The sequence below is a fragment of the Homo sapiens genome, chromosome 19 (genome assembly GCF_000001405.40).
Source record: "Homo sapiens chromosome 19, GRCh38.p14 Primary Assembly".
Lineage (NCBI taxonomy): Eukaryota > Metazoa > Chordata > Mammalia > Primates > Hominidae > Homo > Homo sapiens.
This window is the reverse complement of record NC_000019.10, coordinates 5,578,713-5,782,062: the sequence shown is the minus strand read 5'-3', so window position 1 is coordinate 5,782,062 and position 203,350 is coordinate 5,578,713. Positions and strand designations below refer to the sequence as shown.

The window sequence follows — 203,350 nt, the reverse complement described above, 5'->3', positions numbered from 1 at the left end:
TGAGGACACCCCTCTGGGATGGGAACCTTCAGCCTACCCCTTCCCCAGGCTGCGGGCTGGATCTCCTGGGTCTCCGGAGTTTGGGTTTCAAGGCCTCTGCTTGGGGAGGCCCTGGGAGGCTCACCTAGAGTCCAGGAGGCTGATGGGTGTTTGGAGGCCGAGCAGAGACCATGGTCCCGGCTCTGTGTAGGGCACTGTGCCTGCTGCTCTCTGGAGCTACTCTCCCGGAAACCCTTATTCAAAAAACTCAGGAGGAGGCCAGGTGCAGTGGCAAACACCTGTAATCTCAGCACTTTGGGAGGCCGAGGCGGGCAGATCACTTGAGGTCAGGAGTTCGAGACCAGCTTGGCCAAAATGGTGAAACCCTGTCTCTACTGAAAATACAAAAATTGGCCGGGCGCAGCTTCTCACGCCTGTAATCCCAGTACTTCGGGAGGCCAAGGCAGGCAGATCACGAGATCAGGAGATTGAGACCATCCTGGCAAACACGATGAAACCCCAGCTCTACTAAAAATACAAAAAAATTAGCTGGGTGTGGTGGCGGGTGCCTGTAGTCCCAGCTACTCGGGAGGCTGAGGCAGGAGAATGGCGTGAACCCAGGAGGCGGAGCTTGCAGTGAGCCAAGATTGCACCACTGCACTCCAGCCTGGGCGACAGAGTGAGACTCCGTCTCAAAAAAAAAAAGAAAATGCAAAAATTATCTGGGTATGGTGGCAGGCGCCTGTAATCCCAGCTACTCAGGAGACTAAGGCACAAGAATTGCTTGAGCCCGGGAGGCAGAGGTTGTAGTGAGCCGAGATCACATCACTGCACTCCACCCTGGGCAATAGAGCAAGACTCCATTTCAAAAAACAAAAACAACTCCGGGTAGTGTCTCGGGGCCATGCAGCTGTGGCCCTCAAGACAGGGTCCCCCTGTCCCAGGGACTGTGCCATGTGCCCTCCTGGCATCTGCAGTGATCCCCATTCATCACTGTTTGACCCGTGGGGACACAGGCTGGGAGAGACTCCAAGTGCACTTTTGTTTTTTTGAGGCAGAGTTTCGCTCTTGTTGCCCAAGCTGGAGTGCAATGGCGTGATCTCGGCTCACTGCAACCTCCGCCTCCCGAGTTCAAGTGACTCTCCTGCCTGCCTCAGCCTCCCGAGTAGCTGGGATTACAGGTGTGCACCACCACACCTGGTTAATTGTATTTTTAGTAGAGACGGGATTTCACCATGTTGGTCAGGCTGGTCTCGATCTCCTAACCTCAGGGGATCCGCCCGCCTCAGCCTACCAAAGTGCTGGGATGACAGGCGTGAGCCACCGCGCCCAGCCCCAAGCCCACTTTTCTCAGCTGCTTTTCAACTCCTTCTCCCCGAAGCCTCATTAGGGGTATCTCTGAAACTAAAACCAGGTATCCCAAGTGTCGGGGAGGTCCTGGCTGATGAGGAAGTGGGGCAAGGACCTGGATCACTTTTCTTGAAGATTAATGTGGAGTGAGGGTCACACAGTGGATGTCTGCAAGGACCCAAGCAGTAGCTTTTTTTTTTCTTTCTGAGACAGGGTCTCGCTACGTTGCCCAGGCTGGAGTATAGCGCCGTGATCATGGCTTACTGCAGCCTCGACCTCCTGGGCTCAAGCGATCCTCCCACCTCAGCCTCCCAAGTAGCTGGAACTACAGGCATGCACCACCACACTCAGCTAATGTCTAAAAAAATTTTTTTGTAGAGATGGGGGGTCTTGCTATGTTGTCCAGGCTGATCTTGAACTCCTGGCCTCAAGTGATCCCCCTGCCCCAGCCTGTTGTAGCTATGTGGGGCAATTTAAAATGATCACAGAATATATATATGTATTTTTTAATATATATATTTTTATATATGTATTTTAATATATATTTATATATGTATTTATATATATGTATTTTTAATATATATATGTATTTATACATATTTTTATATGTATTTTTAATATATATATTTTATATATGTATTTTTTATGTATGTATATTTTATATATATATTTTTTTAACCAAAGAGTAATCGGAAGTCATGAGACTGACCAAATTTTCACTTAAAAGGAGATGGCTGACCCTGGTGCAGTGGTTCACTGAGAATCCCAGCACTTTGGGAGGCTGAGGCAGGAGGATCGCTTGAGCTCAGGAGTTTGAGACCAGCCTGGGCAATATGTCAAAACCCCATCTCTACAAAAAAAAATAGTAAAAAAACAAAATTACCCAGGCATGCTGGCGTGGACTTGTAGTCCCAGCTACTTGGGAGGCTGAGGTGGGAGGATCACTTGAGCCCAGGAGGCAGAAGTTGCAGTAAGCCAAAATCACACCACTGCACTCCAGGACAAAGGAGCAAGAATCTGTCTCCGAAAAAAAAAAAAAAAAAAGGTCGGGGGTGGGGCGGGCACGGTGGCTGACGCCTGTAATCCCAGCACTTTGGAAGGCCGAGGTGGGCAGATCATGAGGTCAGGAGTTTGAGACCAGCCTGGCCAACATGGTGAAACCCTGCCTTTACCAAAAATACAAAAATTAGCCAGGCATGGTGGCAGGCGTCTGTAATCGCAGCTACTCAGGAGGCTTAGGCAGGAGAGTTGCTTGAATCTGGGAGGCAGAGGTTGCAGTGAGCTGAGATCACACCACTGCACTCCGGCCTGGGCAACAGAGTGAGACTCCATCTCACTCAGAGAGATGGCTAACCCTAGAGCACTGGCCCATCCATAATCCCAGTACTTTGAGAGGCTGAGGCAGGAGGATCGCTTGAGTCCAGGAGTTCGAGACCAACTTGGGCAACAAAGTGAGACCCTGTCTCTACAAAAACTAAAAGTAAAATTAGCCATGTGTGGTGGTGGTTCCTGTAGTCCCAGCTACTCAGGAGGCTGAGGAGGGAGGATCACTTAAGCCTGGGAGTTTGAGGCTGCAGTGAGCTGTGATCACACCACCGCACTCTCAGCCTGGGCAACACAATGAGACCACACTGATACTTAAAAAAAAAAAAAAAAAAAAAAAAAAAAAAAGCCAGGCATGGTGGCTCATGCCTGCAATCCCAGCACTTTGGGAGGCCGAGCTGGGCGGATCACGAAGGTCAGGAGATCGAGACCATCCTGGCTAACACGATGAAACCCTGTCTCTACTAAAAATGCAAAAAAATTAGCTGGGCGTGGTGGCGGGCGCCTGTAGTCCCAGCTACTTGGGAGGCTGAGGCAGGAGAATGGCATGAACCTGAGAGGCGAAGGTTGCAGTGAGCCGAGATCGCGTCACTGCACTCCAGCCTGGGCGACAGAGCGAGACTCCGTTTCAAAAACAAACAAAAAACAAAAAAAATGGTGAATACATACTGCTTCCTGCTATGTTACATTATACTTTATTTGAAGACAAGGGGTTGGGACCCTGTGGACCGGCCTCAGTGGTCAGACCTGCCTCCGTGAGGAGTGCGGTGGCGTCCCGGGGGCTCTGTGCCTGCCCTGGCTGTGGCTGAGGCCCTGAACTGGCAGACCGTCTTGCATCTCCTACACAGCTGTGTCGCACACTTCTTGATCCTGCGGCCGCGTGCTGTGCGTAGCAGCTTGGGGGTCTTGTAGGCCAGCCAAACGGACCCCAGGATGCTGGAGATGATCAGTAGGATGACGACTCCAGCAGAGACCAGCTGCACGGGGAATGCTCCATACACGTAGATGCTAAAGATGGTCTCCAGTTGACAGTAGCTGCGGTGGGGGGAGGCGGGGAGAGGCTGTTGGGCATTGCCTTTGGGGGACTTCGCCTTATCTCTGGCAAAGGTGTTCAGACCCACAGGAGGGAGAACCAGGCCCACAGCAGTGACCGGGTATACCCACTTCTGTTTCCATCCACTATGCCTTTTTTTTTTTTTTTTTGAGTCGGAGTCCCTCTCTTGTCACCCAGGCTGGAGTGCAGTGGCACGATCTCGGCTCATTGCAACCTCCGCCTCCTGAATTCAAGCAATTCTCCTGCCTCAGCCTCCCAAGTATCTGGGATTACAGGCACCTGCCAACCATGCCTGGCTAATTTTTGTATTTTTGGTAGAGATGGGGTTTCACCTCGGCCAGGCTGGTCTCGAACTCCTGACCTCAAGTGATCCGCCCGCCTCTGCCTCCCAAAATGCTGGGATTACAGGTGTGAGCCACTGCACCTGGCCCACTTTGACTTTTATGGGTTTTTGTTTTGTTTTGTTTTGTTTGTTTTTTGAAACGGTGGAATCTGGCTCTATTACCCAGGCTGGAGTGCAGTGGTGCAATCTCGGCCCACTACAATCTCTGCCTCCCGGGTTCAAGCGATTCTCCTGCCTCAGCCTCCCGAGTAGCTGGGATTACAGGCGCCCACCATCACACCTGGCTAATTTTTAGTAGAGACGGAGCTTCTCCATGTTGGCCAGGCTTGTCTCGAACTCCTGACTTCAAGTGATCCACCTGTCCTGGCCTCCCAAAGTGTTGGGATTACAGGCGTAAGCTATTGTGCCAGGCCGACTTTTATGGGTTCTGAGTCAGCCATCCTCTCCATGCCCTCTGGCAGCTGTCACCAGGATCCCTATTCTCCCCCAATGCCCAGGCTCTGGCTAGAGAGGGCGGAAGGGGCAAATTAACTAAATGGTCCATCAACAACTAGGAAGTGGTGGGTGACAGTGGAGGCTAGGTCAGGGCAGGAAAGGTTCAGGGGTGTCACAGAATCCACGGCAGGGAGGGGGACAGTGCAGGTCACGTGATGCAGGGAGCACCTGTGGCACGGGAGAGTCCCACACATGTCTCCTCTCTCTGGTGGACATCCTCACCCTACCCAGTGCCTTCCACCTGCTGCCACCCCGGAGCTGATCCTCCTAGTCTGGGGCCTCTAGAGAAGGCAGGACCTCCACGTGTTTTTTTTTCAGGGGGTGAACTTTCATCCTACTGGAGAGGACAGGTGATAAGTGACAATGACTTCCAGTAGGGGTGAGGATATGAGGAAGATTTCCACCTGGTGTCCCCCTTCCAAAGGGACACACTGATCCACATGGCATGGCTTCGATGTGGCTTTATAATCTCCTCAGCACCTGTCAGTGCTAAATATTTAACAACTGGCTCTCAGAGGGGAAAGGCCTCCTGGGTAGTGTCTGCCAATTCCCGTAGTGTAAATATTTCCACTGTGGCTGATTCGAAGCCACTGACATGAAATTGATTGGTGTAAGATTCCTGAATTTTTTTTTTTTTTTTTGAGATGGAGTCTCGCTCTGTTACCCAGGCTAGAGGCCAGTGAGTGGCGCAATCTCAGCTCACTGCAACCTCTGCCTCCCGGGTTCAAGCGATTCTCCTGCCTCAGCCTCCCGAGTAGCTGAGATTAAAGGCACCTGCCACCACAGCCGGCTAATTTTTGTATTTTCAGTAGAGACGGGGTTTCACCAGGTTGGCCAGGCTGAAGATTCCTGAATATTTGAGAGTCTACTCCTGGTGAGCCAGTTTGAGCCAGCTCTGGCCCACAGCCATCAGCACACTCTAGCCATGGGGAGTAGGAGAGGGCGACTCAGGTGCGCCAGGGCAGCGGCACAGCCTCTGGTCACTGCTGTTCCCCCAGCACTCAGTGCAGGACTCTGAAATGAGTATTTAGTTCACATGGGAACAAATGTCACCCAGAACTTAAAACATCACTTGTCCTGGGGACGGCCTGGGCTGTTGGGGGAATTCAGGTTTAGCCAGGACCTGCATGTCCCCCGAAACGGGTGACCTGCCCCCAGGGGCACCAGGCGTCCCCTGTCGTAGGGGCAGATGGGCCCACTCACCTGTAGTACGGATCCACGATCGAAATGTAGAAGACATAAAAGCCATTGTGGCCGAAAATGATCTGGTTTGCTGTCCGGCCGCCCAAGATCTGATACTGGACGTCTGGCCACCTCAAAGGGGCATTGTTGTTGGGGTCGTGGCAGCTCACATAGTTCTGTGGGGGACAGAGACATGCCCACTGGCCCTAGGGACTGGGGAGGGGGCCCTGAGCCTCCCTCCTCCCTGCGGAGGCCCTGCACCCACCCCAGTCCTCATTAGGCACGCATGGGTGGGACTCTGGGGCCAAGTGCCCATGGTGTGGGCAGGTTCATGCTCCCTGCAGAGAAGAGTGGATGGAGGCTGCTCAGCCTCCATCTCACCTGCCTCTGTTGGAGGCCGAAAGATTGAGGGTGGTGATCAACTCCGTATACCACTGGAGGCCATATGAGTAAACAGCAAACTTTCTCATAAAAGCAGAATGTTGGCAAACTGACAAACTGCGTCTGCCGCCCAGAAGGAATGCTGAGGGCGGTCACGAGCCAGGCACAGTGTTTCTTCTGATTTGGTACATCTGAAGCCTATTAGTAATAATATGAACCTGTAATCAATTAACCAGCTGACCAATCGTTACCTGCTCCTCCCTGCTCTTTCTTTCTTTCTTTTCTTTCTTTTTTTTTTTTTTTTTTTGAGATGGGGTTTCACTCTGTTGCCCAGGCTGGAGTGCAGTGGCGCGATCTCGGCTTACTGCAAGCTCTGCCTCCCGGATGCATGCAATTCTCCTGCCTCAGCCTCCCGAGTAGCTGGGACTACAGGTGCCCGCCACCGTGGCCAGCAAATTTTTTTTTTTTTTTTTTGTATTTTTAGTAGAGATGGGGTTTCACCATGTAAGCCAGGATGGTCTCAATCTCCTGACCTTGTGATCTACCCACCTCAGCCTCCCAAAGTGCTGGGATTACAGGCGTGGCCACCTCGCCTGGCCCCTCCCTGCTGTTTCTACTCAATAAATACGCAGGTCTGTGGAAGCTTGAGGGACTGCCTTTACTCACTAGAAGCGGGGAGCTCTCTTCTTCCCCATGCCTCTTCTTTAAAACAGTTTCTTTTGTCTTAAGTTTTCATTTCTACATTCGTTCCCCCTTCCTTCAGTCTTGTAACGAAGGTCTCAAGTAGTAGCAGTAGTAACTGTTGTAGTGACCGTCTCAAGTAGTAACCGTGGCAGTCTGCCACATGCCTGCTTTCAGGCCTTCCTGGGCTGTGGAGGCTGGAGGCTTAATAACTTAGCCTGGGTGAGAGTCAGGCGCTTCCAATGACTTTTTTATTTTGAGACATTTTCTTCTGCTGTCCCCCAGGCTGGAGTGCAGTGGTGTCATCTGGGATCACCGCGATGTCTACCTCCCAGGTTCAAGCAATTCTCCTGCCTCAGCTTTCCAAGTAGCGGGAACTACAGGTGGGTACCATCATGCCCTGCTAATTTTTGTACTTTTAGTAGAGACGGGGTTTCACCATGTTGGTCAGGCTGGTCTCTAACTCCTGACCTCAAGTGATCCATCCACCTCGGCCTCCCAAAGTGCTGGGATTACAGGCGTGAGCCACAGTACCTGGCCACTCTTTATTTATTTATTTTTAAATTTTATTTTATGTTACTTTTTTGAGAAACAGCCTCGCTCTGTTGCCCAGGCCGGAGTGCAGTGGTGCAGTTTCGGCTCACTGCAACCTTCACCTCCTAGGTTCAAGCGATTCTCTTGCCTCAAGCTCCCCAGTAACTGGGATTACAGGCGTGCACCACTATGCCCAGGTAATTTTTGTATTTTTAGTAGAGACGGGGTTTTGCCATGTTAAGCTGGTCTTGAACTCCTGTCCTCAAGTAATCTGCCCACCTTGGCCTCCCAAAGTGCTGGGATTACAGGCGTGAGCCACTGTGCCTGTCCAGGAAAACTTCATGTTCTACAAAAGCAGCCACTCACCACAGCTGATGGAAAAAAAATAGTAATGGGGCCATCTCTTAAATGCACTCATGCAATTTGCAATGAGACAGCCCATATGAAGAATGCATATAGAAATACCAACAGAGCCGACCGGGCGCAGTGGCTCACGCCTATAATCCCAGCACTTTGGGAGGCCGAGGCGGGCGGATCACAAGGTCAGGAGTTCAAGACCAGCCTGGGCAACACGGTGAAACCCCGTCTCTACTAAAAATACAAAAATTAACCGGGCGTGGTGGCAGGTGCTTGTAAGTCCAGCTACTCAGGAGGCTGAGGCGGGAGAATTGCTTGAACTCGGGAGGTGGAGGTTGCAGTGAGCTGAGATTGCGCCACTGCACTCCAGCCTGGGGGACACAGTGAGGCTCCGTCTCAAAAAAAAAAAAAAAAAGCAAATGCAAAAAAAGAGCCAGGACACCATCTGCTGGTGGCTTTGCTGCATGCACTGCATTCCTGATACAAAACATTGTGTCCCGGGAAGATACACGTGGACTGATGCAATCTCTTTGTAGGGACAGGACATCACTCGTATGATAGAAATACACACTGAGGCTGAGCGTGGTGACTTATACCTATAATCCATGGGAGGATCGCTTCAGCCCAGGAGTTCAAAGCCAGCCTGTGTAACATACTGAAGCCCTGCCTCTACAAAAAAAAAAAAAAAAAGATACAAAAATTAGCTGGGCATGGTGGCACACACCTGTAGTCCCAGCTAATTGGGAGGCTGAAGTGGGAGGATCACTTGAGGCTTGAGTCTTCAGTGAGCTGAGATTGCACCACTGCACTCCAGCCTGGGAGACAGAGTGAGACCCTGCCTAAAAGAAATAAAAATAAAACAGATGCACACTGAGTAAGACAGCCCGGGAATTCCATCCATCCCTCAGTAGCAAGCATTGGGATGGTCCCAGGCATTTCTCATCATCAGCAAAGCCCCCTGAACACCTTGGTGCCTGCATTTCCCGTCCTTCGGTCAGTTCCTTAAATCCTCAAAGGCCTTGTACACCCCTAAAAGGAATTGGGGTTCCTGCTAGATCCCCTAAAGGACCTTCGAGTCTTTTGCAGTCGTGATCTGTGCTCACTGCAACCTCTGCCTCCCAGGCTCAAGTGATTCTCCTGAGTAGCTGGGAGTACAGGTGTCCGCCACCATGCCCGACTGATTTTTGTATTTTTAGTAGAGACGGGCTTTTGCCATGTTAGCCAGGCTGGTCTCAAACTCCTGACCTCATGATCCACCTGCCTCAGCCTCCCAAAGTGCTGGGATTACAGGCGTGAGCCACCGCGCCCCAACTCTTTCATTCCATACTCAGTTCCATGGCCGCACGGTGTCCTCACGCACTCTCCCACCCCCTGGTGGGCTGCTGATTCTTCTGGAAACGATCCTAGGGTCCTGTTACCTCTCTGTTCCAGAAGAAGGGCCCCCCGAATTCCTTTATCATGGTGGTCCAGTTCTGCGGCTGGGAGGTACACATGGCCGACTGGGCCGTCAGGGAATAGGAGTATGAGAACTGCCCGTTCACCTCCAGTAACACATACTCGGCGTCGATGACCTCCTGGAAACTGTCTTTTCGCCACCTAGGACACAGGCACGGGGCAGGGCTGTGCAGGGAGCAGGGACAACCCAGGAAGACCCGGGCCACAGCCACCTGGACGGCTGCAAAACCGCTTGGGGGGTGGGAGGTGACAGAGAGGAAACCAAAGGACGCCTGCCGCTCCCAGCTGAGGATGCCGTGTGTGGGCTGCGGGGAGGCCAGGAGAAAGAGCTGGGTGCATGGGGAGATGGGCAGCAGCCAGCACTGAGCATTGATAACAGGGTGGAAGGAAAAGTCTGCTCGGAGCTAGGCGCGGCGGCTCACGCCCGTAATCTCAGCACTTTGGGAGGCTGAAGCGGGAGGATCACGAGGTCAGGAGATCGAGACCATCTTGGCTAACACGGTGAAACCCTATCTCTACTAAAAATAAAAAAAATTAGCCGGGCGCAGTGGCGGGCGCCTGTAATCCCAGCTACTCGGGAGGCTGAGGCAGGAGAATGGCGTGAACCCGGGAGGCAGAGCTTGCGGTGAGCCAAGATCACACCGCTGCACTCCAGCCTGGGCGACAGAGCGAGACTCTGTCTCAAAAAAAAAAAAAAAAAAAAAAAAAAAAAAATTAACCGGGCATTGTGGTATGCAACTGCAGTCCCAGCTACTTGGGAGGCTGAGGCAGGAGGACCGCTTGAGCCTGGGAGGTTAAGGCTGCAATGAACTGTGTTCATGCCACTGGACTCCAGCCTGGGCAACAGAGCAAGACGCCAACACAAAAAAAAAAAAAGAAAAAAGGAAACAGAGAGAGAGAAAGAAAGGAAGGAAATGAAGGAAGGAAGGGAGGGGAGGAAAGGGAGGAAAAGAAAAGAAAAAAAGAAAAAAGAAAAGAAAAAGAAAAGCTATATGAGGTCATAGGATGTAGGGTGGGCCCTGATCTGATAAGACTGGTGTCCTTATAAGAACAGGAAGATGGCCAGGTATGGTGGCTCACGCCTGTTATCCCAGCACTCTGGAAAGCTGAGGCAGGTGGATCACGAAGTCAGGAGTTCGAGACCAGCCTGACCAACATGGTAAAACCCCATCTCTACTAAAAATACAAAAACTAGCCAGGCATGGTGGCACGCGCCTGTAATCCCAGATACTCGGGAGGCTGAGGCAGGAGAATCGCTTGAACCCTGGAGGTGGAGGTTGCAGTAAGCCAAGATCATGTCATTGCACTCCAGCCTGGGTGACAGAGTGGAAAAAAAAAAAAAAAAGAACAGGAAGACAGCAGGAGTGCACAGGCATAAAGAAAAGCCCATCGGCCGGGCGCAGTGGCTCATGCCTGTAATTCCAACACTTTGAGAGGCCAAGGCAGGCGGATCATCTGAGGTCAGGAGTTCAAGACCAGCCTGCCCAACATGGTGAAACCAAATCTCTGCTAATTAGCTGGGTGTGGTGGTGGGCACCTGTGGTCCCAGCTACCTGGGAGGCTGAGGTGGGAGGATCGCTTGAGCCCAAGGGACAGAGGCTGCAGTGAGCTGAGATCATGCCACTGCACTCCATCCTAGGCGACAGAGCAAGACCCTGTCTCAAAAAAAGAAAAGGTGTTCCAGGGAGAGGGCCCTGGGGGCCAGTGGGGCTGGGGCAGGAGCACGGTGGGAAACAGTGACCATCATCATTTTGAGGGATCTAGGGGAGCCTGGAGGGCCAGGCTGGTACCCCAGGGCCAGGGAGCATGAGGCCCTGCCACCGTCCCCACCCTGCAGCACCCCCCTGGGGTCTTACAGCTCCACCACGGGCTTCCATAGGGTGTCATAGTAGACGAGGAGAGGACAGCCCAGCTGCTGGTAGGAGTAAAACACGTGCAGGTCCTCGGAGGACTGCTGCCCCTGGAAGCCGGGGTCGTAGAATTCCCTTCAAGACACCAAGAAGCAGAGATGGGGAGTCTGTGAGTTCCTGCCCAGTCTGCCAACCCTTCACAGCCGCAGTTTCTTTTTTGCAAATGGGGATCGTCCATGAGAGTGGCAGGAGGTGGCATCTGAGGTGGGCGATTGAGAGCCATGGACCAGATGATATTGGAACTTCTGTTCTAGTTAATTTTTTGGCTGGAGCATAGTAATGCAGTCATGACTCACTGCAACCTCCACCTCCTGGGCCCAAGCAATCCTCTCACCTCAGCCTCCCGAGTGGCTGGGATTACAGGCACGCACCACCACGCATGGTTAATATTTTAAATTTTTGTAGAGATGAGGTCTTGCTGTGTTGCCCAGGCTGGTCTCAAACTCCTGGCCTCAAGTGATTCCCTCACCTCAGCCTCCCAAAGTGCTGGGATTACAGGTATAAGCCACCAAGCCCAGCAAAATTTCTGCTCCTTAAATTAGATCAGTGCAAAAGTAATCGAGGTTTTTGCCTTTTTTTTTTTTTTTTGAGACGGAGTTTCATTCTTGTTGCCCAGGCTGGAGCACAGTGGTGCAATCTCAGCTCACTGCAACCTCTCTCTCCCGGGTTCAAGTGATTCTCTTGCCTCAGCCTCCTGAGAAGCTGGGAATACAAGTGCCCACCACCACGCCCGGCTAATTTTTTGTGTTTTTAGTAGAGATGTGGGTTTCATCATGTTGGCTGGGCTGGTCTTGAACTCCTGACTTCAGGTGATCCACCCACTTCAGCCTCCCAAAGTGCAGGGATTACAGGGGTGACCCACTGCGCCCGGCCGGTTTTTGCCATTACTTTCAATGGCAAAAACCGTAATTACTTTTTTTTTTTTTTTTTGAGACAGAGTCTCGCTCTGTTGCCCAGGCTGGAGTGCAGTGGCGTGATCTCAGCTCACTGCAACCTCCGCCTCCCGGGTTGAAGAAATTCTCCCACCTCAGCCTCCTGAGTAGCTGGGACTACAGGCATGTGCCACCACGCCTGGCTAATTTTTGTATTTTTAGTAGAGACGGGATTTCACCATGTTGGCCAGACTGCTCTCAAACTCCTGACCTCAAGTGATCCACCTGTCTCGGCCTCCCAAAGTGCTGGGATTACAGGCATGAGCCACCCTGCCCGGCCAAAACCGTAATTACTTTTGCACCAACTAATAAATTACCCAGTTTAAGGCATTTTGCAATACAGCCCACATAGACTAAGATGACACTCCCCTCTGTGTCCTCCGCAGGTTCCAAAGTCACTGCCCCTTAGCAGCCCAGAAGCACTAGTTTAGGCCTCAGCTCTAAATGGGTAACTGACTCTTGACTTGCATTTGAGGGCTCAGGTCTTACAAATCACATGGAAGTGTGCACTCGCGTGGCAAGGAGCTCCCTCATGCTGGGTGCAATGAGGGGTCTTCGTATGGTTTGGATATTTGTCCCTTCCAAAGCTCCTGCTGAAACTGGATCCCTAGTGTTGGAGTGGGAGCCTAGTCAGAGGTGTTTAGGCCACAACGGCAGAGCTATGAATGGCTTGGAGCCATATTTATGGTACTGAGTGGGTTTTCATTCTCAGCTTCCATGAGAACTGCTTGTTTAAGAGCCTGGCACCTCCTCCCCCCATCCCACCACCCTCTTTTTTTTTTTTTTTTTTTTTGTCTCTAGGTTGCCCAGGCTGGTCTCAAACTCCTGGCCTCAAGCAATCCTCCTGCCTCAGCCTTCCAAAGTGTTGGGATTACAGGTGTGAGCCACTGCACCCAGCCTCCTCCCTCCTCTCTCTCTCTCTCTTTTTTTTTTGAGACAGAGTCTTGCTCTGTTGCCCAGTCTGGAGTGCAGTGGCTCAATCTTGGCTCACTGCAACCTCTGCCTCCCAGTTTCAAGCAACTCTCCTGCCTCAGCCTCCCGAGTAGCTGGCATTACAGGTGCCCACCACCATGCCTGGCTAATTTTCGTATTTTTAGTAGAGATGGGGTTTTGCCATGTTGGCCAGGCTGGTCTCGAACTCCTGAGCTCAAGTGATCCGCCTACCTCGGCAGGGATTACAGGCGTGAGCCACCGGGCCCGGCCATAACTCTTCTTTATAAATCACCCAGCCTCAGGTAGTCTTTTAAAGCAGCACAAATTGACTGAGGCCCAGACTCTCGTATGGGCGTGGCAGTACATGCTCACTGAGCCGGACAGCATGTGGGACCAGCCAGCTGAGGGAAGAGGATCACTTGAGCCCAGGAGGTCGAGGCTGTGGTGAGCTATGATCGCATCGCTGCACTCCAGCCTGGGCCACAGGGCCAGACCCTATCTCTTAAAAAATAATAATAGGCCGGGCGCGGTGGCTCATGCCTGTAATCCCAGCACTTTGGGAGGCTGAGGTGGGCGGATCACGAGATCAGGAGATTGAGACCAACCTGGCTAACACAGTGAAACCTCATCTCTACTAAAAATAAAACAAATTAGCCGTGCCTGGTGGCGGGAACCTGTAGTCCCAACTACTCAGGAGGCTGAGGCGGGAGAATGGTGTGAACCCGGGAGGTGGAGCTTGCAGTGAGCCGAGATCGCGCCACTGCACTCCAGCCTGGGCGACAGGCGAGACTCCATCTCAATAATAATAATAAATAAATAAATAAATAAATAAAATTCCTAATTTGCTCTTGGCTTTTGCAGGCCCAATGGTCGCCTTGGGTGTCAGGTGTTGCGGGGGGACGCTGGCTTACTTCTCGATGATGAAGCTGTAATTGTCTTGCAGGGTCAAGGGGTCCAGGATGCCCATGGAACAGGCGGAAACTTTGCTGCAAGCAAAAGTGGACATTGAGCAATGGCATGACCTCACAAAGAACCAAACCATTATGGATGGGACAGAAAGGGAGGGGCTGGGCGTGGTGGCTCAGGCCCAGCACTTTGGGAGCTGAGGCGGGCGGATCACCTGAGGTCAGGAGTTGGAGACCAGCCTGGCCAACATGAGGAAACCCCGTCTCTACTAAAGATACAAAAAGTTAGCCAGGCGTGGCATCACGCGCCTCTAATCGCAGCTTCTTGGGAGGCTGAGGCAGGAGAATCACTTGAACCTGGGAGGCGGAGGTTGCAATGAGCTGAGATTGCACCATTGCACTCCTGCCTGGGTGACAGAGCAAGACTCTGTCTCAAAAATAAATCGATAAAAATTAAAATAAAATAATAAAACAAATAAAAAAGGGAGGGCAGGCCAGGCGCGGTGGCTCATGCCTGTAATCCCAGCACTTTGGGAGGCCGAGGCCATCCTGGCTAACACGGTGAAACCCCGTCTCTACTAAAAATACAAAAAAATTAGCTGGGCATGGTGGCGGGCGCCTGTAGTCCCAGCTACTCGGAGGCTGAGGCAGGAGAATGGCATGAACCAGGGAGGCGGAGCTTGTAGTGAGCCGAGATCATGCCACTGCACTCCAGCCTGGGCGACAGAGCAAGACTCCGTCTCAATAATAATAATAATATATAAAAGGGAGGGCACACCTTTGCGTCTAATGCATGAGCAGTTGCCAAATGAGCAGATATGGAAAAAAAAAAAAACCTGAGAGACCCCAGCTCTGGGAGGGGCATGGCAGGAAATGGCTCTGCACTTTGCCGTTAGAGGTGTAGCTGGTCTGGCTTTTTTTTTTTTTTTTTTGAGACAGAGTCTCGCTCTGTCAACCAGGCTGGAGTGCAGTGGCACGATCTCGGCTCACTTCAAGTTCCGCCTCCTGGGTTCACGCCATTCTCCTGCCTCAGCCTCCCGAGTAGCTGGGACTACAGGCACCCGCCAATGCGCCCGGCTAATTTTTTGTATTTTTAGTAGAGACGGGGTTTCACTGTGTTAGCCAGGATGGTCTCAATCTCCTGACCTCGTGATCCACCCGCCTCGGCCTCCCAAAGTGCTGGGATTACAGGCGTGAGCCACCGTGCCCGGCCACTGGTCTGGCTTTTTAAAAAATTTATTTTAAAAATTGTGTTAGGCCAATTGCGGTGGCTCATGCCTGTAATCCCAGCACTTTGAGAGGCTGAGGCGGGCAAATCACTTGAGGTCAGGATTTGGAGACCAGCCTGGCCAACATGGTGAAACCCCGTTTCTACTAAAAATACAAAAATTAGCCAGGCATGGTAGCGGGCGCCTGTAATCTCAGCTACTTGGGAGGCTGAGGCAGGAGAATCACTTGAACCTGGGAGGCGGAGGTTGCAGTGAGTCAAGATCGTGCCACTGCACTCCAGCCTGGGTGACAGGGCGAGACTCCATCTCAAAAAAAAAAAAATGTGGATATCACCAACAGGTGAAGGAGGGGAGGCCAACATGCTGGAAACAAACTTAACCTATTAGGGTGAATCATTTAACTTTTTATTATGGAAATAGTAAATATATACAAAACTAAATAATCGAAAGTCATCCACCTCAGCAATTGTTACCATGTGGCTAATCGTGCCCTGTCAACTACTCTCCTCCCCTCTCCTCACTCCACTCCAATATCAACATACTTACTTTTTTTTTTTTTTCAAGACGAGAGTCTTGCTGTGTCAGCCAGGCTGGAGTGCAGAGTGCAGTGGCTCAATCTCAGCTCACTGTAGCCTCCACCTCCCAGGTTCAAGTGATCCTCCAGCCTCAGCCTCCCAAGTAGCCGAGATTGCAGGTGTCTGCCACCACGCCTAATTTTTTTTTTTTTTTTCAGTAGAGACGGGGTTTCGCCATGTTGGCCAGGCTGGTCTTGAACTCCTGACCTGAAGTGATCTGCCCACCTCGGCCTCCCAAAGTGCTGGGATCACAGGAATGAGCCATGGTGCCCGGCCTCAACATACTTACTTCTGGATGACGATCTTTTTATCCAGGTCGCAGCCAACTGAAATCAGTGTCGACTGCAGAGGAGAGAGACAGAAATATGGACCCAGGTCAGTGAGGGTCACCCGGACACAGTGAACCCTATACAGGGACACACTCCTGTGGGAATGGTTTGGAAACCATGTGGCCTGGATCCCAACAGCGTGTCCCTGGATGCCTGGGATGCACCGTAACTGCAGCTGGCCCCGCGGAGCTTAAGCTCTGAGAGCCTGGGGTATGGCTAAACTCCTGGTGTCGCCTGAGGAGCTATTAGTGGCTTCACGGAGACCAGAATTAACTTTTTCTTTTAATTAATTAATTATTTTTTGAGACAGAGTTTTTGCTCTGTCACCCAGGCTGGAGTGCAGTGGCCCAGTCTCAGCTCACTGCAACATCCTCCCCCTGGGTTCAAGCGATTCTCCTGCCTCAGCTTCCCAAGTAGCTGGGATTACAGGCGCCTACCAGCACACCCGGCTAATTTTTGTATTTTTAGTAGAGACGGGGTTTCATCATGTTGGCCAGGCTGGTCTCCAACTCTTGACCTCAGGTGATCCACCCGCCTGGGCCTCCCAAAGTGCTAGGAATACAGATGTGAGCCACCATGCCAGGCCCAGAACTAATTTATGAGCCCAGCATGATCCCTGGTACACAGAGAGCATGGGGAAAAAAATGCACGCATGCATGTATGAATGAATGAATGAATGAATGAATGAATGAATGAATGAATGAATGAATAAATCAATGGCCTAGAATGAATAAACAAAAAGGAGAAAGAAGACAGAGAGAGCAATTGGGGGTTACTCTACAGCCTTAGGGACATGCTTCTCAAACTGCAGTGCACGGCACCCTCAGAGTTATACAATGGAGTCTAAAAGCCACAGGACCAAGGGACTTTTAGTATTTGAAAACTGTTTTGTATTAAGACAAACATGGGCCAGGCGCAGTGGCTCACGCCTTTAATCCCAGCACTTTGAGAGGCTGAGCCAGTAGGATTGCTTGAGGCCAGGAGTTAGAGACCAGTCTGGGCAACATAGTGACACCTCATCTCTATGAAAAATAAAACTTAGCCAGGTGTGGTGGTGCACGCCTGTAATCCCAGCTACTTGAGAGGCTGAGGCAGGAAGATCACTTGAGCCTAGAAGGTTGAGGCTGCAGTGAGCCTTGATTGTGCTACTGTGCGGCAGCCTGGGAGACAGAGTGAGACCCTGTACCTACAAATAAAAAACAGCCAGGTGCTGTGGCTCACACCTGTAATCCCAGCACTTTGGGAGGCCAAGGCGGGCAAATTGCCTGAGGTCAGGAGTTCAAGACCAGCCTGGCCAATGTGGTGAAACCCCATTTCTATTAAAAATACAAAAAATTAGCTCGGCATGGTGGGGCTTGCCTGTAATCCCAGCTACTCGGGAGGCTGAAGCAGAATTGCTTGAACCCAGGAGGTGGAGGTTACAGTGAGCCAAGATTGCGCCACTGCACTCCAGCCTGAACAACAAGAGTAAACTCCGTCTCAAAAATAAATAAATAAATGGCCGGGCGCAGTGGCTCACGCCTGTAATCCCAGCACTTTGGGAAGCTGAGGCGGGCGGATCACGAGGTCAGGAGATCGAGACCATCCTGGCTAACACGGTGAAACCCTGTCTCTACTAAAAATACAAAAAAAATTAGCCAGGCATGGTGGCAGGCGCCTGTAGTCCCAGCTACACGGGAGGCTGAGGCAGAAGAATGGCGTGAACCCGGGAGGTGGAGCTTGCAGTGAGCCGAGATCGCACCACTGCACTCCAACCTGGGCGACAGAGTGAGACTCCGTCTCAAAAAATAAAAAAAATAAATAAAGCAAACCAAAAAGCAAGACAAACATGGATTTACCTTAGAACAGAATGCAAGATTCATATCTTAAAAAAAAAAAAATTGGCCAGGTGCAGGGGCTCATGCCTGTAATCCCAGCACTTTGGGAGGCTGAGGCAGGAGGATCACAAGACCAGGAGTTCAAGACCAGGTTGGGCGCAGTGGCTCATGCCTGTGATCCCAGCACTTTGGGAGGCCAAGGTGGGCAGATCACTTAAGGTCAGGAGTTCAAGACCAGCCTGGCCAACATGGTAAAACCCAGTTTCTTCTAAAAATACAAAAATTAGCTGGGCATGGTGGCACATGCTTGTAATCCCCGCTACTCGGGAGGCTGAGGTTAGGAGAATTGCTTGAATCCGGGAGATGGAGGTTACAATGAGCTGAGATCGCACCACTGCATTCCAGTCTGGGCGACAGAGTAAGACTCCATGTCAAAAAAAAAAAAAAAAAAGGAGTTCAAGACCAGCCTGGCCAACATGGTGACACTCCATCTCTACTAAAAATACAAAAATGGCCCAGGCACAGTGGCTCACGCCTGTAAGTGTGGGAGCTTTGGGAGACCAAGGCGGGCAGATCATCCAAGATCAAAAGTTCAAGACCAGCCTGGCCAACATGGTGACTGCCTGCTTTCAACTGCTTCAATCATCCCCTTCCTCAGCTCCTGACACCCCCCATCCTACTTTCTGTCCCTATGAATCTGATGACTCTAGGGACCTCCTAAGAGCGGAATCACACAGGATTTGTCCTTTCGTGCCTGGCTTCTCTCACTGTGTGGGATCTCCTCGAGGTTCATCCATGTGGAAGCATGCATCCATAAATTTTTTTATGCCATCAATGTTTATTTTTATTTTTAATTTTTTTAGTTTTTGAGGCAGAGTTTCACTCTCTTGCACCCAGGTTGGAGTGCAGTGGCACTATCTCAGCTCATTGCAACCTCAGGGCCAGCTTCCATGAGTCTTAACACTTATGACACCGAATATGGGACAGCAAAGATTTGGGACCTACCAGTGGCTTGATATCCACACATGAAATTTCCTTGTTTGCTATGTCCACAGTTAAGGTAGACATGGTGGCTTTCTTTAAACTGCAAGGCAACGGAACCTGTGTTATTAGAGAATAGCACCCCTGTAAACGACACAGCTGCATTCCATTCATCCTTCAGTCCATTCAGTCATCCGTGCATCCATCCATCCATCTCATCCATCCTTCCATCCATTCATTCCACCCACCCATCCATCCATTCATCCATCCATCCACCCTTCCATCTCTCTACCCATCCACTCATCCATCTACGCATTTATCCATCCATTCCATCCACCCACCCATCCATCCATCCACTCATCCATCTATCCACTTATTCATCCATCCATCTATCTATTCATCTCTCTATCCATCCAATCATCCATCTACCCATTTATCCATCCATTCCATCCACCTATCCATCCATCCATCCACTCATCCATCTATCCATTTATCCATCCATCCATCTATCTCATCCATCCTTCCATCCATTCATTCCACCCACCCACCTATCCATCCATCCATCCACCCATCCATCTCTCTATCCATCCACTCATCCATCTACCCACTTATCGATCCATTCCATCCACCCACCCATCCATCCATCTATTCACTCATCCATCTATCCATTTATCCATCCATCCATCCATCCATCCATCCACCCACCCATCCACCCATCCACCCAACCATCCGTCCATCTCTCTATCCATCTATCCACTCATCTGTCTACCCATTTATCCTTCTGATATGGTTTGGTTCTATGTCCCCACCCAAATCTCATCTCAAATTGTAATCCTCACATGTCAGGGGAGGGACCTGGTGGGAGGTGATTGGATCATGGTGGCAGTTTCCCCCTTGGTGTTCTTGTGATAGTGAGTGAATTCTCACAATATCTGATAGTTTAAAAGTGTATGGGGCTGGCCTCAGTGGGTCATGCCTGTAATCTCAGCACTTTGGGAGGCCGAGGTGGGCAGATCACCTGAGGTAAGGAGTTCGAGACCATTCTGGCCAACATGGCGAAACCCTGTCTCTACTAATAATACAAAAATTAGCCAGGCATGGTGGCGTGTGTCTGTAATCTCAGCTACCTGGGAGGCCAAGACACAAGAATCACTTGAACTCAGGAAGTGGAGGTTGCAGTGACCAGTGATCACACCACTGCACTCCAGCCTGGGCGACAGAGTGAAACTGTGTCTCAAAAAAAAAAAAAAAAAAAAAAATATATATATATATATATGGCAGGCCAGGCGCAGTGGCTCTCACCTGTAATCCCAGCACTTTGGGAGGCCAAGGCGGGCACATCACCTGAGATCAGGAGTTCAAGACCAGCCTTGCCAATATGGTGAAACCCCATTTCTACTAAAAATACAACAACAACAACAAAAATTAGCCGGGCGTGGTGGCACACGCCTGTAGTCCCAGCTACTCGGGAACTATAGTCCCAGCTACTTGGGAGGCTGAGGCAGGAGAACCGCTTGAACCCAGGAGGTGGAGATTGCAGTGAGCCGAGATCGTGCCATTGCACTCCAGCTTGGGCAACAAGAGCGAAGCTCCATCTCAGAAAAAAAAAAAAAAGAATGTATGATAGTTTCTCTCTCTCTCATTCTCTCTCTCTCTCTCTCTTCTGCCGCCATGAGAAGACATGCCTTGTTTCCCCTTCGCCTTCCGCCATGATTGTAAGTTTCCTAAGACCCCCAAGTCGTGCTTCCTGTTAAGCCTGAGGAACTGTGAGTCAATTAAACCTCTTTTCTTTATAAATTACCCAATCTCAGATAGTTCTGAAAACTGTGAAAACAGACTAATACACCATCCAGCCAGCCAGGCAGCCAGCCAGCCATCCATCCATCCATCCATCCATCCATTAATTTCTGAACACTGGCCGGGTGCGGTGGTTCATGCCTGTAATTCTAGCACTTTGGGAGGCTGACGCGGACGGACCACCTGAGGTCAGGAGTTCAAGACCAGCCTGGCTAACATGGTGAAACCCCGTCTCTAGTAAAAATACAGAAATTAGCTGGGCGTGGTGGCACATGCCTATAATCCCAGCTACTCGAGAGGCTGAGGCAAGAGAATCATTTGAACCCAGGAGGCAGAGATTGCAGTGAGCCGAGATCATGCCACTGCTAAGGCAGGAGAATGGCTTGAACCCAGGAGGCGGAGGTTGCAGTGAGCCAAGATTATGCCATTGCACTCCAGCCTGGGCAACAAGAGTGAAACTTCGTCTCAAAAAAAAAAACAAAAACAAAACAAATAAAAAAAACTTCACAAAACTGACTCAAGAAGCAGTGAAAACTCGATAGAAGGCTTTCAGTCAGCATTCAGAAATTTTTTTTTTTTTTGAGATGGGGGTCTCGCTCTGTCGCCCAGGGTCAGGGTCTTGCTCTATTGCCCAGGCTGGAGTACATTGTCATGCCCATAACTTACTACAACCTGAAACTCCTGAGCTCAAGCAATCCTCCTGCCTCAGTCTCCTGAGTTGCTATGGATCTCCTGAGTTGCTGTGATTATAGGCGTGAGCCGTCACACCGGGCCCCAAATTTTCCATCTTAACCATTTTAAGTGCACCATTCATCAATATTAACTACATTCACAGAGTTGTGCAACCATCACCACCATCCATCTCCAGAAGTTTCTCATCTTCCCCAACTGAAACTTGGTCCTCATGAAACACTCACTCCCCATCCCCCTCCCCAGCCCCTGGCACCCCCCATCCTACTTCCTGTCTCTGTGACTCAGACCACTCTAGGGTCCTCCTAGGAGTGGAATCACACAGGATTTGTCCTTTTGTATCCGGCTTATTGCACTGAGCATGTTGTCCTCAAGGTGCATCCAATCTAGCCTGTATCTTGCGTCAGGATTCCCTTACTTTTTTTTTTTTTTGAGAACGAGTTTTGCTCTATCACCTAGCATGGAGTTCAGTGGCGCAATCTCGGCTCACTGAAACCTCTGCCTCCCGGGTTCAAGCGATTCTCCTGCCTCAGCCTCCCGAGTAGCTGAGACTACAGGCGCCTGTCACCATGCCTGGCTAATTTTTGTATTTTTAGTAGAGACAGAGTTTCACCATGTTGGCCAGGCTGGTCTCGATCTCTTGACCTTGTGAGCTGTCCGCCTCAGCCTCCCACAGTGTTGGGATTCCACCTGCCTCAGCCTCCCAAAGTGTTGTGGGCCACAGCCCCCGGCCTTTTTTTTTTTTTTTTTTTTTTTTGAGATGGAGTCTCACTCTGTCACCCAGGCTGGAGTGCAGTGCCACAATCTCGGCTCACTGCAAGCTCCACCTCCTGGGTTCAAGCAATTCTGCCAAAGCCTCCTGAATACCTGGGATTACAGGCGCATACCACCATGCCCGGCTAATTTTTGTATTTTTAGTAGAGATGGGGGTTTCACCATGTTGGCCAGGCTGGTCTCGAACTCCTGACCTCAGGTGATCTGCCCGCCTTGACCTCCCAGAGTGCTGGGATTACAGGTGTGAGCCACCGCGCCCGGCCCGGGACTCCCTTCCTTCTTAAGTCTGAGTCATATTGCGATGTGCGGATGGACCACGCTGTGTTCATCCTTTCATCTGGTGATGGACCGGTGGGTTGATTTTTGCCTTTTGACTGTTGTGAATCACGCTGCTGTGAGCACAGGTGTGCAAATATCTCCCTGAGTAGCTGGGATTATAGGCGCCCGCCACTACACTTGGCTTATTTTTGCTTTTTTTTTTTTTTTTTTTGGAGCTGGAGTTTCATGTTTGTCGCCCAGGCTACAGTGCAATGGCACGATCTCGGCTCACTGCACCCTCTGCCTCCTGGATTCAAGCAATTCTCCTGCCTCAGCCTCCCGAGTAGCTGAAATTACAGGTGCCTGCCACTACGCCTAGCTAATTTTTTTTTATTTTTTAGTAGAGACGGGGTTTCACCGTGTTGGCTAGGCTGGTTTCGAACTCCTGACCTCAGGTGATCCACCCACCTCTGCCTCCCAAAGTACTGGGATTGCAGGCGTGAGCCACCGCGCCCAGCTCTTGTAAAGTGTTGTAATCGCCTTGTTTTACTGTTCTGGAGCTGGGGGTCTGATCTCAGACCTGCTTCTCTTCGCTCCTGCTAAGGAAACCCCTGTAGGCAGCCCAGTCCCCGCCTCTCCCAGGAGACAACATACCTGGAAGTGAAGTTGGAGTCGGTCCTGCCCCAGTGCTGCTGCTGTTTTAGGAAAATATCCTGTGGGGTCAAGAGAGAAAATCCCAAGTGTATCCGTGGAACACCATGGGCATCCCCAACTCAGGACATTGGGAGAGATGGGGTGTTGGAGGGGACATGGGGGGACGAACCTGGAAGCCGCTTAGCCCCACTCTGTTCCTTTTTTTTTTTTTTTTTTTTTTTGAGATGGAGTCTCTCTCTGTTGCCCAGGCTGGAGTGCATTAGCACGATCTTGGCTCACTGCAACCTCCACCTCCCTGGTTCAAGTGATTCTCCTGCCTCATCCTCCCAAGTAGCTGGAACTACAGGTGAGCGTTACCATGCCTGGCTAATGTTTGCCTTTTTTTTCTTCTCTTTTTTTTTTAAGACTGAGTCTCGCTCTGTCGCCCAGGCTGGAGTGCAGTGACACGATCTCGGCTCACTGCCAGCTCTGCCTCCTGGGTTCACGCCATTCTCCTGCCTCAGCCTCCCGAGTAGCTGGGACTACAGGTGCCCGCCACCACACCCGGCTAATTTTTTTTTTTTTTTTTTTTGTATTTTTAGTAGAGACGGGGTTTCACCATGTTGGCCAGGCTGGTCTCAAACTCCTGACCTCAAGTGATCCACCCACCTTGGCCTCTCAAAGTGCTGGGATTCCAGGCGTGAGCCACTGCGCCCAGCCAAGCCCTGCTCTGTTCTAGTCCCACCGCCTGTGAAAGGCTTCTGGAAGCTCACAGAAACAACGGCCCCAATATGATGGCTCCTATTCCCTTGCTCCCTGAGTTCTGGGGACCCACAGTGAGGAGTGACTGTTTTCTCACTCACCTGGATGTGATGTGACGAGCCTGGTTAAAGGAGTTTGCTGTCACCAACTTGCACCTGGTCAGGCCCCTGCCCTGTGGAAACTGCCCCCACGCAATCCTCATGCCTCAGTTTACCCAACTAACTCAGATCTCCGGCTACCCTCCCCGGGCTGGGTTAGGCTCCTCCCTGTCATGCCATCCGGGTCTCTCCCGTGTGACACTTTAATGAGGTCAAGCGTGTGGTTGACGGCTGCCTGATCATCTTCCCACCGCGGGGCACGGCCACGGGCTATGTACCCTGGAAACTCCTAAATTTTTATGCTGATAAGGGAAGGAGGAAGAGGGGGCCTCTCAAGGGACAGGCGACAGGGTTTGGTGGGGACGCGGCTCACCAGTTTGTACTTGGTGTTCCCATCTGATGTGTAACCGTTCTCGTAGAAGGTGGCCTGGAACCCCAGGGAGTGGGGGTTGCTCACCATCACCTGGGAGTGGGGGAGAGAAGCTCAGGCTGTACGGAGCCAGCAGGCAGGACGGGGTGACAAACCCCCACAGTGAGCCCAGCACACCTTCAAATGAAAAATCAGGGCTGGGTGTAGTGGCTCATATCTGTAATCCCAGCACTTTGGGAGACCAAGGTGAGAAGACTGCTTGAGCCCAGGAGTTCAAGACGAGCCTGGGCAACACAGAGAGATCCTGTCTCTACAAAAAAAAAAAAAAAAAAAAAATTTGGCCAGGCGCGGTGGCTCACGCCTGTACTTCCAGCACTTTGGGAGGCCGAGGCAGGTGGATCACCTGAGGTCGGGAGTTTGAGACCAGCCTGACCAACATGGAGAAACCCCATCTCTACTAAAAATACAAAATTAGCCAGGCATGGTGGTGCATGCCTGTAATCCCAGCTACTCGGGAGCCCGAGGCAAGAGAATCGCTTGAACCCAGGAGGCAAAAGTTGCGGTGAGCTGAGATCACGCCATTGTACTCCCGCCTGGGTAACAAGAGCAAGATTCCGTCTCAAAAAAAAAAAAAAAAAGAAGTTGAAAATGCATTTATTTATTATTTTCTTTCTTTCTTTATTTTTGAGATGGAGTCTCACTCTGTCACCCAGGCTGGAGTGCAGTCCTGCAAACTCAGCTCACTGCAACCTCTGCCTCCTGGGTTCCAGTGATTCTCTTACTTCAGCCTCCCAAGTAGTTGGGATTACAGGCATGCGCCAACACACCCAGCTAATTTTTGTATTTTTAGCAGAGATGGGGTTTCACCATATTGGCCAGGCTGGTCTGGAACTCCTGACTTCATATGATATGCCTGTGTCGGCCTCCTAAAGTGCTGGGATTACAGGCGTGAGCCACCGCACCTGGCCTATTTATTTATTTTTATTTTTTTTGGAGGCAGAGTCTTGCTCTGTCACCCAGGCTGCAGTGCAGTGGTGAGATCTTGGCTCACTGCAACCTCTGCCTCCTGGGTTCAAGCGATTCTCATGTGTCAGCCTCCCGAGTAGCTGGGATTCCAAGCACGCTACCACACCCAGCTAATTTTTGTGTTTTTAGTAGAGACGAGGTTTCACCATGTTGCACAGGCTGGTCTCAAACTCCCGAGCTTAGGCAATCCCCCCACCTCGGCCTCCCAAAGTGCTGGGATTACAGGTGTGAGCCACCGTGCCTGGCCTGAAAATGCATTTAATATACCTAACCTACCAAGCATTGGAAGTTAGCCCAGCCTACTTTAAATTGAGAATAAACCAAGCAATACTAAAAGGAGAACAAAACCCACTCGCCCTTCCACCCCTTGGATCACGATGTTGACATTTCAGGGGTCCAGCTTTCCTGAATGTTTGTACAAATAGATAATACATGTGGATGAATTTACCCACCTTTAGTGTATAATTCAGTGGCTTTCGGTAGATTCACAATATCGTGCAACCATCACTGCCATCTGTTTCCAAAACTTTCGCATAGTCCCAAATGGAAACTCTGTCCTCATGAAGCAATAATTTACCTACTTTTAAATTTTTTATTTTTATTTATTTATTTAATTTTTTTTTTTCTTTGAGAGGGAGTCTCACTCTGTCACCCAGGCTAGAGTGCAGTGGCATGGTCTCAGCTCACTGCAACCTCCACCTCCCAGATTCAAGTGATTCTCCCACGTCAGCCTCCTGAGTAGCGGGGATTACAGGCATGTGCCACCACACCCGGCTAATTTTTGTATTTTTAGTAGAAATGGGGTTTCACTATGTTGGCCAGGCTGATCTTGAACTCCTGGCCTCAGGCAATCTGCCCGCCTTGGCCTCCCAAAGTGCTGGGATTACAGGCGTGAGCCACCGCGCCTGGACAATTTTTTTATTTTTTAAGAGATGAGGTTTTACTCTGTTACCCAGGCTGGAGTGCAATGGCATGAGTATAGCTCACTGCAGCCTCAACCTCCTGGGCTCAAGTGATCCTCCTGCCTCAGCCTCCTGCCTTAGCCCCAAGTAGCTGGGACTACAGGTGCATGCCACTACACCTGGCTAATTTTTATTTTTTTAATTTATTTTTATTTATTTATTTATTTATTTATTGAGACAGAGTCTCGCTCTTGTTGCCCAGGCTGGAGTGCAATGGCACGATCTTGGCTCACCGCAACCTCCGCCTCCTGGGTTCAAGAGATTCTCCTGCCTCAGCCTCTCCAGTAGCTGGGATTACAGGCATGCGCCACCACACCCGGCTAATAATTTTTATGTTTTTTGTACAGATGGAGTCTCACTATGTTGCCCAGGCTAGTCTCGAGCTCCTGGGTTCAAGCGATCTTCCCACCTCAGCCTCCTGAAGTACTGAAATTACGGGCGGGAGCCACCGCGCCCGGCCCTCATGTAATTTATTGAATACTATACTAATAGTGAAAAACAGAAAGGCTGTATCAGTACTGGAAATACAGTTTCTATTGAGTATAATAGTTTTTGTATACTCAATATTTTGAGTATAATATATTGAGTATAATACTCAATAGTCTGAGTATAATCGGTTTTGTGCCATTGTAAAGTCAAAAAATTGTGGGACCATCTGTACTTGCAGCTAATGCCTAGGCTTAGACACTTGGATTTTGGATCGAGAAACATCCAAACACTTCCTGCTGGGTGGGGGAAGGCCATAGGGGTCAGGGCTCTTAGCTGCTAGCAAGAGAAGCCAACTCAGGCTGAGTTAAGAAAATGAGGCCAGCATGGTGGCTCACGCCTGTAATCCCAGCACTTTGGGAGTCCGAGGTGGGTGGATCACCTGAGGTCAGGAGTTCAAGACCAGTCTGACCAACATGGCAAAACCCCATCTTACTAAAAATACAAAACTTAGCCAGGCATGATGGCAGGCACCTGTAATCCCAGCTACTTGGGAGGCTGAGGCAGGAGAATGGCTTGAACCCGGGAGGCAGAGGTTACAGTGAGCCGAGATCGTGCCATTGCACTCCAGCCTGGGCGACAGAGCAAAACTCTGTCTCAAAAAAAAAAAAAAAGAAGAAGAAGAAAATGAATGTATGGGCAGCTCAGAAGGATGGAGGAGGCACAGAGACAGCACAAGGGCGGCCAGGCGGCCAGCTGGACAGCCACAGCCTCATCACGCCCAGACATGCAGAGGCACGTCGAGGGGGAAGACACATAGAAATGGCTGGGCATGGTGGCTCATGCCTGTAACCCCAACATTTTGGGAGTCCGAGGTGAGCAGATCACTTGAGACCAGGAGTTCAAGACCAGCCTGACCAACATGGGGGAACCCCGTCTCCACTAAAAATACAAAATTAGCCAGGCGTGGTGGCACATGCTGGTAATCCCAGCTACTCGGGAGGCTGAGGCAGGAGAATTGCTTGAGCCCAGGAGGTGGAGGCTGCAGTGAGCCGAGATCACGCCACTGCACTCCAGCCTAATGGACAGAGCGAGGTTCTGTCTCAAAAAAAAAAAAAAAAAAAAAAAGACACAGAGACAATTTCTATGCAGAATTGTGAGTGTGCGAGTAGCGTCTCTCCTTGTGGGGGATGCCAGGGGATTTCCAGAATCTGGGAGTGGGCACCAGGCATGTGGCTGAGAATCCCAGATAGCAGAAACATTAAGATGTACTTACCAGAGGAATCAGGGATGTGCCTGGCTGGGGTATCAACGAAGCAGTCAATTCCAGCTGGCTGTGCATGTCAATGGTATACATCCTGTATATAAATTCTCCTGTCAGAAACTCTATCTAGTTAAAAAGGCGAAGAAGAAAGATAATCATGCTCCTGTTCCCATAAAGAAAGGGCAAGGAGGTGGGAAGGAGGAAGGGACCCTCCTGGTCCTGCAGCCTGAATCTCCACTTGTGCCTCTGTCTTCCCCACTAGACTCTGTATTTCCAGAAGGGTCTCGAGATGGGCACAATGCCAGCCCCTCCCTCCTCTCCAGAAGTATTCCCCAACCCTGACATGCGCAGTAATTGCTTCTTTCTGTTCCTTTCTTTTTTTTTTGAGACAGGGTCTCGCTCTGTCGCCCAGGCTGGAGTGCAGTGGTTTGATCATGGCTCACTGCAGCCTTGACCTCCCAGGATCAAGCAATCCTCTTCCCTCAGCCTCCCAAGTAGCCAGGACTACAGGCGTGCACCACCATGCCCGGCTAATTCAATTTTTTTTTTTTAATAGAGACAAGGGCTTACTATGTTGCCACGCTGGTCCCAAATTCCTGGGCACAAGTGATCCTCCCATCTCGGCCTCCCAAAGTGCTTGAGGTTACAGTTGTGAGCCACTGCGCCTGACCTCTTTCTGTTTCTTTTTTTTTTTTTGAGACAGAGTCTGGCTCTGTCGCCCAGGTTGGGGTGCAGTGGCGTAATCTCGGCTCACTGCAAGCTCTGCCTCCGGGGTTCATGCCATTCTCCTGCCTCAGTCTCCCAAGTAGCTGAGACTATAGGCGCCCACCACCACGCCCAGCTAATTTTTTTTTTGTATTTTTGGTAGAGATGGGGTTTCACTGTTAGCCAGGAAGGTCTCGATCTCCTGACCTTGTGATCCACCCACCTTAGCCTCCCAAAGCGCTGGGATTACAGGCGTGAGCCACCGCGCCCGCCCCCTCTTTCTGTTTCTTTAGAGTAGAGCTGCCCTAGTATGCATCTGAAGATCATCACTCAGTCTTGCCCGTTTCCCAACACAGGTATGTCTTTTAATCCTCTTTCAATCTACAGGTTTGTTGGCTGGGTTTAGTGGCTCACACCTGTAATCCTGAGGGGTAGAGAATCACTTAAGTTCAGGGGTTTGAGACCAACCTGGACCACACAGGGAGACTCCTGTCTCTACAAAATCTACTTTTTTTTTTTTTTTTTGACATGGAGTCTCACTCCATCACCCAGGCTGGAGTGCAGTGGCTTGGTTTCGGCTCACTGCAACCTCTGCCTCCCAGGTTCAAGCGATTCTCCTGCCTCAGCCTCCTGAGTAGCTGGGATTACAAGCATGTGCCAGCACGCCCATCTAATTTTTGTATTTTTAGTAGAGACGGGGTTTCGCCATGTTGGCCAGGCTGCTCTCGAACCCCTGACCTCAGGTGATCCGCCCGCCTCGGCCTCCCAAAGTGTTAGGATTACAGGAATGAGCCACCACGCCCGGCCCCCTTTTCCTTTCCATGGATTTTGGAAGTCCCCACGCTGTTGGGCCCGCAGCATTTCTCAAAATCTGGATTTCCCTGGTGCAGGTGAACCCATTCCTCTGTCTTTTGTATTTCTGGCAAATTTGCAGCTGGATTGATGCTTGCCTCATGAGATTGAGTTTGATCGTGTTGGCAGTGGTCAATGGGTGATGTGATTGATCTCTTATTGGTGACGAATACTATCTTGTTGTCTCTTATTTTGTTAATTTCTCTTTTTTTAAATTAGTGTTTTAGAAACGAGGATCTCATTTTGTCACCCAGGCTGGAGTGCAGTGACTCCATCATAGCTCACTGCAGCCTCGAACTCCTGGGCTCAAGTGATCCCCACACCTCAGCCTCCCAAGTAACTGAGAGTACACACCACCATGCCCAACTTATTTATTTATTTATTTATTATTTGAGACGAAGTCTCGCTCTGTCACCCAGGCTGGAGTGCAGTGGTGTGATCTCGGCTCATTGCAACCTCTGCCTCCCAGGTTAAAGAGATTCTCATGCCTCAGCACTCGAAGTAGGTGGGATTACAGGCGCCCGCCACCACACCAAGCTAATTTTCGTATTTTTAGTAGAGATGGGGTGTCACCATGTTGGCCAGGCTGGTCTGGAACTCCTGACCTCAAGTGATCCACCTGCCTCAGTCTCCCAAAGACTCAGTCTCCAAAGTCTCCCACCGTACCTGGCCAACGCCCAGCTTTAAAAAAAAATTTTTTTTTGTTTTAGAAATGGGTGTATGTTGCCCAGGCTGGTCTTGAACTCCTGGCCTCAAACAACCCTCCAGCCTCAGCCTCCTGAGCAACTGGGGCTACAGGCGTGCACCACCATGCCCAGGTTGAATTTGTCTTTAAAAACTACATTGAACATTGATCAAAACAGTTAGGATCACATACCTTGCACTTTCCAACGTGGAGTTCAGGGTCCATGAGAAGCGCCTGGATATTCACGAGGCACTTCTGGAAATCAAAAGCTGGAAAGGCTGTGTCACGCAGTGGGGTCAGTATTTCCAGAGTCCCTGGGCTCCTGAACATCAGGGCCACGTCTTCTGACCAGATGTATTGGTCTGCAAACTAAGAAGAAAATGATTCCTGAGATCTAATCATTGTAATTGTTTTTCTGGAGGTTTAAATTTTATTTCATGATGCAGATTTTTTTTTTTTTTTTTTTTTTTTTTTTTTTTTTTTTGATGGAGTCTCACTCTGTCTCCCAGGCTGGAGTGCAGTGGCGCCATCTCGGTTCACTGCAAGCTCCGCCTCCCGGGTTCACGCCATTCTCCTGCCTCAGCCTCCCGAGTAGCTGGGACTACAGACGCGCAGCCACCACACCCGGCTAATTTTTTTTTTCTTTGTATTTTTTAGTAGGGACAGGGTTTCACTGTGTTAGCCAGGATGGTGTCGATCTCCTGACCTCGTGATCCGCCCGCCTCGGCCTCTGAAAGTGCTGGGATTACAGGCGTGAGCCACCGCGCCAGGCCTTTTTTTTTTTTTTTTTTTTTTTTTTTTTTTTTTTTTTTTTTTTTGAGACGGAATCTTGTTCTGTCGCCTGGGCTGGAGTGCAGTGGCGCAATCTCAGCCCACGGCAACCTCCGCCTCCCGGGTTCAAGCGATTCTCCTGAGTCACTGGGATCACAGTCGCACCACCATGCCCGGCTAATTTTTGTATTTTTAGTAGAGACGAGTTTCACCATGTTGATCAGGCTGGTCTTGAACTCCTGACCTCGTGATCCACCTGCCTCGGCCTCCCAAAAGTGCTGGGATTACAGGCATGAGCCACCACGCCCGGCCATGATGCAGATTGAAAGAAGGTAGAGGGAAGAAAGAAAAAGAAAAGAGAAAGGAAGAGAGAAAGAGAAAGGAAGGAAGAAAGGAAAGAAGGGAGAGAGGGCTGGGGGAGGGAGGAAACACAGTCATAAGGACAACTTGTGATCTAACTTCTCTTCAGCTTCATTCATCCTTTGGTAATTATTATTTTTTTCTTTTTTTGAGATGGAGCCTCACTCTGTCGCCCAGGCTGGAGTGCAGTGGCACGATCTCGGCTCACTGCAACCTCCGTCTCCCGGGTTCAAGCCATTCTCCTGCCTCACGAGTAGCTGGGATTACAGGCATGCACCACCATGCCCAGCTAATTTTCATATTTTTAGTAGAGACGGGGTCTCACTATGTTGCCCATGCTGGTCATGAACTCCTGGAACCAAAGTGCTGGGATTGCAGGAAGGAGCCACTGTGCCTGGCCAAAATAATTCCTTTTTTTTTTTTTTTTTTTTTTTGAGACAGAGTCTCGCTCAGTCACCCAGGCTAGAGTGCAGTGGCTTGATCTCTGCTCACTGCAAGCTCCGCCTCCTGGATTCACGCCATTCTCCTGCCTCAGCCTCCCGAGTAGCTGGGACTACAGGTGCCGCCACCACGCCCGGCTAATTTTTTCGTATTTTTTTTAGTAGAGACGGGGTTTCACCGTGTTAGCCAGGATGGTCACGATCTCCTGAACTCGTGATCCGCCCACCTTGGCCACCCAAGGTGCTGGGATTACAGGCGTGAGCCACCACGCCCGGCCAAAATAATTCTTTTATTTTAAATTTTTGTTAGTTTTATTATTATTTTTAAGAAACAGAGTTTCGGCCGGGCGCGGTGGCTCACGACTGTAATCCCAGCACTTTGGGAGGCCTAGGCGGGTGGATCACCTGAGGTCAGGAGTTGAAGACCAGCCTGGACAATATGGTGAAACCCTGACTCCACTAAAATTACAAAACTTAGCCTGGTGTGGTGGCATGCGCCTGTAATCCCAGCTACTCGGGAGGCTGAGGCAGGAGAATTGCTTGAACCTGAGAGGTGGAGGTTGTAGTGAGCCAAGATTGTGCTGTGGCATTCCAAGCTAGGCGACAGAGTGAGACTCCATCTCAAAAAAAAAAAAAAAAAATTAGATAGGCATAATGCACAAGAGGATGTCAGATGACACCTGCACCACCACTTAGTACCACTTTGAGCCTGGACAGACGACTTAGGTCTCTGTGCCTCAGTTTTTCCATCTGTCAAATAGGGACGATATGAGGAGCTTCCTAAGATGATGGTCAAGGTTAAATAATGTAATACACGAAGGTGCCTAGACCAGCACCTATAGTATTTTAAATACTCTTCCCCTTTTAGCTGCTGTTGTTGTTGTTGTTTTACTAACTAGAGTGATTTCTAGCCTTCGAAAAAAGGTTCAGAAGTTTGTGAACAAGACCATTATTCCTTACCAACTAATTCATAACCCCACTTTCTGTTGTCGTTGTTGTTGTTGAGACAGAGTCTTACTCTGCCTTCCAGGCTCAAGCGATTCTCCTGCCTCAGCCTCCCGTGTAACTGGAATTACAGGTGCCCACCACCAGGCTCGGCTAATTTTTGTATTTTTAGTAGAGACAGGGTTTCACCATGTTGGCAAGGCTGGTCTTGAACTCCTGACCTCAGGTGATCCTTCCACCTCAGCCTCCCAAAGTGCTGGGATGACAGGCGTGAACCACCGTGCCCAGCCCATAACCCCACTTTCTTTTTACCTACTTTGATTATGGAACTTGGCACGATGCCCAGATTGCCATAATACAAATTATCCTCCCGAGTTATAACTGCCAGTTCATTTTCAGCTGGGAAAAACAAAACAAGACAAAACAAAAATTGAAATGCTGGTCATTTCTGTGGACAAAAACATAAGTGTGGTTGGGTGCAGTGGCTCACGCCTGTAATTCCAACACTTTGAGAGGCCGAGGGGGGTGGATCACTTGAGGCCAGGAGTTTGAGACCAGCCTGGCCAACATGGTGAATCCTCTTTTTCTACTAAAAATACAAAAATGAGCCGGGCATGGTGGTGCGCGCCTGTAGTCCCAGCTACTCAGGAGGCTGAGGCAGGAGAATCATTTAACCCAGGAGGCAGAGGTTACACTGAGCAGAGATCACGCCACTACTCCAGCCTGGGTAACAAGATTGAAACTCCATCTCAAAAAAAAAAAAAAAAAAAAGAATAATATGACAGCTATTTTCTGGTTATAATCACAAAATTCATGTGGAAATGCCAAGCAATATGAAAAAAATACAGAGTTGAAGCTTTTTTTTTTTTTTTTTTTGGAGTCTCACTGTGTCGCCCAGGCTGGAGTGCCATGGTGCGATCTGCTCACTGCTCACTCCACCTCCCGGGTTCCAGCGATTCTCCTGCCTCAGCCTCCTGAGTAGCTGGGATTATAGTCGCCCACCACCACGCCCAGCTTATTTTTGTATTTTTAGTAGAGAGGGGGTTTCACCATGTTGGCCAGGCTGGTCTCGAACTCCTGACCTCAGGTGATCCACCCGCCTCGGCCTCCCAAAGTGCTGGAATTACAGGCATGAGCCACCGCGCCCAGCTGATTTCGTGTTTTGGCTGGGTTGGGTCTGGCAGGCCTACGGTTAATAAGCCAGGTCTAAATATTTCTTGGCTAGCAGTGGGTCGGCTACGCACTGACAGCAATGTTGTGGATGGTGATCTTGGCTTCAAAAATGGAAGAAAACAAGGTCTGGTCTCCTTTTTTCACCCGGACGGTGTCGACGAGCTGACCTAGGAGGTAACAGGACAGGTGCATGAGGCCCCGTGTACATCCTGGGAAAGGGGATGTCTACTACTGGGACCACAGCCACCCCTGCCACCACCCAACCCACCCGGCCAGTGGCTCTTTCGATGTTCCTTATAGCTTTTGAGAGGTTTGCTATTCAAAGGAGAATGAATCAAGGAGAATACAGCACTGAAACACAATTTTGTTAAGCATGACAAGGAATATGCTTCGGTTTAAGAAAACCTAACCCTTCTGCCAGGCGCGGGGGTGCACACCTGTAATCCCAGTACTTTGGGAGGCTGAGGTGGGCAGATCGCTTGAAGTCAGGAGTTCGAGATCAGGCTGGCCAACATGGCAAAACCTTGTCTCTACTAAAAATACAAAAATTAACTGAGCATGGTTGCACGCACCTGTAATCCCAGCTACTTGGGAGACTGAGGCAGGAGAATTGCTTGAACCCAGAGGTGGAGGTTGCAGTGAGCCGAGATTGCGCCACTGTACTCCAGCCTGGGCGACAGAGCCAGACTCCATCTCAAAAAAAAAAAAAAAAAAAAGAAAAGAAAAAAGAAAACCAGATCCCCGTTAATCTTCTCTATAAGCAAGCTCAGAGGGATGGCCATTGAGTTTTTTGTCAACCAGGGGCTTGAACACAATGGAATGTCTTCTAATACAGGTGACCACTATAAGGAATAAAACAGGCCGGGTTTGGTGGCTCTCATCTGTAATCCCAGAACTTTGGGAGGCTGAGGCCAGAGGATTGCTTGAACCCAGGAGTTTGAGACCAGCCCGGGCAACAGGGTGAAACCCCGTCTCTACAAAAAATAAGTTAGTTATGCATGGTGGCGCACCTGTAGTCCCAGTTACTGGGAGGCTGAAGCAGGAGGATCACTTGAGCCTGAGAGGTGGGGAGGCTGCAGTGAGCCACGATTGCACCATTGCACTCCAGTCTCGATGACAGAGTGAAACTGTGTCCCAAAAAAAAAAAAAAAAAAAAAGGGAAACCATTGTGAGGATAAAACAGGTTGAGTACAGCGGCTCAGAGCTGTAATATCCAGACTTCGGGAGGCCAAGGCAGGAGGATTGCTTGAAGCCAGGAGTTTGAGACCAGCCTGGGCAACACAGGAGGACCCAGTCTCTACAAAAAATACAAAAAAATCAGCCAGGCATGGTGGCACATGCCTGTAGCCAGCTACTTGGGAGGCTGAGATGGGAGGATCGTTTGAGCCCAGGGAAGGTGGAGGCTGCAGTGAGCCATGATTGCACCACTGCATTCCAGCCTGGGTGCAGAAGTACAATCAGGACTCGGCACAGCTTCCGCCTCCACAGAGTGAGACACTGTCTCCAAAAAAAAAAGAAAAACAGGAACTTTACTGTGCATGAACTAAAGTCTCCCAGGAATACAACCATTAGCCTTCCCACATGTTAAAGAAATGGCTGGGCGTGGTGGCTCACGCCTGTAATCCCAGCACTTTGGGAGGCCGAGGCAGGTGGATTACGCGGTCAGGAGATGGAGACCATCCTGGCTAACACGGTGAAACCCCGTCTCTACTAAAAATACAAAAAAAAAAATTAGCCGGGCATGGTGCTGGGCGCCTGTAGTCCCAGCTACTAGGGAGGCTGAAGCCAGAGAATGGTGTGAACCCGGGAGGCGGAGCTTGCAGTGGGCCAAGATCGCGCCACTGCACTCTAGCCTGGGCGACAGAGTGAGACTCCGTCTCAAAAAAAAAAGAGAAAGAAATGTTAAATACGAAGCCTCCTGGAACTCTGGAAAAGCAGCCTCAGAGTTGTCTGACTGGCGTTTTTCCCAGACGCGACCTAAAGCTGGCGGAATAAACCTCCATGACGGAGACTCTTGTCACCGTCACTTATTTCAGTTGTCACTGTCTACCTGGCCCTAAGTATCCTGCAAGCCAGGAAGCTAGGGAGGATGCAGAGAGATCCACTAAATGATTATGGGCTTGTGGTCCACTCTGAACATGGAAGAGAAAAAATAACCGAGTGGTCGAGGGGTTGCTCCTTCCCCTCCCCTTATCCAGGCTGTACTCGGCCCCTCTGGAGGAGGCCACCAGGCGGCAGCCCCACCCTGGGCCCCTGGGCTCACCTGCATTATGGGAAAACAACAGGCTGTTCTCAAACCATAGGAGCAGGATGCCTCTCTGGCCGGGGGCGATGAGGATGTCTAGAGTCCCATTATAGTCAAAAGACAGCCCGAAACTCCGGTTGAGGGGGTGATCTGAGTACTTGAACATGCCCTGGGAGAAAAAGACACCATTCAGCCTCTCCCCAAACCCTACTGTGGAGTCCCACTGAGTCCTAATGAGGGAAGAGGAGTCTGGCTAGCAGGTGCAGGGGAAAGCAAAGAAAGCAAAGAAGCCACAAGTCTGCCTTTCTTTTTTTATTTTTATTAAATACAACTTTATTGTTTTGCTAGGGTTACATTTCAGTTTAACCATTGAAAATTTAGTTCTGAATAGAGAATTACTCTAAGTGTCAAATGCACAATGCATTTTGAAGATTTATTTTATTTTATTTTATTTTATTTTTGAGGTGGAGTCTGGCTCTGTTGCCCAGGCTGGAGTGCAGTGGCACGATCTCGGCTCACTGCCACCTCCATCTCCCAGGTCCAAGTGATTCTCCTGCCTCAGCCTCCCAAGTAGCTGTGATTACAGGTGCCTGACACCGTGCCGGGCTAATTTTTTTGTGTTTTTAGCAGAGACGGGGTTTCACCATCTTGGCCAGGCTGGTTTCAAACTCCTGACCCCAAATGATCTGCCCGCCTCGGACTTCCAAAGTGCTAGGATTACAGGCGTGAGCCACTGCACCCGGCCTCATTTTGAAGATGTAGTACAGAAAAATGTAAACTATCTCATCCATGAGTTGTTTATATTGATTACATACTGAAATGGTACCATTGGGCCAGGCGCAGTGGCTCACACCTGTAATCTCAGCACTGGGGGAGGCCGCGGCGGCGGAGGGTGGGGGTTACTTGAGGTCAGGAGTTTGAGACCAGCCTGGCCAATATGGTGAAACCCTGTCACTACTGAAAATACAAAAATTACCTGGGCATGGTGGCAGGCACCTGTAATCCCAGCTATTCAGGAGGCTGAAGCACAAGAATCACTTGAGCCCGGGAGGCAGAGGTTGCAGTGAGCCCAGATTACACCACTGCACTCCAGCCTGGGTGACACAGTGAGAATCAGTCTCACATAAATAAAAAAAGAAAAGATACTATTTTAAAATGGTTAAACAAAAATACATTATCGATGCCGGGCGCCGTGGCTTACACCTGTAATCCCAGGCCTTTGGGAGGCCAAGGTGGGTGGATCACTTGAGCTCAGGAGTTCGAGACCAGCCTGGCCAACATGGTGAAACCCTATCTCTACTAAAAATACAAAAATTAGCCAGGCGCGGTGGCACGAGCCCATAGTCCCAGCTACTCGGGAGGCTGAGGCAGGAGAATTGCTTGAAGTTGAAAGGTGGAGGTTGCAGTGAGCTGAGATTGCGCCACTGCACTCCGGCCTGGCTGACAGAGCGAGACTCTGTCTAAAAAAAAATTAAATAAATAAATAAATGTTTAAAAATGTGCGAGTTGTAACAAAAACCTGGGCTTGGGCAAAGGTCCTCTGAGTAGTTCTTCCCTCTGCAGTTACTTACCTTCCCTTGATTCACTACAAGCATCGCAACCTGTGACAAAGAAAAAAAGTGGAAGATTCCGCCTAAAGACCCAATGATTTCTGCCTATGAAACAAACAGAAAAGACTTCAGATGAATAAATCTTAATACACATGTGTTTGTCGGTTTAACTTCAGATTATCTAATAAGTTACAATGAAGGAAAGTCTTTTTTAGAAAAACAAATAATGCCCTCTGTGGAAATATGGCACTCAATTGGGTGCGGTGGTTCACGCCTGTCATCCCAGCACTTTGGGTGGCTGAGGCGGGTGGATCACCTGAGGTCAGCAGTTCGAGACCAGCCTGGTCAACATGGTGAAACCCCATCTCTACTAAAAATACAAAAATTAGCCGGGTGTGGTGGTAGGCGCCTGTAATCCCAGCTACTCAGGAGGCTGAGGCAGGAGAATCACTTGAACCCGGGAGGCAGAGGTTGCAGTGAGCCACAATCATGCCACTGCCCTCCAGCATGGGTGACAGAGTGAGACCTTGTCTCAAAAAAGAAAAGAAAAGAAATGTGACACTTGGGGCAAAAACTTGAAAGAAGACAGCTTTGGTTTGGGTGTTTGGAGAAAATGATATGACCCAGACTGCTAGAAGGCTGCCTGAGTCTTTCATTCCTGCCTGGGAGTCCTCATTCCTGATTGTTAGCTGGACAGCAAAGTGTCTAGCAGCTGACTTGGAACAGGAATCAAGGGCCCCACCTAGGGATAGTGAGACAGATTTCCATAGCAGCCCAGCTGGCTACCTCCCACATCTTGCAGAGACAGAGACAGAGACAGAGACAGAGAGAGAGAGAGAGAGAGAGAGGAAGAGAGAGAGAGAGGAAGAGAGAGAGAGAGAGACAGAGACAGAGAGACTAAGACTGCTATCTTTTTTCTTTTTTTCTTTTTTTGAGATGGAGTCTCACTCTGTTGCCCAGGCTGGAGTGCAGTGGCACAGCCTCGGCTCACTGCAACCTCTGTCTCCTGGGTTCAAGCAATCCTCCCTGCCTCCCCATCTCAAGTAGCTGGGACTACAGGCACCTGCCACCATATTTGGCTAATTTCTGTTTTTTTAGTAGAAACGGGGTTTCGCCATGTTGGCCAGGCTGGTCTCAAACTCCTGACCTCAGGTGATCCGCCCACCTCGGCCTCCCAAAGTGCTGGGATTACAGCCATCAGCCACAGTGCCTGGCCTTGTTTGTTTTTGAGACAGAGTTACACTCTTGTCGCCCAGGCTGGAGTGCAATGGTGTGATCTCAGCTCACTGCAACCTCCGCCTCCTGGGTTCAATCGATTCTCCTGCCTCAGCCTCCCGAGTAGCTGGGATTACAGGCGCCTGCCACCACACCTGGCTAATTTTCTGTATTTTTAGTAGAGATGAGGTTTCACCATCTTGGCCAGGCTGGTCTTGAACTCTTGACCTCGTGATCCACCTGCCTTGTCCTCCCAAAGTGCTGGGATTACAGGCGTGAGCCATCGAGCCCAGCCTCAAGATCCTTAATTTAATCCCACCTGCAAAGTTCCTTTTGCCATGTCAGGAACCATATTCACAGGTTCCAGGAATTAGGATGTGGACACCTTTGGGGGTCTATTATTCTACCTGCCTTCAAGACCCTCCCTCCACCTATCCCATTAGGCAATTATGGGATCCATCTGCCCCTGGAAGGGACTCTAGATCCTGCTCCATCACTCCAACCAGTTTCTTTTCTTTTTCTTTTTTTGCAACAGGATATCTCTCCGTCCCCCAGGCTAGAGTGCAGTGGCACGATCACACCCCACTGTAGCGTCAGTCTCCCAGGCTCAAGCAATCCTCCAGCCCCCTGAGTAGCTGGGACCACAGGTACCTACCACCATTCCCAGCTCATTTCTTTTTCAATTTTTTGTAGATATGGTGGGGGGTGGGTCTCACTATGTTCCCCAGGCTGGTCTTGAACTCCTGAGCTCAAGTGATCCTCCTTCCTCGGCCTCCCAAAGTGCTGGGATTACAGGTGAGAGCCACTGTACCCAGCCGTCAATATATACAATTGATAGCAATAGGGGCTGACTCTTGTCCTGGCTGTAGCAGTGCTGAGAGCTCAACTATTCTCTGCGGTAACCTCTCCTCTTGAAATGTCCGTGATAAAAACAATTCCACTGCCACACGCACAAACATACATGCACACACACACATGTACACACATGCACACGCACACCCACACACACATTCACATACGTACACACGCACACACACGTACACACATGCACACGCACACCCACACACATTCACATACGTACACACACGCACACACATGTACACACATGCACACATGTACACGCACACACGTTCACATACATACACACACGCACACACACGTTCACACACGTACACACGCGCACACACGCACACACAAACGCTATTTTAGTAATAATTGGGAATTTTAGTGATGCTAGGTTTCCTTTTTTGTTTTTTTTGTTTGTTCTTTTTTTTTTTCCTTGAGACAGAGTTTCACTCTGTCACCCAGGCTGGAGTGCAGTGGCACGATCTGGGCTTACTGCAACCTCCTCCACCTCCCAAGTTCAAGTGACTCGCCTGCCTCAGCCTCCCAAGTAGCTGGGATTACAGGCACGCCAGCCGCCACACCCAGCTAATTTTTGCATTTTTCAGTAGAGACGGGGTTTCACCAAGTTGGCTTGGCTGGTCTTGAACTCCTGACCTCAAGTGATCCACACCACCCCCCCCCCCCCGCCTTCAGCATCCCAAAGTGCTGGGATTACAGGCTGAGGCACCGCGCCTGGACAGCGGTCATTTGATTTGAAGGCCACCTGATTTCAATGTGACCTCATTCTAGCTTAACTGATTACATCTGCAAAGGCCCTACTTCCAAGTCAGTTTCCTGCTATGGTTTGAATGATGGTTTCCCCTCCAAAATTCATGCTGAAATCCCCAATGTACTATCAATGTATGGTCTTTGGGATGAGCATCCTTATAAAAGAGCTCTACGTTGAAGAGAGCACTGTTCGTTGGTTCTTCTGCCTTCTGCTGTGTGAGGACGTGGCTCTTGCCCCTCCAGAGGACCCCCCAACATAGGCACCATCTTGGGAGCAGATTGCAGCCTTCACCAGAAAACAACCTTGCTGGCGTCTTGATCTTGGACTTCCCAACCTCCAGAACCATGACAAGTAAACTTCTGTTCCTTATAAATTACTCGGTCTCAGATATTTTGTTACAGCAGCAAAAATGCCAAAGACAGTTAGAGTCTGAAGTTCCAGGTTGACATAAATTTTGGGGGGACATTGGTTCAACCCGCTACAGTTTTCTCATCTGTAAAGTGAGCATGATGATGAACCTGATAGTACCAATCTTCAGGTGGGCATGTGGGTGTGTCATAAGTTAATGTGTTGCCTTTACTAGGGCATTAGCTTTTTTCTTTTCTTTTCTTTTTTTTAAGACAGGGTCTCACTCTGTCATCCAGACTGCAGTGCAATGGCGTTGTCTCAGCTCACTGCAACCTCCACATCCCAGGCTCAAACAATCCTCCTGCCTCAGCCTCCCAAGTAGCTGAGACTACAGGCATGCACCACCATGCCCGGCTAATTGTTATATTTTTGGTAGAGACAGGGTTTCCCCGTATTGCCCAGGCTGGTATTTAACTACTGGACTCAAGCGATCCACCTGCTTCAGCCTCCCAAAGTGCTGGGGTTACAAGTGTGAGCCACCATGTCCCTACACGGCTGGGCGCTAGCTTTTTTTTTTTTTTTTTTTTTTTTGAGACGGAGTTTCTCTGTTGCCCAGGCTGGAGTGCAGTGCCGCAATCTTGGCTCAAGCAACTTCTGCCTCCCGGGTTCAAGCGATTCTCCTGCCTCAGCCTCCCGATAGCTGGGATTACAGGCGTCCGCCAATACACCCAGCCAGTTTTTGTATTTTATTTTATTTATTTATTTTGAGATGGAGTTTCGCTCTTGTTGCCCAGGCTGGAGTGCACTGGTGCGATCTCGGCTCACTGCAACCTCCGCCTCCTGGGTTCAAGTGATTCTCCGGCCTCAGCCTCCCGGGTAGCTGGGATTACAGGCATGAGGCACCACGCCCAGCTAATTTTGTATTTTTAGTAGAGATGGGGTTTCTCCATGTTGGTCAGGCTGGTCTCGAACTCCTGACCTCAGGTGATCCACCCACCTCGGCCTCCCAAATTGCTGGAATTACAGGCGTGAGCCACTGCGCCCAGCTTATTTTATTTTATTTTATTTTTTTGAGACACTGTTTTGCTCTTGTTGCCCAGGCTGGAGTGCAATGGTGTGATCTTGGCTCACCGCAACCTCTGCCTCCCGGGTTCAAGCGATTCTCCTGCCTCAGCCTCCCGAGTAGCTGAGATTACAAGCATGTGCCACCACGCCCAGCCCATTTTGTACTTTTAGTAGAGACGGGGTTTCTCCATGTTAGTCAGGCTGGTCTTGAACTCCCAACCTCAGGTGATCTGCCCACCTCGGCCTCCCAAAGTGCTCAGATTACATGCGTGAGGCACCGCACCTGGCCTGTCACTAGCTTTTTATAAGTACTACTTAAATGGCATAAATGGTGCCATGATTTTGCCTGACCTAAAACTTTTTGTCTCTAACTTCCTAGGCTCCTGAGCTGGCTCCATTGACCTGGAATTTTCCCTAACCTCCCAGCCAGTGGACTTTTTTTTTTTTTTTGAGATGAGGTCTCGCTCTGTCACTCAAGCTGGAGAGCAGAGCTGTGATCATAGTCACCACAGCCTCAATCTCCCAGACTCCAGTGACCCTCCCACCTCAGCCTTCCAAGTAGCTAGGACTAAAACACACGCCACCACACCTGACTAATTTATTTATTTTTTTTATTTTTTGTAGAGATGGGGTCTTGCCATGTCACCCAGGCCGGTCTCAAACTCCTGGGCTCAAGCTATCCTCCTGCCTCAGCCTCCCAAAGTGCTGGGATTACAGGCATGAGCCACCACTCCTGTCCCAGTTGGACTCTTAAAGAGGAAAACACCCTCACGCACCCATTGACAGCAATTACTACAATCACAAGGTACATATGTATTTATTTTCACATTCTTACCAAATTTAACATACCTGTCTGTCATAGTGATACTTCCAAAAACTGAATCCCCCAGTATTTGAATAATATATATAAGTCTGGGATATCTGATCTCCACGGAAATATGCAAAAACCAAATTACTGACATGCTATAAAAAAAAAAAAGAAAGAAAGAATGAAAGAAAGATGCCAGCAAGTACGTTCCTGAACGTTTATCCCAGAGAAATGAAAACTCATGACTGAAAAAAACCTGGATGTCTGGACGTGACTGTTCGATGGGGCTGTTTCTGATAGCCAAAAAGTGGATACACGCCAGGTGCGGTGGCTCACGCCTGTAATCCCAGCACTCTGGGAGGCCGAGGCAGGCAGATCACTTGAGACCAGGAGTTCAAGACCAGCTTGGCCAACATAATGAAACCCCATCTCTCCTAAAAAATACCAAAGTTAGGCTGGGCGTGGTGGCTCACAACTGTAATCCCAGCACTTTGGGAGGCTGAGGCGGGCGGATCAGTTGACGCCAGGAGTTCAAGACCAGCCTGACCAACATAATGAAACCCTGTCTCTTAAAAAAAACAAAAACAAAAACAAAAACAAAAACAGGCCGGGCGTGTTGGCTCACGCCTGTAATCCCAGCACTTTGGGAGGCTGAGGCAGGTGGATCACTTGAGGCCAGGAGTTTGAGACCAGTCTGGCCAACATGGTGAAACCCCACCTGTACTAAAAATTAGCCAGGCGTGGTGCTGTGTACCTGTAGTCCCAGCTACTCAGGAGGCTGAGCCAGGGGAATCACTGAAGCCTGGGAGGCGGAGGTTGCAATGAGCCGAGATTGCGCCACTGCACTCTACCCTGGGTGACAGTCATAGACTGTTTATGTTATTAGTGAGGCTTCCAGGCAACAGTAGGCTATTAGTAATTAAGTTTGTTTTTTGGTTTGTTTTTGTTTCGAGACAAGTTCTGGCTCTATTGCCCCAGCCGAGTGCAGTGGCATGATCTCAGCTCACTATAACCTGCGCCTTCTGGGCTCAAGCCATCCTCCCACCCCAGCGACCTGAGTAACTGGGACTATAGGTGCTCACCACCATATCTAGCTATTTTTTTCTTTTCTTTTTTTTTTTTTTTTTTGTATTTTGAGTAGAGACAAGGTCTCACCATGTTGCCCATATTAGCCTCGAATTTGTAAGCTGGGATTACAGGTGACTGCCAGCACGCCTGGCTAATTTTTTGTATTTTTAGTAGAGACGGGGTTTCACTATGTTGGCCAGGCTGGTCTCGAACTCCTGACCTTGTGATCTGCCCGCCTCAGCCTCCCAAACTGCTGGGATTACAGGCATGAACCACCACGCCTGGACAGTAATTAAGTTTTGGGGAAGTCGAAAGTTACCTGTGGATTTTCAACTGTGTGGGGTGGAGGGTGGTACCTCTAACCTATACGTTGTTCAAAGGTCAACTATAGATGGATGTATTTATAGTGTCAGCCGGTGGATCTGAAAACGTCCCCAAAACCTTTTCCATCTCCCAACTGTGCTCTGAGCCCATGGGAAATAACACTGACCAAGTTCTTGAGACCCAGTCTCAAGCCTTACACTGTCCTTATTTCTTTATCTTTTTTCTTTTTTTTTTTTTTGAGATGGAGTTTCACTCTTGTTGCCCAGGCTGGAGTGCAATGGTGCAATCTCAGCTCGCTGCAGCCTCCGCCTCCCAGGCTCAAGGGATTCTCCTGCCTCAGCCTCCTGAGTAGCTGGGATTACAGGCACACGCCACCATGCCTGGCTAATTTTTTGTATTTTTAGTAGAGACAGGGTTTTGCCATGTTGGCCAGGCTGGTCTCGAGCTCCTGGCCTCAGGTGATTCCACCTCGGCCTCCCAAAATGCTAGATTACTACAGGCATGAGCCACCATGCCCAGTCTTTTTTTTTTTTTTTTTTTTTGACAGAGTCTTGCTAGTTGCCCAGGCTGGAGTGCAGTGGTGTAATCACGGCTCATTGCAGCCTCGATCTCCTGGGCTCAAGCAATCCTCCTGCTGTGGCTGGGACTACAGGCACATGTCACCACACCAAGCTAATTATTTTATTGTTTTGTAGAGATGGGGTTTCACTATGTTGCCCAGGCTGGTCTCAAACTCCTGGGCTTCAGCAATCCTCTTGCCTCGGCCTCCCAAAGTGCTGGGATTACAGGTATGAGCCACCACGCCCAGCCTTTATGTCTACTCATGATTATTTGTGTTCAGAGGAGAGCAAAAAAAAATGAACAATTATACACTTATACTTACCACACAAAACAAACTTCCAGTATAACAACAATTATCACCAGAGACATGTGTAACAGGGTGTTTTATACCTGAAAGGAAAATATAATTTTGAAATGTTTATGAGTTCCCTGAAGTTTGGAGAAAAGTTTTTTGTTTTTTGTTTTGTTTTTGAGACAGAGTCTTGCTCTGTCGCCCAGGCTGAAGTGCAGTGGCGTGATCCTGGCTCACTGCAAGCTCCACCTCCCGGGTTCATGCCATTCTCCTGCCTCAGCCTCCTGAGTAGCTGGGACTACAGGCACCCACCACCACGCCCGGCTAATTTTTTGTATTTTTAGTAGAGACAGGGTTTCACTGTGTTAGCCAGGATGGTTTCGATCTCCTGACCTTGTCATCCACCCACCTCGGCCTCCCAAAGTGCTGGGATTACAGGCGTGAGCCACCACACCTGGCCTAGAAAAGTTTATTTATTTACTTATTTATTTATTTGAGAGAGAGTCCCCCTCTGTCATCCAGGCTGGAGTGCCAGTGGTGCAATCTCTGTCGTCTAGGCTAGAGTGCAGTGGTGGCTCACTGCCACCTCCACCTCCCAGGTTCAAACGATTCTCCTGCCTCAGCCTCTCAAGCTGGAATTACAGGTGCCCACCACCATGCCTGGCTAATTTTTGCATTTTTAGTAGAGACGGAGTTTCGCCACGGTGGCCAGGCTGGTCTCAAACTCCTGACCTCGAGTGATCCACCCGCCTCGGCCTCCCAAAGTGCTGGGATTACAGGCATGAGCCACCGCGCCCAGCCTGGAGAAAAGTTCAGAACAGGGTTTCTCAGCCTCAACACTACTGAAATTTGGGAGCAGATGGTTCTCACTTGCGAGGAGTTTCCTATGCATTGTAGGATGCTTTTTAGCATCTGTATCTCTACCCACCACTCAATGCCAGTAGCACCTTCCTCTAGTCTTGACACCAAAAATGTCTCCAGACATTGCCAAGTGTCCTCTTGGGGGACAGAACTGCCCCCAGTTGGCCCGACTCGGTGGTTCACACCTGTAATCCTAGCACTTTGGGAGGCAGAGGTGGGCGGATCTCCTGAGGTCGGGAGTTCAAGACCAGCCTGGCCAAAATGGAGAAACCCTGTCTCTATTAAAAATACAAAATTAGGCCGGGCACAGTGGCTTATGCCTGTAATCCCAGCACTTTGGGAGGCTGAAGCGGGCGGATCATGAGGTCAGATCAAGACCATCCTGGCTAACACCGTGAAACCCCATCTCTACTAAAAATACAAAAAATTAGCTAGGCATGGTGGCAGGTGCCTGTAGTCCCAGCTACTCAAGAGGCTGAGGCAGAAGAATGGCATGAACCCAGGAGGCGGAGCTTGCAGTGAGCCGAGATCGCGCCACTGCACGCCATCCAGCCTGGGTGACAGAGCAAGACGCCGTCTCAAAAAAAAAAAAAAAAAAAATTAGCCGGGCATGGTGGCTCACGCCTGTAATCCCAGCACTTTGGGAGGCCGAGGTGACAGGATCACGAGGTAAATAGATCGAGATCATCCTGGCCAACATGGTGGAACCCCATCTATACTAAAAACATACAAAAATTAGCTGGGTGTGGTGGCACACGCCTGTAGTCCTAGCTACTCGGGAGGCTGAGGCAGGAGGATCACTTGAACCTGGGAGGTGGAGGTTGCAGTGAGCCGAGATTGTGCCACTGCACTCCATCCTAGTGACAGAGCGAGACTCCGTCAAAAAAAAAAAAAAAATTAGCTGGGCGTGGTGGCACATGCCTGTAATCCCAGCTACTCGGGAGGGTAAGGCAGGAGAATCGCTTGAACCCGAGAGGCAGAGGGTGCAATGAGCTGAGATCGTGCGATCGCACTCCAGCCTGGGCAACAACAGCGAAACTCCATCTCAAAACAAACTAACAAACAAAAAATTAGCCAGGCGTGGTGGCGGGTGCCTGTGACCCCAGCTACTCAGGAAGCTAAGGCAGGAGAATCGCTTGAACCCAGGAGGCAGAGGTTGCAGTGAGCCAAGACTGGGCCACTGTACTCCAGCCTGGGTGACCGAGTGAGACTCTGTCTCCAGAAAAAGAAAAGTAAGGTTTTTTGTAAAGATGGCATTCTGCTCTGTTGCCTAGGGTGGACTTGAACTCCTGGGCTCAGGCGATCCTCTTCTTTTCTAAAGCTAACATTTGCCTCATCTTCACTTTTCACATCCTCTTTCCTCCTGCATCAGAGTCCTCATCTTTCTCCCTCTTCATAAAGCTCACCTTCTCTACCGTCCCCTAGCCCTCGTGAGAAGTGTGTGGGAGGGACAATGCTCATAATCCAGCTTGGTTACCAGACATCTACTGGTCATCCTCAGTTTTCCCTGGTCCTCCCCGGACACCAGTCCATCACCAAGACCCGCTGATGTCCCTCGATTTTTTTTTTTTTTTAGACAGAGTCTCACTCTGTCATCCAGGCTGGGGTGCAGTGGCCCAATCTCAGCTCACTGCAACCTCCACTTCCTGGGCTCAAGGGATCCTCCTGCCTCGGGCTCCAGAGTAAGCTGGGATTACAGGCACACACCACCACACCCAGCTAATTTTTTTTTTTTTGAGACAGAGTTTTGCTCTTGTTGCCCAGGCTGGAATGCAGTGGCACAATCTCGGCTCACCGCAACCTCCACCTCCCAGGTTCAAGCGATTCTCCTGCCTCAGCCTCCCGAGTAGCTGGGATTACAGGCATGCACCACCACGCCCAGCTAATTTTGTATTTTTAGTAGGGACGGGGTTTCCCCATGTTGGTCAGGCTGGTCTCGAACTCCTGACCTCAGATGATCCGCCCGCCTCAGTCTCCCAAAGTGCTGGGATTACAGGCGTGAGCCACGGCACTCAGCCTAATTTTTGTATTTTTAGTAGAGACCGGGTTTCGCCATGTTGGTCAGGCTGGTCTCGAACTCCTGACCTCAGATGATCTGCCTACCGCAGACTCCCAAATTGCTGGGATCACAGGCGTGAGCCAGCGCACCCGGCCAATGCCTCTTGTTTGTTTCAATAAGCCCAAGTAGCTTTTGTGGCTTGTGACTACAATCCATGATGGGAACACTAGGTTCCCAGTCTACGGATGGGGACTCAGGCCAATTTTCATTTTGGTTGGAAAGGACAAAGTAATGTCCTGGGGTTGACATCCAAGTAGGAGCATCGCTTATACTTCCAACACTAATACCCTCTTCTCTCATGTTGACTACACTCAAACAAAATTTAAAAATACAAAATGTACATACCTAAAGACATGCTCCAAGAATTATTTTCATAATCATAAATATAGACTTTTTGATCCACTACTAACAGCAATAACGAACCAGCAAAATGTGCTGATGTCACTTCTGGTACGCCGACCTAAAAGTTATCATATGGATGATATCAATGAGAGCATCTTTTCAAACATTGATTCAGAAACGCAGACTTCTAGACATGCATTGAAAAAAAAAAAATGTATGGACGGGCGCGGTGGCCCTCGCTTGTAATCCCAGCACTTTGGGAGGCCAAGGCGGGTAGATCACCGAGGTCAGGAGTTTGAGACCAGCCTGGCCAACATAGTGAAACCCCGTCTCTACTAAAAATACGAAAATTAGCCAGTTGTGGCAGCAGGTGCCTGTAATCCGAGCTACTTGAGAGGCTGAGGCAGGAGAATCGCTTGATCCTAGGAGGTGGAGGTTGCAGTGAGCTGAGACTGGGTCACTCCAGCCTGGTGACAAGAGCAAAACTCTGGGAAAGAAAGAAAGAAAAGAAATAGAGAGAGAGAGAAAGAAAGAAAGAAAGGAGGAAGGAAGGAAGGAAGGAAGGAGAAGAAAGGAAGGAAGGAGGCAGAGAGGGAGGGAAGGAAGGAAGGAGGGAAGGAAGGAAGAAAGAAAGAAAGGAAAGAAAGAAAGAAAGAAAGAAAGAAAAAGAAAAAGAAAGAGACCAGGCGCAGTGGCTTACACCTATAATCCCAGCATTTTGGGAGGCCAAGGCAGGTGAATCACCTGAGGTGAGGATTTCAAGACCAGCCTGGCCAACATGGTGAAACCCTGCCTCTATTAAAAATACAAAAATTAGCTGAGTATGGTGGCAGGTGCCTATAGTCCCAGCTACTCGGGAGGCTGAGACAGGAGAATTGCTTGAACCCAGGAGGTGGAGGTTGCGGTGAGCCGAGATTGCACTACAGCTTGGGCAACAAGGGTGAAACTCCGTCTTGAAAAAAAAAAGAAAAAGAAAGAAAAGAAAAAAAACATTTATGGCCGAGCATGGTGGCTCACGCCTGTAATACCAACACTTCAGGAAGCCAAGGCAGGCGGATCACTCAAGGTTAAGAGTTCAATACCAGCTGGCCAACATAACAAAACCCCATCTCTACTAAAAATACAAAAAAATTAGCTAGGCATGGTGGTGCCTGCCTGTAATCCCAGTTACTCAGGAGTCTGAGGCACGAGAATCGCTTGAACCCAGGAGGCAGAGGTTGCAGTGAGCCGAGATTGCACCACTGCACTCCAGCCTGGGTGACAGAGACTCGGTCTCAAAAACCAAAAACAAAACAAAACAAAACAAAACAAAAAACACCATTTTCCATCCTGGCTGACATGGTGAAACCCCGTCTCTACTAAAAATACAAAAAATTAGCCGGGCGTGGTGGCGGGCGCCTGTAGTCCCAGCTACTCGGGAGGCTGAGGGAGGAGAATGGTGTGAACTCGGGAGGTGGAGGTTGCAGTGAGCTGAGATCACGCCACTGCACTCCAGCCTAGGCGACAGAGTGAGACTCCGTCTCAAAAAAAACAAAAACAAACAAACAAAAAACACCATGTATGCCAGCAATAGTTGGTTGGTTCTTAGATACTGAGAACTGTGTATCTTGGGGCCAGCTAGAACCAAGTTGAAGCTGGTCTTGGGTGCCCTGAGATACCTCAATTCATTCCATCTCCTCTTCCTTTATAAAAACCTTCCCTGAAGCTGGGCGTGGTGGCTCATGCCTGTAATCCTAGCACTCTGGGAGAACAAGACGGATCACCTGAGGTCAGGAGTTTGAGACCAGTCTGGCCAACATAGTGAAACACTGTCTCTACTAAAAAATACAAAAATTAGCCAGGCGTGGTGGCTAATTTTGGGGGTAATTCCAGCTACTCAGGAGGCTGAGGCAGGAGAATCGCTTGAACCCAGGAGGTGGAGGTTGCAATGAGCTGAGATCGTGCCACTGCCCTCCAGCCTGGGTGACAGAGGGAGACTCCATCTCAAAAAACAAAAACCACAAAATCAAATAAACAAACAAAACAAAACAAAACAAAACCTTCTTGGATGACAAAGCCTAAAGTATAAATGATGAATGACTAGCATTAACTGTTAAGTAGGCCGGGCGCGGTGGCTCACGCCTGTAATCCCAGCTCTTTGGGAGGCCGAGGCGGGTGGATCATGAGGTCAGGAGATCGAGACCATCCTGGCTAACAAGGTGAAACCCCGTCTCTACTAAAAATACAAAAAATTAGCCGGGCGCGGTGGCGGGCGCCTGTAGTCCCAGCTACTCGGGAGGCTGAGGCAGGAGAATGGCGTGAACCCGGGAAGCGGAGCTTGCAGTGAGCCGAGATTGCGCCACTGCAGTCCGCAGTCCGGCCTGGGTGACAGAGCGAGACTCCGTCTCAAAAAAAAAAAAAAAAAAAAAAAAAACTGTTAAGTGTCGCTTTTAGGAGAAATATTGGTATTTTCGATAATTGACAAAACTTTATTTTTATTTATTTATTTTGAGATAGTCTCAAGCTGCCACTCAAGCTGGAGTGCGGTGGCACAATCATAGCTCACTGCAACCTCTAGCTCCCGGCTCAAGCAATCTTCCCACCTCAGGCTCCTGAGTTGCTGGAACAACAGGCACGCACCACCACACCACCACACCACCACACTCGGCTAATTTCATATAGAGTTGGAGTTTCGTTGTGTTGCCCTGGGTAGTCCTGAACTCCTAGGGTCAAGCAATCTGCCCACCTCAGCCTCTTAAAGTGCTGGGGTTACAGGCGTGAACCACCATGTCCAGCCCAAAACTTTATTTAGCATAGGTGTCGATGGTATAATTTCTCAAATATTCACTAAGGGTGTGCTTTGGTTTAGGACAATTTGGGGGGCTCTTTTTTTTTTTTTTTTTGAGACGGAGTCTCGCTCTGTCACCCAGGCTGGAGTGCAGTGGTGCGATCACGGCTCACTACAAGCTCCGCCTCCTGGGTTCATGCCATTCTCCTGCCTCAGCCTCCCGAATAGCTGGGGTTGGAGTGCAGTGGCGCGATCTCGGCTCACTGCAAGCTCCGCCTCCCAAGTTCAAGCCATTCTCCTGCCTCAGCCTCCCAAGTAGCTGCGACTACAAGCACCTGCCACCACGCCCAGCTAATTTTTTTGTATTTTTAGTAGAGACAGGGTTTCACCGTGGTCTTAATCTCCTGACCTCCTGATGCGCCTGCCTCGGCCTCCCAAAGTGCTGGGATTACAGGCGTGAGCCACCGTGCCCAGCCGCCCAGGCTGGTGGTATTGAACTCCTGGACTCAAGTGAGCCTCCTGTCTTGGCCAATCAATGTGCAGGGATTACAGGCATCAGCCACTGTACCTGACTGAGGGAGTCTTGAAATTACTGCATGTAAAGTAAGATACCATCCCACCTATCTATTATTTATTTATTTATTTTATTTTATTATTATTTTTTAAGACAGAGTCTCCCTCTGTTGCCCAGGCTGGAGTGCAGTGCCTCGATCTCAGGCCACTACAACCTCCACCTCCTGGGTTCGAGTGATTCTCCTGCCTCAGCCTCCCAAGTAGCTGGGACTACAGGCCCGTGCCACCACGCCCGGGTAATTTTTGTATTTTTAGTAGAGACGGGGTTTCACCATGTTGGCCAGGATGGTCTCAGTCTCTTGACCTTGTGATCTGCCCGCCTCAGCCTCCCAAAGTGCTGGGATTACAGGTGTGAGCCACTTACCTGACCAAGGGAGGTCTTGAAATTACTGCATATAAAGTAAGATACCATCCCATCTATCTATTTATAATATAACCAATGTAAGGAAGAGGACCTACATCCACTCTTTTTTTCTTTTTCAGGAATAGAAAGTCTATTTTGGTAGTAGGGGCAGAATAAAACCAGCCCTTCTTTAGGCTTAGAAATTGCCCTTAATGTCTTGAAGAGGTACATTGTAAAATAAACCTCTAAACTAATAAAAACAGACCAGTCTGATATTTCTGAACTGTATTTTCCCCCAAATATTACTTATACTAGCATCCTTCAGATCACTCAGTAAAATAACTACCTGCATTGATGTAGGGATGGTAAATGGAAGGAGACTAGTCTCAAAGTTATCCATTGTGAAAAAAACTTGTTTCCTGAAATAAACAATAAATAAGTTAAATTAGGATAATGTCACACAAGGAAAGAAAAAAGACAATAGAGGTACTCTAAAATGTCTCCATTCAAACAAAATTTGTATTGTAACCAGGAGTCATTTAGATATAATTTACTTATTTTGCATAAATAAACCTCTACAGTCCAGGTGTTTGACTTCCAGAAATAATAGTTTAAATGTGTGAATACATCAAATATAAAACTATATAAAATGTACATTGAGTGGCAGGATGGACTTCAGTTTTATAATTTATATGGCTCTAGTTCCACTAACGTAAATAGTTTTAGACCAGGAATGTGTATATAAGAAATAAACAATTTGTTCCTTCATATGGGAAACTTTTAAATAGGAAAAGGCCATCCATGAACATGGTATATCATTTCATTATCCAGATCTCCTTCCCCAACTCCCCAGTAAATTTTATGGTTTTCAACAGAAAAGAATTACTGAGTTGGCCAGGTGTGATGGCTCATGCCTGTAATCCCAGCACTTTGGAAGCCAAGGCAGGCAGATCACCTGAGGTCAAGAGTTCGAGACCAGCCTGGCCAACATGTTGAAACCCCATCTCTACTAAAAACACACATAAAAATTAGCCTGGCATGGTGGTGCACACCTGTAATCCCAGCTACTTGGGAGGCTGAGGCAGGAGAATCGCCTGAACCTGGGAGGCAGAGGTTGCAGTGAGCCAAGATCATGCCACTGCACGCCAGCCTGGGCGACAAGAGTGAAACATTGTCTCAAAAAAAAAAAGATTTACTGAGTTAATTCCTATTCCTTTTAAAGTTTTTGTTGCCATCATGAATGGCATTTCTCATAATAGCCTTTAAAAAAGAGAGAGAGAGAGAGATGGATGGCCAGGTGTGGTGGCTCATGCCTGTAATCCCAGCACTTTGGGAGACCCAGGTGGGTGGATCACCTGAGGTCAGGAGTTCGAGACCAGCCTGGCCAGCATGGTAAAAACTCTGTCTTTACTAAAAATACAAAAATTAGTCAGGCGTGGTGGTGCACACCTGTAGTCCCAGCTACTTAGGAGGCTGAGGCAGAAGAATTGCTGGAACCCAGGAGGCGGAGGTTGCAGTGAGCCGAGATTGCGCCACTGCATTGCAGCCTGGGTGACAGAACAAGACTCTGTCTCAAAAAAAAAAAGAGAGAGAGAGAGAGAGATGGGTCTTGCTATGTTATCCAGGCTGGTTTTCAACTCCTGGGCTCAAGTGATCCTCCTGCCTCAGCCTCCCAGCCATAATTATGTTTTATAATTGGTCATGGCTGATTTATAAAAGAGCTGTTGATGACAGAGACGGTCTCTGTCATCCAGACATCCAGACGGGGTACAATGGTGTGCTCATGGCTCACTGTACCCCCTCGAACTCCTGTGCTCAAGTAAACCTCCTACCTCAGCCTCCCAAGTAGCTGGGACTACAGGTGCACACTGCCACCCCCAGCTAATTTTCTTTTTCTTTCTTTTCTTTTCTTTTTCTTTTTTTTTTTTTTTTTTGAGACAGAGTCTCGCTCTGTCGCCAGGCTGGAGTGCAGTGGTGCGATCTCAGCTCACTGCAACCTCCGACTCCTGGGTTCAAGTGATTCTCCTGCCTCAGCCTCCCGAGTAGCTGGGACTACAGGCGGGCGCCATCACGCCCAGCTAATTTTTGTATTTTTAGTAGAGACGGGGTTTCACCATGTTGGCCAGGCTGGTCTCAATCTCTTGACCTCGTGATCCCCCCACCTCGGCCTCCCAAAGTGCTGGGATTACAGAGGTTAGCCACTGCGCCTGGCCCACCCCCAGCTAATTTTCTGTATTTTTTTTTTTTTTTTTGTAGATACTGGGATCTTGCTATATTCCCAGGCTGGTCTTGAATTCCTAGCTTCCAGCGATCCTCCAGCGATCCTCCTGCCTTGGCCTCCCAAAGTGCTGGTACTATAGGCATGAGTCACTGCACCTGGCCTCCAGTCCCCTTTTTGATGCTGCCAGACTGATGTCTTGAATACAAACAGGAGTCATGCAGCCCCACATCCTCCACTACCCTCAGGGTGAGGGTAAGCATCCTGGCATGGTGGACATACCTGGTTTCCTAACCTGCTACCCTTACGAACTCACGTGCATGCTAAGCATGGTGTTTTTATTCCTTTGAATGCTCTGCTCTAAGCCCATACACATCTGGTTGCTCCCACCATCCCAGTGAACTCCTATTCATCCTTCAAAACCCAGTTTTGTCATCAACTCCCCAGTGGAAACTTCCTAGGCATTTTTTCCTGAGGCATCCCAACAGTGCTTATACCAAGCATCTTTGACAGGTGGTACCACACTATACTGCAGTTGTTTTAGTTACTGGCTGATCTCTTCATTTCCCTTCCTCCAATTCCAGCCCCTGACTATGGACTCCCTACAGGCCAGCAACTAGCAACACACGGCAGAGCCATCTTCTTTACTGTTTGTTGAACGAATGAATGGGGCAAATCTAAAGATTTAATTTAAAAGGAAGGTAACAGTACATAAAATTGCCACTTACCCTAGATATAGTGCTATATTTTTCTCGCAAGGATGTTTAATCAAGCGTGTTGTTGTAGGATGAAAATACAGGCGGTCCTAGAGAGATAATCACAAAATCTTAATAATATCAATAACCATAAACAGCTGATAGAAATAATTTTTTTTTTTGAGACAAGAGTCTCGCTCTGTTGCCCAGGCTGGAGTGCAGTTGCACAATCTTGGCTCACTGCAAGCTCCGCCTCCCAGGTTCACACCATTCTCCTGCCTCAGCCTCCCGAGTAGCTGGGACTACAGGCGCCCGCCACCATGCCCGGCTGGTTTTTTCTATTTTTTTTGTAGAGACAGGGTTTCACCATGTTAGCCAGGATGGTCTCGATCTCCTGACCTTGTGATCCACCTGCCTTGGCCTCCCAAAGTGCTGGGATTACAGGCGTGAGCCACCACGTCCGGCCAGAAATAATTTTTAATACGCACTATTATCAACATAAAGGGTGAAATCTGAATTAGGTAGGTGGAATGTACCAATGTCATTTTCCTGTTTTGACCTCGTACTATGATCATGTCAGATGTGACTGCTGGGGGAAGCTGGCAGAAGGGCTTGGGACCTCCCTGTACTGTTTTTGCAACTTGCTGTAAATCTATAATTATGTCCAAATAAACAGTTTTTTTAATTCACAGGGTGGGCCAGGTGCGGTGGCTCACGTCTGTAATCCCAACACTTTGGGAGGCTGAGGCAGGAGGATTTCTTGAGGCCAGGAGTTCGAGACCAGCCTAAGCAGCATAGCAAGACCACATCTCTACAAAAAACATAAAAATTGGCTGGGCATGGTAGTGCATGCCTGTAGTCCCAACTACTGGGGAGCCTGAGGCAGAAGGATGGCTTGAGCCCAGGAGTTTTAGACTGCAGTGAGCTATGATCTCAGCACTGCACTACATCCTGGGCAATAAAGAGATACACTGTCCCTAAAAGAAATGATAATTTAAAAATTAAAAAAATTCAGGCCAAACACAGTGGCTCACCCCTGTAATCCCAGCACTTTGGGAGGCCGAGGTGGGCAGATCATGAGGTCAGGAGGGAGTTTGAGACCAGCAGGGCCAACATGGTGAAACCCCGTCTCTACTAAAAATACAAAAATTAGGTGGGTGTGGTGGCGCACGCCTGTAATCCCAGCTACTTGGGAGGCTGAGGCAGGAGAATGGCTTAAACCCAGGAGAAGGAGGTTGCAGTGAGCCAAGATTGTGCCACGGCACTCCAGCCTGGGTGACAGAGCAAGACTCCATCTCAGGAAAAAAAAAAAAAAAATTAACAGGGTAATTATTCATATCACATCTCATACCTATTCATGTTACTATTTGTTTACAGATGATTAGTTATTTGAAAGTCCAGAGAATGATGAATATTAACATGTTAGAAACCAGTCACTTGAAGATTGTTTCAAAATGCTGACACCATTTTGAAATTATGCATCTTTTTTGGCTCTGTCGCCCCAGGCTGGAGTGCAGTGGCACGATCTTGGTTCACTGTAACCTCTGCCTCCTGGGTTCAAGCAGTTCTCCTGACTCAGCCTCCCGATAGCTGGGATTACAGGCATGCGCCACCGTACCTGGCTAATTTCTGTATTTCTAGTAGAGACGGGGTTTCACCATATTGGCCAGGCTGGTCTTGAACTCCTGACCTCAGGGATCCGCCCGCCTCGGCCTCCCAAAGTGCTGGGATTACAGGCATAAGCCACCTCACCTGGCCAAAATTATGCAATTTTGTCAATAGGAAACGAATTTGAACTGACAGAATATTTTTTCTTCATGCATTTTAAGCATGAAGTAAACTGACATTTCCTGTGACATTACATGAGGTAAACAAAGTAACAGGGTTTGCTTCTACTGTTACTATGCATTTTAAAATCTCCCATCAAGGCTGGGCACGGTGGTGAACGTCTGTAATCCCAGCACTTTGGGAGGCTGAGGCAGGTAGGTTACTTAAGTCCAGGAGCTCGAGACCAGCCTGGGCAACATGGCAAAACCTCATCTCTACAAAAATACAAAAATTAGCTGCGCATGGTGGCACACACCTATAATCCCAGCTACTAGGGAGGGTGAGGCATGAGAATCGCTTGAGCTGGGGAGGCAGAGGTTGCGGTGAGCCGAGATTGCGCCACTGCACTCCAACCTGGGCAACAGTGCAAGACCCTGTCTCAAAAAATAAAATCTCCTATCTGAGAGAGAAGTAAACAGAACACTCGATAAAAACTCAGACCATCTTAGTTCTATTCCCACTTCTTCCTCTTGGCGTTGTTCAGATGACTTGATCTCTCTAAACTTGTTTCTCAGTGAAATGGGAAAGATTAATCCCTATTTCAAAGGGGAAAGAACTGTAAAGACTGAATAAAGTAATGATCTTAAATGCTTGACAACACGGGCACCCAAGAAATACCAGGAAGTGTTACCTCTGATCCTGTACTTAGACAAAAGTGAAGGATGAATTTAAGCATGGAGCCACATACCCCTTGAACGTCCTGTATCAGATTAAACACTTTTCCTGTCCTCACTGTGCGAGAACTAGAAGTGACAAGAAAGACCATCTGTCAATTTTTATTGAATATTCAGCATGAATCCTCCTACTCAGCCAACTCAGGGTTAACCCTAAAGTATCTGTTCTTTTTTGGGGGGGACGGAGTCTCACTCTGTCGCCCAGGCTGGAGTGCAGTGGCAAGATCTTGGCTCACTGCAACCTCCGCCTCCCAGATTCAAGTGTTTCTCCTGCCTCAGCCGCCAGAGTAGCTGGGATTACAGGCGCGCGCCACAACACCTAGCTAATTTTTTATATTTTTAGTAGAGATAGGGTTTCACCACATTGGCCAGGCTGGTCCTGAACTCCTGACCTCGTGATCTGCCTGCCTTGGCCTCCCGAAGTGTTGGGATTACAGGCGTGAGCCACTGCGCCCAGCCAAGTATCTGTTCCTGATGCTTTTCGGGTTATAGGAGGCCCTAGAAAATTGGATGAGGCTGGGCGTGGTGGCTTATGTCTTTAATCCCAGCACTTTGGGAGGCCGAGGCAGGTGGATCACTTGAGGTCAGCAGTTCAAGACCAACCTGGCCAACTTGGTGAAACCCCATCTCTACTGAAAATACGAAAATTAGAGCCAGGTGCGGTGGCTCACACCTGTAATCCCAGCGCTTTGGGAGGTCAAGGTGGGTGGATCAGCTGAGGTCAGGAGTTCGAGATCAGCCTGGCCAACATCGTGAAATCTCGTCTCTACTAAAAATACAAAAAAGTTAGGCACGGTGGCTCACACCTGTAATCCCAGCACTTTGGGAGGCCAAAGCGGGTGGATCACCTGAGGTTGGGACTTCGAGACCAGCCTGAGCAACACGGAGAAACCCTGTCTCTACTAAATATACAAAATTAGCCTGTAATATACAAAATTAGCGTGTGGTGGCGCATGCCTGTAATCCCAGCTACTCAGGAGGCTGAGGCAGGAGAATCGCTTGAACCCGGGAGGCGGAGGTTATGGTGAGCTGAGATTGCACCATTGCACTCCAGCCCGGGCAACAAGAGTGAAACTCCATCTCAAAAAAAAAAACAAAAACAAAACAAAACAGGCTAGGTGTGGTGGCTCACGCCTGTTAATCCCAGCACTTTAGGAGGCCGAGGCGGGTGGATCACGAAGTCAGGAGATCGAGACCATCCTGGCTAACACGGTGAAACCCCGTCTCTACTAAAAACACAAAAAAATTAGCCGGGCGTGGTTGCGGCACCTGTAGTCCCAGCTACTCGGGAGGCTGAGGCAGGAGAATGGTGTGAACCCAGAAGGCAGAGCTTGCAGTGAGCCGAGATGGCGCCATTGCACTCCAGCCTGGGCAACAGAGCGAGACTCCGTCTCAAAAAAAAAAAAAAAAAAAAAAAATTAGCTGGGCAGGGTGGCGGGCGCCTGTTATCCCAGATACTCAGGAGGCTGAGGGCTGAGGCACTAGAATCGCTTGAACCTTGGAGGCAGAGGTTGCAGTGAGTTGAGCTCTTGCCACACTGCACTCCAGCCTGGGCGACAGAGCAAGCCTCCGTCAAAAAATAAAATTTGTATGAAACTCCTCTCCCAGAAACAGACATAAGTACACACAAAATGTAGAAATGATTTCTGAAAATTTCTTTTTTCTTTTTCTTTTTCTTTTTTTTTTTTTTGAGACAGAATCTCGCTCCGTCGCCCAGGCTGGAGTGCAGTGGCGCGATCTCAGCTCACTGCAAGCTCCACCTCCCGGGTTCACGCCATTCTCCTGCCTCAGCCTCCCGAGTAGCTGGGACTACAAGCGCCCGCCACCACACCGACTAATTTTTTGTATTTTTGGTAGAGACGAGGTTTCACCGTGTTAGCCAGGATGGTCTCGATCTCCTGACCTCGTGATCCGCCCGCCTCCACCTCCCAAAGTGCTGGGATTACAGGCGTGAGCCCCCGCGCCCGGCCAAGAATTTCTAAAGGCTCCTTCACAGACCCCAGCTGAGGAAAATTATGAAGTCCTGCAACAAGGTATTCGGGGCTCCTTAAGGGAGTGTGTGGTGACTGGAAGGATGGTATAGTTTACAGCAGAGGTGCTCAATCTTGAATATGCATCAGAATCACCGGGGTTGCGGGGGGGGGGGTCTTGATAAACCACCGTTTGCTGGGTCCCACTGCCAAGTCCCCGACTCAGTAGGTCCAGGGAACTGCATTTCTAACCAATTATAATAAATTCCAGGTGATCTTGATGCTGCTGGTCCAGGGACCATTCTTTGAGAGCCTGTGTGGGGAAATGAGAGAACTGGATATAACCCACATTTTCAGAACTCGAGACAAATCCTATTAGTAAATTTCACTGGAAAATGTTTCTCCCACTTACTAGGTATGTGTTGTTAGGCAAGTGTGTCTTTAACTTTCCTAAGTATGCTTTCGTATCTATAAAATAAGGGTGTTGGCCGGGCGCGGTGGCACACGCCTGTAAGCCCAGCACGTTGGGAGGCCGAGGCAAGTGAATCACGAGGTCAGGAGTTCGAGACCAACCTGGGCAACATGGTGGAACCCTGTCTCTACTAAAAACACAAAAAATTAGCTGCACGTGGTGGCAGGCGCCCATAATCCCAACTACTCTGGAGGCTGAGGCAGGAGAATTGCTTGAACTTGGGAGGCGGAGGTTGCAGTGAGCCGAGACCGTGACATTGTACTCCAGCCTGGGCGACGAGAACAAGACTCCATCTCAAAAAAATAAAATAAGGGTATGGCTGGGCATGGGTGGCTCATGCCTGTAATCCCAACACTTTGGGAGGCTGAGGCAGGAGGATCACTGGAGCCTAGGAGTTCAAGACCAGCCTGGGCAAAACAGTGAGACCCCATCTCTTTTTTTTTTTTTTTCCTTTGAGACAGAGTCTCCCTTTGTCACCCAGGCTGGAGTGCGATCTCAGCTCACTGCAACCTCCACCTCCTGAATTCAAGCGATTTTTCTGCCTCAGCCTCCCAAGTAGCTGGGATTACAGGCACCTGCCACCAAGCCTGGCTAATTTTTGTATTTTTAGTAGAGACGAGGTTTCATCATGTTGGCCAGGCTGGTCTGGAACTCTTGACCTCAAGTGAGTGATCTGCCCACCTCTACCTCTCAAAGTGTTGGGATTACAGGCGTGAGCCACTGCACCCAGCCAGTGAGACCCCATCTGTACAAAAAATAATAATAAATAAAATAAAATAAGGTTAAGGAATCATTATGAATCTTCCTGTAAACATCAAATGAGGCCATACACCCTAAGAATACAGCTCACAGGTCCCTACTGAATGTGACAGTTTAGTCCAGATGGGAGTTCCCTGAGGGCAGGAACGGAGTTTCAGCAACTGGTCCCCATGGCAGGTTGGAGTATGCACTAACCTAACATTTACTGAAATTTCAAAATGTGCTGGGTAAGGCTGGGCGCGGTGGCTCACGCCTGCAATCCCAGCACTTTGGGAGGCGGGGGTTGCAGTGAGCAGAGATCGCGCCACTGCACTCCACCCTGGGAAACAGAGCAAAAACTCCGGCTCCAAAAAGAAAAAGAAGTGGGAGGGCTAGGCCCGGCGTGGTGGCTCACGCCTGTAATCCCAGCACTTTGGGAGGCCGAGGCAGGCGGGTCACGAGGTCAGGAGATCGGGACCATCCTGGCTAATACGGTGAAACCCCCGTCTTTACTAAAAATACAAAAAAAAATTAGCCGGGCGTGGTGGCAGGCGCCTGTAGTCCCAGCTACTCAGGAGGCTGAGGCAGGAGAATGGCGTGAATCCGGGAGGCGGAGCTTGCAGTGAGCCGAGATCGCGCCACTGCACTGCAGCCTGGGCGACAGAGCGAGACTCCGTCTCAAAAAAAAAAAAAAAAAGAGGTAGGAGAGCTTAATATCGGGCTGGGAGGATGGGGTGGAGTAGGGTGAGCGAGGCGTCAAGTTCGATTCCTAAAAAGAGTAAAAGGGGAGCCTCAGTGAGGTTGGGGAGCAGGCCTCGGCTCCAAGATGAACCAGCACCCTCCCGACCCCCGGCAGCACCCCAGCCCCAGGAGTCCTGGCAGCCCCACCGACAGAGCTGAGCTGTGACCAGCGGTCGGAGCCACATGGTCACAGCCGCCACCAGCATCAACATCAGCATCGACTTGGGCTTCCGCCGCCACCACTGCCCCTCAACCGCCACGGGGAGTCGCTGCACAATCCGAGTACGTGCAGGCTGAAGCCCTGCGCATGCGCATCAATGAGTCCCGGGAGCGGGCCTCCGCGCACTGCAGCCCGGCGCTCCGCCTGAATCTTGAGCATGCGCAGACGAATCCCGGGAAGCCCGAATCCGCGCACCCCAAAGTGCGCTCAGAGCCTGAGTATGCGCACCCGGCCACCCGTGGCCAGTCTAGAGTCTGAGCATGCGCATGTTGTCCGCGCGCCTAAGCATGTGCACAGGCTGCTCATGAGTTCCTAAACGTTGCGTTTGCAACACTACCAGTGTTTTGTACGGGCGCTGGCGCCTGCTCACAGCCTTCCACGTGACCGGAAAAGGCCTTCAGCGCATAAAGTGGGAGACCGGAAGAGGCGGAGACGATCCGATGCTCGAACTCCGCCCCCTCTTCTCCGCGTAGGCCCAGCTCCCTGAAGCGGCTGTTTCGAGCCACGCGCCCATCGGGTACCGAGGCACGCGCCGGGCGTCACGTGCGTTTCGCGGCGAGCGGAAATGACGCGAGTTGTGTGAGCCGCCAGTATGGCCGGGCTATGGCGGCGAGCACTGGCTACGTGCGACTGTGGGGAGCGGCGCGGTGCTGGGTGCTGCGGCGGCCGATGCTGGCCGCCGCCGGGGGGCGGGTTCCCACTGCAGCAGGAGCGTGGTTGCTCCGAGGCCAGCGGACCTGCGACGCCTCTCCTCCTTGGGCACTGTGGGGCCGAGGCCCGGCAATTGGGGGCCAATGGCGGGGGTTTTGGGAAGCGAGCAGCCGCGGCGGAGGCGCATTCTCGGGGGGCGAGGACGCCTCCGAGGGCGGCGCGGAGGAAGGAGCCGGCGGCGCGGGGGGCAGCGCGGGCGCCGGGGAAGGCCCGGTCATAACGGCGCTCACGCCCATGACGATCCCCGATGTGTTTCCGCACCTGCCGCTCATCGCCATCACCCGCAACCCGGTGTTCCCGCGCTTTATCAAGATTATCGAGGTAATGGGAGTCCCCGCCTCGGCCTCAGGTTTCCCACCTGTGCAAGCAGCGGGCTGAACCGTGGGATCACTTGAGCGCCCTTGTGTTTCGCAACTTTTTCAGACATGAAGTTTCTCGAAGGGTGCAGTTCGAATCCTTGTCTGCTCACCACTAGCTTGGGAACCTTGAGCCAAAGTCCTCTCCCTTTCGGATTTCTTAGGATCCGTTAGATGAGAGGAGTTGAACCCGATGAGCCTAGGATTATCCACTTTAGAACGCCGGTCATAGAAATCCGGGGCCGGGAGGGACCTGAGTAGTGTTACGGCGCTGTTAGTTTTCTCCTTACTTGGCACGAGTTTTGTAATACCTCCTCGCCCCAGGCGCTCTGCCGTCTGGTTACGAGCCTCACTGGGATCAGAATTCATTCCTTTCTTAGACAAATACTTCTTGATTGCTTATTATTTGCCAGAGAGTGTTCTAGGTTCTGGGGATATGGCAGTGAACAAAACAGACAAAAATTTCTGCCTTTGAAGCTGGGCATGGTGGCGCGCGCTGTACTCCCAGCTACTCTGGCGGCTGAGGTGGAAGGATTGTTGGAAACCTGGAGTCCAGCCTGGTCAACATGGCGAGACCCTGTCTCTTAAAAAATAAATCTGCCTTGGAGCTTACATTTTGGCAGGATGAGACAGGCAATAAAGATGTTTAGTAACGATATTGTATTAGAAGGCAATAATTACGAGAAATAGTAGAGCATGGATGGGACAGGAGGCTTAGGAGGGTGGGAAGAGGTGGGTTATTCAGTGTGTTCTTGACCTCCTACCACGTAGCAAGTTCTGAGAATACTGTAGAGAACAAGTCATTCCGGTGGTAGAAATTAGATCATTTCAGACTAAGAGCCTTGGGGGTGGGGAGGGAGCAGGATGATGTAATAGAGAGAAAGCAGTGAGTGTAAGGAACTTGAGCTTTTACAGTAGGAAGGCCCCAAAAGCCTTCTCCCCCAGCTCCCCTTCCCTTAAAAAAAAAAACTACTGATGTGGAAAGTGGCATCTATGGGAAGGTTATCTCCTAACTGGCAGAGCAAGGTCACGCAGTGAGTCAGCCTCTGCGCTCACTCTCCAGACTCTTCTAAACAAATCTCAAGGATCTGTTGGGAAGGGAAAGGCCATTTCAGAGGGGCAGCAGCCAGTAGAGAGGGGACAGAGGGAGCTTCTCCAACGCTGCTCCAAGATTTTTTTTTTTTTTTTTTTGAGACCAAGTTGCACTCTGTCATCTAGGCTAAAGTGCAGTGGCGCGATTTCAGCTCACTGCAACCTCTGCCTCCCGGGTTCAAGTGATTCTCCTGCCTCAGCCCCCTGAGTAGCTGGGATTACAGGCGCCCGCCACCGTGGCTGGCTAATTTTTCTATTTTTAGAAGAGACAGGGTTTCACCATGTTGCCCACGCTCGTCTCGAACTCCTGACCTCAAGTGATTCACCCGCCTCAGCCTCCCAAAGTGCTGGGATTGCAGGTGCGAGTCACTGCGCCCGGCCCCAAGGCCTTTCCTTGATGTTGAGTACTGGTTACTGATGCAGGCCCCCAGAGCAAGACCTTGTGGGGTCCTATCCTAGCTCCATAACCTTCAGCAAGTTATTCCTTTGGCTTCCCTCTTCTCATCTGTGACCTGGACATATTAGTGTCTTATTAGAGTTGTTGTGGGATTTAAATGAGGCCATGTGGGCTGGGCACGGTGTCTCACATGTTTAATCCCAGCACTTTGGGAGGCTGAGGCAGGAGCATAATTTGAAACCAGTATGGTCAACATAGACCCTGTCTCTACAAAAAAAAAAAAAAAAAGAAAGAAAGAAAAGCCGGGCACAGTGGCATGCACCTGTCTTCCCAGCTACTTGGAAGGCTGAGGCAGGAGGATCACTTGAAACTGGGAGATCAAGGCTGCAGTGAGCCATGGTGTCACCACTGCACTGCAGCCTGGGCAACAGAATGAGGCCCTGCCTCAGCAATAACGTGATGCTGTTTCCTCTTTGGTGTACTTCTGACATTTCAGGACTCTGCCCCGGAGGCCTTTTTCCCATCCTTGACTTCACCCCTGGCAGTTCTCTTTACCCTCCCAGGTTTCTGGGCCCAGGATGGTGTTCATCAGGCCTGGTCCCCTCCGTTCTGCAGAGCGACAGATGCCCCTTGCTCCCGGTGCCTGAGCAGAGAGATGATTCTTCTAAGAGAGTTCAGACGGCCCACGTGGAGCTAGCCAGGAGAGTTAAATGAGTGGCTGCAGATAGTATTTGGGAGACTGGCAGGTGGTTCTCATTGTATTTCTGGTTGATGATGCATTGTAAATCATAAAAATGGATCCTGCCAAGGCCAGGAGGCAGATGCCAAGGATGCAGCTATCAGCTGTTGGCAGAGGGGAAATTGGGAGGCAACTTCTTTGGGACCCAATAAATGTTTCTGAAATTGTTAGCAAAGCTTGATTTACTCTTCAGTTTGTACTTGACTTGTCTGGCCAACTTGCTCTAGAAGCTTCTCTCCTATTAGCAACTTTTGAGTAAGGAACAATGGCTCTTAATTTTTGGTGGGTATTAAAGAATAAATCATAAGTGTTAGAAGTATTAGTTTCTTTTAAAAACTAACTTCGTGGGCTGGGCGCGGTGGCTCACGCCTGCAATCCCAGCACTTTGGGAGGCTGAGGTGGGCGGATCACGAGGTCAGGAGATCGAGACCATACTGGCTAACAAGGTGAAACCCCGTCTCTACTAAAAATACAAAAAAATTAGCCTGGAGTGGTGGTGGGCGCCCGTAGTCCCAGCTACTCGGGAGGCTGAGGCAGGAGAATGGTGTGAACCCAGGAGGCGGAGCTTGCAGTGAGCTGAGATCGCTCCACTGCGCTCTAGCCTGGGCGACAGAGCAAGACTCTGTCTTAAAAAAAAATTGCTTCCCTCCTTTGTTCAGGTGTGCTCTGCTCTCGCCATTGTTCCATCTGCGAGGAGCACCCTTTCTTCAGAAAGTAAAATTGTCTTGCTAAGAAAACTTTTTGTCCAAATGCTAATTTTTCCTTACAGTACAGAGGTACAAGCGTTCTGTCTCTAAACAAACATTTTACTTATAACAGTGGGTCACACACCCTCCTGTCAGATGTTACTGACTTTTTTTTTTCTGGGAACAGAAAAAAAAAAAATTATGTATCTATAGTGTCAGGAATTTCTGGACCACAAGTTAAGAGCCTGTGTTAGGGAGTGAGTCAAAACACTGGCTCTCAAAGGATGGTTGTGGACCAGCAGCATCGGCATCATGTGATGCTCTTTTGTTTGAAATGCAGATTTTTGGACCCACCCTAGAACTGAATCAAAAACTCCAAGGGTGGGGCCCAGCAGTGAGCTGCTTAAAGTCCTTCAGGTCATCCTGGTGCCTGCAAAAGTTTGAGGGCCATTACTATATATATATATATATATATATATATATATATATATATATGTATATTTTAACTTTATTATATAATAAAGAATTAAAAACTTCAAAAAGAAAATAGAGATGGGGTCTCACTGTGTTACCCAGGCTGGTCTCAAACTCCTGGGCTCAAGCGATCCTCCCACCTCAGCCCCGCAAAGTGCTGGGATTACAGGCATGAGCTACCATTACCAGGCTAGCCAGGCCATTACCTTTAATCAGGGTCTGTCCAGTGAATTAACAAAGGCTTGAAAGAAATCAGGTGAGCTCCTTGCGCCTTCAAATGCTTCTTAGAAGACATCATTAGCCCTGAACCTGCCGTTGAGAATGTGCTGTGATCCTGGGGGTCTTGATCATTAATGAACAGCATATGATGTGATAAGGAAGTAACTGTCAATGAAAATTGGAGGAACCAGGCATGGTGGCTCATGGCGAAACTCCGTCTCTACTAATAATACAAAAATTAGCGAGTGCAGTGGCGTGTGCTTGTAACCCCAGCTATGTGGTAGGATGAGTTGGAAGAATCGCTTGAACCTGGGAGGTGGAGGTTGCAGTGAGCCGAGATTGCACCAGTGCACTCCAGCCTGGGTGGCAGAGTGAAACTTTCTTTTTTTTTTTTTTTTTTTTTTTTTTTTTTTTTTTTATGAGACAGAGTCTCACTCTGTCGCCCAGGCTGGAGTGCAGTGGCGTGATCTTGGCTCACTGCATGCTCCGCCTCCCGGGTTCACGCCATTCTCCTGCCTCAGCCTCCCGAGTAGCTGGGACTACAGGTGCCCGCCACCACGCCCGGCTAATTTTTGTATTTTTAGTAGAGACGGGGTTTCACCGTGTTAGCCAGGATGGTCTCGATCTCCTGACCTTGTGATCTGCCCGCCTCGGCCTCCCAAAGTGCTGGGATTACAGGCGTGAGCCACCGCGCCCAGCCTGAAACTTTATTAAAAAAAAAAAAAAAAGGAAGTTATCAATCTCTGGAGTGGGTCACATTTAAATTACTTATGTTTATTCTGACATTAATAAAAGCAGAATGGTTTTGATTTTCAAACCAAGACAGTTTGCCCTGGACATCCCCTTTGAAGCTGGATGTTAAATCAATTTCTGGGTTCTGACCATTCGTCTACTTTGAATTTCCTTTGGGAGTGGGGAAACCGCTAAGAAGAATCCAGCTGGTCAGTTCTGCTCACTGTATTCACCACCACAGCCTCCTGGCCTCCAGCACTTTTTTTTTTTTTTTTTTTTTTTTGTTTAGGCGTTCCCAAACCATGTTGATTAGTATCCAGGATGCGGATCAGCATGTCCCCAGAGAATAATCTACACAGCGTTAGAGCGGCTCTGCTGTCAAAAAATGTCAGCTACAAAAGCTACCCTGGGAGGCCGGGCGTGGTAGTTTACGCCTATAATCCCAGCACTTTGGGAGGCTGAGGTGGGTGGATCACGAGGTCAGGAGTTAAAGACCATCCTGGCCAAGATGGTGAAACCCCATCTCTACTAAAAATACAAAACAATCAGCCGGACCTGGTGGCGGGCGCCTGTAATCCCAGCTACTCAGGAGGCTGAGGCAGAGAATTGCTTGATCCCGGGAGGCGGAGGTTGCAGTGAGCTGAGATCATGCCACTGCACTCCAGCCTGGGTGACAGAGCGAGACTCCGTCTCAGAAAAAAAAAAAAAAAAGAAAAGCTACCCTGTGCTGCGTTTGGTGGCTCACGCCTATAATCCCGGCATTTTGGGAGGCTGAGGTGGGTGGATCACCTGAGGTCAGGAGTTCGAGACCAACCTGGCCAATATGGTGAAACCCCATCTCTACTAAAAATAAAAAAATTAGCCAGGTGTGGTGGTGCATGCCTGTAATCCCAGCTACTCAGGAGGCTGAGGCAGGAGAATCCCTTGAACTCAGTGGGGGTGGAGGTTGCAGTGAGCTGAGATCACGCCATTACATTCCAGCCAGGGCAACAGAATGAGACTCTGTCTCAAAAAAAAAATCTACTCTGCATTTCACTTTGGGGTCATTGTCATGCTAGGTTAAAAATAAGAAGTTGGTTGAGCTGCTGAGAAGGAAAGTTCGTCTCGCCCAGCCTTATGTCGGCGTCTTTCTAAAGAGAGATGACAGGTAAGTGTGATTTTTCCTTCATTCCCTTGTTGACGGTGCCCTAGAGTCCAGCTCACCACAAGTCCTACTCTGTACTTTGCACCTTTGACCCCTGACCCCGAGGAAACCAGGGAAGACCTCCAGAATAAAGGCCAGAAGCCACGCAGGCTACCTTTTCAGCCTGGGCTGAGAACTCAGCTTGTAGTACTAAACTTCATGCATTGTTAAGATACGGGGGAAATTAACTTCAGGGACTCTTAGTGATGAAATGCTCCATGAGGCTACCTGAAAGTCGAGCTAGCTGCTCGGAGATGTGGCTCCATGTAGAAATGAGTTCCATGGGCCGGGCGTGGGGTCGCACACCTGTAATCCCAGCACTTTGGGAGGCTGAGGCATGTGGATCACCTGAGGTCAGGAGTTCCAAAGCAGTCTGGCTGACATGATGAAACCTCGTCTTTACTAAAAATACAAAACATTAGCCAGGCGTGGTGGCAGGTACCTGTAATCCCAGCTACTCAGGAGGCTGAGGAAGGAGAATCGGTTGAACCTAGTAAGTGGAGGTTGCAGTGAGCTGAGATTACACCATTGCTCTCCAGCCTGGGCAACAAGAGCGAAACTCCATCTCAAGAAAAAAAGAGTTCCATGCATGCATTCGAAGCAGGCTCTGTGATAGCATAGAAGAGACTCATCAAAGTCCCACCTGGACCATGTCTTTGTGGCTGACTTAGCGAGGAGCCACCCACCCGGTCCTGTGACCACTGGGGCAGCCCTGGCCTGGCAGAAGCTCCCCTAGGCTCTGGAGCTCCTGCGGGAGCCAAGGAGGCCGCTCTTGGTTTTCAGTAGCATTTGGTAGGGGCGTTTCTTTTCTCTCCCTCCTCCATCTCAGCCAGAGACATCCTGCCTAGCATGAAAGCCATGTTCCAACATTCCTCTGTGCTCTTCTCCCACAGCAATGAGTCGGATGTGGTCGAGAGCCTGGATGAAATCTACCACACGGGGACGTTTGCCCAGATCCATGAGATGCAGGACCTTGGGGACAAGCTGCGCATGATCGTCATGGGACACAGAAGGTGGGTGGCTGGCGGGGGACAGTGGGAGGTGGGGGCAGAGTACCACGCGGGAGACCAGCCAGGATGCCTTATGCCCCAGCATCAGCCTCTGCCCTGTCCGTCAGCCCAGCGGCTTTCTCACTAGCACTGAGGCCAGAGCTGGGGGTGAGAGTGAGACATGTCACCTCTGGACCCCTCCTGTCTCAGAAAGGGGTGAGCTGCAGGGCCAGGCATGGTGACTCCTGCCTGGAATTCCAGCACTTTGGGATGTCAAGGCAATTGGATCGCTTGAGCCCGGAGTTTGAGTCCAGCCTGGGCAACGTAGCGAGATCCCATCTCTGCAAAAAATGTAGAAAAATTAGCTGGATGTGGTGGCTCATGCCTGTGGTCACAGCTACGCAAGAGGCTGAGGTGGGAGGATCGCTTAAGCCCAGGAGTTTGAGACCAGCCTGGGCAACACAGCAAGACCCTGTTTCTATAAAAAATAATAAAAAGTTAGATGTGACGGCGTGTTCCTGTAGTCCCAGCTACTTGGGAGGCTGAGGCAGGAGGATTGCTTGAGCCCAGGAGGTAAAGGCTGCAGTGAGCTATGATCACACCACTGCACTCCAGCCTGGGCAACAGAGCGAGACCCTGAGTTCAGGTGGTGCCAGGTGCTCTGAGGGGAGACGCAGACAGCGTGAGAGGTGGAGGTGGGTAGCTTTTGTGAAGTGCTTGGGGACAGTCTTTGCGATGGTGTCCTTGAAATCGAGACCTGAACAACAGGAAGGAGCTGCTATGAGCTGAGTCCAGGGCACAGAGTCTTGGAGACCAGCCTGTGCCCGGCCAGGCTGACACCGTTTTCGACAGGAGGCCCTGGGGCTTGTCACTGCAGCTTATCCACGATACTTAGGATGGGGACAGTGATGCATTGGCGTGGGATGCAGGGAATGCCTGAATCTGGCTGGAGTCTAAGGGGTGGAGGGGACACTGGTTGGGAGGCCCCGAGAAAGCGGCTCACGTCTCCAGCTTGAGGACCCTGTAGCCACCCTGTGGCTCCAGAGGTCTGGGCTCAGCGGGACCCTTGGACCACCTGTGCCACCAGGGAGGCCTCAGCCGGGTCCAGCTCCCAGCCTCAGCGGCTGATTCACACCTGCCTTGCTCCCGTGTCAGAGTCCATATCAGCAGACAGCTGGAGGTGGAGCCCGAGGAGCCGGAGGCGGAGAACAAGCACAAGCCCCGCAGGAAGTCAAAGCGGGGCAAGAAGGAGGCGGAGGACGAGCTGAGCGCCAGGCACCCGGCGGAGCTGGCGATGGAGCCCACCCCTGAGCTCCCGGCTGAGGTGCTCATGGTGGAGGTAGAGAACGTTGTCCACGAGGACTTCCAGGTCACGGAGGAGGTGAAAGTGAGTCCGTGCGTCACGCAGGGCGGCCACAGCTGCCTCCCCCACGGGCTCCCTTGAGCCGTTCCTGCGGCCTCTCCGAAGAGTCATCTCCCACCCTGAGCCCCTTAGGAAGGGTCTGGCCTGTCTGGAACTCAATTCTAATGGAACATAGAGGGTGCTTTTCCTCCCAGAGGTCTTCGGAAGACTCTGGGATGGGAGAGGCACAGGAAATTCGCTGGAGCCTGTAGCTGCTCAGGAAGGAGACAGGGTTGGAACCCAGGTCCAGCCCCAGCCCGTGTCCCCTGTGCCAAAGCCTCCAGCGGTTACCAAGACACCTTCCAGCCCTGGCTTCTTCCCACCAAGCCTGGGAGGTTGGTACCAGTGGTTGCAGGACAGGAAACAGCCTGTTGGCCACCCTGATCCCCCAACCTAGGCCGTCCTGCCTGCCTGGTGGCACAAGGAGTCAGCTTCCGAGGTGGGCAGGCTCTTGGCGGTGCCACCTGCCCTCCCGCTGTAGGGACAGTCAGCGAAGCTAACCAAAGGCCTGAAGCGTGTCAGCTCCTTACCTGTGTGCCTGGTGTCATCAGCCTCTTCCCCAGGCTGCTGCAGGGCCTAGGGGGAAGTGCTGTGAGCAACTGGTGATGTCTGCTGTGGGCGCTGGCAGGGGTGGAAAGTCCTGTCCACAGGCCCACCTGGGTTCTTGAGGTCAGCACTTCTATCCTGCCCCACTACCCCTGCGAGGTTTTTTTTTTTCTTTCTTTTTTTGAGACAGAGTCTGGCTCTGTCAACCCAGGCTGGAGTGCAATGGAACGATCTCAGCTCACTGCAATTTCCACCTCCCAGGTTCAAGTGATTCTCATGCCTCAGCCTCCCAAGTAACTGGGATTGCAGGCACGTGCCACCACACACGGCTAATTTTTGTATTTTTAGTAGAGACGAGGTTTTACCATGTTGGCCGGGCTAGTCTCAAACTCCTGACCTCGGGTGATCCGCCCACCTCAGCCTCCCAAAATGCTGGGATTATAGTCGTGAGCCACTGTGCCCGGCCACCTGTGAGTATTGAGCACTTGAAGTAGAGCTGCTGTGGCCAAGGAACAGAATGGAACATTTTATTGGCTGGGTACAGTGTCTCATGCCTGTCATCCCAACACTTTTGGAGGCCAAGGAAGGAGGATCACTTGAGCCCTGGAGTTCAAAACCAGCCTGGGCAATATTGAGACCCCTGTCTCCACAAAAAAAATAAAATCCCTGGGCATGGTCGCACACACCAGTGGTCTAACCTGTGGGAGGATCGCTTGAGCCCAGGAGATTGAGGCTGCAGTGAGCTGTGATCGCATCACTGCACTCCAGCCTGGGCAACAGAGTGAGACCCTGTATCTAAAAATTAAAATAAAAAAATTCAGGCCGGGCACGGTGGGCTCACGCCTGTAATCCCAGCACTTTGGGAGGCCGAGGTGGGCGGATCACCTGAGGTCAGGAGTTTGAGACCAGCCTGACCAACATGGAGAAACCCCGTGTCTACTAAAAATACAAAAAAAAATTAGCCAGGTGTGGTGGCTTATGCCTGTAATCCCAGCTACTCGGGATTACTGAGGCGGGAGAATTGCTTGAACCTGGGAGGCAGAGGTTGCGGTGAGCCGAGATTGCACTATTGCATTCCAGCCTGGGCAACAAGAGCAAAACTCTGTCTCAAAAAAAAAAAAAAAAAATTCAGACAGCCACCAGCGGCTACACTGTCCTGGGCAGCTCAGCATTGGGGCATTCCCTGTGAGAATCTTGCAACAGGGGGAAGACAGCGACCAAACTTACAAATGTGATTAGAACTGGCAAGACCCCTTAGGGGCAGCGAACTTGTTCTTTTTTTTTTTTTTTTTTTTTTTTTTTGAGATGGAGCCTCTGTCGCCCAGGCTGGAGTGCAGTGGCGTGATCTCGGCTCACCGCAAGCTCCACCTCCCGGGTTCACACCATTCTCCTGCCTCAGCCTCCCCAGTAGCTGGGACTACAGGTGCCCGCCACCACACCCGGCTAATTTTTTGTGTATTTTTTAGTAGAGACGGGGTTTCACCGTGTTAGCCAGGATGGTCTGGATCTCCTGACCTCGTGATCCGCCCGCCTTAGCATCCCAAAGTGCTGGGGTTACAGGCGTGAGCCACTGTGCCCAGCTGAACTTATTCTTAAAGCAAGTGCCCCGGACCTCCAGTGGGCCTGTTCTGGTGCCTTCTACCAGGGTCAGCTCAGACAGTTCAGCGTCAAAGCCAAAGACTAGAGACCAGGTGATTACGGTTTCTTTGGAGACAGAGTCTCACCCTGTCACTCAGACTGGAGTGCACTGGCGCAATCTTGGCTCATGGCAACCTCCGCCTCCTGGGTTCAAGTGATTCTCCTGCCTCGGCCTCCTTAGTAGCTGGGATTACAGTCACCCACCAAAGTACCTGGCTAATTTTTTTTTTTTTTTTGGTATTTTTAGTGGAGATGGGGTTTCACCGTGTTGGCCAGGCTGGTCTTGAGCTCCTGGCCTCAAGTGACCCACCTAACTCTGCCTCCCAAAGTGTTGGTGTTACAGGTGTGAGCCACCGCGCCCGGCCAAGACCAGGTGATTAAAATTTGGTTGTAGGCAGGTGCAGTTGCTTATGCCCGTGGTCCCAGCTACTCCGGAAAATGAGCGGGGAGGATCGCTTGAGCCCAAGAATTCAAGGCTGCAGTGAGTCATGATTGCAGCCCTGCACGCCAGCCTGGGTGACAGAGCAAGACTTGGTCTTTTTTTTTTTTTTTTTTTTTTGAGACAGAGTCTCGCTCTTTCGCCCAGGTTGGAGTGCAGTGGCGCGATCTCGGCTCACTGCAAGCTCCATCTCCTGGGTTCACGCCATTCTCCTGCCTCAGCCTCCCGAGTAGCTGGGACTACAGGCGCCCGCCATCACGCCCGCCTAATTTTTGTATTTTTTGGTAGAGACGGGGTTTCACTGTGTTAGCCAGGAGGGTCTCGATCTCCTGACCTCATGATCCACCCGCCTCGGCCTCCCAAAGTGCTTGGATTACAGGCGTGAGCCACCACGCCCGGCCAAGACTTGGTCTCTTAAAAAATGGAGGAAAGAAAACACAGTCTCTTTTTTTCCCCTGAGATAGCTTATCCTAAGGACAAGGCTCTGAGGGGTAAGGAGACAGGGTTTGGTTTTAGTTTTGACTCTCTTGGTCCTGTGTCCCTGGGACTGGTGAGTCCACCAGGGACTGCACTCCTCCATCTCCCAGGCCGTCCGTGGCCAGGGCCAGTTGGCGGAGGGGAGGGAGTTGATGGAGCTGGTGGGTGGGGCTCCCAGGGCCATGCTCCCACCCAGCCCACCCCCTGCTGGAGCACTGCTGGGCCCCAGCGACCCTGCCCCATACTTGGCAGGCCCTGACTGCAGAGATCGTGAAGACCATCCGGGACATCATTGCCTTGAACCCTCTCTACAGGTGGGCCTCTGTGCGGGCAGCTGGCCAGGCGGGGGCATCTCTGCAGCTCTTTCTGCAGCTGGGTGGGTAGGGGGCTTCCTCAGCGTCCTCCTGGGAGGAAACCTTGCCTGCCCCAAGGAGTGGCCTGTGTGGAGGAGCCCGTTGCCCACTGGGGCATGGGGCAGGTGGGAGGCCCGGGGCCGACTCAGCAGGCCCAGTTTCTTTGTCCCCTTCTGCTGAGGCCGGAAGCTGTTGGTGGCATTGGCTGGGGGAGTGGGGAGCAGACTGCTGAGGTGAGGTCACTGCACGGCTCCCGTGGTGGCTGCACGTGAGGATGCTGCATGCCTTTCCAGCCCAGGACGGGTGGGCCCTGAACTCTGGAGAACAAGCAGCAGAGCTGGCTCCCAGCGAGCACCCCTAGACCGTGCCCATAGCTACAGGGGACAGGGACCCTGAGGACCGGGTCCCCGTTTGGGGGCTGCACTGCAGCAGAGCGTGAGGCCCTGGCCACCGAGGCAGCTCCCTTTGTCCCCCAGGGAGTCAGTGCTGCAGATGATGCAGGCTGGCCAGCGGGTGGTGGACAACCCCATCTACCTGAGCGACATGGGCGCCGCGCTCACCGGGGCCGAGTCCCATGAGCTGCAGGACGTCCTGGAAGAGACCAATGTGAGTGCTCGTCACCTCCACAGCCCCCCACGCCTGGCTGCACCCCACCTCCACTATGCTCCGCCCACGCCCGGCTGCCCCCGTTCCTCCTCAGCTCCCCCATGCCTGGCTGCCCTTGTCCCTCCACCGTGCACCATCCACACCCAGCTGTGTGTCCCTGGCTCTGTTTTTGAGATGATTTCCCGCTGCGTGTCTTGGTCCACATCCATCCGCCTTTCGGTGGCTTCATAGCCTTCGGTTGGGAGTCACCGTTGCGGGTTCAGTGGGATCCTCTGGGCCGTGTACCCGGGGCGTTGCCAGTCTTTTGCTGTTGTGAGCAGCACTCCTGAGCGCGTCCCCATGCACGCAGCTGGAGGGCCTGTGAAGTATCCGTAGGATGCGTTTCCAGCACGGGATTTGTTGGGGCAGAGGGCACACATGCCTCTGTGCTGGGTACAGCATGGCCAGGTCCTCCCGGCAGCATCTCTCAGGGTGCGCATTTTCCCCCAACCTCGGCCCTACACACACAGATGCCGACTTCTGCTCATCCTTTCTGTCCTCCCTGTCTCGGCAGATTCCTAAGCGGCTGTACAAGGCCCTCTCCCTGCTGAAGAAGGAATTTGAACTGAGCAAGCTGCAGCAGCGCCTGGGGCGGGAGGTGAGCCCGCGGCTGAGGCGCAGCCACTCTTGGGGGCCTTCCCCTCGGGCCACGTGACATCAGTCAGGCTCTGGAGCACACGGAGGGACCGGTGGCATCGGCCAGGGCAAGCCAAGAAGGCCTGTCTGGGTTTTGAGGGCTTCGTGCCATCATCTGCTCTGTCGTCCTGGGCTGTGGAACTCTCCGCGTTGAACAGGGAAGCTTAAAGCTGGTCCCAGTGTAATGAGCCCAGGGTGGAGCAGTCTCAGGACCGTCCAACATTAAGGGAAGAATTCCTTTGCCTTTGTAATCTTGGGGACAGTGTTGGAAATTGGAAAGCAGCCTGGGAAAAGTGAAGATGCTGTTTCTTAAGACCCAGCCATTGAGGCTCGCTGTCATGATTTTCGGCAGATCACAGCCTGCCTGATGGCCGGTCACCTCACGGTCGTAGCATTTTTCAGAATTTTTTACTTTAAGACAGGGTCTCAGTCGGCCACCTAGGCTGGAGTGCAATGGCGCAATCTCAGCTCACTACAGCCTCCACCTCCAGGGCTCAAGTGATCCTCCCACCTCAGCCTCCCGAGTAGCTGGGATTACAGGCGTGCAATACCACACCGGCTAATTTTTGTATTTTAGTAGAGACAGGGTTTCACCATGTTGGCCAGGCTGGTCTTGAACTCCTGGCCTCAAGTGATCCGCCCGCTTCAGCCTCCCAAAGTGCTAGGATTACAGGCGTGAGCCACCGCGCCTGGCCCCATCTCTACAAAAAATTTTAAAATTAGAGCCAGGTGTGGCAGGTGCCTGTGGTCCCAGTTACTCAGGAGGCTAAGGCAGGAGGATCGCTTGAGCCCAGGAGGTGGAGGCTACGGTGAGCTATGATGGTGCCTTTGCACTCCAGCCTGGGTAACACAGGTAGACCCTGTCTCAAAAACAAAAGAAGATGGAAGGAACCAAAGGCTTCGTGCTCTGGGTTTCGTTTCTTTTCTCTCTGAGTCCTGGGGGAGCAGAGGGTCCCCCTTCGTCTGGGGACGCACCCACCCACCCAGCTTCCCGGAGCCAGGGCCTGATGGCAGCACCTCACCCCACAGGTGGAGGAGAAGATCAAGCAGACCCACCGTAAGTACCTGCTGCAGGAGCAGCTAAAGATCATCAAGAAGGAGCTGGGCCTGGAGAAGGACGACAAGGATGCCATCGAGGAGAAGTTCCGGGAGCGCCTGAAGGAGCTCGTGGTCCCCAAGCACGTCATGGATGTTGTGGACGAGGAGCTGAGCAAGCTGGGCCTGCTGGACAACCACTCCTCGGAGTTCAAGTGAGTGCCAGGCCCGGGGCGGCCCAGCCCTCAGGTGACCCCTCCTCAGCCCCCATCTTAGGCAGGCCAGGGGACCCAGCGGGGAGCCCCGTGGCACCTTCTTGGTGTGGCAGGTGCGGGCTGGGAGGCATCCAGCGAGTATCAGCCCTGTTCTGGGCAGGACACATCATCACCATCTCCATTCTACAAGGAAATCGAGGCTCGGGGCTGTTGAGCTGGTGGCCAGGGCCTGTGAATTGGCAGGTGGTGCCACGGATTTGAGCCCAGGGACGCCTGGCTCTAAGCCAGGGCTGCTTTTTTTTTTTTTTTTTTTTGAAATGGAGTCTCGCTCAGTTGTCCAGACTGGAGTGCAGTGGCACAATCTTGGCTCACTGCAACTTCCGCTTTGCGGGTTCAAGCAATTCTCCTGCTTCAGTCCCCCAAGTATCTGGGACTATAGGCATGCACCACCACGCCTGGTTAATTTTTTGTATTTTTAGGAGACATGGGGTTTCACCATGTTGTTCAGGCTGGTCTCGAACTCCTGACCTCAAATGATCCGGCTGCCTTGACCTGCCAAAGTGCTAGGATTACAGGCGCGAGCCACCATGCCTGGCTTTTTTTTTTTTTTAAGACAGAGTCTTGCTCTGTTGTCCAGGCTGGAGTACAGTGGTGCAATGTTGGTTCACTGCAACCTCCACCTCCCAGGTTGAAACGATTCTACTGCCTCAACTTCCTGAGTAGCTGGGATTACAGGCATGTGCCACCACACCCAGCTAATTTTTAGTATTTTTAGTAGAGATGGGGTTTTGCCATGTTGGCCAGGTTGGTCTCAAACTCCTGACCTCAAGGGATCCGCCCACCTTGCCCTCCCAAAGTGCTGGGATTACAGGCATGAGCCACCACGCCTGGCCTAAGCCAGGCCTTCTCGCCAGGACCAGGAGTCCCCATGGCTGTCTTTGCAAGGCTACCCCTGGCTTCTGTTGCCCCTTCGAGAGTCAGCCAGGAAGTGACCATGCCTTCCCGCAGCACTGGCCTTGCCCGGGGGCCACTGTCCTGAGCATGCCATGAGTCAGGGTGGCCGCCCCAGGTTTGAGGGCCTCAGGTACCTCTGAGATCCTTTCAGCCATGCCCATGTCCAGCCAGGACAGAACCCACCTGGCCACTTCCCATGCAGCATGCTCTGTTTTCAGCCCAGGAACCAGTTGTCACGCCAGGGCAGCTTCTAGGCAGAAGTCCCCGGGGCAGGGCTGGGCAGGCCGTAGGACAGCGCTTAGAGGGAAGGCATGAGTTTCTTTCCTGGCTGCTGGCCCAGGACCCCGCCTCAGATTTGAATGTCACGGTCGCCGGAGTCTCTCCCCCAGGGCCCTGAGAGGCACTGGTTGCGCGCGAAGGCTGTGGCTTCCCCTCCCAGCACGCCCCGATTTCGGTGAGTGGCCTGTGAGCTCCCATGGCTGCTCCGACGGTGCCACAACTTAGTGCCTTACACAATGCCGAGCCCTGAGATCCCGCTGTGGGCCGGGCCCGTCCCTCCCAGAGGCTCCAGAGGAGAATCCGTTTCCTGCCTTTCCCAGTATCTGGAGGCGCCCGCATCCCTCGGCTCGGGGCCCCTTCCTCCTTCACAGCCACAGCGCAGCCTCTTCCAGTCAGTCTCTCACCTCCCACCGCCTGTCGTGAGGACCTGGTGAGGAACCTGGGCCCCCTGGGTCACCCAGAATGCTCTCCTGTCTCGGGGACCTTCACTCAGCCCCATCTGCAGTTCCCTGCTGCCATGTGAGAGGCCTGTGCCGCCGCCTCCTGTGGGGGGAGAACGTAGATGTTTTCGGGGTTCTTCTGTCTCCCAGCGAGTGCCTCAGCTGCCCTTGGGCTGGTGGAAGTACCTGCTCAGACCGGGCCTTGTCCTGCAGAAGCAGATAGCTCCTTCCCCCAGGAGCTGAGGGGGTCTGTAAGGCGGGTTCTGTCCTCAGGTCCTGGGAAGTCACGGGGGACAAGCCCTCAGTACCTGCGTGTCACCAAGATGCCTGCAGCAGGCTGCCAGCTACCTCTCCCACCCAGAATGCTCTCCGCAAAGTGTCACTGCCTGTGTCACTTCCACAGTGACTTCATGTGTCTCTAAACTCCAGCATCCGTGTGGCCCAGCTGGCCTGTCCCGGTGCGTCTCGTATGCCCGTTGGGTGGCAGTGCGCCCTGACGGTGTCTGCTCGTGGGGCCGCCTGGCCCTTCCTCGGAAGCCGTCCTCCTCTTCATCCTCTTCCCCAATCCTGCCGTGTGCTCTTGCAGCCCTCACTGACTTGCTCCTGGCCCATAGTGGCCGCTGCTCACTGCTGCACGGCTCCCAACTTGGGGACCAATATGGAGTTGCCCTCCCAACCTTCAGCGTCACTCTCCCGGCAGGGGACCTGGCCTCCATTTCCCCACCTGCCCTGGGTCAGGCCTTGTCCCATTTTCTAAGCCTCGTCCCCTCTGTGGTTCTGCTCACTCAGCCCTGGGCAGAAGCCAGTGCCGTCTTGGCTCTCCTGATGAGTCAGCAGTGGACCTCCGGCCATCTCCTCCTTCCTGCACTGGGTGCTTTGGACAGGGCAGTTTGTAAATTTTTTTTTTTTTTTTTTTTTGAGATGGAGTCTCACTCTGTTGCCCAGGCTGGAGTGCAGTGGCACGATCTCGGCTCACTGCAAGCTCCGCCTCTCGGGTTCATGCCATTCTCCTGCCTCAGCCTCCCGAGTAGCTGGAACTACAGGTGTCCGCTGCCACGCCCAGCTAATTTTTTTTTTTTTTTTTATTGATCATTCTTGGGTGTTTCTCGCAGAGGGGGATTTGGCAGGGTCATAGGACAATAGTGGAGGGAGGGTCAGCAGATAAACAAGTGAACAAGGGTCTCTGGTTTTCCTAGGCAGAGGACCCTGCGGCCTTCCGCAGTGTTTGTGTCCCTGGGTACTTGAGATTAGGGAGTGGTGATGACTCTTAACCAGCATGCTGCCTTCAAGCATCTGTTTAACAAAGCACATCTTGCACCGCCCTTAATCCATTTAACCCTGAGTGGACACAGCACATGTTTCAGAGAGCACAGGGTTGGGGGTAAGGTCACCGATCAACAGGATCCCAAGGCAGAAGAATTTTTCTTAGTACAGAACAAAATGAAAAGTCTCTCATGTCTACTTCTTTCTACACAGACACGGCAACCATCCGATTTCTCAATCCTTTCCCCCTTTTCTATTCCACAAAACTGCCATTGTCATCATGGCCCGTTCTCAATGAGCTGTTGGGTACACCTCCCAGATGGGGCGGCTGGCCGGGCGGGGGGCTGACCCCCACTCCTCCCTCCCAGAGGGGGCGGCTGGCCAGGCAGAGGGGCTCCTCACTTCCCAGTAGGGGCGGCCGGGCAGAGGCGCCCCTCACCTCCCGGACGGGGCGGCTGGCCGGGCGGGGGGCTGACCCCCCCACCTCCCTCCCGGACGGGGCGGCTGGCTGGGCGGGGGGCTGACGCCTCCACCTCCCTCCCGGATGGGGCAGCTGGCCTGGTGGGGGGCTGACCCCCCCCCCAACCTCCCTCCCAGACGGGGCGGCTAGCCGGGCGGGGGGCTGACCCCCACTCCTCCCTCCCGGAGGGGGCGGCTGGCCGGGCAGAGGGGCTCCTCACTTCCCAGTAGGGGCGGCCGGGCAGAGGCGCCCCTCACCTCCCGGACGGGGCGGCTGGCCGGGTGGGGGGCTGACCCCCCCACCTCCCTCCCGGACGGGGTGGCTGCTGGGCGGAGACGCTCCTCACTTCTCAGACGGGTCGGTTGCCAGGCAGAGGGTCTCCTCACTTCTCAGGGCTGCCGGGCAGAGACGCTCTTCCCCTCCCAGACGGGGTCGCGGCCGGGCAGAGGCGCTCCTCATATCCCAGACAGGGCGGCGGGGCAGAGGCGCTCCCCACATCTCAGATGATGGGCGGCCGGGCAGAGACGCTCCTCACCTTCCAGACTGGGCAGCCAGGCAGAGGGGCTCCTCACATCCCAGACGATGGGCGGCCAGGCAGAGACGCTCCTCACTTCCCAGACAGGGTGGCGGCCGGGCAGAGGCTGCAATCTCGGCACTTTGGGAGGCTAAGGCAGGCGGCTGGGAGGTGGAGGTTGTAGCGAGCCGAGATCACGCCACTGCACTCCAGCCTGGGCACCATTGAGCACTGAGTGAACGAGACTCCGTCTGCAATCCCGGCACCTCGGGAGGCCGAGGCCGGCGGACCACTCGCGGTTAGGACCTGGAGACCAGCCCGGCCAACACAGTGAAACCCCGTCTCCACCAAAAAAATAGGAAAACCAGTCAGGCGTGGCGGCGCGCGCCTGCAATCGCAGGCACTCGGCAGGCTCAGGCAGGAGAACCAGGCAGGGAGGTTGCAGTGAGCCAAGATGGCAGCACACAGTCCAGCCTCGGCTCGGCATCAGAGGGAGACCATGGAAAGAGGGAAAGGGGAGACCGTGGAAAGGGGAGAGGCAGAGGGCAGAGGCAGAGGCAGAAGCATTTTTTGTATTTTTAGTAGAGACAGGGTTTCACCGTGCTAGCCAGGATGGTCTCGATCTCCTGACCTTGTGATCCGCCTGCCTCGGCCTCCCAAAATTCTGGGATTACAGGCGTGAGCCACTGTGCCTGGCCTGTAAATTGTTTTATAGAGATGGGGTCTTGCTGAGTTGCTCAGGCTGGTCTTGAACTCCTGGGCTCAAGTGATCCTCCCACCTGGGCCTCCCAAAGAGCTGGGATTACAGGCGTGAGCCACCGCGCTCAGCCCCACACATGGGTTTCAAGCCCCTTGCAACCACCCAGCCAAGTCCAGCAGAGAGACAGGCAGCTCGTGAGCTCCACTCAGCATCTCTCCATCTGTCCCCTGGCAGTGTCACCCGCAACTACCTAGACTGGCTCACGTCCATCCCTTGGGGCAAGTACAGCAACGAGAACCTGGACCTGGCGCGGGCACAGGCAGTGCTGGAGGAAGACCACTACGGCATGGAGGACGTCAAGAAACGCATCCTGGTGAGCCCAGTGTCTGGCCTGTTGTGGATTTGCATGTGGGTGCCCGGGCCCAGGACTCTTGTGTGCTGTGGGTTGAGATTTCAAAGGAGCCCCCTGGTGAATTCGTAGGCCTGGGGGTGCTGGTCGGGGGGATCCCGGCGGAGGTAGCATCCTGCCCTGCCCCCGAGGGCTCGAGGATTTCCCAGGTGGACTGAAGTCATGCCTGACGGGCCGGGCATGGTGGGGCTGCTTGTAGTCCCAGTTACTCAGGAGGCTGAGGCGGGAGGATCACTTGAGCCCAGGAAGTTGAGGCTGTGGTGAGCTGTGATCATGCCACTGCACATCAGGTTGGGTGACAGAGTGAGACCCCCATCTCTACAAAAAATTTTAAAATTGCGGCTGGGCGCTGTGGCTCATGCCTGTAATCCCAGCACTTTGGGAGGCTGAGGCATGCAGATCACCTGAGGTCGGGAGTTGAAGACCAGCCTGACCAACATGGAGAAACCCCATCTATACTAAAAATACAAAATTAGTTAGGCGTGGTGGCGCATGCCTGTAATCCCAGCTACTTGGGAGGCTGAGGCAGGAGAATCGCTTGAACCCAGGAGCCAGAGGTTGCAGTGAGCCCAGATCGTGCCATTGCACTCCAGCCTGGGCAACAAGAGTGAAACTCCGTCTCAAAAAGGAAAAAAAATTTTTTTTAATTAGCCTGGTGTGATGTTGCGTGTCTGCAGTCCCAGCTACTTGGGAGGCTGAGGTGGGAGGACTGCTTGAGCCCGGGAGGTGGAGGCTGCAGTGAGCTGTGATGCACCACTACACTCCAGCCTGGGTGACAGAGCGAGACCTTGTCTGAAAATTAATTAATTTTAAATTAATTTTTAAAATATCACTCCTGAGACATTGGAAACCAGGCAGGCAGGTGGGAGTCAAAGGTTAAAAAACAGGAGTCAGAGCCTGGGCATGGTGGCTCACACCTGTAATCCCAGCACTTGGGGAGGCCGAGGCGGGTGGATCACAAGGTCAGGAGTTCGAGACCAGCCTGACCAACATGGTGAAACCTCGCCTCTACTAAAAATACAAAAAAAGTAGCCAGGCATGGTGACTCACACCTGTAATCCCAGCTACTCAGGAGGCTGAGGCAGGAGAATTGCTTGAACCCAGGAGGCTGAGGTTGCAGTGAGATGAGATCGCACCAGTACACTCTAGCCTGGGCCACAGAGCAAGACTCCATCTCAAAAAAAAAAAAAAAAAAAACAGGAGCCAGAGGCATTGGTGGACTGCTTCTCTGGGTTGGACCGGAGAGAGTGGAGCATTTGCGGTCTTCAGGGTCCCGGGAACTGCTGAACGGGCCTGGCACTGCCGGGTGGCCGCGGTCTCCTAGCACCTAGTTGTCCTTTGGTGTTAAATTGTTAAATGGAGCCCTTGTCACAGGCTGCCCCTCCCCGTGGCCAGTGGCAGCTCTGATGTGCTCAGCCTCCCGGACAATCCTGGTCCCTTCTCGCAGCCCTCAGACGTCTGAAAGGCAGTGTGCAGGTGGCGAGAGTCATGCGCGGGTCCCCGGCTTCCCCAGCTCACGTGCCCACTGAACCTGCCTCTGTCTGCAGGAGTTCATTGCCGTTAGCCAGCTCCGCGGCTCCACCCAGGGCAAGATCCTCTGCTTCTATGGCCCCCCTGGCGTGGGTAAGACCAGCATTGCTCGCTCCATCGCCCGCGCCCTGAACCGAGAGTACTTCCGCTTCAGCGTCGGGGGCATGACTGACGTGGCTGAGATCAAGGGCCACAGGTAGGCCTGGCCTGACAGCTCTCCCCACGCACTCCCCTCAGCTGTGCTGCCGGGCTTCGTCTTCTCCGGTCACCCTTTAACATCTGGTAGAGCAATCCGGGTTGTGGGCAACCGATTCCACTCATGCTGGAGTAACTGAAAAGTCCAGCCATGTGGCGGACTTCAGGCCCAGCTGATTCCAGGTGCTCAAACAGCGCTGGCAGGAACCTCCATGGCTTGACCCCTGGGAGAGAGACTTCTCGGGCCGGCCCTCAGCAGACACCCCCGGTAGTTCCAGCATAGGACCTGCAATGCCCGGGCCAGAGCTGCAGGGCCGGCGTTTGCCGTGCAGATGCTGGTCTATGTGGGCTGTGGCTGATGCCCCAGGACTAGGGGTGGGGTCGGCTCCACCCCCCACCCCGAAGCCTGTGGGCTGGAGTCAGGAGAGACGGTCTCCAGTGAGGACCGGGCCGCGCACACCAGAGAAACCTTGGCGCCTCTGTGGGCTCACTCGTCCCGGCCAGCCTCAGGCCCAGAAGCAGGGGCCACGGCCCTCAGAGTTCAGCGCCCTCCCACCTGACCCTTTGGGTGGGCAGCCGGGCGCGGCTTTTCTGGGGCTTCCCTCCTCGCCAGCCTCTGTAGACAGCGGTTCTTTGGAAACCGTAGCCTCAGTGAGAGCCGAGTGTGAGGCATCTGCTGAGTCCACCACGTGTTTCCATCCTGCAAGGCATTCACTTGAGTCCAGGTTTAAAGTGAACATTTCTGCCTTCTCTAAAAACATCCCCAGCTCCCGACCTCCCGGCTCAGGCCTTCCTAGCATCTGCCCGCCCGCTGCAAGGGTGACAGCATGCTGGCCCGCGCAGTGTCCAGTCCCCAGGGGGCGGCCACTCTGACCAGCCGGGAGTTGGGAGGAGCTGGAGGAGGTGGGGCCAGTGCAGCTTTGGGGAGTCCCAGATTGACTAGGGGGTGGGGGGTGTGAGGGGGAGGACAGGGGACCTGTTCTGCAGGCCCTTGGTTGGGCTGGGGTCTGAGCAGGAAGGAGCAGCTGGGTGAAGGTGGAGGGGTGGGGGTGGGGGGCACCCAGTCCTTCCTGGGCAAGCGGTTTGAAGTGGTCGCGAAGCCTCTTGGAGCCTGGTTCAGGGATGGCTGGAGGTGCGGGCCGGAGGAGAGACCCTGGCGGGGTTCTGAACAAGCCTGGGTCACCTCTGGCCTTGGGAGGGAGTCACCAGGTAGCGGGGCTGCGGGGAGGGCAGGCGTCTGCTGACGTCTCTGGGTTCCTGAGACAAGGACAAGGACAGGAGACTGGCTGCGGGGCGATGGATCGTTGTTATTAACAGCAGCAAAACCCTCCTTTGCCCCCAGCTCTCCAGGGCTCCCACGTTCCTCGGTCAAAGCCCAAGTTCTCACTGCAGCCCACAGGACCCCGCATGACCTGCCCCACCCCCTCCTCTCTCTCCCTCTCTTCTTCCTCCCCCTCCCTCTACCCCCTTCCCTCTCCATCTCCTCCCTCTTCCCCCTCTCCTCCCTCTTCTCTCCCCCCCTCCTCCCTCTGCCTCAGCCTCATGGCCTCCTCACTGTTCTTCTAACACACCAGGCGTGGTCCTGTTTCAGGGCCTTTGCACGGGCTGTGTCCTGGGCCTGGAACACATCTCTCAGACCCTCACGTGGCTCTCTCCTCACGTGCGTTGCTCGGGGCCTCTCCCTAAGACACTCCTTACCCCCCTGCACACTTAAAGTGTCACACACATCCCAGTGGCATCTCAGTCCCTCCATCCCTGCCTCCCTGTGTCTTCATCCCACAGACAGAGCCTTCCTCACTGTCTCTCGTGGGGCCTGGGATTCTTCTGTCCCTGTCGCGGGCCGGGCCCCTGTGCTGGGGCAGAGCACAGAGCTTGCAGGAAGCCCTCCTGAGAGCCAGTGCTGGCCATGGCTAGTATCACCCCAGCCCTTGAGGGCTGAGGCGTGCCTGGCGTCCCTCAGTGAGGAGTGGGGGCCTTCTGCTGCCAGCGCCTGTCTGGCTTTCACCATGGTGTCAGCTGAGGGATGGGACTGAGGGAGATCTGGCTTTGAATCAGTGACCCCAGAATCTGAGCTGGCGAGTCAGGGCAAGTGACCAGCGTGCCTGCAGGTGCCACACATCCGGCGGCTGCCAGCATTTCCGCCTCCCACATCATGGCCACATCTTGTGGGGCTCCAGGTGGCCTCTCCCCTGTGGCCCTGGAGGGTGCATGGTGTCGTTGTGGCCGAGCCAGGCTACCAAGTGACCTCTGACCCCGCTGTGCACCCACAGGCGGACCTACGTGGGCGCCATGCCCGGGAAGATCATCCAGTGTTTGAAGAAGACCAAGACGGAGAACCCCCTGATCCTCATCGACGAGGTGCGTGCGGAGAGGCCCGGAGACCCCCTAACCCGGCAATGCCGTGTGCAAGATGAAGCCGAGCCTTCCGGGTCCTAGGATCCCCGAGCCAACTCAGGGGCCATCGCCGTGATGCTGGCCCTGATGGCACGGACGGGTCCCTCCCACCCACAGCCACGCCCAGCAGGCTGCCCGTCCAAGGCAGGGTGTGGGTGCCGCTCTCACTCGGGGTCTCCCCAGCCCTGACCCTGGGGTCTCCCCACTGGGCGGGCTGGCCAGGGGCACGGCGAGGGGCACCACCTGCTGTCTGCTGCCCCAGGTGGACAAGATCGGCCGAGGCTACCAGGGGGACCCGTCGTCGGCACTGCTGGAGCTGCTGGACCCAGAGCAGAATGCCAACTTCCTGGACCACTACCTGGACGTGCCCGTGGACTTGTCCAAGGTGGGGGGCCTGTCTGGGGCCTGGGCTTGCTGGGGAGGGTAAGCGGCCAGTCCCCCAGCACCTTGCCGCCGCCCCCAGGTGCTGTTCATCTGCACGGCCAACGTCACGGACACCATCCCCGAGCCGCTGCGAGACCGTATGGAGATGATCAACGTGTCGGGCTACGTGGCCCAGGAGAAGCTGGCCATTGCGGAGGTAAGCCCAGCCCCTCCCCACTGCTGTCCCCTTCCCAGAGCAGGGGGCGCCCCCCAGAGCCTGCAGAGGCCGTGCCTCTGGGAGCTCCTGGGCCCGGGAGAGACAGGTGGGACCTGCGGCCGAGGAGCAGATGGGGCCGTGAGAGACACACCAGACGCTTGCGAGCAGCTGCAGGTGGCGCGAGTGGGCGCAGGGTTTAGGGCCTGGGACTGTCCAAAACACCGCCCACCACCGTCAGGCCACACACTCTGTCTCCCGGGGCCTCCAGGCTGCCCCATGGTGGGGCCCCCACCTGGCCCAGAGTGTAGGGAAGGTTTCTGGCAGCCGGAAGCAGTGGGGCCTGTGGCTCCCACCCAGAATGAGGCTTGGAGGAGAAGTGGTTTCAGTGAGGAGCATGCAGGGGCCCATATTTCTCATGTGTTTTTTTTTCTGCAAAGGTGCTGAGTGCATTTCTCCCCTAGGAGCCCTTTGACAGCCAGTGGTGGGCACTGGTCCCTGCCCTTGAGGCCCTCCCAGCATCCTCGTGTCCCCTGGGGGCTTCAATGCCCACTGCTGGGCCCAGTTCCCAGCCTGACTTCTCCAAGGGACGGGCCTGTAGTTCCTGGGGACAGGACTGGGGGGCATGGGGACCCCTCAGGGCATCAGGAGTGCCCCCCAGTATCAGTGGCAGATGTAGAGTGGCTTGCATGGCTCTGTCCGTCTCACAGATGCCCTCCCCCATGCCATTAGAGCTCAGAACTGTGGCAAGAATTGTGTGGGGCTGTGGGTGACCCTGGAGCCCCTGACCCAGTCCCCTTCCTCATGTGCTGAGGGCAGCAGCCACGTAACCAGTCAGCCACCCTACAGGCCCTGGGTCTGTGTATGGGGCCAGCCCATGGGGCAACCAGGAGGCCTTCCTGGAGGAAGCGGCATCTAAGATACCATTGGGGGATAGGAAGTGGATCCAAGCAGAGGACGCAGCACAAGCAAAGGCCTGGGGCCTCTGGGCATGGTGGGTGGCAGGGCGGGGTGTCCAGGCCCTGGTTTCACCATCAGGGACCTCGTTCCCAGGCCAGGGTCTGGGGGCCATGGGAGAGGCATTGGCTCCCAGGTTCTAGACTGAGCTGGTGGGCAAGGTCCCTCCAGACCCAACCCTGACGGTTGCCCTTGCAGCGCTACCTGGTGCCCCAGGCTCGCGCCCTGTGTGGCTTGGATGAGAGCAAGGCCAAGCTGTCATCGGACGTGCTGACGCTGCTCATCAAGCAGTACTGCCGCGAGAGCGGTGTCCGCAACCTGCAGAAGCAAGTGGAGAAGGTGAGCGGCCAGCCCGCCCTCCTGGCACCTGCCGCCCACCTCACCATCCCACGCTGATCACCCCACCTTTCCATGCCCATCATCCCACTTTCCTGCGCCCATCACCCCACCACCCCGCGCCCGTCACACCTTTCTGTGCCCGTCACCCCACCACCCCGCACCTGTCACCCCACCTTCCCGTGCCCATTGTGTTGCCCTGACCGCCCAGGTGTTACGGAAATCGGCCTACAAGATTGTCAGCGGCGAGGCCGAGTCCGTGGAGGTGACGCCCGAGAACCTGCAGGACTTCGTGGGGAAGCCCGTGTTCACCGTGGAGCGCATGTATGACGTGACACCGCCCGGCGTGGTCATGGGGCTGGCCTGGACCGCAATGGGTGAGCGTGGTGGCGGGAGAAGACCCCAAAGCCATTCCCATTTCTACCCGAGAACAAGCAGGTCCCACCTTGTACACCTGTGCAGTGGGCCTCAGGTGGCTCTGAACGGCCTCTGGCGGGGGGTGGTGTGCTGGGAGCCCAGGGGGTCTGGGCTGAGGGAGGGGAAGGCTGTGACACATGGGGGTGGCAGCACACCATGGGCCTTATGGATTTGGGTGCCACTTTGATAGGCTTACAGGTAAGGACAAGCTCATCCAGATGGGCCTTGGGGCCACCACGCACAAAGGAGGCGAGAGGGCAAAGGGGATGGTGCGGGAGGGGCTGGAGAAGGGCTTGTGTCTGTCTGCAGGGCAGCGGCAGCTGGGCCTTGTAGCCCTGGGCGTGTCCTCTGTGGCTGGCAGCTGCTGGGGGCTGCCCTGTGGGGCGTACAGAGCCAGGAACCCGCAACGCAGCAAACGTAGAGGCCAGCGTTGGCTCACGATGGGACACCAACCCCTGCCCAGGGGCACCAAGATGCTAAACTGGGGCAGGAGCGGTCAGAGTGGCCCCGAGGGGTGGAGTGAGCACCGGCCTGGGCTCCGAGGCCTCCCGTGTTCACAGCTCCACACCTGTTTCAGGAGGCTCCACGCTGTTTGTGGAGACATCCCTGAGACGGCCACAGGACAAGGATGCCAAGGGTGACAAGGATGGCAGCCTGGAGGTGACAGGCCAGCTGGGGGAGGTGATGAAGGAGAGCGCCCGCATAGCCTACACCTTCGCCAGAGCCTTCCTCATGCAGCACGCCCCCGCCAATGACTACCTGGTGACCTCACACATCCACCTGCATGTGCCCGAGGTGACCGCGCCATCCGCTCCCACCTGCTCCCGCCCAGTCCCTGGGCTGCTGGCCACCTGCTCACCCACTATCCCCACATGCCTCCACAGGGCGCCACCCCCAAGGACGGCCCAAGCGCAGGCTGCACCATCGTCACGGCCCTGCTGTCCCTGGCCATGGGCAGGCCTGTCCGGCAGAATCTGGCCATGACTGGCGAAGTCTCCCTCACGGGCAAGATCCTGCCTGTTGGTGGCATCAAGGAGAAGACCATTGCGGTGAGTGTCCCTGTACCCACCCCACAGCACTGGCAGGGCCCACACCACCACGGGACAGGCCCAGTCCCCGCCATGCAACCTCTGCCTGGGCCAAGGAGAGGGAAGCCCTGGGCTTTGGAAGCAGGTCTCTCTGGCCTGGAGCTGGCCTTAAGCTCACCGCCCTAGCTGCCTTCTCCACAGCAAGTCTTGTGGAGAACATTCTGAGCCTCCACTGGCTTCCCCAGTAGGATTGGGGGGGTGGCTCCTGCTTCTCTTCCCAGGCAGCCCAGCGCCAAGGGAGAGGCTAGAGATGGGGACGACGTTTAGGATTACTGGTGGCGGGGGTGTTTGGAGCCCCTGGCCAGGGGCTGGCCTCTTCCAAGGGTGCTGAGCAGGTTGGAGCGCCACTGTCCCCACTCTTCCCTCCCATCCCTGCCTGTCCCCAGACTGGACCACACTTGCCATGTGTCTAGGAAGCCTGGTGCAGTCAGTCAGGAGATGCCACCACGAGGGAGGCATGGTCAAGTGGCTGTGACCACCTTGAATTGGACACCAGGCACAGACTTCCTAGATGATAAAATGGTGGAGGCAAATTGGGAGGCTCACTGTCCATGGAGTCAGTGTGCGGTGACAGTGGGAACTGCTGTCCTTTCAAGGGGCTGTGGTGGGGCTGTGCCTGGCATCTACTCCAGATATGTGTAGCCTCCGGAGGTGAGGGGGGTGACGCAGGGCCTGGGGGCAGAGATGCAGATGCTCACAGGAACCCTGTTCAGGCCCCAGACACTGCCTGACCTCTGGATGTGAGGCCGTGGGTGTGTGGCTCATCCAGAGCCCTGAGACTGCTCCCACCGCACGGCCAGACTTCCTAGATAAGGGGGTGGGGAGGCCCTGGCTCCTGCTCTCAGGCTGTTGGAGCCAAGGCCAGTGGTTTTGCCTTGAGCCTGTTTCCCCGTGGGAGACGGGGACCCTGGTGGGTTTTGGGACTTACTGCTTAGAACCCGGCATCACTGTGTATCGCCGGTCCCCAGGAAGCCCTTTCGTTCCTGGAGGTTAGCACACCTGCTGCCCTCCCACAGGCCCAGGCAGGGCTGACCCTGACTCTGCCCCCAGGCCAAGCGCGCAGGGGTGACGTGCATCGTCCTGCCAGCCGAGAACAAGAAGGACTTCTACGACCTGGCAGCCTTCATCACCGAGGGCCTGGAGGTGCACTTCGTGGAACACTACCGGGAGATCTTCGACATCGCCTTCCCGGACGAGCAGGCAGAGGCGCTGGCCGTGGAACGGTGACGGCCACCCCGGGACTGCAGGCGGCGGATGTCAGGCCCTGTCTGGGCCAGAACTGAGCGCTGTGGGGAGCGCGCCCGGACCTGGCAGTGGAGCCACCGAGCGAGCAGCTCGGTCCAGTGACCCAGATCCCAGGGACCTCAGTCGGCTTAATCAGAGTGTGGCATAGAAGCTATTTAATGATTAAAGTCATTTGCAGTACGGCGGCTTCCTCACCTGCTGCCCCGGGAAGGGTGGGCGGGCCACGGCTTTTGATTCACGACCAGGCAGCACCCGGAGAGGGTGTGGCTCAGAGCGGGCACCAGACAGGGGACTGCGGGCCCCCGACACACCCACACCCACCCACGGACAGCAGGAGAGCCAGGGCTTCTGTCAAGCTGTTCTTTATTTCAGGGAGAGGGCAGGGGAGGGGCTCAGTCTTTCTTGGCAGCAGCTTTCCTCATGGCGGCCAGTACGTTGCTCAGCTCCTCCCGCTTCCTCTTGGCGCGGATGTGCGTCCCCACCTGCCAGGGACGAGGCCGCCGTCAGCCCGGCCCTGACTCCCATCCCACCCCGCCCCTCGGCCGGCAGCGCCCACCTACCCTTTTCTTGATAAATTTGAGGGCCCGTTTGTCCTTGGAGACCTTCAGTAACTCCATGGCGCGCCGCTCGTACGGGGCAAAGCCACACACCTCCCGAATCATGTCCCGCACGAACTTGGTGTGTTTGGTCAGACGCTAGGGGGGAAAGGGGCGGCCGTCAGGGTAGGGGGATCCCTGCATTCTAGTTAAGCAGCTTCTCTCGCGCTGCCGCGATTTCCCTGGCTACTTCCTCCCCTCTGTGGGTAGCTGTGAGAACCAAGGTATTAACGCCTAGCGCTTTTCGCCGCGCCCGGAGCAGCTCCCATCCTCCCTAAGTCCCAGTCTCCGCAACACTGGCAGGACGCACCTGGAGTCTGGGCTGCCTGCTGAATAAAGGCGCCCAATACACTGACACACCTGAAATCCCTCAACCTCACACACCGCAACCTCGGGCCAGCTCCATGAGCGAACTCCTTACTCCTGCGTCAGAACCCCAAACCCGCTGCCCGCTTAATAAAGGCGCCCAATACACTGACACACCTGAAATCCCTCAACCTCACACACCGCAACCTCGGGCCAGCTCCATGAGCGAACTCCTACTCCTGCGTCAGAACCCCAAACCCGCTGCCCCGCGCCGCTCTCAAGGTGCTCCCTCTGCCCCAGCGTGGATTGCACGGTTGGGAAAAACCCAGATGGGTGCCCGCCTTCGAGCACCAGGCAGGAAGTCCCACTCCCCCACCCCATCTCTTCCATTCAAGCCCCCCTTAGTTCTGCGCCCGAACGCGCGTTCTTTCAGGTCGAGAGCCTTTGCCCAAGCCATGCCCTCCGCCCTCCAAGAAACCCCCGACAACCTCCGCGCGGCACCCGCACTCACCCCGCGGCGTCGGCTGTGCCTGGGCTTGCTCACGTTCTTGGTCACTTTGTGGCCCTTGTTGAGGCCCACGGCCATAGGGTAGCGTAGGGCCATGGCTGCGGACAGCGACGGGGAGAAGGGGCGGAGGTGAGTACCGGCTCAGTTCCCGAGGCCCAGAGCCCCGCGTCCCGGCTCCTTCAGCCTCGCTCGCCACAACCAACCATCCTCCAACCTGCACAGAGGACCCGGGAGTCCGGATGGCGGCGGATACCGGCAGTGCGGGAAACCACTTACCTGCTGCTCTCCAGAGACGGCCGTGGCGGAAGGGCTGGCGCCGCGCGGAACTCCGGGATATCTACTCGGCTCAGGAGGCGCAGGCCAGAGAGGCAAGAACGGCACGCGCTCCCCCTGGCGGCTGGAGTCTTCCCCGCCGTTGCGCTGAGCATGCGCGACCGAGCTCCCTGAGCATGCGCGTTTACTCCTGCGAGCCCGGGAGCTGGAGTCGGAACCAGTGGAGGTGGCTATGGCTGCTCTCCTCCCTCTGCCTGTGAAATGAGTTCGAATCCCAACTCCGCCTATTTCGGGCCGACCCTGCATCGACGACATCACCTCTCAGAATTTCTTCACTTGTAGAGCGGGAATAATAATACCAAACTGTATGAACTGTTAAAACGCCCATTAGGCCGGGCGCGGTGGCTCACGCCTGTAATCTCAGCACTTTGGGAGGTCGAGGCATGTGGATCACGAGGTCAGGAGCTCGAGACCAGCCTAATACGGTGAAACCCCGTCTCTACTAAAAATACAAAAAATTAGCCAGGCGTGGTGGTGGGCACCTGTAGTCCCAGCTACTCGGGAGGCCGAGGCAGGAGAATGGCGTGAACCCAGGAGGCAGAGCTTGCAGTGAGCCGAGATCGTGCCACTGCACTCCAGCCTGGGCGACAGAGCAAGACTCCGTCTCAATAAATAAATAAATAAATAAATAAATAAATAAATAGCCAGGCGTGGTGGCATGCTCCTGTAATCCCAGCTACGCAGGAGGCTGAGGCAGGAGAATTGCTTGAGCCCAAGAGGCAGAGGTTGCAGTGAGCCGAGATCGCACCACTGCACTCCAGCCTGGGCGACAGAGCGAAACTCCATTTAAAAAAAAAGGTATTGGTTTTGTTATCAATTGGTCAAGCTCTAGACTAGGTCTGAATACAGCAACGTGTAATAGTGCCCCTTGCGGACATCTGATGTAATTTAGGTGGTGTAGGGACGGGACGCTAAATAACTGAATCGGGTGGCAGAAACACACAAGTTTCCAGTTTTTCTCCTTTAATGCTACTAATATACAAGAAGAGAGTCTCAATTTAGGGCTGCTCTAATTAGGGTTAGCGCTTTCATGTTTTTTCCAGACAGGGTCTTGCTCTGTCGCCCAGGCTAGAGTGCACTGCTGTAATCATAGCTTATTGTAGCCTTGACTTCCAGGGCTCAAGTGATCCTCCTGCCTTAGCCTCCTTAGCTGGGACCACAGGCACATGCCACCACGCCTGGCTAATTTTTTAATTAAAATATTTGTTTGTGGCCGGGTGCAGTGGCTGACACCTGTAATCCCAGCACTTTGAGAGGCCGAGACAGGGGGATCACCTAAGGCTAGGAGTTCGAGACCAGCCTGGCCGACATGGTAAAACCCCGTCTCTACTAAAAATACAAAAAGTCAGGCGTTGTGACCCACACCTGTAATCTGAACTATTTGGGAGGCTGAGGCACAAGAATCGCTTGAACCCCGGAGGCAGAGGTTGCAGTGAGCCTAGATCGCACCACTGCACTCCAGCCTGGGCGATAGAGTGAGACTCCGTCTAATAAATAAATAAATAAAGACAGGGTTTCACCATGTTGGCCAGGCTGGTCTCAAACTCCTGACCTCAAGTGATCTGCCCACCTTGACCTCTCAAAGTGCTGGGATTATAGGCGTGAGCCACTGCTCCTGGCCCTCTCAGCCTCCATTTCCCCACCTGTGAAATGGGATTGAGAGTCAAGGCCCCTGATACACACACCCCCTCCCGCTGCCCGCTGGCTGCTAGCAAATTGGAATTACCAAGGAATTTGAACAACAGATATGCAAGAGAAGAAGAGTTTTTATTCTCGAACAAGAGGCTGGGTCCAGCTCAGAACACACTCTTTCCCTCCTCCTCCCGCTCAGACCCTGCCACCAGGTAGACGAACAGTGTAGACGCCCCTGCAGGTGTGAAGAGTACCAGAGACCCCAGCTAGGGGAAGCTGGCAGGAGTTGGGGGGGTTCCTCCCAGATGGAATGAATGGAAAGAATAAATCAGGGACTTAAAGGCGCAGGCAGGAGATGGAGAGGGGTCCATGGGTGGCTCAAGGGTGGCGTGGCCTCTCTGAGCCTTAGTTTCCTCATCTGCAAAATGGAAGCAGTCACGTCATCAATCATGGCCAAACAGGTGAGGCCTTGCAAGTCCCCGACAAAGGCGCCTAACACGGGGCACCTGCACCTCCCAAGCCGTGACTGGTTCCAGGTGCCCGTCGTTTTTCTCGGTTTTGCTTTTCTGTCTTGATGACTTCATCTTGGGCTGTGGCCACCCTCTCAGGGGTGTCTCTGTGAGTGTTCTGGCTCCAGGGACAGTTGGAGGGAGGAACATTGCCGTCTGGGACTGGAGGGGCACCCCCCGGTGCTCAGGCTGCCGCGGCCGTGACGTTGAGCTCCTGGCGGATAAACCAGGCCCGCGGGCGCGGTAGCCAGCGCCGGAGCAAGCACAGCAGGCGGAAACGCCACGGGTAGAAGACGCCGGCCGCGCGCGTGGCGCCGCCGCGGATCACGGCCAGGGCTGCCTTGGGCCCCGGGGCCGCCTTGACCCTCGTGACTCCCCTGGGGACAGGAGGGCACGGTGGGGACTGCGGCTGGGGCTGGGCCATGGCCCCCAGCCCAGCCCCCAGCTTGTCCGGGCCTCACCTGACTGCCTCGGCGGCGGAGGCGCGATCTCGGAGGCCCAGGACGCACATGGTGATGGCCACGTTCACGTCCTGCACGTCCAGCTCCCGCCGCAGGGAGCCGAAGAAGCCGTCCAGCGCAAACTTGGCCGCCGAGTAGGGAGTGGAGAACGACGTGGGCACGCGGCCTGGGGGCGCGGACGGCAGCGGCTGAGTGGCTCCCCCTCGTCCGGGAAGCCTGCCCAGACCCTCCAGGCTCACCCGCATCGAGCTCCCCACTCCCCGTCCCGCAGAGCCGGGGCCGGGTGCACGCACCGAGCAGCGAGGACACCACCACCAGGGAGCCCTTGCTGTCCGTCAGGCTGGGCAGCGCCCGCGACGTCAGTTGCACGTAGCTCACAAAGTTTACCTGCAGGCGGCACTCGCGAGTCACCGGCAGAGGCGGAGCCCAGGGGCAGGGCGGGGCCAGAAACCCAGAGGGCGGGGCCAGGGCCGGGTCAGAGACGGGGCCAGAAACCCGGAAGGCGGGTCCGAGGGCGGGGTCAAGGCCGGAGCAGGGGCTTGGGCTAGGAGGGGCGTGGCTGGGGCGGGACGGGTGGAGAGCCCTCCCTGGAGAAGGCAGAACCCGGACCGCGAAGGGAACGGACCACCGGTCCCTGAGATAGAGGGGCGGGCCGGGGCCGCGGAGGAGCGGAGCACCTGCATGAGCCAGCGAGTTGCCTGGGGGCTGCGGGCTCGCGTGCCGGCCGGGGCGCCGCCGATGTGGTTCAGCACGAGGTAGTCCAGCCCGCCTGGCCCAGAAACGCCGGTCAGCCCCGGAGGCCCCTCCCCAAGGAAACGATCAAACCCCGCCCCCGAGCTTAGCTCCACCCAGAGCGCTGGTCCAGCGAGCTCCGCCCCAGGTAACTCCCACTACGATCAAAGACACCCAGCCTTGGCCTTACACCCTGGATCTAGCAAGGTTTGGTTCCCATTCAACGAGGCCCCGTTCAGAGCTCTTCCCCCAGACGCAATGAGACTCCACCCCGCCCACGCCCCCAGTCCCCATTTGTCTCCGCCCTGAGACACCTGTTACTGTGGCCACACCCACAGCCCAATTCTGGTCCTGTCCCTAAGGCCTAGGCCACGGTCCCGGACTCCAGGCTTCAGGCCCAGCCCCTCACCCAGCTTGTCCAGCGCAAACTGCACCACGCTCTCGGGCGCCTCAGGGGAGGCCATGTCCGCCGCGATGTAGAAGACCTTGGGGGCGCCCAGCTTCCGGCAGTTCCCTACCACCTGGGGGGGGCCAGAGCTGCCCGTGGGCCTCTCCTCTACAGCAGCGCTTCCCCCTCCACCGCACCTGCTGGCCATAGGGAGGCCCCCGCCTGAAAACCCCCCCCTACTCTGAGCCTCGGGACCCATTCAACATCATTCCCAAAAATTTACCACTGCTTGAGGGGCGCAAAGTGGAGGCCCGCGGGCCAGAATGCTGGCCAATTTGGTGGTTAGTCAATCACCAACATCTAAAACAGGACATTTCATCTACAATTTCCTGATTGCTAGCTTCTCTTGAAATATTGAAAGGTTTGTGCCCAAGAGCCATACCCTTCCTTGAAGTAGCAATGGACTGCTTGTTGCTAAGAAGTGCCCATCCTTCCCTTCGAGTTTAAGAACCCTGGCTATCAGCACAGGCCTGGACACTCAATACTCTCATTTGTTAAGAAACACTGCATCTTCTAGTCACCGTCTCACTGCATTGGCACAACATCCTAACCCATGAGAAGGTGGGTTTTTTTGTTTGTTTGTTTGAGACAGAGTCTCACTTTGTTGCCCAGGCTGGAGTGCAGTAGTGCGATCTCGGCTCACTGCAACCTCTGCCTCCGGGGTTCAAGTGATTCTCCTGACTCAGCCTCCCATGTAGCTGGGACTACATGCTCGCGCCACCATGCCCTAATTTTTTTTTTTCTTTTTTTTGAGATGGAGTATCGCTCTGTCACCCAGGCTGGAGTGCAGTGGCGCGATCTCAGCTCACTGCAACCTCCACCTCCCGGGTTCCAGCAATTCTCCCGCCTCAGCCTCCCCAGTAGCTGGGATTACAGGTGCCTGACACCACGCCGGCTAATTTTTTATTTATTTATTTTATTTTTATTTTTTGTATTTTTAGTAGAGACAGGGTTTCACCATGTTGGCCAGGCTGGTTTTGAACTCCTGACCTCAAGTGATCCATCCGCCTTGGCCTCCCAAAGTGCTAGGATTACAGGCATGAGCCACCATGCCTGGCCTAATTTTTGTCTTCTTAGTAGAGACCAGGTTTCGCCATGTTGGCCAGGCTGGTCTTGAACTCCTGACCTCAGGTGATCCACTTTCCTCGGCCTCCCAAAGTGCTGACTACAAGCGTGAGCCACCGTGCCTGGCCAGAAAGTGGTTTTATTGTCCCCGTTTTGCAAATGAGGAAACTGAGAGGCTCAGAGAGGTTAGGCGACTTGCCCAAGGTCACACGGGAAGCCTGGATCATTGCAGGGATTAAACCCAGGCTCTCTTCCCACCCCCCATGAGCACCCCCACCATTCATCTAGACATGGGGTGGCTCACCTTCTGCAGGAGAGCCTCAGTGTGGGCAGTGAGCACCAGGTGGGAGCCCAGACGCGCGTAGTGATAGGCCAGCTCCTCACCAACACCAGCGTTGGCCCCTGTCAGCAGCACTCGCGCTCCCTGGAGGCTGGCTGGCCATAGCCGGGGTGGTCACTCTGGGCGGAGGACAGGACAGCTGGCCCGGTTTCTCCCTCCCTCAACCCCAGGTGCTCACCTGGGTCGAAGTTGTCATCCCAATAATAGGCGAAGAACAGGGCCCCCAGCCCTGTGAGGAGAAGCACCTTCATGGTCCTGTGTGGGCCTGCAGAGGGACAGGGGACAGAGGTGGCCGGCACAGGCCTGGCCCACAGCCACCCGTGTTTGGTGGGTGTTTGGTGATGCCACCGCCTTGGATCCACGCCTTCCTATCCACCTCCACAGCCACCACCTGTCCAGGCCACCACGGTGGCTCCATGAACCACCGCGGCTCCATGAACCACCGCACCTGCACCCTCCCCCTCCACCCTTCTCAGCCCTCTCCATCTGCACACCTTGCCTCTCCTGGACTGAAAATCCTTCCTGTTCCAGTTAGAATAAAAACCAGACTCCTTGGTGGCTACAAACGCCCTGTGTGGACCTGTCCTCCTTGCTCACTCCGCTCCACTAAAACAGACCCTTCGCTGTTCCTTGAAACCAGCCAGTCACTATCCTGCCTCAGGGCCTTCTCGTGGGCTGTTCCTACTGCCTAGAATGCTGTTCCCGGATATAACCCAATGGCTTGCTCTCTCACTTCTTTCAAGTCTCAGTGCAAAAGTGACCTCCTTCAGCTGGATGTGGTGGCTCATGCCTGGAATCCCAGCACTTTGGGAGGCTGAGGCGGGCAAATCACTTGAGATCAGGAGTTCGAGACCAGCCTGGCCAACATGGTGAAACCCCATCTCTATTAAAAATACAAAAATTAGCCGGGCGCGGTGGCAGGCGCCTGTAATCCCAGCTACTCAGGGGGCTGAGGCACGCACATGCCTGTAATCCAGATATTTGGGAGGCTGAGGCAGGAGAATCGCTTGAACCTGGGAGGCAGAAGTTGTAGTGTGCCGAGATTTGCCATTGCACTCCAGCCTAGGCAACAAGAGCGAAACTCCGTATCAAAAACAAACAAACAAACAAAAAAAGAACAGTGACCTCCTTCAAGTGAGGGCCTCCTTTTTTTATTATTTATTTTTTTATTTTTATTTTTTTTTATTTTTGAGGCAGAGTCTCACTCTGTTGCTCAGGCTGGAGTGCAGTGGTGCGACCATAGCTCACTGCAGCCTGGACCTCTTGGGCTCAAGCAATCCTCTTGCCTCAGCCAATGGAGCAGCTGGGACTACAGGTGGGCGCACCAGCACACCCAACTAATCATCGTATTTTTTGTAGGGATGGGGTCTCACTATGCTGCCCAGGCTGATTTTGAACTCCTGGGCTCAAGTGATCCTCCCGCCTCAGCCTCCCAAAGTGCTGGGATTACAGGTGTGAACCACCGTGCCCAGCCCAAGGACCATTTGTTACTCGTTCCACCATCCTTCTCTCCCTGTAGACCATCAGCTCCATAAGGGCAGGAAGGAAATGGAAATCTTCTACTTTGTTCCCTATTGGGTCTTCAGGGCCCAAAACTGTGCCAGGTACACAGTAGGTGCTCAATAGGTACCAGATTGATCATGGAGTGATATGAGGCACGTGGGAGGCGAGAGGTGAGGAAGCCAAGAGACAGCTCGCTCTCTGGAGACACCCAGAAGGCATTTGACACATGGGGCTGGGTTGGAGACAGAGGTGCCTGCGTCATCCAGATGAAGATATGATTTATGATTTCAGCTATGGGAGCTGATTCACTAATTCCAGGGAGAAGGTGAAAGAGAGAAACAGTCCAGGTTCTTTTTTTTTTTTTTTTTTTTTGAGACTGAGTTTCACTCTTGTTGCACAGGCTGGGATTACACTTTGTAATCCCAGCATTTTGGGAGGCCGAGGTGGGCGGATCACTTGAGGCTGGGAGTTCGAGACCAGCCTGACCAACATGGAGAAACCCAGTCTCTACTAAAAATACTAAATTAGCTGGGCATGCTGGCACATGCCTGTGATCCCAGCCAATGGAGCAGCTAGGACTACAAGTGGGTGCACCAGCACGCCCAACTAATCATCGTATTTTTTGTAGAGATGGGGTCTCCTGCTGAGGCAGGAGAATTGCTTGAACCCAGCGGGGTGGAGATTGCAGTGAGCTGAGATCGCCCCACTGCATTCCAGCCTGGGCAACAGAGTGAGACTCTGTCTAAAAAAAAAAAAAAAAAAAAAAAAAAGTCAATGGGACAAGGGGAAGGGGACTTCCAGAACCAGGAAGCTGAGACAGACCAGATGGAGCGGATCATTGAGGAGTCCCTAAATCTCCCATCTGTAGGTCCAGCCCTAGGTTCTTTGCCTCTGCTGTCTTCTGGGTGTCTCCTCCTGACAACCTCCAGGCCCCTTAGAACCAGCAGGACCCAATCCAGGCTCAGCATGTCACCCCATACCTGCTTCTCTTCCCAGCTCACCATCACAGAAATAGCCCCACTATCCCCTGTCCCTAAATGGGAGACCCAGGTATTGTCCTCACCTCCTTCTATCCTTTCACCCCCACGAGCTCATGGTTTTCAGATCTTATCAGTTCTCCCTCTCCAGTCTCTCCCCAGCTGTCCCTTCCTCTCTCTCTCCAGGACTCCCAGATTGTCACCTCCCTCCTAGACCCTACCCCGGGCCTGACCACCCCCATCTTTCCTTTGGCCTCCCTTCCATCTCCGATTTGGTCTCCCCCACCTCCACACTGGCTTCCCCATGTCCATACTCATTCTCTCCCTGCCTCTTCTGTCAATGCAGCCAAAGGCGTCTGTGTCAAAAGCAACATGGCCATGGCCCTTCCTGCTCCAAACCCTCTCAGGGGTCCCCACTGCAACTGATGGAAACCAGGCTCCTCACTGCACCCCATGAGGCCCTGCAGGTATAGCCCCTGACTACCTGTCTATCCTTCTCTCCCACGGCCCCATCTATGAATCGTTCAGTTCTCAAAATAATGAACTCCTCACCTTTCCCAGACACACCAGGCATGCCCACAGCAAGAAACGAGCTTCCACCTTTTCCCCTTCCAGGGACAGCCCATGAAGCTCCTCTGCTCATCCCTCTTTCCACCCCCAGCTCTACACTGACTGCAGCAGCCCGGCAGGGGGAAGTGGGACCAGATGGACTGACGGGTGGACGGATGGGTGGATGGATGAATGGATAGATGGACAGATGCATGTATGGATGCATAGATAGAAGGATGGATGGGTGGATGGCCAGATGAATAGATGGATGGGTGGATGGATGGATGATGGACGGAGAGATGTATGGGTGGATAGATGGATGAGTGGATGGATGTATGAATGGATAAATGGGAACACATAAATGGATGGATGGATGGATGGATGGATGGACGGACGGATGCATGGATGGATGGATGGATGGATGGATGGATGGACGGATAGATGAGTGGGTGGCCAGATAAATAGATGGATGGGTGGACAGATGGATGAGTGGAAGGATGGGGGGAGCAGATGGATGAATGGATGGGCGGACAGATGGATGAACGGAAGTGTGGATGGATAGATGGAAGGATAGATGGGTGGATGGCCAGATGGATAGACGGGTGGGGGACAGATGGATGGATGGGCAGATGAACGGTTGAAGCAGCCCGGCCGAAATGCGGGAGAAATGGGGGGAAGCCCTGCAGAACGCATCGGCCCCTTCTTGACCTCGGCGGGCCTTAGCTTCCCCTCTGAACAAAGCGGGCGTGTGACCCTCTGCGCACCCCTAAACCGTGCACTCACCCGCTCAGGCCTCAGTTTCCCCCACTGTCCAGCGGGGGTGGGGTCCCGGGCTGGGAGCCACGCGAACGCCCCCACGGTCCTCTCTTCTCGGCCGCCTCCTGCCGGGTCCCCGACCGCACCCCCTCCCGTAGGGCACGGGTCACGTGACTCGAAGCCCACCTCCTCCCGGGGAGGGGCCGGGCCTCGGGGACCCAGCGCCGGAGCGTCGCCGGGCAACAGTGCCCGCCTGGTCTTCGCCTCCCAGCAGGGGCCCGGCCCCGCCCACTGGGCGGACGCCCCGCCTCCGAATCGATCACGTGAGGGGGCCGCAGCGCTCGAACAATCCCGCCCTCTCGTTGCCGTGACAACCGCCTTGTAGGCACACTCTTCTTAAATCCGGGCCCTTGGTCCCCCGCGCGGGCGCGGGTGGATCTCTCGGGCTCTGACTTGTTTTCGGGTCACCTTCAGGCTTCAGCCAGGCACCTGACGCCTCTTTCCCCTCACGGTGCCAGGGCCGGGCCGAACTACATTTCCCAGGAGGCTCCGCGGCCAGGTGCAAACAGCGCCGTGCTGACTACATTTCCCAGACAGCCTTGCGGCGGCCCGGGCCTTAAAGCGTCCATTTCCCAGCGGCCCTCCGCTGCGAGACCGCAGCCCTTCTCTGGAGTCTCAGAGCCGCAAGACACCACGACTCCCAGAGGACCTTGCGTCGGGCAAGAAAGACTACACCTTCCAGAGGCCTCTGCGGCGCCGCGACAGGAAGCGGCGGGCGAGCCGAGTGTCCTTGCGCGTGGATCCGAGCGACCATGGTGGCCCGGGTGTGGTCGCTGATGAGGTGCGTGGGGGCGCCGGAGGGGACCCGAGTCCCCGAAAAAGTCCATTTTTGTGGGCATCCCTGTCTCCAGTCTGGTCCCGATCTGCTCTTCGCTTCCCTTAGAGTCACTTCCCCTTCGTTCCCCGCCTATGGGCCAGATAGGGAAACTGAGGCTTCAGAGGGGCGGGGCTTCCCGAGGTCGCCAATCCCCTCCCTCCTGCTTCCCAGCGAGCCCTTGGCGTTCAGTTCGCGGTGTCAGCCTCCGCCTCCGAGCCTCAGTTGTCTTCTCTGTGAGGTGGGAATGCCGGTGAATCCTGCCGCTGGCGTGGATGAGAAGTGAATGCGTGCTCGGAGCTGCGAGTGACAGCGGGCAGGAGGCGCCCAGGGACACTTGGTTTCTCCAGGGCTGGAAGGCTTCTAGAAGGTCAAGATCTTACGTCTTCACTGCCCCTGCTCACTGTGGGACTTTGAGTGACCCACTCTCCCCCTCTGGGTTTCAGTTCATCAGTTCAAGTGGCGTCCAGCCGCCCTGCCTTGCACGTTGTAAAACGAGTGCTGTATATAATAGGGGTCTGGGTCGACGGTGCTGCACTACAGAGTGTCACCCTGTGGACGGTGAGCCCTCAGGAGGGTCTCACTCTCCCCGTGGGCCTTGGCCCCTGAGGGTGGCTGTCAGTGTCCGCTGAGCTTCTGCTCCTCCCGTCCCTGCCCGCAGGTTCCTCATCAAGGGAAGTGTGGCTGGGGGCGCCGTCTACCTGGTGTACGACCAGGAGCTGCTGGGGCCCAGCGACAAGAGCCAGGCAGCCCTACAGAAGGCTGGGGAGGTGGTCCCCCCCGCCATGTACCAGTTCAGCCAGTACGTGTGTCAGCAGACAGGCCTGCAGATACCCCAGGTACTACGGGCCGGGAACGAGGCCAGGGTTTGGCGGGTGGTCAGCTCTGGGAGGTCCCTCCAGCCCTGCACGATGTTGTCCTCCATATTGATGCTGACCTGATTCTCCGGCCTGTCCTCCTCCCTCCGCCTCTGGGGATGGGCTGCTGAGCCTTTTCACCAGTTCTTTCTGCCCATCTCTTTTTCCCAGCTCCCAGCCCCTCCAAAGATTTACTTTCCCATCCGTGACTCCTGGAATGCAGGTAAGGCACCCAGTTTCTTTGCTTGGAGGGAGACACCCCAGTCTAGCCCCTCTCCCCACTTCCTGGCCATTCCTTTCTGTCCATCCTCCTTCCTGCCCGACACGTGTCTCTTAGGGATCTAAAAGGGAAAGGAGGCCGAGCACAGTGGCTCACGCCTGTAATCCCAGCACTTTGGGAGGCTGAGGTGGGCGGATCATCTGAAGTCAGGAGTTCGAGACCAGCCTGGGCAACATGGTGAAACCCCATCTCTACTAAAAATACAAAAATTAACCGTGCGTGGTGGTGCACACCTGTAATCCCAGCTGCTGCTTGAGAGGCTGAAGCAGGAGAATTGCTTGAACCCAGGAGGCAGAGGTTGCAGTGAGCCGAGGTTGCACCACTGCACTCCAGCCTGGGCGACAGGGCGAGACTCCATCTCAAAAAAATAAAATACAAAAATTAGCCTGGTATGGTGGCGCACTTGTAGTCCCAGCTACTTGGGAGGCTGAGGCAAGAGAATCGCTTGAACCCAGGAGGCGAAGGTTGCAGTGAGCCGAGATTGCACTACTGCACTCCAGCCTGGGAGACAGAGTGAGACTCCATCCCCGCCCCCCACCCACCCCCCACCGCCCAAAACAAACTCTAGAGTTTCCCAGGGGTTGGAGGCTGGGTGAGGCTGGGAGGGGAGTATCACCAGTGGCCGTCCCTTTCCCACAGGCATCATGACGGTGATGTCAGCTCTGTCGGTGGCCCCCTCCAAGGCCCGCGAGTACTCCAAGGAGGGCTGGGAGTATGTGAAGGCGCGCACCAAGTAGCGAGTCAGCAGGGGCCGCCTGCCCCGGCCAGAACGGGCAGGGCTGCCACTGACCTGAAGACTCCGGACTGGGACCCCACTCCGAGGGCAGCTCCCGGCCTTGCCGGCCCAATAAAGGACTTCAGAAGTGTTCCCTGACCCGTGTGCTGGCCCCAGGGAGCACAGGGTTGGCCTGGTGGTGCCCAGAGCACCGAGGCCTGGGCTTCTGGCTCCTGATGGCTTGTCAGGGCTTGACCTTGACCACAGGCCATAGCACTCCCCTTTGCCGTCTGCTCTGGTGCGGGGAGTCAGAGGTCAGAGCGGCTGCTCCCGGTGCTCCAGAGGCTGTGCTCTGGGGCCAGGAAAGTGCTTTGGCCAAGCCTGGGTTGTGGAGGGTCTTGGTTTTGGAGGGCTGAGACCAGGGTAGGACAGTGGAAGAGCCAGAGTGGATAGAAGTGGGGTCTGCTTCCCTGCGGGACACAGGGCAGGAGCCCCCAGGGCCACTGGTTCCTGCCCTCCTCAGCTCCTGTCCGCAGTCCTGTCCCGGCCCTTCCTTGGCCGGACTCCACCCTCATTCCACCCTCTCCCGACAACCCTAGCAGGGGAATCCTGGTCATTGAAGGAAATCCAGGTGTTTGTTGCCATTCAGAGGGTCTCCCGGACATTGCCTCTCCCCTGGGACGCCTTCCCTGACACCCCTGCCGCACACTGGCCAGGCTACCTGGCAGCCTGCATGGTTCCCCCGCATCAGGCATGAGCCCTGGGAGGCTCCCAGCACCCAGCCACAGAGGGCGATCCACGGGGTTGGGTGATGGCAAGAGGCCTGTGCCCAGAAACCAGTCTGGTGGCTCCAGACACATGGGGGTGGTGGGGAGCTTGGGTGGGGCCAGAGGCCTCCGTAGGATGCTGCCCTGGGAGCAGGGAGCAGACAGGTGATGCTCACCGAGCTGGGACAGGGTCCCCGTTCCCATGAGTTCAGGGGTTTATGTTGCTTGGTATAGGGAACTGAGCTTAGGAGGGGACAGCTGTTACAGAGGAGAGGAGCAGAGACTAGAGGCCGGGGCATCTCCCCCACTGTCCCACTCAGAGAGGAGAAGCCACTGGCCTGAGCAGGGCGTAGGAGGGGTGTGGCTGGGAGCAGCGGCCTAGTCTGGTAGAAGGGGAGTCCACAGGGCCTGCCCACCCCATTCCCCCCAGGAGCGTGGTCCCGGGACAGGTCCCCCACATCTGATATGCCCCTGTCCTTACTGGGCCTTAGCAGTGGTGGGGGCAGGTCTAGGGTGAGGGAGGGATGAGCAGGGCAGGGGAGCATCACTGACCCTCAGTGCTGCAGGAGGAAGCCGGTGCTCGCCGGAGCACCCACGCACTCACTGTCCCCTGACACTGTCCACCAAGTCCTTCCCGAAGGCCCAGGAAGGAGCAGACTGCAGGCCCATTTTACAGACGAAGAAACTTGCACAGACAGACAGTTCTGTCTGCCCAGCCTGTCCGGAGCCCAGGCTGTTCACCACAAACCCTCGCAGGGGATGCAGAATTTCTAGTCGCCTCGCACCCAGGCACCCAGCCCCAGCCCCAGCCCCAGCCTGTGAGGACAGGAGGGGTTTGCACTCGGTGCTGTGATGCCATGGCTGGGCCAGAGGGCGTCCGTCCGCTCCAGGAGGCCTCTGCAGCCTCACACCTGTTACCGTCACTGTTAGAGGGGAAGGACTGGACGAGGCCAGTGAGCAGCTGCTTTCTGGCCCCTCCCCTCCATCCAGGCGGCCGGGTCCTGCAGCTCCACGAATGTGGCTTAGTTCTTCCCTGGGGTCACAGGCTTTATCCCATGAGTTCGTCCTCACCCATCCACTGGCACCTGTGTGCAAGAACATGCCTGGGGTCAGGGGAGTTGGGGGGCCATGGAAGTGGAGCTCCAGAAAGCAGAGGTGGCTGAGGCAGGTCTAGGGGTGACTTTGGGAAGGCGGGAAGGGGCTGGGGAAACACCTGACCACACCCACAGCCAAGACCACAGAGCAAGGCAAGGCTGGCATGTGGCACAGTGCCATTTGACAGCTGGGGTCACTCGATAGCTGGAAGCAGGACGGGCTAGGAACGGAGTCCAGGGAAAGCTAGCCCATCACGATGTGGGCTGGGCAGAGCTAGAAGAGAGAGCAGGGGGAGTCCATAGGCGGAGGCCAGCTGGGGCTGGGGCGTGGGGGACACCGAGTGGCTGCCCTTCCTTTCAGCTGTCACCACAGCTGCCCGTGGTCCCGCTCCAGCCTTGAGCGCACTTTGCCCGGCCCTGGCCTGGAGTGAGTGCTAACTCGCCATCCCAAGGAATGGTGGGTGCAGCAGAAATGGAGGTGATTAGCTGGGTGCGGTGGCATGTGCCTGTAGCCCCGGCTGAGGCAGGAGGATCACTGGGACATTGAGTCTGCAGTGAGCCATGACTCCACCACCGCACTCCAGCCTGGGTGACACAGTGAGACCCTGTCTCTTAATAATAAAGCCAAGGTAACCAGGAGCAACGTGAGCCCTGAGGGTCCCCAACCCTGACTGGGGGGATGCTGGGCTCAGGGTCTCCATGGTACCAGCCCAGAGCATGTTCAGCCCACCTTTGGCCCCATCCATCCGGTGCCATACGGGCCAGCGGCAACCTGGCTTCTCCCCGTGTGGGCTGAGTGCTGAGCAGCCAGTTTTAATTAAATCTGAAAGGACAAGGTGACAACCGAAGCAGCTGACAGCCACGCGTCTTCCCATCTAACATGGTCCTGGAAATGAGTTTGCTGTCAGTAGACATGTAGGATTTTATAGGCTCAGAATAGGGGAGGGGCAGGCCATAGATAGTATCAGAAAGGGCAACATTCGACTGGTTAAAAGGCATTGTTCAGAAAGAATCAACCAGGAAAGGGTGGGCAAACAGGAACAGAAGTTCTCACTCTGGGTGGTGGGTTTCCTCCAGGACCAGCAGTCTGGTCTTTCAGCTTTTGGGCTATTTTTGGCTTGAAGGTGGGGTTTCACTGGGACCTGTCCCTATCTGCCTAGACACTTGGCTGCCTCCTGTCACTTTCAGTAGTGATCCCAGTGAACTTGGGCTTAAGAGCTGCTCTACGCCTTGGCGGAATTCAGTTTTTGGAGCTGGAGGGAGAGGGAATGCAGTTCTGTGATGGCGCCTTCATCCCGAAATCCTAAGAGCAGCTCAGTAGCCTCATTTTACAGGTCAGCAAACGGAGGCTCAGAAAACTGCAAGAACTTACCTGGAGGCAGGCGATGGCAGAGGCAACAGTGGAAGCCCTGTGCTCTGACCCCTCTGCTGGCCTCTGGTGGCACTGATGCCACCGGAGGGCTGGTGTCCTTCATCCCCAGGGGTGGTCTCTGGAAGAAGGAAGAGGCAGGCCAAGGGGAGGGGTGGTTTCCTTGAGGCTGAGGCTGAGGCTGAGGCTGGGAGAGAACTTCCAGGCCTCAACCCCCACACCATCTCTGCATTCCAGGGGCACCAGGTCCCTGCACACCCTGCCTCATCTCACCTTGCAGGAGAGTAAGACCCCTCCCGTCCTCATCCTGGCAGACTCCTCTCCTACAGGCAGGGTCACCATGCCCCTGTTCTGAGGCACAGTTCAGCACCTTTTCTTCTCCTTGGGCACCACAGTTTGCGTTTGTGTGACTTAGCTCAACAGGATGCAGGCTCCCTGAGGGAAGGGACCATATGTTAATAGTAGGCGTGTTCCCAAACCCCAGCATAGAGCCTGGGGTATGGAAGATGATTAGTAAGCATGGGCTGGGCGCAGTGGCTCATGCCTGTAATCCCAGCACTTTGAGAGGCCGAGATGGGTGGATCACCTGAGGTCAGGAGTTCCAGACCAGCCTGGCCAACATGGCAGAACCCCGTCTCTACTAAAAAAAATACAAAAATTAGCCGGGCGTGATGGCACACGCCTGTAGTCCCAGCTACTGGGGAGGCTGAAGCAGGAGAATCACTTGAGGCAGAGGTTGCAGTGAGCCGAGATTGTGCCACTGTACTCCAGCCTGGGTGACAGAGTAAAACTTCATCTCAAAACTAAATAATACTAATAATAAGAAGAGGCCGGGCGCGGTGGCTCATGCCTGTAATCCCAGCACTTTGGGAGGCCGAGGCGGGCAGATCACAAGGTCAGGAGATCTAGACCATCCTGGCTAACACGGTGAAACCCCGTCTCTACTAAAAATACATAAAATTAGCCAGGCGTGGTGGCAGGCACCTGTAGTCCCAGCTACTCGGGAGGCTGGGGCGGGAGAATGTCATGAACCCAGGAGGTGGAGGTTGCAGTGAGCCGAGATCGTGCCACTGCACTCCAGCCTGGGCGACAGTGTGAGACTCTGTCTCGAAAAAAAAAAAAAAGAAAAAAATAATAAAAAGATGATGATTAGTAAGCATGGATGAATTAATGGATGAGTATAGTCAATGGCTTGATGGATTAATGAGTGGATGGGATGAGTGGTTAGATGGGTAGATGCATGCATTCATGGGTGAGTGCGTAGATGGATGATGGGGTAGATGGGTGGGTAGGTGGATTGGGTGGATAGGTGGGTGGGTGGATGGATGGATGGATGACTGGGTGGGTGGATGAATGGATGGATAGATAGGTGGATGAATGGGGTAGATGGATGGGGTGGGTGAGTGGATGGATGATGAATGGATGGGTATGTGGATGGATGGATGAATGGATGGATGGATGGGTGGGTGGTTGGATGATTGGGTGGATGGATGGATAGGTATGCATGGGTTAGATGGAGGATGCATGGGTTAGATGGAGGATGGATGGATGGGTGGGTGGTTGGATGATTGGGTGGATGGATGGATAGGTATGCATGGGTTAGATGGAGGATGCATGGGTTAGATGGAGGATGGATGGGTGGTGGGTAGACGGGTGGATGGATGGGTGGTGGGTAGACGAGTGGGTGGATGGGTGGGTGGGTGGATAGATGGATGGGTAGGTGGGTAGGTGGATGGACGGATGGGTGGTTGGGTGGGTGGTTAGGTAGGTAGACAGATGAATGGATTAGATGAAGGATGGATGGATGGGTGGGTGGGTAGGTGGGTGGATGGATGGGTGGGTGGGTAGGTAGGTGGGTGGATAGATGGATGGGTGGGTGGGTAGATGGGTGGATGGATGGGTGGGTGGGTGAATGCGCTGGTGGATGGATGTATGAGGACTGGTTTGTCTACTCCACTTACCCACAAAGCAATGGTCCATCTTGGTTCAGAGAGTCTTGCCAGTGAAGGCCTGCTGTTGGGGAGAGCCTAGCATTGTTGGGCTGGCTGCCACTAGAGGCACGGCCAACAATGAAGACGTTTCCCTGGCTGAGGTGCAGGCCGAAGTGGACACTCATGTACGTTGCCGTGCTGAAACTAAGGGCAAGGTCTATCCCTCTGGGACCTGGGCTTCAGCTGCTTCCTGGAGACACGTGTAAGGATGGGGACCAGATTTGGAGGGAAAAGACTCCTCTTACTGTATAGAACAACCTCAAGAGACCACCAAGTAGCCCATGGCCAGAGACTTTTCACTCCCAGAGTGTTAAAAATACATGGTGCTGTCCCCTGTGGCCATTCCCCTCTTCCCCCACAGCCTTCTGGCAGTTTCTCCCACAAGTTTGCTCCTGTTGGCCTCAGAGCCTTCAGTGTGTTCCCCCAGCCAGGAAACGCCTCCATTCCTTCTGTGGCCAGGGCAACCTGTACCATGAAGCTGCACTTCCTTTTATTGAGATGGAGTCTTGCGCTTCTCCCCCAGGCTGGAGTGCAATGGCGTGATCTTGGCTTACTGCAACCTCCACCTCCTGGGTTCAAGCGATTCTCCTGCCTCAGCCTCCTGAGTATCTGGGATTACAGGCGCGGGCCACCACTCCTGGCTAATTTTTGTATTTTTAGTAGAGATGGGGTTTTACCATGTTGGTCAGGCTGGTCTCAACCTCCTGACCTCAAGTGATCTGCCTGCCTCAGCCTCCTGAAGTGCTGGGATTACAGGTGTGAGCTACCGCACCTGGCCTTTTTTATTTTTTCGAGATGGAGTTTTGCTCTGTTGCCCAGGCCGGCGTGCAGTGGCATGATCTCGGCTCACTGCAACCTCCGCTTCCCGGGTTCAAGCGATTCTCCTGCCTCAGCCTCCTGAGTAGCTGGGATTACAGGTGCCCACCACTGTGCCTGGCTAATTTTTTCTATTTTTAGTAGAAGCGGGGTTTCACCATATTGGCCAGGGTGGTCTCGAACTCCTGACCTTGTGATCCGCCTGCCTTGGCCTCCCAACGTGCTGGGATTACAGGTGTGAGCTACTGCGCCTGGCCTAAGCTGCACTTCATAAGCTCACCACATGCACGTGTGCCCACCTTGAGGGCAGGCACTGATTGGGTCTGTTGTGTGAACACATCTGGTCAGTGCCGGGGACCCTGCTTGAGAGGCGGGCTGTGGAAATGGGAGTTGAATGAATGGGTGGTTCGAAGCTTGGATCTTTTCCACTGCCAGTTGATTGTCCTCACTCGTCAGTTCACCCTGCTAGGCATCAGTTTTCCTGTCTGCAAAATGGGGTTGTACAGCCTCCCGGGGTTATATTGAGGATGGTGGGGAAGAGCAGGTACAGCTCAGTGCCTGGCTGACAGCAGGGCTGAATCCCCGTCCTTCCCTGTGTAGCAGGACAGCAAGGGTGCTGCCTGGGCATTAGAAGTAGAACATCCCATGCAAATGACTCAAGACTGTGGCCGGGGAGAAGCACTCCGAGGCATCTCTCCTGCCTAGGAGACTGGGCTGCCTGCGTTGCCTCGTGCCTGGAATCCTAGCACATTGGGAGGCCAAGGCAGGCGGACTGCTTGAGCCCAGGAATTCAAGACCAGCCTGGGCATGATGAAACCCCATCTCTACAAAAGATACAAAAATTAGCCAGGTGTGGTGTCACCCACCTGTAGTCCCAGCTACTGGGCAGGCTGAGGTGGGAGGATCGCTTGAGCCCAGGAAATGGAGACTGCAGTGAGCTATGATTGCACCACTGCACTCCAACCTGGGTGACAGGAGACTGTCTCTCACACACAAAAAGCTTGTAGCAATTTGTTACAGCGGCCCTAGAGAACTCCATAACTGCCATAGATTCTGATTCGTAGGTCCATGTAGGTGATGCAGTTAGGGTTTAGAATCATTGCTGTGGGCATTTGGTTCTTACAGGTACAGTGTCCAATCTGTGCCCTCAGTTTTCTCTTCTGTTAACTGGGGCTGATAATGACACCTGGGAGGAATGTATGAGGCCATGTAAAGCAGTTAAATGGGAGTCTGGGCCAGGTGCAGTGGCTCATGCCTGTAATCCCAGCACTTTGGGAGGCCGAGGGAGGAGGATCACGAGGTCAGGAGATAGAGACCATCCTGACTAATACGGTGAAACCCCATCTCTACTAAAAATACAAAAATTTAGCTGGGCATGGTGGCGGGTGCCTGTAGTCCCAGCTACTTGGGAAGCTGAGGCAGGAGAATGGCGTGAACCTGGGAGGCGGAGCTTGCAGTGAGCTGAGATCGCGCCACTGCACTCCAGCCTGGGCAACAGAGCGAGACTCCGCCTCAAAAAAAAAAAAAAAAAAAAAAAAAAAAAAAAAAAGAGTCTGTAGGGACATGCCCCAGATGTTCACAGACCTCATCTCTCTCTGCTAGTGGAATCTGTCATTTCTTTCTTTCATTTCTTTTTTTTTTTTTTGAGACGAAGTCTTGCTCTGTTGCCCAGGCTGCAGTGTGTGATGGTGCGATCTTGGCTCTGCAACCTCCACCTCCTGGGTTAAAATGATTATCCTGCCTCAGCCTCCTGAGTAGCTGGGACTAGAGGCGTGCACCACCACACCCAGCTAATTTTTGTATTTTTAGTAGAGCCAGTGTTTCACCATGTTGGCCAGACTGGTCTCAAAATCCTGACCTCAGGTGATCCACCCACCTTGGCCTCCCAAAGTGCTGGGATTACAGGCCGGAGCCACCGCACCCAGCCCGTCATTTCTTATTTCAAAAAATACCCCCTAAAACCCAAAGAAATGGGGTCTTGGTATACTGTCCAGGCTGGACTTTAACTCCTGGCCTTAAGCAATCTTTCTGCCTTGGCCTCCCAAGTAGCTGGGATTGATTACTGGCATGCACAACTGCATATGGCTCAAAAAAAAAATGGGGCCGAGTGCAGTGGCTCACACCTGTAATCCCAGCACTTTGGGAGGTCAAGGCAGGCAGATCACCTGAGGTCAGGAGCTTGAGACCAGCCTGCCCAATGTGGTGAAAACCCGTCTCTACTAAAAATGCAAAAATTAGCTGGGCATGGTGGTGGGCGCCTGTAGTCCCAGCTACTCAGGAGGCTGAGGTAGCAGAATTGTTTGAACCCAGGAGAGAGAGGCTGCAGTGAGCTGAGATCGCACCACTGCACTCTCCAGCCTGGGAGACAGAGGGAGACTCTGTCTCAAAAAAAAAAAAAAAGTACAGAGAATGTGAACAGCTTGAATTTAAAAAAAAAAAAAAAGGTACGAGGGGAAGGCTGAGAACGTGGTTGCTGGGGGTTACCACTGGGTTCCTTCCCGGATGTCACATCCCTTCTGAAGAGAAACATTCCGTCTTCGCCAGGGACGGGTTGCAAGAAAGGCGAGCACAGGACCGAGTTCTGGCTAAGGAGCCTCAGGGGTAAGTTTGCCAAGAGGCCTGTGAGTTCAAGTCCCCGTTCCTGCCCTTCCTTCTCCTGCTGGATAGCCCCGATGATGCCCACACTGTGGGTGGATAGGATTTTTGGAGCTGTTTCAGCCATCCATCATCCATGAGAGTCCCAAAATCCTCAGAGAAACAGAGCCTGAGGTGGGCTGCAGTGAGCCCCGGGAACTGCCTACCTACAAACTTCCCGTTAAGGCAGGAAAGGGCCCCCCTTTACCATCTAAGCCACCACTGGTATTGGTGGGGTCATCTGTCCTTTGCAGCTGAAGGGACCCTAGAGCGTTACTGGGGCTCCGCCGTCTTCCTCTCTGCTGGACACTGCTTCCTCCCCGCTCTCCACTACAGTGAGGCTTACAAAATGGGGGAGGCACTTGCTTCACAGTTTGAGGTATGTCCCAAGTCTGGCCTGGCTTCCTGGATTAGGACAGGTGCTGGATCCCAGATGCCGTGGCTCCAGCTTGCTGCTGGTGTGTGGAGGGTTGGCGTTGGGCTCGTCCCTTCCGGCTGACACAGAGGCCAGCCCTGGGCTGGTCAGAGCCCCATCCTGGCACGAGGGGGCTGAGCCTGTGCACAAGCACGCCTCGGGCCTGAGATGCTGCTGATGACCTTCAGCCTTCACTGCTTCCACCCGACTCTGCCGTGAAAATAGTTTGTCCTCTGAGTAAAAAGGTAATGCGGAAGCATCCACATGATGATGGTGCCTGGGCTTTGGCAAGTCAGTGTGGAGAGTGGCAGCTGGAAATCTTCGCAGGCTTGGTTCGAGTGTGATCCGCAGGGGAAGCATCCGCCAGTGTCCATCAACAGGGTTTGAGACCCCCACACCCTGACAGGGATGCCACCCAGTACCCAAGAGCAAAGCAGCCCGGTCTGTGCTAACATTAAAGGAGAACTCGGTGACTTGAGAAGTCAGGCAAAACCTGCACCGCACAGGCCCATTATGCGAAAACCAATCACTGTCTCACTGGAAAGCCTCTTCCACACCCGGATGCCTTCCCAGAGGTTTCACACATATTTAAAAATAAACAGAGTCGGCCTGGCGTGGTGGTTCACGCCTGTAATCCTACCACTTTGGGAGGCCAAGGCGGGCAGATCATGAGGTCAGGAGTTCAAGACCAGCCTGACGAATATGGCGAAACCCCGTCTCTACTAAAAATATAAAAATTAGCCGGGTGTGGTGGCAGGCGCCTGTAGTCCCAGCTACTCGGGAGGCTGAGGCAGAAGAATCACTTGAACCCTGGAGGTGGAGGCTGCAGTGAGCCAAGATCGCGCCACTGCACTCTCAGGCCTGGGTGGCGGAGCGAGACTCCATCTCAAAAAAAAAAAAAAATAATAATAATAATTAAAAAAAGGAACAATCAGTGTATATCAATACAACTAAAAGTCTAATTTCGTTTCATTTAAAGAGGCAGAAATAAAGAAATGACACTTTAAATAAAGGGTATGTGAACGGAAACACATTTATTACAAAAAAAAAAAACCCCAAAACGAAAAACAAATTCACATTGTATTGAGCTACAATATGGCAGCAGATTAAAAAAAAATATTTTTACACAGTTTAAGGTAACTCCTAACAGAACATAGCCTTGTTGCCACGAGACAGGACACAGGATTCCAAGTACTCAGTAGCGGCGAGTGAAGCGGGCATCGCTGGGCCTGCTCCCCCGGCTCTGGCCTCCAAACCCGCCCTGCATGCCACCGTGTGGGATGGGGTGGCCCCGGGAGGCCCCGCCTGGGGCAAAGCTGCCGCGCCTAGGAACAAATTCACATTGGTTTGACTGCGAAGTCCTCCTGCTCCCCGGCCCATCCCAGCCTGCACAGCTTCCCTGAGTGTTGCCTGCAGGCAGGGCCCCTTCCTAATGCCCTCCCCTCCTGAGTGGCAGCAGCCTCCACAGTACCCCATGCCTGGCCTCACGTCACCCTTGGGGGGAGGGGCACTAGCTGGAAGGACTTGGTTGTTAAGCCTCCAGCAAGGTAGGCCAATATGCAAAGCAGGGGGAAGGGGCGCCGCCCCCAGCATGCCTTACCCTGACATTCCTCCTCGGTTCATCATGTGGCCAGGCCCGGAGTGACCGGACATGCTTCTCTCGCCACCTGGAAGACAGACGTGCTTTCACACAGGGAACTTGCGCACACGGCGTGGAACCCACGGCACATTTAGCCCACTCCACTCCCTTTGGTGAGGCCCCCAGGTACCCACAACTAGCGGGTCCCAGGAAGACACCTGGGCACAGGGACCATAGACGTCCAGCTTCCTCCCAGCAGAGAGAACTCGGGAACGCCCACTGTCCAACTCCTGGGCCAGACCACCAGAGAGCAGGCGGTGTCTGGAGTGCTCTTCATTCCTCATTCCAGCACTGAGAGCAGAGCACCTCCTGTGCTCCCCCAAGGAGAGAAGGCGCGGCCTCCATCTTTCCATCACTCCCCAGCACATCCTGGTCCCAGCCCAGAGCTGCTCCTCACCTTGCCACCTCTTGTGATCCCTGTCCATCATGCCCCCGTCGGCCGTGCCCTGCCATGACCGGTCATCCTCTCTTCGGCCATGGTCCCCCCAGTCACGTCTGCCCCTTGAAAGAGAGACATCTCTGATTTGGATTGCCCCCATCTCTGGCTCTTGTGCTAATAACTGTGGCGGCTTCTGGAGAGTGAATCCCTCTGTGTTTCCCACCCTGTGCCCACATCCCAGCGACTTGCGGGCCCCCTTGTGGGCGGGGGGGGGGTCAGGTACTGTCGGGTGTGGGACACAAACCTGGGGGGAGGAGGCAGCCCCCGGCCCTCGCTCATCCTCTTGTCAGAGCCATAGCCCCCCCAGCCATCGCGGGAGTCCCGGCCGTGGCGCTCTGGTCCTCCATGGCGTTCTGGGTAATGCTGGACATCACAGAGCCAGAAGGGAAAAAAAAGCTTCAGTGTCAGCGCCCAGACCCCAAGGCTTTTCAGGCAACATGCTAACGATGACAACGACAGTCACTCGGGACAGAAGTGCTGGCAGGCTGTATCGGTTCACACAACACAGCTGCCTTCCTGAAATCTGCAGGCCAGAGGCCCTGTGCCCTAGGCTCATGGCCTGGTACAAAAAAGGTACTAGTACCAAGGCATCTCCAAGGCAGGTCCCCACAGCACCACCAGAGCTGGGAGGGCCACCAGGAGTCACCCACTAAAGATGATGCTTACAAGAGAGATTCCCTGGGTCCCACAGCTCAAATGGTTAGTTCCCAGAGCCAACAGTATTCTCTTACTGTCTTCTACTAAAGAAAGGTCAGGTTTATAAACCTTTAATGTGTGCATATTCTGGAAATAATTTTTACAAATTTCTTCCTTCCACAGTGAAGGAAGTATCAAATGGAGCCCTTCATCCGACCAATTGCTAGGCAAGCATCCTTCCTCACAGTCAAGTTTCTCGGAAGTTTCTGCTGGATGCCCAGTCCAGGGTCTTGCACCTTGCTCTGCTCAGGATATAAGACACAGGACACTGAGAGATAAACGGCTGGCCTTCCACTTGGCTAGTCCCACCTTTCCCTCTTCTGTGTCATTGTTTTTGTAAGCCACGTGGCTAACACAGACCAGGAGTTCTTGACCCTGCTGTTTCAGGGAAGACCAAGAGAGGGCGAGTCACACTCTATGCCTACTTATTTGATGGCCAAGGTTAATATTTACACCCACAGCCTATTTCTGTGGCTGGAAGCACTTTCCAGCCTGACTTTCACAAAAGCTAGTGAGGTAGCTTTGGCTCCACAGTCCTGTTTTTTCTCTTTCCACCAATACATATGTGGTCTCTGGGGTTTTTGCCCCATGACCACATTGTAGGTGAAAGGAAACTAGAAAGGAGTCCTGGTAAGGAAACCCCCTTGACACAGGCTGGTTGTTGTCCATGTCCAAGTTCACCTCCCCGTTCAACGGAGAGCTCTGCCAGGGTGAAGGGAGAGATGGCGGCATGCTCCACCACGTGCACGATGTCCCACGTTACCACTGCCTGCTTCCTGGCCTATCCTCCCAGCATGTGCTCTGATGCCTCCCCTCAACAAAGTAAGAAAAGGGACTCCTGAAATAAGCTCTCCTTAGTATTTGAAAATTGAACCAACATTTTTCTGTCCAACCAACCCACGTAACTGTTCAATGAGGCCCATAAGTTCTGTGCTAGTTTTCTCTGTAGGGAGATGTTACCATTTCCCTTTGGGGTAACTCTGACGACTCATTTATGACTGTGTATGTGAGGAGAAGGGATCAAACCGCGTTCCACTGTTAGGAGAGCATATCTAACACCTTCATGAAAGCAGCTGGTGGCCAGGTGTGCTGGCTCACATCTGTAATCCTAGCACTTTGGGAGGCCGAGGTAGGAGGATCACTTGAGCTCAGGAGTTCAAAACTGGCCTGGGCAACATAGTGAGATCCCGTCTCTATTAAAAAAAAAAAAAAGTAGCTGGCAATGATAAACACGTTTGTACAGATGCGCCCACCTCATGTAAACCCCCACCACCGCACCCTTTGTAGGAGGAATATTACCCTCATTTCACTCCTGGGGAGACAGGCTCAGCAGGAAGGGGTGACACCAAGGTGTGACGCCAGTTCTGATTCTGGAGCCTTTACATGGAACCATTGGTGTATGCTCCTCCACCAAAGAAAATCCACAAGACTAGTTCTACGTTTTGCTGCATATAATTTGCCTCCAGGAGCAGGGAAAAAGGAACCCCACGAGGCTGATGGAATTCCTGAGGATCCCGAGACAGAGCTGAGTACTTGGCTATGCTCAGCCACATTAAGGAACCAAGGGGGACAGAAGCGGGAAGCTTATGGTGGAGTCCAGAAAATGCTGGCAGGAGGAGGAAGGGCTCATGAGTGGAGTCCTCAGAGAGGAGGCATCTTCCACACAGCAATGTGCTGCCCCCAAGTTTATAGGGAAAGCCACTAGAGGTCCAAGGCTCTCCTGGGAAGTCTCAGTCTCAATGTAAGATGGAAGGAGAAAATGGAGCTTATTGTTCTAATGTGCTAGCCCCCGAAGAGAATGAGCACAGACCACAGATCTAGTTGTTTTCCAAGGCTAAGCTGGGCCCTGGGGTGATGAAGGATGTCCTTACTTTCAAAAGAGGGCAGGCACTCGAGGACAGACACAGCAACCACAGCCTCCCCAGATGCACCTGTCTGAGTCAGCTGTGCGGCTCACTAGACACTTCCCAGCAGAGCCAGGTCACATCCCAAGGTTCCCTGGCACTGTTGCACATGTGTGGTGAGTGTGGCACACAGAACCCCAGGGTCAAGGCTAAAAACAGCTTCAGAGTAACTGTTTGGACTGACAGCCAAGACTAACCCCAAATAATCCCAAATTTCCATTCCACAAACCTAGACTTTTCTAGTGCTTTACTTTTCTCTTTCCTCATTTTGCCTCTTGCTCAAAGAAAGGGCAGGAAGAAGGCACGCTGAAGGGAAAAGAACCCATTCTATGGGAAATTCTGTGGCTACCACTGTAGCTTCAGACTTACCTGTCCTTCTCGTTCTCCCATCATTGACCTTGAACCTTCTCTCCTGAAAAGGCAATTTAAATCAAACCGTAAGGGGAAGAAGAGGCTTGTTCACAAAGAGAGGACCATCAGGCCCCCAATGAAAAGCATAATTTCCCTAACTGAAGGCAGGAGACCTGCGGGTCTGACTCAGCATACATCTGATGAACGGAGTGGGTTCAGAGAGCCCAGGAGTCCTTGTTCTCAGTCAGAATGAGCCAGGAAAAAGAAAACCCGCACGCCCAGCAGGGGCCCAACTGACCTGTCCACCGAGTGGTCGGGGTAGCGGCCGCGGTCCCTGTGGTCAAAGTCGTGGAAGCGGTCCTGGCGGTTAAAGTCAGAATGGTAGCGCTCATCCAGGGCGGCCCGCTTGGCTTCCGGCCAATAGGCATCATCTCGCCTGTGAGGGGACATGAGACAGAGATAGAGGGATCCCCCACCCCAAATGTATCTATCACCTTTGTGGGAGCTGGCCCCTAGCACTTCACAGAACCAGGATGACTTTCACCAAGAGTGTTCTCTCCTATAGGAGGCAAGGTCTGATTTGACCCCAGTGACTGCACAGTTGTTTTGTTTTGTCCCATGCACCCACCTCCCCTGATGAAAAGCGGCCTCGGTTTTCCAAAGAGGGAGCCATTAGTTAAGCAGTCAGTCCTATGGGCTGCCTGCAGATGGCTTCTGGAGCCCTACACAGCCACCTCCGCTCAGGAAGACCACGTGAGCCTCCACCCCGAGGGGCTCTGTCAAGTGCACCTGCCATCTCTCTCGCCCCAAAGCTGACCTCCTGCCCTGCCAGCAGCCCTGGCCATGTACTGCTGCAATACACAGATGACCATAATGAACTGTCATCAGAAGGATTTCGTACCAAAGCATAATAGATCCTAGAACAGTTTACAAGGCCCTTTATAGAAGTTGCATTGTATATATGACCTGGGCTCCTCTTCAACCCATGCAATAGAAAGAAACAACAAACAGCAATTTTTGCCAGGTTGCAGTGCACGTGTAAAGCCTGACACAATCACTGCTGGAATTACACACCTGACTCCTCACAGCAGCCATGCTCAGCATTTTGTGTTCATACCTCCTCTTCAGTATGTTTGAGAAATTAAAATTAATCTTACTGCCGGGCGTAGTGGCTCATGCCTGTAATCCCAGCACTTTGGGAGGCCAAGGTGGGTGGATCACCTGAGGTCAGGAGTTTGACAGCCTGGCCAACATGGTGAAACCCGGTATCTACTAAAAATGCAAAAAATTAGCCGGGTGTGGTAGCACATGCCTATAATCCTAGCTACTTGGGAGAGTGAAGCAGGAGAATTGCTTGAACCCAGGAGGCGGAAGCTGCAGTGAGCTGAGATCACGCCATTGCACTCCAGCCTGGGCAACGAAAGCAAAACTCCGTCTCAAAAAAAAATTTTTTTTTAATTCTTTATTTCTAGAATAAGCAAAAACAAATTACAATGGATTTAAAAAGCCAGGACAAGGCCGGGGGTGGTGGCTTACGCCTGTAATCCCAGCACTTTGGGAGTCTGAGGTGGGTGGATCACCTGAGGTCAGGAGTTTGAGATCAGCCTGACCAACATGGCAAAACCCCATCTCTACTAAAAAAAACAAAAATTAGCCGGGTGTGGTGGTGGGTGCCTGTAATCTCGAATACTAGGGAGGCTGAGGCAGGAGAATCGCTTGAACCCAGGAGGTGGAGGTTGCAGTGAGCAGCGATCGCGCCATTGCACTCCAGCCTGGGCAACAGAGCGAGACTCTATCTCAAAAAAAAAAAAAAAGGAAAGGGCCTTAAAGGAGGTGCAGTAGGGCACGTGTGGCGCTCTCTACGTGCCTGAGCTTCCCTCCTCAGGAGGTCTGTGCCACCCTTGAACCTGGTTAGTTAACCAGCACTACTTTATCCAGCCTCCTGTCTCTAATTTTTTTTTTTTGAGACCGAGTCTCACTCTATTGCCCAGGCTGGAGTGCAGTGGCACGATCTTGGCTCACTGCAACCTCTGCCTCCTGGGTACACGCGATTTTCCTGCCTCAACCTCCCCAGTAGCTGGGATTACAGGCGCCTGTCACCACGACCAATTTTTTGTATTTTAGTAGAGACGGGGTTCTGCCATGTTGGCCAGGCTGGTCTTCAACTCCTGAGCTAAGGCAATCCGCCCACCCTGGCCTCCCAAAATGTTAGGATTACAGGCGTGAACTAGCGCACCCGGCCTATGCTTCCTTTGAATGAAAGATCTCAAGCTGGCCGGTCGCGGTGGCTCACAGCTGTAATCCCAGCATTTTGGGAGGCCGAGGCAGGTGGATCACGAGGTCAGGAGATAGAGACCATCCTGGCTAACACAGTGAAACCCCGTCTCTACTGAAAATACAAAAAAATTAGCCGGGAGAGGTGGCAAACGCCTGTAGTCCCAGCTACTCGGGAGGCTGAGGCAGGAGAATGGTGTGAACCCGGGAGGCAGAGCTTGCAGTGAGCCAAGATCGGGTCACTGCACTCCAGCCTCCGCGACAAAGCAAGACTCCGTCTCAAAAAAAAAAAAAAAAATCTCAAGCTAACTGGACTGTGAGGTCCCTAACACGATTCTGAACGCCACGTGCTAAGGGCAGCATGGATCTGCTTACCGGTCCAGGTCGTAGGGCCGCCGCACCGCGGGCCGCCGCTCCTGCTCATAGCGCAGTTCCTGCTGGCGCCTCAGCTCCTCGCGCTCACGGTGGATGCGCTCCTGCTCGCGCCTGCGCTCGTGCTCCACGTGCATGCGTTCGCGCTCCAGCCGTTCCCGCTCCATGCGCTCCCGCTCCAGCCGCTGGCGCTGGAAGGCCAGCCTCTCTCGGGCAATCTCCAGCCGCTCACGCTCCTCGCGCTCCCACTGCGCCTGCATGCGTTGTTCGCGTTCACTGCGTTCACGCACCCTGCTGCACAACAGTAGAGCTGCAGAAGGGGACCTAGACACCCCCAGCCAGGTCCCAGGGCTGACTTTAAGTAAGACGCTGGGTCGCACAGACTCCAGGGCTGTGCGTCCACTACGTGGTCTGCAGAACCGTACACTCCAGCGGGAAGAAGGCTTCTCGGGCCCACAGGAGCAGCCCAGGAAGATCTCAGGAGTGAGGCCCAGGCTGTGTGTGTGTGATCAGAACTGGGCCTCCTTTCTCCAACATTTCCTGGAGCTTGACAAGTGATTTCAGGAAACAGCCAGTCAAAAATAAGCAACAGGCCGGGCGCGGTGGCTCACATCTGTAATGCCAGCACTTTGGGAGGCTGAGGTGGGTGGATCATGAGGTCAAGAGATCGAGACCAGCCTGGCCAACATGGTGAAACTCTTGTCTCTACTAAAAATACAAAAATTAGCTGGGCATGGTGGCACGCACGCACCTGTAGTCCCAGCTACTCCGGAGGCTGAGGCAGGAAAATCACTGGAGCCCGTGAGGCAGAGGTTGCAGTGAGCCACTGCACTCCAGCCCGGCAACAGAAAAAAAAAAAAAAAAAAAAAAAAAAGCCACAGAGTATATGCTTCATAGCGAGTGAGTGTGAATTGGAACCTTCACTCCCTAGACCACAGGATGAAATGAGTCTTTGTGAGGTGGGGCTAGCAGGCCCCCCAAGTGTAAGGACATTAGCAGCTGTATCTTTTGGATACAGATGACATTTTAGTGCATTTCTCCAGTCTTTGTATATAAAACAGAACAGACAGGAGCCAGGCTGTCTTTTTTTTTTTTTTTTTTTTTTTTGGTAGAGATGGTTGCCCAGGCTGTTCTCGAACTCCTGAGCTCAAAACAATCTGCCCGCCTCCACCTCCCAAAGTGCTGGGATTATAGGCATGAACCACTGTGCCCAGGCTCAGATTTTCTTCTTTCGATCCTTTACCTACACAGTTATAGATATACAGCCTGGACAATATAGTGAGACCCCGTCTCCAGAAAAAATAATATTAGCCAGGCGTGGTAGCTACTTGGGAGGCAGAGGTGGGAGGATCAATCACTTGAAACCAGGAGGTAGAGGCTGCAGTGAACTATGATTGCACCACTTAACTCCAGCCTGGGTGAAAGAGTGAGACCCTGTCTCCAAAAAAAAAAAAAAAAAAAAAAAAAAAGGTGTGTGCAGGGAGCTACTTAAAAAAAAAAAGCACCTCAGTGCAGTATACCAACTACTGACACAGCATTTTCATTGTATTAGAAGTTATCTAGAAGTGATTTAAAGTGTACAGGAGGATGTACATGGGTTATATGCAGAAATACCACACAGTTTTATATCAGAAACTTGATCCTCTGCAAATTTTGGTATCCACAAGGGTACTGAGGCCAGTCGTTTCTGGGACAACTGTGTGTTTCTGTCCCAGCAGAAATGTATAATCTTGCCTCATAGTGTTCTGGACTCAAATGACTGCAACCTCCTTAGTTCACCCAACATGTCTTGGATCCGCCCACACCTGCCTCTGTGGATCTCAGCACCTTCCGGAGGAGCCCCTAGTATGAAAGGGCTGCGGTTTATGGGAACTTTTCAGTTGTGTCCAAATGCTCACAACCTGACGGGATACCCAAGCCCACACTTCCTTGTTCATAGGTTCCTCTACGCCAGATATGGAGAGGGGCCTAGGGTCTGGAACACTCTAGTGTTTAGCACGGCAGGCTCCTGTGGGGGCCCCCCAGGCTGCCCGTGTTCATTACTCCCCCAGCAGAAATGCCACCTGCCAATGCCTGCACTCACAGGACTATGGGAGACTTTGTTTTTTTTTTTTTTCTTTTTAAAGGAATAGGCTGGGCGCAGTGGCTCACGCCTGTAATTCCAGCACTTTGGGAGGCCGATGCGGGTGGATCACGAGGTCAGGAGATCGAGACCATCCTGGCTAACACGGTGAAACCCCGTCTCTACTAAAAATACAAAAAATTAGCTGGGCATGATGGCAGGCGCCTGTAGTCCCAGTTACTAGGGAGGCTGAGGCAGGAGAATGGTGTGAACCCAGGGGACGGAGCTTGCAGTGAGCTGAGATCGTGCCACTGTACTCCAGCCTGGGAGACAGAGCAAGATTCCGTCTCGGAAAAAAAAAAGGGAATAAAAGGGTGATAACTTTATAGGCAGAGCAGTGCCCTCTCCCCCTCCTTTTAAACTAATTGTCCTTATTTCTTATTTGAGACAGCGTTTTGCTCTTGTTGCCCAGGCTGGAGTGCAATGGTGGAATCTTGGCTCACTGCAACCTCCACCCCCTGGGTTCAAACGATTCTCCCGCCTCAGCCTCCCAAGTATATGGGATTACAGACATGCACTACCACGCCCAGCTGATTTTTTTTTTTTTTGAGACGGAGTCTCGCTCTGTCACCCAGGTTGGAGTGCAGTGGCGCAATCTCGGCTCACTGCAACCTCCACCTCCTGGGTTCAAGTGATTCTCCTGCCTCAGCCCAAGTAGCTGGGATTACAGGCACGCACCACCATACCTGGCTAATTTTTGTATTTTTAGTAGAGATGGGGTTTCACCACGTTGGCCAGGCTGGTCTTGAACTCCTGACCTTGTGATCCGCCCACCTCGGCCTCCCAAAGTGCTGGGATTACAGGCGTGAGCCACCGCGCCCGGCCCCCCGACCCCCCCTTTTTTTTTGAGATGGAGTCTTGCTCTGTCGCCCAGGCTGGAGTGCAGTGGCGCGATCTTGGCTCACCACAAGCTCTGCCTCCCGGGTTCACGCCATTCTCCTGCCTCAGCCTACCGAGTAGCTGGGACTACAGGCGCCCGCCACCACGCCCAGTTCATTTTTTGTATTTTTAGTAGAGACAGGGTTTCACCGTGTTAGCCAGGATGGTCTCGATCTCCTGACCTCGTGATCCGCCAGCCTCGGTCGGCCTCCCACAGTGCTGGGATTACAGGCTTGAGCCACCGCGCCTGGCCTACATGCCCAGCTAATTTTGTATTTTTAGTAGAGACTGCGTTTCACTATGTTGGTCAGGCTGGTCTCGAACTCCTGACCTCAGGTGATCCACCAGCCTCGGCCTCCCGAAGTGCTGAGATGTGAGACACTGCGCCCAGGGGGGTCCTTACTTTTAAAACTAAAGTTAACGAAGTATTTCATAGAAAAAATAAATTAGCTGTAATTCGCCAATAACGTTTGTGTTTACTTCTTGACTTATTTAAGAATGAGGCCCTGTCAGTCCTTGGAGCAGTGGCTCATGCCTGTAATCCCTGCACTTTGGGAGGCCGAGGCAGGCAGATCACTTGAGGTCAGGAGTTTGAAACCAGCCTGGCCAACATGGCCAAACCCCATCTCTACTAAAAATACAAAAATGAGCCGGGTGTGGTGGCTTGCGCCTGTAGTCCCAGCTACTTGGGAGGCTGAGGCAGGAGAACTGCTTGAACAGGGGAGGTGGAGGCTGCGGTGAGCTGAGATCATGCCACTGCACTCCACCCTGGGCGACACAGACTCCATCTCAAAAAAAAAGGAAGCCCTCTCAGTGCCCTCGCTGGGTCTACCTCACTGTCTCTCTTCCTGCTTTCACATCTTCTGGAGCAAATTTGGTATTTTTTGTTGACGAGCACTACTGACGCTGGAAGGCATTCCATCTCCCTGCCTTTGTTACCTTCTACAATCTTTGGGAAGAGACTTATTTGAAAAGAGCTGTAAGTAGGCCGGGTGCAGTGGCTCACGTCTGTAATCCTGGCACTTTGGGAGGCCAAGGCAGGTGGATCACCTGAGGTCAGGAGTTTCAGACCAGCCTAGCCAACATGGTGAAACCCCGTCTCTACTAAAAATACAAAAATTAGCCAGGTGTGGTGGCGCACGCCTATAGTCCCAGCTACTCAGGAGGCTGAGGCTGGAGAATTGCTTGGAGGCGGAGGTTGCAGTGAGCCGAGGTCACGCCACTGCACTCTCCAGCCTGGGCGCGACACAGCAAGACTCTGTCTCCAAAAAGAAAAAAGAAAAGAAAAGAAAAGAGCCGTAGGATGAAAGTTAAAACATAACAAGTCTATGAACTGAAAGCTGAAGGAGCAAAAAGGTTCACAGCTCTATCCCACCCCAGGGAACTCTGCAAACATCCTTCCAGAAGACAGTCATGACCACATTCTAGGAAAAACACCAAACCGTTCCTGGATCCCTACTCACCTATGGGACTCTGAGTCTCTTGACTTCCGAGGCTCCTTGACCTTATCAAAGGACACGACGGACCGCTTCTCTCTGCTGGCTGATTTGCGATCCTGGCTTTTGGAAGCCTAGTTCACCAAAGAACATTAAAAAGTTAAAGCAGAGGCCAGGCACGGAGGCTTATGCCTGTAATCCAAGCACTTTCAAAGTTCAGGGCGGGTGGATCACTTGAGATTGGGAATTTGAGACCAGCCTGGCCAACATGGTGAAACCTTGACTCTACTAAAAATATAAAAATTGCCGGGCGCAGTGGCTCACACCTGTAATCCCAACACTTTGGGAGGCTGAGACGGACAGATCACGAGGTCAGGAGATTGAGACCATCTTGGCTAACACGGTGAAACCCCGTCTCTACTAAAAATACAAAAAAATTAGCCGGGCATAGTGGTGGGAGCTTGTAGTCCCAGCTACTTGGGAGGCTGAAGCAGGAGAATGGCGTGAACCCGGGAGGCAGAGCTTGCAGTGAGCCAAGATCGAGCCACTCGACTCCAGCCTGAGTGACTGACTGAGACTCCGTCTCAAAAAATAAATAAATAAAAATAAATAAATAAATAAAAAATAAAAATTAGCTGGGCATGGTGGCGCATGCTTGTAATCTCAGTTACTTTGGAGGATGAGGTGGGAGGATCCCTTGAACCTGGGAGGCAGTAGTTGCAGTGAACCGAGGACGCGCCACTACACTCCAGTGTGGGCGACAGAGCGATACTCTGACAAAAAAAAAAAAAAAAAAAAATTGCTGGCGCAGTGGCTCACGCCTATAATCCTACCACTTTGGGAGGCCGGGACGGGTGGATCACTTGAAGTCAGGAGTTTGAGACCAGCCTGACCAACATGGAGAAATCCTGTCTCTACTAGAAGTACAAAAATTAGCCGGGCATAGTGGCAGGTGCCTGTAATCCCAGCTACTCAAGAGGGTGAGGCAGGAGAATCACTTAAAAACCCCCGGGAGGTGGAGGTTGCAGTGAGCTGAGATTGTGCCACTGTATTCCAGCCTGGGCCACAGAGTCAGACTGTCTAAAAAATAATAATAACAAATAAAAAATAAATAATAAAATAAAAAAATGAAAAAAGTTAAAAGTAGGTGTGATAGGGGAACAGGAAGAATCAGGTATATATATCCATGCCTAACCATCAGATGTGGAGGTCCTATGTGATGAATAACTTTTAGTGAAAAACAGATGAGCTGTTTAATCCAAACAAGCCTTACATTTTGCTTATCATAATTGAAAGACACAGAATTTCATCAACATTTAATGCTAAAATATGATCTAACAGTACATTTAATAGAGAAAAAATGGAAATGAGTATTGCCCCCGAAAACTTCATATAAGATCAAAACACCAATTTTTTATGTCTTTTGCTTCAAAAATAAATTTCTTAATTTTCCTTTTTCCTTCAATAATTAAACACACAATGAGTTCCCAAATGAAGCACTTCCGGTACACTTGACAAGTACCTTATTTGTGCCAATGACATTGTTAAGAGACCTTCTCATTTTATCCCTAGAACCCACACTTTCCTTTTTCCGTTTTCCAAAGGTGTTTTATAGAACAAGGGTAAAAGGCTATGACATATTATAATACTGGCACACAGAGACTGAAAGCTCCTAAGCAATCCGCTCCATTCACCAAGTGAAATGGTTCCTCCTCCGTGCAGCTGAGGGTTGACCAGGCGGGTCCAAGGTCCCTCTCCTTCCTTAAGGAGGGGCTGCTGCCAAGATTGGTCCTTGGCTGGCAACTGGGAAGTTGGCTCTCAGAGTGTCCCCAGTTGACAGTTAACCAGTAAGGGTGGCTCGGTGTGCACAGACCATGCAAATAATAGGTGTGTGTTTTTTTTTTTTTTTTTTTTTGAGATGGGGTCTCACTCTCTCTCCCAGGCTAGAGTGCAGTGCAATGAACGTGGCTCACTACAGTCTTGACCTCCCAGGTTTAAGTGGCATTCTCCCACCTCAGCCTTTTGAGTAGCTGGGACCACAGATGCATACCACCGAGCCTGCCTAATTTTTAAATTTCTTGTGAAGATGGGGTCTTACTATGTTGCCCAAGGTGGTATCCATCTCCTGGGCTCAAGTATCCTCCCAGCTCAGCATACCAAACTGCTGGGATTACAGGCATGAGCCACCATGCTCAGCTCACACTGCAGCCCAGCAAGAAGATAAGAGTACAGGAAGGGGTCAAGGTGGAGAGCAGGCTAGAGGGAGGCTGGCGAGATGGGCCAGGTCACCATGGCATGCTCCACACTGCTGGGTGTAGGAATGCATCACGGGGAGGTGCTGACACTTTCAGGGTAGACAGGGAACGTGGACTGCCACACACCGACTCAGGGAAAAGCCAACAGTCCCATATGTAAATTTTAAAGTTAGCTTTAGAAAATAAGTTAACAGTTATCAGAGCAAAAGTAAGGATAAAGGAAAGCTTTCTGCATTTCTTAAAATAATTTGAGGCTGGGCGCAGTGGCTCATGCCTGTAATCCCAGCACTTTTGGGAGGCCGAGGCGGGCGGATCACCTGAGGTGAGGAGTTCGAGGCCAGCCTGGCCAACATGGTGAAACCTTGTTTCTACTAAAAAGATAATGGTGTGCGCCTGTAATCCCAGCTACTCGGGAGGCTGAGGCAGGAGAATCGCTTGAGCCTGGGAGGCGGAGGTTGGAGTGAGCCAAGATCGCACCACTGCACTCTAGTCTGGGCAACAGAGTGAGAACCTGTCTCAAAAAAAATAGTTTGAGATTTCTACATTTTCGAAACGGCCGACAAAAGCTTTTTTCAAATGAAGCTTAGTAATTCCCTAAGACGCACACAGAAATACAAACTGAAAAGAAGAGCAAAATACCCTAGTTAGAAAATTAATACTCACTCTCTCTTTGGACCCGGACGTTTTTACACTAATCACAGGCACCCCTTTGGATTTATCCATTACTACAGTCCGTTCGGTCCCTCGACTTCCTACAGAAAAGACGGGGAAAGTGTAAGTGGAAAACCAAGAATACCCAGATGAGAAAAACCCTCTGCAACATGAATCCAGTTTCCGTTGCCAGCTAATCACAGCAAACTAACAAACTCCACTAGGCACAGAAACAAGACAGAATCTCCTGGGCTCATGAGCTGCCCACCTGACTTTGTGGCTCGAGATCGCTCTGAGGGGCCAGGTTTCTGATCATCTTGGTCCTTACTCTTTTCTCCACTTCCGTCGTCACCCTTCTTAGCATCATCTTTTCTGTCACATTTATCATCCCTCTTAAGGTTTGTAGATCTATAAAAAACAGACATGTTGGCTGGGCGTGGTGGCTCATGCCTGTATTCCCAGCACTTTGGGGGGATGAGGCGGGCGGATCACATGAGACCGGGAGTTCGAGACCAGCCTGGCCAACATGGTGAAACCCCATCTCTACTAAAACCACAAATGGGCATGGCTATAATCCAAGCAAATCGGGAGGCTGAGGCATGAGAATTGGTTGAGCCAGGGAGGTGGAGGTTCAATGAAAAGAGATCTTGCCACTGCACACCAGCCTGGGCAACAGAGTGAGATTCTGTTTAAAACACCCTGCCCCGGCCAGGCATGGTGGCTCACGCCTGTAATCCGAGCACTTTGGGAGGCCGAGGCAGGCGGATCACAAGGTCAGGAGTTCAAGACCAGCCTGGCCAATATGGTGAAACCCCATCTCTACTGAAAATACAAAAATTAGCCGGGTGTGGTGGTGCACACCTTAGTCCCAGATACTCAGGAGGCTGAGGCAGGAGAATTGCTTGAACCCAGGAGGTGGAGTTGAGGTGAGCCGAGATCACACCACTGCACTCCAGTCTGGGCGACAGAGCGCGACTCCATCTCAAAAACAAAACAACAACAACAAAAAACACCCTGCCCCTTTAATTTAGCCAGGAAGGAGGGGTACCTGTCACTGTTGCTCGACTTCTCCTTTTTCCCGTCACTGTCTCTTTTGTCAGAGGTTTTCTTTCCCACAGGTTCATTTTTGGCCTGAAAAAGAGAATCAAGTATTACCCCCATTTCCTAATGTGGGCTATATCCTGGGAAGAAAACGGCCACTCACTTTCTCCACGGAGATCATCTTTCCGTGGAGCTCCGTCTTGTGCAGGTGGTTAATGCATTTTGTGGCCTCTTCTGCTGTGGACATCGTGACAAAACCGTAACAGCGAGCTCCAGGACTCCGGGCATTTGTCACAACCTTGGCGCCCACCACCTCAAAGGAAAGCAGGCAAATATGACTCAGACATGAAGCCCACTGAGCGGGGCATGGGGATATGAACACCCCACAGGGAAGTCTGCTCATCAGGGGTCCGACAAGTGTTAGACTGGGGAGGACAATGCTACTAATGCTTCTGTTTCGCTGTTGTTCCTCCAAGGACCTCTGGCCAGTTCTAATCGCTCATCTAGTTCCTCAAGGGGGCCAGGAGGGCAATGTAGGGGAACAGACGAAAGGGAAATCAAACAGGGTTCTGCCAGTGTTCCTTTAATATGGTCTAAAACTTGTGAAGAAATGATTCCAAATATACAGTCATGCTACGTAGGTGGTAAATTATGAAGTGATGTAATGTGGGCAAAAAAAGAAAAAAGAAAAAAAAAAGACTTCGGCACAGACTGATGCAAGGAAAGGTCTGTGAGCCGTGCTCTGGAACTCAGATCTGCCCTATCATTGACTGTAACAAAACGCAGTGATGTGTTTCAGTTACTGTAGACACATCCTTTCCAGTCTACCTGGTTTTCTCGACTCCAGCAGGATGCAGTTAGGGTCGCCCTTTGACGGCAGAAGACACCATGGCTCAGGAAAAGCCCTGCAGCAGCCAGTGGCCGAGGCTGGTAATCATGCTCATCATGCCACATGGAATCCTAGTCCCAGAGGACATTCTCAGAGAGGCCCGGTCCTCTAATTAACCCACATCAGGCCTGCTGCGCTCAAGACACTACAGTCTCCAGGGCAACACTTCCCCACTGAGCACACCCACCCGCTGGGGGACGCCATGGAGTCAGGAAAGGGGGTCTAGTAGGGGAGACTTGGCGCAGGTGTTGCCAGCCACACACCTTGTATCACTGAGGCTCAAGAAGCCCTTAGTTATGTCCGTAATAATGACATAATTAGTTTTATCCTTTTTTTTTTTCTTTTTTTAAGATGGAGTCTTGCTCTGTCCCAGGCTGGAGTGCAGTGGCACGGTCTCGGGTCACTGCAACCTCCACCTCCTGGGTTCAAGTTGTTATCCTGCCTTAGCGTCCCAAGTACCTGGGATTACAGGCATGCGCCACCACGCCCGGCTAATTTCTGTACTTTTAGCAGAGACAGGCTTCACCATACTGGCCAAGCTGGTCTCAAACTCCTGACCTCGTGATCCACCCACCTCGGCCTCCCAAAGTGCTGGAATTACAGGCGTGAGCCACCACACCCAGCCTGTTTTATCCTCTTTTAAGTTCTTCGAAGTCAGTATCAGGGAAAACACTTGGTTTTCTATATTGCAATGTGTTGAACCCTCACTGTGTAACACAAAGGATTGGACTCCTTCCTTTGGTAGTCCCCGAAACCGACTCTGAGAGAGACGAGGAGCCCTGAATGCAGGAGGCTGTTTGGGAGGCAAGTCTGGGAAACACCAGGGAGGAAGGGAGTGAGAAAGCACAGGGAGGAGGGCCAGGCGGCTGCGCTGGGCACTGCAGGTAGGGGGCTGGTGCCACCAGCCCCACCTTCACGGGCTCAGGAAAGGCAGGTGCTGCAGACAAGAGGCCACTAGAACTGCCCCCAGTGGTGAACTGAGGCAGCAACTTTGAGAGCCCCCAGCTGCTGAGGTGAGGTTCAGTCAATGGACCCAAGACACCCGTGGTGAGGACCCCTATCATCAGACTCCAGGGTCCCTGTTCTGAGTTCTGAGTTCCAGCATCACGAACACTGTTCTAAGAACACTGCTGTCTCCCAGACATGCTGACCAGCACCCCACCAGCCAACCCTGGCAGCCCAGCCTGAGTGCGACGTCCTGAGGACACAGAAATGGATCCACGAGCCATCACAGGGAAGGGGGCAAGCTCGCAGAGAAGGGAGGGAAATACAGTGGTGATGTGGGCTCTGGAAGCTTCCACACCACTCTCACCTCTACCTGTGGACGGGCAGACCCTCCCCAGCCATTAGCAAGTGTAAGCTCCTTGGTATCTCTCAAAGAACTCACTGAGGGGAGAGGACCTCCATGTAAAGGCCACACAACGCTGGTTTCAAAGTATCTTCTCCAGAAAAGCTCTGGCACTTACCTTCCCATATTTGCTGAAAAGATTCTTCAAATCTGTAGCTCTGGTTGTAGAAGAGAGTCCACTAACCCAGAAATTTCTACCACAACTGCTGCGACCTATTTCAAAAGAAAATTCTAGTAAAAACCCAAATACCCACAAGATCTTGAGTCTTAGAGACAACCTTTCCAAAAGAGACATGGTTCCCATTTTTCCTGAGGCAGTGGCAGCACTAAAAGCCAAATGGGGCTGTGGGCCTGACCACTATCCTCACCAAGAGCCTCCAGTGCAACACCAGGCCCAGCAGCACTACCACAGGGCCCGTCACAATACTGAGTGGGGCTATTGGGACAATGTGAGGTTTCCTAAGAAAGTTAGCAATTGCGGGCCGGGTGTGGTGGCTCACGCCTGTAATCCCAGCACTTTGGGAGGCTGAGGTGGGCGAATCACGAGGTCAAGAGTTCGAGACCAGCCTGGCCAACATGGTGAAACCCCATGTCTACTAAAAATACAAAAAATCAGCTGGGTGTGGTGGCGGGCGCTTATAATCCCAGCTACTCAGGAGGCTGAGGCAGGAGAATCTCTAGAACCCGGGAGTCAGAGGTTGCAGTGAGCTGAGATCGCGCCACTGCACTCCAGCCTGGGCAACAGAACAAGACTCTGTCTCAAAAAAAGTTAGCGATCGCTTAATTACAGGAGGAAGTGCAGTGTGCAACGGCCATGTAGCAGAACAGTCAACCTTGGTGTCAACAATGCACTGTTTCTCTTTCCACGTATAGCTCTGTATCTATCCCATGTTTTTACTCCTTTAGAACACTGATTAAGAAGGAATTTGGTAGGGTAAAATTATTTCTCAGTTAATGCATTTAATGAAGGGTTACAGGATGAATGTGCTCCCAACACAAGGATCTGCACCAAATCAGCCTGTTAACTCTTAGGACCTGGTATGCTTCCTACAACCCAGAACCTGTAGCGGTAACAGCAGAGAAGGAGAAAGACTGCACAAACGTCTCAGGAGTCTCCTGGGTAAGGAGCATAGCACGCGATGAACCAGAATCAAATACCCGCCACTGCCCAGGCCATACATGCTCCAAGGGACTGGTGTCGCCGAGGTGACCTACCCTTTTCCTCTTTGGAAAGCCTTTTTGTATCCGAGTCATCTTCGGGAGAACTAGAGACAAAAGACAATGTCACTCCACAAGGAAGCAGCATGGAGGAAACAAACTCAAAACCATAAAATTCGTGCTGAGGTTGCATACCTACCCGAAATTTAGTTCTGAAAAAATGATACCCCGACAAACTTGTATTGAAAATCTGACCTAACCATAAGATTTCAGACCCACAGGAGTTAATTAATTCTGCTGGGCTAAAGGTAATTAGGAAGAATTTAAGAACACAACCATGGTAGGTTGAGAAAAAGAAAAGGAATTGAATCACCCATTAAAAACACACAAAGAGAAACGAAACATTCTTTAGAAGCAAAACTACAATTTCGTCAGTCTGGCTGGCCAATTGCAGAAAAAAACAGCTTATGTGTGTCATTACATGACCAATGAAAAGGAGATAGCGTCTGGTCTAAAACTGAGAAAAAACAAACCTCATTTTCTGATCAGCGCCCTCACTGGTTGAGGACTCTTTAGGAGCCGGAGGGACTTCATTACAAGCGTCAAAATCAAACTTCCTCCCGTCTTCTTTGCTATCTCTGGCTTCTGGGCTTGGGGCTTCCGTGGGTGCTTCTGCGAGCTCCTCGCTAGAGGCCTCCGCGAGCTCGGAGGCCGCACTACTCTGCTCAACTGCCGGCTCTAGCCCTACAGGCTCACAGTCCGTCCTCTCGCCATCGCCTGGCTGCTCCGCGGGCTCCCTTTTCACTACCGCTAACAGGCTGTCTGCCTTGCTCGACTGAGCGTGTGCTGTTGACTCGCTGGCCAAATCTAAATCACCCTCTTCCGGATGGGCGCTGTCAAATAGGTCCTCTTCCTCCGCAAGCTTTCTGTCTGGCCCCACGCTACTTGTGTCCTGTGCAAATGGCTGCTCCAGCTCGGAACTTTCTTCTTTTACTGGCTCAGATTTACAAGTTTCCCCCAAAATGTCGAGTATTTTCTCATTTTCTACGGATTTAACAGGAATAGAATGGCACAAGGTTTAATTACCAGGGAAATAAAGCAATCACAAATGTGGAACTGGCACGGCTGCCACACTAACACGAAGAGAACTGCTAGCTACACAGAGATTGGAAAACCCGCGGGTACACAAAGTTATACTGGTTACACTACCTGCGCCGCGACCGCCTCTAGGTAAGCCTCTACGCTACACGGAAGAGAAAAGCATCCCAGAGATTTAACCCCCAAAACCTTCTGGCTGATTCTTGACAGTCTTCATTCTGTCGTCGTTTAGATATGACTCTTCCAAATTTAGCTTCCAAAGTCCAAGTTGCTTAACTGAATGTATCACCATTCACTGAACAGCTCAATTTCCAAATTTCTTTGAATTTCTTTTAACAGAACAGTCCAACATGAAAACCAGAATCTCTTCCATCCGTGCTCTGAGATATTTGCAGTCCAGAAAGTGAACAGTGTTTGGAATTCTCATGAAGACACTCTTTCCTCTTCTGGAATCCAGTTATGTCTCAAATTTATGTTTTAAAATGTATCTCCCTACCACTACCTGAGCTGCCTCAATTAAAAACAACAAAATTAAGCTACTGCCCAATATCACAAGATCTGTTTTGTGGGTGCAGAGGTATTAGCTCTCAAGAGAGGCATCTGGAACTCTTTCTCTATGTATGATTCAATGCTGTTGATATTCAAAAAGGCATGAGATACTTTCATCTCACCAATACATTTTGTAAAATGAGAAGTGAGCCACTTTCACAGATCTGGTGATATGGCTGGGTTTCCAATCTCTATGATCCTGGTAGGTTTTGGATTGTAAACCTTTAGAACAATGTATACTATAGTAAGGTAACTTTTAAAAATCAAAGAATTCAAATTAGAGAAGGTGGAAAACTAGAATGGTTCCAAACCCCCGCTGGTAAGTTTTTCATTTAACAGTACCTGGCTCCAGGGATGGCTCTTCAATTTCCTGCAAGAAAAAACGTAAATAAGACTGTGCCAGATGAATGACACCTACAGTTTATTTAAATGAAAACCCAGAATAACTAAAGAGGGAATTTTAAAAATCCAGGGAGGGAAACTCACAAACTCAAGAGGTGGAGAACCTGCTTGTTCTAGGAATGGCTCCATAAGACTGGCATCCACTTCACTCAGCCCACCCTCCATTCAGTCTCCCCTGCAGGAGCCTGGAACTGGTCTCACTTCATGGTGAGGCACTCATCATAAGCACGCCTGACCCTCTAGATTGAACTCTCAAATTCAAGGAGAGCAGTGTTTTCATTTTTCTACTGTTAGCATCTAGAGGAATGCATGGCACATTAACAGTCACTTTTTCACTCAATGAAGCTACGACAACTTTCTGATATTCGAAAGACTGAGGGAATATGGGCCCAGGTGGTATGACTCCTGCTCTTACTTGGCATGGTGGTGCCAGCATGAAAAACTTTGTAAATACCCTCCCTCCTTCATCTCCTCTTCCAATCAGTGTTCCCACCAGGCCAGTTCTAGAAGTCATTCAGACTCTTCCCAGGAAGCCCTGTCCACTCAGGCTGGTGCCATCCTTGCCTACTGTGGCATCTGGTTGTATTATCCCCATCCCATCTCTCTGCACCTTGTGTCCACAGTAAGCTCATGTCCCTCTGTGGCCTTCAGCCTTCAGCCAATGGATCCCTATGCCACCTCCCTCCCTGACAGGCCCAGCCCTCCCCTGCCCCGTCCAGCCAAGTCATCCACATCCCTCAGTATCCAGCTCAGTGGCATCTCCTTTCAGGAAGGCTTTCCCTATTTCCCTCTAACCCAACTCCAGCTGTGCCCCACTAAGCAAAGGAGCTTTTTCCACATGATGTGATCCCCCAGCCTTTATGTTTCCTGTGCACACAAGGTACACTCCTCTGGAATTCCAGTCAACTGATGGGCACTGACTAGGTTCCAGGCACAAATGTAAGCACCTTACATACACACAGACTCGTCATCGGTTGCAGGAGGTTGGTCCTAATGGTAGCACCCTTCTTTTTACAGAGTAACAGACTGTGACCAGACAGACTGAGTAACTTGCCCAAGGACACACAGCAGGTGGGAAGCAGAGACAGGCTCTGAGCAAAGGCCGTGTATGAGTGTGAGTCTGCACTGTTAACCATCAGGCCAGGCCCCACGAGCATGGGGACCACCCTTCCTTCTCATTCATCTATGTAATGCTGGTAGTTAATGCCACACCTGACACATCACAGGGGATTCACATATACCCAATAAGTAGGTGTGACTGAATTATAACTTCCCCTGGGAACTGCCCTGCCATTCCAGGATGCTCTATGAAACTGTACACTTTCCTCATGCTTTCACTTATTTTTAATCAGTTTTTTCCCCATGTACCCTACCCCATGCTGGGAATTCTGACCATAGGACTGAAGCAAATCATCAATGTTGGCAGAATAATTCTTCCTCATTTTCTCTAAAGAGAAGCAAATACATTCCTATTTGTTTAGGAGAGACTGTAGGTTTCCCATTTTAACATGGGAGACTGTGACCAAGAAAGAGCCAGGGGAAAGTGACAAGATCCGGCTCCTCCTCTCCTTTCTGAGTCGGGAATGGCCGTGTCAATTTGCAGGTGGAGAGACGGCAGCTCTAAAAGCGAACTGGGTTTCACCACGTTTTCTTGAGATTTGTGCCCTCCTCAAGGTTGGAGCTCTGGCTTTCCAGTATCTCCCTTGCCCTTGCATGGCAGAAGCAAATGGAGATCTTTTCCAAAAGGGGATTTCTAATTACAATAACATAGATGACATTTAAAAAGAAGACGGGAAAAAAAATAAATAAATAAAAAGGCTGGGCAAAAGCTGGCTCGATCTTCATTTCTCCACAAAAAGTTCTCCTAAGAATTAGCCAGCTACCTAGGTAAGTGTGTTCTAACAATTTGTATCTATGTAGGCTGGAAAAAAAAAGGAAACTCAAGACCCACAAATATAAAAATCATACCTGGAAATTCTCAACTCATCTGTTCTCATCTAAGATTTAATATTTACAGAGATGCCAATGAAACAGGTAGGATGATACAGTCATTAAATGAAATCTGGGCAATTTCAGAAAAAACAAAACAAAAACAAAACAAAACAAAACAAAAAAAACTTCCCAAAGACAAGACCAGAACCCCTGAGACCCCACCTTCCCCAACAGGGCTCTGTCAACCCTCAATCCCCATCTGGGCCCTACTCATCTTTCCCAGGTAGCCATGCCCTCTTGCTGTCTCATCAAATCATCTTTCTGCAGGGGATGCCACCCAGGGTAGATGAGACAGGCTGCCTTCCCCTGCCACAAGCAATGAAATTAAGAATGCCACAAAACATGACTCTAATGACTGCTGGTAAGCCACAGCGCTTGGAGGCCACTCGTCGAAGCCTAGAGTTAAGTCCCTGGCAATGCGTACATTATATTTGGAGGAAAGCAGAAAGCAAACACCCATTAACGATCCTGACAAAGGAAACAACCCTTGTGGTGATTATTAGCTGGAACTGGCATATGGTGTCTGAAATGGATTCCAGAAATTGTGGTCTGACCTTTCATTCTAAAAGTACTGAGACATACAACAGTTTACCTGTAATATAGTGAAGTCAGATGATGAAGTATCTAAATTGTTTATAGTTTCTTTGTCCTCTATCTGTAAAATAAATGGAGAAAATACAGTTCATCACACCAACAATAACGTAACATAATGGTACATCTGTACAATGAAAAGTGAACAGCTATGAAAATAATTCACAACAAAATTTTAAACCCAGGGCAGAAATCAAAACACTATTATAGTATAATTGCAGCTAAACTGAAAAAAAAGTTGTATGTAAATGTCCACCTGCACATAGACTAGGAAATCTACTAATATGGTAGCTATGTAGGTTTTAAGATGCAAAAGAAAGAAAAAAAGTCTAAGTCAAACAGAAAAGAGATGAAAATGAGTGCACAGCCTCTAAGTGGATCTGAGCACAGGGTGAGGGCTGTTCTTCCAGGAGCAATGGCTAGAGTCCTGCTGAAGTGGAGCCTTCAGCCACCGCTGCTCGCCCAGCCTGGATGCTGAGGATGTGGGACCTGCTGCCCCTGGGGTAGGTACCTCCCTCAATGGAACAGCATCTCCCAGCATGAGGGTGAGGACAGGAGCTCGAGACTGGCAATATCCTATGCCCTACTTGCAGGGGAAGAATAGCTTTTATTCTAAGAAGTAGGCTCTGCCCAATAAGGCAAAGGATTCCCCAAACAAAGAAAGGGGGTTCAGATAATTTGTGACTGAAACCAATTTTGGCCATCTGCTCTAAAGCCCTGAAATTTGAGATATACTTAGGGGGAGACGTTTTCAGATATTTTATAACCAGCATGTATTTTTATCACTATATTTCACTAGGAAAGACACGCACACGATCAGAAGACTCAAAAGGTACAAAAGCCCATTCACTGAAAACCACTCTCCACTACTCCTTTCTTCCTGCCATGCAGTGGTCATCGCATATGCTACACACGTGTTTAAGTGCCAAAGACCATCTCCCCTTAGACATCTGCACCAGGGGCAGCACATCATTCTGAACCCTCCCCAAGTGTCACTTCTCTTTTGGAGATTGTTTGAGTTCACACAGATGTGCTTAATTCATTTTGATGGTTACACTGCAGTAAAAACTGTATTCGTGGTGGTACATTTCATAACTCTACGGTGCTTTCTAGATGCTAGGCATTGAACTAGGCTGGGAAACACTTTGTTGGAGCTGCCTAGTAAATTCTTCAGGAATTGTAGAACAGATGAGTCAGGACTCCTCTCTGACACTAAAGCACAAAAGCAGCCATAGACAACAGTATCAATAGGTGTGGTTGTGCTCTCAGAAAACTTCATTTACACCATGAGACCCTGTCTTGAAAAAAAGCAAAACAAAGCAAAAACAAAAAAACCCCAAAACAAAAACAAAACAAAACAAAAACAACCCAGGTGACAGCCAACTTGATGACTTCTGCTTTAAGTGTATAATAAACATCCATCCATTGAATCTTCCGAAAACCTCTTGCAAGTGAGGAGCAGAGGTTAAGGAGTTTGTCCAGGGACACACAGAAATTGATCCATCTCCAGAATCTACCTCTGAACTCTTTTTTTTTTTTTTTGAGAGTCTCACTCTGCCGCCCAGGCTGGAGTGCAGTGGCACAATCCTGGCTCACTGCAACCTCCACCTCCCTGGTCCAAGTGATTCTCCTGCCTCAGCCTCCTGAGTAGCTGGGATTACAGGTGTGAGCCACTGTGCCCAGCCAAGCCACCGCACCTGGCCTCAACCCTTAAAACTAAACTGCTTCCAGGCATTTAGGATGTTTCCAGCTTTTGTTGCAGAATGTATGATTTTCTGCTTAGGAGGGAAAAAAACAGCCTTAAGAAGATGCAGCCATTCAGGAAGGGTAAGTAACTCCTGCTGCTGTGCAAGTGTTTCTGCTACTCCTTTTTAGAAGCTGATGAATGGGACTCACCAAAAATTGCACACCCTATTTGTATCAGAATAACTCTCAGCCACTTCTCAGACTCAAATCCTCCATTCAAATATGACAATCTGCTACCTCTAAGGATACTTGGAATCAGTTCCAAGAGGAAATGCAAAAATATTCTGAAGAAATGCAGAAGCGGATTGACTGGCATACAACAAGGTTTCTGTCCACCAAGACTGCTTGAGAAGCACTCACTGCGGAAGACCTAAGGACCAGGACAAGAACAGGGCCCCCCACGAGCCAACACAGAAAGGGCCCCACAGCTTCTCATATGCATCACTTTTTCTGTCTGACAAACATTAATCATCAGGTAAATGAAATTAATATCAAATTAATGGCACCAAGACAACATCGTACATAAGTTAAGTACATGGCCTCTGGAATTAGCCTGATCTTAGTTCTTATTCTGTTATGAGCTGTGTGTCATCTGGAGATGTTTTTTAGTTCTTGCCTTCCCAATTTCCTCAACTGAAAATGGGGACAACAGCACCTCATGTTGCTATTAGAAGAATTAAAGGGCACATGCTGGGCGCGGTGGCTCACACCTGTAATCTCAGCACTTTGGGAGTCTGAGGCAGGCGGATCACCTGAGGTCAAGAGTTCAAAACCAGCCTGGCCAACATGGTGAAAACCGTCTCTACTAAAGATACAAGAAAATTAGTCGGGCTTGGTGGTGGGCGCCTATAATCCCAGCTACTCACTTGGGAGGCTGAGGGAGGAGATCACTTGAACCCAGGGGGCAGAGGTTGCAGTGAGCTGAGATCGCGCCACTGCACTCCAGCCTGGGCAACAACAGCAAAACTCTGTCTCAGAAAAAAAAAAAAAAAAAAAAAAAAAAGAAAGGAAGGGCATAATGCCAATGCCTGGTAGGTAGTATTCAGGAAATACTACCCACTATAATCTTACTATCCATTTGATATGTTTCTAACAGGAAAAAAATTTAGGTTTAAAAACAACATCCAGGTTAATACTTGAGGTTAACTCTTAAGATAGGTATCAACTGGCTGTGTTTTTTTTTTTGTTTGTTTGTTTTAAACAAGAGATAGGGTTCTGTCAGACTCTGCCACCCAGGCTGGACTTCAATTGCACAATCATAGCTTAGTACAGCCTTGAACTCCTGGGCTGCTCCTTCCACCTCAGCTTTCTGAGTTACCGGATTACATGAGTGCATCAAGGCACCCAGCTCAACAATTGCTTCTTAACAGGAAAACACCAACTTCTAACCTCTTCCTAGTTCAATGCTTTCAAGGTACCTAGGCCATAACACCACAGATCAAGTCCGGCAACAGGAAGAGTCTGAATGGTTGTCCTCAAAATGTCTCATACTGTATGCCGCAAATGGATAGCAAGTACATATGAAATGTTATAAGACATCACCTTTCAACAAAACAAATTGGTTCAGAATCATCTGAACCAACTGACCCTTATTCTACTGAACTGGCATTACAGAACAACTTACTTCCCAATATGAAACTGATCACCTATTTTAATTGTGGAACTGATACATTCAGGGCACATTCTAGAGACATTGCCGGTTACCTACAGCATGTTCCTGAAGCTGCTCCGGAAGCTCTTTCATTTCCCCCTCGACTAGCTCTCTACTATCCGACAGGGACTCCTGGAGGTTATCAGCATCATCGTCTTCGACACAATCTGCAACGCTTCCATTATCAATTTCTGCTTCATCCAACACACTGATATCCATGATGTCGATGTCCTGCAAGTTCTCCAGACTGGTCTCAACATCCTCCTGTGACACAACCAGACCGAACCATCATGTGACCGCCACTGGTCCATCCACCACGCTACTCACTCGCAAGGCTGCACATACCTGTCCATCCCCAGAGTTTTCCTCCAGCCCGTTATCTTCCACACCCTCTTCTTCTGGTTTGCGCCCTGAAGACAGAATCATTTACAGCATGAGATCAAATGATACGCACTTTACAGAAGCAACAATGCCCTGAGCACTACACAAGTGGTCACTTTATAAACATCTGAGACACCTCACTACTTAGGAACACTTCCTAATCCAGGAATGAGGCCATTCCGCACAAGACAGCCCTGCCCCACCCCCAAGCAGAAGAGGTTCTGTTCTTGTCTGAGCTGTGGAAGTAGAAGTGCAGAAAACAGGTTCTTAGTAAAGTTGAACAGGATCAGACCTGTCCTCAGCTCTGCCCTTCTTCCTATCCCAAGTGTCCTTGTTTGAGGGAAAAATTATTTGTTGCAAATGTGCTGCCTTTTAGTTAAGGAACATGTTTTCCCACAGAAACTGCGCATGCCCGAGTATGCACATTTTTAATGCTTAAAAAGAAAAAAGAAGGGCCGGATGCGATGGCTTACGCCTGTAATCCCAGCACTTTGGGAGGCCTAGGCGGGCGGATCACCTGAGGTCAGGAGTTCGAGACCAGCCTGGAAAACATGGTGAAACCCCGTCTCTACTAAAAATACAGGACAATCACTTGAACCCAGGAGGCGGAGGTTGCACTGAGCCGAGACTGCGCCACTGCACTCCAGCCTGGGCAACAAGAGCGAAACTCGGTTAAAAAAAAAAAAAAAAGAAAAACAAAAAACCCACATACTATCAAGATACTCCAGAGGGGCTGGGCACGGTGGCTCATGCCTGTTAAGTCCAGCACATTAGGAGGCCGAGACAGGTGGATCACTTGAGGTCAGGAGTTTGACACCAGCCTGGCCAACCTGACGAAACCCTGTCTCAACTAAAAATACAAAAAACTAGCTGGTTGTGGTGGCGGTTGCCAGTAATCTCAGCTACTCAGGAGGCGGAGGCAGGAAAATCGCTTGAACTCTGGAGGTTTAGGTTGCAGTGAGCTGAGATCGTGCCGCTGCACTCCAGCCTGGATGACAGAGCAAGACTCTGTCTCAAAAACAAAACAAAACAAAACAAAAATTGCAGAGGAAGGTTTTTTTTTAACTTATACATTTCCATCAACAGCGAATTAAAAAGTGCCAATCTCGTGCACTTGTAGTCCCAGCCACTCGGGAGGCTGAGGCAGGAGAATCGCTTGAATCCGGGAGGCAGAGGTTGCAGTTAGCCGAGATCACACCACTGCACTCCAGTCTGGCAACAGAGCGAGACTCCATCTCCAGAAAAAAAAAAAAAAAAAAAAAAAGCCAATCTTTCTTGAATCTCTGTTAAAAATTTGCTATTTTTCTTTATCTTTGCCAATATGCTAGGTAAGAAAAGGAATACTGTTTTAACACGAATTTATCTCCTGACTACTCAAATTGCTTTGAATCATTTGCTTTTTGTTGTTGATCACCTGTACTTTTCTAAAAATTTCTGATTTACACCCCACTATTTAAAAACTTCGGCTCCAGCCAGGCGCGGTGGCTCACGCCTGTAATCCCAGCACTTGGGAGGCCGAGGCAGGCGGATCACCTGAGGTCAGGATTTCGGGACTAGCCTGACTGACATGGAGAAACCCTGTCTCTACTAAAAAAAACCAAAAAAACAAAAAACAAAATTAGCCAGGTGTGGTGGGGCATGACTGTAATCCCAGCTACTTGGGAGGCTGAGGCAGGAGAATCGCTTGAACCCAGGGGGTGGAGGTTGCGGTGAGCCGAGATCCTGCCGTTGCACTCCAGCCTGGGCAACAAAAGCAAAACTCCATCTCAAAAACAAAACAAAACAAACAAACAAAACACTTCGGCTCCATCCCCCATCATTTGAAGTTTATATATCATATGTACAAAACATATTTTCCCAGTTCTTTACCAGTTTTTAAATTTTGTTTACAGGTTTTGAGTACACTTCACTGTTCTTTTTTTTTTTTTTTGGGACGGAGTCTTGCTCTGTCACCCAGGCTGGAGTGCAGTGGCCTGATCTCAGCTCACTGCAACCTCTGCCTCCTGGGTTCAAGTGATTCTCCTGCCTCAGCCGCCTGAGTAGCTGGGATTACAGGCGCCTGCCACTACACCCAGTTAATTTTTGTATTTTTAGTAGAGATGGGGTTTCACCATGTTGGCCAGGCTGGTCTCAAACTCCTGACCTCAGGTGATCCACCTGCCTCAGCCTCCCAAAGTGCTGGGATTACAGACATGAGCCACCGCGCCCTGGCCCATTTCACTCTTATGTGGCCAAGCTATTAATTGTTTTTAAAATGTAAGTGGTTTATACCTTCATGCTTGGATGTCCTCCTCCATACTGAAGGCTAAATAATATACACCTGTATTTAGTTCTTTTGAAGTTTTAAACATTTATTCTCTCAGTTTCATGTTGAGTGAGACTATTTTCCCAATAGTTGTCCCATTTGGAAACTGATTTCCCAGCACCACTGACTAAATAGTACTTGCCCCCGACCAATTTGAAATGTTGGCTTCCGCAATATTATATTTGTATTTATGTCTGGGATTACTTGTTTCCATTCTCTTCCACTGATCTGTTATTTTTGTTCCAGTTTTAGATATGTGGCATTACCATGTTTTTCTAAATAGAAAATACTTGCCAGGCGTGGTGGCTCATGCCTATAATCCCACCACTTTGGGAGGCCAAGGCGGGTGGATCATCTGAGGTCAAGAGAAGAGTTTGAGAACAGCCTGGCCAACATGGCAAAACCGCGTCTCTACTAAAAATACAAAAAAATTAGCCAGGCGTGGTGGCAGGCGCCTGTAATCCCAGCTTGGGGAGGATGAGGCAGGAGAATCGCTTGAACCCGGGAAGTGGAAATTGCAATGAGGCGAGAACACACTACTGCACTCCAGCCTGGGTGACAGAGCAAGACAGACTGTCTTTAAAAAAAAAAAAAAAAAAAAAAGACTAAGATTAAGTATAAAAAAAAAGAAACTAAAAAACGATTGGAAGGTATGGCTTAACTCCAGGTTTTTCTTCAAGAGTTTAGTAATTTTAGGCTGGGCGTGGTGGCTCACACCTGTAATCTCAGCACTTTGGGAGGTCGAGGTGGGTGGGTCACCTGAGGTCAGGAGTTTGAGACCAGCCTGGCCAACATGGTGAAACCCCAGCTCTACTAAAAATACAAAAATTAGAAGGACATGGTGGCAGGTGCCTGTAATCCCAGCTACTCGGTGGGGGGGTTGACGCAGGAGAATCGCTTGAACCCAGGAGGCAGAGGTTGCAGTGAGATGAGATTGAGCCACTGCACTCTGGTGTGGGTGACAGAGACAGACTCCATCTCAAAATAAATAAAATAAAAAGAGTTTAGTAATTTTAAAAAATGTGAAAAACATCAAGAGGCTGCATACCTTCTTAGGTTCATACTTCTCCTGTCAGCCAACAATGCTAAGAACAGGGAAGTCATTTCCCCAACTCCCCTTGTGCAACCTCCCAATTTTTCTTACTAATTGATGATTTATAACATTTGCAACAGTTCACAAGGGCAGGCATGCTGGCACCTTCATCCAAACAGCAGTATTTATATAGTCATTTGCTTTTTCATACAAATGATAAAATGAGTAGAGAATAGAAAAATGTAAACGATGATACCAGAAATAACAGAACTGAAGCAAAAATGGAAGTCATTAGGCATGGCAAAAATGAAATTTCTGGTGTCAGGAATAGGCATGCTCAAATTAAACTCTTTGACTGTCTTCCATGTGAAGAATAAAATCACATGCATGAAATCCATGAAATAGACTCTGGAAGACCACATCTCAAAGGCAAGGCATAATGTAGCATCATTTCATGTTTTAGAGCTACTGCCAGCACAGCTTCCTAGCATTCCTTATAGAAGGCGGTGCTCAGCTTTTTGAAGAACATGGGAGAAAAGCTGATCAAACACACAACTTTGGGAAAACTACTTCCTGCCAGGCCTCTTTCCCAGTGTGAAGAATAGTCTATTTTTTTTTGGAGACAGGGTCTGACCCCGTCACCAAGGCTGGAGTGCAGTGGCATGTCTTGGCTCACTGCAGCCTCTGCCTCCCAGCATCAAGGGATCCTCAAGGGATCCTCCCACCTCAGTCTCCCGAGTAGCTGGAACTACAGGCACGTGCCACCATGCTTGGCTAATTTTTGTATTTTATGTAGCAGTGGGGTCTCACTATGTTGCCCAGGCTGGTCTTGAACTCCTAGGCTCTCAAGTGAGTCTCCTGCTTGGGCCTCTCAAAGTGCTGGGATTACAGGCACGAGTCACCACATCCAGCCTGAAAATCAATTTTTTTTTTTTTTTTTTGAGATGGAGTCTGGCTCTGTAGCCCAGGCTGGAGAGCAGTGGCACGATCTTGGCTCACTGCAAGCTCCACCTCCCGGGTTCACGCCATTCTCCTGCCTCAGCCTCCCGAGTAGCTGGGACTACAGGCACCCGCCATCACGCCCGGCTTATTTTTTGTATTTTTAGTAGAGACGGGGTTTCACCGTGTTAGCCAGGATGGTCTCGATCTCCTGACCTCGTGATCCACCCGCCTCGGCCTCCCGAAGTGCTAGGATTACAGGCGTGAGCCACCACGCCCGGCCGAAAATCAATTGTTTTAAGGCTAAGTGTTGTTTCAAGCAGTATTAAGGAAACAAGGTCTGACACTGTGGCTCACACCTATAATCCCAGCACTTTGGGAGGCCGAGGTGGGTGGATCACTTGAGGTCAGGAGTTTGAGACCAGCCTGGTCAACACGGTGAGACCCTGTCTCTACTAAAAATATAAAAATTAGCCAGGTGTGGTGTCAGGCACCTGTAATCCCAGCTACTCGGGAGGCTGAGACAGGAAAATCACTTGAACCCAGGAGGTGGAGGTTGCGGTGAGCTGAGATTGTGCCACTGCACTCAGCCTGGGTGACAGAGTCAGACCCTGTCTCAAAGAAAAAAGAAAAGACAATTAATTTGTCTATACTGGAAACTATTCTTGTAACTGGATAAATATGTAACATCCTGGGGGGAGAAAAAAAGAAAAGCCAAAGACAAAAATTCCAAACCTAATTATTTGTACTGTAATTGACGTTTAAATATTCTAATTTCATTCATATTTTTAGAATTACCTTATTTACAAAGATAGGGGACTATCAAACTGATAACAGAATTCAATACATGATATTTTGGTCAGTTGGCTGGGAAATCCATCCCCATTTTATACCATTATTTCTTTGGCAAAACATGCCTCGAGGTCTAAAAAACAGCTGGAACTCAACCCAGTGGTCTCTGTAAACATGCTGGGAAGAGATACCAGAGCATTGCCACAGAATGATTACATTTGATAAAGTTGCTACAATTCTATGATACGTACGTTGGTTTCTGTCCAATCCTATTCCAGATAATAGGAAAAATCTACTAACTTATCAGAAACTTGCTGCCCTCCATACGGTGTTCTCTCTTCCTCAGGAGGGGTACTAGATTTTCATCAAACAGAATCAGGGTTTTCCACTTCTATGACCACTTTTCTCCCAAGCAGTATGTACAGGTACACTGCAGCCAAATCCTTCTCAGGGGAAAGCTCCCCCGAGGTAAAATGTGACTGGAAATGTCGAGAGAACATGCAATCTTCAAAATGTTTAATCTTCAACGTATAAAGCACATCCCTGACTGGAATGTTTATTAATCATCACGACTTGAGGAAAGACAGTATTCTCCAGAGAAGAAAAACGTCTAAAAAAACCAAAAATGAATGCAAATGGGAAAAGTATAACTCTCTGGCAAAAACTGAAGAGCCATTGATTTGTCTTTAGTATCAAGGCCAATGTGCCCCTTGAATCCTTCTACCTCAGCTCTTCACCCTAGTTTGTGGTCTCAGCTATGGGCATGACCGTCATCGCCTCTATCGCCTGCTCGTAGCTCCCTGCCTGGGATTCCATCTCTTGCCTTCTGTTAAGCTTCTGCCTCAGAGACTGTCCAATCTCACTGCTGACTCTGCTGCCCTGGACTTCTGCTGGGATGCTCCCATAGTACCCAGGGCTGCATGTGGGTGGTTCATTACTTTCTGATTTGATTACACAAACACACTTCCCTAATTATGCAAATATACGTATTAAACTTTACTGCAGTAACAGAAGATTCATCCTCCTAAGTATAGGAAGTATAAAGCTATAATACCTTCCCTTTTCCCTACTGTCCTCTTAAGAGGTTACCAACGTTCCCAGCTTGGTGGTGCCTCAGGACATCATCTTGCATCTACATACATTATATGATACATATGGAAATAAGCTTGTGATGAGATGAAATCTTATTGTTAGTGAGCAATGACACAAGTTACAGAAACTACTAACAGGCCTTGGACATTTTTATGTACTGCGTATTGATCCACCTCCATCTTTGACTCCATGCTACGGCAGTTCCCCACGTTAGCTGCCTTCTCAAAAAGGCTGTAGCAATTTATTGTCTCCAACACCTACACCTTCCCCAATACCCTTGCCAATGTAGGAGAACAGGAACTGTGTAAAAAAAATTTTTTTTTGAGATGGAGTTTCGCTCTTGTTGCCCAGGCTGGAGTGCAATGGCGTGATCTCGGCTCACCGGAACCTCCGCCTCCTGGGTTCAAGTGATTCTCCTGCCTCAGCCTCCCGAGTAGCTGGGATTACCGGCACGTGCCACCACACCCGGTTAATTTTGTATTTTTTTGTAGAGACAAGGTTTCTCCATGTTGGCCAGGCTGGTCTCAAACTCTTTACCTAGAGTGACCCGCCCACCTCAGCCTCCCAAAGTGCTAGGATTACAGGTTTGAGTCACCGCACCTTGCGGAACTGTGTAAATTTTTACCAGTTTGATAGGCAAAAATCTTATGTCATTTCAAAATTTGCTATTCTGCAACTACCAGCAAGGGAATCTTTTGGTCTCTAGGCCACATCTGCTTTTTCATTTATTTGTAAATTGCCTGTTCATAGTCTCTGCTCCTTGTTGACTGGGTTGCCTGTTTTCCTTACTGATTTGTCAGAACATTCAATGCTTTCTGGATATGAGTTTCTTCCTTATTCTGTGCTATAATATTTTCTCCCAGACTGTTGCATACCTTTCTTAACAGAGAGTTAAAACTTTTATGTAGCCAAATTTCTCTTTCTTTGTTGTTTCTCAGTTTTATTCTTACTTCAGGTCTTTCTTATTACTATATTATAAAAAGTATTAAACTAGCTGGAATTTCTATTTTACACAAGAAGAGATAAGATTAGAGCTTTCCCCCACCATCAAATGAACAAACCCTCAAACTTTCTGTTGTTTGCAATATCCTATCATCAAAATTAGAGGAAATCCCTGTATTCCCCCCCGCCCAGAATTTTAGTTATTCTTGTGCATTTTCTTTTTAGACTATTATGGAACACATTATAAAATTTCCTTTTAGGTTACTGTGGAGAAAAGTGACAATTTTCTGATAAAAAGTCATCATATCTAGGAAAATTTTCTCTGCTAAAAAGTCATCACATCTAGGAAATTTTTCTCTAATTAGTGATTTCGCAGGACTTGAAAATTTCCTGTTAATTCTATTTACTATTTAAGAATGTTATGTACATTTCAATGTCAATCTGGCAACATGCTTAATTCTTTGATTCACTAATGATATAACTGTCACCTAAAAAATCCTGGAGAAGTGATTAACAATTTTAACCAGCTAGCAAGTTTGCCAAACTGTTCATGAGGGCTTTGTCACCTTTCTTAAGCTGTCTTTGGCTTGCTTCGGATTGCTTTAACAGTACTTAATTTCCTGAGGTACAATCAGCCCAGTAGCTCTCACAAACCAAGTACTGGCCCAGGAGTTGACATCCTAGTTACAGAAGTACATCTAAGTTCCAAGACCCTGGTTTCTTTTTTCTTTTTTTTTTTTTGAGACGGAGTCTCGCTCTGTCGCCCAGGCTGGAGTGCAGTGGCGCAATCTCGGCTCACTGCAAGCTCCACCTCCCGGGTTCACGCCATTCTCCTGCCTCAGCCTCCCGAGTAGCTGGGACTACAGGCGCCCGCCACCACGCCTGCCTAATTTTTTGTATTTTTAGTAGAGATGGGGTTTCACCGTGTTAGCCAGGATGGTCTCGATCTCCCGACCTCATGATCCGCCTGCCTCGGCCTCCCAAAGTGCTGGGATTACAGGCGTGAGCCACCGCGCCTGGCTGCAGACCCTGGTTTCTAATAGCTCTCCTCAAAAGGGCCCAGGGCACCTGGAAGAAATGGCTGATTCCGGGGAAAGGGCAGGAAAAGCATAAGATGAGACTCACGTACCCTGCCATTCCAGAAGGTAAAAAAGTATCCCAAGAATGGCATGAACATGTGGAAATGACAGGGGAGCCTGTCTGACAGGGTTCCCAATGGAACGTTTTGCACATTGTAGTAAATAAGCATAAAGGCTTTCAACCTATGGAATAAAATAATCTAAGTTCACACAGATAAATGAGGGCAAAGGGCAAGCTATTCCTTATGTCAGTAAACCAAGTAATAAACAAACAATAACAAAATTAAAAAATCACCATTTGGCAACTACCAGAATAAATGAATAGACAGGAACTGGTGGTTGCTAAAACTAATGGACGATGAGCAGGATATTTACAAAGTCTCAGAGTATCTTCCCCACAAATGTAACTGTGAAAAGGAAGACAGTAACTTTCCAGTGGAGAAACCTGGCCAATAGCATTTGAAGTCAGCTAACATGGCCAATAATGGCTCAAACTGACAGCATGTGCCTCTGGATAGTATACTCTGATGACAATATAGGCTGGGCGTGGTGGCTCATGTCTGTAATCCCAACTCTTTGGGAGGCCAAGGTGGGAGGATCGCTTGAGCACAGCAATTCAGGGTTGCAGTGACCTACAATTGCACCATTGCACTCTGGCCTGGGTAACAGGGCAAGACCCGGTTTCAAACCAAAACAAAACAAAAAACAGGAATACAACATGTCTGGTGTATTTCTGACAAGCGTATAACTTGATCCTTATTATGGGGCGGGGAGAACCCAAAACAATTCAAATAGAAAAATAAACTACAAAATAAGTGTAAGTGTTCAAGATTAAAGAAAACTAAGGAAACATGACAACCTGATGCAATGCATGACTCTGGACATTTTTTGTCTGAGTTATAGAGAATATTATTGGAACAAACTACTGAATCTAAATGAGGACTAAGACGAGGTGGCAGTATTGTATCAATGTTAATTTCCTGATCTGGACATCTACAGTTAGGTAATATCCTTACTTTACTGCAGTACGTAGGGCAAAGGGGCATATGCGCCTTGCAACTTACCATGCGGTCTAGTAAAAACATACATACAAGGAGAGAAAAGGACAAGGCAAATGTAGTCAGATGGCAATATTTGGGGACTCTGGGTAAAGGGTATATGGGAATTCCTTGCATTATTCTTGCAACTTAAGTATGAAATTGCCAAAATGAACAAAAACTGAACAAAACAAGCCAGCAGCAAAGGATTGGGTAATACTTAACCAAGCAAACAGGCCAACTTTGCATCTCCAGTTACAAAACATTCTCAAACACCATAAAACATCCTATTAATTTGTACTTTGTGATGACACTACAAATAAATTTAGTTTCCTGGTAATTATTTTATTTTTTCGAGACAGAGTCTTGCCCTGTTACCAGGTTGGAGAGCAATCACAGCCCAATCATGGTTCACTGCAACCTCAAATTCCTGGACTCACGTGATCCTCCCACCTCAGTCTCCTGAGTAGCTGGGACTACAGATGCACGCCATCACATCTGACTAATTTTTCTAATTTTTTGGAGAGATGGGGTCTCACTATGTCACCCAGGCTGCTCTCCAACTCCTGGGCTCAAGTCATCCTTCCGCGTCGGTGTCCCAAACTGTTGGGCTTACAGACGAGAGCCATCTCGCACAGCCCCTGATAATTATTTTGAGAGTCTGCTAAGATGGTGAGAGTCACGTCATGTGGAATGTGACTTTTGCTGTATAAGCAGTTTTTAAAAAAAATGTTAAAGTGACAATTCTGTTTTGGCCAAGTGCTGTTTAAAAGGGATGTCATTTTCTCCAAGTCCAAGCAATAGGAGGAGAACTGAGATTACATGAGATATGCTTTCTGGAATTTTAAAGCATTTTGAATTCACACATTACAGCAGTCCCTCTATTTTCAGTTAAAATCTTGATAAAACCCACTGATAAAGTAGTTGAAAATAATTCAAGAAAACTTACCGACCTGCCCTATCAGATATCAAAATGTACTGTAAATTTCTAGAATAAAACTGATTACAAGAAGCAAAACAAAACAACAAATGAGACACAAAAGAGCTAGTATTGCATGGCTCCATTTTACATGAAGTTCTAGAATGGGTAAAACTAATATCTGGTGAAGTAATCACAACAGCGACTTTTATTTTTGCAGGGGCTGGGAGGGGAGACGCACTGGGAGGGGCAGAAGTGATCTTTCTGATGACAAATGTTTCTTTTCTTTTTTTTTGAGACACAGTCTTGCACTGTTGCCCAGGCTGGAGTGCAGCAGCATGATCTCAGCTCACTGCAACCTCCGCCTCCCAGGCTCAAGTGATTCTCCTGCCTCAGTCTCCCGAGTAGCTGGGATTACAGGCATCCGCCACCATGCCCAGCTAATTTTTGTATTTTTAGTAGACGGGGTTTCACCATGTTGGCCAGGCTGGTCTCGAACTCCTGACCTCAGGTGATCTGCCCGCCTCAGCCTCCCAAAGTGCTGGGATTACAGGCATGAGCCACCACGCCCAGCCTAAATGTTTCATGTTTTCATCCCTACCTACCTCACACCACATGCAAAATACATTCTAAATTAATTAAACCTCCAAATGTAAAATGTAAAAATAAAACCATAAATATTATTCTTTCTATATATAACAGAGTTATACATATAGTTTTTTTTTTTTTTGAGACGAAGCTTCACTCGTCGCCCAGGCTGGAGTGCAGTGGCGTGATCTCGGCTCACTGCAACCTCTGCTTCCCGGGTTCAAGCGATTTTCCTGCCTCAGCCTCTCAAGTAGCTAGGATTACAGGCGCTTGCCACCACACCCAGATAATTTTTGTATTTTTAGTAGAGACAGGGTTTCACCATGTTGGCCAGGCTGGTGTTGAACTCCTGACCTCAGGTGATCCACCTGCATCGTGGGATTACGGACGTGTGCCACCGCACCTGGCCTTACAGTCATATTTTTAATAATTTAAAAGCAAAGAAGTCCTTTTAAAGCGTAACATAAAATCTAGAAGCCTAGTGATCAAAATACCACAAGTCGAATCAGATTAAATTGAATGACAGATTAAAACAATAGAAACATTTTATATGAGTCTTTATAACTCAATAAGACAAACAACCCAGCACAGAAATCGGCAAAGGGCATGAAAAGGCCATTCAGACGACACAAATGTCCAATTATCAGAAGAGTATAATCTGTGAAGAAATGCAAACGAAAATCTCACCTGCAGAAAAATGCAGATAAATACAATGAAATACTTTTCTTCTATATAACAGGCAACAAGGTAACAGGCAAACAAGGTAAGTTTGATGTTGAGTTTAGTGAAATAGGCACCGTCACCCATTGTTGGTAGGGTACAACCTGGGACAGCTTTTTGTTTTTGTTTTTGTTTTTGAGACAGCCTCACTCTGTCGCCAAGGCTGGAGTGCAGTGGCACTATCTTGGCTCAATGCAACCTCAGTCTCCCAGGTTCAAGCTATCTTCTTGCCTTAGCCACCTGAGTAGCTTGGATTACAGGCGCCCACCACCACACCTGGCAAATTTCTGTATTTTTAGTAGACGTGGGGTTTTGCCATGTTGGCCAGGCTGATCTTTTGATCCGCCCACCTCAGCCTCCCAAAGTGCTAGGATTACAGGCGTGAGCCACTGAACTTGGCCGGGACAGCTATTTGTAAACTAGCTATGTGAAAATAAAGGGCCATATCCTTGGAGTCTAGAATTCTCCTTTCACTAAGTTATCAAAAATTATATTACTTTGACCACACAAAGGTATTTATCTCTGGTTCGTGCAAACACTGAATGTTGGAAGTACCGAGTGATAATTGGAAATAAAAATCTCCAAACGTCTAGTAATAAAAAGACTGATGGGCTAAATTGTGTATTTATTCATACAGAAGATTATTAGCCTGTTAAAAAACAGTGAGATTTTGTATAGCAAGATCACGGGTTTTTTTAATGAAAAAAATATGCATACAGGTGTGTGCACATACCTATATATTTACTTTTTTCCCCCTCTCACTCTGTGCCCAAGCTGGAGTGTAGAAGCACACTCATGGCTCACCGCAGCCTTGACCTCTTGGGCTTAAGCAATCCTCCTACCTTGGCCTCCCTAGTAGCTGGGACTACAGGTGTGTGCCACCATGCCCAGCTCATTGACTTTTATTTAACTTTTTGTTTTTCTAGACACAGGGTCTTGCTCTGTAACCCAGGCCTAAGTTTACTTTTAAACATTGTACATACACACACAGTCTGGAGAAGTATGCCTAACTTTTAGTAGTGGGCTGTCCCGACTGTGAACAACTTCTGCTTTTTACTCCCATGCACGTATTTTAAAACCTGCCGGGCGCAGTGGCTCACAACTGAAATCTAAACGTTTTGTGGGGCTGAGGTGAAAGCACTGCTTGAGGCCAGGAGTTCAAGGCTGCAGCGAACTATGACTGCGCGACTACCCTCCATCTGAGTGACAGAGTGAGAACCCACCTCAAAAACAAAACAAAAACAGCAACAAAAGCCTGTAGTACAAGTATTTGCTTTTATCAGAAGAAAAAGGAAAACAAAAAAGGAGATCCACAGGCTCTGTTTTTTGCTTTTATTATTTCTTTCTCCATTGATTTTCCAGGACTCTTTGCCTTGGCAGAAGTATACTTGAGTAAAGGCAAAAACACGCAATGTATCATGAGCCACAGAAGTGACTTCATTCTGCTGTTCTCCCAGCACTTACCCCAAACACTGTGGCTGACACTGGGGCCTGACTCTCAGATATTTAAACCCAGTACTTCACCACCAAGTATTAGTTATTATCTCATTTAGTTTTGGGCCCTGAGAACCAGGCCTTCAATTACAGGTTGGGCAACCCTATCTGAAACTGAAACCTTCTGAGCACTGACATATTGCCACAAGTAGAAAATTCCACACCTGATGTGTGGAATTAGTGAAAGTTTTGTTTCATGCACAAAATTATAAAAAATATGGTATTAAATTATCTTCAGGTGTATAAGAAACAAATTTCTTGTTTAGATTTGGGCCCCAATCCCAAGATTATCTCATTATGCGTACGAAAATACCGCACAAAATCCAAAAAATGAAACCCTTCTGGTCCCAAGCATTTCAGATAGGGAAAACTCTACATGAACCAAGAGAACATTCGGTCTACAAGCCCAGCTTCAGCTGATTCTTTTTTTTAGGGGGATGGAGTCTTGCGGTCGCCCAGGCTGGAGTGCAGTGGTGCGATCTGGGCTCAGTGCAACCTCCACCTCCTGGGTTCAGGCAATTCTCCTGCCTCAGCCTCCTGAGTAGCTGGGATTACAGGAGCCCGCCACCACACCTGGCTAATTTTTATATTTTTAGTAGAGACGGGGTTTCATCATGTTGGCCAGGCTGGTCTCGAACTCCTGACCTCAGGTGACCAGTCCGCCTCAACCTCCCAAAGTGCTGGCATTACAGGTGTGAGCCACGGCGCCCTGCCTCAGCTGATTCTTTCTTAAGCCAATAGTTGAGTGTTACCAAGTTAAACCATTGAAGGGGAAAGAAAGATAAACAAGACACAGCCCTAGTCCTCATCAATCTGCTCTTGACAGAAGGCAAGATGACATAAATATTAAACCAAGGGGTAAGGAACTATGCCACGGGAGGACAGAGGACCCAAGGAGACGAGTTGCTATTGGTGGGATGGATCAGTTGTCTTTTGAGGAACTAGGTCTCTAAGGCAGACAGATGGGGAAGGGTGGGCGGAGCGAAGTCACAGAGAACCAGGAGAGTAAATCACGTGTTTGGGGCCTGACTAAAGCACAGGGTGTGGGGGATGGGCAAGAGAGATTTCGGTAAGATGGTGAGAGTCATGTCATGTGGAATGTGACTTTTACTGTATAAGCTGCTTTTAAAAGAAATGTTAAAGTGACAATTCTGTTTTTGCCAAGTGCTGTTTATAAGGGATGTTATTTTCTCCAAGTCCAAGCAATAGGAGGCTCAGGCAGTCCTACTTTTTGGACTCCATGTTGGAGTTCAGTGGTGCCATGATAGCTCAGTGCAACCCTGAACTCCTGGGTTCAAATGATCCTCCCGCCTTAGCCTCCCAAGTAGCTAGGAAAACAGGCGTGCCTCGACGCCTAGGTACTTTTTTTTTTTGGCAGTGGATAGAGGCAGCCCAGGCTGGTCTCAAACTCCTAGACTGAAACCATTCTCCTGCCTTGGGTTCCCAAAGTGTTGGGATTACAGGTGAGAGACACTGTGCCCCGCCCCCACCCCCCTTTTTTTTAAGAGAGACTGGGTCTTGCTCTGTCACCCAGGCTGGAGTGCAGTGGTGCAATCATTAGGTCATTGCAGGCTTGAGCTCCTGGGCTCAAGTGATCCCCCTCCTAAAACTCCCAAGTAGCTGGGATCACAGGTGCATGCCATCATGCCTGGCTAATTTCTTTTTGGTGGGGATGGGGGTCTCCCTATGTTGCCCAAGCTGATCTCAACCTCCTGGGGTCAAGTAATCCTTCCGGTTCAGCCTCCCAAGCAGCTGGGACCACAGATGCATGCCACCACACCGGGCCTTTAAAAGTTTTTTTGTAGAGCTGGGTTTTGCTATGTTGCCCAGGCTGGTCTTGAACTCCCAGGCTCATGTGATCCTCCTACCACAGCCCCGAGTCGCCTGGAATTACAGGCACACGCCACTGTGACTGACTCCCAAAAGACTCCTTATTTAAGGACCGCTGACAATCTACAGAGGAAAATGAATAAAGGACAAATACTCCTTCCATCCTCCATTGGAATTCCCAGATACCAAGAAAACAAAACACAGTAGAGAGATCTTGAAAGAAAATGCAAAGCTTCGCTGAAGGCTCCCAGTTCAGAGTGGTTCACAAGTCCAACACACAGACAAGTAAACGAGGCACATTAGCAATGTATTCGTTTTGAAGAAAGCACTTAACATGAAACTTGCTTATGAAATCCTCCATACCTTTGCTAGACCTCTTTGATGTTTTCTTGTTTCCCTCGGAGGTAATTTCAATTTCGTCAGGATTACCACCTTCATCTTCAATTGCCTAAAAAGAAGGGAAAAGTAAAGTTGATCCAAAAAGTCAGCTCACACACTGCTTTCAGAGAGCTCTCAGGTGACAAGGAAACTGTATTTTTAAGATCAAAAAGCTGCTGCCGCCCTCACCACCCAGGACCTGTGGCCCATCCACTCATCTGTTATCTCGCTCTACACTGGAGACCGACTGACGCCACCAGTTCTTAGCTGGGTGGTCCCAGGCAGGTTTACTTAGGTGCTCAGTTTTTGCTTCTTCCTCTGGAACATGCGGCTAATAATAATACAGTACTTACCCTGGAAGGCTGTTGTGAGGACTCTACTAGCCATGAAAAGGAAGCACTCAACAAACAGTAGGCTTATCTGGTTCATCTCCTTCCTAAGCCCAGAAGAACTCAAAAAGGGAAAGGCACACTCTCCATTTCCCCTGACTTTACTCACAAAATACTCTTTAACCCTCCAGGGACTCCCTCCACGCCGTGCCTGTACTCAGTACTGTGTGGACAGAATACTAATGCTCGCTGACTGGGATCCTACTATGTGTTACGCACGAGACCCGTCACGACATGCATGACCTCATCCGATCCCCATCATGTACATTCACAACCGACTCCAGTACCTCATTCTCAACCACTAGGTGATTGTGCCTCATCGGATATTGAATTATAAGAATTTCTTGGCACGCCCAGCCTCCCACCCCAGGACTCTGTCACTCACTTCAACTATGCCCATCCTCAGCACAGTGCCTGGCATCAACTAAGCCATCAGTACCGAACACGTCAATCACGATGACGTCCCTAGAAACTTAGCTTCAGGTCAAGTTTTACTGATAACTTTTCCAGTCTTTACTCTCCAGTCCCATGAGCACAAGTTTTGTTTACATCATTTCATGTACTATGTTTTATCTGCAGAGGTTTGGAAGCCTCCAAGTTTCCCAGGTGGGTAAGTCTGAATTGAGATAGGGCCTGGGGGTTCCACATCTCATCTTTACCAGCAGCAACAAAAATCTCTCCTCTCAGAAGCCAGAAAAGGGACTGAAGTTCTTTCCTGGGATCAAGGAAAAGTACAATCACCAAGTCCCTCACCCTTTTCCCGGGGACAGGCAATTCTGAAACACCACCAGGAGAAGAGAAGCAATGCCCTAGGCAGGTGTCCTGTTTCCCCTTTTTGTTCTTTTGCCCTTCCTGGAAAAATAAACCAAGAAAGGGACACCAACAGGATGACAGAAACGGGAAGAGAATGAGATCAGGAACTCCAGACTGGCTTGGGTGAGTGGCAGACAGGGATATGGGCTGGCGGTATTCGTGTTTTGGGACCACATCTTGAAGAAAATGAAAAGGAGAAGGAAGAAGGAACAAATCTGTGCTCTCAGAGATGACAGCGAGTGATGGGAAGTCTCAGTCACCAGCTTGACAGGAAGATCACAGCAGCTTTTCAGGCCTATGGACCGTCCAGGGAGAAAAAAAGGATAAAGCCTCTTAATTTGGCTTAGCTGATGGGAGGCCCTGGTGGCGGGGCACCACACCTGACCAGCCGCCAATCTCCACTCTCTGCATTTTCTCTGGGTAAATATGTAGATCAGTGGGCTTCCTGCCTTATCTGAGTAAAGAGAATCCATAGTGAAAAGAAACACAAGCTTGAGCTTTTAAAAGGCCCATGTGACTCTGGCCGAGACAACTATCCACCCTTGAGCCCAGGGTTTCTCATCAGGAAAAAAAAAAAAAAAAAAATCCCTACTTCTTCTCATCACCAATTAATAATAAAGCCCTGTGATCTCCGTAGTTCCGGAGTCAGGATGGTGGGATGTGTCAACAGCCCCACTGCCTGCAGGGGCTGGGGGGTGGGCGGCCAGGCGGAGCAACTACAGGGGAGAGGTCCCAGAGTAGCCAGGTGGAAAAAAGGCAGAGAAAAAAAGCTACAGGAATAAGGAAACCGCAGGTGGCTAACCTTTACTTGCCTCTCTGCTTTTCCTAGGGATCCCTTTGAATCCCCCAAGGGAGGCGTTAGAGCCCCCGATCTGCAAATGAGGACTCGTGGTGGCACAGAGAGGAAAAGCGAATCGTGATGGCAACCACACACCGAGTGTTTACATGCGCCAGGCAGCACGCCAAGCCTGCTCCACGCAAACTTATTTAATCCCCAAATCAAAGTCCTATTGCTTTTTTGCTTCTTACAGGAGAAAAAAAAAAAAAAAGAATAGAAAAGAGGACTCAGAAGGGGTTCAAGGTCTCCTATGCCCAAGATCAGGCCACCGAGAGCTGGCAGGGTCCCCAAGTCCAGAGAGACTGACGGAGCTGGGGGAGCCCAGGCTCTGCCCGCCTCCCGGGCAGTTCTGAGGCTGGTTTTAAAGTCCACCCGGGGTCTCCCCTCATTTCACATTTCTGATCACTACCGTCAACACCACTTTTCCTTCCTGCCACGTTACTTCACCGAGCGAGTACCGGCAAACCGTGAAAACTGGATTGTGGTGGGTTTTTTTCTATTTTTCCCTTTGAGTATGTCCTACGGGTGTTTCCTTTGTAAATCAGCCCCGATTCAGGCTGGTCGGTCCCCTGTGGGTCACAAAGCATCTTCCCTGGGGAAACCAAGCAGCCGAATCAGGAATCCCAGGGCCTGGGTTCAAATCCCGACGCTGCCCGTCCTCGGCCGTGTGACCTTGGCCGAGTCCCTTCCCCTCGCCTGGGAAGTGAGGGTTTCAGGGTCTCCCCTCCAGGTACGGAGGAGGGGACGAGACGAGGGGAGAACCCTCCTCTCAGTGGACGATGTCACCCGTCACCGTTTCTCCTGCACGCGTGCCGTTTTTGTGGTTCTCCTGGCCCCATTGCGGCGTTAGGATTTGAACCCAGGCCCAGCCGGCCAAGGAACTCTCTCCGGGGCCTCGGAGGAGCCGGGGGACGCGAGAGCGCCAGGTCCGGCGAGGCCGCGAACGCGGCCGGGGGCGGACGCCAGGGCCCGCGAGCCACCGTCGCGGCCAAGAGGACCCCAGACCCACCCTGTGCCCGCCCTCGGGGCCCCAAATCCACCTTCTTCAGCCGCTCCATCAAAACGCTCTTGTTGCCGCTCGAGTCCACATTCCGTTTCCTCAGCTCCGCCCGCAGATCGATCACTCGCAGGTCGCTGAGGCGCCGCGTCCCGGTCTCTGACGAGGCGGAGCTCAGAGCCGCCGCGCCCGCCGCTCCAGAATCACCTAGGCCTGACAGAGTCTCCGCCATTCCAGGGACCCTGGCTCCGCCGCCCACTTTCCACAGAACCGGGCCGGTTTTATCAGGCTCCTAGCACAAAATGGCGCCGCCTGCGAGGGAACCGCTCCAGTCGCCCCAGCGCGCCTCGCTTCTGCGCAGGCGCACCAAGCGTAGGTTCTAGTATCCCGGTTGCAACTGCACATGCGCAGTGAGAACAACGCGGGGATGTGCGCAGACGCGTTGCGTCTCGTCAGCCTCCCGCCGGGAACTGCCGGGACGCATGCGAGCTGCAGATTCAGCGCTTGCGCGTTGTGCCGGGGAACCCGCGGTTGGTGGACGCGCGAGCGTCCTTGCTGCTAAGTACGCTAGTGGGGGCGGTGCGCGTGCGCGTGCGCGGCCGCAAAGCGGGGCGGGAGGAAACGAGTGCGTTTTCCTCTTAGGCGGCGCCATTTTGTGTTCAGAGCCGCTATAGCTGCCGGCGGTGTGCGACTGAGTCGGTGGCGAAGACGGGAACGCGACGATGGCGGAGACTCTGCCCGGGTCGGGCGACTCGGGCCCTGGCACGGCTTCTCTCGGCCCGGGCGTTGCGGAGACTGGGACGAGGCGGCTCAGCGAGCTGCGGGTGATCGATCTGCGGGCGGAGCTGAAGAAGCGGAACCTGGACACGGGCGGCAACAAGAGCGTCCTGATGGAGCGGCTCAAGAAGGTGAGGCGGCGCGGGGCTCGGGGGTGGCGCAGGAGGCCCGGGCACGCCCCCGCCTGCACCTGTCACCGCGGCTCCCGGACCCGGGGCGCCCTGGGTTCGCCCCGCGTCTTGGCCGACCCCGGTTCGAGGTGTCGGGCACCCAGGGGGCCGGCTGTGTGACCTTGGCCCGTCACCGCTCCTCTCTGTGCCTCCCTTCCTATCCTCTTTCCACCTTTTCTCCTCAAGCGCGCTCAGCGTGCGGTCTTCTCCGCTACCAGGGTGGCCCCGGGACCCCTCCTGGGGCTCCCGATCGAGCCTTGGCTCTGTGACCTTGGGCAGGTGCCTTTCTCTCTGTGCCTCAGTTTCCTCCTCCGGAGAATGGGTGTCTGGCGGACTCCAGAGCATTTACAGGAAAGGGGGCGGTGCTTGTTCTTGCCCCAGGGCTTTGGCCTTTACGAAGCTGTCCACCCGGGTCCCCCAGATCTTCTCGTGGCCGGCCCCTTGTTGTCATTTTGGGTCTGCCTGAGACATCACCTTCCTGAGCGCCCTTCCTAATGCGCTGCCCCACCTCCTTGCCAGCTCATCCTGCGTTTGTGTCGCACCTCGCTGAAAGCAGGGGCTAAATGCAAAATATTAAGGGGTTGGGAATTGTCTGTTTCCGCAACTGGAACAAACAACTTGAGCATAGGGAGGGAGCTTGTGGGTACCCAGTCCTGGACCCGGCAGGTGGCAGGCACTGAGGGACCTGTTGAATCTCCCCAGGCTGGCTGCTGTTCCTCCTCACCAGCGGTGGCCAGCCCTTCACCGAGGCCGGGCCAAGTGCAGCCTCTCTGTTCTAATTTGTCCCATCATATAACTTTAAAGTCGAAGGTTTGGCATTGTCGAGTTGAGTTGCCATTTTGGAACTGGTCCTTGACCCCAATTCTGGAGCTCCTGCTCACAGCCTCCCTCTCCTTTGTCATTTGGACCCAGAGAGACCCAAGTTGTGCGGGGTTCCTCCTCCGCCTTTTGGGCTTGCGGCCCAGATAGCTGACCCGGAGTTGCTCTTTGCAAGGACGGGTTTGCCTTTGTTTCATGGGAGGTTGTTACTTGTAAGGAACAGTGTGTGCCCTGCAGCTCTTAATGATGTTGTAAAACTCATCTCTCCCTAATAGGCGGTTAAAGAAGAGGGGCAAGATCCTGATGAAATTGGCATCGAGTTAGAAGCCACCAGCAAGAAGTCAGCCAAGAGATGTGTTAAAGGTATTGTACATATGCTGCTTGGGGCTTGAGTGTTCAGAGAATTTAGAGAAATGGTGTGTAGTGTGCTCTTCCCGCCTTCTAGGCTGGGAGAATTTCTCTGGTACTCGGTGTCCCTCCACTAAGAGTTAGCTTTGCTCGTCACCACCTAACAGGTAGCTCTGTCAAGGGCACAGGGAGGAGGAAAGAGATGTACAGGTGCCAAGTGCAATTAAAATATACGAAAAACGTTTCAGCTTCTGCCATTGGGATTAAAAGTCAACTAGAGAAAGACAAGCTCTTAAAGCTACTTCTACGGGTCTGAGGAACCAAATGTACCTACTTGGCTTCCTTCCTGGTTCAAAAAATAGGTCTTAACCCAAAGAAAAGGACACCAACCTGAGACCGAATAGAACTCAGCTTTGCTAGGGTCCAAAGTAGATTGTTGGGGTATTTGCACTCAGCCTATTTTTTACTATTACGGTTTTTGAATGTGAAGGTTTAATTCACAGACCGTTAAATTCATCAGGTTAAGGTGTACAATTCAGTGCTTCCTAGTGTATACACAAGGCTCTGCCACCACCACCACCGTCTCCTTCTGGATTTTCATCACCCAAAAAGGAAACCCGGTCCTCATTAGAAGTTAGTCGCCTTACTTTTCTCCCTCCAGCCCCTGGCAACTACTAATCCATGTTCTGTCCGCATAGATTTGCCTATTGTGGACATTTCATGTAGATGGAATTGTACAACATATGGCCATTTGCATCAGCTTTCACGTAGCATAATGCTTAAAGTTCATCTGTGTTGTAACATGTATTGATACTTCATTCCTGTTTATGGCTGATACCAGTTATTTTTGAAAGCATTGAATTCCATAAAACTTTGAAGCTTTGACTATCCCAGTTGGTATTGTTAGGTTTTATGGTGATAAGGATAATATAATTTAGGTTTCCTGTGCAGGGGGCCTGTTTTCTTGGAAAAGTGCTAAATTCAGGCAGTGGAGGATCAGTGCTTAGAAAGTAGAAAGAAATTGTAGCATTTTTAACAATTTCATTTTTTTAATAGCTTTTTCTTCTTAATGTGTTTCATAACACATTAACTGTTTAAAACATGTGCATGTAGTTTGAAAGATTAAATCTTTTAGTTAGGTTGCATAAGAGCTTTAAGTTAAAGTTTAATTTTGACACATGGATGCGTTTTTGCTGTTCTTGTGAGTGTCCGTATTTCACCTAGAAGGCCCAGCCTGAGCACATTCAGAATGTGAGAGACTGGTCTACGCAGGAAATATAGTTTATCTCTTCTGTTTAGGTGTTAACTTATGCATGATGTGAATTTTCTTTTTTTAGTGGTTGGGAAAACTGCTTAACAATAAAGTTTAAAAGTTTTTTATGTAGGTGCTCATTTTAAAACTGTAAAGTTCAAGACTTACTACTCAAAATATCCTTGGCTTTTAGCAGGAATTTAACAGGGATTTTTTTTTTTTTTTTGCGATGGAGTTTTGCTGTTGTTGCCCAGGCTGGAGTGCAGTGGTGCGGTCTTGGCTCACTGCAACCTCCGCCTCCCGGGTTCAAGTGATTCTTGTGCCTCAGCCTCCTGAGTAGCTGCGATTACAGGTGCCCGTCGCCACGCCCAGCTACTTTTTTATATTTTTAGTAGAAACGTGGTTTCACCATCCATGTTGGCCAGGCTGGTCTCGAACTCCTCACCTCAGGTGATCCACCCGCCTGGGCCTCCCAAAGTGCTGGGATTAGAGGCATGAGCCACTGTGCCCGGCCTAGCAGGGATCATTTCTAATGATCTTTGCATCATTAGAAAAACTAAACTTTAGCTGAGTGCTTTGAAGACCTGCCTGAATGTCTAGATTAAAGCTTAGGTGGATTCAAAACTACTTGGAGTTAGTGTTTTGTCAGGAAAGCTTGGATGATAAAGTTCTTCTGTTGCTATAAAAAGGACTTTTGTAGCCTCAGCTCTAGTGAGGGTTAGAAGGGCTTCTGATCCCTTCCCATTCCTTTTTCAGAGAAGTAACCAAGCCCAGAGAGAGCCCAGGTCTTCAGGTGGTGCTCAGGCCCTGCAGGCCTCATCTTCCATCCTGAGCTGGTGATGTTCTCTAGAGGTGTCGGGGCACGTGGCTAATGGATAAAGCACAAGAGCCTTAGGACTTTGTGGTTGCAGTTAGGGCCTGTGATTACATACAACTGTTAGATCAGGAGGAATTCACCAGTTAATTTTCGTTTCAAGCACTATGCAGCAGTGTTCAGTTGAGTCCAAAGTTGGACTCATTCTGGGAACTCACCAGTAACTGCTTCCTTGCAAAAACTGAAGTAGCCAAACTTGTTGAGGGAAAAGTGTCCTCATTATAAATCAGAGTAAGGGTCTTCACCAAGATTAGGAGTCCTAGGCAACATTGTAGGTGGGTTTGGAAAAAATAAAACTTGGATTAAAAATTTAAGTTTTAGATGCCATGTGGGATTAAAGTTGGATTTTCTTACATCTGTGTCCCCAGCAGCGGCAGCTTTTCGTTGGCCAATGCCAGGTGCCGGGGATTGGGGCGTCGCCTGTCTGCGCCACATTAGCTTTTCTGTGATGCTTTTTGGTCAGCATTTCTCCTATTTCCGGCCTATGTGGGCACTGCAGGCTACTATTTAGGGGCCTAGAAATTGGGTGCAATTACCAAACATTTTTAGACAACGTATTTCAAAAGGATATGCTGTGTTTAGATATAATGCGAAGTGGGACAGCTGAGTTTTAGAGTGCCAGCTTTGGAGCTCAACCAAATTCTCGTGTCAAATGCAGATAATAAAACCTGCTAGCGTTGTTAGGCGTCTTAAATGATAGACTGGAAAAAGCTCACGTTGCGAGACATGCAATTAAACTGCATTTCTTGAGTGATTATTGATAATAGTGGTGAGTGAGACTCTTGAGGTGTAGACCCTGCAGGTTTTTTATGTTTAATTTTCTTTCTTTTTTTTTTGAGACGGAGTCTCGCTCTGTTGCCCAGGCTGGAGTACAGTGGTGCAATCTCGGCTCACTGCAAGCTCCGCCTCCCGGCTTCAGGCCATTCTCCTGCCTCAGCCTCCCGAGTAGCTGAGACTACAGGCGCCCGCCACCACGTCCGGCTGTTTTTCTATTTTTAGTAGAGACGGGAAAGTATGTATTTTTTTCTGTTTGATTTTTCTTTATCGGTGTGTATGTTAGAGAGACTCGGTCTTACTCTGTTGCCCAGAGCGGAGGGCAGTGGCATGATCGTGGCAGCCTCAAGCTCTCAGGCTCGGAGCATCCTCCCACCTCATTCTCACCGGTAATTCAGAGTACAGGTACATAACACCATGCCTGGCTAATTTTTGTATTTTTGGTGGAGATGGGGGTCTCACTTTGTTGCCCGAACTTGTCTCTTAATTCCTAGGCTCAAGCGAGCCACCTGCCTTAGCCTCCCAAAATGCTGGGATTACAGGCGTGAACCACTGTGCCTACACTGTGGGCATTTTTTCTGTTTCATTAAATATTCTTTAAAAGCATACATTCTTTAAATATTGTGAGACATTGGATGGTGTCCCACAGGGTTTCTCAGCATTGGCACTGTTGACAATTTGGGCCGAAGAATTCTCTGGGGTTGGGGAGTATCCTGTGCATTGCAGGGTCGTGACCAGCATCACTAGCTACTGATGCTAATGGCGTTCCCCCAGGTCATGACCACTAACAATGTCTCCAGACATTGCCAGCCATTCCCCCCGGTTGTGAACCATATCTGAATGAAAATATGCTGTAATTTGTTTCCCTTTTGGGTGTTTAACAGGTATAATAGGACAGATATCTATGTTTTGAACTCCTTGTCAGATATCCTAAGACTCAAATTCCTGGAACAAAGGGTATGCACATTTGTAAGGTTTTTGATACATATAGAGCCTCAAGTTTCTTCTCAAGGTTTCCACTCTTGAACTCCTCTGGCCTCCTTTTGCAATTCCTAGCAGAATTCTATCAAATAGTTATTTTGTGGTCACAAAACCCAGGATGATTCTCGACTTTATGGCAGCCTTTGCCTTTTTGCCTTGGGGGAAAAAAAAAAGTTCTTGAGCTAAAAAATGACAAAGACCTACTTGAAATGGGTGGAATATAGGGAGAGCCAGCAAATCACTAACTCAATATGTTATTTTATGTTGCAGTTCTTTGGTTACTAGATGGGTATTGCATTTTTTTGTTGGTTTGTTGAAAATGCCTGTTTTTATCCTTTGCTCATTTTTTTGTGATTTTTTTTCTTAGGTTTGGAGTGTTTTTGAAATATTTGGAAACTTTTAGATATTTTGTGGAAAATCAGAGTACTCTGAATCTAAGAGGAATCCTAGATTTTCATCTCCCTGTTGATGGCTTACTTAGAACACCAATTGAGGCCGGGCACCATGGCTCATGCCTGTAATCCCAGCACTTTGGGAGACCGAGGCTGGTGGATCACGAGGTCAGGAGTTTGAGACCAGCCTGGCCAATATGGTGAAACCCCATCTCTACTAAAAATACAAAAATAAGCTGGGCATGGTGATGCACGCCTGTAGTCCCAGCTGCTGAGGAGGCTGAGGCAGGAGAATCGCTTGAACCCAGGAGGTGGAGATTGCAGTGAGCCGAGATTGTGCCGCTGCACTCCAGCCTGGGTGACACAGGGAGACTCCATCTCAAAAAAAAAAAAAAAAAAAAAAAAAAGAAAACAAATTGAGACAAAATTACGTGTGACAGGAGAGGGGAGACTTATAGTTTATCTTGTAATGTGTTCTGTTCTAAGATTGAAATCTATTCTGCATAAACTAATTATGAGGTAGAACTTGAGTGTTATCTGATTGAACAATTATTCTGTAATTAGGACTGAAGATGGAGGAGGAAGGCACAGAAGATAATGGCCTGGAAGACGATTCCAGAGACGGGCAGGTAAGTGATGTCAGGGTAGAGATGACAAGCAGCAGCTCCCTGTCCTGGTCCAGGTGGTCGTTAACGATTCTTCTTCCTCTTTACAGGAGGACATGGAAGCAAGTCTGGAGAACCTGCAGAATATGGGCATGATGGACATGAGTGTGCTAGACGAAACTGAAGTGGCGAATAGCAGTGCTCCAGATTTTGGGGAGGATGGCACGGACGGCCTTCTCGATTCCTTTTGTGATAGTAAAGAATACGTGGCTGCACAGCTGAGACAGCTCCCGGCTCAGCCCCCAGAGCATGCTGTAGGTAACTTGGAGACACGGCAGGATGTGCCCATAGCCCCGAGGCACCTGGTGCTCGCGTGCTGCTCGTGTGAGGGAGAACACAGCTAAACCGCCATGAACACACAGTTCTGCTTCTACACCCTGGTGTTAAACCATGTCCATTTAAACGCTGTGTAGCTCAGGGATTTACTCATAGATAGCTTTTCTGTAGCACTGGGGAGTGTTTTTATAATTCGAAGCATGTGGTGAGTCATAAAATAGAAAGCTCTGACATAAAAGATTTTTCTTTTCTGAGATGAGGTCTCAACTGTTACCCAGGCCGGTCTTGAACTCTTGGGCTCCAGCGATCCTCCTGACTACCTGGGCTTATTGGCACAGGCCACAGTGCCCATTTAGTTTTTTCCTTTTAAAATACAGTTTTAAGAAGCAAAGATGGTTTATTTATTTAGAGACAGGGTCTTGCTCTGTTGTGCAGGCTGGAGTGCAGTGGGGTCATCATAATTCACTGCAGCCTCAGCCTCCCAGGTTCAAGCAATCCCCCTGCATAACTGAGACTACACAGTGAACCACCACGCCCAGCTAATTAAAAAAAAATTTTTTTTTTTTTAGAGGCGGGATCTCACTAGGTTACCCAGGTTGATCTTGAACCCCTGAGCTCAAGCAATCCTCCCGCCTCAGCCTCCCAGAGTGCTGGGATTATAGGTGTGGTCCACCGTGCCCAGCTCAAAAATGGTTTCTAATCTCATCATGTAGATATTCCTCCTAATGTTGTGTTTTGTTTGTTTGTTTGTTTTTGAGACAGAGTCTCTCTCAGTCACCCAGGCTGGAGTGCAGTGGCAAGATTATGGCTCACTGCAACCTCCGCCTCCCTGATTCAAGCAATTCTCCTGCCTCAGCCTCCTGAGGAGCTGGGACCAGAGGCATGCGCCACCACGCCCAGCTGATTTTTTTATATTTTTAGTAGAGATGGGGTTTCACCATGTTGGCCATGATGGTCTCCATCTCCTGACGTCGTGATCTGCCCGCCTTGGCCTCCCAAAGTGCTGGGATTACAGGCTTGAGCCACTGCGCCCAGCCACTTGACTAATTTTTTATATTTTTGGTAGAGATAGGGTTTCATCATGTTGGCTGAGCTGGTCTCGAACTCCTGACCTCAAGTGATCTGCCTGCCTCGGCCTCCCAAAGTGCTGGGATTATAGTGGTGAGTCACCACGCCTAGCCTGTTAATGTTGTTTTAAGCAAGGTTAAGCAGTTACATTAAAAGATGTAAAGTACAGTGAAGACAAGTATCAACCCTGCTCCCCAAAAGGACTGACTGTGAGCATCCTTGTATGTAAAGGAGGAACTTTGCTCTGTTAGGGCTTTCCCAGCTTTTCACTTCTAGTGTTTTGGCGTAGAGCTCTCTGGTGAGGCTGTTCAAATATCACAAGCTGTCAGTGTCTTCGAGCTGATCTTCATTGTACTCTGACTGATGTCACGTGCCCAGTAGGTTGTTTTGTTTCCTTAAGGCATTGCAGCTTTCAGCTTGGGGGTGGAAATGCCTCCATAGGACTGAACCTTAAACCTTACGGTCAAAAGTCATTGCCTCCAAATTTACCATCCTTTGACCTAGGGCAGCACTGAGCAACTGGTTAGCCGCCTTTCTCAGTCTGGTACTGCTGTGTGCTTATTGTTTTCAGAGTGTGTACTTCTCAGTTAATGGAGGCATCCCAGGTCATGAGTTCAAATCGAGAAAAGGAAAAAAGAAAATATTTGGGAGTGCTGTTTTTGTAGTTCACTTAAAAAGAGCTTCAGATTTAGTAAAACTTGGTGTTAACAGTTTTTCTTTTGTTTGGCATGTAGTAAAGAGAGAAATTGACCAAGTTAGATGTTTGTTTTTAATAAAGTAGGCTAGGCGGGCCAGGCGCGGTGGCTCACACCTGTAATCCCAACACTCCGGGAGGCTGAGGTGGGCGGATCACCTGAGGTCAGGAGTTCAAGACCAGCCTGGACATGGTGAAACCCCGTCTCTACTAAAACATACAAAAAATTAGCCGGGCGTGGTGGTGCATGCCTGTAATCCTAGCTCCTCGGGAGGCTGAGGCAGGAGAATTGCTTGAACCCAGGAGGTGGAGGTTGCAATGAGCCGAGATGGCGCCATTGCACTCCAGCCTGGGCAAAAGGAGTGACACTCCGTCTCAAATGAATGAGTGAATGAATGAATGAATAAAGTAGGCTAGGAGAAAGTGCCCGGTTAGTGTTACCTTAAGAGTATTGCTACCAGGTGAAATTGGAGGGGTGCATTTTATCATTTTGAGTTCTGCTTTGGAAATCCTGTGATTGGAGGGGTATGTGGTAATCACCAGTACTTAGAAACTGCCTGGGAAATTCATTCGTTCATTCACCCAGTACAGACAGGGCATACCCACCTGCAGGCCACTGCCAGAGACGCTGGTGGAGCAGAGTCGTGGAGTGTGTGTTCTGGCGGAGAGGCAGGTGCTGAACTGAATGACCCAACAGTAGACTTGCAGATGGCAAAAGGTGCCGTGAGGGAAATAGACACACAAGTTGCCTAAGCGAGGTGTCAGCCTTGGTTTTCATAGCTCCAGCCTCCACGAAGTCATCTTCCATTTTGTTTTTCAGGTGGATGGGGAAGGATTTAAGAACACTTTGGAAACTTCATCGTTGAACTTCAAAGTAACTCCGGTAAGTTACCATCTGGTTCTGCATCGCTGGAAATGTTAATCGAGTGGTTGATTTTCCATAATGAAAGAGCAGTGTGTATGTGTATGGAAATGACTGGATACTGTGCTGGATGCTGGGGTTAAGAGGTTAGCAGAAGAGAAACAGTCTCAGGGCTGGCCATCTAGCAGGGGCAGTGGGATCAAACCAAATATGTAACCAGAAGGGAGAAAGAAGTGTGATGAGGGAGCAGTTCTGGTGGTTGGACTTCATAAGTGCCTGGAACTCTTCCCAGAGGTCTGACGGATAGGTTGAAGAGGGAAAGAAGAATTTGGAGCAGAAAGTTTGGGTGGTGTCTCTGATGCAAAAGAGAGAGGGGAGCACACAGGGTTGGATAGAAGCCAGAGGTGTTGCAGAGCAGCTGGGCCCGCCTCGCTGAGTCTGGGCCACCAGAAGGATTGGACCTATTGTCCTAAGTGAGACAGATGTCGGAAAAGGTTTTCAGCAGAGTAGAGAGATCATTTTGTTATGACAGGTTTCAGTTACAAATCAGTTTATGTTGGGAGAAGTATTTTTTTCTTAAATCCACTGTGACCTCTTCTCTGACAAAGGGGGTGTTTGCCAGCTGCAGCAGCCACTAGGTCAGCTTGGTCATGGGGTGGGTGGCATGGCAGGGCAGGGCCCAAACTCGGGAGAATGGGACAGACTGTTATCACTAGGGACCTGCTGTTACCAGGGAAACTGTTAAAATGAGCTGGTTTTCATCAGGTTATTGTAGGATGGAATACATTTTTTGGAGACAAGAAAGTTTTGTGGAAACAGGCATTTATTCACAGATGATTGAAAGCCATATTTACTGGTGAAATGTATGTGCCCCGTGTTTAAAGTGACTTGTGGATTTGCTTTTTCTTTTTTAAATAGGACATTGAAGAATCCCTTTTGGAGCCAGGTACTGATAAGAGAAACACGACAGTTATGGTTTGAAAGTTTTCACACTATTATTTTAAAGCTGTCTATATTTTAAGCTGTGTTATGATCTTGTAAATTGCTCTAATGGTGGACAATCCAGATCATACAAGGATCAGAGATTGGAAACCCATTCGTATCACCAGATCTGTGGAAGAGCCATTCTGGCTTCTTGAGGTCAAATACATTTGGTGCAATGTAGTAGTGATTCTTTTCATGTCTAACCACGTAGAGTGGCATTTAATTCCCCCGTCCCCGTGATTCCTCCATGTGTTTCTACACATGAAACAGATCTTGTGATATTTTGCTGCAGTCATTTTGATTAACGCAGTTAAGGCAGGATAAAGCTGTTGTCAGGGCACTTACCACCTGAGAAGTGACTGGATTCCAGAAGAGGAAACAGAGTTTCTCCGTGAAAATTTTCAACATATTATTCCCCTTCCGGACTGCGTTTATCTCCCACCGTCAGAAGAGATTCTGATTTTCATATTGGATTGTTCTGTTAAAAGAAATTCAAAGAAATTTGGAAGTTGAGCTGTCATTGAATGGTGATTGCATTCGGTTCAGCACCTTGGACATTGGAAAATCAGTCAGAAGACCCAGACTTGAACAAAAACTCGAAGAAGACTATTGAGAACCAGCCGCGTGGTTGTAGGTGTTTAAATCTGTGGGGGCCTTTTCTCTTCCGTGTAGCGTAGAGGCTTACCTAGAGGCGGTCGCGGCGCAGGTAGTGTAACCAGTATAACTTTGTGTACCCGCGGGTTTTCCAATCTCTGTGTAGCTAGCAGTTCTCTTCGTGTTAGTGTGGCAGCCGTGCCAGTTCCACATTTGTGATTGCTTTATTTCCCTGGTAATTAAACCTTGTGCCATTCTATTCCTGTTAAATCCGTAGAAAATGAGAAAATACTCGACATTTTGGGGGAAACTTGTAAATCTGAGCCAGTAAAAGAAGAAAGTTCCGAGCTGGAGCAGCCATTTGCACAGGACACAAGTAGCGTGGGGCCAGACAGAAAGCTTGCGGAGGAAGAGGACCTATTTGACAGCGCCCATCCGGAAGAGGGTGATTTAGATTTGGCCAGCGAGTCAACAGCACACGCTCAGTCGAGCAAGGCAGACAGCCTGTTAGCGGTAGTGAAAAGGGAGCCCGCGGAGCAGCCAGGCGATGGCGAGAGGACGGACTGTGAGCCTGTAGGGCTAGAGCCGGCAGTTGAGCAGAGTAGTGCGGCCTCCGAGCTCGCGGAGGCCTCTAGCGAGGAGCTCGCAGAAGCACCCACGGAAGCCCCAAGCCCAGAAGCCAGAGATAGCAAAGAAGACGGGAGGAAGTTTGATTTTGACGCTTGTAATGAAGTCCCTCCGGCTCCTAAAGAGTCCTCAACCAGTGAGGGCGCTGATCAGAAAATGAGGTTTGTTTTTTCTCAGTTTTAGACCAGACGCTATCTCCTTTTCATTGGTCATGTAATGACACACATAAGCTGTTTTTTTCTGCAATTGGCCAGCCAGACTGACGAAATTGTAGTTTTGCTTCTAAAGAATGTTTCGTTTCTCTTTGTGTGTTTTTAATGGGTGATTCAATTCCTTTTCTTTTTCTCAACCTACCATGGTTGTGTTCTTAAATTGTTAATTGTTATCTTCAGCTAAATCGAATTGACTTTTACAAATCTGACATTGTATTTTTGGGGTCAGATTTTCCAATATAAGCTTGCAGAGGTGTCTGTTAAAATTTTATTTCAGACTAATTTTCTGGTAGGTATTCAGTTTTAGCACATAATCATATTTTTAGTTTTGTTCTCTTTCGTTTTTTTCCTGTATGAGTAACATTAACTTTTGTCTCTAGCTCTTTTAAGGAAGAAAAAGATATAAAGCCAATCATTAAAGATGAAAAAGGTATGATTTAATTTAACGTGGTAGGGAGCCAGGTATGGTTCCCTTATTTTGGGAGGAGGGGCCTGGAGATATACACACTTTGGATTCAGTAATTTGTTTTGTTATGGGTTACCGGAATCAACCACCTAATGGTTTCTTGAGAGACTAGTTTTAGAAGTTCGCAAGCACCTGCATTTTATGTTTCTCTTGTGGTTGTCATCTATGGGATGGTGAAAAGCACATTACAAGAAAGGAATAATTCTGCTCATTGAAGACTGTTTCAAGGATTTTAGAGACTGCCGTCTTGGATGAGATCTGATCATCAAAAGACATTTCAGTTCATAACTGACATGGGCATGATTATTCCTTGAGTAAGGAAACTCAGTTTTTGCTGTCCAGATTTTCAGCCTTCTGTGTGTTGGCATGTGTGTGTGCGTTAAATTCTTAAGTCAGCAGTTGGGATTGGGCGTCGTTAGGGTTTTTAAAGAGGGCTGCGGTCTTAAGAATGGTTGTGCTTCCTGTTAGGCCTTGGGGTGATGCCTAAGAATCTCCCTCTCGTGCCAGGTCGGGTCGGCAGCGGTTCTGGTCGGAACCTGTGGGTCAGCGGGCTGTCCTCCACAACACGCGCTACGGATCTCAAGAACCTTTTCAGCAAGTATGGGAAGGTATGCCTTCCCTTGCCTCATACCATCCACTGTGATTCAGAGTTAAAAAGGAAGCTCTGCTGGGCACGGTGGTTCACGTCTATAATCCCAGCAGTTTGGGAGGCTGAGGCAGGAGGATTGCTTGAGCCCAGGAGTTCAAGACCAGCCTGGGCAACATAGCAAGATGTTGTGTTTACTAAAAAATGGAACGACAGCAGCGAAGCTCGCCCAGTCTTGTGCAGTGCACCTTGTTTCCTGACTCACAGTAACTAGGGTGCGGAGCAGGGCAGGTGGTTGGTCATATCACAACAGTGCTCAGAACAGCTGTATAAACAGCTTCTCTCTCAATGTTCTTGGGGTTCTTTCTAACTGGTCTCAAAGAGACTGGTGGTCTTTTGTCTTGTGCAAAACTTAAAGCTTACATGATGAGATTTTTCCCTTAAGAATAATTTGGGAGGCCGAGGCGGGCGTATCACCTAAAGTCAGGAGTTGGAGACCAGCCTGGCCAACATGGCGAAACCCTGTCTCTGCTAAAAATACAAAAATCAGCCAGCCGTGGTGTTCTGTGCCTGTAGTCGCAGCTACTCGGGAAGCTGAGGTGGGAGAATCACTTGAACCCAGGAGGCAGAGGTTGCAGTGAGCCAAGATTGTGCCACTGCACTCCAGCCTGGGTAACAGAGCGAGACTATGTCATAAAAAAAAAAAAAAAAAAAAAGAATGAAGTGAATAATTGACTTTCATATCATTTAGCATTTTAAGTATATAGTCTCATAACTAGAACATGATCGTGGTTCAAAAATAAATCACTAAGATGCTGCTCATGGGGGTGGGAGAAAAATAGTACAATTCAGCAGCTTTCCAAAGGAAGGTGAGGACAATTTAAAATGATTCCACTGTTTGAAATTAATTAAGAGTCTTCTTTTTTTGTTTGTTTGTTGTTCTTTTTTTTTTTTTTTTTTTTTTTGAGACTGCGTCTCGCTCTGTTGCCCAGGCTGAAGTGCAGTGGTGTGATCTTGGCTCACTGCAGCCTCCGCCTCCCTCCCAGGTTCAAGTGATTCTCGTGCCTTAGCTTCTCGAGTAGCTGGGATTACAGGCACCCACCACCATGCCTGGCTAATTTTTGTATTTTCAGTAGAGATGGGGTTTCGCCATGTTGGCCAGACTGGTCTCCAACTCCTGACCTATGTGATCTGCCTGCTTGGCCTCCCAAAATGCTGGGATTACAGGCGTGAGCCACCGCGCCTAGCCAAGAGTCTTCTGGTAAGCAATTGGCACTGCCCTGGTCTCCTGGGTGCCTCTGGGGAGTGGCTTCCAAGGGACAAGGTTCGGACCATTTAGTGTCTGGAGGGTGCCCTGATTCCAGGCAGAGTGGGCCCTGTCTGACACAGTTTTCTGGCTACAGAAGCCGTTCCTTTGTCTAGGTCTGTGTCACCCGATCAGGTGTTGGTTAATGTTTCATTGCTTAAGAAGCGGACAGGACCCGGAGAAAGCGTGCTGTTCAATTTTTCTCTGAACAGTCTGTGTGTTCAGCAAGGGCTTAGGAAATTCTTATAGCCATGAATAACCTGTTTATTCAGTTACTTTGTTGACTTCACTCGGACACTGATGATTAAGCAGAGGTAAACATACGTGGTCACTGTCATCACAGATTTTTTAGTCTGGCGGGAAAAAGACCATTTAAGAAATAAACACATATGATGTGTTGTGATGAGCGTATTAAGGAATATTAGAGCACGCCGTCAGTGTGTTGGGGAGGCCGTGTTTAGATTTGGGAGGCAGCTTCAGCAGAGCTCGCTGAAGAAGTGACATTCAGCTGAGGCGTGAGTGACAGAGTTGGCCTTACCTGTGGGGCTCAGCTCTGGACAAAAACAGAAGGACGTAGGAAGGCCAGAGGGGCAGGACACCACTCAGCTACTTGACTGAAGTATGCAGAGCCTCCAGGGCGGATGGCATAGCTCAGGGATAGGGACATACAAGCTTAGTATGGTGCCTGCTCTCATTTGGGTTTTGTCTGTCATCAGAAGAGATATACTTGTAAGGATGATTAATTTGATGGGAAGGTAGAATGGGAAGTGGCATCTGTGTTTCTCTCAGGAGAGTCTTCTGTCCCTTTGGCCCTGGACAGATTCAGGCAGAGCCTTGACTCCTCCATTTGTGTGGTCAAAACCAAGGACGTCAGATGGGAACCTCAAGCTTGTGGGTTCCACCTTGTCATTTCACAGTTGGGGCCATGAGGTCCAGAGACGGGGAATGCCTTGCTTAGGTTGATGCCCTGAGTCAGAGATAGGGCAGAGACCAGGACTCCTGTGTCCCGGGGAAATGTTTACTCTGCGCGCCAGTGGTGGTGGGCTTGGCGTTAGATCTACTGTCTTGTTCTCTATTTTCTGTTCATGTTTGTTTATTGATCTCTTTTTCCCATTTATCTGCCTTCTTGTGGGTCGAGTCCTTTTTATGACTGATGGCTTATTTGCTCTAACTCTGTGTCATTGTGGTTTACTGTAGGATTACAGTACACATCTTCCCTTACAGTCTGTCTGCAAGGGGTGCTCTGTTGGTTTCAGCGTAGTGCAAGAACTCTGTGGGAATATACTTGCATTTCCCCTCCCGTCGATCTTTGTGATGTTATTGTCATACGGTTTACTTCTCTTTAAGAAGTCACCCAATATTTTATTGGCTTTGACTTGTTGTGGTTTGGCTTTTTTGCTTTGAACAGTTGTGTTTTTTTTTGTTTTTGTTTTTGTTTTTGTTTGTTTTTGAGACGGAGTCTCGCTCTGTCGCCTAGGCTGGAGTGCAGTGGCGCGATCTCGGCTCACTGCAAGCTCTGCCTCCTGGGTTCATGCCATTCTCCTGCCTCAGCCTCCCAAGTAGCTGGAACTACAGGTGCCCGCCACCAGGCCTGGCTAATTTTTTGTATTTTAAGTAGAGATGGGGTTTCACTGTGTTAGTCAGGATGGTCTTGATCTCCTGACCTCGTGATCCTCCCACCTCGGCCTCCCAAAGTGCTGAGATTACAGGCGTGAGCCACCACGCCCAGCCAAACAGTTATATTTTAAAGAGACCCAGAAATGACAGGAAAAAATCATGTTCACCTCACCAGGTGCTCTTCGTTGCTTTTTGTTGTATATCCAAGTTCCCATCGGAGATCATCTTCCTCCCTCCTGAAGGAATTGAATGTTTCCTGTAGTGCAGGTTTGCTGGTGATACGTTCTTGTTTCTTTTGCATGTCAGAAAAAGTCTTTACTTTGTCTTCATTTTGAAATAAATTTTCACTGGGTATAGAATTCTAGGTTAATTTAATCTTTGTTCCTTCAGTTACCAATTTGTGTCTTTTCTCTCTCTTTTTCTGTGGCTGCTTTTAAGTTTCTTCTGGTTTTTTTGTTTTGTTTTGTTTTCCCTTAGAGACAGGATCTCACTGTGTCACCCAGGCTGGAGTACAGTGGTGCTCACTGCAGCCTCGAGCTCCCGGGCTCAAGCGATCCTCTCACCTCAGCCTCCTGAGTAGCTGAGACCACAGGCATGTACCACTACACCCAGCTAATTTTTAAAATTTTTGGTACAGATGTGGTTTCTCTGTGTTGCCCAGGCTGGTTTTGAACACCTGGCCTCAAGTGATCTACCTGCCTTGGCCTCACAAAGTGCTGGGATTACAGGCATGAGCCACTGTGCCCAGCCTGTGCCTGGTAATTTTTTACTGGATGTTGTGAATTGTATTTTTTGGGTGCTAGTTATACTTGTATCTCTACAAATACCCTTGAGCTTTTTTCTGGGACACAGCTGAGGTACTGGACACACACTAAGGCAGGGCCAAAGTAGCCTTCAGTTTGGGCTGATTTTGTCTCACCACTGGGCAGTGCCCTCTGAGTAGTGGGTCTGATGGCCCGTGAATTACCAGCCTTTCCACCCTGGCTATTGGGAAGAGCAAACCATTTGTGGCCCTGAGTGCCCCTCCAGTGGTTGTTCCCTCTGCTCCTGATTGTTCCCTCTGCTCCTTATGGGTGGTGCTGTCCCAGCCTCTGGTTTCCTCGCACACGTGTGCACTGGGTGGGAGGAACCCTCTGTGGGTCTCTTCAGCTTGCTCTGCGTGGCTCTGTGTGGCTGTGTCCTCTCTGATACTCAGTTCCGTGATTTCTCTCTGTCTTGGTCTCAGAATCTCAGTGCTGTCTTACCCATCCCCCATTGCCTGGGAATCTAGGCAGTGAGCAGGGGCAGTCAGGGAGCTCTCAGGGATTGTTGTCTTGGGCAGCCTGATGTCCAGGATCTGAAAACTGTCGTTGCCTACGTTTCATCACATTTGTTAGTTGTTTCAGGCAGGAAGACAATGCTTAGTTCTCCCATCTCAGCCAGAAGTGGAAGTCCTTTCCCCATGGGGACATTTCTGACAGTCCATGTCTGTGTCAGAGCTCTTCTCAGGCCCAGCTGGAGTGGATGGGTGCATTTCTTAGTAGCCCCACAGCTGTTTGTGGGCACAGTGGAAATAGAGAAAACAATGTGGATGGGTAGGACTTCTGGTTATTAGTTGTGAGTAATGAAGTTTAATGGTTTTATAACCTTGCATGTTTGTGTGTTTTCCTTGTGATGACTTATCTTGTATTAAAAGCAGTTGTATTTAGTGGCTGGGTGCGGTGTCTCATGCCTGTAATCCCAGCACTTTGGGAGGCCGACTTGGGTAGATCACTTGAGGTCAGGAGTTGGAGACCAGCCTGGCCAACATGGAGAAACCCCATCTCTACTAAAAACACAAAAATTAGCCAGGCGTGGTGGCGGGCGCCTGTAATCCCAGCTACTTCGGAGGCTGAGGCGGGAGAATTGCTTGAACCCAGGAGGCGGAGGTCGCGGTGAGCCGAGATCGCGACACTGCACTCCAGCCTGGGTGACAGAGCGAAACTGTCTCAAAAAAAAAAAAAGCAATTGTATTTGGATAGGTCAGGATTAATTAGAACCAATTCAGTAACTAAAATGGAAAACTACCATATGGGGAGAGGTGACAAATAGTGAAAATGATTCTGATTGCCAGGTAATAACTTTAGCAAGTTGTGTGGTCATTTGTATGAGAGAGTAAGAGTGCCCTTTTTCATGAAGGTTGTCGGGGCCAAAGTGGTAACGAACGCCCGCAGCCCGGGGGCTCGATGCTATGGATTCGTCACCATGTCGACATCTGACGAGGCGACCAAGTGCATCAGCCATCTCCACAGAACTGAGCTGCATGGACGAATGATCTCCGTAGAGAAGGTGAGGCAGTTCTCGTCTATGGTAACTCGCAAATGGAGTTTGCAAGTGAGAAGCTCTGGGCCACACATCATTTCTGTCTATTATATTTTAGGCCAAAAATGAGCCTGCTGGGAAAAAGCTTTCCGACAGAAAAGAGTGCGAAGTGAAGAAGGAAAAATTATCGAGTGTCGACAGACATCATTCTGTGGAGATCAAAATTGAAAAGTAAAGTGAATTTTCAAACCTCCTCTTGGAATCCCTGGGAGGAGGGCACGGGCAGCCACCATGGGCCTTGAAAAACACGCATCTGTCCCCACCTGTACCCACGCAGCCTTGCCAGCTTCCTGCTGGAGTCTCAGCTGATTTTTGTGTTCTGCTGCCACTTTAATATTCAGCTTTTATTTATTTATTTTTTGGAGACAGGGACTCACTCTGTTGCCTAGGCTGGAGTGCAGTGGCACTGCAGCCTCCACCTTCCGGGTTCAAGTGATTCTCCTACTTCAGCCTCCCAAGTAACTGGGACTACTGCAGGCGTACACCACCCAGCCAGGCTACTTTTTATAGAGACGCGGTTTCGCCATGTTACCAAGGCTGGTCTCAAACTCCTGAGTTCACATGATTTGCCCGCCTTGGCCTCTCAAAGTGCTAGGATTACAGGTGTGAGCCACCACGCCCTGCCAGTCTTCAGCTTTCTGTGTAAAGCTATTTAACGAAGTAGCCCATGTCTTTAAGAAGTGGATACAGTTGATCCTCAGCATGTATTTGTTTCCTGATAACTGATTAGCCTTTTGAAAAAACAGTATACACAAAATGTCATTTTCCATATTCTGGTCCCTTGTACAGCCTCTCAGACCTTGGAATCATTTCCTCATCCACGTTGATTTTCATGCAGTTCTCACTTATTAATCACAGCAACTGTCATACACCCAGTTTTTCAAAGATAAAGCATCATCCAAAGGAATTTAGCCTGGTCTAGTGTTGCAGTGAATGACCTTGAGTGAGCAGTTGGTGCTGTGTCTGACAGATGGCAAAAGCATTGCTGTGTTTACCTCAAAATTAAAAATATTCCAAGGCACCCTGTGAGTTCACAGTGCCACCCTGTGAGTTCTCACGGTGGCACCCTGTGAGTTCACGGTGGCACCCTGTGAGTTCACGGTGGCACCTTGGGGTACCTTGGCGTACCTTGGCGTAGTAGTTGGGAACCATGGGTCTGAGGTTCTATTTTTATAAAGGGGTGATTTATATCTTTAATCAAAATGGAGGTAGGGACAGATCTTTCAAGGGAGGTGTGGGTTGTTTATATTTTTAACACAATTGTAGGCTTCTCTTTTGAGAAGGTAGATTTCCGTGTTGTATCTGATCATGGCAGTGTCTCAGAAGGCTGAGTGTCTGCCTTAAGTTTACGTTGTCAACGCAGTTTAGAGGGTAAACATGTCTGTGGACATAGTTGAACTGGGTTTTTGAAGATGTAATTACCAATTTACATCATGGCCAAATTGGAATTATTATTTTTAATTGGAATTATTATTTTTAAAAAACATTTTACTTTTTGAGACGGGTCACCCAGGCTGGAGTGCATTGATGCAGTCATGGCTCATTACAGCCTCGACTTCCCAAGCCCAAGTGAACCTCCCACCTCAGCCTCCCTAGTAGCTGGGGCTACAGGTGTGGGCTACCACTCCCAGGTAATTTTTAAATTTTTGATAGAGACAGGGTCTTGCTCTTTTGCTCAGGTTGGTTTCCACCCTGGCCTCAAGCAATTTTCCCACCTTGGCCCCACAAAAGACTGGGATTATAGGTGTGAGCCACTGCACCTGGCCCCAGATTGAAATCAGTAGGCCCCTGAGTAATGAGTGTCAGATGAGCCTTCATGAACTTGGAGGAGGGGGGTGGGGGGGGCGGTGAGCCCTCTAATTTAATCAGCAACTTCAAAAAGACACATCCCATCAGCATTGCTAAGAAAAAAATGTCTGTATTGGTGGAAGATGGGGAACTGTTGTTGCAGGTTTGCGGTGTTCTTGGTATCTTGCGTGTTTCATTAATTGTTTTTCTGTATTTGTGGGAAAGGCGGTAATAATTAGCTAACAGTATGGTGTGGTCCTGTGGCCAGCACTGGGAATGCAGCAGTTTCCTTGGTCCTTGTAGTAGCCCTGTGAGGCACTTGCTCTATGTAGGAGAGGATACAGGCCTAGAGAGGGGAGCGCGCCCTGCCTGAGTTTGCTGGGAAACGGCAAGGCTGGGATTCAACCTATGAAGTTTGCTCGGAGCCCCATGGCTCTTAACTGGGTGATGGACTTAAGATTTTTTTTTTTTTTTTTTTTTTTTTTTGAGACAGAGTCTCGCTCTGTCACCCAGGCTGGAGTGCAGTGGCGCAATCTTGGCTCACTGCAAGCTCCGCCTCCCGGGTTCACGCCATTCTCCTGCCTCAGCCTCCCGAGTAGCTGGGACTATAGGCGCCTACCACCACGCCCGGCTAATTTTTTTTGTATTTTTTAGTTGAGACGGGGTTTCACTGTGTTAGCCAGGATGGTCTTGATCTCCTGACCTCGTGATCCACCCACCTCAGCCTCCCAAAGTGCTGGGATTACAGGTGTGAGCCATCGCGCCCGGCGAACTTAAGATCTTTAAGACCAAACTGCATGCAGGTTGTTTGCCTAGGAGGTTGAGCATTTAAAAATTTGTTTTGACCTTATTTTTTTCTTCAAATTAACACCTTCATTAGCCTTCCCTTCCATTTGAAGGATTTCTAGATTAGTGGTTGGCCTTGTGAAATAGAGAAGCTTTCCAAAGAGGGGAAGAAGAGGGGCTAGCCTTTGCCATCTTGGATGAGTGGTGGTTTTTATACAGTTGTTATACAGAAAGCACATGTAAATGTCAGGGGTAATCCCAACACCTAGGGATGATGCTTTTTGTTGGATATCCTTCCAGTCTTTTTTCCAGCATATATATTTATCTACTGGAAGGAAAGCAGATGAATAAACACAGAATTTTGTGCAGCAGGTGAAAGGAGTCAGACCCTTTTTATTCCCCCTAAGTTCTGTCTCAGGATCTAAAGGTCCTTCTTATTTATTTATTTATTTATTTATTTATTTATTTTGAGATGGAGTCTCTCTCTGTTGCCAGGCTGGAGTGCAGTGGCGCCATCTCGGCTGACTGCAACCTCCACCTCCTGGGTTCAAGCAATTCTCCTGCCTTAGCCTCCCGAGTGGCTGGGATTACAGGCATGCGCCACCACGCCTGGCTAAATTTTTTTGTATTTTTAGTAGAGACGGAGTTTCACAATGTTGGCCAGGGTGGTCTCGAACTCCTGACCTTGTGATCCGCCTACCTTGGTCTCCCAAAGTGCTGGGATTACAGGCATGAGCCACCGCGACCAGCCTAAAAACCCTTCTTTAAAGCATACCATGAGGTGACAAAAGTAAGCAGTGTATGAAGTATGGCCTCGTTCGTGTCACTCCTAAGACATTCTTACAAAATGTCACTGTAGATTACTGCGGTCAGGCAGACCCAGTGATTGACACTAAGGCCACCCTGGTGGTTGTCGCAGGGATGAGGGAGAGGAGATGAGATGATTTACAATAGTCAGTTCTGGGATGTACCATTAATTACTATGGTGTGTATTTAAAATTTTTCTCAAAATGGTATATATATATTTTTTTTAAAGACAACTCCATGATGTGGAGGTTGAGAAGGGCAGAGGAGACGGGGCAATCAGAGAGGCTTCCCTGGCATGGCTGGAGCTCTGCCGGGAACCCTGCCTGGGTCGGTTGGAGGAGAGGCCAACAGGTGCTTGCTGGAGGGCCTTGCAGGGGCCTGACTTTCCTGCCTGGACCCTGGCATGTCGTTGGTGTTGAGTCGGTGTGCAGTTTAATTGCCTGAGACAAATGGCATTAGGGAACGCAGCAGCTGAGTTTGAGTGGCGAAGATGATTTATTTCACTGCTTAGAAGAAAGTTGCCTTTGGTTGAAATGGCACTTAACACCTTCCCGTATTCACTGGCACATAACACATTATTTTAACTCCCTAAAAGTATGCAGCAGTTACCGGTCGAGGGGTGTTGGCCTCACGGGTAAATGGCCTGCCGCTCTGTGCAGTGGGGGCTTGGTGTCCTGCCACTGTGCCTCCATCCCGTTGAGGCTGTATTGGGAAGAAATGCTTTTCCCTATAAAGCTTATAAACAATGTTCCACACATACATGATGAAACATTAAACTTTTTAGAAGTGTTCTTATGTAGTTGGCGTGTTTCTCATGTCCACCTGCACACCACTCTTGCGTGCTAGCCTGTCTGACATTTTGGAAACGCATCCCCAGGAATTTCATTGTGCATATCCCTCAATTCAGCACATACTAGAAGTGGGAATACAGCCTGTATCTAAAGAGGAGTATTGTTATTACTATGGGTTCCAAATAATTTTTCCCACCTAATTGCTGCCGGGGTGATTTGTTTTGTGTGGACGTCTGAGTATGTGTGAGTCGAGGCTCTGGGTGAGCCGTTCCTGTTACAGAGTCTTGTGAACTCAAATTTGATAACCATGTCTTTAAATAGAACTGTAATTAAGAAGGAAGAGAAGATTGAGAAGAAGGAGGAAAAAAAGCCTGAAGACATTAAGAAGGAAGAAAAAGACCAGGATGAGCTGAAACCCGGACCTACAAATCGGTCTAGAGTCACCAAATCAGGTGAGGAGAGCCTTTTAAGAGCTGTGGAAGGGGAAGGCCTGGCACGGGTGGGGAGTGGGGGTTCCGAGGGAAGGTGAGGACAGCAAGCTCTGGTGACATGGCTGTTTCGCTGTTCATATGGCAGTGTTAAAGAAACAAGAGTCTGTTGATGAAATGGCTTAAAGGAGTGTCCATACAACATCGGGAATCCAGAAGTGCCTGGGACTCAGGGCTTATGTGTATTGCTGAACTCAGCTGCCTGAGTTTGGGCTTTTTCAGGGCCTTTGGCTGATTGTAGTGTGGGATTTGCAAGAGTGAGTTGTCCGAGTTTCTTGTAACTAACCTGATGCTATTTTGCAGGTGTGCAGTAAAGTTTTCCCACATTATGTTAAAGCTGGAGGTAGTAAAAACACAGAGAAAAATGAAACCTCCAAGCATCTGTTGAAGTGGTTCTGTTTGGACGATGCCACTTCTGTTGTCATTTTATAAAGGTTCATTGTGCTTTACACCTTTGAATCTGTATGAGACTCAGAATGTTTAGTGGCAAAAAAAAATAAGCCAACTCCACCTCCCCCATCAAGGAAGAGAAAAACAGAGACAAAACCCAACCATCTGGAGCATTGAAATTTGGTACAGCACATTACAAGCTGGATCTTCAGCTCTCGGGCTAATTTACCCTGAGTCTCACGAGGAACGTGTTTTTAAAATGTTCCTCAAGTATTATAAATCTCCCCAAATAAGTCATTGTTCCAGTGGTTTATGCCTGGTGGTTCTGTCGTCAGGAGAGATAATTGGTTTGGAAGCCTTTATTGCTGGAGATGAATGGAGGGAAGCCCACCCGTCTGGCAAGGCACTCCCTCAGAGTGGCAGTGTGATTCCTAGCACAGGCTGGATACTGCGGAGCTTCACAGAATGTCAGGGAGGAGTGACAGCATAGACCAGCTCCGGAGCTGTGTGGGTTTAGAGTGGAGGGTCACGGAGGGCTCTGCAGGATGGCCGTGCTTGTGTGCGTGCTGCAGGTTTAAGCTGTAGGTTGGGAACAGGTCCCTCTAGTTGTGTAAAGAGCTGTGAGGGTACCCCCATGATGCTGTGCCCGTGTTACCGTGTTGCTCACAATAGATGAGAATTAGAGGCTCCCAAGGCTAGTGTCAGTCACTTGACTCACGCCTTGTGTGTTCAAAAGCCCAGGGTCCATCAGAGTGCTGTTTACTGCGGGAAGTTGGGGCGTCCACAGGTTTTGATAGTTTGTTGTGTTTTTTCCTGAAGGAAGCAGAGGAATGGAGCGGACGGTCGTGATGGATAAATCGAAAGGAGAGCCCGTCATTAGCGTGAAAACCACAAGCAGGTCCAAAGAGAGAGTGAGTATTGCCTCTGCCATCTCAGGGCCAGCTGTTTCTCACGATGGCTCCACGGCCCGTTTGATCCGCATTATGAAAACAGCACTGTTTTGCCTTTAAAATTGAAGTTTGTAGGAGGCGCGATAATTGTGTAGATTGCGGATACAGACACACACATGAATCCTGGTGCTTTCTGCAGAGCAGTGCCCATCCGTGTTTGCTTCCCTTACTGGCTCCTGACCGGGATGTGCCGCCTTCAGACAGAGCATTGGTTCACACGGCAGCTCACCATAGGGTGGGATGGGCCAGACCCAGGCTTTTCGAGCCGGAAGGCAGGTCCTACTCTTTGGTTGACTTAATAGCAGGCTACTTTCTTCCATTGGTTTTTTAGTCTCCTATTAAATTAACCAAAAAGGTAGAGACCAACCTAGGACAGAGAGCTGGTCATGTTATCAGATCAAGAGCTGTACCTCTCGAGTTGTGCACACAACTAGACGAAATAGCGTCTCATTTGCGTTTTTCACTCTGGGAAACAATAAAAACCTCTGCTTCCCAGCTGCAGGTTCTAGCTAAGATATTCATGAGGTGACAGTACTTTTTTAACGAATGTGGAGTTCACCATATTCAGCCAGGACCACTTTGTGTTGTTAAGACTTAACTTTTTTTTTTTTTTTTTTTTGAGATGGAGTCTTGCTGTGTCACTCAGGCTGGAGTGCAGTGGCGTGATCTCTGCTCACTGCAACCACTGCCTCCTGGGTTCAAGCGACTCCTGCCTCAGCCTCTCGAGTAGCTGGGATTACAGGCAACAGGCACACATCACCACACCAGGCTAATTTTTTTACTTTTAGTAGAGACGGGATTTTGCCACGTTGGCCAGGCTGGTCTCGAACTCCTGACCTCAAGTGATCCACCCGCCTCAGCCTCCCAAAGTGCTGGGATTACAGGCTTGAGCCACCGTGCCCAACCAAGACTTAGTTTTTAAAATGAACATTTGGATTTTATAAAGTATCAGTTCCTAATGTCATTTTTCACATGAAAATCATAAGATACAGAGAAATGTAGAGTAGAACATTGAAAAAGACCCATACTCTTACCCCCATGTAACTGTGATGTTGAAAACAAGTAGTGATGACACATGCATGATTAGAACATCTGGTCAGCTTGAGGAGATGCAGCACGGGCATACTAAAGCCTCCGTGTGTCCAGTTGGGCTCCTCGGCTTCCTCTGCACACACGTCCCCTGTGCCTGCCATGGGACCACAGACAGAGGATGTGCTGGAGCTTGCACTTTCTGTGTAATATGCCTTGGAGGTCTCTACATACAGACACATACGGTTTGGCTTTTTTCCTTTTTGCTTTTTTTTCTTTTCGCTTTTACATATATTTTTTATTTTATGCATGATATTTACCTATTAAAAAAAATAAAGGGTGGGAGTGTCTCACTTTGTTGCTTAGCCTGGCTTCAAGTGATTCTCTCGCCTTGATCTTCCAAACTTGCTGGATTAGAGGTGTGCGCCACCACTCCCAGCCTCTTTTAACGTTTAAATTTTGAAATAAAGTGCTGTTCAGAAAGGTTGTGGAGGGGACTTAAATCTCCTGGGTGTGTTGCACCTGCCAGGTCGCTAGTAAGTGGCTAAGCTGGCCTGAGAACCCAGGAGTCCCGTGCTGACACTGTTGCCTGCTGTGCTGCCCACTGTGCGGTGGTATGTGGGCATCTGTCACCTTATTCTACTGCAGTGTGTGTAAGACATCTGCCCGTCTCGTAGGCAAAGCTTGCCATCAAAGTGCTGGGTGATGTGTGTCTCTCCTGTGTCTGTGTGCCCCTTTCTCCCCAGCCTGCATTTTATTAATAATTGGTGTAATGTCTCATCTTGACCTTTGCCTGTCTTTCTGTTGGGTTGGTTTGTTTTTCATTGCTCGCTCTTTCTCTCCTATGGGGGCTAATTAGGGAAATAAACTGAGTAGCTTTTTAAAAATGTCATTTCCCAGGCCCCTGCCCCAGAGATTCTGTGTGGATCAGCAGGAGGCCTCAGGTTCTGTGTTGTTTAAAAGCTTCCTGGGAGGGTCTGATGTGTAGCCAGTTTGGGTGAGGGGCCCTGGAGAACCTTGGAAATGGGAGTCAGTTGTTACAGCTCTGAGCTTTATGCCACAGATAGAAAATGATGAATGTAGGCTGGGTGCGGTGGCTCACACCTGTAATCCCGGCACTTTGGGAGGATGAAGCAGCAGATCACTTGAGCTCAGGAGTTTGAGACCAGCCTGGACAATAGGGCGAAACCCTGTCTCTACAAAAATAGAAAAATTAGTCAGGCATGGTGGTGTGCACCTGTGGTCTCAGCTACTGAGGAGGCTGAGGTGGGAGGATCACTTGATCCTGCAGTGAGCTGTGACTGAGCCACTGTACTCCAGGCTGGACAACAGAACAAGACTGGGTCTCAAACCCAAAAAACCTACAAAAAATAAATTACGGAAGTTGGCTATTAGTGTTCTGTACCTTATTAGGAGCACTGTTTTGCATTAAAGCATTTTGGCATATTCTCTTTATTTATTTGAGACGGAGTCCCGCTCTGTCACCCAGGCTGGAGTACAGTGGCGCAATCTCAGCTCACTGCCACCTCTGCTTCCCAGGTTCAAGCGATTCTTCTGCTTCAGCCTCTTAAGTAGCTGGGATTACAGGCATGCGCCACCACGCCTAGCTAATTTTTGTATTTTTAGTTGAGACGGGGTTTCACCATGTTGGTCAGGCTGGTCTCGAACTCCTGATGTTGTGATCCGCCCACCTTGGCCTCCTGAAATGCTGGGATTACAGGTGTGAGCCACTGCGCCCGGCCTGGCATATTCTATTTAGAGCTGTCTGCCTGAGTCCTGAGCCAGCAGTTGAGATGTGAAACATGTAGTCTGCCCTCCAGCTGTCCAAACAGCTGGCCTGACTGCTGTCCCCTCTGAACTAATGGCCACAGTGGCCCTGTGCGGATGTGCCCGTGGCTCTGAGAGGCCTAGGTTTGCTTTGGATTATGTGAGTCCTTGGCTGTGCTATGCTAGAAGAACTGTGCCTGTAGGTTTTCTGAGGCGTGGGCCAACCTCTTCTCTTCCATGAATGCCCCTTGACATCTGAAAGCAGGATTCTGGATTAGGCAGTAAAATGCAAACTTGGAGGGAAGCAGCCTATGCCTGGGCCTCTGGTCTGGAGACCACAGCCTTCCATCTACACCATGTGGGGCCAGAGAATCTTAGTCTCATGCACACGTGCATAATCTCCATTGTTTGTTTGTTGCAATCATTTTCCTGACATTAATAAACCAGTTTTGGTAAACAGAGCTCCAAGAGTCAGGATCGCAAGTCAGAAAGCAAAGAAAAGAGAGACATCTTGTCGTTTGATAAAATCAAAGAACAAAGGGAGAGAGAGCGCCAGAGGCAGCGGGAACGGGAGATCCGCGAAACGGAGAGGCGGCGGTGAGTGGAGCTGGGTGAGGCTGTGGGCTGGTGGTTTCCTCTCGGGGTGGCTGTCCTTCTCCCAGCTGTACTTGGAGTGCGCAGTCTGTGTGCCCGAGAGCCAGTGCCTGGGCTGGCGGGTGTCGTGCTTAACCTGGGTCCTCGAGGCAGGGGCCAGCACCTGTTCACACGTGAGCCGCCAGACATGCCAGGTGGCATGAAAGTCATCAAAGGGCCAGGTGCAGTGGCTCACACCTGTAATCCGAGCACTTTGGGATGCCAGGGCCAGAGGATCCCCTGAAGCCAGGAGTTCAAGACCATCCTAGGCAATGTAGCGAGACCCCACCTCTACAAAATATTTAAAAATTAGCTGGGCATGGTGGCGTGCACTTGTAGTCCCAGCTACTCAGGAGGTTGAGGTGGGAGGATTGCTGGAGCCCAGAAGCTCAAGGCTGCAGTGAGCTGTGATCACAACAGTGCACTGCAGACTGGGTGACAGAGTGAGACCCTGTCTCTTAAAAAGAAGTCATCAAAGCCCTTTACAGTATATGGGGTTTGGCTATGTTGCCAGGCTGATAACTGCTGGGCCCAAGCGATCCTCCTGCGTCAGCCTCCCTAAGTGCTGGATTACAGGCTGAGCCTTCTGCTGGCTCAAAGTCTATTTTCGCCCCTCCTCTGATGTTGGACCTTGGCCCGTGTGGAAGGCCCAGCCGTGTGTGGCTTTGATGGGATGGGATGGTGCCTGGGTGCTGAGGCCTGTCTTCCCTGTTGAAACCTTTCACCTAAGGTCAGAAACTGCAAGCAGAGTCCAGTTGTCATTTTGCCGCGGCTCCCTTCTGGGCTGTGGTCTTGAAGGAGGCTTGTCCCTCTGCCTTGACATTCGGCCTTTTCATGTCGGGATGCCCGGCGTTCTCTTGTCACTTTTCCTCAAATATTGCTCAGTAAAGCAAAAGCTGTGCTCACAGCATTTGGAAAATGTTCTCGAGCAAACCTAGAAATGTTGCCAGCTGTGCTGCCTTTGCTTTTCTTAAGGTAGCTTTGTTAAGTAAGGTAACCCCCTGCACGCGCAGCTTTAGGGAAGCCCGGTGAGCTTTTGGATCCATTTTTTTTTTCTGCTTCCAATACACACCCAGTTTTGGGCACCGGGCTTTCTCCTTGGAGGCTCACGCAGGGAGTTCAGGGCAGCCTCACCTGTCCCCGCAGGGAGCGCGAGCAGCGGGAGCGGGAGCAACGCCTCGAGGCCTTCCATGAGCGGAAGGAGAAGGCCCGGCTACAGCGGGAACGCCTGCAGCTCGAGTGCCAGCGCCAGCGGCTGGAGCGGGAGCGCATGGAGCGGGAGCGGCTGGAGCGCGAGCGCATGCGCGTGGAGCGTGAGCGCAGGAAGGAGCAGGAGCGCATCCACCGCGAGCGCGAGGAGCTGCGGCGCCAGCAGGAGCAGCTGCGTTACGAGCAGGAGCGGCGGCCCGGGCGGAGGCCCTACGACCTGGACCGGTGAGTCCCGCCCAGAGCGTGGGCAGGACGGAGACCAGCGTGGCAGCGGTGTTCACCCTTCCAGCAGAACAGCGGCTTCCCTTCCGTCCCTGTCGGTGGGGAGAATGAAATTTGATATGGAGCATGCGCCTTGGGGACCCCCCGCCGATCTCACTGCGCTGCTGCAGGTTTATTAGTTCGCTGTCCTCACCGGAGGCTGTGTAGCATCTTCCTGAACTTGAGTTATTCTGGGAAACTTGATGGCTGCCACTTGCTGAAGGGTTTGTGATGCTTTTCCTCTCCACTTACCCGTGGAGCATAGCTGTTCTCTGTCTTGCGAGACAACCGAACGCCCGTTAGGCCCAAGTTGGCCACCGCTGACTCTGCCGGTCTCATGTGTCCTTGTAGACAGAGAGGCAGAGCAGGCGCTGTGGAAAAGGAAATTGCCTCTGATTTAGAAAGTAGGTTTATTGGTCTCTAGCTACCCCAGGCGGCTTAATTGACAGTCACCCTTCACCCCGCTCTCCGTGAGCCTAGTTTTCTGGTAAAAATCAGGAAGAAGATAATTGGATGCCGTCCAGAGCTGTGTGTAGTTCACTATCACCCCATCTAATTCTCTTTGCTTTTGCAAGAAACTCAGAGGGAGATTCAGGCTCCCGTGGAAGGCAGGGAAAGTAAAAGTGTGGCAACTCGAATGCTATTCCAGAAGAATCAAATATTTCTTTTCAGTTGCTCATGAGGGGGGATCAAGGTAATAACAGCCTCACGAGACAATGAGCTCACAGCAGTGCTCCTTTTGGGACTGTTGGATGAGAACACAAGTGTGCCTCTCGGCTGTTAATGGCGGTTTTAATTTATCAGATCAAAGCAATGATGATCGAATGTTTAGAGATTAGCCCTGCAGGACATTTTAAACGATACTGGGTCTGGGGAGAGAGCTCCCCTCCCCACCTCCACCTCCTCCTTTTTTCCTCCTCCTCTCTCATTAATGGAATTTGTATTCTTTTAAAATAAAAACCAACAGACGAGATGATGCCTATTGGCCAGAAGGAAAGCGTGTGGCAATGGAGGACCGATATCGTGCAGACTTTCCCCGGCCAGACCACCGCTTTCACGACTTCGATCATCGAGACCGGGGCCAGTACCAGGACCACGCCATCGACAGGTCAGTGGTCTTGTCCCCTCCTTTAGCTACAGTCATTGTGGGCACCGGGGCATCCAGCTGACCTCGTTCTCAGCCCAGTGCAGGGGTTCCTGTGTGCTCTGAAGCCTCGTTTACTTCTGAGATCCACAGTGGATGACTCTGGCCTTGCACAGAACTTGAGCGAGTTGCTGGAATCCCCAGCTTACCTCAGAGGAAGGCATCTCAGAGCTCATTCCATCCACCGACTCTTTTCATAGGTGGGCCAGGAGGGGCCTGAGTGCAGGCCATCTACACTGAGCTCTCTTGTGAGGCAGCAGTGTTTGTCAGCACAACCTGGTTGTGCCCAAGAGCTACCAGAGAATTGATGGAGGACGTGCAAAATTTCTCATGAGGCCTGTTTTGTATTTCGAGGGTCTGGGTGGGTTTTTTAGCCTTTTAAAATGAGGAATACATCTAGTTTATTAAAAAGGCAGCCCTTGGTTTTCCAGTGTAAGAATCCTGTCTTTGGGCTCCCCTCGGCTGCACATCTCTGACCCATTTCCCCATTCATTGGCTCCTTCAGTCGGAATGTCAGAGCGGGGAGAACAGGAAAGGGAGGCTGAGAGGCCACACTCTTAATTCTGCTGGAGTTTGGGGTGGAGTTGGTGTGAATTTTGATGAGTCCCACGCATTGGGTCAGACCAAAGATGAGGGATCATTGGAGGCCTCTGTTTGTCCCTGTTCCCCTAACTGAGAGCTCCCCGAGGAATTTTAGTTCAGTGAGATCTTTATTCCTACCTCTTTAGGATCCAACTTCGTTTCTGCCCCCGGGGAAAAGCCTTTCGATTTGAGCTAGCTTTTTCCTTTTTTCCCAGGCCAGTTATAGTTTTTATGTGATGGGATGGAAAAAGTATCCCAGTCGCGAAACTTGCCTGACCTGCAGAAATGTGTAGTCGTGCCTGGTGCTGTTTGAACGGGATCTTTTCCTTTTGCAGGCGGGAGGGTTCGAGGCCAATGATGGGAGACCACCGGGATGGGCAGGTGAGTAGAGCCCCGATGCCAAGCCCTGGGGCCACTGTACTGCTGTGCAGGCATAGCGGACCATTTCTAGCCAGGCGGCCGCTTGATCCCAGAGAGGTGGCAACCAAGTCAGCACGTGTGGCGGGTATGCAAGTGTGGGTTCTGGCCAGCGACTAGAAGTACAAATATTTAGTCGGACGTGGTGGCTCATGCCTGTAATCCCAGCACTTTGGGAAGCTGAGGTGGGTGGATCACAAGGTCAGGAGTTCAAGACCAGCCTGGCCGACATGGTGAAACCCTGTCTCTACTAAAAATACAAAAAATTAGCCAGGCATGGTGGCGAGTGCCTGTAGTCCCAGCTACTCGGGAGGCTGAGGCAGGAGAATCGCTTGAACCCGGGAGGCGGAGGTTGCAGTGAGTCGAGGTCGCACCATTGCACTCCAGCCTGGGCAACAAGAGCAAGACTCCGTCTCAAAAAAAAAAAAAAAAAAAAAAAGCGCAAATATTTGATTGTTTTGTAATGCTCAAGTTTCTGTCATTTTCAAATATGTTGGGCTTGTTCTTCATTGTATCCGGTAGAAACCTCATGTGTCTCTTCATTGTCCACTTGCTCAGGGAGCCTTTGGGTCTTAGTGCCTGTGGGGTCCCCCAAGAACCCAAATGGTGGTTGTCGTTTAGCCCACATGTGCCAGGGTCGGGGGGATGGGGGAGCCCGGGCTTCCCCATGTTTCAAGTCCGTGCTTGGTGGGCACGGGGGGCTGAAGACCACAAGAATGGTCCCTGAGTCTCTGTGGTGCCATGCGGGTGCCCCGTGCGTGGTGGCAGGGTGTGAGTTCTGAGAAAGCAGCAGCCTGGTGGAGAGGTGGGAGGTGGGCGGCAGAGTAATGGCCTGTAACAGCAGGCAGCACCCGCCTGCTTCCTGGCTGCTGGCTGCTCCGTGCAGAGTTGGTTGGCCAGGGAGGCCGGAATTGTGGCCCTGCCAGAGCACAGGGGGGCTGACCCACCCGAGGGCCCTCCTGTTATCGGAAAGGAGGCGGCGCCCAACTTCTCAGGGAAGACAGGGTTTGGTGACGTCTTAGTGGATCTTGAGCAGAGCTGTTGAGGGCAGTAATGCCAGGGTGCCCTGGCTCCTGGGGCAGCTCAGGTGGGGCAGTGATGCAGCTGTAGGGGTGCGAGGAGGGGAGCCAGGGAGCAGAGGGTCAGTGAAGCAGGGCCCAGCAGGGCTGAGACTGCACCCTTCAGTCCTCTCTCAGCTCCGCCCCACCTGCCACCCTGGGGCCTGCAGTGGACAGGCCTTCCGGAAGGTGGGCCTATGTGGGTGACATGGTCAGTGTCACCCTGTTCCTCTCCTGCCTTCCAGCACTATGGAGATGACCGCCATGGCCACGGAGGACCCCCAGAGCGCCACGGCCGGGACTCCCGTGATGGCTGGGGGGGCTACGGCTCCGACAAGAGGCTGAGTGAAGGCCGGGGGCTGCCCCCTCCCCCCAGGTTAGTGGGTGAGCCCCAGCCGGGTGGGGAGCATCTGTCCTAACCTGGGAAAAGGTTGGTGCCTGGCCAGGCACGTCCCCAAGGTTTGATTCAGCTAGGGGAGCTTTAGGATGGGCTACCAGGGGTCCTGCCATTTGAAACCCCTGACTCAGAAAGTCCAGGTTCTCAAGAAGAAAGCATAGAACAGGCTTTCAGGGATGGAGCTGTCCAGGTCGCCCAGAATGGCCCATCCCCATTCTTGAGCTGGGGGTCGCCTGCAGTTGTGAATGTCTCGATCATGGGCTGCGTACACACTGGGAGAGACAGCGCTGAAGCTCTTAGTCCTGCCCCGTCCGTGGTAGAGCAGCCTCGCCCCTGCCTCCACGTTGCCTCTTGACACGTGTCTTCCTCGGGTTTTTTCTCTGACCCCCAGTTGGTCTGGGGTGGATCTTCTCAACCCTATCCTGCCTATTAGAATCACTTAGGAGGACCCTCCACCCAGGACTCAGGGCTGAGGACACTGGGCCAGGTCCTCCACAGGTGTCCAAAGCCACCTTCACCAGCACTGCAGTGGGGGTGCTGTTCTGAGCCTTGTCAGCATTGGTGGGGGGCAGGGCTTGTCTGGGAGGACTCTGGGTGCCTCTCTAGTTTCTTTGGCCAGCTGCAGTCACCCCTGCCTGTTTGTCCTGTTGCCGTCTGGGCTGGCCGTGAGGAGGCTGGTGGCAGGACTGCTTTGCGGCTGCTGCCCTGCTTTCCTCTGTGAGCCGAGTGTCCTGTCTTGTCTCCAGCCCTGGCCCAGGGCTGCCTCGGACCCTGCCCAGCGCCACAGGGTGGGTTTTGGCCCCCTGTGCTCCCCCGTTCCATCCCTCCCTCCGCGCTGAGAGGCACTTCCAGCTCTGCCAGGGACTTTGACTCGGTGCTGTGCCGAGTGTCCCAGGACACCCGAAGCTTCTCCTGAATCTCTGGGCAGCACAGACGGTGGCAGTGCTCTGATCAGTTGGTGTGAAGTGTTCTCTCCTGTGAGACTTCATTAGCATTCCTGTCCTGTCGCTTGCTGGGTGTTATGGTAAATACCTCGGGAGTGTAAACGGGAAACTCACCCATGGTGAGCAGCGGCTGGGCGCCATCGGGTCACCGAGGGCAGGTTCCACACGGGAGCTTTCCGCTCCCTCCAGGGCGGTATTGCACTTGCCTGGCAGTGCGCGCTGGGGGCTCTGGTGGCCCCTCTCGGGCCTGTGGGCTGGCTCACTTGGCCTGACTGTCACTGCATCCGGCAACCCACAGCAGGCAGGCACTCGTGCAGATGGGTCTGGCTGCTTTCCTGCACGGCCACTGTGACTGCTTGGCCACTTGGGACTCAGGACACTGGACTCGGATTTTCATCTCCCAGAGTTTGTCTGAAACTTTAAACAAATAGCTTTCTTTAAGTATAGTTCACACGACACACACTTCCCGTTTCACGTGTGCAGTCAGTGGAGGTTTGCGTGTACGTGGATCTGTTTAGCCATCCCCACGGCTGATTCTGAAGCATTTTCATCACGTCAAAAGAAACCCTGCCCCTTTTAGCAGCTGCACCCTCCCCCCTGCCCTTGGTAGCCACAGGTCCCTTTCTGGCTCTGGATTTGCCGTCTTGAGTCATTTCTTGGCCTGCGCGGTGTGCCTGCTGGGCCTGGCTTCTCCCTAAGCCTTGGGTATTCAGGGCTCATCTCCACATGCTGCCTGGGCCAGCGCTTCCTTCCTAGTTAGGGCTGAACATTCCATGGTCCAGACACACTACATAGTGTTATCTGCTCATCAGTTCATGGGTGTTGGGGTCCTTCTCCCTTTGGCTGTTAGGAATCCTGCCGCTAGGAACATTCATGCACAGATGTCTTTGGCCATGTTTTCATTTCTGGCAGGTAGGAATGGGTTTGCTGGGTCATGGTAATTCTGCGCTTAACTTTTTGAAGAACCACCAAACTTTTCCACAGTGGCCACACCATTTTACATTTCCACCAGCAGTGGACAAGGGTTCTTCCCTTTCCTCGCACCCTCCACGGTGTGTGTTATTGTGTGATTCTAGCATCCCAGCCAGGGGGAGGTAGCATCTCGGTGTGGCTCGGATTGGCATTTCTGGGTGGCGTTGAGCACCTTCTCACGTGCTTACTAGCACATCTGTCTTTGGGGAAATGTCCCTTCCCTTGATTTGCCCACTTGACATGCAGCCCTTGTTGTGTGGCATGACCCACCATGCAGCTGAGGTCAGGGTGGGTGCGCCTGCTGCCGACACAACCCTGGAGGCTCATTAGATGGCTGCATGTCTTTTTCTTTTGGCAAAGGGGTGGCCGTGACTGGGGAGAGCACAACCAGCGGCTAGAGGAGCACCAGGCACGCGCCTGGCAGGGTGCCATGGACGCAGGCGCGGCTAGCCGGGAGCACGCCAGGTGGCAAGGTACGGGGCTGGCTCCAGGGACGAGGGTGGCTGTGGCCCCCACATGTGTCCAGGGGCTTCCCCAGGAACGGAGTGTTTGCAGACCCTTCTTCTCTTCTAGGTGGCGAGAGGGGCCTGTCTGGGCCCTCGGGGCCGGGGCACATGGCAAGCCGCGGTGGAGTGGCGGGGTAAGGTGTGTCGTCCGTGGAGGACGGTGGTTCACTCCTGCTCCTCACTTCCTCTCCCTTTTTTGCATGTTTGATCAGCTGGCTGGGTTGGATGTTATGAAAACAAAGCAAAAAGCAGCTCTTTGCAATTTATGCAAATAACGCTCTTGAGTTACCTGGAATACAATGTGCGATGATGATTTTTCTCACCTGGAAAAAAAACCCAAGCGCTCTAAAGGCTGCGGGACCGTTACTGAACCCATGTTACGATGAAAACGCTGAGCACTTCAAGGGGAAAAAAATTGTCTGACTTTGTTCCTAGGCGAGGCGGCTTTGCACAAGGTGGACATTCCCAGGGCCACGTGGTGCCAGGTGGCGGACTGGAAGGTGGCGGAGTGGCCAGCCAGGACCGGGGCAGCAGAGTCCCTCACCCACACCCTCATCCCCCCCCGTACCCCCACTTCACCCGCCGCTACTAAGTCCCACTCGCTGCGAGTTTTCGGGTGGGCAGACGCACTGTTGAATCTGGTAGCCAGGGTTCCCTCGAACTTGGGGGATCTTTTTAAAAGCAAAGTAAATCCTGCCACCATGTTGTAGCTCAATACAATGTGAACTCACTTTTTTTTTTTTTTTAAATAAATGTGTTCTTGTTCTGCCATTTTTAAATCAAGGTTTCTGTTAACGAGGCATTCCATTTTCCATTAATAAAGTTTACCATTCGCAGTCTTGCGTGCGCGTGCACATGCGTGAGTCCTGGTGGCCGTAGAGCTCGGGATGGGACCAACCCTGGGCGCAGTGGTGTGACCACATGGTGACTGTTGGCTCTGCCAGGTGCTGCCAAAGTCTTTTGCCTGCATCATCCTGCTGAGTTGTCATAACCACCTCAGGAAGTGGGCTGTCCGGGTTCCCATCATGGGATGAAACTGAGGCTGGGGAGTCAGCCCATGGGAACTAGGAATTCTTCAGGGGGTGCTGTGCACCATAGGGCCCTCAGACCAATCCCTTTACCCCGAGCCTGTCTCTGCGTGGGTAGTGGTGAGGGCGTGCCAGGCCCTGGGGAGCCCTCCCCCTGCCACCTCAGTCTGGGGCTGTGTCCCATGCTGGTGTGTGGTGGGCTCTGTCAGGGAGGGTCCGTGTGTGGTGGGCCCGCCCCTCCCCTGGCTGCCAAGTGTGTCCTGCTCAGTGTCTGCTGCCAGCAGCTGGTTAGGAGTGGGATGGCGCTGACTCGGTGATGGGCCCACGTGGTAGAACTGGTCCCTCCGTTCTTCTGGAAATGTCCATTTGTCTGCAAAAGTGCATTTGAGTGTGATGCCCATTTTCTTCCTTAAAGACTGTGCCAGATGAGGCACTTCGCTGGCCGGGGTAGCCCGCAGGCTGCCGGCCCATGCGCGCAGCCCTCCGTGCCAGGGCCCTCCAGGGGCCGGCCACTGTGAGGCACAGCTGTTCTGTTCAGAACTGCTGGTGCATGAGCGGAGCTGGTGCTGGCCAGGGGTAGGGGCTGCAGGCATCTTGGGGCAGAGGATGGTGCATGGGGTTGGCCTAGTGCCCTCTCGGCGGGAGGGGCAGCCCAGCCCGGTGTGGTGTGGTGAGAGTTAACTGGCAGGGCCACCTGCTGGGGACCTCTTTTCCTCCCCTCCGTATCTAGGACAGCCACCCGCAGGCCCCTCCTCCAACTGCCGGTTCTGCTGGAGTTCCCCCCGCCCCCGCTGGGAAGTTAAGTTTTTAAAAAGCCATGTTAAAATCCAGCCCAGCTTGCCACAGACACCAGAGCATGAAAGGCAGGTTGGCCCTGGCCCTCGGCGTCCTGTCTGGGCCTGAGCTGCCGTGAACGCATTCCGGAGCCTCCCCCACGGTGGCGGCTTCTGGAGTCATTTTCCAGTGGCAGGTGGACTGGGCGCCACGCCGCCTCTGTGTTGCACATGGGGTCTTCGCGGCTTGCCTGTCTCCCCGACGAGCCAGAGTCTAGAAATTGGGGTTGAGAGCTTCCCTGTTGGGCAATAAAAGGCAGGCTTAGCCTGCGTTGAGGAGGCAGCCTGGGATTGGGAGCAGGCCCTGTTTTCAGACCTCGGTGTCTCAGATGTCACGGAGCACCCCTTCCTGGAGGTGGGTGTGGCCTCCTGAACTATGAAGCAGGGGCTCAACCACTGCCAGGCTGCTCTATGGGAGCTGGAAAGGGAACCAGTCCCACTGGACATCCTATGGGGGCAGAAGAGCCCTGCCCTTTCCAACGAGCCGGGCCTGGAACCAGCTCTGTTCCACGCAGAAACAAAGCACTCGAGTTACCAGGACGGCTGTCACAAAGCACCATAGACTGCCTAAGGAAGCTCATTGGCTCTCAGTTCTTGAGGCCAGGAGTCTGAGATCTGGGTGTGGGCAGGGCTGTGTCCTTCCCAGGCTCCGTCCTGAGCCTCCTGGCTTCTGACAGCTGCCGAGCACCTCTGGGCATTCCTTGGTTTGTAAAAACATTGCCCAGTCTCGGCCTCCATCCTCATCATGTGGCCTTCTTCCTGCAAGCGTGTTTGTGTCCTGGTTCCCCCCCCCCTCCTTTTTTTTTTTTTTTTTTTTTGGAGACAGTCTCACTCTGTCACTGCTGGAGTGCAGTGGCGAGGATCTGGGCTCACTGCAGCCTCCGCTTCCCAGGTTCAAACGATTCTCCTGCCTCAGCCTCCCAAGTAGCTGGGATTACAGGTGCCTGCCACCACGCCCAGCTAATTTTTGTATTTTTAGTAGAGACGGGGTTCCACCATGTTGGCCAGGCTGGTCTCGAACTCCTGACCTCAAGTGATCCGCCCACCTCGGCCTCCCAAAGTGCTGGGATTACAGGCGTGAGCCACCGCGCCTGGCCTGTTTCTTTAATAATTGAGCATAGGTACGTTATATTAACTCAACTTTTATTTCAAGAGAGAAAAGGTGGGTGGAACAAAATACGTGTTATGAAAAGGAGATGCTGATGGACGTGTGGGTGGTTCCCCCCTTTGGGCAGTTGTGTGTGAATCACGCTGCCGTGAGCATTTATGGATATGTATGTGTTTGAACACCTGTTTTCCATTCTCCTGTGTATATACCTGGGACTGGGATTGCTGGGTCCTATGCTGACTTTGTAACTCCCTGTGTTTTATTTCTGGAAGTATAGCCAGACTTTTCCACAGTGGTGGTACCATTATACATTCCTACTAGCACTATATGAAGATTCCAATTCCCCTTTTTTACGAGACAGGGTCTCGCTGTGTCTCCCAGGCTGGAATGCAGTGGCGCGATCATAGCTCACTGCAGCCTCGAACTCCAGAGCTCAAGCCATCCTCCCACCTTGGCCTCCCAAGTTGCTAGGTCTACAGGCATGAGCCACCATGCCTGGCCTTGGTATACCATTTGGTGGTGAATTTTGTTATGTATCATTTCCCATCGTTTTAAAGACATTTTTAAAGGGGAGGGGGAGCTGTGGGGGCATCACGGGAATGAGAGCCACTGGGGCAGAAACAGGGAGCTTCTTGAGAGCAAGTTTAGGAGCCAACTGCCTGGCACCCAGCCTTCTCACTACCTGCCTGCCCACGGGCAGGTCATTACTGTCTGCTTTAGCTGCTTTAACTGGAAGGAGGGAGTAATCATTGTAGTTGCCATATGGGATCTTTACAAAGATTAGTTAATCCACATAAAAAGCTTGGCATACAGTAAATGCTTAATACATGTTGGCAGGCCCTGGGGAGCCCTACAGGAATAGAGCCTCGGGTGCTCATGTTTCACAGGGGCCCTGGCGAAATGCAATGCCAGAGGTCTGGAGGGGGTCCCGGTGAGGAAATGACCAGCTCCAGCCATACAGAAAGAAAACAGCAGAATCAGAATTAAGACCTTATGGCCTGGCGCGGTGGCTCATGCCTCGAATCCCAGCACTTCTGGAGGCTGAGGCGGGTAGGTCACCTGTGGTCAGGAGTTCGAGACCAGCCTGGCCAACATGGGGAAACCCCCATTTCTACTAAAAATACAAATATTAGCCAGGCATGGTGGTGGGTGCCTGTAATCCCAGCTACTCGAGAGGCTGAGGCAGGAGACTTCTTGAACCCTGGGGGGCGGAGGTTGCAGTGAGCCGAGATCGCGCCACTTCACTCTAGTCCCGGGTGAAAGAGCGAAACTCCATCTCAAAAAAAAAAAAAAAAGAAAGAAAAAGTAGAATTAAGACCTTACGAAATGTCTCCACAGCTACAAAATGTGTCAACTTCACCAATTGCTAAATTTTGTATTCATAAAGATTTCATTACATTTCAAAACAGCTCCTAGGTTAGATTTTCTTATTCCCAAGGAACTCCCAAGCCTCCACGATGATTGCCAGTCTCAAATTGCATGCATGACTCCTAGTCACATAATTTCAAAGGCAAAGTTAGAACAGGGCCTTTTGATTCCAAAAAAACCCAACAACCATAAAGTCGACGTTTAACGGGGATGCCGTGCCTTTTAACAGGTTTGCCGGATTGAGGGGCAGGGCTTCCTTGAGTCCCAGTGACCCACGGGAGAGGTGAGGCTGTTCCTACCTGGTCATACGATGGTGACAAATCAGGGTTCGGATTCTGCTCTCACTGCTGGGTGGGTTCAGACCTCAGCCCTTCAGCCATTTCTTTGGTCAGCTGGGTGGACTAGGAGAGCTTTTCTCTTTGTTTTTTGAGATGAAGCCGTGCCGTGTTGCCCAGGCTGGAGTGCAGTGGCACAATCTTGGCTCACTGCAACCTCCGCTTCCCGGGTTCAAGCGATTCTCCTGCTTCAGCCTCCCAAGTAGCTGGGATTACAGGTACCTGCCACCATGCCTGGCTAGTTTTTGTATTTTTAGTAGAGATGGGGTTTCCCCATGTTGGCCAAGCTGGTCTCAAACTCGTGGCCTCGGGTGATTCTCCTGCCTTGGCTTCCCAAAGTGCTGGGATGACAGGCATGAGCCACCACACCCAGCCACGAATTCCTTCACCTTAATCACATCTGCAAGGTCCCTTTGTCTTGGAGACCAATGTGTTCATAGGTCCCAGGGATTAGGACGTGGGCATCCTTGTCCGTCACCCTGGTGTACAACAGAATCCACTTTGGGAAGCACCTGATGTGCTTACCAGTCAAGCAAGTTAGACATCTCTAGTCCCCCTGGCCAGCCACCAATTTATATGAGGACACCTACGGACGCCACACAACATCACCAAACCCAGACATAGCCCAGTGCAGCTCCCTGGGAAACTGGAGTCAATTCCTGGGAAAGTCAAGCGCAGAAGAAGGTTCTGAGCCCGAGGGAGGCTGAGACCCGCCCAGAGGTAGCGAGCCATGGAGCTGAGGCTGCAGCCCGAGGTCCCTTCTCCTCAGCCTCCCCGGTTGTCAGGGCACCCCGTGCCGCGGTCACACGGTGGTGAAGGGATAGGTGTTTGGGGCACCAGTGAGCAAGCTGCGTACGTGAGTGTGTACATAATTTTGCACATGCGCTTGGCCTTTAGAGTTGACCCCAAGGATAACTCTACATGTCCTACAGTGCTTCCAGAGACAGCAATACTGGGCCAGAAACTGCCCCTAAATTACTCCCGGGAGCACCAAGAGCCGCTTCTCCGTACTCCTCAAATCCTCGTGAGATGCAGCTGCCCTGTGTTTGCCTCCACCTGCAAATATTGACACAGCAGCTGCCGGGTTCAGTGGAGCATAAGGTACTGAGGACCCGAGACATTGCCCTCCTGGGAGAGCTTCCTGGGTGGTCTGTGAACCAGGGCCCGGTGGCTCATGCCTGTAATCCCAGCACTTTGGGAGGCTGAGGTGGGAGGATCACTGGAGCCCAGGAGTTTGAGAGCAGTGTGGGTAATGTAGCAAGACCCCATCTGTACAAAAAAATAAAATTGGCTGGGCTGCTGGTGTACACCTGTAGTCCCAGCTACCCACGAGGCTGAGGAGGGAGGATCACTTGGGCTCAGGAGGCAGAGGCTGCAGTGAGCTGTGATCACACCACTGCACTCCAGCCTGGGCGACAGGGCTGTCTCAAAAAAGAACAGCGTGGCACTGGCTGTGACTGAGGAGACCAGCCACACATGCCCAGCCCCTTCAAATTCTGCCCCCTGCAAGAGGTCTCCTCTGACCACTGGATCAGCAGCGCCTCATCACCCTCTGCCTTGTCACACCTGCCTGTCCTCGTGGCTCTGACCACTCGCTAAAGCATTGTTTATTGTCGGCACTCTCCACCACATAAGCATCGTTGGGGCAGGCATCTGCATCTCCCCAGTGCACAGCCTTTTAAAATACAGGTTTTGGCCGGGCGCGGTGGCTCATGCCTGTAATCCCAGCACTTTGGGAGGGTGAGGCGGGTGGATCACCTGAGCTCAGGAGTTTGAGACCAGCCTGGCCAACATGGTGAAACCCCGTCTGTACTAAAAACACAAAAATTAGCCGGGTGTGGTGGTAGGCACCTGTAGTCCCAGCTACTCAGGAGACTGAGACAGGAGAATCGCCTGAACACAGAGATGGAGGGTGCAGTGAGCTGAGGTCGCACCACTGCACTCCAGCCTGTGTGACAGAGCGAGACTCCATAAAAAAAAAAAAAAAAAGCAGGTTTTGGCCGGGCACGGTAGCTCACGCCAGTAGTCCCCGCACTTTGGGAGGGTGAGGTGGGCAGATCACCTGAGGTCAGGAGTTCGAGACCAGCCTGGCCAACATGGTGAAACCCCATCTCTACTAAAAATATGAAAATTAGCTGGGCATGGTGGCGCATGCCTGTAATCCCAGCTACTAAGGAGGCTGAGGCAGGAGAATCGCTTGAACCTGGGAGGCGGAGGTTGCAGTGAGTCAAGATCGCACCACTGCACTCCAGCCTGGGAGACAGAATGAGACTCCATCTCAAAAAAATAAAAAAGTGCTTTATGCAATATCTGGCATACAGTAGGTGCATAGCAAGTGGTTGTGGTTCTTTGAATTTTTTTAGCAAGAGACAGGTCTAAACCAGGGCTTCCCACTCCTTGCCCAACAGAAATCCCTCCCCTCTGCCCTTTAAGAAATTAAGTGTGGCCCATAGACTTAGGGAAGGGGAATCGCTGGGCTCGATTTCTACTGCAGCTGTAATCTATAATGTTGCATTACAGTTTTTAAAACAAGAGGCCCCTCTTTGGCCTCTCAAATGCTGCACGCTGTGGAGTTAAGTGCTGGAAGCCACTGATGGTGTCTCTCGGCTTCTTCCAGTCTTGGAATCATAGCCACCTCGTGCCAACGAGCTGTGAAACTACTGGGGTGCCCCGTGTACCCAGCCACAGAAAACGCATATCAGGCCTCGCGGGGAGCTCGTAAAAGGCACTGAAGCTTCCCCTGCGTGTATGCTGCCGGCCACAGCAGACCAAATATTTACAGACTCAGCTGAAATGAAACCCAGCAGGGTGGATCTCACAGGTGGTCCGGGAAAGGTCCCCATTGCTGGGGAAACAGTGCACAGAGCAGGAAGGAAACCCACTTGGCCAAGGCCCCCTGCCAAGCAAGTCAAGATGAAATCCAGGCTCAAGAGCTGGGCTCTGAGTCCTTTGTTTTCTTGCTTATTTAGCTTAGCAAATGCTTCTTGGGTACTTACTGCGAGCAGGGCTCCATGGCAGAGATGCAGCCATGACTGAGACAAGCCTGCAGGTTCCTGTTGTCTGGGGGTGGAATGAGACTGGCTTCTTGGAGGAGGGGACTGGACAGACCTAAGCCATGAGGAGTGAAGGAGCCCCAGAAGGGCTTTCCAGAAGAAGAAACAGGGTGTGCAGAAGCCCCCAGGAAGGAAAGGACACGCCTCCCACCCTTTTTTTTGTTTTTCGGAGCGATGGGATCTTGCTCTGTTGCCCAGGCTGGAGTACAACGGCGCGATCATAGCTCACTGCAACCTTGAGCTCCTGGAAGTAATCCTCATGCCCCAGCCTCCTGAGCAGCTGGGACTCCAGGCATGAGCCATGCACCTGGCCTAGCACCTTTGAGCAACAGAGCAGGCAGGAACATGGGGACCTGGGGCCGCAGTGGCTGATCAGGGATGGGACCACCAGCCTGTAGGGTTTCTTCTTCTTGAGAAGAAGAGAGCCAGCCCTCCTCGAAGGGTTTGAGGGTAACACTCAAATGTCTCTCTTCAGGCCTTTCCTTGCTTGAGATCCAAATCCTCACTGTCCCCGTGTCCCCGGTCTCCCCATGCCATGACCACTTTCACCTCCAGGAAGCTAGAACCAGCCAGCCCTGGGGAAGGAGGGGCGAGCCACACTGGACTCAGGGCCCTGGCTCTGTTTGGACAAAGACACAGCAGGGGGGGCCACAAGCCGCCTCCAGTTTTGGGATCCCTGCTCCAAAGACCAGAACATAGGAGCAAGCAGGCTGGCAGAACTGGTGGGCACAGCTGGGCATGGTGCCTCACACCTGTACTCCAAGCACTTTGGGAGGCCGAGGCAGGCAGATCACTTGAGACCAGCCTGGTCAACATGGTGAAACTCCATCTCTACTAAAAACACAAAAATTAGCCAGGTGTGGTGGTGCACGCCTGTAATCCCAGCTACTCGGGAGGCTGAGGCAGGAGAATCACTTGAATCTGGGAGGTGGAAGTTACAGTGAGCTGAGATCACACCACTGCACTCCAGTCTGGGCAACAGAGCGAGACTCTGTATTAAAAAATAGATATAATTAGCCAGGCACGGTGGCTCATGTCTGTAATCCCAGCACTTTGGGAGGCTGAGGTGGGTGGATCACCTGAGGTCAGGAGTTCGAGATCAGCCTGGTCAACATGGCAAAACCTTGTCTCTACTAGAAATACAAAAATTAGCAGGGCATGGTGGCGCATGCCTGTAATCCCAGCTACTCGGGAGGCTGAGGCAGGAGAATCTCTTGAACCTGGGAGGTGGAGGTTGCAGTGAGCTGATGTTGCACCACTGCACTCCAGCCTGGGCGACAGAGTGAGAGTCCGTTGGGTATCACACCCCCACTCACTCAGCCCCTGGCTGAGTCATAGCAGGTGGACACTCATGGGGACCAAGACGCCGTTGAGGGACGGGACCCAAGAGATGCGGC

General features: G+C 51.2%; 7 protein-coding genes and 1 long non-coding RNA gene across 46 annotated transcripts, besides 49 other annotated features; 3 read left to right on the top strand and 5 right to left on the bottom strand.

The window, feature by feature from the left end:
* Positions 1,153–1,331: a silencer, noted in NCBI's record as "fragment chr19:5780743-5780921 (GRCh37/hg19 assembly coordinates)". NCBI's record gives its function as "represses an EF-1alpha promoter that drives an FKBP-Casp9 reporter gene in an ReSE screen in HepG2 liver carcinoma cells {active_cell/tissue: HepG2}" and the evidence as "EXISTENCE:reporter gene assay evidence [ECO:0000049][PMID:32094911]".
* Positions 3,329–61,426, bottom strand: CATSPERD (catsper channel auxiliary subunit delta). Of its 13 annotated transcripts, none has more exons than XM_011527885.4 (23): positions 61,255–61,426; positions 57,201–57,255; positions 54,719–54,795; positions 52,119–52,191; positions 48,093–48,207; positions 44,858–44,925; positions 42,624–42,737; positions 37,553–37,636; positions 36,000–36,150; positions 33,808–33,903; positions 32,880–32,962; positions 30,240–30,416; positions 27,818–27,931; positions 24,131–24,220; positions 22,919–22,977; positions 18,770–18,848; positions 15,908–15,960; positions 13,821–13,895; positions 10,991–11,119; positions 9,098–9,275; positions 6,108–6,305; positions 5,748–5,902; positions 3,329–3,687 (listed from the first exon to the last, which is right to left on the bottom strand). In XM_011527885.4, exons 1-23 carry the CDS (start codon positions 61,323–61,325, stop codon positions 3,387–3,389), a joined length of 2,595 nt encoding a protein of 864 aa, XP_011526187.1. In that variant the 5' UTR covers positions 61,326–61,426; the 3' UTR covers positions 3,329–3,386. The 13 variants fall into 13 exon arrangements, with proteins under 13 accessions (XP_011526187.1, XP_011526188.1, NP_689997.3 ...); XM_011527886.4 differs by having other exon boundaries at positions 37,553–37,582; NM_152784.4 differs by lacking the exon at positions 6,108–6,305.
* LONP1 (lon peptidase 1, mitochondrial) lies at positions 61,611–90,229 on the top strand. Of its 6 annotated transcripts, none has more exons than NR_076392.2 (19): positions 61,917–62,020; positions 62,230–62,359; positions 67,792–67,880; positions 68,810–68,929; positions 70,061–70,292; positions 73,660–73,721; positions 74,237–74,366; positions 74,920–75,003; positions 76,071–76,291; positions 81,136–81,274; positions 82,858–83,036; positions 85,306–85,393; positions 85,692–85,814; positions 85,893–86,009; positions 87,162–87,302; positions 87,511–87,676; positions 88,294–88,511; positions 88,601–88,765; positions 89,855–90,229. NR_076392.2 is itself a non-coding variant. In NM_001276479.2 (19 exons), the coding sequence occupies exons 1-19, from the start codon at positions 61,931–61,933 to the stop codon at positions 90,029–90,031; spliced, it is 2,688 nt and encodes an 895-aa protein (NP_001263408.1). In that variant the 5' UTR covers positions 61,917–61,930; the 3' UTR covers positions 90,032–90,229. The 6 variants fall into 6 exon arrangements, 5 of the variants coding, with proteins under 5 accessions (NP_001263409.1, NP_001263408.1, NP_004784.2 ...); NM_001276479.2 differs by having other exon boundaries at positions 61,917–62,054; positions 62,247–62,359; NM_001276480.1 differs by lacking the exons at positions 61,917–62,020; positions 62,230–62,359 and adding an exon at positions 61,611–61,844.
* Positions 61,668–61,767: an enhancer, noted in NCBI's record as "active region_13815". NCBI's record gives its function as "activates an Ori minimal core promoter by ATAC-STARR-seq in GM12878 lymphoblastoid cells {active_cell/tissue: GM12878}" and the evidence as "EXISTENCE:reporter gene assay evidence [ECO:0000049][PMID:35858748]".
* Positions 61,668–62,236: a biological region, named in NCBI's record as "NANOG-H3K27ac-H3K4me1 hESC enhancer GRCh37_chr19:5719838-5720354".
* Positions 61,720–62,236: an enhancer, noted in NCBI's record as "NANOG-H3K27ac-H3K4me1 hESC enhancer chr19:5719838-5720354 (GRCh37/hg19 assembly coordinates)". NCBI's record gives its function as "activates a minimal SCP1, AML or CMV promoter by ChIP-STARR-seq in primed H9 embryonic stem cells {active_cell/tissue: H9 hESC(primed)}" and the evidence as "EXISTENCE:reporter gene assay evidence [ECO:0000049][PMID:30033119]".
* Positions 62,048–62,097: a silencer, noted in NCBI's record as "silent region_9932". NCBI's record gives its function as "represses an Ori minimal core promoter by ATAC-STARR-seq in GM12878 lymphoblastoid cells {active_cell/tissue: GM12878}" and the evidence as "EXISTENCE:reporter gene assay evidence [ECO:0000049][PMID:35858748]".
* Positions 62,228–62,307: a silencer, noted in NCBI's record as "silent region_9931". NCBI's record gives its function as "represses an Ori minimal core promoter by ATAC-STARR-seq in GM12878 lymphoblastoid cells {active_cell/tissue: GM12878}" and the evidence as "EXISTENCE:reporter gene assay evidence [ECO:0000049][PMID:35858748]".
* Positions 63,270–63,785: an enhancer, noted in NCBI's record as "H3K27ac-H3K4me1 hESC enhancer chr19:5718289-5718804 (GRCh37/hg19 assembly coordinates)". NCBI's record gives its function as "activates a minimal SCP1, AML or CMV promoter by ChIP-STARR-seq in primed H9 embryonic stem cells {active_cell/tissue: H9 hESC(primed)}" and the evidence as "EXISTENCE:reporter gene assay evidence [ECO:0000049][PMID:30033119]".
* Positions 63,786–64,302: an enhancer, noted in NCBI's record as "H3K4me1 hESC enhancer chr19:5717772-5718288 (GRCh37/hg19 assembly coordinates)". NCBI's record gives its function as "activates a minimal SCP1, AML or CMV promoter by ChIP-STARR-seq in primed H9 embryonic stem cells {active_cell/tissue: H9 hESC(primed)}" and the evidence as "EXISTENCE:reporter gene assay evidence [ECO:0000049][PMID:30033119]".
* Positions 82,993–83,092: an enhancer, noted in NCBI's record as "active region_13814". NCBI's record gives its function as "activates an Ori minimal core promoter by ATAC-STARR-seq in GM12878 lymphoblastoid cells {active_cell/tissue: GM12878}" and the evidence as "EXISTENCE:reporter gene assay evidence [ECO:0000049][PMID:35858748]".
* Positions 86,358–86,407: an enhancer, noted in NCBI's record as "active region_13813". NCBI's record gives its function as "activates an Ori minimal core promoter by ATAC-STARR-seq in GM12878 lymphoblastoid cells {active_cell/tissue: GM12878}" and the evidence as "EXISTENCE:reporter gene assay evidence [ECO:0000049][PMID:35858748]".
* Positions 90,067–90,116: an enhancer, noted in NCBI's record as "active region_13812". NCBI's record gives its function as "activates an Ori minimal core promoter by ATAC-STARR-seq in GM12878 lymphoblastoid cells {active_cell/tissue: GM12878}" and the evidence as "EXISTENCE:reporter gene assay evidence [ECO:0000049][PMID:35858748]".
* Positions 90,177–90,226: an enhancer, noted in NCBI's record as "active region_13811". NCBI's record gives its function as "activates an Ori minimal core promoter by ATAC-STARR-seq in GM12878 lymphoblastoid cells {active_cell/tissue: GM12878}" and the evidence as "EXISTENCE:reporter gene assay evidence [ECO:0000049][PMID:35858748]".
* Positions 90,188–91,768, bottom strand: RPL36 (ribosomal protein L36). 2 transcript variants are annotated; one of them, NM_033643.3, is made up of 4 exons: positions 91,736–91,768; positions 91,463–91,557; positions 90,610–90,744; positions 90,188–90,531 (listed from the first exon to the last, which is right to left on the bottom strand). In NM_033643.3, exons 2-4 carry the CDS (start codon positions 91,553–91,555, stop codon positions 90,442–90,444), a joined length of 318 nt encoding a protein of 105 aa, NP_378669.1. In that variant the 5' UTR covers positions 91,556–91,557; positions 91,736–91,768; the 3' UTR covers positions 90,188–90,441. The 2 variants fall into 2 exon arrangements, with proteins under 2 accessions (NP_378669.1, NP_056229.2); NM_015414.4 differs by having other exon boundaries at positions 91,463–91,768.
* Positions 90,414–90,939: an enhancer, noted in NCBI's record as "H3K27ac-H3K4me1 hESC enhancer chr19:5691135-5691660 (GRCh37/hg19 assembly coordinates)". NCBI's record gives its function as "activates a minimal SCP1, AML or CMV promoter by ChIP-STARR-seq in primed H9 embryonic stem cells {active_cell/tissue: H9 hESC(primed)}" and the evidence as "EXISTENCE:reporter gene assay evidence [ECO:0000049][PMID:30033119]".
* Positions 90,657–90,706: a silencer, noted in NCBI's record as "silent region_9930". NCBI's record gives its function as "represses an Ori minimal core promoter by ATAC-STARR-seq in GM12878 lymphoblastoid cells {active_cell/tissue: GM12878}" and the evidence as "EXISTENCE:reporter gene assay evidence [ECO:0000049][PMID:35858748]".
* Positions 90,940–91,465: an enhancer, noted in NCBI's record as "NANOG-H3K27ac-H3K4me1 hESC enhancer chr19:5690609-5691134 (GRCh37/hg19 assembly coordinates)". NCBI's record gives its function as "activates a minimal SCP1, AML or CMV promoter by ChIP-STARR-seq in primed H9 embryonic stem cells {active_cell/tissue: H9 hESC(primed)}" and the evidence as "EXISTENCE:reporter gene assay evidence [ECO:0000049][PMID:30033119]".
* Positions 91,466–91,991: an enhancer, noted in NCBI's record as "NANOG-H3K27ac-H3K4me1 hESC enhancer chr19:5690083-5690608 (GRCh37/hg19 assembly coordinates)". NCBI's record gives its function as "activates a minimal SCP1, AML or CMV promoter by ChIP-STARR-seq in primed H9 embryonic stem cells {active_cell/tissue: H9 hESC(primed)}" and the evidence as "EXISTENCE:reporter gene assay evidence [ECO:0000049][PMID:30033119]".
* Positions 92,047–92,096: an enhancer, noted in NCBI's record as "active region_13810". NCBI's record gives its function as "activates an Ori minimal core promoter by ATAC-STARR-seq in GM12878 lymphoblastoid cells {active_cell/tissue: GM12878}" and the evidence as "EXISTENCE:reporter gene assay evidence [ECO:0000049][PMID:35858748]".
* On the bottom strand, positions 93,541–101,036 carry HSD11B1L (hydroxysteroid 11-beta dehydrogenase 1 like). 10 transcript variants are annotated; one of them, NM_001267868.2, is made up of 9 exons: positions 100,792–101,036; positions 97,942–98,041; positions 97,158–97,282; positions 96,944–97,074; positions 95,536–95,647; positions 95,072–95,163; positions 94,688–94,781; positions 94,395–94,560; positions 93,541–94,310 (listed from the first exon to the last, which is right to left on the bottom strand). In NM_001267868.2, exons 2-9 carry the CDS (start codon positions 98,028–98,030, stop codon positions 94,118–94,120), a joined length of 1,002 nt encoding a protein of 333 aa, NP_001254797.1. In that variant the 5' UTR covers positions 98,031–98,041; positions 100,792–101,036; the 3' UTR covers positions 93,541–94,117. The 10 variants fall into 10 exon arrangements, with proteins under 10 accessions (NP_001254797.1, NP_941995.1, NP_940935.1 ...); NM_198706.3 differs by lacking the exon at positions 97,942–98,041 and having other exon boundaries at positions 97,158–97,244; NM_198533.3 differs by lacking the exon at positions 97,942–98,041 and having other exon boundaries at positions 93,541–94,147; positions 97,158–97,244.
* Positions 93,848–94,347: an enhancer, noted in NCBI's record as "H3K27ac hESC enhancer chr19:5687727-5688226 (GRCh37/hg19 assembly coordinates)". NCBI's record gives its function as "activates a minimal SCP1, AML or CMV promoter by ChIP-STARR-seq in primed H9 embryonic stem cells {active_cell/tissue: H9 hESC(primed)}" and the evidence as "EXISTENCE:reporter gene assay evidence [ECO:0000049][PMID:30033119]".
* Positions 94,525–94,584: a silencer, noted in NCBI's record as "silent region_9929". NCBI's record gives its function as "represses an Ori minimal core promoter by ATAC-STARR-seq in GM12878 lymphoblastoid cells {active_cell/tissue: GM12878}" and the evidence as "EXISTENCE:reporter gene assay evidence [ECO:0000049][PMID:35858748]".
* Positions 94,825–94,974: a silencer, noted in NCBI's record as "silent region_9928". NCBI's record gives its function as "represses an Ori minimal core promoter by ATAC-STARR-seq in GM12878 lymphoblastoid cells {active_cell/tissue: GM12878}" and the evidence as "EXISTENCE:reporter gene assay evidence [ECO:0000049][PMID:35858748]".
* Positions 95,045–95,304: a silencer, noted in NCBI's record as "silent region_9927". NCBI's record gives its function as "represses an Ori minimal core promoter by ATAC-STARR-seq in GM12878 lymphoblastoid cells {active_cell/tissue: GM12878}" and the evidence as "EXISTENCE:reporter gene assay evidence [ECO:0000049][PMID:35858748]".
* Positions 100,859–101,068: a silencer, noted in NCBI's record as "silent region_9926". NCBI's record gives its function as "represses an Ori minimal core promoter by ATAC-STARR-seq in GM12878 lymphoblastoid cells {active_cell/tissue: GM12878}" and the evidence as "EXISTENCE:reporter gene assay evidence [ECO:0000049][PMID:35858748]".
* Positions 101,119–101,588: an enhancer, noted in NCBI's record as "active region_13809". NCBI's record gives its function as "activates an Ori minimal core promoter by ATAC-STARR-seq in GM12878 lymphoblastoid cells {active_cell/tissue: GM12878}" and the evidence as "EXISTENCE:reporter gene assay evidence [ECO:0000049][PMID:35858748]".
* On the top strand, positions 101,547–103,641 carry MICOS13 (mitochondrial contact site and cristae organizing system subunit 13). Of its 4 annotated transcripts, NM_001308240.2 has the most exons (5): positions 101,547–101,605; positions 101,813–102,008; positions 102,300–102,477; positions 102,667–102,718; positions 103,415–103,641. In NM_001308240.2, the coding sequence occupies exons 2-5, from the start codon at positions 101,914–101,916 to the stop codon at positions 103,510–103,512; spliced, it is 423 nt and encodes a 140-aa protein (NP_001295169.1). In that variant the 5' UTR covers positions 101,547–101,605; positions 101,813–101,913; the 3' UTR covers positions 103,513–103,641. The 4 variants fall into 4 exon arrangements, with proteins under 4 accessions (NP_001295169.1, NP_991330.1, XP_011525977.1 ...); NM_205767.3 differs by lacking the exon at positions 101,813–102,008; XM_011527675.3 differs by lacking the exons at positions 101,547–101,605; positions 103,415–103,641 and adding an exon at positions 102,833–103,165.
* Positions 101,599–101,698: an enhancer, noted in NCBI's record as "active region_13808". NCBI's record gives its function as "activates an Ori minimal core promoter by ATAC-STARR-seq in GM12878 lymphoblastoid cells {active_cell/tissue: GM12878}" and the evidence as "EXISTENCE:reporter gene assay evidence [ECO:0000049][PMID:35858748]".
* Positions 101,719–101,798: an enhancer, noted in NCBI's record as "active region_13807". NCBI's record gives its function as "activates an Ori minimal core promoter by ATAC-STARR-seq in GM12878 lymphoblastoid cells {active_cell/tissue: GM12878}" and the evidence as "EXISTENCE:reporter gene assay evidence [ECO:0000049][PMID:35858748]".
* Positions 101,829–101,938: an enhancer, noted in NCBI's record as "active region_13806". NCBI's record gives its function as "activates an Ori minimal core promoter by ATAC-STARR-seq in GM12878 lymphoblastoid cells {active_cell/tissue: GM12878}" and the evidence as "EXISTENCE:reporter gene assay evidence [ECO:0000049][PMID:35858748]".
* Positions 102,319–102,458: an enhancer, noted in NCBI's record as "active region_13805". NCBI's record gives its function as "activates an Ori minimal core promoter by ATAC-STARR-seq in GM12878 lymphoblastoid cells {active_cell/tissue: GM12878}" and the evidence as "EXISTENCE:reporter gene assay evidence [ECO:0000049][PMID:35858748]".
* Positions 103,642–103,733: 92 nt separating the features above from the next.
* On the bottom strand, positions 103,734–109,255 carry LOC107985320 (uncharacterized). 2 transcript variants are annotated; one of them, XR_005647045.2, is made up of 4 exons: positions 108,682–109,255; positions 106,994–107,155; positions 106,724–106,841; positions 103,734–105,342 (listed from the first exon to the last, which is right to left on the bottom strand). It is a non-coding gene; the product is annotated as an uncharacterized LOC107985320 (long non-coding RNA). The 2 variants fall into 2 exon arrangements; XR_007067107.1 differs by having other exon boundaries at positions 106,082–107,155.
* Positions 112,736–113,236: an enhancer, noted in NCBI's record as "H3K4me1 hESC enhancer chr19:5668838-5669338 (GRCh37/hg19 assembly coordinates)". NCBI's record gives its function as "activates a minimal SCP1, AML or CMV promoter by ChIP-STARR-seq in primed H9 embryonic stem cells {active_cell/tissue: H9 hESC(primed)}" and the evidence as "EXISTENCE:reporter gene assay evidence [ECO:0000049][PMID:30033119]".
* Positions 113,399–114,313: an enhancer, noted in NCBI's record as "H3K27ac-H3K4me1 hESC enhancer chr19:5667761-5668675 (GRCh37/hg19 assembly coordinates)". NCBI's record gives its function as "activates a minimal SCP1, AML or CMV promoter by ChIP-STARR-seq in primed H9 embryonic stem cells {active_cell/tissue: H9 hESC(primed)}" and the evidence as "EXISTENCE:reporter gene assay evidence [ECO:0000049][PMID:30033119]".
* SAFB (scaffold attachment factor B) lies at positions 113,585–158,980 on the bottom strand. Of its 7 annotated transcripts, none has more exons than NM_001201338.2 (21): positions 158,669–158,980; positions 155,574–155,658; positions 140,405–140,469; positions 140,117–140,323; positions 136,664–136,726; positions 134,020–134,047; positions 132,564–133,074; positions 132,088–132,137; positions 130,991–131,085; positions 128,799–128,948; positions 128,643–128,725; positions 127,863–128,002; positions 127,607–127,695; positions 124,716–124,822; positions 120,255–120,545; positions 117,904–118,041; positions 117,624–117,666; positions 114,899–115,017; positions 114,613–114,716; positions 114,177–114,243; positions 113,585–113,901 (listed from the first exon to the last, which is right to left on the bottom strand). In NM_001201338.2, exons 1-21 carry the CDS (start codon positions 158,855–158,857, stop codon positions 113,772–113,774), a joined length of 2,754 nt encoding a protein of 917 aa, NP_001188267.1. In that variant the 5' UTR covers positions 158,858–158,980; the 3' UTR covers positions 113,585–113,771. The 7 variants fall into 7 exon arrangements, with proteins under 7 accessions (NP_001188267.1, NP_002958.2, NP_001188268.1 ...); NM_002967.4 differs by having other exon boundaries at positions 114,613–114,710; NM_001201339.2 differs by having other exon boundaries at positions 120,255–120,542.
* Positions 114,314–115,228: an enhancer, noted in NCBI's record as "H3K27ac-H3K4me1 hESC enhancer chr19:5666846-5667760 (GRCh37/hg19 assembly coordinates)". NCBI's record gives its function as "activates a minimal SCP1, AML or CMV promoter by ChIP-STARR-seq in primed H9 embryonic stem cells {active_cell/tissue: H9 hESC(primed)}" and the evidence as "EXISTENCE:reporter gene assay evidence [ECO:0000049][PMID:30033119]".
* Positions 132,390–133,589: an enhancer, noted in NCBI's record as "BRD4-independent group 4 enhancer chr19:5648485-5649684 (GRCh37/hg19 assembly coordinates)". NCBI's record gives its function as "activates an origin of replication core promoter dependent on BRD2, P300/CBP, MED14 and CDK7 cofactors, and independent of BRD4, by STARR-seq in HCT116 cells {active_cell/tissue: HCT116}" and the evidence as "EXISTENCE:reporter gene assay evidence [ECO:0000049][PMID:35650434]".
* Positions 157,818–158,549: an enhancer, noted in NCBI's record as "H3K27ac hESC enhancer chr19:5623525-5624256 (GRCh37/hg19 assembly coordinates)". NCBI's record gives its function as "activates a minimal SCP1, AML or CMV promoter by ChIP-STARR-seq in naive H9 embryonic stem cells {active_cell/tissue: H9 hESC(naive)}" and the evidence as "EXISTENCE:reporter gene assay evidence [ECO:0000049][PMID:30033119]".
* Positions 157,818–158,572: a biological region, named in NCBI's record as "H3K27ac hESC enhancer GRCh37_chr19:5623525-5624256".
* Positions 158,523–158,572: a silencer, noted in NCBI's record as "silent region_9925". NCBI's record gives its function as "represses an Ori minimal core promoter by ATAC-STARR-seq in GM12878 lymphoblastoid cells {active_cell/tissue: GM12878}" and the evidence as "EXISTENCE:reporter gene assay evidence [ECO:0000049][PMID:35858748]".
* Positions 158,550–159,282: an enhancer, noted in NCBI's record as "H3K27ac hESC enhancer chr19:5622792-5623524 (GRCh37/hg19 assembly coordinates)". NCBI's record gives its function as "activates a minimal SCP1, AML or CMV promoter by ChIP-STARR-seq in primed H9 embryonic stem cells {active_cell/tissue: H9 hESC(primed)}" and the evidence as "EXISTENCE:reporter gene assay evidence [ECO:0000049][PMID:30033119]".
* Positions 158,550–159,542: a biological region, named in NCBI's record as "H3K27ac hESC enhancer GRCh37_chr19:5622792-5623524".
* Positions 159,203–159,542: an enhancer, noted in NCBI's record as "active region_13804". NCBI's record gives its function as "activates an Ori minimal core promoter by ATAC-STARR-seq in GM12878 lymphoblastoid cells {active_cell/tissue: GM12878}" and the evidence as "EXISTENCE:reporter gene assay evidence [ECO:0000049][PMID:35858748]".
* Positions 159,287–195,064, top strand: SAFB2 (scaffold attachment factor B2). 2 transcript variants are annotated; one of them, NM_014649.3, is made up of 21 exons: positions 159,287–159,533; positions 160,667–160,754; positions 165,577–165,641; positions 165,728–165,931; positions 168,536–168,598; positions 169,496–169,523; positions 170,433–170,943; positions 171,375–171,424; positions 171,968–172,068; positions 177,127–177,276; positions 177,368–177,480; positions 181,803–181,933; positions 183,179–183,270; positions 186,566–186,702; positions 187,885–188,172; positions 189,176–189,316; positions 190,270–190,315; positions 191,655–191,785; positions 194,083–194,195; positions 194,296–194,362; positions 194,664–195,064. In NM_014649.3, exons 1-21 carry the CDS (start codon positions 159,348–159,350, stop codon positions 194,818–194,820), a joined length of 2,862 nt encoding a protein of 953 aa, NP_055464.1. In that variant the 5' UTR covers positions 159,287–159,347; the 3' UTR covers positions 194,821–195,064. The 2 variants fall into 2 exon arrangements, with proteins under 2 accessions (NP_055464.1, XP_011526751.1); XM_011528449.4 differs by having other exon boundaries at positions 194,296–194,367.
* Positions 159,543–159,662: a silencer, noted in NCBI's record as "silent region_9924". NCBI's record gives its function as "represses an Ori minimal core promoter by ATAC-STARR-seq in GM12878 lymphoblastoid cells {active_cell/tissue: GM12878}" and the evidence as "EXISTENCE:reporter gene assay evidence [ECO:0000049][PMID:35858748]".
* Positions 160,016–160,748: an enhancer, noted in NCBI's record as "H3K4me1 hESC enhancer chr19:5621326-5622058 (GRCh37/hg19 assembly coordinates)". NCBI's record gives its function as "activates a minimal SCP1, AML or CMV promoter by ChIP-STARR-seq in primed H9 embryonic stem cells {active_cell/tissue: H9 hESC(primed)}" and the evidence as "EXISTENCE:reporter gene assay evidence [ECO:0000049][PMID:30033119]".
* Positions 160,016–160,887: a biological region, named in NCBI's record as "H3K4me1 hESC enhancer GRCh37_chr19:5621326-5622058".
* Positions 160,667–160,887: a silencer, noted in NCBI's record as "fragment chr19:5621187-5621407 (GRCh37/hg19 assembly coordinates)". NCBI's record gives its function as "represses an EF-1alpha promoter that drives an FKBP-Casp9 reporter gene in an ReSE screen in K562 erythroleukemia cells {active_cell/tissue: K562}" and the evidence as "EXISTENCE:reporter gene assay evidence [ECO:0000049][PMID:32094911]".
* Positions 164,912–165,081: an enhancer, noted in NCBI's record as "experimental_51744 CRE fragment used in MPRA reporter constructs". NCBI's record gives its function as "activates a minimal promoter by MPRAs in K562 erythroleukemia cells, with activity observed for both the introgressed and non-introgressed 19:5617078 variant alleles {active_cell/tissue: K562}" and the evidence as "EXISTENCE:reporter gene assay evidence [ECO:0000049][PMID:34662402]".
* Positions 169,054–170,253: an enhancer, noted in NCBI's record as "CDK7 strongly-dependent group 2 enhancer chr19:5611821-5613020 (GRCh37/hg19 assembly coordinates)". NCBI's record gives its function as "activates an origin of replication core promoter dependent on BRD2, BRD4, P300/CBP, MED14 and CDK7 cofactors, with strong dependence on CDK7, by STARR-seq in HCT116 cells {active_cell/tissue: HCT116}" and the evidence as "EXISTENCE:reporter gene assay evidence [ECO:0000049][PMID:35650434]".
* Positions 192,285–192,907: an enhancer, noted in NCBI's record as "H3K4me1 hESC enhancer chr19:5589167-5589789 (GRCh37/hg19 assembly coordinates)". NCBI's record gives its function as "activates a minimal SCP1, AML or CMV promoter by ChIP-STARR-seq in naive H9 embryonic stem cells {active_cell/tissue: H9 hESC(naive)}" and the evidence as "EXISTENCE:reporter gene assay evidence [ECO:0000049][PMID:30033119]".
* Positions 195,004–195,996: an enhancer, noted in NCBI's record as "H3K27ac-H3K4me1 hESC enhancer chr19:5586078-5587070 (GRCh37/hg19 assembly coordinates)". NCBI's record gives its function as "activates a minimal SCP1, AML or CMV promoter by ChIP-STARR-seq in naive H9 embryonic stem cells {active_cell/tissue: H9 hESC(naive)}" and the evidence as "EXISTENCE:reporter gene assay evidence [ECO:0000049][PMID:30033119]".
* Positions 195,004–196,224: a biological region, named in NCBI's record as "Sharpr-MPRA regulatory regions 733 and 12449".
* Positions 195,851–196,145: an enhancer, noted in NCBI's record as "tiled region #733; K562 Activating DNase unmatched - State 5:Enh". NCBI's record gives its function as "activates a minimal TATA promoter and a strong SV40 promoter by Sharpr-MPRA in K562 cells {active_cell/tissue: K562}" and the evidence as "EXISTENCE:reporter gene assay evidence [ECO:0000049][PMID:27701403]".
* Positions 195,891–196,185: an enhancer, noted in NCBI's record as "tiled region #12449; K562 Activating DNase matched - State 5:Enh". NCBI's record gives its function as "activates a minimal TATA promoter and a strong SV40 promoter by Sharpr-MPRA in K562 cells {active_cell/tissue: K562}" and the evidence as "EXISTENCE:reporter gene assay evidence [ECO:0000049][PMID:27701403]".
* Positions 196,165–196,224: an enhancer, noted in NCBI's record as "active region_13803". NCBI's record gives its function as "activates an Ori minimal core promoter by ATAC-STARR-seq in GM12878 lymphoblastoid cells {active_cell/tissue: GM12878}" and the evidence as "EXISTENCE:reporter gene assay evidence [ECO:0000049][PMID:35858748]".

Bases quoted from the DNA above. Each gene is read 5' to 3' on its own strand.
- CATSPERD (XM_011527885.4), bottom strand. From the start codon at position 61,325: ATGCTGATGTTGATGCTGGTGGCGGCTGTGACCATGTGGCTCCGACCG. The intron at 37,637-42,623 runs GTATGTTAAATT...TTTGTTTCATAG, and splicing joins AGTATCACTATGACAGACAG to GCAGAAATCATTGGGTCTTT. The intron at 27,932-30,239 runs GTATGTGATCCT...CTTTTTAACTAG, and splicing joins TCCACGTTGGAAAGTGCAAG to ATAGAGTTTCTGACAGGAGA.
- SAFB (NM_001201338.2), bottom strand. From the start codon at position 158,857: ATGGCGGAGACTCTGTCAGGCCTAGGTGATTCTGGAGCGGCGGGCGCG. The intron at 155,659-158,668 runs GTGGATTTGGGG...CCTTCTTTTTAG, and splicing joins TGATGGAGCGGCTGAAGAAG to GCAATTGAAGATGAAGGTGG. The intron at 140,470-155,573 runs GTATGGAGGATT...TTCTGTCTTCAG, and splicing joins ATCAAAGAGGTCTAGCAAAG to GGCGCAAACCAGAAGAAGAG.
- SAFB2 (NM_014649.3), top strand. From the start codon at position 159,348: ATGGCGGAGACTCTGCCCGGGTCGGGCGACTCGGGCCCTGGCACGGCT. The intron at 181,934-183,178 runs GTGAGGAGAGCC...TTTTTCCTGAAG, and splicing joins GTCTAGAGTCACCAAATCAG to GAAGCAGAGGAATGGAGCGG. The intron at 194,363-194,663 runs GTAAGGTGTGTC...CTTTGTTCCTAG, and splicing joins AGCCGCGGTGGAGTGGCGGG to GCGAGGCGGCTTTGCACAAG.
- RPL36 (NM_015414.4), bottom strand. From the start codon at position 91,555: ATGGCCCTACGCTACCCTATGGCCGTGGGCCTCAACAAGGGCCACAAA. The intron at 90,745-91,462 runs GTGAGTGCGGGT...TTTCCCCCCTAG, and splicing joins GGCACAGCCGACGCCGCGGG to CGTCTGACCAAACACACCAA. The intron at 90,532-90,609 runs GTAGGTGGGCGC...CGTCCCTGGCAG, and splicing joins TCAAATTTATCAAGAAAAGG to GTGGGGACGCACATCCGCGC.
- HSD11B1L (NM_001267868.2), bottom strand. From the start codon at position 98,030: ATGGCAAATCTCGGCACACTACAACTTCTGCCTCCCAGGTTCAAGCGA. The intron at 94,782-95,071 runs GTGCTCCGCTCC...TGCCGCCTGCAG, and splicing joins CAACTCGCTGGCTCATGCAG to GTAAACTTTGTGAGCTACGT. The intron at 94,311-94,394 runs GTGAGGCCCGGA...TCCTGTCCCCAG, and splicing joins TCCGCCGCCGAGGCAGTCAG to GGGAGTCACGAGGGTCAAGG.
- LONP1 (NM_004793.4), top strand. From the start codon at position 61,931: ATGGCGGCGAGCACTGGCTACGTGCGACTGTGGGGAGCGGCGCGGTGC. The intron at 73,722-74,236 runs GTGGGCCTCTGT...TTTGTCCCCCAG, and splicing joins GCCTTGAACCCTCTCTACAG to GGAGTCAGTGCTGCAGATGA. The intron at 85,815-85,892 runs GTGGGGGGCCTG...CGCCGCCCCCAG, and splicing joins TGCCCGTGGACTTGTCCAAG to GTGCTGTTCATCTGCACGGC.
- MICOS13 (NM_001308240.2), top strand. From the start codon at position 101,914: ATGAGAAGTGAATGCGTGCTCGGAGCTGCGAGTGACAGCGGGCAGGAG. The intron at 102,478-102,666 runs GTACTACGGGCC...TCTTTTTCCCAG, and splicing joins CAGGCCTGCAGATACCCCAG to CTCCCAGCCCCTCCAAAGAT. The intron at 102,719-103,414 runs GTAAGGCACCCA...CCTTTCCCACAG, and splicing joins CCGTGACTCCTGGAATGCAG to GCATCATGACGGTGATGTCA.